Source organism: Trachypithecus francoisi, unplaced genomic scaffold (genome assembly GCF_009764315.1).
Source record: "Trachypithecus francoisi isolate TF-2019V2 unplaced genomic scaffold, Tfra_2.0 Lachesis_group1, whole genome shotgun sequence".
Taxonomy (NCBI): Eukaryota; Metazoa; Chordata; class Mammalia; order Primates; family Cercopithecidae; genus Trachypithecus; species Trachypithecus francoisi.
Genome location: NW_022681454.1, coordinates 50,322,650 through 50,573,270, shown reverse-complemented (window position 1 = coordinate 50,573,270; position 250,621 = coordinate 50,322,650). Strand labels below are relative to the sequence as shown.

At 43.5% G+C, this 250,621-nt stretch overlaps 3 protein-coding genes and 1 pseudogene across 4 annotated transcripts; 1 reads left to right on the top strand and 3 right to left on the bottom strand.

The window, feature by feature from the left end:
- Positions 1-16,662: 16,662 nt before the first annotated feature.
- Positions 16,663-18,009, bottom strand: LOC117086350 (annotated as a pseudogene).
- Positions 18,010-68,371: 50,362 nt separating this feature from the next.
- On the bottom strand, positions 68,372-240,572 carry SCD5 (stearoyl-CoA desaturase 5). 2 transcript variants are annotated; one of them, XM_033214268.1, is made up of 5 exons: positions 239,801-240,496; positions 143,331-143,461; positions 122,156-122,361; positions 74,391-74,623; positions 68,372-68,952 (listed from the first exon to the last, which is right to left on the bottom strand). In XM_033214268.1, the coding sequence occupies exons 1-5, from the start codon at positions 240,030-240,032 to the stop codon at positions 68,762-68,764; spliced, it is 993 nt and encodes a 330-aa protein (XP_033070159.1). In that variant the 5' UTR covers positions 240,033-240,496; the 3' UTR covers positions 68,372-68,761. The 2 variants fall into 2 exon arrangements, with proteins under 2 accessions (XP_033070159.1, XP_033070160.1); XM_033214269.1 differs by lacking the exons at positions 68,372-68,952; positions 74,391-74,623 and adding an exon at positions 100,696-100,834 and having other exon boundaries at positions 239,801-240,572.
- Positions 174,268-174,873, bottom strand: LOC117085388 (ATP synthase subunit d, mitochondrial). Its single transcript, XM_033214270.1, has one exon. The coding sequence runs from the start codon at positions 174,820-174,822 to the stop codon at positions 174,337-174,339; it is 486 nt and encodes a 161-aa protein (XP_033070161.1). The 5' UTR covers positions 174,823-174,873; the 3' UTR covers positions 174,268-174,336.
- Positions 217,235-217,813, top strand: LOC117085389 (histone H3.3A-like). Its single transcript, XM_033214271.1, has one exon. The coding sequence runs from the start codon at positions 217,354-217,356 to the stop codon at positions 217,762-217,764; it is 411 nt and encodes a 136-aa protein (XP_033070162.1). The 5' UTR covers positions 217,235-217,353; the 3' UTR covers positions 217,765-217,813.
- Positions 240,573-250,621: the final 10,049 nt, after the last annotated feature.

Sequence of the window (250,621 nt, the reverse complement as noted above, 5' to 3'; positions counted from 1 at the left end):
ATGTTCAAATTCTGCAATTAATGTTCTGTTCCAGAACTCTGCCTTTCCCACAATTCTTGTGATTATCGTCTACTATGTGTATATTGATTCTTTTTTTTTTTTTCTTTCTGTATATTGATTTCTTATTTTCTCCTGGCTACTAGACTGTAAGCTTCCTGAGACCAGGGATCTTGCCTTCTCTTGTTTTCCCTATTTTAATGAGTGGGACAGTTATCTATTCAATTAAAACAGCAAAAGCAAAAACTTCAAGAGAGTCTAGACACTCTTGAAAGTATATGCTCAATTTTGTGGGAACAGTTTGTGTGAACAGAACAAACATCCATCTATTTGAGTTGGAGGGTGGGGGGTGGTTTTTCCTGATATAAATGAATTTATTATTTTGTGAGAATTAGCTTATGTGTATTTTCCTGAGGAGAGTAACTACATATGAATCAGACCCTCAAAGTGGTCTGACTCCCCCAAAGTTAAGAATTGCTTGAGGCCCATCCATGAACCCCACCTATGATAATACGTCTACTCCCCGTCCCCATGCCATTCATTTCTCTCTGCAATAATGGAAAGAGTCCTCTAGCTAGACCTTCCAATTTATTCTTTCAGAACTGGATCCAGCCAAATAATTAGCTGTCCCTCAAACACAGAAGTGGTATTCTGTTTTTACATCAGAATCACCAGTGGAGGCTTTAGAAAAAATAGAGATGCCTGGGTTCACCTCAGACCCAGAGTCAGAACCTGATTGGAGGTGATGGTGGGGGAAACCAGAACATAGGTATTCTGACAAAGAACTGTAGGTGATTCTGACATGGCCATGCCATGTCACTGCCTTTCTTGGGAATAGGGCTCCCAATTTGTAAAACGCCCTTACTTTCCCCTCCCCCATTTTTTTGTGGAAGGATTGAGAGCCCTTGCACCACGTTTAATTTATTTCAACATTTTCATTTTCATTTAGAGCCAGGCCTGTGTTTCCTAAAAAAAACCAACTTGAGTTTGTGAGGATCGCAGGCTCAGTGCCATTCCTCAGCACCACTTAATCACTGCCGCCTTCATCTCCAAATAAACCCAAAAAGTCAGGAATGAATTACATTCCTGACAGTGATAATACCAGCTGAAATTATATGTTAAAATGCTGGCCATGAAGGAGAGTTGGTTGCTATAAGCAGATTCTGTGAATGTCATGAGAGTTCGAGTGAAGCTTCGAGAGTACAAACAAAACACGGGTTTCTCTGTGCCTTTTTCTTGATATTCCATCTGTTAAAATTTGTTGTCCACCATGTACTCAATATGACCTTGGATATTTTAAATCACATATGGGTGTAAGACTGAAATACTTTTCCAGAACTGGTTGTCTCTTTTTTCTTTTGAGTATTTTTTCGGGGGGATGAATTTTAAATGAATCTCTGAAAGCTTCCAGCCAGCACTTGCTTCTACCTCACAAAGACCAGTAAAGGCCCCAAGGCAGGTTGGTCCTGAGTATTTGGGGAGTGAGAGTTAGGAATTGTTGTGTTGATGAGGTAAGCACATATTTGTGAGGATCTTCCTACATCCTCTTCTTACTCCTTTTTATAGGAAGCTAGCTCTCGGAGAATGTGCTGTTCCTTGGCATCACTTGGGAGGTTGTCACATTGATCCATTGTAAAATGTGACATTGAATAAAGGTTCTGTCCACTCTGCCTCCAATTCAAAGGCCATCTCTGGAATGGCTATTGGCGGTGAAGGATTTAGGTTCTCTGTCTAACACCTGCAGCACTCCCCCTGTTCCCAAGAACCCCTACACCACTGAGCTTGGTTCTGCCCTATCATATGTGAACTCTCTTCCTCTGATCTCAGAACTCTCGTGTGTGTCCTACCGATGGTAAGGAGTTTGATCACAACTGGCTGTCTTTTTAAAAAATACATACAAATGTTCATTTTGTACCTTTAAATAATCTGTTGATACGTTCCAAAATGATTCAGGCTGTAAGGAAAGAGACAAGCACAGAGTTAGAGACTGGGGCATGAAAGAAATAGAGTGTAAGGCCCAGAAAGAGATGCCAGCCACAAACTTTGTAAAATTTTGTGGCAAATGGAGATCCATACTCAGAGAGATCAACATTCTACAGAACCACAATGAGGCATCCTGATTTCGACACCATGTTGTTCTACAAGGTTGATGTCCTAACTCTGGTGAACAACACAAACATCCATCTATCTGAGTTGGGAGGAGGGGGGTAGTTTTTCCTGATATAAATGAATTTATTATCTAACTGAAACCACTACAGAACATTTAGAATTACAAAGAAATTTCATATTCTTGCTCATTTTCTTTCTCTTGGGCAGTCAATTTGTTTTTGTTGTTTTATGATTCAAATCACTTCCCTAATTCATTTGAAAAAACAGAATTGAGAAGCACAGCTCATAAATAACGCTCTCAGGGATTCTGTAAATCCCTGCTGCTGGTCCAATTGCAATGACTCTCATTATAATAAAAATCTCTGTATAACAAAGTTATTGTCAAACCTTATCCAACAACTGGTAATCCAAGTAGTCTCTGATAAACAATAAAGTCAGCCGGGTGCAGTGGCTCACACCTGTAATCCCAGCACTTTGGGAGGCTGAGGTAGGTGGATCACGACGTCAGAAGATCGAGACCATCCTGGCCAACATGGTGAAACCCTGTCTCTACTAAAAATACAAAAAATTAGCTGAGTGTGATGGTGCATGCCTGTAATCCCAGCTATTCAGGAGGCTGAGGCAGGAGAATCACTTGAACCAGGGAGTCGGAGGTTGCAGTGGGCAGAGATCACACCACTGTACTCCAACCTGGGAACAGAGCAAGACTCTGTCTCACTGGAATGGCATTTTATTGTTATCAAAACTGTCTATTACAGAAAACCTTGTAAGAGCAATTGGAATGATAGTAAGAATACATCCGGTCACAGGATGTTAAATGGAAGCCTTTATTTTATTCCCATTCTGAGAGAGGGCTCAGATAATAGTTGTCAACCACACTCACATTCCAAACAAAGTTCTGGACTACTATGTAGGATTTGCAAAGGAGTGTTCCTGAATTTCTCATTTCCCCTGTCATAGGCGTTCTAAGAGGCTCTTTCTCTGCACTTACCACAGGGAGGGGGATGGGGTTTTTCTCTCACCTTAAGTCTGGTGAGAAAGACTTCAGGAAGACCTCTTGGAGAGCTCCGCGGATGTCCCCTGCAGTTTGGGGAGCACCACGGACTGGTGCCTGGCTCATGCCTGAGAAACCTGAAGGACCAGAGTTAGCAAAAGTGGCCTGAATATCAGGTAGAGACTGTGGTTGGGGAAGTAATTTACTCTCACAGAAGACAAGTCTAAGAGAGTGACACAGGGCAGGATTGGCCTTGATTGTACCCAAGAGGATTGCTTGGAAAGGCAGGGGTCTCTGCAGAAAGAGGCCAGAGGTTTGCCTCCAAATGTTCAGGGTCCAGGGCAAAACTCTAAAGCAACGAAGCCAAGGCAAAATGAACCTGCTCGTGCCAAGGGGATGAATGGGTGGTAAGAAGCTCCCCAGCAGGGTGGCTGTGGTAAGTGATGTCCAACAAACCCACCACAGGGCTCATAAGAGAAAGAGTCCGCTGGAAACATCTGCCATGGCCAGAGGTAGCCATGGTAGCCAGAGCTACCAACACCTTTCCAACTCCTCAGCTCTTTCTTCCCCTCTTCCATCCTGGAGGAACCGAGTAGCTAGTGAGAGTAGAAAGAGGTGGAAGCACTAGGCTGAAAGGAAAACACAGGAAGCCTACCATTACCCACCTTTTCCCACTGAAGTGTGGAATTTTTAAGATTATTTTACTATACCACACATTTTTTTAAAAACTTCTAGGTTCAGGGGTACATGTGCAGGTTTGTTATATAGGTAAACGGCGTGTCACAGGGGTTTAATGTACAGATTATTTTGTCACCCAGGTAAAAGCATAGTATTCAATAGGGAGTTTTTCAATCCTGTCCCTCCTCCCACCTGCCACACTCAAGTAGGCTGCAGGTCTGTTGTTCACTTCTTTCTGTCTATGTGTATTCAATGTTTAGCTTATACTTCTAAGCGAGAATATGCGGTGTCTGGTTTTCTGTTCTTGCGTTAATTTGTTTAGGATTATGGCCTCCAGCTCCATCTATGTTGCTGCAAAGGACATGATCTTATTCTTTTTTATGGCTGCATAATATTCCATGGTGTATATGTACCATATTTTCTTTATCCAGTCTATTTCTTTTTCTTTTTCTTTCTTTTCTTTTCCTTTTTTTTTTTGAGACAGTTTCACTCTGTCGCCCAGGCTGGAGTGCAGTGGCACAATCTTGGCTCACCACCACCTCCGCCTCCTCGGTTCAAGCACTGCCTCAGCCTGTTGTGTTGCTGGGATTACAGGCGTGCGCCACCACGCCCAGCTAATTTTTTGTGCTGTTAGTAGAGACAGGGTTTCGTCACATTGGCCAGGCTAGTCTCAAACTCCTGAGCTCAAGTGATCTGCTCGCCTCGGCCTCCCAAAGTGCTGGGATTACAGGCATGAGCTACCATGCCCATCCCAGCCTACTGTTGATGGGCATTTAGGTTGATTCCCTGACTTTGCTATCGTGAATAGTGCTGCAATGAACATACAGGTCCATGTGTTTTTATGGTAGAATGATTTATATTCCTTTGGGCATATACCTAAAATTGAATTTCTGGGTAAAATTGTACTATGTATATATATTTGTGTGTGTGTGAGAGAGGGAGAGAGAGAGACTTGCTTTATTGAAATATTCTCCTTATTACAGTAGTTTGGAATCGAACCTATAATATCTCCAAGGTATGCCTGTATCTTATCTCTTCTAACAACCTTTTTTTTTTCTTTTTTTTGAGACGGACTCTGACCCTATCACCCAGGCTGGAGTGCAGTGGTGCAATCTCGGCTGACCGCAACGTCTGCCTCCTGGTTCAAGTGATCCTCCCACCTCAGCCTTGCAAATAGCTGGGTTCACAGGTATGCGCCATCATGCCCAGTTAATTTTTAATATTTTTGGTAGAGATGAGGTTTCACCATGTTGGCCAGGCTGGTCTCAAACTCCCGACTTCAAGTGATCCGCACACTTTGACTTCCCAAAGTGCTGGGATTACAGATATGAGCCACCACGCTCGACCTGTACTATGCATATTAATTACTGAAATGAGAGTGTATTTTTGGCTAAAAGTAATCAGAGGTCTTTTAATTATTTGGGAGTAGCATAAAATGTCATAGGGCCTGTGTATTCAGTCATCTGAGGGGCAGGAAAACAGGCCCCATGGAGCAGATTTAATGGAAGAGAATAAAGCTGCATTCTGACTGTACCCATGAGCCCAGCTGGGTCAGCATATCAGCTATTCATTCAAATATAATGCACTCCATATTATATCTTAAAACCTCTGAGGATGTCTCGTTCTGGCATCTTGCCTGAATTATTAGCATGTAATATGTGTCAAGAAATTCCCTTTTTATTTATATAAATTATAGTTTAAGCTTTCCAACAACTAAGTTAGAAATAAGGATACTGGATTAAAAGAGTGAGGGGTCTAAATGTTGCTTAACCTTCTATTAAATAAGCATCTGCTGTAGTTTCCTCATATCTAAAGGGCCTGGATAAGATGATTGTCAAGGCCTCTTTCTGTAAGAAAATTCTATTTGGAAAGGCTACAGCACACCACGGATCAAGGACAAAGTTTTCAGACTGTTTCGCAGGTGAGCAGCCGTCAGACCAGCATATCTGGCGTGAGATCGCTGCAATGGTTTGGAGTGATAAGGAAGAAGTATTTCCAAAATGAGGTACTGACAAGCACAGTGATACCTTCCTTTGGAGGTGACATGTTACCTTGGTGACAGTTTCCATCTTAATGCACTTGGCAATTGTGATCTGGGAATTCCGGAGCATTTTCCTTTATTCTCTGAATTCCTGTATCACTCCTGCCATCCTCCTTCAGTGAGAAGCAGAGTTGCAAAGCCATCTGCAACTGGTGTTCAGAGGGAGAGCCGCAAATGAAAACCAGATCCTGCGTTCTGAAATTTTCCCTATTTTACTCCATTTTCCCTATTTTAGCTAGGAGATTCTTGTCTGCTACAAGATAATAAGCCAAAAGAGTAAGCAATTTTGATTTTAATCAGTCCCCTCTTTGGACTTTTTGCCAACATGCATTAAGCTTATGAAAGTCATCCATTCTCTACTGATTTAAAAAACCTCCTAAATTAGAGAGCTGATGACTAATTATTTTGCAGTATGATATCCCTTTTGCCACAAATGGCTGTTTTTAAGGACTTTTAGTAATTCTTATTCAGTTTTTTAAAGTTCTAAGCAAGTGCTGTTGCTTCAGCCTGATTGTTTTATTGTCCCACTCTGCTGTCTGCCACTCAACTGCCCAGTCTTTACCCTGAGACCTTGCTATGATCCGGCAACTAAAGAGTTAACAGCAAAAGGAGAAGGAGGCCTCCTGGATCTGCTGAGGTGGGCAGCCAGTGTCTGACAGGCTGGTGTCTTTTCTGCACTGGTTGTTACATATTTTCAATATCATCCCTGATTGGGGGCTCTTGGAAAATATTCTCAACTTCTCTCCACCAAAAAGTATCTTTTTTCATCTCTCTTTCTCTCTCTACCTTCTTAGAATAATAAAGAAGAAGCCTTTATTCCCAAGCCAAACTCTATCAGCTGTTATTCTTTATTCTGTCCTCTCCTAATACTCTCTCTTTTGGTATCTGATCCCTCCCTCTCAAATGGTCATTCCACTTAGGCTACAAACATATGCGTATTTCCTCCATCCTAAAAACACCTTCCATAGATTCTGCCTTTTTAATCAAGCTCCAATTTCATCACTTCCCTTCCCTTCGATGAGAACACTCTCAAAAGTATAGTTTTCACTTGCTACCTCCCCTTTACTTCCAGTCCTTGCTTTTTACTTTCAGCCCCCACTAGTCTTTCAATTCCACACCTCCTCTGTCAAAAATGCTCCTTGTAGCTTTACAGTGAATGACCCTTTGGTCCCAAGTTCCGCTAACTGATGCAGACTCCTGGTTGTCCTCCTTGAAATTCACCCATCCTTTTGTTCCTGGGATGTCATTGCAATCTCCTGGATTTCCTTCTTCCTCTCTGACTGCTTCTCACATATTCCTTCCCAGGAAGCTCCTCTTGTGCAGACGTGGTCCTCAACATCCTACGCGTGGTCCTGTCTCTTCTAACACTGGTTTCTCCCTCTGTCTAATGGTATCTCTTTGCAAACCACTCATCCATCCTGTGTCTTTAAGTGATCAGCCAGCCAGTACCTCCAATTCAAAACCACACTCTAGGAAGCCTCCTTATTCATAGACCAGCCTGAAATCTGGGAGTTAGCAACAACTCCTTTTCTCTTCAAACCATCTCATCTTCACTCAGGAATTAAGTCCTATTTCTTAATCCTACTTTTACAGCATCCTGGGAGTCTGTCTGCTTTTTATTTCTACTCTTTTAGGGCAAGTCCTGGTCACCTTTAGTATGCTTGATTGCCCTACTTCCTTCCCTCAGCCTCCACTCTCTCCCCTGCTCCAATCTCCCTTTCTTTCTGTCCCCACTCTCTTTTTCAATGATTTGATTTTCTTTCTTTATTTCACTTTTAAAAAATACATTTCCTACATGCACAATTAAAAAGTGAAACTGAGAAGCTAAGCAGTGACAGGAACAGCAACCCGGACCTCTTTGGAGATGAGAATGATGACGCCGTCAGTATAGAAAGTGTTAACAAACACTGAATGCCCTGATCCACCTACAAACACACCAAAGGCAACTGAAAGGAAAAGCTGGGGAAAGGGAAAATGGAAGTCAAAGAAATGCAAATATTCTTTCAAATGTGTAAACAATCTCGAGGAACATTATAACCAACCATTGTTTGGAGTTCAGTTTAACTGGCACTGTAAAAAAGGAGATCCATTAGTGTTTGCAACTGTAGGAAGCAATAGAGTTACCTTGTATGAATGTCATTCACAGGGAGAAATCCGGTTGTTACAATCTTACATGGATGCTGGTGGATCCTTTCTTGGGTTTTAAATATCTTTGGTCAAAGGAATTAATTTTCAACAAGTATACCAAAACTTTTATAAATTAATCAACTACCTAAAGTTTTTTTCTAAAAAAAAAAGTGAAAAGGCCAGGTGCGGTGGCTTACACCTGTAATCCCAGCACTTTGGAAGGCTGAGGCAGGTGGATCACTTGAGGTCAGGAGTTCGAGACCAGCCTGACCAACATGGTGAAACCCCTTCTTTACTAAAAACTACAAAAATAAGCCAGGCGTGGTGGCACGTGCCTGTAATTCCAGCTACCCAGGAGGCTGAGGCATGAGATTCACATGAATCCAGGAAGTGGAGTTTGCAGTAAGCCAAGATGACTCGGGTGACAGAGTGAGACTCTGTCTCAAAAAAAAAGTGAAAAAAATCCAAATATATCTAATAAAAAGTTAATAATCTCCCCTTGCTGCCACCCCCTTCCTTCCTACCTCCAGTATGAACAGTCTGGTATGCATCCTTTGAAAATTTGTTCATGTACATATATTTATTCACATTTTAAAATAAAAAGTGGGATTACAGTATGTATATTACTATAGAACTCTCTTTTCTGACTTAAAAGTATACCATGGACATCCCTCCAAGTCAATACATACAAATTTAACTCATTTATTTTTTAAAAATCACAGTTTTATTAAGATATAATTCATATACCATACAATATACCCATTTAATGGTATATTCAATGATATTTAGTATATGTACACAATTGGGCAATTATGACCCCTATCAATTTTAGAACATTTTCATTGCCTCAAAAAGAAATTCTATACCTATTATCAGTCCTATTATTCTATACTCATTATCTCCCACTTCCCCCCAAAGTAGATTAAGGTTGCAAGGGACAACCACTAAACTAATTTTTGTATCCATGGATTTTCCCATGCTTAATATTTCATATAAATAGAATTGTATCATATGTGATCTTTTGTTTCTGGATTCTTTAACTTATTCATCCATATTGTAGCATGCATCACTACTTAATTGCTTTCTTGCCAAATAGAAGAGTCTATTGAAAGAATGTACCACATTTTGTTTATCCGTTCATCTGTTGGTAGACTTGTGGGTTGTTTCCATCATTTGACTATTAGAAATAATGCTGCTGTGAACATTCATGTACATGTTTTCATGTGGATATACATTTTCATTTCTTTTGGTTATATATATAGTAGTGAAATTTTTGGGTCATTCAATAACCCTATATTTAACCTTTTTTTTCTTTTTTTTCTTTATCTTTATTTTTATTTATTCATTTTTTTATTATACTTTAAGTTCTAGGGTACATGTGCATAACGTGCAGGTTTGTTACATATGTATACTTGTGCCATGTTGGTGTGCTGCACCCATCAACTCGTCAGCACCCATCAACTCGTCACTTACATCAGTTATAACTCCCAATGCAATCCCTGCCCCTATTTAACCTTTTGAAGAATTGCCAAAGTCAGAGAATGTCTTAGTCCGTTTTGTGCTGCTCTAACAGAATAGCACAGACTGGGTATTCTGTGAACAGAAATTTATTGGCTCACTGTCCTGGAGGCTCTATTTTACATTAACATCAGCAGTGTATGAGAATTTCTATTTCTCCATATAGTTGCTGACAATTGTTATTGTCCATTAAGTCTTTTTAAAATTATAGCCATACTAATGAGTGAAGTGGTATCACACTGTGGTTTTGATTTGCATTTTCCTGAGGGCTATGATATTGAACACCTTTTCATGCGCTTACTGGCCATTCATATATCTTCTTTGAAGAAATGTTTACTCAGATTTTTTGCCCATTTTTAATTGAGTTATCTTTTGACTATTGAGTTGTGATGGTTCTTCATACAAGTCTCTTATTAAATATATGACATCCTGGCCAGGCGCGGTGGCTCACGCCTGTAATCCCAGCACTTTAGGAGGCTGAGGTAGGCAGATCACGAGGTCAGGAGATCGAGACCATCCTGGCTCACACGGTGAAACCCCGTCTCTACTAAAAATACAAAAAAATTAGCTGGGCATTGTGGCGGGTGCCTGTAGTTCCAGCTACTCGGGAGGCTGAGGCAGGAGAATCACTTGAACCTGGGAGGCGGAGGTTGCAGTGAGCCGAGATTGCGCCACTGCACTCCAGCCTGGGTGACAGAGTGAGACGCTGACTCTAAATAAATAAATAAGTATGTATGTATGTATGAAAACCTATTATTCTGGTTGTCTTTTCCCTTTCGTAATGATATCCTTTGAAGTACAGAAGTTTTTTATTTTGATGAAGTCCAAATTAGCTACATTTTTTCTTTTGTTGCTAATGTCTTTGATGTCATATCTAAGAAGACTTTGCCTAACCCAAGGCCGCCAGATTTACTCCTATACTTTCTTCCAAGAGTTTTATAGTTTTAACTCTTACGTTTAGGCCTTTGATCCATTTTGAGTTATTTTTTGTGTAGGACATGAGGAAAGGGTCCAACTTTATTCTTTTGCATGAAGTTATCCAGTTGGCTCAGCACCATTTGTTGAAAAGATTTTCCTTTCCCCATTGGACTGTCTTGGCACCCTTGTTGACAATCAATTGACCATAAATGTGAGGGTTTGTGTCTGGACTCTCAATTCTATTCTGTGATTTATCTGTCTACCTTATGCCAGCACCACACTGCCTTGATTAATGTAGTAAGTTTTTAAATTAAGAGGTCTGAGTCCTCCACTATGGTTTGAATGTGTCCCTGAAAGAGTATGTATTAGAAACTTAATCCCCAACCCAGCATTGTTGGGAGGTGGGGCCTAATGGTAGGTGATTAGGCTATGAGGGCTCTGCCCCTCTTGCTCTCCTGCTCACATGCACTCTTTCTCTCTTGCTCTCTTTTGCACTCTTTTTCTGTCCCATCTTTTTGCCCCTCTTGCCCTCTCTTTGCCCTTCTGCCATGGGATGATGCAGCAAGAAGGCCCTTGTCCGATGCTGGCTCCTTGATCTTGGGCTTCCTAGCCTCCAGAACAGTGAGCCAATAAATTTCTGTTCACAGATTACCCAGTGTGTGCTATCCTGTTATAGCAGCACAAAACAGACTAAGACATTCTCTGACTTTATTCTCTTTCAAAATTATTTTGATTATTCTGTGTCCCTCCCATTTACATATGAATTATTAAATCAACTTGTCAGTTTTGGCAGAGGAGCTAGCTGTTGTTTTGCTAGGGATTGTATTGAATATTGCCATCTTAACAATATTTGTCTTTCAATTCATGAACATGGAATTTTTTTCCGTTTATCTAAGTCTTCTTTAATTTCTTTCAACAATGTTTTGAAGTTTTCAGATATAAGTTTTGCATTTGTTTTGTTAAATTTATTCCTAAGTATTTTATTATTTTTGATGCTATTATAAATACATCGTTTTTTATAATTTTGTTTTCAGATTGTTGCTAGTGTATAGAAACACAATTGCATTTTTTTTTTTCTGTGAGACAGAGTCTTATTCACTCTGTCACCCAAGGTAGAGTGCAGTGGCACAATCTCGGCTCACTGCAACCTCCACCTCTCAGGTTCAAGAGATTCTCCTGCCTCAGTAGTTGGGACTACAGGTGTGTACCACCACGCCTGGCTAATTTTTGTATTTTTAATAGAGACAGGGTTCTGCCATGTTGGCCAGGCTGGTCTCGAACTCCTGACCTCAAGTAATCCGCCCACCTCAGCCTCCCAAAGTGCTGGGATTGCAGACGTGAGGCACTGTGCCTGGCCAGAAACACAATAGATTTTGTATGTTAATCTTGTAACCTGTAATTTTGCTAAACTTATTCGTTAGTTCTGGTATTGTGTGTGTGCGCATGCATTCCCTAAGATTTCCTATATTCAGGATTATGTCATCTGCAAATAGAGATAGTTTTACACCTTCCTTTTTCAATTTGGATGCCGATAATTCTTTTTCTTGCTTAACTGCTCTGGCTAGAACCTCCAGCACAACGTTGAATAGAAGTGACAAGAATGGACATCTTTATTTTGTTCCTGATCTTGGGGGAAAGCATTTAGCCTTTCATCATTGAACATTATGTTAGCTGTGGGGATTTTTGTAGGTGGCCTTTATCAAGTTTCACAAATACTCTTCTAGTCTAGTTGTTGAGTGCTTTTGTCATGAAGCAGTGTTGGATTTTGTCAATTCTTTCTTCTGTGTTTATTGAGATGATCATACTTTTGTCCTTAATTCTATTAGCCTACTGATGCCTAGTGTTCCATTATTGGAACCCTAAGCATGTGGGAGTTATTTATATCCTACTGCTTAAGGTCATTGCCAAGGTCTGATTGCAAAAATTTAAAAAATTGCAACTTCAGGCATAAATGGGTTAATTTCATGTGTTACACGGATTGATTTTCAGATGTTAAATCAATTTTGCATTCCTGGAATAAATTCTAGTTGGTCATGATGTATAATCTTTTCAATACACTGCTGGACTTGGATTGCTAACATGTTGTTGAAGATTTTTTTATCTATATTCCTAAGACATACCAGTCTGTAGTTTTCTTTTCTTCTGATGTTTCTGTCTGGTTTTGGTATCGGGGCCTCAAAAAATGAGCTGAGCAGTCATTTCTACCAGCTGAATAATATTCCATAATTTGGTTGTGTCACAATTTATTTAGCCATAGCCCTACTGGTAAATACCTGTTTCTGTTTTTTGCCACTATTAACAATGTAACGATGTATAGTATATACATACACACACACACACACACACACACGTATGTGTGGTTTATTTATTATTTATTTATTTATTAATCAGGGATCCTTTTCCCATTAGCTTTTATTAATAAAAGAATCACAATTAGGTCATAAATAAACAGGAAAATTATTAATTACATGATTTGAGGCTTAGGATGAAAACCTGTCAAAATTAGTTTAATATACAGCAAAGTTATACGACACACTAAAACCAACTGTTTAATAGTTTTTGCCTTGTGTGAACTGCCTGTAGTGAAAAAGGAACACATTTTTAGTGATGAATGATCCAATAAACTGTATTTTGGAACTTTTCAAGAGGAAGAAGGAAAAAAGATTTCAACAAAATTGAGAGCAAATACAGATCCTAACCAAGGCATCGTGACATCAGGGAGGCCATGTGCTTGCCAAATGTAAAACTTGATTCCTCCAACCACATACAGAAAACAAAAACTGCACTGGCTTTGTAGTTATGTCTACAGTCTTAAGTTTCCCTTATGGATACTAGGTTACAACAAAACACTTCATAATTGCAAGCCTTTCCACATCCCCCTGAACTAAAAATAACTCAAGATGTCATTAGTTCTTAAAATCCCCAATAAAATAACCTCTAAAAATAATCTTGACCATTTTCTTAGCTCTTTCCCTGAAGCAACTGGGCTCTTTAAAGAATGCACACACACCAAGAAAGTCCTACCCATGTTTTCTCATCCCCATTTAGCCACATTTGAAAAGACCTTGATTTCAGTGGGAGAGATGACCGTAAGTTTCAGAAGGGCCATACACTAGACATGAAGTGCCTTTTAGTTATTTTTTTAAAAAAGTTATTAACACTGTGAAATTTAGCTTTTTTAAAAAACCCCAATACTATGTACCAGATAACTCTTTCACCCCAAAATATAAAATCCTTTGCTTATAATTTTAAAATTCTCAGTGAGCTGTGGAATATTGTGCATATTTAATACCTACCAGCAACCTAGAAGTAGACGGCATCATGTGTCTGTCACACCGACTTTCCAAATAACCTGATTCACCCATTAAGGACTGCTCTGGCCCTCGGCTCTCTGACTTCCTCAGAAACCATGTCTTTGGAACTTTTCATTTCTACAACTTTTTTTTAAACCTGCACCTTGAGCTTTCTCCATCATCCCAGTCACTCTGCCTGATTCTATCCCATTTAAAGTAACCTCATCTGAGAACCTGCAATCATCTTTTACCAAACACATGATAAGCCTTAGCAACCTAGGGACTATGATAACTCTGGCCTTGGCCTGAGTTTACATAAGAACGTGATAGTTTGCTGACTTTGTGGAGGGAAATCTGAATGAAATCAATATAACAAACAAAGCTAGCCAAGATCAGGTATTTCCATTCTGAGTATAAAAACAACGGATCTTAAGCAACAGGCAGAGATGTTAATGCAGGAGATATATTTGTACAATCAAACACTTGTGTGCTGGTGAAAGACTTTACCCGCAAAGTCAAGTCAAGACAAAACCAAAGCAAAATGGAGAATGAGTCAATGTCACAATGCAATAAAAAGAATAGGATTCAAGCTTCTTGCTGCACATACTGAACTGGAATCTTTTTCTTTACAAGTTTGACTAGAAGACAGCAGTCATGACGTTTCCCTAATAAGGCAATACCTTCAGGTCAACCTGTGTTCTGAGCCAATTCAATGTTCAATGAATATTGGGGGTGGGGGTGGGGTCTAATATACATTTTTTCTGTGAGAATGGCAGCCAAACTACCTCAGGGTCTCAAGGGACTGAGAGACCTCAGAAAAGAAATATTACCAGGGCTGGATCTCAGCCTTCCTTTCAGCAGCCAAAGTCAGAAGAATCCAAGGAGACCCTAACTTCATGGCAAAGATTTTATTACTGTTACCATTACAAAAGTCAACCAATGATATTTTCATTGAAATATCCACAATGAATGATGTTTCAACATATGAGGCAAAGAGGGATGTCTTTGGAGAAGGCACTTAAGGTAGAACATTAGCAAATCTTACCGGTTGACTAAAACAAAAATGAGCTCATTCAACCCGACTGGAGGCCTGTTAGGGCTGTTCCTTCTCACTGTGGCCTGACTAAAAGCCAGTGGCACTAAAAGAGTCACATTTCAGCCGGGCGCGGTGGCTCAAGCCTGTAATCCCAGCACTTTGGGAGGCCGAGACGGGCGGATCACGAGGTCAGGAGATCGAGACCATCCTGGCTAATACAGTGAAACCCCGTCTCTACTAAAAAATACAAAAAACTAGCCGGGCGACGAGGCGGGCGCCTGTAGTCCCAGCTACTCGGGAGGCTGAGACAGGAGAATGGCGTGAACCCGGGAGGCGGAGCTTGCAGTGAGCTGAGAGCCGGCCACTGCACTCCAGCCTGGGCGGCAGAGCAAGACTCCGTCTCAAAAAAAAAAAAAAAAAAAAAAAAAAAAAGAGTCACATTTCCCAAGTCTGGGGGTGCCCCAGTGGGGTGGTGCTGCTTTCAAAAGCCCTGTGTCCCTAAACATATCCATCCTCACAAGATCAGTTTCCCCAAATGCTGGTTCCAAAACTAGGCTCAGGGCTGGCAGAAATCATTCAGGAAGCTTCTTGGAGGCCCTCTCTTTATTTCTCAGTCTGACTTTCAACTTGTCCCAGCTACTGTAAACAGCTTCAGCTTCCCAAGGTCACTAGCAACTTCTACTTTTGCTAATATCTTTGGTTTTCCATGGCACTGGTTGTGACTGTCTGTTAGACTAGTGGCCCCCTGATTAACTGCACCTCCACTTCACACCCTTTTCTTGAATCTGGGCTGGGCTTATAACTTGTTTAGTAAGTAGAGGTAATACTCCAGCTCTCTTCTGATTAGAAAAAATCACCACCACCATCATCATCATCATCATCATCAATAGAGGGCAGTAGAAAGGATGCTGCGACAATTCTGGACTTAAGCCTTCAGAAGGCCTGGCCGCTTCTTTCAAGCTCTTGGGAGCTCTGAGCTGCATGTCAGAGGTCTAGCTACCCTGCCAGCAAGGCCACTTAGAGAGATTACACGGAGAAGGAGAGATGCAGGACTGCAGGCAGAGAGAGAAGCCCAACCATCCCAGTCTCTCCGCTGACCTGCTGACCACATGAGTGGCCACCTGCAGGTTGGTAGAAGAACAGCCCAGCTGAGCCCAGCTCAGCCTGAAGAACAGTTGGGGGTGGGGCATTTTTTAAGCCAATGAAGTTTTGGGGTAAGTTTGTCGGCAACATTTGACAGCCGAAGACACTGGTCATTCATGGATGCCTTTTTTCTAAGTACAAGACAATTACTCAAATGCAAAGAAAATATGTCAAACGTTTTCCCACCACAACCTTCTCAGTCAACAGCTAAACTATCGGCTGGGAAAAAAAAAAAAGCTACACCTCTTAATTCATAAATATCTGTGATTCTTTTTCTATGACTATTTAATGCCAGTGCAAAGGTAGAACAGTCAACTTCTGACAATCTCAGGCACTGGCCTAATTCTCATTTGGCCATAAAGAGAAGCCATCAAAATGAATTGTCAACTACTGGATACATGATGGTAAATGAGATTGTTCTCACTTTTCTAGGATGTTGATACTTAATTTTCCCAAATCTTTTCTTCTTCTTATCATCCCCCACAATGAGGAAAAAAAATTAAACTGGTTAAGGTTATAAAAAGAAAAAAAAAGCCTATAACTAGAATTTGAATCCCCATAATCTGCAAAATATAGTGCACAATTTAACCGCTTCCTTACTTTAAAATGAAATTCTATAAAATATAATGTTGTCTACATTATGCAGATGATTTCTTCTTGTCTGAGGGAATGAGTAATTGGGAAGCAGGTATTGTGGAGTTAAAATACAGTGGTCTTTAAATGGTTTCAAATTTCGCTTATCAAAAAGTAGTCAACCACAATGCAAGCCTTCCAAATCTAAATTCTGTCTTCACATCAACTTTCTTCTGTCTGTTCTTGATCTTTTTAGGGAGAGGGTGAAAGTCCACATCTATTTCTGTGCTGAAGTTTTGGTAGGTTTTCTCATCTGAAACTTTTCTGCTGTTGCATCAGGCCCACGTTTTCATAGATTCTAGCACTGTCTTCTCTCATTTCTGCACAGGGTGGCATTGGAGTATAAGGCGGGAGGGGATTCTGGTCTCCACTCATCTGGTCTGCTAGAGAATACTTAATATTTGTATATTCGTTCCCTTTCCTCTTGCTTTTCTGCTTTTGTTCAATCCTGCGCTGTAGTGTTTCAATATAACGCTGGATTGCGATATAGATAAATCGGTACCGTGCTTCTGTCTGGACCATCCCTGACCTCTTAGACCACACCATCTGGATGGTTTGGGGAACATCAATGTCGCAGTCAACACCTTCATCTCTGATGATGTCGATAAGAATATCAATCACAATGAAAGTCCCTGTCCGGCCAATTCCAGCACTGCAGTGCACCACGACTGGCCCTGCATCCATGATGCTCTCCTGCTTATGGTGCACCTTCTCCAGGAGGTCCAGCATGCCCCCGGGGTTGCTGAGCACTCCGTGATCCGGCCAGGTCCGAAAGCGGTATTGCCAGACTGTTCTCTCCGTATTCCCTTGTCCAACCTTTGAAAGTTTAAGTTCTCTTAGCCTATAGTCATGAGTGGTGCTTTCTTTGATGTTCCTAACAGGCATGACACCATATTCTTTTAGAGTATACTCATCAGGCCAGTATTTGACATGTTTACTCTTTCCTCTCTCCACTTCTTCCGTTGTCATGACAATCACTCTGGAGTTTTGTTGGAACACCATCCACCAAAAGTCCTTCACTGTGTTTTGCAGGCAGCCTTGTGTGGCAATGTAACTCTTTTTGGGCTTCGAATTGTTGCACTTGGTTTCAAATTCAGGCATGATGATATTTGCATTGATGTAATCTGAAACAGGCTTATTGGGATCACAGGCAAGCACAACAACCCTGGTATGATCAAAGGGCAGGATGTTTTTAATATCTATTTTTGTTTTTGTTTTCTTACCTTTAACCCTCTTTTCAACTGTAAAGAAGTTTGCACTCCTGTTGTTGCAGTGTCTGAATTTCTTTCCAAAAGCCTTGTTTGACTTTATCTGTAGTCTCAGCTAATTTGCTTAGTTCTTGAACTCTGCTTTCTATTTCAGCAGCATTTATACAAGTCATGTTAAGGGGCTGCTTGAGTTGTAGTACTGTACCCAATGTTTCCACCATAGGATTCTTCTTGTAATGTTCTCCGAGATCTGTCAAATAATCAAACCGTTCTCCTCCACCAGTGTTGTATTTCAGTTCCTGACAGCGAATCATTTATTCAGAAATCATTTATTTCCGAAAAAATTCCTAAATGTGAGATTCTGATTCAAAAGGTAGATATTTTTCTCTTTTAGGGGGACAGAGTCTCGCTCTGTCGCCCAGGCTGGAGTGCAGTGGCGTAATCTCAGCTCACTGCAACCTTTACCTCCCAGGTTCAAGCAATTCTCGTGCCATGCCTCAGCCTCCCGAGTAGCTGGGGTTACAGGCACTGGGATTATAGCCACTACACCCAGCTAATTTTTGTATTTTTAGCAGAGATGGGGTTTCACCATGTTGGCCAGGCTGGTCTCGAACTCCTGACCTCAAGTAATCTGCCTGCCTTGGTCTCCCAAAGTGCTGGGATTACAGGCATGAGCCATCACGCCCAGTCAAAGGTAAATATTTTTAGTGTTCACATATATTTTCAGATATCTTTCTAAAAAGGTGGTAACAATTTATACCACTACCAGAAATACATGAAAATACTAGTTTCTCTACACCCCACCAAGACTGATTGTTATCATTATTTTTAAAGGTTTTTACATTGCCAAGTTGATATTTTCTTTTCATTTCCCTGACTACTATTTTTCTATTGGAAAAATTTTAGGTCTTTATATATCAGGGACAAGAATCCCTTTTCTGCTATATATTTTACAAATTTTTTTTTAGTTTTTACTTTCCTTTTGACTTTGGTTTTGATGTTTTTGACATAGAAGTATTTTTAACTTTTTAAGGTCAAATATTTCTCTCTCTGTCTCTCTCTATCTCGCTCTCTCGGCTTCTGGGTTTCTAGGCTTACTTGGAAAGATCTCTTCCAACCCAATATTATTCAAATATTCTTTCAATTTTCTTCTAATGTTTTTAGTGTATGTGTGTGTGGTTTTGTTTTATTCCTTTTAATTCTCTGATACATTTAGAATTTCTATTATTATTTTATTTTATTTTATTATTTATTTATTTATTTTTGAGACAGAGTTTCACTCTTGTTGATGAGGCTTGAGTGCAATGGCGAGATCTTGGCTCACTGCAACCTCCACCTCCTGGATTCAAGGGATTCGCCTGCCTCAGTCTCCAAAGTAGCTGGTATTACAGGCACCTGCCACCACGCCTGGCTAACTTTTGTATTTTTAGTAGAGATGGAGTTTCACCATGTTGGCCAGGCTAGTCTCAAACTCCTGACCTCAGGTGATCCACCCACCTTGGTCTCCCAAAGTCCTGGGATTACAGGTGTAAGCCACTGCACTTGGCCTTATTTATAATTTTAAGATTTCTTTCTGTTACAAGGTAGGGATCTAACTAACTTAGTTTTATCCAGTTTGATTAATTATTATGCCAGCACTTTTAATTAAAAGTGCTTTACCATCAAATTGCCACCTTCGTCATGAATTAATTTTAATATCAACATATCTGTGTCTGGGTTCTCTATGCCAATACCATTTTATTTTGATAATTTTAATAAAGTAAGACAAATTCTCCTTTGCTGTTCTTCTTTCTCATGACTTTCTTCCATAGCCTTAGACATTTATTCTGCCACATCATAGTAAACATTGTCATCTGCCTCTTGGGCTTTCTCCTATTGTGCAGTTGTCATGTCATTTGGGCAGACTAAGCTTGGCTATGGAGGCGGCCTCAATCAGCCAAAGCCAATCAGTTTAATCCAAATTTTCTGGCTACATTAATTTGTTCATGGAGGGTGAGACCTAAATTGGTCTAATCAGAGTGAAACTTGGGACTTTTCATTAATGATTTGGGGGGTGGGGGAAGAATCAAATAGCTCTGGTTTCTGCCGGTAGCAATCTTGTAACCATGAGAGAAACCAGTCTGGAGATGATGTCTACACATGGAGGAGGAAAATGTCAAGATAATCACAGAAAACTGAACGTGGGATCTTGATCAAATCTGCCTGAAGTCCACCCTACTTCTGGACTTTTTAGTTTTACAAATCAGTACATTTCCTTCTTTGTTTTAATTCAGGCAATCAGGTTACCTGTTATTTACAATGAAAGCCATATGTGTAACTGATACTCATTAGGTTTTACAAAAATTTTCTTTCTAAAAACTAATATGAAAAGGATCTCTCATTGTCCTCAAACTCTTCAATCTCCTCATTAGCAATAAAATGCTACTCCAGCTCTTTGACATGGCCTGATTCTATACCACTTTCTAGCCTCCTTCCCCATTAATATTGTTCCTCTCACATACACACATACCTAAATTCACCTCAAAATCATCTCCCAGGGTCCACTCCTCTATTTTCTTTCTTGAAAAGTTCAGCCTTATATTAAAGTTGTACACACATTTGCATCTAAATTCCTCAAACATATGTTAAATACCTACTACTATGGGAATGGCCTATGAAAGGTGGTGGGGATGCAAACACGAATGAGGGATGAACACTGCCTTAAAGAAACTACCTTTAAGTAGGGAAGTCAGATGCACAATCGTATCATTCCAGTGTGAGGTGATTAATGCACCAATAGAGACATGAACAATGCCTTGTGTATAGTAAACAATGAATGAGTATTTGTTAAAATGGAATTTAAGGTCATATTAACATAAACATGGATTCTAGACCTTTAAGGTTATACTTATACAAAGATAAACCACTGTGAGAAATAATTAAGTAAACACAAAACCATCCTTACAGGGTTAACAGGAATTCTGGACAGAAATAGAGTTATAATTAAGCATTAATCAGGTTGCACTTTGGCCCATTTCTTTGTAAGCAAAAGTCGTGTAGCACCAGATACCATTTGTATCCCTGTTGTTCCTATAGATGGGATTTCTGACATTAGAATTACTTAAGGCTTTTATTTAAAATAGACAGGATCTCTGACACTAGATTCATAAGACCTTTGTTTAAGAATTGCTTAAGATGATTTTCAGCTCTGAAATTGCAGTGAAACAGCTGATGCCAACAAGTTTGAAGACCCCCACAGAGGACTGGAATCAGCATGAGAATACAGTTTCTGTATCTTCCTGTCCCATGATTCACTCTGCACTCGTTGACCCATCAGTGATCTCCACACTATGGTCAACCCAAAACCCTTAAACAGTTTACCCTCAAACTCCACAGGGAGACAGATTTGAGGTTTCCTTCTGTCTCCTTATTTGGCTGCCCTACAATTAAACTTCATTCTCTTCTGCAACCCAGTGTATCAGCCTACTGACTTGCTGTGTGCATCAGGCAGTGAACTTATTATGCTTACAAACATGAAATAAACAAGACCTTTTAAAATAGAATAGAGTAATTTATAGCTCTCTTCTTGTGATGTCTTTGTCTGGTTTTGGTATCACGGGTAATACTGGTCTTGAAAAAGGAATTGAACTAAGTCATTTTTAACAACTTTATAATATTCTATAATTTGCCAGCACAACCCCCTCCTCCCCCCACCTCTACCAACACCACACACACACACACACACACACACACATACACTCACTTTGGGACTGCCACAGGCCCCAGGCTGCTGAAGATCAAAGTCAGATGAGTAGAACCAATTGGTGCTAAGAAGAAAGTGGGCCTCAGAGTTACACTGAGTGAAGAATGTGGGCTCCCGGGAGGTCACCATATTGATGCCGCACTTAGTGCGGACACCCGATCGGCATAGCGCACTACAGCCCAGAACTCCTGGACTCAAGCGATCCTCCAGCCTCAGCCTCCCTAGTAGCTGGGACTACAGGCACACGCCACCGCGCCCGGGGCCGGGCACGGTGGCTCAAGCCTGTAATCCCAGCACTTTGGGAGGCCGAGACGGGCGGATCACGAGGTCAGGAGTTCGAGACTATCCTGGCTAACACGGTGAAACCCCGTCTCTACCAAAAAATACAAAAAGCTAGCCGGGCGAGGTGGCTGGTGCCTGTAGTCCCAGCTACTCGGGAGGCTGAGGCAGGAGAATGGCGTAAACCCGGGAGGTGGAGCTTGCAGTGAGCTGAGATCCGGCCACTGCAGTCCAGCCCGGCGATAGAGCGAGACTCCGTCTCAAAAAAAAAAAAGAAAAATGTGGGCTGTGAAGAGGAGGGCCTCTGCTCTGCCCGTTAGTAGCCTGTTACCTTCCTGACACTTAAGGTTGGCACTCAGTGATTATTGAATTGCAAAGTACTCCCCTCTTCCCACTTCAAAAAACTGGGTCGGCCTCCTGGCTAACAAAGCCCTATCTTATTTCCCCCACTGCCTAAACTATTTGTTTCCTATTCCTGCCCCATTCTTCTTCTAGGCTGCCTGCGCCTTCATTTGAACCTTGGCAACCTGTAAAAGAAATTAGGCAGGGCAGATAAGCACAGGGTCTGATGCATGCTAAATTCCAAACCTAGCGCCTGTCTCCTAGGACAAAATGAATAAACCCTGGGCTTATTGTGTCTGATTGTGACACCTTGAGCCAGCCAGTTCGTTTCAGAAAAACAGGTCCCTGAGAACCAGGTCCTGCAGTCTCAGATCATAGCTGCCACTATGTGAGCCTGTCGGATTTTTATATGTCACTTAGAACTGCATATCCACACCGAATTGCCTCCCTCACCTTTTGCCCTTTTGAATGCACTAATTGAAAGGTAGGCATTCAGTACTACCTTCTGCAATCCCGGCCCCTGATCTCCACAGATTCAAACTCCAGGGTGCCAGCCCTCCAATGCTCGTTCAGACAACCCTTTCAAGCCCACAGAGCCCTGAGCCTTGGAAAGGCAAGCTGACTCCATCTTTTCCCTGGGGGTTCTGGTTGGACCTTTCCTTGGCTGCCCTTTATAAAAAGTTTTTTTTTCACTATAGATACAGTACCTGAACATAACAGAACTGCCCTTGTTCTAAAGTCTTTCCACTGGTTCCGTCTGTTCTCCACCTAATTGTGAGTTAGTGAGACTAATTCTACAAGTACAACTTTGCAAGGGGCCATTTTGCATTACAAACAGGCATGACAGGCCTTCAAGTACCCTACCAAGAAGGAGGTCCCAGTGGGAAGTCAAGTCAAGCCAGTTCAGTTAAATTCCAACCAGCAACCTCCTGTCAGGGAACTGCAATAGTTCAAAGAGGGTTCTTGTGCCGTTAACTGATTGTGTCACCTTGAGCCAGCCAAATTCTCTGGGTCTCAGCTGTAAAATTAAAGCTGCAGACCTTAGATACTCTAACAGTGCTCACAGACTATGATATTAGAGATAGGGTCACCCATGCAGTATAGGACTGAGGCAAGCCACTGTGGGAGCCCCTGTCCTTCTGCATTAATAAGTTTGGACAGATGAAACCAGATGAGAATAACATCAAGAGCAGCCTTGCTTGATTAATTAAAACTTCTAATACTAAACAGGAAGGGGGCCTCACGGTTGCCAGGCAACCAGCCTCCATTCTTGTTGGCAGGGGGTGGAGTTGGCTCAGGTCTCTTTTAGCGACAGTTGATGGAACCACTCAGCGGCCCTTTTCCTGACCCTTGCCATCCTGTGAAGCTCTAACCAAACCATCTTCACAGGATTGTAGGGACACTCCTGTTTTCTCTGCAACCCTGAAGTTTGCATACTGAAATAATGGAAACAATTTTATAGAACCAATTTTTGGTTCTATAAAAAACAACTATACTCATATTCCTATTTCTTCATTGAAGTCTATCAGTGGACAGTGGCCGGCACACACCTGTCCATCCTTCAGTCACCTAAGCTTGCCTTTCCTCTCACCTCCTCATGTGGACAACTCCCTGTACAACAGCCATGGACCTTGTAAACTGTCTAGAAGCACCGCATAGAGGTGAAGGCAGGTATCTTGACACCTCTAGGAATGGCGGTAGAATGAAAGGGCAGCCCAAGCCCCAGGTGAGGAGACATAGAACAGTCTGAAATACTCCACTAAGCCAGCGTAATGGTGGAATATGTGGTCCTTATTAAATACACAAACACACATGCAAATGGCTGCCTGGACTCCTCTCCATTTTCCTTGCCACCACCTCTTTTTCAATCTATTAGTATTTACAGCTGGTCTCCCTGATTAAAAATAAGTGCATTATGCAGACCATGTCTCTCTTTAGTGCGCTCTATTGCATAAGAATACAACCTGAGTGCCTTCCCACCACCTATAGGGTGCTGAGTGCTCTGAGGCCTGGACACCTCTTCAGCCTGGTTGTGGCCCTACTCCCCTGGCTCACCATGTTGCAGCAATGTGAGCCTTCTAGACCAGTCTAGAACAGGCCAAACTCTTCCTTAAGGTCTTTGCCCAAACCGTCCTCACTGCCTGGGAAGTTCTTCCCTTGGCTATTTATATGGCAGGCTGCCTTTCACCGGTCAGATCTCAGGTTAATTGTTCCCTGCCTGCCCAACCTAAGACAGTTGCTCCTTCTCTTTTCTGTCTCATCACTATGTTTATTTTCTTCACAGCATTTCTTATAATCTGTAATTACATTGTTTATATATTTGTTGACTTATTTATTGTTGGTTTCTCCCATCAGAGTACAAGCTCAGCAATATCAGGACGCAGCCTACCTTGCTTGTAGTTGTCTCCAAGTGTCTAGCTCACGCCTGGCACATATTCAGTATTCAATATTCAATAGACATGTGTTCAATAAAAGAATGATGGTGAATAAAAGATGTGCCAAGATAATACATTTAAATGTAGCCACATGTGTACATCATACCATCATTGCTGTTATGCTTACTGTGTGCCTGCCACTGTTCCAAGTACTTTCTACAGGTTAACTCCTTAGTTCTCACATAACTCTATGAAGCAGGGTTCTAATCATCCCCAGTTTACAGGGAAAGAGGCAGAGGCCCAGAGTGGTTAATTAACTCATCTACGGTCAGACTGTGAGCTGGGTGGATATATTTGTTTGCTAGGGCTTCCATAACAACATACCATAGACGGCTTAAACAGAAATTTATTTTAAGTGGCAGCTTACACAGAAATTTATTTTCTCACAGTTCTGGAGGCTGAATGTCCAAGATCAAGGTGCCAACAGGAATGGTTTCCTCTGAGGCCTCTCCTTGGCATGCAGATGGCCGCCCTCTTGCTGCCTCTCCTTATGGCATCCCTCCGTGCATGCACACCACGCAGATGCCGCCCTCTTGCTGCCTCTCCTCATGGCATCCCTCCATGCATGCACACCACGCAGATGCCACCCTCTTGCTGCCTCTCCTCATGGCCATCCCTCCGTGCATGCACACCCCTGGTGTCTCTGTGTATCCTATTTCCTCTTCTTATAAGGACACCAGTCAGATTAGATTAGGACCCAGTCTAATGGCTTCATTTTCACTTAATCACCTGCTTAAAGGTCTTATCTCCGAACAATCACAGTCTGAGATACTGGGGGTTACAGCTTCAACATGTGAATTTGGTGAGGACACAGTTCAGCCCATAATAGTGGGACTGGGATTGAATCCTTGGTAGCCTCTTTCCAGAGTTTGTGCATTTAACCATTATGCTATAAAAACTCTGAACAAATTAGAACATATTTAGCACATTGTGAGTTTCCCAGTGTGGCGGCCACTTTTAGCTGCTCATTCAACATCCATCTCAGCTCCTCCGTGTTTTTTCTTGCCAACAGAGCCTCACTTTGGTTCAGAGAGGCAACGTGACCCGCTCCAGGGTTAAAACAATCTTGATAACTCCGCTCTCATTTGCTATTTACGCACTTTCTCAGGCTTCTTGCATATAGGGGTGGGTGCCGTGTGCCCTGGTTCTGCCCCAAAAAAGGTCAGAAGAAGTGAGCTGGGAGACTTACAAAGACAGCAGGAGCTAAGAACTCAGTGATACCGTATTTCCTCTAGGCAGGTATGTGGACCCAATCCTGGGGCTGTAACAGCCATCTAGGGACCATGAGAATAGGCGCGTGAGGAGAACAGGCCAACACGCTTGGGATGGCAGACCCGAAACAGGAGGAACATGAGTCTGGGGATTGCTGCTTTTAGACATCTCATTACAAGAAATCATGAAATATCTCTGCAACTGTTTTTTAGAAAGAGCTTTATTGAGGTATAATTACACTTAGGCACCATAAAATTCATTTGTTAAGTGTACAGTTTTAGTAGATTCACTGACTTGTGCAACCATCACAACAATCCAGTTTTAGAACATTTTCCATCGCCCCAAAGAGATCTCTCATGCTGGTTTGCTGCAAATCCCTGTTCTCACTCACAGCCTCAGGCAACCACTAGTCTGCTTTCTGTCTCTACAGATTTGCCTTTTCTGGATATTTCATAAAGCATTTTTTTTTTTTTTGGTAGCTTTAAGTATTCTTAACTGTTACTCATGGCATATGGATATGCAACTGCTGATGGAATCCACATTCAGGCAACAGCAAGAGTGAGGAAAAAATCATGGCCAACAATATGTTATAGTGGAAACAGCCTCAAGTCTGGGAGACCCAGTTTTGGTCTCAACTATTCACCTAACTAGCTGTTAACCTTTTGTTTTTTTTGGAGATGGGGTCTTGCTCTGTTGCCCAGGCTGGAGTGTAATGGTATGAATATGGTTCACTGTAGCCTTGAACTCCTGAGCTTAAGCAATCCTCTGACCTCGGCCTCCAGAGTAGCTGGGACTACAGGCATGTGCTACTATGCCTGGCTAATTGTGTGTGTGTGTTGTGTAGAGATGGAGTCTCACCATGTTGCCCAGGTTGGTCTCCAACTCCTGGGCTCAAGCAATCCACCTACCTCGGCCTCCTAACCATTGGAATTACAGGCATGAGCCACCACGTCTGGCCCTTGTTTGCCCTTTGTAAAATTTTAAACTTCTCTTAGTTGATTTTCCTCATCCATGAAATGAGAAGATTCTAATGTATGATTTTTAAGCTCCCTTCCATTTCTTGGATTCTAAGCTGTTTTTTTAAGAAATAAAAGCAGTATTTGAGTTATTTCAGATAAAACACTGTATCATTTAGCAAAAACTTAAGACCACGCCATGCTTCTAAAAATATAAACAATGAGTCATTTTTTAAGGTGTACAATTCTACTAAATAGGAGAACTGAGGGTGTTATGAAATGTCTATCAAATACAGAGATCTGTGTTGGTCAGGAAGGTTATTATATGCAGAAGAAATGAGTAAGTTGTTACAAAGGGGTCATGTTTATTTGGACCTCTTGTCAGAAGCAAGGGTGAAGAATGTTTAGAACATGTTAGAACAATGTACACATAGAACATGTTTAGAACATGTTCTATGTATATATATATATATATTTACATGTAGACATGAGTATGTCATTTGTAAAAGGGATACTATGAATTGGAGTGTGTCTCTGCCCATGATTGCAGAGAAATAGAATCATGTTTACTCTTAATATTCTCTTTGTTGCTGTCAATTTTTAAATGGTGTAATAATGGCTTTGTGGCTGCAGATAAAATAGGGTCCTCTGGGGTAACGGAACTGATCTGTACCTTGATCATCATGATGGTACACAAACCTATACATGTGTTAAAATTCATGTGTACACACCAAAAAGGCAGTTTTATGGCATGTTAATTTAACAAACTAAAATAAAAAATGCCCTTATCTTTTAGGGATACATGTTGAAATATTCATGGATGAAATGATACAGTATCTAGTATTTACTTCAAAATAATAAGGGAAGGAGGAAGATGTTGGGTACATATGAAACAAGATTGGCCATGAGTTGGTAACTGTTAAAACTAGGCTCATTACCCTCTCCAGGGGCTCATTATGCTCTCTTCTCTCTTTTTGTGTATGTTCAAAGATTTTCAATATAAAAAGTTAAAAATAAACAGCACTGGAGAGCAAGAATAAAATTCCTTCCGGCTTGCATGCTTAAAAGAAGCTTATATTTCATTTCCAGACTGATGGCTCCTTCTAAGATAAGGAGTTCTCCACATAGGCAAAGCAATAGGAAGAATATAGCATCTCTCTGTATAGCTTATGCACATTTCACGATATAGAAAGGGTTTTCTCTTTTTTTTTTTTTTTTTTTGAGACGGAGTCTTGCTCTGTCCTCTGGGCTGGAGTGCAGTGGCCGGATCTCAGCTCACTGCAAGCTCCGCCTCCCGGGTTCACGCCATTCTCCTGCCTCAGCCTCCGGAGTAGCTGGGACTACAGGCGCCCGCCACCTCGCCCGGCTAGTTTTTTTTTGTATTTTTAGTAGAGACGGGGTTTCACCGTGTTAGCCAGGATGGTCTCGATCTCCTGACCTCGTGATCCACCAGTCTCAGCCTCCCAAAGTGCTGGGATTACAGGCTTGAGCCACCGCGCCCGGCCTAGAAAGGGTTTTCTTAATGTATATGATCAGCTGGGCTGACTACATTTAAATACTGGGAGTATTTCCTTAGTAAGTCACTTGCCCATGAGCCCCTGTCTCAGGAACTATTTCTTGGGAGCCCAAAGACAATGTTTTCTTTTCGGATTTAGATGCAGATTGGTTGCTAACTATTCTTATTATTATTCCATACCTAGGAAGCATTTGTGAGAATGTTTATGTGTTTTTATATATGTAAGCTCATATATACTTTTTTTTTTGTATACAATTACTGTAGTGACTGGAAATAGAAAGGTCAAAGGAGGGACAAATGTGACGTCTATGAAGATCACACTGAGCCATAATAAGGAGCTGGAGAATGTGCTGGTCCCTGTGTCTGCTGGAGTACTCCAGTAGTACAGCCATATCAGAATGGGCTTCCAGGTGCTATCCAGATGCTGGCTGCTGAACAAACACTGCTTTAACCCTTGAAGGTGGGGATGAGGGTTAGGAAGAGGGCCTGTTATGTGGGAAGAGGAAAGAGAGAATACATTTTAATAAATGTAAAACCGGGTCTTCAAGGCTTCAAGAACCAGACAATGCTTTCCAATAAGCCCCTTGCCAGAAAGAAGGGGTTATATTGACAGAGGACAGAGCCCAGCTGTGCCCATCCTCAGTGAGAAAGAGATTTCAGTTTGTAAAAGAGTCTCCTAATTGTGGTGTATTAGCCACAGAAGAGAGTCTGGTTCTGTAGCTGAATTGGGTGAATTTGTAGCTCAGTTCCATGACTTTTGAGCTGTGTGACCCTGGTATGTTATTTTACATCTTTGAGCTTCTATTTCTTACTCTATAAAACAAGACAATAATAAGTACCTCACATTGTTATTAAGATAATTGTATTAGACACATAAACCCTTAGAACATGATAAGAATTCAATAAATGATTATTATTACAATTAGGGGAACTTCGAATTTCCTTCTTTGCTTGTCTCTAGTAATGACATTGGGGCCAGAGAGATTGCAAGGAAGCTGGTATACCCATATGTTGCTGGGGCAGGGAACATACACATCTTTTAAAAAGAAATATAGCAAATCAAACACGCTCCCAGACAAGTTAGTCTGGGCTTTATAGCAATTTGCTTTTATCTGTTTTATAGTTTACCATGGCGTTTTCTAATGTATTTGTCACTATATCTCTCTCCATCAACAAGAAGAGAGCTTTTTGAGGGCCAGGACACTATTTTTGTCATTGTGTCTCTGGCATTTAGCAGCTGAAGCAGTAGATGCTCAGTTATTGTTGTTGAATAAAAGCAGGGCCTTAAGCCAGTATCAGTGCTTAGACAGAATTATTCTAAAAGAACCAAGTTGAAAGAAAAGAAGAATTTATGCAAAGATGCCTAATCTAACCATATTTGTAATAGAAGAAGAAAGGGAGAGAGGAAGAAGAGAAGAAAGACAAGAAAGAAAGAAAGAAGGAAAGAAAGAAAGAAAGAAAGAAAGAGAGAGAAAGAAAGAAAGAGAGAGGGAGAGAAAGAGAGAGAGAGAAAGGAAGGAAGGAAGGAAGGAAGGAAGGAAGAAAGAAAGAAAGAAAGAAAGAAAGAAAGGAAGAAAGAAAGAAAGAAGGGAAGGAAGAAGAGAGAAAGAAAGAAAGGAAAAAAGAAAGAAAGAAAAGAATAAAAGAGGCCGGGCGTGGTGGCTCAAGCCTGTAATCCCAGCACTTTGGGAGGCCGAGACGGGCGGATCATGAGGTCAGGAGATCGAGACCATCCTGGCTAATACCGTGAAACCCCGTCTCTACTAAAAAAATACAAAAAACTAGCCGGGCGAGGTGGCGGGCGCCTGTAGTCCCAGCTACTCCGGAGGCTGAGGCAGGAGAATGGCGTGAACCCGGGAGGCGGAGCTTGCAGTGAGCTGAGATCTGGCCACTGCACTCCAGCCTGGGCGGCAGAGCGAGACTCCGTCTCAAAAAAAAAAAAAAAAAAAAAAAAAAGAATAAAAGAAAGAAAGCAAGATCAAATTAAGAAAGATGCCCATAGCAGGAGAATTTAAGTAATTTAATACGTATCTAATCAATGATGACTTTATAGAGCCATTAAAACTTAGAAAGTTTCTGTAGCAACATGGGGAAATAATTACGATGAGTTGTTAAAGGAAAATGAGAGAAAGATTTGTATTTGAGTAATGACTACAACCCCGTAAAAGTTATATGAATGTATATAGGCAGAGACAAGCAGGGGATGTGGACTCTGAAAACACATTATTTTATTGCAGTGATAACACTGTGGATAATTTTTTAAAAAATTTTAGCTTTCCATTAGTATTGCTATAATATTTGTGTGGGGGAAGTTAAGTAACGTTTTTAAATAAAAGAGAGTGGCCAATCTTTCACTGCAGAGCTATGTCTAGTTTTTATAGAGCAATGGCCTCTCAAGGTCCCTTCCAGCCCAGGCGTCTGGCATTTACCAGCTTCTAGTACAGGGCTCTGAGACTCCCAGAGCAGCGCAGAAGCTGTTGCTTATGCTTAACATTTATGCTGTCAAAACCCAACGGAAAAATAAGAGCCACACTAAAGCAAAATCAATACAAGTTGTGAAAGGGTTGACCCCTAACTCTAAAAGTACTTTCTAAACATTTACTGAATATCTGCTATAAGCCAGTCACTCTTCTAAGGGCTAAGGATACAAAAGACGAGTAGGACAAAGTTCTTGCCCTCGAGGAGGTTCAAAGCCCAAGAAGGAAAGGAGACAGCAAATAATCAGCTACAGTGTAATATGGTCAGTGCTAAGACAGAGCATGGAGCAGGTGCTGTGGGATGTTAATTAGGGCATGTTTGGTGCAAATAATAAGAATTACTCCAAACTGGCTGGAATCAAGGAGGGCTTATTATAAGGATGTAGGGAAATGTCATGGAATTTAAGGTAGGAAGTGCATTCTGGCCTCACAAGACCCAGGAGCTGGAACCTGAAATATCAGAAACCAGAGTAGCTAATAGTCTGTCTCTATCTCCCTGTCTTTCTCATTCCTTCTGGGGTAATGGAGTCTTTTGCGTCCATTTCCTTTGGCAGCTCTATTCCTCTCTCTTTCCAGATTAGTCCCATTGCTCTGTTTTTATGTCACCTTGGCTTCCCCCAAAAGGGCAACAAGCTCCAGCCTCTACATCATCTTCAGATCCACCACTTACAGCTAGACTCGCTGGGTCCCAATTCCAAATTACCGACTAAGATCATCTGATAGGTCAGTCCTGAGTCAGGCCCAAAGGTGGTTGGGGGCAGGAGTCATGAAGCCTGCTGCCTGTTTAGCAAGGCCAATGAGCACAGACTTGCTGAGAAGGGGCAACACGAAAGCAGACAGTCTCCTTCACGGGAGAGCAAGGGATTTGACTTTGACTGCAGATGTTGCGGTTAAGGGAGTGGTTTTGAGTTGAGTTTTGGGGTAACAGTGAGGGGTTAGACTAGAATAGGGTGTGAATTTCAAATATAATTAGGAAGTAGAATCAATACATGATAGAAGGAGGGTTGTAAATGGAATTTCAATATATCACATAATTGCCTTGGCTCATCTTGTTTGCTAAGGAGCTGTTTAAATGTCACTGTCATTGGACCCATCAGAGTTTTTTCCATAGGCAAACGCAGTGAACTCCCACTTACTCAGCAATGGTCTCTTGTATTTATCAGCAATTCCAACTGCAGTAAGAGCAGAGTTACAAGAAACAGTCTGATTCCTCAGAGGAATTTGAGACATCCATCTACAGTTTAAGTTTTTCTGCTACATAGCACATTCCAAATTCACACACACACGCACACACAAGCACACACACTGAGCACTTTCATGGAATGATGCATTGTATTTCTGCCTGGCTCTATATATCCTTTGTATTTTGCATAATGTATGGAATAAATTCACTACTCTATTACTTGAAGAGAATTATAGTTGGCTTATGTGGTATGTTATAGTCTGTGTATAAAAGAAAACACAGCTCATTTATAAACAGTGATTGTATACACATGTATGTCTAAAATCATTTTCTTTTTTTTTTGTTTTTTTGTTTGTTTTGAGACAGGGTCCCACTCTGTTGCCCAGGCTGCAGTGCAGTGGTGTGATCTTGGCTCACTGCAACCTCTGCCTCCTGGGTTCAAGCGATTCTCCTGTCTCAGCCTCCTGAGTAGCTGGGACCACAAGTGCACACCACCAAGCCTGGCTAATTTTTGTATTTTTTCGTAGAAATGAGGTTTCACCATATTAGCCATATTGGCCAGGTTAGTCTCAAACTCTTGACCTCAGGTGATCTGCCCACTGGCTGAAGAGGCTGTCCCAAAGTGCTGTGATTATAGGCGTGAGCCACTGCACCTGGGCTAAAATCATTTTGTTTCATTTTGTTTCTTAGCAGAGGAGGTGCCAGTTTAAAATTCCTTATTTATAAAGCTTTTTACGCATTAGTCCTTTCCATTCCCATGGCCATCAGCCTAATTCAAGGTGTTACCATCTCCTCATATATTGTTGTAGCAGCTCCTAACTGACCATTCTATCCATGGCCACCAGATTTCACATCGTTAAGCGTCACTTGCATGATGACACTTGCTGCTCACCAACCCTCTGTGTTCTCCTGTTAACTACCAAATAAAGTCCAAGTTCTATGTCCTAGCCTTCAGCATCCTTAGAATTTGGTGCCCACCAACCTTGCAAGTTCCTTTGCTACTCATCATGGTTCAGCTACATTGAACTATACTTTACCAGCAGCTTCCTAAACGCACACAGATCTCTTAAATCCATGTAGACCTTTCCTGCTGTTTAGAAGAACTATTCTTTTCTCTTCTCCAACTGTCTAACTGATGCCACTTTTTTCTACTGCATCTTTGCTAATAAACTCAGCATATACCTATAAAATTATTAAATAAATTATATATATCTAATTTTAAAATAGCCTGGCCACAGCTATTTTTTAGTAGGATTTCACCACTGCTTCTGCTCAGCAATGTTGCTGTTGGCCCCCCTTTTATTGTAGATAAATTCTACCCATCCCTTCTTTGTGCCTTTCACACCAGATTCAACATCCTGGGCAGGAGGTCTCGCAGGTTGAATTTAGTTTTTCTGTACATGCCCTGGCTTCTAAGAAAGAAGGAAGGAAATGGAGCCTCTTAGCCCTCTGACTTTGCTTGAGGGGGTCAACAGTACTACACACAATGAAGAATTTTCCTGCAAACAAAAGTTCATCCAAAAAGACAGATATCAACCGCAACTTCTATTCACCCTTCAAACCATGACTTTGATGTCACTCTAAGAGGCTGATGTGAACTTCTCTCCTCTCTTTCCAGGAGGAGCCAGGGACTCTCTTTGGGATCGCAGAACATTCTGGTCATTTCTCTATTAAAACATTATATTGAATTTTAAAGTAATATGTGCTCTATCTTGAAAGTAATGTTCATTTTTGAAAATAGTCAAGTATTAAGTGTAAAGAAGAAAGCAAAAGCCCACTCATAATCCCATCATTAATATTTGAGTTGCTTATCTTTATTCTTTCTTCTACTATACACATACATAACTTTCATGTATGGAGCTTGGGTCATACTTGCTACCTGGCCTTATAATTTTTTTTTTTTTTTTGAGACAGAGTCCCACTCTGTCACCAGGCTGGAGTGCAGTGGCATGATCTTGGCTCACTGCAAACTCTGCCTCCCAGGTTCAAGCGATTCTCCTGCCTCAGCCTCCCAAGTAGATGGGATTACAGGCACATGCCACCATATCCAGCTAATTTTTATATTTTTGGTAGAGACAGGGTTTCAACATGTTGGCAAGGATGGTCTCGATCTCCTGACCTCGTGATCTGCCCTCCTTGGCCTCCCAAAGTGCTGGGATTACAGGCATGAGTGAGCCACTGTGCCCGGCCTGATGGCCTTATAATCTTTATGTTCATATTTTTCTCTAGAAAGAGGTGGAGGCACTGGGGTTTCCAGCTTTGCCTCCGCCTGCTAGTAATACCTAGTACAGTGTTTGGCACATGTTTGGCTCTTACTTGCTAAGTCAATGGAAAAGCTCCCAGAGGACAGAAAACCACATTTTGAGTCACTTTATATTTGATTTAGGACCTATTATACTATCTTGCACATAGTAAATATTTTAACTTAATGTTTTCAGATTAAATAATTCAAGTCATGTCAATCTTTTAAAGTTTCGGGGTATAGATACGTATTTTGTGTTCCCCTCGCTACACAAATTTAATAGTAAGACCAGGAGTGTAAATTACAGTAGCAGTGATAATGAAAATGGCCTTTGTTTCTGCTGTCTTACTAATGAATCACCAGAAACACTGAACCCCCCAAATTTCTCTTTCCCTCCCATTTGGAGGGCCAGACATTTTCTCATTGACAACCTTGAAGTTATACTTCCATAGCCATTTATCGTGACATTCAATGGTTAACTTTTTTCGTTGCCCATGTAGAGTATTAGAGATGGCAGCAAATTCTTTGTCACTTTTATTACTGAGAGATGGAGTCTCTTTCTCCACCCCTCTGCTTATGATCTGGGCTTTGGCCAATAGAATACAGTGGAAGTGATGCTATGCTGGTTCTGAGCCTTGCCATTAAGTGGGACCAGCAGTTTCCTCTTTTTCCCTCTTGGAATCCAACTTCCATGCTATGAGGGAGCCCAAACAGCCACTTGGAGAGGCCAACATGGAAGAGAGTCAAGGCCCGGGTCTACTAGCCTCAGTTAACAGCCAGCCCCAACTGGCCGGCCATGTGAGCAGGCCAACTTGAAAGTCAAGTTGTCCCAGGAGATGCTATATGGAGAAACCTGAGTTGTCCCAGCCTAACCCTGACCTAACGTCAAAACTGCGACCAAATAAATGGTGGTTGTTTTAAGTTGTTAAGTTCTGGAGTATTTCGTGACACAGCAATACATAACTGAAACAGTCCCGCAGTTAACCCTGCTTTTCTTCTGGAGGGAGGGGAGAGTTCTCTTGCCTCTAGGGCAAGAGCAGGAAACTCGCTCTTCAGTTTCTAATCTCTTCTGAGTTGGATAAGAGAACTCCTGAGTTCTCCAACTTTTAAATGTCTCATTCTATAGAATTTCTGGTTTTCAACAACTGACCAGGGTTTCTAGAGAGTTTTTAGGGCCTTCAACTTTGCCTTCCCACAGAGTAACCTCTCCAAACACGTAAGGCACTGTCCAGTAAAGTGAAAGGGGGAGGCCTTGATGGTTCCTTCTTGTTTAGGAGTCTTCATCACAGCTTCCTGGAGGCCTTCTTTCCCCCCAAAAGATTCATCAGATCTCTGATTCTCAGATAAGACTCCGCTTGCTCTGCCCTGGTAGACAGAGCTGGCTTCCTCTGATGTCCACATGTTAGCTACTTGCATGGTATCCGGAGTGCCTTATTAACCCCAAGCAAACTTCCTAAACCTTCATTAGCTTGTTGTAAAGCAACTCAATATCTCTCTCTTGGTTTTTGCTTTCCAGGCCTCTCAATTTCTTCTGCTGGATGCTTTAGCTATCTGCTTTGAGTATCACTCCAGTATCTTAAATCAAGAGCTCTCTTCTGCTTCAGCAGCTCCCACAGTGCAATTTCCTCTTCCAATTCTGAAAAGCTGCAGCAGGATGTGCATTATCAGAGAATCCTGGGGTTGGGGAGAACCTGGGGGAAACATTTCAAATGTTCTCCTGACTTCAGGCAAGATTATGTGCACACCAGAGTGGTAACAAAGAATTTAGGACCTAAAAATAGCTCAGGGCATACTTAACTTTCTATAAGACATCTGGGATTCTCTCCTAATTCCCAATCTACCCCTCTTCTACCCTAATTCTCAAATCTCTAAGGTGGGGACTGAAACACTTATTAAAAACTCTAGGCTGGGCGTGGTGGCTCATGCCTGTAATCCCAGCACTTTGGGAGACCAAGGTGGGCGGATCACCTGAGGTCAGGAGTTCGAGACCAGCCTGGCCAACATGGTGAAACCCCGTCTCTACTAAAAATACAAAAATTAGCTGGACGTGGTGACAGGTGCCTGTAATCCCAGCTACTCAGGAGGTTGAGGTAGGAGAATCGCTTGAACCTGGGAGGCGGAGGTTGCAGTGAGTTGAGACTGTGCCATTGCACCGCAGCCTGGGCAATAAGAATGAAACTCCGTCTCAAAACAAAACAAAACTCTAGAAAGCTGAATAGGTTCTTTTCACACCTGAGCCTCCTATCAACCCTGGGCTAGGCACACATCGATCTGAAATAAAGGAGTGGTGGTGGGCAGAGTCTTCATGAAGACAGCACCACTATGAGGGCTTTTAGTTAGGGCAACCAATCCTCCAAATTGGGACACTTTTGAGAATAAAGGGGGTTGCTATTGATAATTATGCCATGGCAATAGTGATAAACTGGGGCTGTCCCAGCTAAACTAGGATGTATGCTCACCCTATATTTGGGAGGTGCTAAGAACATGAGGTGGCGTGGGGGAGAAGAGGCAGGACTGCATTGAGAAGGAAAAAGAGTCTTAAAATACATCTCTTGTGTCCTCTGGTGCTTTTAGACCAATCGTTCTCATATTAAAATTGCCTGAGGAGGTTTTAAAAAATTATCAAGCCCTAGACCCCAGCCTAAGCCAATTGTATCAGCATCTGTGAGGGTAAAAGCCCGGCATAAACATGTTTTGAGTGCCCCCAGGTGGCTTTAATGTATAGTCAAGGTCAGGAACCACTGTTCGAGGCCTCAGGGAGAGTACCTAGACTCACATGAGCCGACTTGTCCCTTTGGAGCCAAGAGTCAAACCTACCTTAAGCTTTGACGCATTATCTAAGTTGTCTTTCACTGCAAAGAGCAGAAAACCCGGGCAATCAATAAGGAGATTTACTGTTTGTTTGTTTTTTGTTGTTGTTGTTGTTGTTCATTTGTTTTTAATTGAGGCGGTGTCTCGCCCTGTCAACCAGGCTGGAGTGCAGTGGCGTGATCTCGGCTCACTGCAGCCTCCGCCTCCCAGGTTCAAGCAATTCTCCTGCCTCAGCCTCCCCAGTAGCTGGGATTACAGGCGCATGCCACCGTGCCTGGCTAATTTTTTATATCTTTTAGAGACAGAGTTTCACCATGTTAGCCAGGCTGGTCTCGAACTCCTGACCTCGTGATCCACCTGCTTTGGCCTCCCAAAGTGCTGGGATTACAGACGTGAGCCACCGTGCCTGGCAGATTTACTGCTTTCTGTAACAGGTAATATGAAGTCCTAAAGCAGGATGGATCTAGGCTTGGTTAATTCATTGGCTCAGTGACTTCATCAAGGACCTGCATTCTTCCGTCTTTTCGCTCTGTCATCCGAACTTGTCAGCTTTCCCCTGTGCTAGTTCCCCACATAGACACAAGAGGGTTTCCGCAGTTCTAGACATCAGATGCAGGCACGAGGTCCAGAGGGACTGTCTCATCTAAGACCTGGAAGACTTTCCTGGAAGCTTCTCCTCTCCCTCTCCCTTACCTTCATCTCTTGTTTCATTAGCCAGAACTGAGTCATTTGCCCACCCCTAAAACAACCACCAGCTGAGAGAAGAAAATCATCATGATTGGCTTGGGCTGTTCAGGACTCGCCAGTGAGCTGGGTGAGTCCTCTTCCCTGAGGGAGGGACATCTGGAAAATCACTGTCCTATTGGCAAAGAAGGAAGGGTGTATAGGAATCAACAATGTCTGCAGTACCTAACAGTGACCAAAGTCAGATTGGTCTGTGGATAGGAATATCCACCCTAATGAGGTTGTTTTGAGGGGCAAATGAGATAGTGCATGCAAAAGTGCTTATGCTAGATACTATTTTAAAAGATTTTTAAAAATAATTTCATTCACAGAAGGAAAAAACTAAGGCGCAGGAAAATTAAATGTTGTTATCAAAGTTTACCCACGTGATCTGACTCATTGGCCTGTGTTCTTCACAGGTGACTAGTGCTACTTGAAATATTCTTCAAGCACATCCCACAGTCTGGCTTCCTGTAGTTCAGCAATGGGGTCTTCCAACAGGGGATAAGAATGAAGTACAATGTAAATATAAAATAGAAGCTGATACTTGGGAGGCTGAGGCAGGAGGATTGCTTAAGCCCAGGAGGTGGAGGTCACAGTGAGCCAGGATTGCACCACTGTACTCCAGTCTGGGCAACAGAGCTAGACCCTGTCTCTTAAAAAAAAAAAAAAAAAAAAAAAGCTGAAGAAAACTATTTTGAAATAAAAAGTTTATTTTGAAAAACATTGTTATGTTTTTTCTAACACATATTATTTAATGAGTCCTACTATTAATTACTACTAATTGCAACTGTTAACTACTAATATTGTTGTATTGCTTAAATAATAGCATTTATGTCACAGAAAGTAAATAATACAGAATATAATGCATAGCGAGAGAAGGGAGGAGGGTATCAATGTATAGTATTTACCATGGCCAGGAGAGGAAGAACGAGGATGAACTAAAAAATCAAAAGGAGACCCAGAAACTACATACATTTGTCAAAACAAGCAAACAAACAAAAAGACAATCCTGGCAGAAGCTTGGGAAGTAGAACACTATTGCTTAATATCTGCCAAGCCTGCAAAGGGTCCAGCACACATGGTTGCATGATGGGATTTTTTTGATCCCTTGAGATTGATCTATGAAAAAACAGATGCTGCATTAGATTACTTTGCCATTTACAGGACGGCATGGTACCTTATATTAAAGATGTCAGCTGCTCGGGGAGTCTTTGCAGAGGGGAGGATGGAGGACTGATATATCCATAAAGCTGAGATTCCTTTCTGTTGAAACGTTTTAGAAATTATTAACTTAGCTCTTTCAAAATGTGAGTATTGCTTTCCTTTCCCTCATTCCATCCTTTCTTAAAAATCTTGGCTCTAGTGTAGGTTGTTGGCCTACTTTTGGTGTGGGAATAATGATATGTTTGAGAATTTTGAAATCCAGACCATGAAACAAAATGTTCTGTGGTTAAACCACAGTGCTAATGATACTGCTATCCAAATAACTACATAGACCAACGTGTATTTTCCAGCTAGACATTGTTCTGCCGTCTCTAGATTCTGATTTACGGTTAGAATAGTAAGCCTTGACAAACAGTAGGCAGTGGAGACATCCTTGGTAAGCATGTCCAAATAAGGAGAACTGCTCTTGGGCAAGATTACAGAGAGGGCAATGTTTCCTTTCAGGCCCACCCAGTTCTCTGCTGCACGTCTCTGTTCTCTGCTTCCCTTCCCTTTCCTTCTATGGAGGAGGTGATAAGAGTTCTAGGCCTCCACTATTCTGGATTTGTTCCCCCTTCGGCTCCCTTCCCACTCACCTCTCCACTAGCTCCAAAACGATCTCCAACCCTCGGTACATTCTAGCTCAGCATGGCTGATCTGTACTGGGTGTTAGGATAGGGTAATATAGAACAGCAATTTTTGTTAAGATATGAATGACTGAAGATATTTACCTTTCAAATGAGATACTTTAAACCCAACTAAATCTGTAACTGGAATTTCAGGCAATGACAAAAGGAAGAGAAATGAGGAAAATCCAGGGCCATCTTTGACATCACCACAGAGGCCACAGCAAACTCGGTCTTAAAGTCAGTTCAAGAATCACTCCTTGTCTTCAAGAGTAGAGAGGAAAGCAAGGGGAAACTCCTAAAGTCATGAGATACATCCCTTTGGATTTTGCCTCCTATCTCTCTTTATGTCAACAATCGTATATCTCTCTGGGCTATATCCTTAGTGTATCTAGCATGGGTTTTCAATTGCACAAATTTGTGATAAAGGAAACACACACTTCAAGATACCTTTTCCCAGAAGTCCTTCTTCAAAGATATCAGACCTTAGACCAGCAAGCTCACACAGACCTCGGAGTGTAGGGCAGAGTTTTAAAATAAGCAAACCTAGACAAGATTGGTAACGAGTGGTGACGATAATGATACATTTGTGGGTTCGGATTCTTAGGTTCCTGGGGGTTCCCTGATCAGAAGCCTCCGAAAGAAGGAATAGTTCTTTAAGTCAAACCTGATGAATTTCTTGTATTAAACATCAGAATTGGGTGAGAAATGACTTCACTGAACAAACCAGGGAACTAAGAGGTTCTGCTACTGACTGTTCTTCCTGTAATAAATGCACATAGACACTTGGTATCTTTGTTTTCCCACAGAAATAAACCTTTGTGCTTCATTGTCTGTAGCAGCAAAAGGTTGGGGAAAATCGAATGTCCATCAGTGGGGAACTTGTTAAATAAATGATGGTGTGTCCACATGATGAGATTCTAGGCAGGTATCAAACAAGATGAGACAGCTATTTGCTGGTACAGGAATATACAGATTAAACACATAAAGGCACTACCTTTGGTGTGAGAAAAAGGAAAAGCAATAATACACACATTCACATTTGCTGTATTTGCATAAATAAATAATAAAAATGCTTGCCTGTACAGAGAAAGCAGGAAGTGGAATGACATAAATGGAAGAGGAGGGGGAGCCGGACCCACCACAGTTTGATATTGTTTCGATTTTTGAGCCACGAAAATATATTACCTATTTCAAAAGGTTTTGCGATTTGATATTGAAATCGAGCATTTAACGTACGATTCTCCAGTGAAGTAGGCTGAGTTTGTATGATTGACCCCATTGGATCCAGGAGGAAATAGGGCCTAGTATGATTTAGATATGATCCCACCTCTACTATTCTTTGATCCTGGGCAAGTTGCTTAACTTTTCTAACCCTATCTGTAAAATGGGAATAATTGTAGAAGTGAAACAATGAATGTGGAGTCAAGTGAGGACTCAGTAGGAGTTAACTATTGTCATTATGATTTATCATCTACCATAGCTGGTCAGTGGCTGGGATGCTAGAACCCGGGTCTCCTGACTCCTAGTCCCATCTGTGTTTCACCAGAACATATTCAGGAAAGCGCTTGTTGTGTCTGGTCAAATAGAGATTTCTTGGAAGAAACACACCTTCTAAGAGGTAAGAGCAGGTTGGTATTAATAAAGAAAAGTCTGTGAGATGAAATGAATAGATGATCCCTTTAAAGGAGGTTCTCTCCTCTGTTCAGCACAGCACTATAAAACTTAACTGCAATGGATGAATTAGTATTAGGGCTTGATTTAAAATAATATCGGGGTAGAGAAAGTGGGTGGGGTATACATGAAACAAATTAGCCATGAGTTGACAACTGTTGAAGCTGAATGGTGGGTACATGGAGGTTTGCATACTTATTGTCAACTTTTATATATATTTAACATTTCCATTTCCATAATAAAAAGTTAAATATATATTGTAGCAGCTTAAACATGGCTACAAAATTCTCTGATACTCTTCCTGTTTGAGAGGTGAAGTCTATGTCACCTCCTCTTAATCCAGCAGGTTTTGGGACTGTTCTGATAAATAGAATGCAGTGCAAGTGGCCCCTGTGCCAGGCTCCCTTTAGGCCTTAAATACTGGCAGCTTCTACCCTCATCTCTTGGAACACGGTCTGCAGTTCTGAGCCACCACCTAAGAAGTTAGATAACACTGCTAGAAAGACCACAGTAGATGATAGATAGATAATCAGAATACACATGCCGCACACACACATGCACACACACATGTGCACACATACACATACCCATATACACACACCCACACACATAAACATGTACACACACATACACATGTACATACACCCAGACGCACATGCACACACATACACGTGGACACGCACACACACACGTGCACAAGCATACATATGCACACATACACATTTTAAACAGCAACAGCAGGAATTTAGTTTGAAAACATTTGGACATCTGGCTACCTAAAATGTTGCAGTGTGATAAAATTAAAGTACAAAATTATGAAGAACTTGGTTATCAGTGGGACAAAGATATTCAAGTATGTGAAATTTAGGGCAGTATTTTAAAGGCAGAGAGGGTCTTTTTAATAAAGTAAATTGCAATAGTAGGTTGTGAAAGATCTACTTTCAGAGTCTGAGTAGGTCTTCGAGTCTTTATTTGGTGTCAATTTAGTTGTTGACAAAACTATTGAGGGCAAAAAACCCTCAAATCTCTTAAGAAGAAAGAAACCATTACACACAGATCCAGCCACATTTCAAGGGAGCATGTTTTGATGGCTGCTTTTCAAAGTTTTCAATGTTGTCCTTTCATTTAAAAGCACATACATTTCATAGAGTAGATGATATTCATTGTGTTTTTTTTGAACAGCCACTGATTTTTAAAAATCCAGTAGACTCATCATTTACTTGTACAAACTGTACTTGTGTTGATTTCAGTGGTAATTTCACTTAATCAAGTGATCTCCCGTTTTATTTATTTTCATATGTGATACAATTAGCAAAACAACAATGAAAGAAAACGAGACAAAACTTCATGTGGATGCTGTTGTGCTTTATAGAACACCTTCCCCAATTTGCCAGATTGGATAGGTTGTATCAAACAACAGCTTTTCCACAAGCCCTCCTGCTCACCCTATCTAGAATAGCAACTCCTAGAGCTCTACAGTCTTGCACCATTTTATTTTTCTTCCTTGTAAATATGAAGGCATTCCATTTTACAGTCACTTGTTTGCAATCCTCTTTTCCTGTCACTACAACATAAGCTCTTTGAGAATAAGACCTTTAGATCCTGCTGGACCTAACACAATGACTAGCATATAGTAGATACTTAACAAATATTTACAAAATGAATGAATGAATGAATGAGGATTTTTTTGTTTTTCCTTTTTTGAGACAGGGTCTTGCTCTGTCACCCAGGCTAGAGTGCAGTGGCATGATCACAACTCACTGCAGCCTCAACCTCCTGGGCCCAAGTGATCCTCCCACCTCAACCTCCCCAGCAGCTGGGACCACAGGTGCACATCACCACACCTGGCTAATTTTGAAATTTTTTTGTAGATGACATCTCCCTATGTTGCCCAGGCCCACCTCAAATTCCTAGCCTCAAGTGATCCTCCTGCCTCAGCTTCCAAAGTGTTGGCATTACAGATGTGAGCCATCACACCCAGCCCTGAATGGGGATTTTTATCTCAGTTAATTTATAGTAGGAAATCACCTAAATGTATCAAAATATGGGAAAAGTTAAATAAGTTACAGTATGTTATATCCATGTGATAGGATGCTATGGAGCTTATGGCAATGATGCTAAATTTCAAAGTAGGACATGGCCAGTGGACTTTCAAATGATGCCAGACACCTGACCTCTAGGTCTGTAGGAGGAGACTACCAGCCTCCCAACTTCCTTTCCTTCTCATGGGAAGAACACCTTAATAATTATGTACTTGTTCTGAAATGTCAGAGGCAGTTAGGCACCTGTGGCCTAAGGGAAGGACAGTACCTTTTCTGGGATGAACCAAGGTATTGTTCCCAGTGCTTCTTAGTACAAATTGTTCTAGGGAGGAAGTGGTCTCACTTGCTCACTCAGGAGCCCAGGGGCCTTCTGAGGGGGAAGTGACTGAGACTCTCAGTAACCTCTCACTGAAATTCAAAGTTGGATAACTTTTTGGGGTGGATTGAGAGGGCCTAATAAGGCTCACCAACAGTATCAGGCAAAGCGTCATTTAAAATATGATTATCTTGGCTGGGCGCGGTGGCTCAAGCCTGTAATCCCAGCACTTTGGGAGGCCGAGACGAGGGGATCACGAGGTCAGGAGATTGAAACCATCCTGGCCTACACGGTGAAACCCCGTCTCTACTAAAAAATACAAAAAACTAGCTGGGCGAGGTGGCGGGCGCCAGCTACTCGGGAGGCTGAGGCAGGAGAATGGCATCAACCTGGGAGGCGGAGCTTGCAGTGAGCTAAGATCCGGTCACTGCACTCCAGCCTGGGCGACAGAGCGAGACTCCGTCTCAAAAAAAAAAAAAAAAAAAAAAAAAATGATTATCTTGAGTGTGGAAAGAGATGGGACTGGTGCTCTGCTGTACCCTGGAGTCAAAAGGAAAAACGGTGTCAGCGATCGCTGTGGTCCATGGGCGAGGAAACACTAGTCTCCTCTAGGGCAGCACCTCGGGAGGCAAGTGGGTGCCCAGGCAGTGGCTATGCGAGTGCTGACATTACAATGGCCCTGCTCAGCATGGTGGCTCACACTGAGGTGGCTTGCCCTGTGAAGTGGCCAAGTCCAGGGTGTAGTTTCTGTGATTCTAGGGAGACTGGATTTTCCTCCCTCCATCCCGGATGATGTCAGAAGCCCCCGCTCACTTCAGGATACCCTAAAACCTAGAGTATCCCAAAGTATAGTATTTGAATCTCCTTTCAAAGATTAGCAGTACTTTTTAGCAAGAGGGGATTCAAATACTACACTTTGGGGCACTCTAGGTTGTAGGCATAGTATAGTATCTTACACTGTGAAGTCAGCTATCTTCATTACATGCTCTACTGGGTTAAATGATGACTCCCAAATATTCATATCCACCTGGAGCCTCAGGATGTGACTCTATTTAGAAATAGGGTATCTGCACCTATAATTAGTGAAGCTAATGAGGTCATACTGGATTAGGGTGAGCCCCAAATCCAATGACTGATGTCCTCATAGGAAGGCCCTGTGAACATATAGAGACAAAGATACACAGGGAGAAAGGCCATGTAAAGACAGAGGCAGAGGTTGGAGTGATGTTTTCAACAATCCAAGTAACATCAAGGATTGCCAGCAACTACCAGAAGCTAGAAGAGGTATGGAAGGATCCTCCCCTAGAACCTTCAGAGACAGCATAGCCCTGCTGACAACTCACTGTCAGGCTTCCGGCCTCCAGAACTATGAGACAATAAGTTTCTGTTTCTGCTGTTTTAAGCGACCCAGTTTGTGGTACTTTGCTAATAGCAGCCCTAGCAAACCAATGCATATGCATTATGATCTTGATTTTGAAAAAATTTTAATGGACACAGGCACACACATATACACATATATGAATACATGGGGGAAAGCATGCAGAAAGTGGCATGCTGCATACTAGGGCATGTAACTAAATGTAAATGCTGGTTGTTTTTAGCGGTGGGGGAATGAATGACTTTCATTTTCTTCTTCAAATTATCTATAACTAGCGCTTATTATTTTAATAATCAGAACTAAATTAAATGCTCATCTAGTTGATGCTTCTGGCAGATTAACACCCAAATCTGTAAATCAGATTGTTTTAAACCTATTTGAAAAAGTACTTACTTTAGCATTGAACCAGTATTGCCCACCAAAAGACTTGTCTTTCCAAGCCCATCTATGGTTTGTTTTTATTTAGTTTTTCTCTTCTTTGCTTAGTTTTCTGTCAAAAGATAATCTTTATCAAATTAAAATACTGTCAAGTTTGCTACAGTACCATGGAGTTCTAAATATATTTCTCAATTCTCTTTTCCAACAATGTTGATTTAAAAAATTTTTTTTTTTCCTCGAGACAGAGTCTCACTCTGTCACCCAGGCTGGAGTGCAGTGGTGCAATCTCGGCTCACTGCAACCTCCACCTCCTAGGTTCAAGCGATTCTCCTGCCTCAGTCTCCCTAGTAGCTGGAATTACAGGCACCCACCACCATGCCCGGCTAATTTTTGTATTTTAAGTAGCGATGGGGTTTCACCATGTTGGCCAGGATGATCTCGAACTCCTGCCCTCAGGTGATCCCCCTCCGACTCAGCCTTCCAAAGTGCTGGGATTACAGGTGTGAGCCACCGCACCTGGCCCATGTTGATGTTTAAAACTTGGTGGTGGTTCTCATCTTCTAAGGAGTAAATGAAAGCTTCCTAATAATGATAGCAAGCAGCCCTTACTATGTGCCAGGCACTATTCTAAGCACTTTATTTACATCGACCTATGCTAGAACCCCCGTCTATCTCCAAAATGTCCACTGTGTCTGATAAATTAAGTGATCACTCTGCCTATTGAGGTCCTACTATTATTCCCCATTTTACAAATGAGGAAACCAAGGAATAGAGAAAATAAGTAATCTGCCCAAGTTCACACAAAGAAGTAAGTGCCAGAGCTGGGAATTGAACCCAGGCTCCAGAGTCCACACTCTTTAAGATACTACACCATACTGCCTCACCTTTGAGTCTGGTAGGGGAATATGGAACAGTATAAATATTACAAATGAAATAGAATGTTTTCTCCTAATTACTCTTCACGTTGTTTAGTTGTTATTTAAAATCTATTTTATATGCCACAAACAAGCATGAGAGAAAGTAAAATGGATGTGATGGGTTCCCTGACGGTCCTGGAAGTGGAGCGTGGAATTGCTCTTAGGTAACAGAGCAGCAGTTAGGCAATGGTCTGATTTTCAGACCATTTCCAACATGGTCTGAAAATCAAAAGGCTACAGTGACTGATCACAGTACACGGATCAAACCGATGCCTGACTTAAAACCCTTCATTGCCTTTCTGTGCCCTGAGGATCAAGTCTAACTGTCCTCGCAAGGGCTCCAAGACTGTGCCCACCTTTCAGGTCTTAAGGGCTTACTTCCTGCTTCTGGAACATTTCATCCTTTCTGCTACTTTGGGGCTTTTCCTGCCTGTGCTGTTCTCTCTGCCCGAGGGGTCCTCCCTTCCCCATCGCCTTTGCCAAGAAAACTCCAGAGTGAAATCACAGGTCCTAGGTGTTTCTTGACCCTTGCCAGGCCGGGGGCCCTCCGAGAGGTTAGTCCCTCCGTTCCACAAGCCCCGGGCCCTGCCTGCTCCTCCTTCCTAACACTCCCCACGCTGGTGTGAAGTCCATCTTCTCCACCCTGCTAAATGGGCGTCCGGCACACAGGCCGTCATCTGGAAGTATTTGTTGACTAAATTTCTGACCGCCGGACAGACTAAGAGAAATAGCAGATTCGCCCCGCTCCACCACACATACACTTTGGGCTTAAGAAGTTTACAATTGGCCAGGCGTGGTGGCTCACGCCTGTAATCCCAGCACTCTGGGAGGCCGAGGCAGGCGTATCACTTGAGATCAGAAGTCCAAGACCAGCCTGGGCAACATGGTGAAACCCTTTCTCCACCAAAAAATACAAAAATTAGCAGGGCGTGGTAGCAGGCGCCTGTAGTCCCAGCTATTCGGGAGGCTGAGGCAGGAGAATTGCTTGAGCCCAGAAGGTGGAGGTTGCAGTGAACCGAGATCATACCACTGCACTCCAGCCTGGGCAACAGAGCAAGACTCCATCTCAAAAAAGAAAAAAAAGTTTACAATTAATGAAAGCAATAAATAAGAATATACAAATCATAATACTTCAAAATTCACAGAGTGGTGTCAATGCCATGGCTAAGGCTGTACTACTTAGTTGCTTAGTTAAAAACAAAAGTTAATTCTAATTATTTCTCTTTAAGGGAATAAATAATTTCCTGTAGTGACTGACACAAGACATGCCTTGGAGTTGAGAATCCCTCTCTTAGAGGGGAGGGGTCATGAGCTAGAATCTGTTTCTATATACAAATCCTTCTATTGAGATCAGGAGAAAGTGCCTGTGGCTGAGAAAGGGACAACATGACAAGTGAACAGCCAGGCTGACGTTGGCGATTGTATGAAGACACGTCTGATCATCGTACCAAACCACTTAGGTAAGAGACAGGGTCAAATCACAACGTGGGAGTGGCTCGCCACCCTGGCCATGCCACTTCTTCTTCCTACAATGAGAGGAGTATAACTTCTAGTAGATTTGCTGTTGTTTTGTTGCTGAAATTGGGGAGCAGTTGTTTGTTTGTTTGTTTTTCTTTTTCTTTTTTTGAGACAGGGTCTCGCTCTGTCACCCAGGCTGGAGTGCAGTAGTTCACTGCAACCTCCGTCTCCAGGGTTCAAGTGATTCTCCTGGATCAGCCTCCCCAGTAGCTGGGATTACAGGCATGCGCTACCATGCCTGGTTAATTTTTGCATTTTTAGTCAACACGGGGTTTCACCATGTTGGCTAGGCTGGTCTCGAACTCCTGTACTCAAATGATCGCCCACTTCAGCCTCCCAAAGTGCTGAGATTACAGGTGTGAGCCACCGCACCTGGCCCAGTGGTTTGTTTTACTCAAGATGAAATAATTCATAAGTGCCTTTCTTAGGCCCAGCATCTCAAGGACTTGCGGGATTTTCTGTACTGGAGGTCACACAGGTGGCTGACCAAGTTTGTGCCCAGCCACTGCTGACAGTCCTCAATCTGTGCGTTTGCCTTCATCCACTCTAGTATATGTACACTGCAATTTCATTTTTTTTACTTCACTCTGCTGATAATTGCACATTTGGGAAAAGGCATCTAAAATATCACCAAGAAAATAAGAAAAGAAAAAGGCAATTTTTCTTAAGGTGCTTTGATGAATTTCAGTCTTTATTCTGATTGCTTTTGCTTTGGCTTCTTACTTGATGTATTTACTCTTCAGGGTTGGAGTAATTGCATTTCTGATTCTCTTATTTGGGTGACCAGAATTGGCTTAGTAATCTTAGTAATGCTGTTTGGACACCTCACAGATTTCTTTTATTGCAACATAATGGGGTATTTTTTTTTTTTTTTTGGTTTGTTTATCCCATTGTTGTGCTCACTGCTCCATCCCCAGCCCTTTTCAAATTTTTCACTGTTTGCAGACAGGTTTCCTTTCTCACCTGGAATTTCTTGCCAAGATGTCTCTCTTCTGCCAGCAAAAGGGAAAGAGGCTGACACAGTGGAATTGTGTCTTCTCTTTCTCAGGGTGCCCTTGCATTTTCATGACAGTTTGGGTTATGAATTAACATCCTAGTGTTTGGCAGCACACTAGGACTGTTGGGGTGTGCCTCAGACCTACATCCATAAGGACACTTTATAAAAGCTGTGATTAAATCTCTAAGAACTACCTCCCATCTATAGTCACCTTTGTGTGGCTCAGCTGCTGCCCCTTTAGTGCGATTGCTGGATCAAATGAGAAAGGGGCCAGGTGCAGTGGCTCAAGCCTGTAATCCAGGGCTTTGTGAGGCTGAGGTGGGAGGATCTCTTGAGGCCAGGAGTTTGAGGCCAGCATGGACAACATAATGAGGCCTTGTCTCTACAAACAATAAAAACTTAGCATCGTGCTATTCTTTTAGGTGTGGTGATATGTGCCTGTAGTACCAGCTGCTCAGAAGGCTGAAGAGGGAGGATCACTTGAGCCAAGGAGGTGGAAGCTGCAGTGAGCTATGATCACACCACTACACTCCATCCAGCCTGCGTGACAGAGTGAGACCCTATCTCAGAAAAATGTTTTTAAGTGAGACAAAATTATTTTATAGGTTATATTTTCCAAGGTAGCAATTTAACTGTGGTTGTTATCCTTTTATAAAAGGGGTTTCTTAATTTGGAATGAAACAAATGAAAGAGAAATTCCACTAAAAATAACAGTGAAAGGAGAAAGGAGAAAACACACTCACCAAAATTTAGAAGTAGCTCGCACAATATCATGGAATCTCGATACCACTTTAGATATTGGAGCATGATCACCAATTAGTCTTTCTAGTTGCTTTGCTTGAACCTCTCTTTGAACACTGGCTCTATGGGAACAGTTGTCAAGGAAACGTGTACAGCGTGGCTCTTCTGCCAGTTCATTCGGCAGGCCCCCCACTCCGCAGCATGGGTGTGCGGCGGGCTCTTCTGTAGCTTATTTTAGTTTTATCTTGATTAATATGAACGATCATCAGTCACTTGGTGACTTGAAGAAATTTTTTTATACCTTGTGGTGAAGAATTAAAAAAATGTGGCTGTCATTTTGTTCTCCAACTGGGTCTTAGCTGATGTGCCTCCTAACAAAATTCACTAATATTGAGTACAATTTACCACCCCCAGATACTTTTATATGTAGGTTTAAAATAACGTCCTAACACAAGTATGAGCCATAAATACTGCCTAGACTTTCAATTCTGTGAAAATGTGAATTGAGGTCTAAATATCATCCATAGCCTCCATTTCCCTACAGGTATCAACATAAGACTCATGGATTAAGAGAATCCTTACCCTCTCTGTTTGAATCTTTAAATGCTTCAACACAGCTTTCAGATTTTCCTTTACTTAAGCCACTGTCTTCCAGTGTAAGGGTTGTAAACAGATAATTTCTCATTTGTTTTGTTTAGGGAAAATCCGTGAGAGTCTATTATTTGGCTCTATTTTAAATTTAGCTATTCTCTAAAGTCACCGTTTAAATGAAATGAGGCGTTTGGAAAAATAATTTTGCTTCCAATACTGTAAGAAATTGGCATATTATCTTTCCTAACTCAGCAACTTGTACTAATGCCCGTGAGCTATTAAATTCAAAGCCAAAACTAAATAGCTCTGTTTTTGTTCCCTCCATCCATTCTCCATTCTCCATCCATCCCACTCATTCACCCAACATTTACTTTGAGGAAACCTCTAATAATAAAAGGTGTAACTTTAATGAAAGACCATGTGATAGATCAGGTTGAATTGACTACTGTATTAGTCAGGGTTCTCCAGAGGGACAGAACCAATAAGATATATGTATATGTAAAAGGAAGTTTATTAGGAAGAATTGGCTCACACAGTTACAAGGCAAAGTCCTACAATAGACTGTTTGCAAGCTGGGAAAGAGAGAAGCCAGTAGCGGCTCAGTCCAAGTCCAAAAGCCTCAAACCAGGGAAGCTGACAATACAGTCATCGGTCTGTGGCTTAAGGCCTGAGGGCCCTTGGGAAGCCACTGGTGCAAGTCCTAGAGTCCGAAGGCTGAAGAACCTGGAGTCTGATGTCCAAGCACAGGAGGCGCACAAGCAAGCACCTGGCACGGGAAGAAGAAAGAGCCAGAAGACTCAGCAAGCAAACCGATCCCACCTTCTCCTGCCTGCCTTGTTCTAGCCATGCCAGCAGGCGATTGGATGGTGCCCACCCACACTGAGGATGGGTCTTCCTCTCCCAGTCCACAGACTCATCTGTCAATCTCCTCTGGCAACGCCCTCGCAGACACTCAGAAACCATCCTTCACCACCCATCCAGGCATCCCTCTATCCAATCAAGTTGACACCTCATATTAACCATCACAACTATTCTATTTGAGCTTCCTAATGTTGTTAAGAAGCTACAATTCTCTGGACAGGCATGCATGTATACACACAAGCACGCATGCATGCACACACACACACACATATACTCACAGAGTTTCCTTCTGCACCTTTTTAAATTGGATATTCACACAGCTCATCTCAAGGTGACATCTAAAAAAGGTCTCAATCAAGACTGTGGAACGGCACAAGAAAAGGCTGGCTGAATAACCACCAAGAGGTCTTGCTGGTTGGCATTTTGACATCACCATTCTCAGGTCTTGCCCTCAGCTCTGTAGGCTCAGAAATGTGACTCCATCTGTACTCCTGAGGAAAGATTCACAGTAGCCTTGCTCGCAAGACACTGAAGAGCAAACCAAATGGCTGGGGTGTTAATCACAATGAGAAATGCGACTGACACGTGGATTGTAATACTTAGTGGGTTCTCATCCTATAGGAGAAATCAAATTATAATGACAAGAGTGGATGTTGAGCATGAATCAGAGCAAGGGAAATGACAGTCCACATATCCACTGGCATTAGGTTCTGAGAGTTTGATGGGGACATCTAGGTTAGGAGTATGGCCCCTGGGACTGCAGAGGGAAGCCATAGGCTAGTGTACATACACTGCACAGATAAAACAAGATCTGCATAGCAGACCCTGTAGTTCATGTTGTCCACCTTCCCTCTGATGAATCTCCCTTTGTCTGTCTTTCCCTCTTTGGATACACTAATAACTTTTTTTTTTTTTTTTTTTTAGACTGAGTATTGCTCTGCCTAGGCTAGAGTGCAGTGGCACGATATCAGCTCACTGCAACCTCTGCCTCCCAGGTTCAAGAGATTCTTATGCCTCAGCCTCCTGAGTAGCTGGAACTACAGGCATGTGCCACCATGCCTGGCTAATTTTTGTATTTTTAGTAGAGATAGGGTTTCACCATGTCGGCCAGGCTGGTCTTGAACTCCTGACCTCAGGTGATCCACCTGCCTCGGCCTCCTAAAGCGCTGGGATTACAGGCGTGAGCCAGCGTGCTTAGCCAGATACACTAATGTCTTGTAGAGTGTCTATAGCAACTTTACACACAAATCCAGCCTGATTTCACCCAAAACTATTCCCTGATACTTGATTGAAAGAATCTTTTGGTTCCACCCTTGCAGGATGCATTTCTATAGTTCAATTCTGAAAAGTGTTCCTTATTCCCTGACTCTGGTCCCGTTTACTGCTCCCCCATGAAGTCTTGGTTGCTTTTTAGATAATGCTCTTTCACCTTTGCCTTCAGCAGAAGTGTAGTCTTTGTCCATGCTCTGGATCTGTGCCAATTCCTACAGCTTCTTCTGGTTGGCATCCAAAGCCCTGAAAATCATCATCCGAAGAGAGAAACACTGTGATCTGACGACATGCAGTTCAGTAATATCCTGTTGGTTACAATCAGTTCTGACATAATGTATTTATGGGATAGATAAGATCAGTTCAAGATCATAAAGTATTGAAAGATGGATATACCAGAGGTAGAGAAGAGGTTTAGGAGCATAAATCATGGCTTCCCCCTGTTCATTTCCCTTTGTCCAATGCCACTAATATGCATGTGATACCCAGAGAGTGAAAGATTTATTTCCCATTCAGCTTAATTACACAAACGTTTATTCATTAAGCACCTAGTGTCTGATAGGTTCCATACCAGGCAGTCAATGAAATGAGGAATTTGGAAAAATAATTTTGTTTCTAATACAGTAAGAAATTAGTAGATCGACTTTCCTGACAACTTTGTATTAATACCTGTGAGTTATTAGGTAAAGCTTGAGGTCTTCTGGAAGAGACAAAATATGTATTTATTCATTCAATACATATTTATTGAGCATTTATTATGTGCCTCCTACATTTTGCTCCAGCTGTATCAAATCCCTTGTCATTCCCTGAGCCCATTACACTGTTGCGTCTGCCTGCTGTTACCCCTTCCTGAGAGAGTGAAAAAAGTAGGAGCAAATGAACTAATTAATGAAGTAAGGACCTGGAGCAAATATGAAGCAGGCAATCAAGGATACAGGCAGCAAGGCAAGAGAACCTCTGCTGAGACTGCAGGAGAGCTGTGTGGATGATCAGTGATGTAGGTAAACACGGTGGTGGTAGAAAGGGCCACATGTGGAACACAGAGGGAGCATTGGATCTGGGCCAGTTCTACCCAATACAGCATTCCTCTAATGGGAATCTTTAGCTCAGAGACTCTCCAGAGACCTGACTGAGATTTTCTTGAACTTCTGCTGAGGTTTGAGGCTCTTCCCATTCAATCCCTCCTTCCCTTCCCGCTCTCCTTCCTCAGATGTAGACCTGCGTGCACCATGGTTCAAAGGTTTTGCCTAATTACCCCTGCTCCCTCGCCCTTTGTCCTCACAGGCATTTCCCTCAACAAACCTCTTGAACAGAAAATTCCTGCTTGATGTCTGCCTCTCAGAGGACGCAAATTGATACCACACCTTATAAGTGGGGGAAAATGGAAGGCTGAAGGGACTCAGTGTGGTTTCTCCGTATGATGGAAGAACAGACGTAGAGGGAAGGAGAGCATGGGAATTGCAAGGGTTGGTGGTGAGGGCTGGAGAGAAGATTAGACAGATCAGGATGTAAAAGGGCTTGGGGGAGCAGAGTGCAGAAAATGGAAGTAGGAATAGGCTGCTGGAGGAGAGATGAGGGTCAATGATACTGGTCTGGAATTACAAGGCAAGAATGTTAGTTGCCTATTCATTACTAATAGAACCCTGATTTTATTCAGAACAGCAGTGGACCCAGTTGACAATTCTCAGCTTTCTTTGCAGTTAGGGATGGCCAAAAATGTGCAAGTAAAAATCATTGGCTAGGGAAGGGGGCGGGGGGCGCAAGAAAAAAAAGTGAGCAATCACCGAGAAGGTGTGCCCATTTGCCATTTCTTCTCCTTTCTTCTTCCAGCCTTTCAGCCAGTTTGGACCATGAACCACTTTAAGGATGGAAACCAAGGCTAGGATGGTGGAGCAGAAAGACAGGGATCCCTAAACAACATGGAGTCACCATTCTAGCCCTGATTCGACTATATGAGAGGGTTTGTATTATTTAAGCCACTTTGCTGGGTATTTCGTGTACAGTCAAACCAATTCTAACCGGTACGGATAAATTTATTGTACCAACGTTTCAGCCCCTGACAGGGCCTCCTGCAGTGTCAGGCCCAGGTCCCATGGAAGGGGAGTGGGGAGGGAGAAGAGCAGACATAACTATCTCCTAGAGGTTGAGGTAGAGAGAATGTATATAAGTCAGATGGAAAGATGCATAGTGTTGAAGGGGGAATGTTTTGGAGGCTAAGGGTGAGAGGAACAAGGAGAAAATGGCATGTATGCGAACATGTACACGTCAGGGGAGGAGGGCCAAAGGGCAGAGGTTCTCGCCTGAGAATGGAGACGTGCTGGATTAGAAATATCGATGAGAAGTGACCAGTAGGAGAATGTTTATCTCCCTTCCCTGGCCCTAGATGATTGTGGGGTGATGGAGTGGAGCAGCTTCTACCCTGGAAGGCTGAAATAGAGTGTTTGTTTCCAATGGGAGTTTAGAAAACAATCAAAATGGACAGGGGAGCTGTATTCAGTGAAGGGAAGAGTCAGAGGAAATAAATCACAAAAGAACACTGAGGCAAACAGAGAGGCTAGGGTGCAGAGAGGGAGTGCAGCTTTGCCTTTGGGAAGGTGGCTAAAGACTGCAGAGAGCAGAAGCATGGAGGCATTGGCTTGCACCAACATTTCGGCCCCTGACAGAGGCTCCTGCAGTGGCAGACCCAGGTCTCATGGAAGGGGAGTGGGGAGGGGAAGAGCAGTGAAGCCTGCAGATTTCCTAAGTTTTTGCTGCTGTTCAGGGACAAATTTGCGTAAGGCAGGAATGAGTCCTCGTCACAAATGTGGATCCTGACTCAAATACAGTTACAATTACAGTTCAGCTCCATTTGAAGGTGAGAAACAAGCTCCCAGGTGAAGGAGCTTGGAGTCTGAAAGCTGCCTGGGCCAAAGTACCTGGTAATTAGGGTTCACTTTGCTGTCTGAGGACTGGAGCTGTTTCTGCCCCACTTGGCATTTCCCTATGTTCCCCATGCAAATCAACAAGTCATGACAACTCTAAAGATTTGGGGGTGGGGGACATTATAAGTGAAGATCATTGGGTTTCATGTGTTACATGAAAGAACCAAGAACCAATATGAATGGAATGAATCTTAGCATTTTTGAAGTTTGAGAACTTGCAGTTCAGTCATACTTCCCCTTCTCCCTTTATCTCTGCTAAAAATGCTGCATGTACAATAGGACCCAATTTTCTGAACCTCAAAGAAGATATACTGTTTGATAATAAGTATATTTTTTGTTAACAGGCCAGCATTTTTGAAATTAGAAGAGCCCTGAAAAATGCAGGCTGTCTTCCTACTCTCTAGGATATATTCACTTTTTATAACTAAGTCAGTTTCGTTTTTAGGGTTTTGTGGCACACATCTCATCTGGTGAGAATTAGAAAATTCTCAGGGTGTTGCAAAAATAGGTTTGGGAATTATCAACCTAGATATTTCCCAAAAATGCGTTAGACATCCTGTGTCCTAAGCCAAGCAATTCACAGCCATCCTGCCTGCAGAGAGCCCGCTTCTTAATCTTCTCTTCTTCAGAGCACACATTAGGCCTGGGAAGGCCAGCAAGTCCAGTTCCCAGTGAGTGACAAGTTTGGATTTCAGGGGTTCTGAGTAGACTTTGAACCTTCTCAATACTATTTTTGCCTCACTGCTTCAGTGACTCTGGACATTTTCTTCTGATTGATTAGGATTAAATGTGCTTTTCTAAGCTCCTGTTGAGACATGTGGTTCTCATTACTGTCACTGCTCGTTCCCCACAGTCCAGCAGCCTCTCCCCCTTTCTCCAGCATTGCCTGTTATCTCAGGATCCCATCACAGGCCTGGAGGAACTAGCTGGGAGTCTGGATGTGGGTGATGAGGAAGGCTGGTAGGAAAGCCAGGAACCCACAGGAACTGTGGTCCAGGAGTTCCATTCCTCTTTGTCCACAAGCATGACAGGATAGCCTGGGAGGGTTCAGGAGAGTCTTCTCCCCAAGTCAATATGTTAACCCATGTGGAATTTCACTAACTGAATGTCAAGGCGCGTCAGTCAGGGGTCTGATGGGAAAGATGGCACCATCAAATTGGGTGATTTGAGTAGAGTTTAATCAAACCACGTGCTAGTTGGATTCTCTGGGAAGCAGATGCTGGGACGGAGTTAGGAGTGTGGAGTTAGTTAGAAGTTAGGATTTATTAGGGCTTATAGTCTATGGAAGATAAAAGGAGCAGCAAGCAGGAATGAACAGGGAAAACCTTCAGTCTCGATGCAAATCACCTGTAATAAAAAAGAAGGGACAAAGCAGGACTGGGCCAGGGAAGCTCAGAGCATGAGTCTGATCTGACTGAGTCTTAACCAACCCAGGCGGGAGCAGGAGCAAGGACAGCCAGTTAGAGGAGTCTCTGTTGTCGCACAGAAATGGTCAGGACCCCTGGCCCTGGTATCCCCATCATGTTCAGTCATTAGCTGGGGCTGTTCAGAAAGAGCATGGCAAATAGCAGCAGCAGCAGCAGCAAGAACAGCCATAAAATTGATTTTGAAGGCTGAAGGCAGTCAATTCACTGCAGCCTTGCAGCTGAATGGCAAGTTCTTCCATGCAAGAAGATCTGAGAGGTGCATCTCCATGGCTGCCACGCAGGCTCCCACTGAATGCACAGGTAGTGGGTAGAGCACCCAGAGCCACAGAGCAGACGAGGAAGAGAGGGGCCCGACTGGCCTCATCAGCGCTGAGTACAGTCTGTCAGGTGGGGATGCAGCCACCCTGAAGGGAGGGAGTTGGGGATAAGCACCTGCGCCTCACCCTCCTTCCTCCATCCTGCCAGTGCTCCCCATTCTTCATCCCGACCAGCTTGTTGGTATAATGCATGCCCATCAGCCTCCCAGGGTGTACAGTAGGGTGGAGGGGCTCAGCAAACACAGGTGGCACACAGCGCAGCCTTGGAGAAGGAGAAGTCTCCCAGGGAGAGAGAATCCAGTGGTGGGGAAGGATTGAGGCGGGCAGAGATGTTTCTTTGTCTTGCCAAGCTTCTCCTCAGCTGTCTGCATCGCAGAGTCACTACCCAACTAACAAAGGATCACTCTCCACCCCTCAGTAGGTTCACTGCCAAATCAGGGGCCTTAGGAATGACTGCAGAGACAGAGAGAGAAAGAGAAGGGGAGAGGAGGGAAGGGGGAAGGGTAGGGGACACTTCAGAAGTGGAGTGCTCACTCACATACACCACACACATGCACGCACACCACATTCTACTTTCCTGGGTCTTACACATGAGGGTGAGAGGTGACACAGGGATCAGAATCTGAAGCCAGCAGCATTCCTGAGACTCCTTATGCACCTGCCTATGCAGTCCAAATTTCCCAGAACTGTCCCTCTTTCAGGGTCTTGATGCTTTGCAGAGTGGCCTGTGGCCATCCGTGCATGTGACCCTTAGGTCTCACCCCTTCCGACAGAGGACTCCTCTCTGATGGCAGCTTACTTTCTCCAGCTGCCTGTAGGCATTTATCTTGTTTCACAGCCATTCACAGCCACAGGAAACATTAGTTCTGTTTCCGAGGAATGGACAATGCTGGGCAAATTACTTTTGGCAGCGAGCAGTTAAGATAATTTTTTAATGATACGAACAGGACTCAGCCGATGGTGTTCAAAACAGGCCTGCTGGAGCTGAACTGGGAGCCAGCAGACAGCTTCTCTCCTAACTCAGTTTGACTGAGTGAGACGTTTGATTTGAGCTTCTATGGAAGAGGTAGAATGTATTAAATTGTTTTGATGATGGTTGGCCTTTTTGCAGTGAAAGAATGTAACTCTTTTTGTCTATAAAAGAGTATACATGGATCATTTCCTTCTTCTACCCGCTATTCAATGAGGCCCAGGCCACTTTCTTAAGTGAAGGCTCAGGACTTACTAAGTCACTTATTTTTCCACAATGTTTGCAAAAGTAATTGGTGAAAAATGTCCAGATGACATGAGTGTATTCGGACACCGAGAAGGGAAATGGGTTTCCTTCTTAGGGTCAGAAACAATACCCATCTCCCTGCTAGGTTCAGTCCTCTGCCTTCAAGCTAAGTGGATTCTTGTTGATTGTAAAAAGGAAAGGCAAAACATTTTCCAGTGTTGTTTTCTGTTGGGACACTGACGTGATGCTCATCTGTAAGGCAGCTCTCTCTGCAGAATCACCACCTCCCGCCCACGGAGAATTAATACAGTCGCAGTGGAGACAGAGACCCAGCTGAGATGACAATTACAGGGCCGGGGAGCGCGTGGGTGGGAGGGGAGAGAGCAGGAGGCAGTGTTTGCTTTTGCCTTCTGATAGTCTTGTCTGGGACTTGGACACTTCTGCATTATCCTTCTAGTCTATAAAACAGTAGAAAGGAGTCTAAAAGAAGACATTTCTACTTATCTGTCTACATCGGTTTGCCAAGGACTGCTATAATAGAGATCACCAATTGAGTGGCTGAAACAACACAGATGTATTTCCTACCAGTTCTGAGGAGGAGAGGTCACGCTGTCAGCAGGACTGGTTTCTTCTGAGGCCTTTCCCTTGCCTTGTAAATGGCTGCCTTCTAGGGACTTCATGCATTCTTCCCTGTGTGTGTATCTGTGCCCTAATCTCCTTTTCTTGTGAGGTCACCTGTCAGATTGGATTAGCGCCCAACCTAATGAACTCTTTTTAACTTAATTACCTCTTTAAATACCTTATCTCCATTCACATTCTGAGGTACCAGGGGTTAGGACTTCAGCATAAGAATTTGAGGGGACAAAATCCAGCCCGTAACACTGCCATTGCCTGTTTCACTTCTTAGCACAGTTTTTTGTTTGTGGCTTAGTGGTTGATCTAGTGGCAGGGAGGCACAGCCTTCTAACTCTGACCATCTGGAAGTGGCGCTGTGACTGCACAGTCCTGGCAGAGTCAGCCGTATCTTGCATTCTATGGCACATGTGCTTCTTTAAAGTTACATGAAGACTTTATAGTTAAGGCATATTTTCAAGGCCTGCCTATGAAAGGAAACCCGTAAAAATGTAAAATTCAGAATTGTCTTCTAATTTATTTACTTTGGTAAATTCAGATTTCTGGGTCAACAATTTTCTTTTTTCTTTTCTTTTTTTTTTTTGAGACTGAGTTTCACTCTTGTTGCCCAGGCTGGAGTGCAATGGCGCGATCTTGGCTCACTGCAACCTCCACCTCCCAGGTTCAAGCAATTCTCCTGCCTCAGCCTTCCGAGTAGCTGGGATTACAGACCTGAGCCACCACGCCTGGCTACTGTTGTATTTTTAGTAGAGATGGGGTTTTTCCACGTTGGTCAGGCTGGTCACGAACTCCCAACCTCAGGTGATCCGCCCTTCTCGGCCTCCCAAAGTGCTGGGATTATAGGCGTGAGCCACCGTGCCTAGCTTGGGTCAACAATTTTCCAAGAGAAGGGCCTATCCATATTCCTAAACACCAACAGCTCAACAAAAATTTTGGAGGTCTTGCTACATGGTAAGCTCTTGCTGCTGGGAGCTTAGGATATAACTGTGCACAGGACAAATGCGGGCCCTGCCTGCTTGCAGTTTCATATTTAACAGGACAAACAGAAGATGTGACACAGAAATACTAAATGGAATTTTCTTTCTTTTCTTTTCTTTTTTTTGATGGGGTCTTGCTATGTTGCCCAGGCTGGTCTCGAACTCTTGACTTCAGGTGATCCTCCCACCTTGGCCTCCCAAAGTGCTAGGATTACAGGTGTGAGCCACCAGGACTGGCAGAGTTTTCTTTCTGCATTGTAGTACAGTGCACCTACCCATTCATTCATTCATTCATTCAGTAATTTTTTTTTTTTTTTTTTTTTTTGAGACAGAGTCTCGCTCTGTCTCCCAGGCTGGAGTGCAGTGGCGCAGTCTCGGCTCACTGCAAGCTCCGCCTCCCGGGTTCACGCCATTCTCCTGCCTCAGCCTCCTGAGTAGCTGGGACTACAGATGTCTCTACCACGTCTGGCTAATTTTTTGTATTTTTTAGTAGGGACAGGGTTTCACCATGTTAGCCAGGATGGTCTCGATCTCCTGACCTCATGATCCACCCACCTCGGCCTCCTGAAGTGCTGGGATTACAGGTGTGAGTCACCACACCTGGCTCATTCAGTAAATTTTTAGTGAGCACATGCCACCTCTCAGGCCTTGTCATGTGGGCAGGGAAAACACTGGTGAAGAAGACAGTCATGGTCTGCATGGCTCTTACATATGACTTGTGAATTATTAGCCTATTGTTTTATAGATGCAACTGTAATAGATTTATAAAATTGAGCCAAATATTGTCACAACTAGGTGTAGTTTGGGAAAATACTTCTTAATGAATCTCCCTCCTTTCTTCCTTCCCTCCTTCCTTCCCTCCCTCCCTCCCTCCCTCCCTCCCTCCCTCCCTCCTTCCTTCCTTCCTTCCTTCCTTCCTTCCTTCCTTCCTTATTGCAGATTGCAGATTATTATTGCAGATTGGCTTGTGGAAGTTCTACGGTACCACCAGTGGTCTTTCAAGCCTGATATGCTTTCATTTGATTTCTTTTTTGATGCAAAAGAAATTTTAAAAATGTACTAAAATCAGTGGCATAGAAATTGCAGTAAGGGATGTTCTCAATTTGAAGTAACCCATAAGTGCTATATATCCATGAGCCAGGAACATTCGTCTATTTAGCCAAGTGGAAAGACAAGTGAGATGGGGGTTAGCAGAAAATAGATAAATATGCATACTTTCAAAAGAGTAATTATATTTTTACACCTCTTCAAGCTGTCCTATTTTCTCTGTCTCTTTTTTATGTGGCAGTGCTAAATTTAAAGCAAATGGAAAAACAACAGACTGAATGTTACAACAAAATATATTATATCAAACAAACTAACCAAGACAAGTTGGTGGGAAGGTTTTCATTAGCTGAGCTTTGTGCACACTCAGCCAAGTTCTAACATGGTGCATAGAACTTTGGCAGACAAATCACTATGGCATCTGATGGTGACTGACCTTACTTTGAAGCAAATTATTACTTCCAAGAATTATAATGCTGCAACTTTTTGGACATAGCAATGCTCATTTTAAGGACATCCTTTAGATAGAAATTTAAGAAACAAAACAATACAAAGCAAAACAAAAACCAAAAGGTGACATTTAGAACTATCTAGCCATCCAAATGGCATGCCATGAATATCTACCAGCTTCATGATTATATGTCAGCCTACAGCTGTTTACATACAGAAAACCTTCGCCATGGGGCCGATTAGCTGAACAATCCTCAACACTCTGGCCTTGAGCCTCTTCCCTGCTTTTCTTTCTTTTTTTTTGTTTTGAGATGGAGTCTCACTCTATTGCCCAGGCTGGAGTGCAATGGTGCGATCTTGGCTCACAGCAACTTCTGCCTCTCAGTTCAAGTGATTCTCCATCCTCAGCCTCTCCAGTGGCTGGGATTACAGGTGCCCACCACCACACCCAGCTAATTGTTGTATTTTTACTAGAGACGGGGTTTCACCATGTTGGCCAGGCTGATCTCCAGCTCCTGGCCTCAAGTGATCCACCTGCCTTGGCCTCTCAAAGTGCTGGGCTTATAGGCGTGAGCCACTGCGCCTGGCCGGTTTTTTTCTTTTATGGGATATAACGCTAGTATAGCCTCTGGCCATATCTTTTGCTTGGGTAAAGCAGAAGCTTGCATTTTCTGAGCTTGTTGGCTACTGATTCCCATAGTTTTTGATAGAAGAAGAGACCAAAGCAGTCACTGGTTCTAGTTCTTACATATATACATGATGGAACAGAGGTTTTCAATATTTTTCCTTTGGCGGTTTGTCTCCCAACAAGGTAACAATCTGAATATTCCTCTGTGGTATAGAGGTAGGCCAAAGAATCAGGTAATGTATAAATAAAACCACATCAAAAGGGCCTGTCCATTTCTGTGTCTTAAGACTGACCCAAGCCTCTGACTTCAAATGGATTGAAAAGGTGGTGAAAAGGGCCATTGCTTAAAGATTTTCTACAGAGACAAAATCAAGATAGTCACTGTTGGCCGGGCGTGGTGGCTCATGCCTGTAATCCCAGCACTTTGGGAGGCCTAGACGGGTGGATCACCTGAGGTTGGGAGTTCAAGACCAGCCTGACGAACATGGAGAAACCCCGTTTCTACAAAAAATACAAAATTAGCTGGGCATGGTGGTGCATGCCTGTAATCCCAGCTACTCCAGAGGCTGAGGCAGGAAAATCGCTTGGACCCAGGAGGTGGAGGTTGTGGTGAGCCGAGATTGTGCCATTGCACTCCAGCCTGGGCAACAAGAGCGAAACTCCACCTCACAAAAAAAAAAAAAAAAAAAAAAAAAAAAAATTTCACTGTTAATTATTTGAAATCATCCAGGCCAAAATACCCACTTTGAGATCCTTCATCTGCTGGTTGGCCATGGTGCAGTTGCGTGTACATTCTAACACACTGACTCAAAGAGTCAGTGGATCCCGTGTGTTGCAAATAGTGCAGTCCAGCCGGAGCTGTGGACAACAGTGCAAATAGATGTGCTCATTGGTTGGTACATCCGAAATAAGCACTTTATGATGCTAGAAATGAAAGTGCCCTTTAGTTCTGAGGAGGAAATAGAAGGCATTCAGCCAGTTCTAACAGAGTCATTCTTGGATTCATGGGCAGCAACTACAGGGCCAGGAAGGAGCTGAAGTGAATCTTCCCTATCCCTCTGCCTTGGGTGTCAGAACCCGTTTACTGGAACTGGAAGACATTGCCTACATGACCATTCCATCTGTCTTTGAGACATCGGAGATCCCAGTTAGCCTAGTTCATCACCAATGCTCACATCATGTACCTTATAGGGAGCTCCCTGCACCCCACGCAGCAGTTTCGCCACACAGCTCAGAATAAGGACGCACTCTTACACACAGCTCCTGTGTTTTGTGATACATGTGCTGTGAGCACAGGCTTATGTGAAATCTGGTCATAAGACTGCAAACACGCCCTTGCTGTGGTGGGCCCAGTCATTTTGTCCACCCGCAGCACAGGGGCTGCTACCTCTGTCTCACAGTGGGGACCTCTAGAAGAAAGCAACTTCTGAGACTTCTGGCTGGGCACGGTGGCTCATGCCTGTAATCCCAACATTTTGGGAGGCCAAAGCAGGCGGATCACCTGAGGTCAGGAGTTTCAAGACCAGCCTGGCCAACATGGTGAAACCCCATCTCCACCCGAAAAAAAAAAAAAAAAAAAAAAGCGGGTGCGGTGGCATGCAGCTGTTATCCAAGCTACTGGGAGGCTGAGGTGGGAGGATTGCTTGAACCTGGGAGGTGGAGGTTACAGTGAGGGGAAGTTGCAGTGAGGTGAGATCGTGCCACTGCACTCCAGCTTGGGTGACAAAGTGAGACCTTATATGAAAGAAAGACAGAAAAAGGAAAGGAAGAAAGAAAGAACGAAAAGAAAGCAAGCAAGCAACTTCTGAGATTCCTCTCAGTGGTAACATTGAGAGTTGCCCCACAGAGGATTGAGAACAAGTAGGAAGGAGGGCAGCTATGTGAGGGATTCAGATGGCTGGTTGAAGGTCATGCCATCTTTTTTCCATAGTAAATGTAGGCCAGGAGCTGTAAGGAAGGGTACTCTTTTGCAGGGCAAAGCCTTCACAGCCCCAGCTAGCCCAGGCTGCTGTTAGCTGATATTTTCCTTTGCATTCTGTGAAGTAGTCACAGGCAGGATGTGGCTGACTGCTCTTCCAGATGGGAAGTCATGGCGCCACGGGGTGGTGGAGGGGCAGTGAATGGAGAGGGAAAGAAGGCTGCGTCGGAGCCCACAGAAGCTGCTGGGGCAGCCAGGCTTCTTGCCCTGAGACAGGCCTTCTCTCCTCTTGCAAATGTTGAAGTCAGGAATATCCTTGGGGTGGGATGGGGGCTTCGGACTCTACAGTCCACAGGGAAATAGCAGAGGGAACAAGGAAAGGAATTTCCAGTTCATTTATAGTACATTCTTGACGTAGAGGAAGGGGAAGGAGTTTGATTAACACCCTAAGCTAAAAATGGGAGTTTTTTTTTTTTTTTTTTTTTTTGAGGCAGAGTCTCGCTCTGTCACCCAGACTGGAGTGCAGTGGCACAATCCCGACTCACTGCAAGCTCCGCCTCCTGGGTTCAAGTGATTCTCCTGCCTCAGCCTCCAGAGTAGCTGGGACTAGAGGTGCCCACCACCATGCCTGGCTAGTTTTTTGTATTTTTAATAGAGATGGAGTTTCACCCCGTTAGCCAGGATAGTCTCGATCTCCTGACCTCATGATCCGCCCGCCTCAGCCTCCCAAAGTGTTGGGATTACAGGCATGAGCCACCACGCCTGGCCAAAAATGGGAAAACTTTTTAAAAAAGGATTATAAAGGTTAGGAGATTTCTTTCAGCCACTGAGAACACAACTGGCTTTCAGTCCCCATTGTAATTGGGGACAGGAGTGAAATGGACAAACGAACCTCACAGATAATCCCCAAAGCTTACTCTCATCCATGAGTTTCAACCTTTCCCCTCCACAAATCTTCTATTCCAGGTCCTGATAAGCTGACTGAAGCACAGGGACATTGCAGGCCAGACTCGTCCTTCGGTAGAGGTGCGAGGCACAGTAAGGAAGACAGGGGTACGGAGGGCCACGCAGAGGCCTGGAACTGAGGGAGGCACACGGTTGCAAAGACTCCCCAGAACGGCAGAGCTGGACAGGTTAATCCAATCCAGTTGATTTTTCACAGAAAGTGAAACCGAAGTTCCCAGAGGTTAGAGTCATCTGGTTAGTTAGCAAAACCAGGCCCAGAAGCTGGCTCACTTCTGGTCTCTGGCTTGTGTGCGGGGCACGCTACTCATCCTCAACCGATGTCTCCCGGGGCTCTGCAATGCCCCAGGCAGTGGGATGAGGCTTCCAGATTCATCTAATACACATAAATGTTGCTCTTCCTGTTGTGTAGACAAGGACACTGAGGCTCAGAGAGGCTCCGTAGGCTAGTACATTACAATTTCATATGTCATATTTCAGACTTAATCTGGGTCCCCGGTAACACAGCCAGTCAGATCAAGAGTTAGAGTTCAAATCCAGGTCTCAGGACTCCAAGTCCAGTGTTATTTCTACTACCCCATTAAGCCATAGAGCTTTCTGTAATAATTTACCTCATTAAATTGTTTTTCATGATGGGTTATATTTAATTGCTTCATTGCATTTTGGGAATGTGCAAAATACATGCAGATTTTTTAAAACCAAGAACATTCTATCCTTTCAGCCTCAGTCTGTGTTCTCCCATTCAGATTCATTTATTCCCTCCCACTCCCAATGTTTGACCTTCTATGTCCAGAAAGGATGAGTGCTAACTTGAGAGGTGGATTCACACATCTCTTGCTGTGGTCGAATGTTGGGGCTGAAGGGGACCTTAGAGAAGAGTCCTCTCTTTTCAGAGAAGGAAACTGAATCCAGAAAGGCTGATGTTTCTCAAGGCCACAGAGCTGGCCAGGAGCAGAGCTGGGGACTCCAGGTGAACCTGAGTTGGTTCTACTGTCCCAGGCTGGCTCCATGAGTCTGCCATGACACCTGTGGGACACATGCTATTGGAACTGCTTTCCCTGGGCTCCCCTCACCTAGATGCAGGGGTGGCTGCTTCCGAAATAAGCCTTGTGGGGATGAGGAGATTAAAGACTGGATATGGGGGGATCATTTTCTTATCTTAAACTGAAACTTTCAAACAGTGTATCACTCTAAGGCTACCTTGGATAGGTTTGGGAAATAACTCCCAGAGTTACTTTCTGTTAAGATGCTGCTGAGACCTGAAAGGAACGTTAACAGGGAAGACACTCGTGTAATCTAACCTTTGTCCACTTCTTCCTCCAAATCATTCCAATCCGAGGTCATTCATGGGCTCTGCTGCACAAAAAAAGATGGCACTCAGGTTCAGAGGAGGGAGGTTCTAGATTTATTTGGTCTAGCTGGGAAATACCCTCCTTTTGTGAAAAGATTCCAAATAGCTGTTCCAAATGTCATCTTTTTGACTAATGGACAAGTAAGTAAGTTTAGTACTTTTAGGAGTCAAAGATATATATTCCCAATTAAGGGCCATTTCACATCATGCTGATACAAACTTGTCTTGGAATATGACTACCCTCCACCTGCACTCTATACAAAGTCTTAGCAATGTGTGACTGGGATATGAAGCAGCTGAAAAATGCTATGGTCACATCCAAAGGGTCCTTACATGATGAAATCTGGCCTGGTACCTGTCAATGGCTAGAATCCCACTCAACTGCAGACAGGTTAAGAAGGTTCTACCTGACAGCAGGGCCACAGCTGCTTTGGGGCAAAAGATGGGTGGAGACTTTGATGGTGCAGACGTGAGGCTGAGAGAGGCAGCACTAGAGTCAAAACAGGAGTCCATCTCCCCCACCTCTGGTAACTATTGGTGGGGCCTGGAGAGGAGAAGATGTCCTTCATGCTCCTTTGGGTGACATATAGGAGTAGATTCCCATTTATCATCTATAAGCACTCCCAGTGACTGCTGGTGAGTGAGAATCAGGGAACAATACCACGAGGAGTTCTACATTCCAAATAAAACTTGCTGGCTTCCCCGGCTGTTGCCTAAGGCCGATAGGATAGGACAGGCCTGGTCTCAGGGGCTGTTGTTAGCCCAGAGCCCAAATCCCAATGCGAGTCATACAATCATCAGAACGCATCAAGCACTCTGGAAAGAACACCCTTTAAACAGCATTGAAGTATCTGGACAAGAACATCAATGAATTCTTAATCATTTATTGTAAATCACTCACAGTTTACACATTATCAATGGCAAAATGACACTGTTAAACACCTGCTGGATGAAGAACTTCATTGTGACTATTTCCAATTGCCATCATATCTTTTTCTAAAATTTAAAATGTAACTTTTAACTCCTACATCGTTTCTGAAAATATCTATCTTCAAAGTGCTCCAATACTAATACTATAAGCCCTTTCTTTTGCTCTAACATCTAACACAAAGGACACGCTGTCCCATTAATTTCACATGCTCTTTACAAAGCAACTTCACACACAAAATTTTTTAATCTAGAAGCTACATAATGATCACTTTATATTTTGCTACAAAATCAATAAACGCTGCATGCAGATGAAACATTAGTAGACACGGAATTCTGGATAACTGTTAGTTCTTAAGATCTGATGGTCTGATGTGGAAAATTAATATGCTTATTTAGCAGAAGTAGCTAAAGTACATGCATCAGTGGCTGGGATCAATTAGAATATAAATTAGGTGTTTAAACATTTAAACGAGAGCTTAATTTGAGCTTAATTTGATATCTGGCATGTCTGAGTTATACACCCTTAAGATGACAATGGCACACAGAACAAAATCAAACATCTAAACAGGCATGATTTATAAGGTGGGCTGGGCATAGGGCTCAGGACACAAAACGAGCTGGGCAGTGAACAAATCTCTCTTGAAGCAAAGACAGCAGAGCATTAACAAGTGGTAAACATGGCAAAAAATATATATACAAGAGCCATTTCCTGTATTCTCATTTTTTTCAGTTTTTGATTCTCTTAAGCAAACAAAAAAAAACCACACACACACACAATAATTACAAAACAGAAACATTCTTTAGTTACCACATAGACCCTCTTTCTGTCTTCTACCCTGCCTCTCTGCTCCTTCAGATGGTTGTTTAAAAGCAATGCTGGGTTAATTGGTAGAAAATAAAATAAATGCTCTCTGGAACCACACTGAAAGAAAATTACTTTCCTTCCTCCTGTCAGGGTTAGCCTCATGTTCAAGCACATGACAATGTATATTTGACGTATTTTAGCTACAGCGATTAAATCACATGTCCACATTCTAAACTATAGTAATATTGACTTATAAAGTTTTTTCGGCCAGGCGCGGTGGCTCACGCCTGTAATCCCAGCACTTTGGGAGGCCGAGGAGGGTGGATCACAAGGTCATGAGATTGAGACCATCCTGACTAACACGGTGAAACCCCGTTTCTACTAAAAAAATACAAAAAATTAGCCAGGCGTGGTGGCGGGCGCCTGTAGTCCCAGCTACTTGGGAGGCTGAGGCAGGAGAATGGCGTGAACCCAGGAGGTGGAGCTTGCAGTGAGTGGAGATCCGGCCATTGCACTCCAGCCTAGGTTAAGAGTGTGAGACTCCGTCTCAAAAAAAAAAAAAGAAAAAAGTTTTTCGGCCAGGCGCGGTGGCTCACGCCTGTAATCCTAGCACTTTGGGAGGCTGAGGCGGGTGGATTGCCTGAGGTCAGACTGGTCTCCAGTCTGGCCAACATGATGAAACCCCGTCTCTACTAAAAATACAAAAAAATTAGCTGGGCATGGTGGCAGGCTCCTGTAATCTCAGCTACTCAGGAGGCTGAGGCAGGGTAATTGCTTGAACCAGGGAGGTGGAGGCTGCAGTGAGCCGAGATTGCATCACTGCACTCCAGCCTGGGTGACAGAGTGAGACTCTGTCTCAAAAAAAAAAATGTTTTTTCATTGATAATTGTATTTCAACATTATTTTGAGACAAACAAAAAAATTCCCAAGCCACATAATTCCATTCCTTCCCCACCCTCTGCCCCTCCCACAACCCAATGTACAAGAGAACTATTGTAACCAAAGCCATGAACCGAGGGTACAATGGCAGACATGTGGGATGGCTGTTCCAGGTTCAAGCACTGCTGTCTCCAGTCCTGGCCTTCCGGGCCTCGATCATCGGCTTGGTTGCCCGTTTGCGGTCAGTGGCCAGCCCCAGCCAGCACATGAAATCAATGAACCAGGTGGTTGGGTTAAAATTTAAGCCAAATTCACTCGCAGAGTAGTCAAAGGGAAAGGTGTGATGGTAATTATGGAAGCCTTCACCTGGAAGACAAAGCGGGCATTGAAATAATTCAATCACCACTTCTCTGCATAGATTTTTTGCATCACCTATTTTTTCAGGGTTTACCATGTGCAGGACATGGTGTCAGGCTCGGTGAGGAGCAAAAGACTTGGTTACTGCCTCCAAAGGCATTGACTTAGTTAGCTAGACAAACAACATGAACAGAAAAAATAGCAATAAAGTTAGCACATCGCCATAAGATTAACTTTCCTGTGTGAACTGTCGACATGATGCTATGACCTCGGAGCTATCCTTCCTAAGGTAAATGCTAAATGGCTGATAACAGATCATCATTTTGATGTACAATTGTTTTTAAAAAATAGTTTCTGTGGGCTGGAGTGATTTAAAAATCCTTTTTTGGAAGAGCTTAGGAGAGAGAAAGGAGAATCATTCAAACAGGTAACTAAAATATCTTTAAGTATCTAGAATGTACTTATATATTATTCTACCCCTTCCAGTGGTCAGTGGGCAGCTTTTACCCTCTTGCTTTTTTTTTCATGAAGCTTTTCTTTATTATTATTATTATTATTATTATTTTATTTATTATACTTTAAGTTCTAGGGTACATGTGCACAACATGCAGGTTTGTTACATGTGTATACAGGTGCCATGTTGGTGTGCTGCACCCATTAACTCATCATTTACATTAGGTATATCTCCTAATGCTATCCCTCCCCACTCCCCCCACCCCATGACAGGCCCTGGTGTGTGATGTTCCCTACCCTGTGTCCAAGTGATCTCATTGTTCAGTTCCCACCTATGAGTGAGAACATGTGGTGTTTGGTTTTCTGTCCTTGTGATAGTTTGCTGAGAATGGTGGTTTCCAGCTTCATCGATGTCGCTACAAAGGACAGGAACTCATCCTTTTTAATGGCTGCATAGTATTCCATGGTGTATATGTGCCACATTTTCTTAATCCAGTCTATCATTAATGGACATTTGGGTTCGTTCCAAGTCTTTGCTATTGTGAATAGTGCCACAATAAACATACGTGTGCATGTGTCTTTATAGCAGCATGATTCATAATCCTTTGGGTATATACCTAGTAAATGGGATGGCTGGGTCAAATGGTGTTTCTAGTTCTAGATCCTTGAGGAATCGCCACACTGTCTTCCACAATGGTTGAACTAGTTTACAGTCCCACCAACAGTGTAAAAGTGTTCCTATTTATCCATATCCTCTCCAGCTCTCATTGTTTCCTGACTTTTTAATGATCGCCATTCTAACTGGTGTGAGACGGTATCTCATTGTGGTTTTGATTTGCATTACTCTCTCACTTCTTTTAAAAGATGTACTCATGAGCGCTCTCATGGCTTCTCTGATTTGATTTTTAAAATTTCTTTTACTTATTTTTTAATTGACAAATAAAATTTGTATATATTTATCATGTACAACATGGGGTTTTGAGATATGTATAAATTTTGGAATAGTTAAATTGAGCCAAGTGACATGTGCATTACCTCACATACTTATGTTTTTATGGTAAGAACACTTAAAATCTACTCTCTCAGTGATTTAAGTGTAAGAACACTTAAAATCTACTCTCTCAGTGATTTTCAATAATACAATACATTGTTATTGACTGTAGTCACTATTGCCATGTTTTATAATAGACCTCTTGAACTTGTTCCTCTAGTCAGACTATAAATGTGTACCCTTTGACCAATCTCTCTCAACAACCCCTCTGCCCCAGTCTCTGGTAACCACCATTCTACTCTACTTCTATGAGTTCAAATTTTTTAGATTCCACATAGAAGTGAGATTGTGCAGCGTTTGTCTTTCTGTGCTTGGCTTACTTCACTTAGCATAAGGTCCTCCAGGTTCATTCAAGTTGTTGCAAATAACAGGATTTTCTCTTTTTTTTAAGGCTGAATAGTATTCCATGATGCATATGTGATACATTTTCTTTTTTTTTTTTGAGACAGAGTCTTGCTCTGTCACCCATGCTAGAGTGCAGTGGCCGGATCTCACTCACTGCAAGCTCCGCCTCTTGGGTTTAGCCATTCTCCTGCCTCAGCCTCCCGAGTAGCTGGGACTACAGGCGCCCACCACCTCGCCCAGCTAGTTCTTTTTTTGTATTTTTTAGTAGAGATGGGGTTTCACCGGGTTAGCCAGGATAGTTTCGATCTCCTGACCTCGTGATCCGCCCATCTCGGCCTCCCAAAGTGCTGGGATTACAGGCTTGAGCCACCGCGCCCGGCCTATGATACATTTTCTTTATCCATTCATCTGTTGATGGACACTTAATTTGATTGTACATCTTGGCTACTGTGAATAATCCTGTTTAAACATGGGAGTGTAGCTATCTCTTCAACATCCTGATTTCATTTCCTTTGGATATATACCCAGAAGTAGGGCTGTTAGATCATATGGTAGCTCTATTTTTAATTTTTTGAGCAACCTCCATACTGTTTTCCATAATGACTATACTAATTTACATTCTAACCAACAGTGTGCAAGGGTTCCCTTTTTTCACATCCTCACCAACACTTGTTATCTTTTATCCTTCTGATAATAGTCATTCAAATAAGTGTGAGGTAATATCTCATTGTGGCTTTAATTTTCATTTCTCTAATGAATTAGTTCATTTGATTTTCATAAACAGCTTTATTGAGATAAAATTCACTTACTGTATAATTCACCCTCTTGAAGTATACAATTTAATGGCTTTTAATATATTCACAGTTATGCATCCATCACCACAATGAATTTTACAACATTTTCATTACTCTCCAAAAAGACCCACGTGCCTTAACCATCACCCCCAACCGCCTCCTACTCCCTCCCAGTCCTGTTTTCTATCTGTGTAGATTTGCCTATTTTGGACATTTCATATAAATAAAATCATACAATATGTAGTCCTTTGTGACTAGCTTCTGTCACTTAAAAAATGTTTTCAAGGTTCATTCATGTTGTATCAAGTATCAGCTCTTCATTCGTTTTATTGCCAAACAGTATTTCATTACATGGATGTACAACATCGTGTATATCCATTCATCAGTGATGGACATTTGAGTTGTTTCCACTTTCAGCTATTATGGATAATGTTGCTATGAACATTCATATACAAGTTTTTGTGTGGACATATGTTTTCATTTCTCTTTGGTATAAATGTAGGAGTGGAGTTGCTGGATCATACAGTAACTATTTTTAACTGTTTGAGAAACTGTCAGACTCTTACTTCTTAAGTGGCTACTAGTCATCATATAGTTCTCCTATTGACCCTGTTTAGAAGATTTTGAGTACCTCAAGATGGATCCATGCATGGTCTGCAATTTTCTTTTAAATTTAGGACATCCCTACCCTGCACACCACCTCACCGCCTCATCATTTTTAGTGTTTTTCCTGGATTAAAGAGCAGTATGGAAAAGTTTCTTCACCCTATTTTCAGAAATAGGCACTATGATGTATTCCCCACTCTACTGCACAGTTGGGTATGGCAAGAGCTTTCCAAGGACTCTTGGGAGGCAAACTGGGAGTCCAGTGTTGACATGGATAGACTTATAACCAATGCCCAGCTCCTTAGGGCTCGTGTCATGGCCACACTGCTTGAGTCTCCTGGCCCATCCATTCCTACACGGTGACCGCCCATCTTGTCCCCATTTCTGTCTACTCACAGAATCAACACTGCTCACAGCTCCCTGCACTACACTCCTTTTAGAAGATGCAGGGCAAGAGGAGGGGAAAGCCATAGAAAGGGTCGGGGCACCACTCCTCCTGTTTTCCAAGGTACTTTCTCCTTGCTTATGCAGTTATTCCCTGCCTAAATGTAGTGTTCGCTCCACCTTCTATTGCTGCCATCAATGCAAGTTGACAAGAACTTTGGGATCCCTGGGGTCTGAAAAACAGATGGCCCTAATGAAGTGATGCAGCATCTCATCACCGAGTGACACAGAGACCATTTCTACTTAACAGTAGGAACCTTCCTGTGTTTGATCAAGGCTCAGCTTACCAACAAGTCTGAGTTGCTTCTATAAAGGTACAGCTAATATTTCTTAATCACCTGTCATGTACCAGGCACAGTGCTAAGTGCTTTAACAGGTATTAACTCCTTTTAGCCTGAGGTCTCTGAAGTAACTGCTATGATTATTCCTGCTATGATTAAAACGAGGACATAAATGCACAGAAGGGACAAGTAAGTGCCTAAGAACACATGACTGGCAATAAAAACAACATCACAGGCTGGGCACGGTGGCTCACTCCTGTAATCCCAACACTTTGGGAGGCCGAGGCGGGCAGATTACAAGGTCAGGAGTTCAAGACCATCCTGGCTAACACGGTGAAACCCTGTCTCTACTAAAAAATACCAAAAAATTAGCCAGGCATGGTGGCGGGCACCTGTAGTCCCAGCTACTCGGGAGGCTGAGGCAGGAGAATGGCGTGAACCCGGGAGGCGGAGCTTGCAGTGAGCTGAGATCATGCCACTGCACTCCAGCCTGGGCGACAGAGCGAGACTCCATTTCAAAAAAAAAGTAACATCATGAAGGCTTGTTTCATACAAGCACTGGCAGGAACACTCTGTATCTCTGTATCGACTCATCTAGCCCTCTAATGACCCCAGGAGGAGGTAAGTGCTAATATTACCCCCACTTTACAGATGGGGACACAAAAGGTAGAAGAACGGGTGACTTGCCCAGAGAGTAAGTGGAGGAAACAGGACTCAACCAAAGTCACTGACTCCAGAGGCCTCGCTCGTAACTGTTTTATGGTCCCGTGAAATGCCACATCTCATTCCTTCCCACGCCTTTGTTTGAAGGCCTTTTCTCTTAAGCTCTGCCAACTGATTGGACAGCTGAGGCCAGAATGGTCAGGGCAGTTTGAGAGAAGGGTCAACTGCTGCTTCTCCTTTAGAACATTTCCATGGTCATGATGAATAACTAGTAGTTACTGATTACCTGCTACATGCCAGGCACTGTACTAAGCGGTTTACATACTCCTATGAAGTAAGCATTGCTAGTCCCATTTCACAGATAGGACAACTGTAAATCAGAGAGATCACACGACTTGTCCAAGAGTCAGGATCCTAAAGCCAAAGCTCCTCTGGCGGGCCAAGGAAGGCGGATTACTCGGGGTCAGGAGTTCGAGACTATCCTGGCCAACATGGTGAAACCCCGTCTCTACTAAAAAAAAAAAAAACATTAGCCAGGGATAGTGGTGGATGCCTGTAATCCCAGCTCCTCAGGAGGCTGGGGCAGGAGAATTGCTTGAACCCAGGAGGCAGAGGCTGCAGTCAGCTGAGATTGTACCGCTGCACTCCAGACTGGGCAACACAGTGAAACTCTGTTTCGGAAAAAAATAAAAGCTCAAGTTCACTGAACTCCACTCCACTGGTTCTCTTTACTGATTCCACAAAACTACTGAGAGGCCAAGAAAACCTGGGCCACCATTCTCCCCACTGGCCCTCACCACCCCTACTTACCAATGGCACCCAGAGCGACGAGTGGGTTCTGCCGAGGGCTGATGTACTTGTCATAGGGCCGGTTTCCATACATGTGGGCGGCGCTGTTGACTAGCCAGGCGACGTTGAGTGAGATGGTATAGCGGAGAATAGAGGCCAAGAAGTAGGAATTCCACAGGCTCTCTCCCCAGATGTACCAGGGCACCAGCGTGGGGACCGCGAAGCACATGAGCACCACGGAGATCTTATAGTACCTACAGGGCAAGACACCGTATCACCAGGAGGACCCGCTGATGGGACAGGGGATGGGCTGGGCAAGTCACAGGGAAAGTCAGAAAAAAGCCCAAGGAGGGAAGTGTGCCAGTCAGTTCCTTCAACGCTTTCTATATACGGAAGCCTGTTGTGTGGGGCTCACAGGACCCATATACCTGCAGGGGCTAAGCAGGTGACCCAAATTTGAGAGTTGGGACAGGTAGAATGCTATAGGAAGTGGTAGGCCCTGTGGCATACCTCAGAAGAATTTCAGTATAATCAACACTGTGCTGGCCAAACCCATGTATCTTAGAGTGACATTTATCCCACAAGCACCAGTTCGAGATAGCACCTAGAGATTTCTTTCTTCAATCAACCTGATATTCAGGTTTTCTCAGATAATTTTGAGAAACATTTAATACTTCTTAAATAATTTTAGGTACATAATTCTGTACTAACTCACCTTGGTAAAAAGGTGGACAATCTTCCACTCCAAAAAAGTTCTCTGTCCATCAGAGATATACATTCCAAACCAGCAAAAAAAACCCCAAAAAACAAAAAAACAAACAACAACAAAAAAATAAATATAGAAACAGGCATGGCCACATAGAAAGTAATCATTAAGAAGCAAATCACCCATAGTTTGAGTTCTGGACCTATGCATCCAGCAAACATTTACTGAGTACCTGCTATGTGCCAGACCCTGAGTGTTACTGATACATGAGCTAAGTGCTGGCGATTCAAAGACAAGTTAGGTGCAGCCCCCACCCCCGGCTTCAGCCAAGTGGAGCCACTGCTCACCGCCCGCTTACCATGCAGGATTGCCTCTACGCAGGGACAGGAGAAGGGCTGGAACATGAAAGTATCTGAAGCTACCTGTTCACAGCGTGTTCCTCCTCGGCCTCCAGCAGCCTAATCAAGCTTCTGGAAGGCCTCTGTTAAGATGCATATGTATCTTATGCATCTTAACAGATGTGCGGCAGTGTGAGGAGTGCAGGCACAGTGTGAGGGCATGAAATTTGGTAGGCGGAACACTGACTTGAGTCCAGATCTGATTATGTATGTTGAACGTGCCTTTTTTTTTTTTTCTTTCTTCTAGTGTATGGTTCTTTTTAAAATTTTTTATTTTAAGTTCCAGGACACATGTGCAGGACGTGCAGGTTTGTTACACAGGGAAACATGTGCCATGATGGTCTGCTGCACCTATCAACCCATCGCCTATTTATCCTGATGCTTTCCCCTCCCTGCCGCACTGACAGGCCCCAGTGTGTGTTGTTCCCCTTCCTGTGTCCATGTGCTCTCATTGCTCAGCTCCCACTTATAAGTGAGAACATGCGGTGTTTGGTTTTCTGTTCCTGTGTTAATTTGCTGAGGATAATGGCTTCCAGCTCCATCCATGTCCCTGCAAAGGACATGATCTTGTTCCCTTTTATGGCTGCATAGTATTCCATGGTGTTTAGAACATGCCTCTTTTTATTCTTTCACTCTTCTCCTATGCACAATTAGATGCCCTGCCCCCTGCCCTGTCCCGAAAAGAAAAAAAAAGAAAAAAAAATCTGGGATGTGAGCTCCATTGACAGGCATGGATGGGCAAATGGGCTCAAGGAAATGGGGAAAGGGGGGAGTGGTGACTGCATGCATGACTGGAGTAGCTACTGCTGGGGCAGCTGAACTTGGATTTTGATGGGACATAATATACCTCTGGATTATCCTCTCAGGGAATAAAATAAGGGACTGTTTTTCCATTGGCTCCAATACCTCCTTGGCATCAAGGGGTGCCACGTGGGATATTGGCTCCCTCACACTTCCAGGTTTGCTTGGCTCAGAACAGCCAAGTGGGCTCTACAGGCATCTCAGGCAGGAAGTAAGAGAAGCCACACACATATATACACCATGGAATACTATGCAGCCATCAAAAAGGATGAGTTTGCGTCCTTTGTGGGGACATGGATGCAGCTGGAAACCATCATTCTTAGCAAACTATCACAAGAAGAGAAAACCAAACACCGCATGTTCTCACTCATAGGTGGGAACTGAACAATGAGATCACTTGGACTCGGGAAGGGGAACATCACACACTGGGGCCTATCATAGGGAGGGGGGAGGAGGGAGGGATTGCACTGGGGAGTTATACATGATATAAACGTTATGCACATGTACCCTAGAACTTAAAGTATAATAATAAAAAAAAAAAAAAAGAGAAGCCACACAGCTCAGCAAGGTGCTGTTACACCTGTGCCAGCAGGTGGCTGAACACACAGCTGGAGTGAAAAGCTGGGCTGAGAATATGAGTGTCTTGAGACGTACCCAACACAGGTAGAAATTGCAGTACCGCAGGGTTGTTGTGAGGATCAAATACTAATAGCTAAGGCATACTATGTGCTTGCCATATGCTAGGGCAGTCTGAGACCTTTATATGTATTGACTCATTTAATTCTAACAAACATTCTCTGAAGATGGGACTATTACCCCCGTTTTACAGATAGGGAAATTGAGCAACAGAAAGGGGTAGCTGGCCCAAAGTCGCAAGACTCATAAGCGGTGGGACAGAAATTCAAATTCAGGCAGTCACTTCAGAGACCACCATGCTATTCTGCCTTGCAATTGAAATAACGTACGTCAATGTGTTTTGCAGACTGCTAGCTGTGCGTCAACTCCCATCATGGTAAATATTTTTACTGGGCACCATATTAACCCATCAGCACCCATTTTCCAGTCACTGGGATACAGGATGGCTGCATTTTAGTGGATAGTGGGTGCCTAAGGAAGTCAAATGAGGGGGCTGTGTTTGGAGGGGCAAAGACCAAAGACAACTAAGGGACTCAGGGCCTTAGAGGTGGCTTTCTAGAGTCATGGGCAGAAGGCTCTTAGGGAGTTCTCTCCAGATGATCTTTGAGTAAGGGAGGAAGGCAGCACTGGGCAGAGGGAGGTCACCCACAGTGAGTTTCAGCAGATCCGATGGGGCATTCTGGGCCAGATGATCTTAAGACCTGTATGAAATTGAAAGGTATTATCCTTGCATTATCTGGGCATTGGCCTCAAGGAGCCCCTGGGCGGGCAAATGTTTGGGCGAGGCAGCTGTCTGTGGCCAAGGGCAATTTCCAGAAAGGACCACAGCCAAGACCTGGGAGCATTATCGAAGAGGATGTCTGTGTGGAGTGCACAGGCCCTGCATAGGCCAAGGACCTGGGAGCTGGTGGTGAGCATGTAAGGAGGAAGGGGCTACGGAGGGAACATGGAAGAGGTACCCAGAGACTTGGCTCTGTTACTTCTTGTTTGCACCTCTGAGGAGGAGAGAAAGCAACTGAACAATGGCAACAGAAGCCATCTTGCAACTCCAGCAGCTTCCTCTCCTTCCTCCACTCTCTGGATTACAAGCCAGGCCTTTCAAGGGAGCCTCTCCCAGTCCTGCTCTGAGCCATTGTCCCCACCCCCATCTTGCTTCTGAAAGAAGAGGGAGAGAAACATGTGTGGAAAGCTTGCTCTCTGCCGGGCCCTGGGCACTTCTCTCTCTGAATGTTTGCAGCAGGTTTGGAGTAGACACCCTCGGGTAATGAAGGCCCCAGGCAGAGGGAGGTGCCATGGCCTCCCAGGGAGAGACCAAGGCCCTGCTCTGGCTCCTCTTGTCTGACCCCAGTCCTGTGGAACCAGCCTTCTCTAGTCTGACCCCAGCCTGTAGCACCCAGCTTCCACTCAGACCCTGCCCCTGCCTCCTCCCTCTGAACTGTTTGAAGAGCCTCCTGCCTGCCTTGGCTCTGCTTCTAGAAGCTCTACCCTGCCAAGCGGGTGGGTCCCTGTGAACAGACAGCAATAGCAATGTGATTTCCCAAGGGTAAGGAGGAAAAAGGCCCGGGCTTCCCCAACTAGAACCCCCGTGGTCCAGGCACATTTCCCCTTCCTCAAAAAAGACATTCTTAAAAAAAAATAATAATCACTGTCCTCATTCCAATGATGCTGCAGAGATCTACTTCTAGGGTTGTTCCCTGATTGTCCTCCCTGTAATCGGCTAGGATTCCTCTTTGTATGTTCAGTAGAATGGATGAAAGAAGGAATTTTTAGGGGGCACAGTAAGTCTGTGTAGGATAGCCAGTGAGATGGGTCTTGATGCTGAAAACGGTCTAAAAATCCTCCCTGACCATCTCAAGCCGACTTAGCAAATCCTTCCTGAGTAGGGAGTACCCCTTCCTCCTGTGCACTTTCAGCCTCCAGCAGCTGGTCTCCTTCTAATAACAGTCACTGGCCTTTGTGCTTCAGAAGAAGTGCTGAGATGGCTCCCCAGCTTCCTCATCTAATAACACTCAAACCGGAATGGTCTCGCCAAGGGGCCACAGAGCAACTCCACAGCGCCCTCTTGCACCTACTCCTTCCTCATTTTAGATTTCCTTTCTTCATCTGGTGATAGGGAGGAGGGCTGGAGAGGAGTCATTGATGCTGCCCTGTCCTTTTGCTAAATGGGTTTTTTGTTGTTGAAAAGCATCACAGAACATTTAACTACACAATGCCTTCTAGCTGTGTGACCTTGAATGAATTATTTAATCGCACTGAGCCTCAGGTTTCTCTTCTATAAAATGCTGTACTAATAAATGTATTGGGTGCTTACTACATGCCAGGTACTGCCCTAGAACTGAGACAGAAGGTGAACAAGGCCAGGCGTGGTGGCTTATGTCTGTAATTCCAGCTACTGGGGAGGCTGAGGCAGGAGAATTGCTTGAACCCGGGAGGCAGAGGTTGCAGTGAGCCAAGATCATGCCATTGCATTCCAGCCTGGGTGAAGAAGCGAAACTCCATGTCAAAATTTAAAAAAGGTGAATAAAACAGACAATCCCCGGCTTTGTGGAGCGGAGTATGCTGGCAGAGATCTCTATATCTGGTATATTCTGGCAGGGAACACAGACAATGAACAATATAAATAAGCAAAACTAATGCACATTAGTGGTAAATACCAGGAAGAAAAAAACAAAGCAGAGAAGGAGAATATGATACATTAAGGGCAGGCACTGAAATTTTAAATAGTGTGTCTATGGGAGGGCTTGCCGACACTATGGTTTTTGACTAAAGGCTTGAGGAAGTGAGAGTTAGCCATCTGGCTAATTGGGGGCAGGGTACCCACAAATAGCAAGGCCCTGAAGTCATGCAGACTGGGGTTGCATGAAACTTGGAGCTGGAGCAAATGAACAAGAGGGAGGGTTGTAGGAGATAAAGTAGGAATAATGGGGGATCAAGTTTGGAGGGCCTTGTAGGCAACTGTCACATGATCCAGGTTAAAGAATATGGTGGCCTGAACCTGGATAGTCATGGAGGTGGTAAGAAATGGTCAGAATCTGGGTATATTTCTAAAGTAGAGTGGCAGGACTTGTTAACAGACTCCATGTTGGAGAGAAAGAGTGGAGTCAAGGATGACACCAAGGATGAAGATGCCCTAAGCCTATGTAGGGGAGAACGGAGGAGGAGCTGGTTTGGAGTGGCATATGAAGAGCTCTGCCTTGGACATGGTAAGTGGGAGATGCCCAATGTACTTCCAAACGGGGCTGCCAGGTAGGAGATATTAACATATAGGTCTGGAGTCGAGATGTGCCCTAGAGAGAGGTGGGGACGGGAGTTGAAGTTTGCAACTCATCAGCATATTTATGATGTCGCTCACATACGTTTTTTAATGAGTTCCATAATGGCCCTATGACGTAGTTTTTATAACGTCTTTTGCAGGAACTGTGCAGAGGTCCAGAGAGGTCATGGGCCTTCCCTACAGCCACACCGGATGTATAGAGCATGGGAAGGTCTCAAACTCAATTCTTAAACCCTGAATGTCTGCTGCCTCTAGTATAACCTGCTGCTCACTCAGCCAACCAAGAACATGGCACAGGGAGAGGGAAACTTACCCAGCAGTAAATGCAGCTGGAGTGTTGAACATAGACCTTGCCCCATGAGTTGCATATATTTGAGTAAAAATATTGTCCCCTCAAGGTTAGAAGCGGACACTGTGTACACTCTAGATAGACTGAGCTTCTTCCTGTTCTTAAACTGAACCACACGCTGTCCTGTGTCTATGACACTCTTCCCCAGCCCTGGCTGACTTGCCTCTTCCAAGTACCAGTCTGAACATCACTTCCTCTCAGGGGTTTTCTTCAGTCCCCCTGGACCAGGCGAGGTGCACTGCACAGCGTTCCTGTAGCATGTTGTCCTTCTCATCTCTCAGTATTCACACATGCTAGCTTAACAGGCAGCCTAACCTGCTAGATCAGGGCTCGCAGTCCTGACTGCACATTAGAATCAACTGGGAACATTTAAAAGTGACTGATGCTGAGTATTCACTGCAGACCAAGTGAATCAGAATCTCTGCTCTGGGCATTTCTATTTTTAAAGCCACCCTGTTGCAAACATTGATGGTAGCTTCGCTTTATTCTTCCTCATCCCATCCTTTCTTTCTTGCTGGAATGTCTGGGTTTTCTTCAGGTATCTTACTGTCCTGCTTTAGGGGAATGTAGACCCTATCCAGGGCCCTGGTCCTGATTGGTTTAAGGCAATTTTGGTAATCTCCTTCACTTTGCAAATAATTAATTTAGGAGTGGGCATGTGACACAATAGAGGCCAATAAGACTCGAGAGAAAGGATGACCGTACCTTTAAAAAAGGGAAGTAAATGTTAGCAAGGATGTAGAAATACTGGACTCCTCATGCACTGATAGAGGAATGTGAAGTGACGCAGCCACTGCAGGAAATGGTTTGATGGTTTCTCCAAAGGTTAAATATCAAGTTATCACATGACACAGGATTTTCACTCCCAGGTATGTATCCAAAAGAATAAAAAGCAGGGACATGAACAGATATCTGTATGCGCATGTTGGTAGCTACGTTATTCAGTGGATGAGTAGACAGACAACGTTGTACATATATACACTAGAACACTAGTCAGCCATGAAGAGGAATGAGATTTTCATATATGCTGCAACATGGATGAGCCTTGAAAACATTAAGATTAGTAAAATAAACCAGACAAAAAGGACAAATACTGTATGCTTATACTTGAGGCACCTACAATAGGAAAATTCATAGAGACAAAAGAGAATAGAAATTACCAGGAGCGCCGGGCACGGTGGCTCAAGCCTGTAATCCCAGCACTTTGGGAGGCCGAGACGGGCGGATCACAAGGTCAGGAGATCGAGACCATCCTGGCTAACCCGGTGAAACCCCATCTCTACTAAAAAATACAAAAAACTAGCCGGGCGAGGTGGCGGGCGCCGGTAGTCCCAGCTACTCGGGAGGCTGAGGCAGGAGAATGGCGTGAACCCAGGAAGCGGAGCTTGCACAGTGAGCTGAGATCCAGCCACTGCACTCCAGTTTGGGCAACAGAGTGAGATTCCGTCTCAAAAAAAAAAAGAAATTACCAGGAGCTGAGGGTGAAGAGAAAGTTATTATTCCATGAGAACACAGTTTTTATGGGAATGATGACAAAGTTTTGTGTATAGTGGTGATGGTTATACATTATCATTAGTGTACTTAATGCCACAGAATTGCACTCTTATGAATGGTTAAAATGATGAATATTATGTTTTGTATATTTCACCACAATAAAGAAAGAGAAATACAAGGAAATATCTTCCTCAACAATAGAAAGAGCACAAGGGCAGAAATCATTTCTCTTTCCTGCAGTGACACCCGGTCCGGCAACAGCCATCTGTGACTATGAAAGGAAGAAGCCTGAGAAGCAAAGTTGCCTTTTCAGGGTGACAGAGCAGATGGATGGAGAGCTCCTTAGATAAGCTGGTGAGCCACGGAACTAACCAATCCTGGAGGTGCTTTATCCCGGATGTCTTAGTTTGAGATGCAAGGAATGTCCTATTGTTGAAGCCAGTTGAGTCAAGATTCTCTGTAGAGTAGCTAAAAGCATCTTAGCACACTGTAATGGACATTGTGATGTGCCACCCAGGTCCCCACGTAGGATTAAAGGACTTACTCTCCCAGTAGCTGACAGTGCCGCCTCTGGTGGAGAGCTACCTTGCCCGAGGTCATGCTTCTCCCCTAATGACTGCACATCAGTGACTGACCAGAGGAGCCCACTGTCCAGGCCTGGTCCCCACTGGGCTAATGTCTCCACTGAGACTGTTCAAAGCCTAGCTTCTTCCCTTTACCCATCTTGCTTTTGCCCTTCTTCCACAGGTATTGATCCCAAGGACCTGCTCCAGTAAACTTTCTACAGTGTAATATCCATCTCAGAGCCAGTTTCTAGGGTAACCAGACCTATGACATGGATACACTGCTGGGCTGGCAGAATTCAGCAGAAAGGCCGACTCTCCAAGGTCTCACAGAGAGAATCCCACATGGCAAGCACTCCTAAATATTTGTGGAATAACTAACTGAATGATATTTTGGTTAATAAATGATGAGTCTTGGTTTCCCAAGAAAATAAAAACACTACAGTGATTTCAGTAAGGCAAGGAGTATGAGAGATACAATCCCAAGGTTTCCCAAAAACCACAACCATGCAATAACTGTGCAGACTGCTTTTGGGTTCTTCATAAGATGCTTACCTCTTGGATTAGTGCTCATGTAGGACTGTGTACATAAAGCCAAGAACTTAATTAAAGACATTCTTATCAGGACCCAACTCCCAGGTAGCAACAGATTTCACTTTGAGGGTTTCTACCCCCAGTTTAAATGAACAATTTCTGAGCTTGAGCTTTTAGGTCATTCCCTGAGCTTCCAATTATGGTAAAATTTTGACAATATTTAAGATTAACAGCCACTTTCACAGGTTAGGTCTTGGTTTGGAATGTGAGTGACTTCCTCTCTGCCTACCTATGAACACTCAGACCCTGGGATAGGAGAAGGTGCCTAAACTCATCAAGACAGCAAAAGAGTGGCCAGGTGCCAGTGGCTCACACCTGTAATTCCAGCACTTTGGGAGGCCAAGGTGGAAGGATCACTTGAGGTCAGGAGTTCAAGACCAGCCTGGCCAACACGGTGAAACCCCATGTCTACTAAAAATACAAAAACTAGCTGGGCGTGGAAGTGAACATCTGTAGTTCCAGGTACTAGAGAGGCTGAGGCAGTAGGATCGCTTGAACCTGGGAGGTGGAGATTGCAGTGAGCAGAGATTGCACCACGGCACTCTAGCCTGGGCGACAGAGTAAGACCCTGTCTCAAAAAAAAAAAAAAAAAAAAAATCAGAGGGCAAAAGAAAGAGGAAGAACTAGAGGGAAGGGGTGGGATCAACCCAAGAATGACCCAAAAAATAGACTGGCTCTCCTCCACAGATTTGAGACCATAGACCCAAATATTTGTCAAAAACGCAAAGGCAAAAGCAGTCAAACTCACTTTACAAGTATTTCTAGAGCAGCTTTCTACAGCTTGAAGGTGACAACTGATAAGGACAGGTCCACAACGGATGCTGAAAGCCTTTCCACTGCCCACCCCTCCCAAATTCTCATCGCACCAAAACCACAATTGGGAAGATGTTCCTCAGCATTTAGTTCTGGACAAGGAGTCCATTTTTACACAATCAAAAGGCATTGCACACAACAGCACCCCAATCCAAGTAAGCCTTGGACACAGAACACAAATCCAGATATGGGTGCTAACCTTTCAATTTCGTCAACTCCAATAAACTGGATCGACAAAGAGCACTGAAACACTAAGAATAGCCTTGAAACAAAAAATGTGTTTTGCTGAGAAGAAATAATTTGGAATTTCTTTTTATTTCCCCAAATCTGGGTGTGATAAGCATCTTCAAACTCTCATTTTTCTTTGGATGAAAAAGAAATCACTGTCTGCAAGCGTTTTCCTACTGCTTTGCTAACCCTAAACATAGCAGTCCAGAGCTGGTGGTGTGTGAGATCTCTAGAGTGAAATCTATTAGAGCATGAAGCGGGGGAAATGACTTGCCGACTTCCAAGGGGGCCAGCCTGAGGAAATGTGAAAAGAAGCAAACACCACAACGGGTGAGAAAGAAATTACAGCCCCACAAATGCACTGTAATGATGAGCGATGAGCTGTCACTGGCATCTTGATGAAACGTGTTTGGTTTTTTATTTTACGTAAAGCCTGGCCAGAAATTCATTTTCCCTACAATTTTTACATCTTGTAGGGGACAAAGAAAAATCATATGGATGCTTAGTAAACACTTATTTAGAGGACAAATGATATGCTTTGACAGTTTGCAAATGCATGGAACATTCTCTCCCCCTTCCTTTGTCTCCTCTGGCATTGCCCACAGGGAGGTGAAATATGTGATGCACGTGGATGCACATCTGAAAATGGAAGCCCATTTTGGGGGTAGCTCTATGGAATTTTGCCAAAAATCTTCCAAGCTTTTTGAATTGTTTAAGTTGAAAATGGGTTTTGTCTCTCCTGTGTGCAGTGTCTTTAAGTGAAAGCACTTAGGACTGCTGTGCTTGAAGTATTCTCTGAAGGTTGTAATCGAACTACTCCAGAGCTGGCTTTGACCCTGAATTAGTCTTGACATCTCCTCCCCTGTGCTACTCCATGATAAGCGGTCTGTGGAAGAAAACCTTTTACCTGGATCATCCAGATGCATGGCCTGCATCTTCTGGATACATCTCCTTCCCTGTGGAGGAAGCAGAGGGCAGACCACTGCTTCACAAAAGCATCTTCTTCACAACCTTGCAATGCAGCAGAGAAAAGATATTTTTCTCTGGCTTTGGCTTTTTTTTTTTTTTTTTTTGGCCCCTTTTCAGATGGAGTCTTGCGCTGTCACTCAGGCTGGAGTGCAGTGGTGTAATCTCAGCTCACTGCAGCTTCTGCTTCCTGGGTTTGAGTGATTCTCCTGCCTCAGCCTCCCCATTAGCTGGAATTACGGGCATGCAACACCATGCCAAGTTAATTTTTTGGTATTTTTAGAAGAGACAGGGTTTCACCATGTTGGCCAGGTTGGTCTTGAACTCCTGGCCTCAAGTGATCCATTCATCTTGGCTTCCCAAAGTGCTAAGATTACAGGCATGAGTCACCACACCCAGCCATCTCTACTTTTTTTGGTAGGAAAATTTTAAAGGAATGACAGTGACACTAGATAGTAGTGCCTGTACACATGTGCATGTGTGCCTGTGTGTTCATGTATGTGTGCAGGTGTGCTCCCCTGATTGTTTTAGCCTACATATATGTAGATCTTTTGCTGAAAGGACAACAGAGTACAATCCTCCACCCCATTCAAGGGAGCAAGTTTAATTCCAAAACTCTAACAACTATCAATAATAAGCTACACACCAGCAGCCAGTCAGTCTCCATTGGGGAAAAGAGCCAATGGAGTTATTTTAGCCACCTTCACCATCAATATCAGCTGAGGCAGCTGAATGGATTAGGTGGGCTGACCAGTTTTCTTGTTGAGGGTAAAAATGAACAGGCTGATATAACACAGCGTCTTCGTTTCTCATGTAAAAGATATGACCCTTGTGCACAACAATGTGCTCTAAAGGTTACACGGGTTCCCTCCCTGTGTTCAAGCTGCATTGTCCTCCTCATGCTCTCTAGTCTTCAGATATCAGCTCGAGATTGATTTTCTCCAGACCGTCTACCCTGATAGATCTCCTCTCAACTATGATTATTGCATCATTTGATGTCCCTTCAGTACAACCGTGCTGTAAAAACTCAGGAAGATAATCATTTCACGCAGCTGAGTCTTCTTCCTAGTTGAAGATATACATGTTCGATTACCTGGACTTAAAAAAAATTGTTTATGTTAGGAATGATAGTAAGAGGAGAAAATAAATACAGAAACTGTATATGGAAATCATTACTCATTTTTTTTTTTTGCCTTCTTAATCAGAGATTATGAAACAAACTTGACCTTCCTTGATAGTGAGGAATGTCTTAACCTGGGTTTCCCAGACAGCAGGACTCGAGTCAAAAGCTTATGTGCTATTATTTTATAAACAAAGCTCAAGTCCAGGGCAAGAGTGTGGGAAGCAGGGGAGGTGGGGCAGCTAACAGGAGAGTGTGTTACTGTACTAGCCACTATTTGCTATCTCAGTCGGGCTGCACCATCTTCCAAGAGGCCATCTGAGCCACTGAACCTCAGGACATTCCCTTTGGGAGATGTTTGGGAGAAGAATGTCTCACCAGCTCCCGCCTTTCATCCCAGCCCCTCCACCACATGCAAACTTCTGGATTGCAAATCTGGAGGCTGAGAGGTGCCTCAGGCTCCAACACCAACAGAGGAGTCCCAAGGCAGGACACCTACACGTGCAGGTGTGAAGAGGGTGTGTTGGGATGAATCTACCAAAGCCAGTTGGAGTGCACAGAGAGCTGCTCAGAGCAAATGGCCAAATGCCCTAGGACAGAGGAAGTCCAGAAAGAGTCTGCAGTGGTACCTAAGAGGTATCTCATGGCCTGAGCATGATCTTGAGAAACAACAGTGGATGCTCTGTGTTTTGCCAGCAGGGTCTATTGAGGTATGAGTCTCGATCTTATTTATATATGAGTCAGTTACTGTAAGAACTGGGTTCTTATATTTACTTATTAAATTTTGCTGGCCTATCCCTTAATTTCAGGTCTACCCTGAGCAGCTGTCATTTCTGTTTGCCAGTGTTGCCACCAGCAGTTGCTTCTTTGTTCCTTCTAACTTCTCTTTATCTGTCAAGGGTTTGAAAACCAGACAACTAAGACTACTCAATTTGTGTGCAAATCAAGAACACCTGGGCTCTGGGTGAGACTTGAAGGAGTCGGTCGTGCCGAGACGAAGAATGAAAACCTAGGAGGATTGTGACACAGATTCGAAGATCTCTTTATACGGAGCTACAGGGTGGAACATGTTCTTTGGAGTTTCGAGGATTCCATGCAATAATGGATATCATTCTGGCATATAGTGTCTAATAATGGTTCTCTTCGTTTATTTACAGGTCCTTGGTTTATTCCAGTTAAATGAAACTCCTAGATAGCTGAGTAGTGAGGCACCACTATATTTAGTTTTCGCTCCGCTATGTGCATTTGAACTTAATGACATTGTTATACTGTTTGTGATTTACTTGAAGATTCTCTAGTATAAATAGGGTGAGAGGGGTGTGTGTGTGTGTGTGTGTGTGTGTGTGCGTGTGATTCTTCACCTTAGTGGCATTCATTAAAATATGAAGTACTGTAACAAAAAAAATCCATATTTTGGGTATGCTTAGCGAGCACCTGGCGAGCTAATCAGTTCACATACCAGAGGTCTGTTACAAGGCTCCAACTATTTTTATTTCCAATCACCCCTAAAGAATTTGTAATTAGAATAAGGGAAATGAATTTTCACTGGTAAAATAAAGGTGTTCAAAATATTTGGCCTGGCTAAAAATACTCTAAGGGTACCTCCCAGTAGCAAACATTTTTCAGAGGGGCATTACCTAGGGCCTTGCTCCATCCTATGCCCCACCACTGACAGGATTCTGCGGCTGGATTCTGAATAGAAGGTGAACTGTGTGTGCCCTTAGATAACGGAGACTACCGTTATCATGACTTCCATGCAAGGGGCTGTCAGAGTGTCCAAAGGGCAGAGGTAGGTCTTCATTAAGTCTCACACTGCTACTTGTGGTAGAATTTGGTCTGACAACATGGGATTCTGATGTAGGGAAGACCCATGCCTTCCTCCTCTCACACTGGAGTTGGCCAAGGTAATTGACAGAAGACATGGCCAAATGGGTCTCCTGTTGAAACATCCACATCTTTGTAGGTAGTCCTCTCCCTGTATCTTTGAGGGTCACCCGGCCTTTGAAGGCACCATGAATACTGGAGATTACTGTTCATCTGGCGTGACCGTGCATGAATGGGTAGTATGCTCACAGAGTTTCCCTGCCTCATGCCGGGAGACAGAACTCCAGGCTGGTGAAACACACTTCGAGGGGACGAAACTCTACGAGTGGTGATGTCCATGTGCTGCTTCCTTCAGCATCATGCACAGTTCATGCCTGCTAAAGCTGCAGGTCTCAGCTGTAGGTTGTCTAGTGCTCTCTATAAACTAGATAGTAGACATACTCCTTGGTCCTCAATTATTTTTGGATGGGAGTGGGAGGGGTTGTTAGGTAGTTCATCAGGTTCAGTAAATGGAAAGATGAATAGCACATAGTCCTCATGAAGCTTATTGTCTAATAAGAGAGCTCTGTGAGCAGATTATTTTAATATAAAATGATAAGCATAACGGTGAGTTATGCCCATGATATCACAGACCTGCTAAGGAGGGCACTTTGTTCATCCCCCGGAAAATTGATCCAAAGCTCTTTGGTCTCAGGACCCTTTCACATTAAAAAAATAATTGAGGCCAGGCACAGTGGCTCATGCCTGTAATCACACACTTTGGGAGGCCAAGGCCAGTGGATTACTTGAGCCCAGGAGTTCAAGACCAGCTTGGGCAACACGGCAAAACTGCGTCTCTACAAAAAATACAAAAATTATCCAGGAATGTGGTACACACCTGTGGTCCCAGTTATTCTGGAGGCTGAGGTAGGAGATCACCTGAGCCTGGGGAAGTTGAGGCTACAGTGAGCTATGAGTGTGCCACTGCACTCCAGTCTGGGTGACAGAGTGAGAACTTGTGTCAAAAAAAAAAAAATTATTGAGAATGCCAAAGACCTTTTGTTTATGGGGGTTAGAGCTATTGCTATTTGCTGTATGGCAAATGTTTTATTAATTCATTAAATATCAAATGTTAATATGTTAATTATATAAAATTATATCTAAAAGATTACATATAAAATATGTGTATTTGTTAATATAAAATTAATATTAAATATATCAATTCATTGAAATATAAACCTATTACATGGTAAATAAATTACATATTTTTAGGAAAAATAACTGTATTTTTCAATGCAACAAAAAGACTCAGTGTGAAGAATGACACTGTGTGGTATCTTTGCAGATCTTCTGGAAGTCTGGCTTTATGAAAAGCAGCTGGATTCACCTATCTGCTGCTGCAGGCAGTCTGTTGCAATATGTTGTTTTCGTCGAAGTCTATGAAGAAAGTCTGTCTCACACAGATGTGTCGTTGGACAAGAGGACCTTACAGACCCTCTGGAAGGGTCTTGGGGACCCCCTGACCAAGAGTCTTTGGACTATATTTTGAGAACTACTGACCTTAGCTTCTTAGAGGTGAGTTTTGAAGAATGATTAAGAGTTGGTTAGGTGTAAAAAAGAAAGAATGGCATCCACAGCAACCTGGATGGAATTGGAGACTATTACTCTAAGTGAAGTTACCCAGGAATGGAAAACCAAACATCGTATGTTCTCACTCATATGTGGATGCTAAGATATGAGGACACAAAGGCATAAGAATGATACACTGGACTTTGGGGACTTGGGGGAAAGGGTGGGGGGTGGTGAGGGATAAAAGGCTACACATTAAGTACAGTGTACACCACTTGGGCGATGGGTGCACCAAAGTCTCAGAAATTACCACCACTAAAGAACTTATTCATGTCACCAAACACCACCTATTTCCCAAAAACCGATTGAAATGAAAAATTTAAAAATTGGCCAGGTGTGGTGGCTCATGCCTATAATCCCAGCACTTTGGGAGGCTGAGGCGGGCAGATCACCTGAGGTCAGGAGTTTGAGACCAGCCTGGCCAACATGGTGAAAACCCGTCTCTACAAAAAATACAAAATTAGCCAGGCGTGTTGGCACAAGCCTGTAGTCCTAGCTACTCGGGAGGCTGACGCAGGAGAATTGCTGGAACCTAGGCAGCGGAGGTTGCATGAGCTGAGATTGTGCCATTGCACTTCAGCCTGGGTAACAAGAGCGAAAACAAAACAAAATATAATAAAATGTAAGAAAAAATTAACTAGGTGAAAAACATAATAAGAACATTCTACGTCAGTGCTTCTCAAAACCATTACTGTGCATTTGAATCACCTGGGGTCTGGAGTGGGGCATGAGATCTTGCCTTTCTAACAAGCTCCTGGGTGACATTGATGCTGCTGGTCCTGGAACTACATTTCGAGGAGTGAGGATCTAAGCCAAAGAAACATGAGCAAAAGCACAGTGTCACGAAATAGCCTGAAGTGTGAGGGGAATGGCATTAGTAGGAAGTGAAGTACAAAACAGAAGCCAAGAGATAGGGTAACTGTGGCCATGGCATTGAGATAACAGTTGCAATTTTTTTTCCCAAGAGGAAGTTGTTAAAAAATTTTATGCAGGAGACAGCTCTGACTCATAATTAAGCAAGCACAGTTTCTTTTTTTTTTTTTTTTTTTTTTTTTTTGAGACGGAGTCTCGCTCTGTCGCCCAGGCTGGAGTGTAGTGGCCGGATCTCAGCTCACTGCAAGCTCCGCCTCCCGGGTTTACGCCATTCTCCCGCCTCAGCCTCCCGAGTAGCTGGGACTACAGGCGCCCACCACCTCGCCCGGCTAATTTTTTGTATTTTTTTTAGTAGAGACGGGGTTTCACCATGTTAGCCAGGATGGTCTCGATCTCCTGACCTCGTGAAGGCACAGTTTCTTATTCTGAATAACTCAGAAATGAAATAAAATATAAAACATACCAGCAAAGTAAGCAGGCAATAGGGTGAAGTGGAGGAAGAAGAAAGACATTATTCCCTATAAATATTATGACAGCGTAACTCAGTAGAAAGAGCATGCACTTTGGACCAAGACAGAGTTGGGTTCAGATTCCAATTCCACCGTTTACAAAATATTACTGAGTCGACTTCTCAGAGCCTCAGAGTCTACCATGCATAGAGATAAGGAAGAGGAATTTCATATGCACAAGGAAGTGTCTGGTGCACAATAGGTCCTCAATATACTAAAATCAACATCATAAAGAATGCTATAGAAATTATAAAAAATAACAACTGGAAGCTGTTATTGTTATTCTAAGACTAGATATAGACTTATACTGGGCTTATTAGAATTTTAAATTTTCAAGAGTAAAAAGAATACCTGACGGGGATCACTTCAAAGTAAATGTTTTGCCTATGTATATGCAAGGCAATGTCAGCTCATAATTGTCCACAGTAACCGAGGAGATGGAGACACATTAGATGCTGGTGACAATTAGAAGAGAAAGACTTTGGCCGGGCGCGGTGACTCAACCCTGTAATCCCAGCACTTTGGGATGCCGAGATGGGCGGATCACGAGGTCAGGAGACGGAGACCATCCTGGCTAACACGGTGAAATCCCGTCTCTACTAAAAATACAAAAAAAATAGCCGGGCGAGGTGGCGGGCGCCTGTAGTCCCAGCTACTCGGGAGGCTGAGGCAGGAGAATGGCGAGAACCCGGGAGGCGGAGCTTGCAGTGAGCTGAGATCCGGCCACTGCACTCCAGCCTGGGTGACAGAGTGAGACTCCGTCTCAAAAAAAAAAAAAAAAAGAAGAGAAAGACTTCAGTCAGGCACGCTCACATCTGTAGTCACAACACTTTGGGCAGCTGAGGCGGGCAGATCCCTTGAGCTCAGGAGTTCAAGACCAGCCTGGGCAGCATGACAAAACCCTGTCTCCACTAAAAATTCAAAAATTAGCTGGGTGTAGTGGTATGTGCCTGTAGTCCCGGCTACTTGGGAGGACCGAGACAGAAGGATCACTTGAGCCTGGAAGGTCGAGGCTCCAATGAGCCCTGTTCATGCCACTGTACTCCATCCTTGGCAACAAAGTGAAACCTTGTCTCAAGAAAAAAAAAAAAAAAAAAGAGAGAGAGAGAGAAAGATCTCAGACCCCTCAAGTTAATCATCCCTTCTTCTAATACAACTTGTACCCAAACTTTCAATATGCAGTTTGAATGGTTTAAATCTTGGTCGCCCACACCCTCTTCTCTTTTCCTGGTAGTTGGTACAGTTAACAATCAGCAAAGACACAAAGGGCACAGAGAAGAAATGCATTGTCATATTAAATAGAGCTACCACAGTTGTCGAATCTCTCCCTGCTCAAGCTCCCACATTAGAAGGTGTTTCCTAATCTCTATTCCTCTTTTTCTCCGGAAACACTTGACCTTCAAGATCCAGAAATCCCCTCACCACCACCTGGGATTCTAAGACTCTTAACATCACATTTTCCCCCTGAAATGTTGGTTATTACCGTCACATATGACATGTAGCTCTCTCAGTCCTTTACAAAAATTGTTGGCCCTCTGATTGTAAGAGAAAGTTTTCATTATCACAGAAATCCATGTTCTCAGTGGGGCAGAACTAGTTGGACAGAATTTGAAAGTTGATGATAGCTAGCTAGCTAGCTAGATAATAGATAGGCTTTCAAATTATGCCCAGCTAAGAACCATATATGTATACAGTTTCTCCAAATCTCTTGACAGTTAGGACATCTGAGTAATTGCTTTTCTCTTCTTTAAAATGGAAGACTAATAACACTAGGTTTATAAAAGAAAGTCAAATGGCGGAAGAGTCAGCACATTTCAGTTGAGTCAATGAGCATTTTTTTTTTTTTTTAATGAGACAGAGTCCTGCTCTGTCACCCAGGCTGGATTGCAATGGTGCAATCTCGGCTCACTGCAACCTCTGTCTTTCAGGTTCAAGTAATTCTCCTGCCTCAGCCTCCCAAGTAGCTGGGATTACAGGGGTCTACCACCACCCTGGCTAATTATTGTATTTTTAGTAGAGATGGGGTTTCGTCATGTTGGTCAGGCTGGTCTTGAACTCCTGACCTCAGGTGATCCGCCCACCTCGGCCTCCCAAAGTGAATGAGCATGTTTTGACAAATCACATTATCTCAGCACTAGGATCTTTTTATCAGTGTGACAGTTTTATTATTGTTTTATAGGGAAACAGGGAGTGTGAAGAGAAGTAAGTGACTCAGACAGGGAGCCTGTCCAAAGCCAATTTCTGACAGGAATTTTCTTTGGCTGGTAGGTTAACAATGATTTCTTTGGTCTCTATTTCACTGAGAATTTATTCCTTTTACTCTTGGTAATTTTCATATTTTAGATTAAGAATTTGACTCTTAGACCACCCTTTGCAGTTAGATAGCTTTCTGCAAGAAGGGAGCTAGCCTATGCTTTACTTTAAAAAAAAATTTTTTTGAACCCATGAAAGCATTTCTTTAAGAAAAGCAAAAAGGGGAGAATGTGAACTTCTAATTTCTAAGGTGGGATTACATCAAATATCTGGACATTGGCTCTCCATCAGGACCCCCTGCCTCTGGCCAGCATGCCCGTGGGCAACAACCGAGATAACGTCCTCTCCAGGTAGGTGGCTCCCAGTGACACTCTGAAACTTGTCTGGTCAACGTGATACTTCCCGCTGTTAGCCTAGGATACCTAGGGAGGGAAGGTTGGATGTCTGGGCATCCACTCACAGTCCCTCTCACTGTCTGTGATAAAAATTCAGCGATTCCTGTTCATAATAATGACAAAAATTGCAGAATGTCTAGAAATAAACCAAAAAAGAAACATGTAAGACCTACACACAGAGAATTTTTAGCATTTACTGAGATATATAAAAGAAGTCTTAACTGAGAATAAACTCTGTTCCTGAAGAATGAGAGCCGTCAGAAGGCTCTCACCCTGCCAGTCAGAAAGAACCATCACTTCATGTAGACTTCTTCAAGGACCTCATCCTATCATTCCCTCCGGAATTGTGAATCCCCTTTGGTTCTTAATATCCTCATCTACTACAGTGTCACTTTCATATACAAATTTGGGAGTCCCTGGCTATTTCATAAGTATGTGCCTTTTCTTCCCAATTAAATTACAAGGTACATAAAGGCAAGGACTCTCTTTTTTTTCCCTTTGTATCTTCCATTTATAAGGGAAGATATCTTCCCCTCATTATAGAAATGCCTCTACTTATAAATTTTCCATTTAAGGAAGTTCACAGGTATGAACAAAGCAGTTCATACCATTGTAGAAGACAGTGTGGTGATTCCTCAAGTATCTAGAATCAGAAATACCATTTGACCCAGCAATCCCATTACTGGGTATATACCCAAAGTCTTCATGTAGACTTCTTCAAAGACCTCATCCTATCATTCCCTCCGAAATTGTGAATCCCCTTTGGTTCTTAGTTAGGGGTGTGTTAGCTAGGTTTGTGCTAAAGTTCTGAGATATTTTATGAACAGCAGTAACATCATCAGCTAGAAAAGTATAAAAGTAGTGAGTGTCTTTAAGATGCTGCTAAGGCCAGGCGCGGTGGCTCAAGCCTGTAATCCTAGCACTTTGGGAGGCCGAGACGGGCGGATCACGAGGTCAGGAGATCGAGACCATCCTGACTAACACGGTGAAACCCCGTCTCTACTAAAAACTACAAAAAACTAGCCGGGCGAGGTGGCGGCGCCTGTAGTCCCAGCTACTCGGGAGGCTGAGGCAGGAGAATGGCGTGAACCCGGGAGGCGGAGCTTGCAGTGAGCTGAGATCCGGCCACAGCACTCCAGCCTGGGTGACAGCGCGAGACTCCGTCTCAAAAAAAAAAAAAAAAAAAAAAAGATGCTGCTAAAAAGAGGCACATAATTAGGATGAAAACAAAAGTAAAAATAGTTTTTCAAACTGAAAGCATAACAGAACGCCAAGTGTTGCAGGGGGCTCATGGCACAGCAGGAAGAATTCTTGAAGCTGAGTGAATAGTGATCAAAGAGGAAGGAATAGGGATTGGCAAAATGAAAAAGGGAACTTTTTGAGACTGGAGCTAAATGTTAGCAAAAATTAACTTTCACATGTATTAACTAATTTAGTCACCCAATAATTTTGTAAGATAGATATCATCATTACCCTCTGGGCCTACACTTTGTTAATGCTGGTGAAGGCCAGGAGTTTATAAGGGAACTTAAGCCTAAGCACAGTGAAACAGCTGTTGCTGACATGTCTGCTGTAAGCCAAGGGTGGCTCCATGAGTTCCAAGTTGCTGTGTTCGGAGACCACCCAAATCAGCAGAACATCAGCTGGTCAGTGGGTGGCAAATGAAAACACTAGACATCAGAGGTTCACAAAGGGGGAAAATATTTAATAGAATGTAAGGAAGAGATGAGTACTCTTGGTTTTAAAGCTTTGATAAGACTACTTATGTATTTTATTATTATTATTATTATTATTATTATTATTCTTATACTTTAAGTTCTGGGATACATTGCAGAACGTGCAGATTTGTTACATAGGTATACATGTGCCATGGTGGTTTGCTGCACCCATCAACCCATCACCTACATTAGGTATTTCTCCTAATGCTATCCGTCCCCTAACCCCCCCACTCCCCCGGACAGGCCAGGGTATGTGATGTTCCCCTCCCTGTGTCCATGTGTTCTCATTGCTCAACTCCCATTTATGAGGGAGAACATGCAGTGTTTTGGTTCTCTGTTCCTGCGTTAGTTTGCTGAGAATGATGGTTTCCACCTTCATCCACGTCCCTGCAAAGGACGTGAACCCATCCTTTTTTCATGGCTGCATGGTATTCCATGGTGTACATGTGCCACATTTTCTTTATCCAACCTATAATTGATGGGCATTTGGGATGGTTCCAAGTCTTTGCTATTGTGAATAGTGCTGCAATAAACACACGTGTACATGTGTCTTTATAGTAGAATGATTTCTAATCCTTTGGGTATATACCCATTAATGGGATTGCTGGGTCAAATGGTATTTCTGATTCTAGATCCTTGAGGAATCACCACACTGTCTTCTACAATGGTTGAACTAATTTACACTCCCACTAACAGTGTAAAAGCGTTCCTATTTCTCCACACCCTCTCCAGCATCTGTTGTTTCCTGAGTTTTTAATGATCACCATTGTAACTGGTGTGAGATGGTACCTCATTGTGGTTTTGATTTGCATTTCTCTAATGACCAGTGATAATGAGCGTTTTTTCATATGTTTCTTGGCCACATAAATGTCTTCTTTTGAGAAATGTCTGTTCATATCCTCTGCCCACTTTTTGATGGGGTTGTTTTTTTCTTATAAATTTGTTTAAGTTCTTTGTAGATTCCGGATATTAGCCCTTTGTCAGATGGATAGATTGTAAAATTTTTCTCCCATTCTGTAGGTTGCCTGTTCACTCTGATAGTTTCTTTTGCTGTGAAGAAGCTCTTTAGTTTAATTAGATCCCATTTGTCAATTTTGACTTTCATTGCCATTGCTTTTCGTGTTTCAGTCATGAAGTCTTTGCCCATGACTATGTCCTGAATGGTATTGCCTAGGTTTTCCTCTAGGATTTTTATGGTTTTAGGTCTCACATTTAAGTCTTTAATCAATCTTGAGTTAATTTTTGTATAAGATGTAAGGAAGGGGTCCAGTTTCAGTTTTCTGCTTTTGGTTAGCCAGTTTTCTGAACACCATTTATTAAATAGGGAATCCTTTCCCTATTGCTTGTTTTTGTCAGGTTTGTCAAAGATCAGATGGTTGTAGATGTGTGGCATTATTTCTGAGGCTTCTGTTCTGTTTCACTGGTCTGTATGTCTGCTTTGGTACCGGTACCATGCTGTTTCAGTTACTGTAGCCTTGTAGTATAGTTTGAAGTCAGGTAGTGTGATGCCTCCAACTTTGTTCTTTTTGCTTAGGATTGTCTTGGCTATATGGGCTCCTTTATGGTTCCATATGAAATTTAAACTAGTTTTTTCTAATTCTGTGAAGAAAGTCAGTGGTAGCTTGATGGGCATAGCACTGAATCTATAAATTACTTTGGGCAGTATGGCCATTTTAATGATATTGATTTTTTTTTTTTTGAGACGGAGTCTTGCTGTGTCACCTAGGCTGGGGTGCAGTGACACGATCTCGGCTCACTGCAAGCTCCACCTCCAGGGTTCACACCATTCTCCTGTCTCAGCCTCCCAAGTAGCTGGGACTACAGGCGCCCGCCACCACGCTAGGTTAATTTTTGTATTTTTAGTAGAGACAGGGTTTCACCATGTTAGCCAGGATGGTCTTGATCTCCTGACCTTGTGATCCATCCACCTCGGTCTCCCAAAGTGCTGGGATTACAGGCGTGAGCCACCACGCCTGGCTGATTTTGATTCTTTCTATCCAAGAACATGGAATATTTTTCCATTTGTTTATGTCCTCTCTTATTTCCTTGAACAGTGGTTTGTAGTTCTCCTTGAAGAGGTCCTTCACATCCCTTGTGAGTTGTATTCCTAGGTATTTCATTATCTTTGTAGCAATTGTGAATGGGACTTCACTCATTATTTGGCTGTTTGTCTATTATTGGTGTACAGGAATGCTTGTGATTTTTGCACATTGATTTTGTATCCTGAAACATTGCTGAAGTTGCTTATCAGCTTAAGGAGATTTTGGGCTAAGACGATGCGGTTTTCTAAATATACAATCATGTCATTTGCAAACAGAGACAATTTGACTTCCTCTCTTCCTATTTGAATACCCTTTATTTCTTTCTCTTGCCTGACTGCCCTGGCCAGAACTTCCAATACTATGTAGAATAGGAGTGGTGAGAGAGGGCATCCTTGTCTTGTGCCGGTTTTCAAAGGGAATGCTTCTAGCTTTTGCCCATTCGGTATGATATTGGCTGTGGGTCTGTCATAAATAGCTCTTATTATTTCGAGATATGTTCCATCAATACCTATTTTATTGAGAGTTTTTAGCATGAAGAGGTGTTGAATTTTATTGAAGGCCTTTTCTGCATCTATTGAGATAGTTATGTGGTTTTTGTCATTGGTTCTGTTTACGTGATGGATTACGTTTATTGATTTACATATGTTGAACCAGCCTTGCATCCCAGGGATGAAGCCGACTTGATTGTGGTGGATAAGCCTTTTTTTTTTTTTTTTAAGATGGAATCTTGCTGTGTCACCAGGCTGGAGTGCAGTGGCGCCATCTCAGCTCACTGCCACTTCCGCCTCCCGGGTTCAAGTAATTCACCCATCTCAGCCTCCCGAGTAGCTGGGACTACAGGCACGCACTACCACACCTGGCATTTTTTTTTTTTTTTTTTTGTATTTTAGTAGAGATGGGGTTTCACCATGTTGGCTAGGATGGTCTTGATCTCCTGATCTGCTCCTGGATTTGGTTTGCCAGTATTTTATTGAAGATTTTTGCATCGATGTTCATCAGGGATATTGGCCTGAAATTTTCTTTTTTTGTTGTGTCTCTGCCAGGTTTTGGTATCAGGATGATGCTGGTCTCATCAAATGAGTTAGAGAGGAGTCCCTCTTTTTCTGTTGTTTGGAATACTTTCAGAAGGCATGGTACCAGCTCCTCTTTGTACCTCTGGTAGAATTCGGCTGTGAATCCCTCTGGTCCTGGGCTTTTTTTGATTGGTAGGCTATTAATTACTGCCTCAATTTCAGAACTTGTTATTGGTCTATTCAGGGATTCGACCTCTTCCTGGTTTAGTCTTGGGAGGGTGTATCTGTCCAGGAATTTATCCATTTCTTCTAGATTTTCTAGTTTATTTGCACAGAGGTGTTTATAGTATTCTCTGATGGTAGCTTGCATTTCTGTGTGATAGCCCCTTTATCATTTTTTATTGTGTCTATTTTATTCTTCTCCCTTTTCTTCTTTATTAGTCGGGCTAGTGGTCTATTTTGTTAATCTTTTCAAAAAAACAGCTCCTGGATTCATTGATTTTTTTGAAGGGTTTTTCGTGTCTCCATCTCCTTCAGTTCTGCTCTGATCTTAGTTATTTCTTATTGTCTGCTAGCTTTTGAATTTGTTTGCTCTTGCTTCTCTAGTTCTTTTAACTGTGATGTTAGGATGTCGATTTTAGATCTTTCCTGCTTTCTCCTGTGGGCATTTAGTGCTATAGATTTCCCTCTAAACACTGCTTTAGCTGTGTCCCACAGATTCTGGTATGTTGTGTCTTTGTTCTCATTGGTTTCAAAGCACTTACTTATTTCTGCCTTCATTTCGTTATTTACCCAGTGGTCATTCAGGAGCAGGTTGTTCAGTTTCCATGTGGTTGTGCAGTTTGAGTGAGTTTCTTAATCCTGAGTTCTAATTTGATTGCACTGTGGTCTGAGAGACTGTTATGATTTCCATTCTTTTGCATTTGCTGAGGAGTGTTTTACTTCCAATTATGTGGTCAGTTTTAGAATAAGTGCGATGTGGTGCTGAGAAGAACGTATATTCTGTTGATTTTCACACAGAACAATATTCACCTTAAATGTAAATGGGCTAAATGCCCCAATTAAAAGACACAGACTGGCAAATTAGATAGAGTCAAAACCCATCGGTGTGCTGTATTCAGGAGACCCACCTCGTGTGCAAAGACACACATAGGCTCAAAATAAAGGGATGGAGGAATATTTATCAAGCAAATGGAAAGCAAAAAAAAAAAAAAAAGGGGGGGGTTTGCAATCCTAGTCTCTAATAAAACAGACTTTCAATCAACAAAAGTCAAAAAAGACAAAGAAGGGGATTGCATAATGGTAATGGGATCAATGCAACAAGAAGAGCTAACTATCTTAAATATGTATGCATCCAATACAGGAGCATCCAGATTTATAAAGCAAGTTCTTTGAGATCTACAAGGAGACTTAGACTCTCACATAATAATAGTGGGAGATTTAATACCCCACTGTCAATATTAGACAGATCAACAAGACAGAAAATTAACAAGGATATTCAGGACTTGAACTCAGCTCTGGACCAAGTGGACTTAATAGACATCTGTGGAACTCTCCACCCCAAATCAACAGAATATACTTATGTTTTTATTTATAGAAATGCATCTGGAAATGATAGCTTAAACTCCACTTAGTCACTTTTGACTTATAAAAATAATCAACACCTGTACAGCCTTTTAGAACCTAAAGTCTTTATAAATGGAATAGCTCATATAGAGCTGTATGTGTAGTTAATAACACAAATATTTATTGCACATCTCCTCCATACTTTCACATATATTAACTAATGTATTTTCCCAATAATTCTGTAAGGTAGGTATCATCATTACCCTGCTCTAGATGTGGAATCAGAATCTCAGAGACACAATGACAAAACTGAAATCTTTTTGATTTTAGGACCATATTTTACCCCCCGTAGCTGCCTCCTTGTGTCAACTGACTGAATGAATAAATAATCTAATGTTAGCACAGACTGCAGTTCTGTCTATGCTTCACACCGTTAAAAAATGCCTGGGTGTGGAATCCCCCGTCTGTTACTCTATATGTTATCACCAAGCCTCACTGTTGTATATCTCTCTTCTGACCTTCAGAATACCTCCAGGGACACAGAAAGGGCAAGCAGCATCAAGCAGCACTTTTCAGAGTGGTTTCAATGAGTATGGAAGAAAGCTAAAATGTATAATCCGGGAAGGGTGACTTTCAATATATGCCCTTGGTGCCATTCACGAAGCATCTCACATGCGGCCTCTCGACTGAGGGCTCTTCCTTGTCTCTGGATGTGCTGTGTACTGATAAAAAAAAATAAAGAAAATGGCTGAGAGTTCCACCCAGGTTTGTTCAGCAAGAGTTTAATTTCTCTAGTGCTCCTGTAGAAATTGTGTCAATAACAAAACCTCGCATCTCTCAATCTAATCATCCCTTGACACATTCAATAGGATATAACATGGTGAGATGGGGACTGAGGAATTAGAGTACATTAGATAAAAGGAAAAGCTCCTGGTAGTTCTGACATGACAGCCTGCACATGACTAATCTAAATATTCATTCTGGGTAATGGAACAGCTATCAACAAATTCATTACTTACAACAATATTTCCACTTCAACTGTCAACTGACAAGGAGTCTCCATAATACATCGCTGTCAGCAGTTTGTAGCAGTAAGAGATAAAAGGTACTCACATTTCACAAATATGTATGAATCATGCTCTCGATTTTTAACAGGGACGCAGCCTTATTTAATATTTTCAGAAAATTGCTGCCACAAGGACATCAACCTCACAAATCATCTTATGGAAAGAACAATTTGGACAGCAAAAGTAATGGATGTGTTTCTCGTTAATCACTCCGTGTCTTGCCTTAAGTACATGCATTTATGGCTTCAGATCTCTTGTTTAAACAAATATTTCTCCTACGCCACCCTCTTTCTAGCCCAGCATTAACCAGATTCTTTAGAAAAAGAGTCTTTCATGTTGTAAACCAGGACTAAGGTGACATTCATGAATTATGGAGTCATATGTCCTAGCACAGAGAGCTGGAGAGAGTAAACATGAGAAATACGCAACATACCCCATCTGTTAATTTACCTACATAGACACCAGATTTTGTGACCATTCTACCTTCTTCTTCCACCGAGAGGCGGGAGGATTCTGGACAGGGACGTGGGGATGTTTCCACTATGTCAGATTTTTCTCTTCAACAAAAAAGGAGGGAAATAAAGAGACAGTGTCTTTGACTTTGGCCATGGGTATAGAATAGAACAGTGTATCTTATTTGTTTATTAATTTATTTATGAGACAGGGTCTCCCTGTGTCCCTCACCCAGGCTGCAGTGCAGTGGCTCAATCACAGCTCACTGCAGCCTCAAACTCTTGAGCTGAAGCAATCCTCCTGCCTCAGCCTCCTAAGTAGCTGAAACTATAAGCACATGCCATCACGCTCAGCTAATTTTCTTATTTTTGGTAGAGACAGGAGTTCTCTTTGTTACCGAGGCTGGTCTCAAACTCCTGGCTTAAAGCAATTCTCCCAACTCGGACTCCCAAAGTGCTGGGATTACAGGCATGAGCCACCACACCCAGCTATCTGTTTTAAAAGGCAATGCTACAAATGGCCCAAAACATAAAACTGTAATCAAAGATTTTTAAATCCATATGAAAATAGGTATCAAAAGCCAAGAGTTTTATGTATTATTTGACTTGGCAATTCTGATTTTAGCTGAATGAAAGTATCATAGCTGTGGTCAAAGATTTATATACAAAGTTGACCATCATACCACTATTATAATGATCAAAAAAAAAGATGGGGCCGGGTATGGTGGCTCATGACTGTAATTCCAGCACTTTGGGAGGCTGAGGTAGGTGGATCACCTGAGGTCAGGTGTTTGAGACCAGCCTGGCCAACATGGTGAAACCCTTTCTCTACTAAAAACACAAAAATTAGCTGGGCACGGTGATGGGTGCCTATAATCCCAGCTATTTGGGAGGCTGAGGCAGGAGAATCTCTTGAATGTGGGAGGCAGAGATTGCAATAAGCCGAGACCATGCCATTGCACTCCAGCCTGGGCAACAAGAGCAAAACTCTGTCTCAAAAAAAAAAAAAAAAAGGTAGAAATCCTTCAGTGTTCATCAAAAATAATTATGATTCATCCTCACAATGAAATATTAAGCAACCATTAAACTAGAAAAATTTTACAGTATTCTGTTAGATAAAAAATGCAGACTATAAAATAGGATGCAGAGCTCTGTATCTGCTTAGATGTAGAAAGTCACTAGGGAATATTGCTCTCACCCCAACAATGAGAAAAAGCTGACTAATATACACAACCATAACTTTACTTTAACTCATCAAGAGCTAAGGTCACAAGGCAACTAAGTAATCTGAATTCCACAGAGTCATACACCCATGCAAGGAGAGAAAGTACACATGAATATGAATGGCTTCAATTTTGTCAAAGCAAGGAGAAAGATGACTACCACACAAGTAGATAAGAAGAAGTCAGCTAAAAATTTAACAAATCCTTGAAGGTCAATATGGGATAGCCTCAAGCCTCAGACAGAAAGGAGTTTGTACTCTCAAGCTTTTCTTTAGGGCCCCTCACTGGGTGCTCACAAGGAAGGCTGGGGACAGGGTAGGAGACCCAGGACCCTCTCTGCCACATAGACATTGAGGAGCTGATCAGTTGCTACTGGGAACAAGAACAAAGCCTTGCCTTCTTCCCCAAGATCCTCTCTTACAAAGCAAAGTCTTAACCCATTTATGCCTGAGGTTGTAATTTTTTGAATTTTTGCAATCAGACCTTGGTGATGACCTTGAGCAGTAGGATATAAATAACTTCCACATGCTTAGCGTTCCAATAATGGAACACGAGGCATAAATATGTTTAAGCTGCTGGACGAATATAGAACACCTTCTGGCCCCTAGGACTGGTCAAAAGTCTATTGCTCTGGGAGAGCAACTGAAGCAAACTGTTTGTCTCTGGGGTAGGTGTTGGGAAACCCTCACCCCCAGACATAGGTAAAGAAACATTGCTGCTGAGGGAGAGATAGAAGCAAAAATCTGGCCGGGCGCGGTGGCTCAAGCCTGTTATCCCAGCACTTTGGGAGGCCGAGATGGGCGGATCACAAGGTCAGGAGATCGAGACCATCCTGGCTAATACGGTGAAACCCCGTCTCTACTAAAGAATACAAAAAACTAGCCGGGCGACGAGGTGGGCGCCTGTAGTCCCAGCTACTTGGGAGGCGGAGGCAGGAGAATGGCGTGAACCTGGGAGGCGGAGTTTGCAGTGAGCTGAGATCCGGCCACTGCACTCCAGCCTGGGCGACAGAGCCAGACTCCGTCTCAAAAAAAAAAAAAAAAAAAAAAAAGAAGCAAAAATCTTCTGTCCCCTAGAGGAGGAGCAGGAAACCTGCTTGTACCCAGGATCTTGCACTGCTCAGAAGCAGAGGTCGGCTACTGCAGGAATGCTGAGAAACCCTTGACCCCCCAAGGTTCAGGCACAGGAGCCTTGCCTAAGACTGATACTGGACCAGGACAATGAAGAAACCCTATACTCTTATAAAGAGCCATGCACAGAGAAACAAGCAATAGAAGTCCACCCTTTGTGCAGGGACAAGAGCATAGAGAAAGATCTACTTTGTGACACAGGTGTGCAGGGACAGCTAAAAGCTGAGGGTACAGAATGAATACTTAGAAAACTCCTCTGGCACATCAGGCTCTAAGCACATATTAAGGGCAGTCATCCACTGAAGTCTGTGGTGCACCAAGGATAGTAATAGCAACAGTAAAATCTAAACTCAGCTCAACTTCTGATTAATTGACCCAGCCCCAACCTCTTCCACCCACACATACTGAAGGTCTGAAAGAAGAAGAGATGTGCCTATTCTCAAGCATACATAATATTTACCTTGGTCTTTCTGTTCTTACAGAAATAATGTTTAGCATTCAATTAAAATTGAGTCACACAAAAGTGAAAGGGGGCCGGGCGCGGTGGCTCATGCCTGTAATCCCAGCACTTTGGGAGGCCGAGGCGGGCGGATCACAAGGTCAGGAGATCCAGACCATCCTGCCTAACATGGTGAAACCCCCTTTCTACTAAAAAATAGAAAAAATTAGCCGGGCGTGGTGGCGGGCACCTATAGTCCCAGCTACTCAGGAGGCTGAGGCAGGAGAATGGTGTGAACCCGGGAGGCGGGGCTTGCAGTGAGCTGAGATCGCACCACTGTACTCCAGCCTGGGCAACAGAGCCAGACTCTGTCTCAAAAAAAAAAAAAAAAAAAGTGAAAGTGGGGGAAACAAAAATAATTGTCAAGAGATAAAGTAATTAATAGAACCATTCTCAGAAATGGCCTAGATATTACAACTATCAGGTAGGGACTTTAAAGTAACTACAATGAACCTGTTAAAGGGATATGGAAAAGGTGAACATGATGAATAGATGAGAGATTTTATCAATGTCTAATGCAAATCTGGTAAATAAAAACAAAATCAGAAATGAAGAGCACCTTTGATGGGTTCATTTGCAGTCTAGATATAGCTGAGGAAAGAATTAGTAAACTCGAAGATATGCCAATAGGTGGGAACTGAACAATGAGATCACTTGGACTCGGGAAGGGGAACATCACACACTGGGGCCTATAATGGGGAGGGGGGAGGAGGGAGGGATTGCACTGGGGAGTTATACATGATATAAACGTCATGCACATGTACCCTAGAACTTAAAGTATAATAAAAAAAAAAAAAAGAAAAAAAAAAAAAAGAAATTATCCAAACAAAAACATAAAGATAAAAAAGAGTGAAGCACATCCAATATCCGTGGGATAACATAAAATGCTATAAAATAAAATGTAATTGGAGTCCCAGAAGAAGCCAGGCATTGTGGCTCATGCCTGTAATCTCAGCACTTTGGGAGGCCAAAGAAGGAGGATCACTTAAGGGCAGGAGTTCAAGACCAGCCTTTTTTTAATTAACCAGGCATGGTGGTGTGTGCCTATAGTCTGACTCAGGAGGCTGAGGTAGGAGAATCATTTGAGCCAGGAGTTTGAGGCTACAGTAAGCAGCTATGATCATGTCACTGCACTGAAGCCTGAGTGATAAGACCCTGTTTCAAAAAAAAAAAAAAAAAAAAAAAGAGTTCCAAAGAAAAAGAGAAACAGGTTAAAAAAAAATTAAAGATAATGGCTAAGAATTTTCCAAAATTAATGAAAGACAACAAGTTGCAGATCTAAGAAGCCCAGAGTCTCAAGAATACCTCTCTCCTTAAAAAAAAAAAAGAATGTAGATACATCACAATCAAACTGCTGAAAACTGAAGATAAAGAAAATATACTGAAGTCAGTGAGAAGAAAGGAAACATTATGTGCAGAGGGACAATAATACAAATCACACAGTGATATGAATCAAAAACTATGTAAAGCATAAGACAAGGTACTGACATCTTTAAAATACCAAGAGAAAAAAGCTGACAACCCAGAATTTCATGTCTGGTAAAAATACCTTTCAAAAATGAAGGTAAAATAAAGACCTTCAGACAAACAAAAGCTGAGAATTTATTGCCCATAAACCTGTGCTACAAGTAATGTAAAGGAAGTTCTTCAGGCAGAAGGAAGATATCAAGTGGAAATTAGGATACACACATACAAAAATAAAGAAGCTGGAAATGAAATAATAAAGGTAAATATTAAATGTATATTTCTTACTTTAATCACTTTTAAATAGTATATAGGATATGCATACATTTTTAAAAAGCTAGCATGATACATAAAAAACTTTAAAAAAACATACAGCAACATTTTAACTGATCTTTCTTCTAAGTAGAAGGATTGCAAGTTATTTCATTTTAATCTTGATGCTGATTTGCATTTAAAAAATTTTCTACAATGAACCTATATTACATTTTATGCTAAAAAGTGTAATTTTATTCTTAGATTCTGTTTCTATCATACAGATTTCAAGAGCTGTGGGGTTACAGAAATTTTATAAGCTAATTGTTAGAGGAAATAATACCTAGAAAATGAATTTTCTGTTATGAAAAGCTTTCTCTACTTTTTATATCTTACCATATGGGAAAGAAGAAGAGACACTAAAAAGACAAGAAGAGCTGTTTTCTCTGATGCATAAACCAATAATAATAGATTGAATTCTTTAGAACATGAATAACGATTGAATAAAAATCTTTTATAGTACTGTTGATTACTGGGTGATGCCCTGCAGCTAGAGCCATAAACTTTTCTTGAAAGTCTCTTTATTTTAAGAAAATGTCCAGGGTAGATTAAAAGATTACTCTCTACATAGCCTAGAAAGAGAACCAGGAATTGACAATATCTAAATATTAGTGAGAATTGTATCTACTTGCATAAAAATCTCTTTTGTAAAATTTAACCTTGCTTTAACTTCTACATAAATATTTAAATGTTGCATAAAAACTAGCCAGGTTTTCTCCTTAGCTTTGGTAGTAAAGTAGCATTTTACTAAAGAAAGAACAATTTAGCGCAAACTTATACTGTTCTTCTTTTGACTTGGTTAATCAAGGCTATGGGAAGCCAAGATTTAGAATTCAAGTCTAGAATCCAGGTACCACCATCTATATGACAGTTATTGAAAGGATAAGAGACAATGTGTGTAAAGACATAATGTAAGTACATAGTAAGCAGTTAATAAATAGCAACTATAGCAATCTAGGGGAAAATAAATAAATATATTTTTTAAAATAACAGCTATTATTGGCTACTGAAGTGAATCAAAGATGCATGAGGATGCCTTTATTGCCATCAACAAGTTAATACTTTACAAACAGCAGTCTCAGAATCCATTGACACCTGTATACTAACATGTTTACCACACTAGTGAGTGACATACTCAGGTTCCAGAAATTTGAGCAACTGTCTCCTTATCTTGCCAGGGGAATTTCTTGCACATAGAAATGAGATGGTCAAAGTGGAGAAAGAAAAATGACTGCTAATGCAGTTGGTGTATTTTTATACACACACACACACACACACACACACACACACATGCAAATTCTTCTAAAGTTCTAGTAGGAAAAGTACCTCTTACAGAGGCAAAAAAAAGGACATTTTGAGTTGGAAAATTTTTAAAAGTCATAAAAAGCTGTTGAATTATGTACCACACTGATTTTTCCCCCGCCCAATATTTTAACCACTACATTAGGGAAATTTTGGTGTTGATGCTGTAACCTCAATATTGAATCATCTCTGTCTTGTATCCCAGAATATAATTCAGCTGTTTGGCTACAACAGTCATGTCTCTTTAGAAAGGTCAAAAGTGTAATAAAAATAGTTAAAGGATATTTTACCTTTTCCATTTACTTTTAACAAAAGGTATCAAATTAAACACAGCTCACACCTCTTTAGTTGATTTTACCAAGTTCTTGAAACTGGAAGATTCAGAATTTTAATTTTTGCCAACTACAGCTGGAGGCAGGGAGAATCATTCAAAGAAAAAAATAATTTGTTCTCAATTTTTTTTTTTTTTTTTTTTGTTTAACAGTCACTTTCATTTTCAGGGACACTCTCAAAATTTTTGCAGAGCCAGGATAAGATGTAGTAGTTTGAGGTGAGGGCAGAGTAACAGACTCCAGGGCTCAAGCTGTTAGCCAAAGATATACTGCCTCTTAAAAATGGGAGGTAAGATTCAAGGAGAGGAAATATTTACATTCACAAGGGATGTTTGAAAAGAATAAATCAAAGCAGGATGATGAAGTAAGGAGAGAATATAAGAGGACAAAATTCCTCACTTCCCCACCAAAAACAACAACAAAAAGAGTCTTGCTGAGCGATAGGTTAAATAGCTTTTGTTCTCTTGTAAGACTGTGAGAGAAGAAGAACATCATGGCATTAAGAACACAGTGTGATACCTGAGGCAAATTGTCTCCATGCAGAGAAGGGGACAAAAAAAGGAACAAAGCTGTCTGGCAGGTGAAAAGACAAAGAATATAGGGAGAGAAAGAGGCAAATAGACAAGAGGGAGTGAAGCAAAAAACAGATCAATGGAACGGAGACTGAGTAACAGGAGAGATTGAATGGGGAGGAGCAAAGGTGTCTGTAGAGAGAGGGGCCCAGTCAGGCAGCAGGCAGATGTGTGCTGGAGTTTCCTCTTCCCACATTCCCAGACCCAAATTGGGGAGCTCTAGAAAGATAGGGCAAGCACTCTCCAGAATCTTATTCTTTTTTCCACTGTTCAATCTCCAGCATCTAACATTGCCTGACATATTTGTCAAATGAATAAGTGATACATGTAGAAAAGAGAAAGAAGCTGAATTAGCTGAGAAAATGCCACATGCCTCATGGCATCTGTTATTAAACTGTGAGTTGGCAGAAAGGATACCAAAGAACTGAGCTCTGCTTATAGCATGGCCAAGTGATGCTTACCTTAGGGCCAAGTTTGGTTTCCCTGTTGCAGGACCAGTAAAGAACCTGAGTAAAACAGGCAGTCACCAAACCCAGGGTAACTGAGTAGTAAGGAAGTGGCAGAGCGTGGTTGTACTTAAAAGCCCCTGTCTCCATGTCTCTCCCCAAATTCCAAACATATGTTTAGATGTTTGAATGTCTCATCATCTAGGGTCTCTCCTTTGAGATGATTTCTACAGAGTTTTTCACAAAATACAAATAACCAACCAAGGCTTTGAATGTGCTCAACATCACTAACATCGAGGGAGGAATCGTTCTATTAACTTAGCAACAAGTAGAGGGGTCTTCATGGCAAATGGACTCAGAACAAAAAGAGACTCCCCAAAGCCCTGCATAAAACCATGATCAAAGAGCAATGCATTCAGTCAAGGGAGATGGAGTCAGGTTGGTTGCAAATCCCCAGACGATTCATCCCACTTCATTGAGAATCCCTAAAGTGGAAGACGAAGGTGGGGTAGAGAAGCAAAGAGGAGTCAAATATTGTCTTGTCTAACCACCCTGCCCTGGATAGATATATGATGCTCAAAATGGAAAAATACACTTAGGGGTTAGACAGACATGGTTACATAAAGTTAAAAAAAAAAGGAAAGTATCAATTTCCAGTGTCTGGTTCCACATGAAGAACTCAGAAGTTGCCACTCATTCTAACAAGAAGTAAAATGCTGAAAAAACTGAAAAAAGGTCAGCAACTCTTACATTAGTAAGAGATGTGAGATTACAGGGAAAACCACTGTTCCCAAAATTGGGCAGACAGGCAGATATAGAGAATCACAACATAGGGAGCAGAAACCTTCAAAGGAACTAGTGGTGTGTTAGGAAAACCTGACCTTAATTGATGAATTGCTGGAGGCTAGGTGTGGACAAGTCTGAAGGTTAAAATCTCCAAGGGGGATCTAGTCACAGGGAGTCCCCCATGCTTTTGTGACTTTTCCTTCCAGGAGCTTGACCAGGTTCTCAGAGTAAATATCAGAAAAAAAAAATTCCCTTGTATTTCCACCAGGAGGAGGGGAAAAGAACCACTTCGAAATATACCAGAATATTCTGTTCTTAACAAGATCCACCTTCAGGAGAAACTAGTAGGCCAGAGCCTCACCTGCTGGGGTTTTACTTACAGCCTAACCAACCTGGGGGAGGGAAAATACCCAACTCCAGCCCATTCTAGCCATCTTGTTCCACCTAAATGAGGAGAGAAGAAATTAAGAAACACTTGTGAAGTTCACAGTCTAGAGGCATAACTTCATTAACCGACTGAGACCTAATCACAGGGCTCTAGTATGCATCTCCTCCCCACACACACCTCCCACCACACTACTGAAGACCTATATACAGCAGTTCCTTTTACTCAGGACATCATGTCCAGATACCAAGAAAAAATTACAAGGCATAATAAAAGGCAAAAACCAAAGCAAAACAAAACACAGCTTGAAGAGACACAGCAAGGACCTTGGAATTGTCACAAAGGAATTTAAAATAACTATGATTAACATGCTAAGGTCTGTAATGGATACAGCAGTTAGCATGCAAGAACATATGGACAATATAAGCAGAGAGATGAAAATCCTAAGACAGAACCACAAAGAAATGATAGAGATAAAAAATACTGTAACAGAAGTGATAAATACCTTTGATAGGTTTATAAGTAGACTGGACATGGTTGAGGAAAGAATCTGAGTTTGAGGAAATATGAATAGAAACTTCCAAAACTAAAAATCAATGAGAAGAAATGCTCAAATAAAACCACAAAAGGCAGAAAAAGAATAAAAGACAAAAATAGAAAAAAGGAAAAATTGCAACAAATAGAAAATAGTAACAAATATGGTAAATATCAATTGAATGGAATAGTAACAAATATAGTAAATATCAACTGGATGGAATATCAATTCCATATCAATGATATGGTAAATATCAATTCCATATCAATTGATATGTAAATATCAATTCCATATCAATTGATATGGTAAATATCAATTCCATATCAATTGATATGGTAAATATCAATTCCATATCAATTGATATGGTAAATATCAATTCCATATCAATTGATATGGTAAATATCAATTCCATATCAATTGATATGGTAAATATCAATTCCATATCAATTGATATGGTAAATATCAATTCCATATCAATTGATACAGTAAATATCAATTGGATGGAAATATCAATTTATTTCCACCAATAAAACTTTGACCATCAATAGTCTAAATGTATCCATTAAAAGACAGAGACTATCAGAGTGAATCAAAAAACAAGACCCAACTATATGTTGTCTACAAGAAACTGACCCACTTCAAATATAAAGATACATACAGATTAAAACTAAATGAATGGAGAAAGATATACCATTCTTATAATAATCAAAAGAAGGTAGGAGTACTTATATTAATTTCAGACACAGCAGACTTCAAAACAAAAAAAGTTATCAGGAATAGAGAGACATTACATAATGATATAGGGGTTAATTCTCCAAGAAGACATAATGATCCTTAATGTGTAGGCACCTAACTACAGAGTGTCAAAATATGTGAAGCAAAACCTGATAAAACTGCAAGGAGTCATAGATGAATCCATAATTATAAATGGAGATGTCAACAGCCTGCTATCAGAAACAAACAGACCCAGCAGGTAGACAATCAGTAAGGACACAGTTAAATTCAACAACATCATCAATCCACAGGATATAACTGACATCTATAGGCTACTTCATCCAGCAATAGCAGAATATGCATTATGCTCAAGCTCACAAAGAACATTCACCAAGATAGAACACATTCTGGGCCATAAAAAACACCTTAACAAATTTAAAAGAATAGAAATTATACAATGTTTGCTCTCAGACCACAATGGAATTAAACCAGAAATCAATAATAAAAGACAACTGGAGGCTGGGTGCAGTGGCTTACACCTGTTATCCCAGCACTTTGGGAAGCCAAGGTGGACGGATCACCTGAGATCAGGAGTTTGAAACCAGTGTAGCCAACAGAGTGAAACCCTGTCTCTACTAAAAACACAGAAGTGAGCCATGCGTGGTGGTGTTCTCCTGTAATCCCTGCTACTCAGAAAGCTGAGGCAGGAGGATCACTTGAACCTGGGAGGCAGAGGTTGCAGTGAGCTGAGATTGCACCACTGCACTCCAGCCGGGTGACAGAGCGAGACTCTGTCTCAAAAAAAAAAAAAAAAAAAGACTACTGGAAAACCCCAAAATACATGGAAATCAAACAACACACTTCTAAATAACACATGGGCCAAGAAAAAAATCTCAAGAGACATTTAAGAATATTTTTAACTAAGTTAAAGTAAGAATAAAACATCAAAATTTGTGGGATGCCATGAAAGCAGTGCTTAGAGGAAAATTTACAGCATAACTACGTATGTTAGGAAAAAAATATCTAAAATCAATTAACTAAGCTTCCACCTTAGGAAACTAAAAAAAGAAGAACAAATTAAATCCAAAGTAAGAAGAAAAAAATAAATAATAAAAATTAGAGCAGAGAGCAATGAAATTACAAACAGGAAATCAATTTTAACAATAAATGAAACAAAAAACTGGTTCTTTGAATCAATTAATAAAATTGATAAGCCTCTAGCCAGACTAAGAAAAAAGAGGTAGGGCACAAATTACTAATATCATAAGTGAAAGAGGGGACACCCCTGCAGATCCCATGGATACTAAAAGGATAATAAAGAAATAGTATGTTGGGAGGCCGAGACGGGCGGATCACGAGGTCAGGAGATCGAGACCATCCTGGCTAACATGGTGAAACCCCGTCTCTACTAAAAATACAAAAAACTAGCCGGGCGAGGTGGCGGGCGCCTGTAGTCCCAGCTACTTGGGAGGCTGAGGCAGGAGAATGGCGTGAACCCAGGAGGCGGAGCTTGCAGTGAGCCGAGATTGCGCCACTACACTCCAGCCTGGGCGACAGAGCGAGACTCCGCCTCAAAAAAAAAAAAAAAAAAAAAAGAAATAGTATGAACAACTCTGTGCCTGCAAAATTGATAACCTAGATGAAAGGGACCAAATCGTTGAAAGGCACAATCTACCAAAACTCACACAAGAAAAAATAGACAATCTAAATAGGCCTATATTTATTAAGTACATTGAATCAATAATTAATACCCTTCCAAAATAGACAGAACCAGGCCAGGATAGGTTCACTGGTGAATTTGACCACATATTTAATTCTCTATGATAATTGGTATAATTTCTAAAAGAGAAACTCTCTTTTTTAGAAAATAAAAGCAGAGGGAATACTTCCTAACTCATTCTATGAGGTATCACCATAATACCCAAACAAGACAAAGATATTATAAGAAAAGAAAACAACAAACCAATATTTTTCTTTTTTTCTTTCTTTTTTTTTTTTTGAGACGGAGTCTCACTCTGTCGCCCAGGCTGGAGTGCAGTGGCTGGATCTCAGTTCACCGCAAGCTCCGCCTCCGGGGTTTACACCATTCTCCTGCCTCAGCCTCCCAAGTAGCTGGGACTACAGGCGCCTGCCACCACGCCCGGCTAGTTTTTTTTTTGTATTTTTTAGTAGAGACGGGGTTTCACCGTGTTTGCCAGGATGGTCTCGATCTCCTGACCTCGTGATCTGCCTGTCTCAGCCTCCCAAAGTGCTGGGATTACAGGCTTGAGCCACTGCGCCCAGCCCAAACCAATATTTTTCATGAGCCAGATGCTAAAAATCTTCAACAAAATGTTAGCAAATTAAATCCAACAACATATAAAAAGAATTATACACTCCAACTAAGTAGGATTTATACTCGGTACGCAAGGCTGGTTCAAAATTTGAAAGTCAAAAAAACAAAAAACAAAAAAACACAAAATTTGAAAGTCAATTAATGTCATCTATCACATTACAGGCTAAAGAAGAGAAATCACATGACTATATCAATAGATGCAGGAAAAGCATCTGACAAAATGCAACACCCATTCATGATAAAATCTCTCAGTAAATTCTCAATGATAAAGAATATTTACAAAAAATATACAGCTAATGTCATAATGGTGAGAGACTATATGCTTTTCCCCTAAGATGAGGAACAAAGTAAGGATGTACCCTCTTATCACTCCTTTTTGACATTATATGGAAGTCCTACCTAATGCAATAAGGTAAGAAAAGGAAGTAAAAGGTACACTGATTGGGAAGGAAGAAATAAAACTGTCTTTGTTTGCAGATGACATGATTTTCTTTGTAGAAAATCTGAAAGAATCGAAAATAAAAAACCATTCCTATAACTAATAAGCTATTATATTAAGGTTGCCAGATACAAGGTTAATATACAATAGTCGATTTGCTTTCCCGCATACCAGCAATGAATGAGTGGCATTTGAAATTAAAAACACAATACCATTTACATTAGCACCATAAAAATGAAACAAGTTTAAATCTAACAAAACATGTACAAGATCTGTGTGAGGAAAATCATAAAACACTGATGAAAGAAATCAAAGAAGAACTAAATAGATGAAGAGTTATCCCATGCTCATAAATAGGAAGACTCAATATTGTCAATGTCTGCTTTTCTCAACTTTATCTATATTCAATGCAATTCCAATTAAAATCCCAGCAAGTTATTCTGTAGCTATTGACAAACTGATTGCAAGGTTTATATGTGGAGGCAAAAGACTCAAAATAGCCAACACAATATTGAAGGAGGAGAACAAAGTTGGAAGATTGACACTACTTGACTTCAGGACTTACTATAAAGCTGAAGTAATCAAGACAGTGTGGTACTGGCACAAGAGCAGACTAATTGATCAATGGATTATAACAGAGAGCCTAGAAATAGACCCAAGTAAATATAGTCAAATGATCTTTGACAAAGGAACAAAGGGAATACAATGGAGAAAAGGTAGTCTTTTTAACAAATGGTGCTGGAACAACTGGACATTTGCGTGCAAAAAAAATGAATTCAGGCTGGGCGTGGTGGCTCAAGCCTGTAATCCCAGCATTTTGGGAGGCCGAGACGGGCGGATCAAGAGGTCAGGAGATCGAGATCATCCTGGCTAACACGGTGAAACCCTGTCTCTACTAAAAAATACAAAAAACTAGCCGGGCGAGGTGGCGGGCGCCTGTAGTCCCAGCTACTCGGGAGGCTGAGGCAGGAGAATGGCGTAAACCCGGGAGGCGGAGCTTGCAGTGAGCTGAGATCCGGCCACTGCACTCCAGCCTGGGCAGCAGAGCGAGACTCCGTCTCAAAAAAAAAAAAAAAAAAGAATTCAAACACAGACTTCACACACCTCACAAAAAGTGACTCAAAATGGATTATAATTCTAAATGTAAAACACAAAACTACAAAACTTCTAGAAGATAACAGAAAATCTAGATGACTCTAGGTTTGACAATTACTTTTCTATATGACATCAAAGGGCATGATTCATGAGAGAAAGAATTGATAACCTGTACATCATTAAAATTTAAAATTTCTACTTTGCAAAAGATACTGTCAAGACAACGAAAGGACAAGCCACAGATAGGAATAAAATATTTGCAGAAGACATATTTGATAAAAGACTGTTATCCAAAGTATACAAAGAACTCTGAAAACTTAACAATAAGAAAGCAATCTGATTTAAAAATGGACCAAAGATCTTGACAAACATCTTACTAAAGAAAATATATAGATGGAACAATAAGCGTATGTCATCAGGGAAATACAAACTAAAACAACATTGAGATACCACTACATATTAATTACAATGGCCAAAATCCAGAACACAGACAACAACAAATGTTTTTTTTTTTTTTTTTTTTCTGAGGCGGAGTCTCGCTCTGTCACCCAGGCTGGAGTGCAGTGGCCGGACCTCAGCTCACTGCAAGCTCCGCCTCCCGGGTTCACGCCATTCTCCTGCCTCAGCCTCCCGAGTAGCTGGGACTACAGGCGCCCGCCACCTCGCCCGGCTAATTTTTTTTGTATTTTTAGTAGAGACGGGGTTTCACCATGTTAGCCAGGATGGTCTCGATTTCCTGACCTCGTGATCCGCCCGTCTCGGCCTCCCAAAGTGCTGGGATTACAGGCTTGAGCCACCGCGCCCGGCCTACAACAACAAATGTTGGCAAGGTTTTGGAGCAACAGAAATTCTCATTCATTGCTGCTGGGAATGCAAAACGATACAGCCACTTTGGAAGACAATTTGGCTGTTTCTTACAAAACTAAAAATATTCTGACTGTACAGTCCCACAATTGTGCTCCTTAGTATTTACCCAAAGGAGGTGAAAACTTATGTCCACACAAAAACCTGCACATGGATGTTTACTGTAGCTTTATTATTACCAAACTGGGAAGCAACCAAGACATCCTCCACTGGGTGAATGGATAAATAAACTTCAATAGATCTAGACCACATTTTGGTCATTATTCAGCACTAAAAAGAAATGGGCTATGAAGTCATGAAAAGACATGGAGGAAGCACAAATACATATTGCTAAGTGAAAGAAGCCAATCTGAAAAGGCTACATACAGTATGATTCTAACTATATGACATTCTGGAAAAAGCAAAACTATAGAGATAGTGGAAAGATTAGTGGTTGTCAGGGCTTGGGGGAAGGGAGTGATGAACAGACAGAGAACAGAGGATTTTCAGGCAGTTAAAATACTCGGTATTATAATACAATAGTGGATACATTTGTCATTATACATTTGTCCAAACCCATGGACTATACAACACCAACAGTGAATCCTCATGGAAACCATGGACTTTGGGTGACAGTGATGTGTCAATGTAGGTTCAACAGATGTAACAAATATTCACTCTGGTAAGGAATGCTGATAATGAGAGAGGCGATGCATGCGTGTGGGCAGGAGGTACATGGGGTATCTCTGAACCTTCCTCTCAATTTTGCTAAATTCAAACTAAAACTGCTCTTTAAAAAAATGAGCCTTTAAAAACAACAAAAAAGAGGGTATCACTGAGAGATGTGATGCTTATTCTTGGGAGGCAGGAGAGAGGACTAGTGGTAACAGACTAGGGGACGAATTGAGGTGAAACAGGCCTCAAAAAGATTCTAGATATTCGAGTGCCTTTCTTCCTGGAATGGCAATATTTATACATTTTGATCTCTTCCCAAGGCACCAGAACAGAAGTGATTTGCTCTTTTGAACCATTCCATCTATTTTCTCTCAGTTTATCTCATCACCATGGCAATGAGGCAAGGACCTTGTTTTTATGTGTCTGGACTAGCATCCTCCCTGGTTACTTTAAAAAGGCATGACAGTGTTTACATGTAACCTCTAGAGGAATGTCTTCCCTAAAATGGGACTCAATGGAATAAGCAAAGCATTAGGAGAAACAGTCTCTGGAGTTTATCTTCATTTTGCCATCTGAGAAAGATGATTTGAGACTCCAGTTTCTGTTCATTAATGGAGACAGGCAGGCTACCCACTTGGTTCACAAAATATGACTGAGGAATATGAGATGACTAATTGCTTTGCTTAAGGCAGAACAACTGTGTGGCTATGGCAGAGACTGCCAATTGTTCACCCCTTATCTATTCACCCTTCCTTCCTTAGAAACAAAACCAAGATTTTACTCCAGGGTCCAATGTATTAACCAAGACAATACATTCCCTGTTTTCCTTGGGTACAGATATGGTCAATGAGAGAGAAGTGGATAGGTTGTATCTTCTAGGAAGACTCCTTAAAGGCGACCGACTCAACTCAGCAATGTGCTCCCTTCGGCCTCCCTGATTCCCCTTCTAGTTGGAGCTTTAGTGATCAGTTTGCACCATGAAATGACACTGAGAATGAAAGTCCCCTGCTAAGGATGGTAGAGCAGAACGATAAAGGAATCCCAGTTCTCTACTGACCCTGCAGTGCTGCCATGTCCTCCCTGGACTGCCTATCTCCAGAATTCTTTTATATATAAGAGAAATAACCTTCTGTCTCGTTTAAGCTAAACACAATTCTTGATGGATCCACACTCAACCTTATGAATGGCTCACCGATAGGTTCACCCCAACATTTGCAGGGTTCAGGCCTGGAGTATAGGTGGAAGTCCCCAGCCTGAGGTTCATCCCTTTTCCTTTCCCCTTTTGCTCTGTCCCATTAGGTGGATATCTGAGCTCACACTTTTAAGCTTAAGTCCCTGTGCTAACATTGCCCCTTGGCCACTCTTCAGGCCTAGGCTCTATGTATTTCCTCTTGGGAGGACGGATCCCAGGAGGAGGCTGCTATAGGCTCTAGAAGTGAGCTCAGGGCATTTAGGCAGGAATCGAGGACCCTAGGAATCCAGGGTATGGCCCAGAAGTCAAGGAAGGTTTAGGCAGGTAGCATGTTCCTTTGGCCCTGTGATCTATCTCCTCACTCTGTGGAGAGAAGTGTGGCCCTTTAAGTCATAAGACCTAGGACAGGGGCCCTAGTTGTCAGAGCCTAGAGGCAATACCACTGATTTCTCTCCCTTGCACCTCCTAATGGCTGCCCTTTACACAATTTACACATTGACAGTGCAGCAAAATGTGGTTTAGTCCAGTTAACTACTTGTTATGACAGCCTTGGTAAGACTATCTTTTAGGGTCTGGAAGTATAGTTTGAAATGTGTTGTTTTCCTGCTCCTACCTTCTCTCTTCCATGAGACAGTACAATGGAAAGCTGATTAAGAATGACTCTCTGCCAAGCTTTTCTTTAGTAAGTTGTTATTAGGATGGCTCAGCAAAAGTTTATCAATCAACTGCAATATCAGTGTTAGTGTCCTGAGTGGACTGAAGGAGGTGTCTCTAAATCCTCAGTTTCTATCACCTGTTTGAGTAAACTCTCCAAGAGGCACTTAGCTGATTGATCTGCACAAGCATTGCACCCTGGGGGTGTGGTAGAGTCAGCTATGAATTCTGATTGCCTCCAACTGGAATAGGGACTGTTCCTCTAGGAAAATCATACAGGAGCAGGTGGAGATTCAGCCCACGAGAAGTGTGCCACTGAAATGACCCAAGTCTGGGCCCCAAACGCAGCTGGACACCTTTTTCTGTTACTCAGGAAGCTCTCCATTCAGCCCAGGGTAGCAAGAACTGAGATCTGCTGTGATGGTGCCTGACACCAGGATCCACCCTTTCAGCTCATATCCCCACTTATAATGACTTCGATTCCTGTGAGGACTCTCCTCTCCACCGCCTAACTGACAGGACCGGTAAAGCCAGCTTCACAAACATGAAAATATCTGAACAGCTGACTGCCTCTGTGTATGTTGGAAACTTGCTTCATTTACTTCAGTGATTCTAAACCTTATTTTGGATTACAGATCTCTATGTTCTCTACGCTGTATAATTACCACAGGACTTCAGTGCTCACCCACACATCTGAGGACTGCTGGAGCCCCTTTCAAACAGTAAAGTATAATCACAAGAACACTGAGTGAATAATCTAAGATGCATGTACTTCCAGCTTCATCTTTCTATCTACATTTCACTAGTTTGCTCACAGGATGTATTACACAAACACACACATACATATCAGGACGTTTTGACATCTTAAAAACCTTTCTGGCTAGGGAAAGCCTGGCCTTCCTGGGCCTAGGCAATTCCTAGAGATAATAAAGGGCACCGCCAGGAGCATGCCTTGAACATGCAAACTACATGATCCAGAGCCATATCTCCCCTGTTTGGCCTGTACTCTCAAAGAGCAGTATTCCTCTACCTTAATCATCCTGGGGCTAGACCAGGCAACTAGGGGTGACCTCTATAGTTTAGAACGTGTTCTAAATTTTAAGCTGTATCCTTAGCACTGATTCCCAGTAGGAGCTCAATGATATATGTGACATGATGATATGAATGAATGGTTTCTGATAGCCAAAGCCTCCTTTAGTCACTGAACTGGTGATGAAAGATGTTCTTAGATGACTATTCAGGGAACTTGCTGAAATAGTCTTTGTTCTTCTTCCTGCATTTAGAAATAGTCTTTAGACATATGTGCCGCCAGTACACACATAATGAATCAGATTACATTTTTTTATGAGAAAAGATGAAAAAAATCTTCCATTTTTATGGTCAGAGAAACCCAGACTATTATATCTGGCTCATTTCTCATTAATAAAACAGAAAATCTTTTGCCTTCTTATCTGAGCTCTTCAAATTAATCTAAGATCTGATTGTCCCAAAGCATTACTAATTATATAGCAACATCATTTGTATCACAGAATTGGAAATGACGTACATAGCTAACCAGAGTGATGGTTAAATAAACTATGACATGCTCAACTGACGGAATCTTCTGAACCTTTGACAATGGTGTCTACAATACAATCTGAGGTTAAGAGTGAAACATAAAATTACATATGTGATATGACTGCCATCATGCACCATATATGAAATAGAAAGAGATACTACTGAATATTAATAGTGTCTGTTTATCTGTTAAGACTGTGAATGATTTTCTTTCTACTTCTCTGAATTTTTCAGCTTTTTCTGTAATGACCTTTAATATTTTACACTCACAATGAAAATCAACATCAATAAATCATTGAATTGCTAATTGAAAACATCTTGTTGGCTGGGCACGGTGGCTCATGGCTGTAATCCCAGCACTTTGGGAGGCTGAGGAGGGCGGATCACTTGAGGTCAGGAGTTCAAGACCAGCCTGGCCAATATGGTGAAACCCGTCTCTACTAAAAATACAAAAATTAGCCGGACATGGTGGTGCATGCCTGTAGTCCCAGCTACTCAGGAGCCTGAAGCAGGAGAATCGCTTGAACTCAGGAGGCAGAGGTTGCAGTGAGCCAAGATCACGCCACTGCACTGCAGCCTGGGTGACAGAGCAAGACTCCATTTCCAGAAAAAAAAAAAAAAGAAAACATCTTGTTATTTTCTGCTTTAAAACTTGATATTGGGTATTTTCACCTAAAAGAGCTGAATTGATACTGGGTGTTTTCACCTAAAAGAGCTGTATTGAGACGTACAGAGAAAACCTTACAGTGAAACCAACAGAAAGCAGTGATGGAAACACAGAGAATTCTCTAGTCTAGCAACTGCCTGTGTAATAATAATAATTGCTGACATTCACTAAGCTCTTACTATATGCCAGGCATCTTCCATACATTTTTAAAATATCTTCATAAAAGCTGTAGGAGATCGATACTACTGTTACTCCCATTTTATAGATGAAGCTGAGACTTAGAGTGGTTAATTCATTGCTAGTAAGTGGAGGAGTCAGAGACTTTGATTCCAGCAGTCTGTCTCCGTGGTCTGCCAGTTTCTCACTATGTCTACTGCTCCCCGCAGTGTAAAAGGAGAGGCTTTGGGGGAAAAGAGCACAGTCCTAAGCCATCCTTCCTTTCACGCAAAGATTCTTGTGTTGAACAAAGGCATGGCCTTCATGTCCATTTTCAGACTGAGAAGGAGATTCTGTTTAGGTAAGTCCTCAGATGACTCCTACCCATTGGTGGAGATGGTCACTAGTAGCCACTTATTCAACATGTTATCTCAAGGCTCTAATTAGAGTGTGGTCCATATGTTGCCCATCTTTGTACATAAATCTATTGTTTTAGGTGCTAAAAGCTCATCATAGCCAAACTTTACAGACCCAGACCAACCTGAGAACAAAGGTCGCTCTCTACTTGCCAGCACGATTATAGGCACTCTTTCTTCATGTGCTTACAAAAAGAAAGCAGTTTCATCCTGCAAATGCTGGCCAACTCAATATGCTCAGCCGACACCATCAGGGAATATGAGTGCTTTGAGGCCCTCTGTTGAGCGGTCTCATTTTCTCTGCACAGAAACCTACTAGTGTTAACGTTTCCATGAGTGATGGGCGGGGGAGAGGTTTCACTACAACAGAATTTCAGAACAGGAGTAGGATACCTGGAGAGAGTCCAGTCCTTTTGGAGTCAAGTAGAGTCAAGGGTGTCACTAAAATGAAGCAAGTCCCTCTTCTGCTACTCCAGAGAATCATGAATGGGGCAGTGGGGAAACACAGAAACAGATTCCATGAAATCAGCCATGCAAGATTAGTCTGAAGGTAATGACACTGGGCTTAAAGGAAATCCATTACAAATGAAACTTATAACTCAAAACAAATGTGCCAATGGGCAAAATTTAATGAGCAAAAGGAAATTAATAAATAGAGATGAATCTTATAAATATGGCCAAATTGTTAGGACAAATGCTTGAGAAGAATGCTATGGGGTTATGAGTCCACCTCATTGTGCTGTTTCTATGTCCTGGCCCCTGAGAGACAGCTCTCTGTCATCCCCATTCACTTACTTTCTCTGGATCCGGACCACAGGATCGGCAAGCAGGTCAGTGACGTCAAGCTTTCTCCCCTTCTCAATAACATCCGGATGCTTGCGAACAAACAGCCACCCGATATGGGAGAAGAAGAAGCCCCGGCGGGCATTGTGGGGGTCAGCATCCGTCTCTGAGTACTTGTGGTGGGCTCGGTGGTCCCTGGACCACTCGAAGATGTCATTCTGCAGAGAGAATGAGAGCCTGAGTGAAGAGAGGAACCGCACCGCCAGGCATCCTCCTAGGAATCCTCCCAGCCTCCCCTCCCCCACCAGTCCTCACTGCTGGTTTCACATTCCTCCTATCTTCAACCCACAGTTCCTCAACCTCAAGTTCAATCCCCTGTGGTCTGGAGTGGTTTTCATCAGAACAAGAGTAAATCTTCACTTAGCAGGGATCTCAGCTTATGTGTGGGACGTACCCACTGCAGGAAGTTCAGGCTTGTTGGGTGAATTAGTGTAGAGACCTGAAGGAAAGCTCTGGTGGGGGCGACTGAAGTCTCCTAGATCATTTGTGTCAAGAAAAGAGAGATCTTTTTTTATGGCTGCACCGTATTCCATGGTATAAATATACCACATTTTCTTTATCCAGTCTATCACTGATGGACATTTAGGATGATTCTATGTTGCTATTGTGAATAGTGCTGCAGTGAACATACATGTGCCTGTGTCTTTATAGTAGAATGATTTATATTCCTTCAGGCATATACCCAGTAATAGGATTGCTGGGTTGAACTGTAGTTCTGTCAAGATCTTTGCAGGGACATGGATGGAGCTGGGGGTCATTATCCTTAGCAAACTAATGCAGGAACCCAAATACCACTGTTCTCACAAGTGGGAGCTAAATGATGAGAACACATGGACCCATAGGGGAAAAAAACATACTGGAGCTATCAAGGGTGGAGGGTGGGAGGAGGGAAAAGATCAGGAAAAATATCCAATGGGTACTAGGCGTAATACCTGGGCGGTGAAATAATCTGTACAACAAATCCCCATGACACATGTTTACCTATGTAACAAACCTGCACATGTACCCCTGAAGTTAAAAATTTAAAAAAATGAGGGAGACATCTTCTTAGGATGAAATCTTGGTTGTCAGAAGAGAGGGGCAATCCTGAGTATGAAGGGTGCCCGTTCTTGGCCCAGATGTCTCTGCCTCTCTCCCTACTTTGATGTTCTTCATGTGTGACTCACATAGATCAGGAAGCCAGCAGATAAAAAAAAAAACCCAAATGGCTACTTCCCCAAATCTCTGCAAACTACCAAGGCACCAGTGGCATCATTTTAGGACTGCTCTAACAGAGTATAACAGAAACAGAAGGGGGACAACTTTGGCTCCTTGGGTGTATTGGCAATCCACCAAGTGGAGAGGCAGCGGTGGCTGAGGAGCGGGACAGCACTCACTGGAGCCCCAAAACAGACTCTGGTGCCCCTAGAAGGACAGGCAGCAGAGTCTGCCCAGCCCACAGAGCTGAAGCGGGGCTCAGCGCACGTGGGGAGCACAACCTATTGGACCTCTTGTAATGGGAGACACGGGAAGGTGTCAGGGGGCTGAGCTATCAGGGGCAAGAATTGATGGCATTTAGTCTGTTACAATTAATCGCTCAAGCGATTCTCCCATCTCAGCCTCCCCATTAGCTGGGACCACAGGCACATGCCACTATGCCCAGTTAATTTTTTAATTATTTGTAGAGATGGGGCCTCACTATGTTACCCAGGCTGGTCTCAAACTTCTGGGCTCAAGGGATCCTCCTGCTTCAGTCTCCCAAAGTGCTGGGATTACAGACGTGAGCCACTGCACCCAGCCACTTGTACATTTTTCAGTGTGTGCATTATACTTCAAATTTAAAAGTCTGAAGAATTAAGAATTCAATGCTGCCTACTGGTGAGAACGTGAAATGGGCAGAAAGTTTGTGAAGCGCAAATGAGCACTACATATCAAAAACCCTAAAACTGCATATCTTTTAATCTAACAATTCATTTTCTGGAATTTATCTTAAGGAAATCATGGTTGGGTGCAGAGATTTAACCACAAGGATGCTCACTGCAATAAAAACTTGGAAAGACCCTGCATTTCCTCATAACAGGATTTGATTAAATATTTTGTGATAAATTAATTAAATACTACTTGTGTGTGTAAACACACACAGTAAAAGTTTATATATACATGAAAGAAATAGTAAGAGAAAAAATCTTAGAGTTACCTCATGGGAGTGAAATTGGAGGGTAGGAATGAGGAAAAATACTTTTATGCTTGATCCTATACTCTGAAACTATTAAAAAGAATTCTGTTAGTGTTGTATTAAAAACTAACTAACAAAAAAAGGCTATTGTAGTATTGACCTAGAAAGATGAAGGTAAAAGTAGTTAAAAGAAAAGTACTTGGCCGGGCGTGGTGGCTCACGCCTGTAATCCTAGCACTTTGGGAGGCCAAGGCAGGAGGATCACTTGAGATCAGGAGTTTGAGACCAGTCTGGCCAATATGGTGAAACCCTATCTCCACTAAAGTACAAAAATTAGCTGGGTGTGGTGGTGGGCACCTGTAATCCCAGCTACTTGGGTGGCTGAGGCAGGAGAATCGCTTGAACCTGGGAGGCGTAGGTTGCAGGGAGCTGAGATTGCCTCACTACACTCCAACCTAAGCAACAGAGTGACACCTTGTTGCAAAAAAAAAAAAAAAAAAAAAAAGAAAAGAAAAGAAAAGTACTTCTCAGAACACTATGAATCCATTTTTCATTAAAAAAAATTTATGTTTAAGCATGGGAAAAACAAAGGAAATATCTTAGCCAAACTGTTTGCAGTGGTTCTCTCCAGGAACTGGGATTGTGGGTGACTCTTTTTTATTTTGTCTGTGTTTTGTAAATTTTTATAATAAACAGATTATTCTTTTGCAATACAGGAGAAACAAGTTATTCTTGAAAACATTTCTATATTCCTGCATGAAAACAACCCAGTTTCTGCTCGATGAAGCAGTAAGATTCATCTGGCAATCCCGTCTGTCAATATACCTTTATGTCACCTGTCTATCTTTATTCTCATTAGCAACTAATCAACCAATCAGACCTCAAGTGGTGTGGCAGTGCCCTCGCTTGAACCCATTCTGTCTTTTGTGCCTCCATTACTTCACTATCCATCACTGATAATGTCCCTAAGTGGGGTCTCCACTGAGACTGCAGAAACTGAAATTGATCATGAGGTGATTTTTCTCCACATGCACAGCCCTTGAGTGTTATCTGTGACTTGAGTAAAAGTCATCAATCTCAAGAGTCCACTGAAGTGAGGTATGAAGCAACCTGCTCCTTCAGAACTACTCCCCAGCATCCTTTTATGCTCAAAATAAATTCTTGAATCCAGTCATCTAAATGGCAATAGAGGACATTGTCTTTTAAGGTCCACATAATTTCCACTGGTTAGCAAGATGAAGGCTAAATGTAAACAGCATTTAGCTTGTCCCATTCAGCAGATCTGAAACCAGAATCATTGATTGGTTTTCCCCTAGCCTAGCTGGAAACAGATGCTTGCTCCCAACCAGACACCAAGATGGTCTTTCTGTCCGTTATTTCAATTTTGTGGCTGTTTAAGGTTCCAGAACAAAAAACTTCCCAAGCAGTCTCAAAACAAAGCCAAAGGGAATTCCACTTGTATTCATAACACATCTTCGTTTCCAGTCAGTAGTGAAAAAGAAACCAGGACCAACATGTCAACATGTCAGCTTGAACAGGCAGGTTTTAGAGTAGAAAATATGTGTGTGCATGCATATGCATGTACATGTGCATGTGCGTGTGCATGCATGTGGTATGTGCGTATCTGAATGACATCCTTTCTGGGAAAGGAGCTGTTCTATCAAGGGGGTCAAACAGAAAAAGATACTGATGGCTCCACTCCTTAGAAACTGTAAGGCTCATTAGAAATAGGCTTTATCTCTGTCTCCAGGGTCTAAACTTAATCTCCTCCTGTTCAGATGCCAATTCAGAGTGAAAAACAATGTTGGGTGCTTTCCCCATTGTTGATACTAGGTCAGTACTTATTTCTCTCCAGACAATAGGCTAATCTGTAAGAATAGCCCAGAAAGTCCCCAAGAGTGCCTGGCAGCAGTTCACACCACCTGGCAAATTGTGGCTTTGAGAGGACAAGTTGCCACCTGCTGCCTTGCCTTCATGTAGCACTTGGTCTACATAGGTCTTAGAAGCTGGGTAAGTGTTGAAAAGCCAACTTTAGTAGTTTAAAAAGTGTCAATAAAACTTAAAGTTTGAAAATAAGGAAAGAAGTGTTTAATATTTTCTTCTATTACTCTTTTGTTTAAATCTCTTAACAACGAGAATGTATTCAAATAAGACTTTTCACTTTAAAAAAAACCACACATTTAACATACACTTTTAAAATGGCATAGACAGTAATCTTGGTAAATAAGTTGGTCTTCTGGAAATCTTTTCAACTTAGGTTTTGGAGGGTTTTTGGTCAGTGATGTGACCATTATTCTAATCTCCTGAACTAGATCTCCTTTACTCCATGAGTTAAAAATTGAGGGGGAAGAAAGGACCTAGAAAACAATGGTAATTCAATAGCAATGAACATATTTAGTTCCCACAACTTGTTTTTAAAATACCATTCTCCACTAAAAGGAATCAGGACTGTGGAGAAATGGCTGGTGCCAGGACTGGGGTAGGAAAAGTACACAGGGAGCTCAGTATGTTTTGTTGTGCGGGAAAGGAAGTGCTTAAAAAATGATGGAGCATGTCGAAATGAGAGGAACCAGGTGTGGTGGCGTGCATCTGTAATCCCAGCTACTCAGGAGGCTGAGGAGTTCAAGACCAGCCTGGGCAACACAGCAACACACCATACTAAAAAGAAAGAGGAGTCCATTTGTAGTGCTTCCCACTGAACAAACTGGGGTAATTTGGGCATTAAAATGAATAATGACAGTAACGGATTATAATCCATGTAATCAAAAAAGAGTCCATGGGTTATAAATACATGAGAAGAAGCAAACACTTTTCTTTACAGTAAAATACCAATTGACAAATGTAGAAGAAATAACAGAGTTACAAAATCACCATTTTGCAGCTGTCATGGCAATAACTGATTCAGGCAAGAATCACCAATGTTTGCTAAAATTATTGGGTAAAAGTTTGATGAAGATAAAACATTTATATAGGCTCATAATCTTTGCATAAATTAGTTCAATAATTACAAAATAAAAATAGCAATCTTACAGTGGAGAAACTTAGCAGATGCCACCTTAACCGAATAATCAAAGTTCATACCTCCAATAATGTGACAAAGTGATGTCATGTGCCTCTTTTTCGATGCTGAGAAGGACACAAGAATGCTAATGTAGTACTCCCACCAAAAATGCAGAGTTTGAGTCTAATCACATGAGCAAACCCAAATGGAGGAATATTCTACAACTTAATTGGCCAGTACATTTCAAAAATATCGATGGCATAAAATTAAAAAAACAAGGAACTATTCCAGATGAATGGAATCTAAAGAGACATTATAATTCATTGTAATGCATAATCCTCAATTGGACCCTGAACTATTATAGAATCCTGGATACAGCATTGTATCAACATTAAATCCCTGACTTTGGTAAGTGTACTCTGTCTATGTGAAAGTGTCTTTGTCATTAGGAAAAACACACTGAGGTATTTGGGAATAAAGGGGCATGATGTCTATAACGTACTCCCAAATGATTCATAAAAAAAAAGAATACATAAGAATGCACATGCATGTACAGAGGAAAGAGCAAGGGAATAAAGCAAATGAGCAGTACTCTAAGAGTTGGTGAATCTACGTGAAGGTTATACACAAGCTCATAATTTTTTGCAACTTTTCTCTAAGTTTCAAAATAAAAGACCTGAAAAAATTATTTCAAAATAAAAGTAAAAGTTAAAAACAAAAATTTCATGGGCTCTCTTCTTTACAATATCAGCGTTTCCCCTTCCACTCCATTTCTACTCTACCACCCTTGGTCAGGCTTGTATCAATTTGCTTGGATTCTGTAATAACCTTCTAACTGCCTCTCACTTATAGTAATTTTCCTCTCCGCAATACATTCGGCATACTGGTAACATCCTCTTTCCATTCATACTCCCCAAAATCTATCATTATTTTGCTTAGTATTTGACAATCTCTGTGTATTACTTTTCTTATAAAATCTAAACTTTTCTTCTTCTTGAAAATCAGACAGGTTTCTTCGGCTGGACTCTTATCTTTCCCACATTTTATCCTTAATTTGACTGATATTTACTGACTGGTATGCACTAGAAGATAAAGAACAAACAGGACAATTGAGGCTGTGTCCTCAAAGAGTTTATAGTTTATGGAGGAGACAAATACTAAACATAAAGTAAATCAAGTCAACATAAGTGAAATAATTTTAGACTGGGATTAGAGCTGTGAAGCCAATAAAGGAGCTGAACAAAAAAGGACCTTAATATAGGCAAGGCCATTTGTTTTTTGTTTTTGTTTTTGTCATCCGGGCTGGAGTGCAGTGGTGTGATCTCGGCTCACTGCAACCTCCACCTCCAGGTTCAAGTGATTCTCCTGCCTCAGCCTTCCGAGTAGCTGGGATTACAGGCACCTGCCACCAGGCATGGCTAATTTTTGTATTTTTAGTAGAGACAGGGTTTCATCATGTTGGTCAGGCTGGTCTCGAACTCCTGACCTCAGGTGATCCACCTGCCTTGGCCTCCGGAAATGCTGGGATTACAGCTGTGAGTCACTGCGTCTGGCCAGCAAGGCCATTCTTAACTGGGTCATCTTCAGGTTGAGAGGAGTTGGTGGCAGAAGTGTGGGAGGAAGAGGGGAATTGTCTCAGGTAGAGGGAAGGACTTGGAACAGTTGAGGAACTAAGAAACGGCCATTGTGTAGGTAGCATGGTGCTAGGACAAGCCTGGTACGAGATGAGGTCTAAGACACATTATGCTATAATAAAGAATATATCTGGTCTTTGTGTCTGGTTCTTGATACAGAGCTTTAAAAACTCTTGGAATTTTCTGAGTGATAGGAAATTCCTCTACTCTTATGCTAGAGGTGACTTTCATGGGCCCCTAGATAGCCTCAGTATGGGAGCAGATCACCAGAAAGACCGGCCATGTGATTAGAGAGATGGGCGTTGGCTAGCCAACAGGGCAACACAAGTGTTCCGGATAGAAGCAGAGACCTAGATTGGCTTCTGGTGCCACTGCACCAGCTGGTTTCCTGGGGGGAAGCTGGGGCCATGGTCTTCGGAGGGGTGGTCCTGTAGATCCCGCAGTGCAGGCACATCCAGACGACTCGGAATGCCGCTGGCTTCTCTATCTAGGTGTGTCTGGTGCTACTGGTGGCTAATATTTTCCTGACATTCTTCTGGTTTGGAAGGCATTTTGAGTCACCTCTCTTGTAGCAGAGCATAATCATGTTGTCCATGTTGCTGATGGTGAAACTCTACCCTGAGATCCACATGGCAAAGGAGCCAAGCATAAAATCCTTGGATCTTCACCACTCCTGGCACCGGGGCAGTTTCCCGGACTATGTGGAGTGTGTCTTGGCCTTTGCCGACATGGCGGGCTAGATCAGGACCCGTCCATTGACTGGGCCCTGTTTGTGGAGACTCTGGGCTTCCTGTCCGTGCTGACTGAGGCCATGATGGACCTGCCCCGGCTCTACGGCAACCACTGCCACGGGTCCTGAGGACATGAGCATCCAGAGCACTCATGAGGACAAGGGCAGTGCCGTCAGGACCACCTACTTCCTGCTGAGAGCTGCCCATGCAGCTCTTGGTCTGCACCTGCTGCAGGTGCTGGTGGACCTGCCATCCAGGCACGAAGACCAGATATATTCTTTATTATAGCATCATGTGTCTCAGACGTCATCTCGTACCAGGCTTGTCCTAGCACCATGCTACCTACACAATGGCCTTTTCTTAGTTCCTGGGACCCTTCACCCACCATCCTGAGAAGCCAGTGCTCCACGCATCACACCCCACCATGGCCAAAGCACTTCTGAGCTGGCCAGGGAGGAAAAATATGTGTGAATGCCGGCTGGTGTCTGTTCTCCCTATGTGGAGAGCAGGCATGGCAGCCCCTGAGTGGAGAGGCGGTATCCCGTATCAGGCTCTCCATCAGCGGCTGTGTGGGGCTCTCAGGGCAGCCAGGCCAATACTTGGCTCACCACTGCTGGGGGCGGCCACAGTGGATTTCACACCCAAGGGCTGGGTTTCCAGTGATTTTAAGGTGATGGAAAAGGCAAATGTCTTTTCCCACTTCCTCTCAAAAACCACCCAGCCTGAACCTGAGATGTGTTCATAAACACACCAGAAGGCAAACTCCAGTCCTCTGAGGAACAGCAGCCCTCAGGAACCTTCTCCAATCTTATTCAAGTCCTGGTCCCAGCCTCTCAGATCTGCCTCAGCCCACAAGACAGCTTCCCTGGGGGAGAGGCTGCAGCTGGGGATAAGTAGGATCCACGTGCCAGCGGGGGCCCAGGCAAGCCTCAAGGCTGGGGCTGGGGCTGGGGCTGGGGCTGGGGCTGGGGAAGCGAGGAGGAGACCTGGTATCAGGAGACCCTGAAAGTCCTGGGAAAAGAGACTTTGGACTCAGTGTGACCCTGATCAGACACCCTGGTTGGATGATGATGGCCTGCCCAGTGGGGTGGGCACAGAGGGCAGGGCTGAGTTTGCTCTGCTCCCGATTGTAGGGATGCAGTGGCACCTGTGCTCTGGGTTTTCTGGCCAGAGTTGGCATCTCAAGGGCCTGCAGGATGAGTACCTCCTGATACTCGGCTCTGGTGCCTCTGACCTTGCCCAGCAGTGCGGTCTGGATGCCTAGCTTCTAGGCTGGCCTCTTCCTGGGAGATGCTGGTGTGACATCTCTCATTGGGTGTCCCTATTTCCCTAATTATCCCTCACCAATCTTTAAGCCAATGCCTTCAGTTCTACCACTAAATTATATCTTGAATCGGCACACTTCTCATTTTTACCACCTTCTAGTTCAAGATCAACTTTTTTCCTAGGTTACTGCAAAAGCCTCCTGAACTGGTCTTCCTGATTCAACACTTGCCCCTCTCTATATTATAGCTAGAGAGACCTTATTGGAAATTAAACTACTCTCTAGCAAAATAAATAAATAAATCAGTGGCTTAGCATTATATTTGGAATGAAATCCAACTTCATTATTATGTTCTACAGGGCCCTGTGTTGGAACACCCCTGGGGTGAGAGGCAAGCCCATGTCTGAGCCTGCTGGGTATTGTTCAGTGCAAGCTTAGGGGTGTTCCAGCCAGAGCCTCTGGTTCTCTTCGAGTGCTAGGGGTCCCCTAGACAGACAGAGAGGTCCTCCTGGGTGTGTGGGAAGGCTGAGGGGGCTGAGGGCAGAGGCTGTACAGACACAGCCCCGCCACATCCCTGAGTAGGATTCCATTTGGGAAGAGTCCTTTTCCTCTGGATATTGCACACACTGGCCAGACACAAGACACAGAGGTCCTCCTGGGTGCGTGGGAAGGTTGAGGAGGCTGAGAGCAGAGTCTGTATAGACACAGCCCTGCCACATCCCTGAGGAGGATTCCATTTGGGAAGAGTCCTTTTCCTCTGGATATTGCACACACTGGCCGGACACAGCTTTGATGTCCATCGTCCAGGACACAGAGGCGTCCTCCAGTCACAAGAGGGGATGCGGAGGGCAGGGTGCGTGGTACCCTATGCAGGCTCTGGCTGCTGGGATGGCCCATCTCACACTCTGCTACTGCTGTCCTGGGCTCTCGGGTCCGAGGCAACCTCCAGAGCATGGGCAGCAGCCTAGCCACAGGCACCTGTGCCACCGTCCTCTGTCCACTGTCCACCAAGGCATGTTGGGTCCCACAGTTCTGAGTCTGCTGCCTCTGGCTGTGGTGGGAACCACTGGTCACCCCAAATCCCCACTCCCCACCTTTTCAGTTTAACACAAGCCCACACCGTGCTTAGCAGCTCTATGCTGACTCCAGGCCCTGGAGTTCTCAGATGCATCCCAGCGGCTCCCACAGGCATTATGTTCCCTTCTGCTGGGCAGAGGGGCCACTTCTGCAACAACAGCAGATGTTGATGCTGTCAGTGCCAAAGCTCTATGACTTTAGCGTTATTTGCTGTGGCTGGTGGGACAATGTTCAAAGCTGTTTCCAACTCCTGAGTTTTCCTCAGGAAAACTCTTGAGTATCTGAGTGAGGATCTTGTTCTTAGCCCTTTGGCCTGTAAGAGGCTTTGAAAATTTTATTTTATTTTTTAATGAAATAAGATATCTGTGGTGGTAATTGCCTCCACATTAAAATGTCACCAATTGCATGCGCAGTAACTGATGAATGTTTGTACCCCCACCATGTGGCGACTTTGAATCAATAACTCTTTGCAGATCCAGGGAAAAAAAAAAGAAAATCATAAGAAGAGAAAATATATTTCCTATTCATTAAATGGAAGTGGGTCATCATAAAGGTCTTCATCTTTATCATCTTCGCATTGAGTAGGTTGACAGGAAGAGGGGCTGGTCCTGCTATCAGAAAATCCATGCATTTAAGTGAAGCTGCCCAGTTCAAACCCATTCTGTTCAAGGGTTAACTGTAATTGTAAGTATAGCACTTTCTTGAGTTCTGTGTGTTGTTCTAGTGAATTATCAAACCTAAGGAGATTGTGGAAACCCCAAACTTACCACTGGTCATTCAGAAGTACAGGTAGCCTGGGGACCCCACTACTGTCCTGCAACCCTTGCAGCAGGCATCTGAAGTGGGGGCAGTCATGTGGAACACTCAGCCTTTAACTTGCAGGATCTGATGTTCACCCTGGGTGGTTATAGTCAGAATTACACTGAAGTACACCAACTTGGGGTGGACACAGAGAACTGATGTGCAAGGCCCTGATCATGCAGGGCCCCACAGAACATAATAATGAGGTTGGATTTCATTCCAGATACAATGCTAAGCCACTGAAATACTTATTTATTTATTTAGCTGGAGAGTCGTTTAATTTCCAATAAGCTCTCTCTGGCTACAATATAGACAGGGGCAAGCACTGAATCAGGAAGACCAGTTCAGGAGTCTTTTGCAGTAGCCTAGGAAAAAGTTGATCTTGAACTAAAAGTCGGTAAAAATGAGAAGTGTGCAGACTAAAGATGTAATTTAGTGGTAGAACTGAAGGGATTGGCTTAAAAATTGGTGAGGGATAATTAGGGAAATGGAGAAATCATGGATGACACCCAGACTTCTGGTGGGAAAGCTAGGAGAAGAACAGAAGAACAGTTTTGGGGAGAAGGTAGAGTCACAACTTTGAATTGGGGCACACTGAGTTTGAGAAGCCTAAGAGACATCCAGTGAGATATGTCACACAGGTAGCCAGATTTGTAACACACTATAACCTGTCAGCTTACTTCTTCAATCTGGGTGATTGTCTAACTATGCTGTGAACTCCTACAGTATATTCTAATCATTCCTCTCTCCCTACCTTTGCTCAGATGTGTCCCTACCCTCCTCTTCTTCTCTGCCTAGACAAATCCTTTTCACGTGCAGCTCAAATCTCCCCTTCTGCGGTAGGCTTTGTCCAACGATTCTAGCCCATATTCAAATTTCTGCAGCCCTAAGAGTCAGTGTGACAGTTTTGAGCAATTTAACTCCACGTTGTCTTTTTATAAGAGTCTTTATTGCACACAAGTCTAGCCAGCTCTTTCAGATTATGAGCTCCTCATCTAAGGGCCACTTCTTAGATATTACTTGTGTTCCTCGCAAGCACATAGTGGCTTATGCACTTTTAAATGTAATGGTAATTAAACAGCAGATTTACATGAAAAGCTGTGAAAGATCCAAATGGAAGAAGGTAAAAATAATCAAATGTTTCTGCCTCCTAAAAGAGTTTTTAAAAGCAAAGCTAGAAATTTCCATTTGGCATCTGAAACTCAATAAATATTATCATTAATTAAAATTGCTGATTCAATGACCCCTGTAGACATGTATCTTTGGAGCTTGATAAGGCATTGAGGCGGCATTCCTGAGATAATCCTGTGACAAGAGCACTGGCTGGCATTATAGGAATTGGAACACGATGACTGAAAAGCCTGAACTTTGATAAACAAGGACCAAGGATGAAAAACAGTTCAATATCTAATAAGGGGGTGGGGAAGAGGCCACTAACAGAAGGCCTCACTGTGTCTGTTAGATCTGTTTCATTTCATATCTTCATTAATGTCTGGGAACAAAGCTTACACATTTTGTTAATAACATTTCTGATTGGTACTAAATTAGGAGCTGCTGCAGACATCATTGAGGACAGAGGAATAACACAGATGGATCTAAAGAGGTTAGAAGTATGAATAGAAATTATCACAATGAGATTTGATTTCGGAAAAATGCAAATGAAGGCAGCTGGGGGAGAAATCATCCAAAATGCAAAATAATCAGTGGGTTGGGAAATCTAGAAAGCAGCAACGTAAGAGTGTCTGGCAGGCTAGCAATGGCATAAAGAATACGCAATGACAATGCGCTGTCTCAGCCCAAATGGCTAGTGACAGGTACAGGGAGAAACGACTTGTCAAAGAATTGCATTGCAATACAGTCTTCTTCAATGTCCATAAACATTTTTGGAGATGGTTTGGGAAAATAAACAAAATAAGCTCAGACATTTGGTCCTTAGTTGATTCAGCTGTTGGAAAAGAATTAGACTCGTGGCTTCTAAGGTTCCCCAATTCTAACCTCTTGTGATCCCAGCTCTAACCTTCTGTGATTCCATGACAAAGAAAGGTTGGGAGAAAATACATGATTAAGGAGGTTCACTGCGTGCAGCACTTCTAAAGATCTTCAGGAAGAGCAGACAGAATGAAACACAAAGCTTGAAAATGTGTTTGCAAATAGGTTCCCAATTGACAGGACAGCATGCAGAATTCACCTTCAACAACAGTATCTTTCTTCCAATACAGATGCCAGGCTAAATTAACATAAAATCTGATAGTATTTGTTTACAAAAATTATCTCTACCAAATATTCCTTTAAATAAAAACTCTTTAAAGTACTGTGGTTTTTTTGATTTACAAAAATCTAATCGCCTTAAAGTGGTTAGAAATATACCCACTGTCCAAAGCAGGTAAGGTCTGCATTAAAGAGTTCCCAGCGTATCTGGAGATGGTGCTGTGAGAAACAGACCAGCCCCGCTGGTTGGTTTGTTCATCTGTCTAATCACCCTCTTGCTCAGACCGTCACATTTTCATCCCCTTGAGGTTCATTTTCTTAGGTGATTTCTCTCATCTCACCTACTTTCACTGACCTAGATCCCCAACAAATAAGCAAGTAAGGCATCTTAGGGGTGGGGAAATTTTATTTTCCACCTTAAAAATAGGTTCATTTTTTATTTTCCACCTTAAAAATCGGTTCATTTTTGTTGGTAGAAAGTATAATTAATGCCGCCAGGTAAGTGCAGAAAGAAAATGCTGTACCCCTCAGCAGCCTCTGGAGAGTTTCCTGGTTTCCTTTCTCTCTCTCTTTCTTGCTCTCTCGCTCACTCGCTAGGCCACCTCCCACCTGCACCACTTTGTCTGTCGGAGTATTCTGCATGATGGAAGGGGTTACAATGCAGCATGCATGGAATGACAATGCTTTAATGAACTGATAAATCACCGTATGGCATCATTGCTTAGAGATGACCAAGCTATTTGCTCTTTTCACATGACTTCCAAATGTCCCAAATGTGCCTAGGACAGTGAAATGCTGTGGAAGAAGACAATGTGAGGCATGATGTGCAAATCACCTTCCAAAATCACACCAGGAAAAGCTGTCAGGACATCCGGGTCAGGACCACTTCTGAAGCTTGGGCTCATGGCTAGGAAAGGTGGCAACACTGAAACACGATTTCTGAAGGGAGACTTAGAACCCACAGAGAGCCACATAAGGTTAAGGATTCCTGAGCTGCACTAAAGTTCTGCTGCTTTGTTCTCTTCTACACAACTGCCACTGCATGCTGCTGCTAACAGCACGAGCTGTACTTGAGGGTGCTGCCTCGCATACAAGTCTCCCTCCTTGACAGGCACACCCTACAGAGACCCAGCCTTGGGGGATGGCCTATGATCCTGAACCTGGCACAAACACTTTGGGGTCTCCTGACTGTGGTCTGAGACTTACTCAAGCCATGGAAATGCATGAGGCCATGTCACTCCCTGCCTAAGACCTGGCAGTGCCTTCCTGTGATATGTAGAACAATATCTGAACTCTGCCTGACAGAGCCCTGCACTGATGTGGCCCCCGTCCCCCACTCTGGCCTTGCACTCACATAGACCAGCCATGCTGGCCATCTTTCTGCTCCTTGAACACAGCATCCTAGTTCCTACATTTGCTTTGACTCCTCCCTCTGGATGCTCTCCCTCTAACCTCCTCTCCTTCAGGTCTCAGCACTAATGCCACCTCCTCAGCAAGGGCTTCTCTGACCACACTTTCTAAAGATGCCCTCCATGTGACGTTACTCTGTTTAATTCTTTATATCCTTCTCTCTCTGAACACATTTGTTTGTTTATTTGCTCACATGTTCATTTGCTCTCTCTCCTACTGTAGTATACACGTTATGAGGACAGGGACCTTGTCTGTCTTGTTCTCCTGTGCCTGGAACAATACTTAACACATGTGTTTGCTGAATGAAAGGATAAATATGTATTTGGACACTGGGAGAGGCATTAGAGCAGGGTCCACAACCCCCGGGCCACGGACTGGTATGAGAATCTAATGATGAATGTTATGTATTTGAATCATCTTGAAACCATCCCCCCACCCCTCCATCTATGGAAAAATTGTCTTTCATGAAACTGGTTCCTGGTGCCACAAAGGCTGAGGACTATTGCATTACAGCACAGCAGTAAGAGGGTGACTTCTGGAGTCCAGATGCTTACATTTAAACCCCTCTTCTGTCACATAAAACTGTCACTAAATCCGAATGTCCTTGGACAGGTTACATAACCACTTTTCTGTTTTCTAGCCTATCAAATGAGGAAAATAATAGTACCTACTTTGTAGGGGCATTATCAATGACTTTCTTTTTTTTTTTTTTTTTTGAGATGGAGTCTTGCTCTGTCGCCCAGGCTGGAGGGCAGTGGTACAATCTCAACTCACTGCAACCTCAGCCTCCCAGGTTCAAGCGATTATCATGTCTCAGCCTCCCAAGTAGCTGGGATTACAGGCACACGCCACCATGCCTGGCTATTTTTTTTTTTTTGAGACAGTTACAGTCTTGTTCCCCAGGCTGGAGTGCAATGGCCCAATGGCTCATACCTGTAATCCCAGCACTTTGTATTTTATTTTATTTTTTTGAGACGGAGTCTTGCTCTGTCACCAGGCTGGAGTGCAGTGGTACGATCTGAGCTTACTGTAACCTCCATCTCCCAGGTTCAAGCAACTCTCCTGCCTCAGCCTCCCAGGTAGCTGGGACTACAGGTGTGTGCCACCATGCCTGGCTAATTTTTGTATTTTTAGTAGACACGGGGCTTCACCATGTTGACCAGGATGGTCTCGATTTCTTGACCTCGTAATCCATCAGCCTCAGCCTCCCAAAGTGCTGGGATCACAGGCGTGAGACACCACACCTGGCCCAATCCCAGCACTTTGGAAGGCCTAGGCAGGTGGATCACTTGAGGCCAGGAGTTCGAGACCAGCCTGGTCAACATGGTGAAACCTTGTCTTTACTAAAAATGCAAAAATAAGCTGTGTGTGGTGGCGTACACCTGTAATCCTAGCTACTTGGGAGGCTGAAGCAGGAGAATTGCTTGAACCTGGGAAGCAGAGGTTGCAGTGAGTCGAGATCACACCACTGCACTCCAGCATGTGCAACAGAGTGGGACTCCATCTCAAAAAAGATAAAAAAGAAAAAGAAGGCCGGCGCGGTGGCTCAAGCCTGTAATCCCAGCACTTTGGGAGGCCGAGACGGGTGGATCACGAGGTCAGGAGATCGAGACCATCCTGGCTAACACGGTGAAACCCCGTCTCTACTAAAAAATACAAAAAACTAGCCGGGCGAGGTGGCGGGCGCCTGTAGTCCCAGCTACTCGGGAGGCTGAGGCAGGAGAATGGCGTAAACCCATGAGGCAGAGCTTGCAGTGAGCCGAGATCGCGCCACTGCACTCCAGCCTGGGCAACAGAGCTAGACTCCGTCTCAAAAAAAAAAAAAAAAAAAAAAAAGAAAAAGAAAATATTTAAGTAATAATGGCTGAGAATTTTCTGAACTAGTGACAAGCACCAAACCATAGATCCAGGAAACTCAGAAAACCCCAAACAGGATACATACCAAAAAGCCCTACACTTAGGGTTTATACCATGCCTGGCTAATACTTAGGTATTATCATATTCAAACTGCAGAAAATCAAAGACAAAGAGAAAATCTTGAAAGAAGCCAGAGTGGAAAAAATCCCTCCTTACCTATATAGAGGAGTGAGGAGAAGAATTATACTAGGTTTCTCTTCAGGAACCGTGCAAGCAAGAAGAAAGTGAAATAAAATATTTAAGTATTAAAAGAGAAAAATCCACCCACCTAGAATTCTGTACTCAGCAAAATTACTCTTCGAAAATGAAGTAGAAATAAAGACTTTCTCAAGCTGGGTGTGGTGCTACGTGCCTGTAGTCCTAGCTGCTAGGGAGGCTGAGGTGGGAGGGGTGGTTAAGCCCAGGAGTTCAAGGCTGCAGTGAGCCATGATTGCTCCACTGCACTCCAGCCTGGGTGACAGATTGAGATCCTGTCACTAAAAAAAAAAAAAAAAAAAAAAAGACATTCTCAGACAAACCAAAATTGAGGGAATTTGTCACCAGTACACTTGCCTTACAGAAAATGGTAAAAGGAGTTCTTCAGAGAAAAGGAAAATTATATCAGAAACCCGGATCCACATAAGTGAAGGTAAAATAGAAACTTTTATTTTTCTTATTCTTTTTTTTTTTTCTTATTCTTAATCTAACACATAACAATTTGTTCAAAATAAGAATAGTAACAATTTGTTTAGTGATTATAGCTTATGGATGCGTAAAATGAATGACAACAACGTCGTAAAAGACAGGAAGGAGAAATTGGGAATAGACTGTTATAAGGTCCTTGCGCTACTGCAGGTACTATTATGAAGTGGTATAGTGTTATTTGAAAGTGGGTTTAGATTAGCTGTAAATGTATATTGCAAATTCTAGGGCAATCCATAAAAATTTTTAAAAAAGAAGTATAATTGATATGTTAAGAGAGGAGAGAAAATAGACTTATACAAAATGGTGCATTGAAACCACATAAAAATAGAAAAAGAGTAGAATACACAAATAAAGAGTAAGAAAAAGAGCAGCAAATGGAAAACAGAAACTTGGTGGATATTGATCCAACTATATCAATAATTGCTACCTTGGTAGATATTAGTCCAACTATATCAATAATTACTTTAAGTGTGAATGGTCTAAATACACCAATTTAAAGAAAGTCAGAGAGGATTAAAAAAAAAAAAGACTCAATTCTATTTGTTTAGAAATCACGCTGTAGGACAGCATATAAGAATATCTAATGGGTGGCCTGAATCAGGAGAGTGGGCTTTCAGTCTATCCACTAATTAGCTGTGTGAACTTTGAGAAGTCACTGGTATTCTCTGTTTACTCCTCTGTAAAATACAGAATTTAAGCTAAATCCCTTTAGTTCTCTTCCAGCTCTCAATCCAACTCATTACCATGACTTGATGATGAACTATGAGCCATGAGGGAGTGGGCTGAAGCCTCTAGTAGGTGCTTTTGACTGGACTGGGTCCATGAGAGACCCAGATACAGTCAGCAGGAGCAGATGCATGAGCGTGACAGCACAAATCCGAATCCTGGCTCTTGCTTGTGAAAACTTAACTCTTGGAGAACAGGAATCTCTCGCCTGGGTCCATCTTTGACTTGGAGCAAATTATAAGGAAGTTGCAAGCAGTCTTAGGTTGACTTCATCCTACTGGCAAGGAAGGAGGATAGACCAGAGAGGAACTCAGGGGATCTTTGCTGAATACAAGGGTTCAGAGGGGACAGAGGATTTTATAGCTCCTTGTCAGGCATTCCTACCCCATCACAATCTTTTTTTATTTGAGATGGAGTCTCACTCTGTCACCCAGGCTAGAGTGCAGTGGCATGATCTCATCTCACTGCAACCTCTATCTCCTGAATTCAAGTGATTCTCCTGTCTCAGCCTCCCAAGTAGCTGGGACTACAGGCATGCACCACCATGCCCAGCTAACTTTTGTATTTTTAGTAGAGACGAGGTTTTGCCATGTTGGCCAGGCTGCTCTCGAACTCCTGATTTCAGGTGATCCACTTGCCTTGGCCTCCCAAAGTGCTGGGATTACAGGCATGAGCCACCATGCCCAGCCCATCATCATCTTTTTAGACTAAAAGTATCTCCACCTTTCCTACTGTTGCCTCTCAGCCCCACACATACATCTTCTATAGAAGAAAAAGAAAAGGAGTTTAAAATGTGTAAGTCTCAACTTTAAGAACACTGTTCTTAATGCTCAAGGTCTTATTTGTAGCATCTAGCAAAAGCCCTGCTGCTCCCAAACAGAGACAGCTATGGCATGACTTGTCCATTTTGGCCAAGGCATGACCATTCTAGTGAAAGAGAGAAGAGAGAGAATCTTTGAAACTATCTTTAAAAACCCATGGATTATCAAAGGGCAACTAAATCAATGACTGCATTAAGTCAGGGTTAAAAGTCACCACCCTACACTGGCAGATCATAGCATTTTTTCACTTCCCCAGGTTGTTCTCCTCACAGGGTTAAGTGGTTTAAAGAAAGTGTCCTAGACACTGACTAGTTCTAGTTCTATTCTGGTGCTCTCCCACTGCCACAGTTCTGCATGTTATGGAAACTGGCCCTATGCTGATCTTACAGAGGTACCTTCCACCTAGGTCTACGTGACATTGTTATAAAACCCCAGGCCCAGGAAACACTGAAATTTCCACTGGGAAACTGTGGGGATTCTAATATCCTGCTAGACAGAAAAGCTCCATGAAGGCGAAGCTTGTGACTCTTTGCTCATTGTTATTCTCACTGTGCCTTCTCGGTGCCTGCCACATAGTAGGTGCTCAATAAGTATTTGTTGAATGAATTTTAAAAATCCACTACAAATGTGGGCCTTGAAAAAGTATGCATAGTTCAAATTTGATGGTTTCTAAAACTACATTTTAAAGCTGTTCATTTTTTTATTTGCCTAACAATCATTTATTGTTTTCTATATGACAGACATTAGCATACAGAAACCAATTAAACAATATATCAATTCTCATAAAAGAGAAGGTGAGAACAATATTCACCAGGTGCTACCATAAGCTTGGTACTTTTTATTCATTATTTTATCTTCCCAGCAACTCTGTGAGGCAAATATTATTATCGCCCCCCTTACAGATAAAGGAACTGATACTTGCAGAAAGGCTCACATCTAGCGAATGGCAGAGCCAAGAATTTATTCTAGGACCTGGGTACTTCCATCTACAGTGTACTTTCTCCTTAAAATAAATTTTAAATCATAGTCTAATATTCTGTTTTGTGGTGTTTTGTTAAGAAAACTTAGGTTTTCAAATTTTGAGTTATAAACAAATAGTTTCATGAGAAAAAAAATCAGTTTTAGGCTTCAGCTACAAGTTACTTATCTTGGAAAAAAAGTCCAATAATAGAAATGTTTTATAACTACATGAGTGTGTCATTGGAGGCTATAAAGAAAGGATTGCTTGAATACAAGAAATGAAAATTATCAAGTTAGGTCCTGAACGTCATCTAAGACCTAAGTCAATTATTATTTTGAAAGCACAACACTGAAATAAGATGGCTGAAGTCAAAATAAAGTGCAGCATAGTTCACACTGCCAGTGGTGAACAAATGGACATGGAACCAGGAAGCTGCCAACTGCTCCCTTATGCTTAATAGCTTATTTCCTAGAACCTCAGTACTAATTCCTGACTGTGCTTGAATTACAAGCAGTATATATACACACCACCAACTGTGTTCCCTAATTGACCTATTGTGTTATATCCTATTTACCTTATGAAAAGTCAAACTGTATGAGAGAAGCCTAAAATAAGGAAATGAATTCTGAGCTACAAGAGCACTTAGAGAAATATTCCGCATCAGGTTGTCTCATAGGAGTGGGAGGCCCATGGCAGAGGTGGCCACACAAGCTGTGTGTCTGAGGGCCACAGGGAAGCTCCTGGGTCACCTGTTTCCCTGGACTCTAGAGCACTTTTGGCAATCACTATTCCTTCCCAATGAGTGAAAATGCACGGGGCCCAGAATCATCTACACTCATATGGGGGCAGAAATTTTGAAAACAAGTTGTTCTCACTCAGATTAGGAATTGGGAAAACAGAGATCCATGACCAAACCAAAAGTACCCAAGGAAAGTACCCAAGGAGGTGGGGAATGGCCTAGGACTGGAATAGTCCTAAAGAACATGGCCCAATCCTAGTACAGTGATGACCGTCTCTTACATTTTTATAGCCCCTTGCAGTTTTCATTGAGTTTATAACAACCCTGAGAATGAAGTTTTGTTCTTATTTTTACGGATAAAGAAAATGAAGTTGAGGAAGTGATTCACAGCTAGCACCCATCAGAGTAAAATCCCTGAGTCTTCAAACTTCAGATGGAATCGTCTTTCCACCAGGACCTCGCAGGGCTACCTCAGGACTAGGTTTTGGAAGAGCAATAACTTGGAGTCAGGCTGGCCTGCATTTGCCTAGCCCTGAACGTACTAGTTTTTAGGTATATGATTTGGGCAGGTTCTTTAACCTCACTGAACCTCATTCTCCTCATCTGTAAAATGGAGACATGTAGCATTTAGCTCACAGGGCTACTGTGTGGATCAAATACTATATGCATACCAGTGTGCTTATCACAGAACTTGGCCCCTGGTTAGGGCTAGACAAATGTTGAGGTTTTCAGGGTATGTTCACAGCATGGGCACTGGATAGAGGAGTCTCCCTTCCCCTCAGTAGTTTGGCATGCCTTAGGGCACAAAACCCCCCAGGGGACATTTTACTATATCTAAAAGCTACAAAGAGATAAACACTTGGGACAGACTGGGCGTGCTCGGGGCCTGAACACTGAGTCTAGGATGGGGATGGAGGGGTGTCAGCCCATCTTTCCCCTCCTCCCATACTGCCATCTGCACTGGGTCCCCCAACACAGAGAGGACCCTCCATCCTCACCTGGAAAGCCATGGAGTTGGCAATAGCCAGAAATATCCTCAGAGGCAGCTTGGCCTTGTAGGACCTGTGGCTCCACAAGCGATGGGCGCCAGCTGTCACACCCAGAGCGGCCAGGAGGAAGCAGAAGTAGGCTGCAAGACACAAGCAGGGACAACATCAGCAATGGTCCCCGAACTTTCAAACACCCACCATGTTTTTTCTTTCCTGAACAGGGACACACGTGAAATGGTGTTGGGGAGAAATCTGCGACATGAAGAATCAACAACTTGAGAGGAGGCAGCCTTTTTGATTTGTAGCGTCCCAGTACCATGCATAAGCAGAGAACTTTCTTTAACAAACTTTGATCTTTGAATATTTTTCCCTACAGCAAATCTTTTATTTGCTAATGTTTCTTGCCAGTCTTGATGCAAAGTCACAACCATATCAATGTACATTCGCAATTCAATCTCACACGTACACTCTCAGCAGGGCGGAGATTGAGCTCTATGTCACCTCTTAATTGGCACCTATTAAAGGGTGAGAGATATATAAAGAGCATATTTCTAAGTGGCAGTGCCCATTACTGGTGTCAGTAAACATATTTAAAGAGAGCACAATATTACATCTTCCAGAAGTGTTTGACCAATCTTGATCTCAATCTATATTGATTTGGTTCTAAAAACAAGATTTACCCTTAACTCTAAGAATAAGCGGTCCCTGAATACATGTGGGTTTCATGAACATGACAAATCATTCCTCACTTGAAAGGTTAAAAGCAAAAAACAAACAACAATCTGCCCACAAATCACAGAAAGTAGCAGCAAATAAAAAGCTCTGGCCTCCTTTGTTACTGTAATTTAACCTTGGTCATGAGTCCATGAAATGGACAGTCATTTTCCTTGTCATCCCTGGCCTTCTTGTTTCTGTTTTAACTGTCAAGTAGTCAGGGAACAAGTAAAATCTAGAATGGAAAAATTCAATGTGATTCTATTTCACCAGTAGGCTGGACTTTGGGTGCAATAAAATTAATTCCAAGACCCCGTGAAAAAAATTGGCTAAAAAAGGATCACTCTAATCCACATTTGCCAGTCAGGCCTTTACCACAGACATTGTCTTGTCCTTTTGGGAATCTCCAATAATTTAGGGATCACTTGCATGGTTCTCTGTCTACCCCTATGGCACCAACAATGGTTCCAGCAGTGCCTGTACTGTGCAGTAGTGGCTGTTGGATTCCCATGGTTCTTCTTCTAACAACTGGAATTTAGCCATGTGACCTGGCCCTGGCCTAGCATAGTGCCCTGTCTTCCAGGACATGGGAATAAACACCCGAACCAATGCTTTTCCCTCTTCTGGCTCAAAGCCTAAGCGAGGGTTTACCAAACATTACATATTACCAAGCTGAGAAAACCTGATGACAACAGCAAATCTTGAGGCCAAGAAAGCGAGACATGAAGACAATGAAGATGCCCACAAGAGCTAAACCTGTCTTGAGTCACTGGTTGTTGACCTAGGAGCTCTGTCATTCTTCTTTTGATCCTGGGAGCCTCCACAGTATGTCCTAGTTACCAGAGCCAACAGACTTCATTTTCTTGCTTAAACTAGCTTGCACTGGATTTCTGATGCTTAAATTCTGCTGAAGCTCTTGGGAGGAAACCAACCCTCTGGTCATGACCCAAATGAAGAAAAACCACAAAAACACATTCTGGGATGAATGTGAGGATTTATGGGCTGTCCCATTAACAGGATTCAGTTTTCCTATTTTGACAGTGCTAATTCTCTGTTCTTAATTTCTCTTCTATGATCTTTGTGGAGACTCATATTCAAACAAGTGCTCAGATGGATGCTTACTAGCTGGTTCTGAGGTAATGAAATATTCAGACACAGAACTGGTGACTTTGAGGGGATAAAAGGAGTAATGGGTAATGCCAAATGCTTTACCAAGTAGCTCATACTTCACAGAGAAAGGTGCTGAATCAACAGAAACCAGAATCACAAGATGACAGAATCGTAAGCAATAAACAAGTATGGCAGTCTGGATGCAAACAAGAGTCATTGATTCTGGTTAGCTCAAGCCAAAAACAAAACAAAAGCAGGAATTTAAAAATATATGGAGCAGCCTAGAGAACTCAGGGATGGTCCTGCAGGACAGGCTATGCCACCTCCAAGATGGTCCATGTGCTCCCCACTTTCTGGCATGCATGGCCTTGTGTAGTCTCTTCCCTATTAGTAACTTGCTTCTAACCAAAAGAATATAGCAATATTGAGGGAATGTCAGTTCCATGATTAGTGTACAAAATACTGTGACTTCTGTTTTGCTAGCAGATTCTCTCTTGAGTTGGCTTTGATAAAGCAAGCTGCCATGTTGGGGAGGCCCACGTGGCAAAGAATTGAGGATTCCTCCAGCCAACAGCCAGTAAGGAAATGAGGCCCCCAGTCCAACAGCCCTCAAGGAACCAAATCCTACTAACAACTACATGGGTGAGCTTGGAAGCAGATCCTTCCTCAGTCGAGCCTTCAAGCAAGATCGTAGCCCTGACCAACACACTGCAGCCTCGTGAGAGATCTCGGGGCAGAGGATCCAGCTAAGCTGTACCTGGACTCCTGCCCCACAAAAACTGTAAGAAAATAAATATGTTTTGTTTTACTCTGCTAAATTTGGGGGTCATTTGTTATGCAACAATAGATAACCTGAATACAAAACATAAGCAGGAACCTTTCATTCATGGAAGGAAGGTACATCTTAAATCCTGATTGCAGAATAGTTTATCATCTATAGGGAAAGTAAACAGGCTGGTGCTACATGGCGTAGGGGGTGGAGGCAAGGGGAAGAGGGGAGTGACTGCTAATGGGTTCTATGAATAAAAATGTTTTAAAATTTATTTTAGGGATAGTTGCACAATTCTGCAAATATACTAAAAACAAATGACTTGTATACCTTAAATAGGTGAGTTGTACAGTATGAGTTACAGCTCAAAAATGCATTATTTAAAGAAACAATTACTGAATTCCTACTGGATTTTGTTATTATATATATTTTCTTACTGTAAAATAAAAGAGACCTGTCCCAAAACAGAACAAAGGAATAAAAAACCAACCATTGGCCTAGGATGCTCCCACAGGCATCACCACCCCTGAATACCTGCCACCACCAGACATGTGTCATAACTTGGACCCTTGAATCTTCCACAGAGGCCAAGAAGAACCTCTATACGACCCTACACCTATGCCTGAAGCTATCAAGACCACCCAGGATTCCATGGCAGAAGTACCTTGTTGCCCATGCTTGGATCACAAACCCAAGCTCCAGCAGCCAGGGATGGGAAGAGGCAGAGTCCAGAACTCCTTTGGCTTCTGTGTGGAAGACATAACCTCCTATCTGTCCTGATTTCCCTGTTTGGTACATTGTTTTGATAATGATTGTAGTGACCCCGTCCTGACTATATGACAGAGAACAGTCCTAGAAAGATGCTAAAAAGCAAAAAGTAAAACTCCCTTAATCCTGGACCTGATCAGAGACAGAGATGGACAGCCCCCTTCAAGAGCCATCCCTGAGTGCTCGACAGAAGGAAGCACTTGGCAGAGCTCTCTAACCCTCGCTTATAATCTATATCTCTATAGCATCAGAGTGAACGTTAATAAATAAAAATAATAAGAGCTACCATTGACTGAGAGCTTTCTATGTGCCAGGCCCTCTTTAAGCACTTTATACATGGTAACTCATTTAATACTCACCACAAGTGTAGGGGGTAGGTACCATTATGATCTCCATCTTACAGATGAAGAAAACTAGACAGTGATAGAGCCAGGATACAATCTAAGGCAGGAAGAGCCCACATTCTAAATGCCCCTGCTCACTGCCTGTGCCCTGGAAACAGTTCATCCTATCAGGAGGAACTTGAATGAATCACGTCCTTTTAGCCAGCTCAAAACACAAGCTGAAAGTCAAAACTCTGGTTTTCCTTTCTGCCCTTCCAATTTACTCCCTTGCCTGTAATACCTACACCATCATTCTGCATCCCATTCAGCCTTGGCTTGTCATAAACATGAGTGTCAGGAGAGCCGAGACTTTATGAGACAGTTTCATTGAGCTGCTGTTATGTACCAGCCACTGAGCTCAGAACCGGGAGTTTAACAGGAGTTTGAAAAGTAAGTTACTTGCTATACAATGACAAAGTATGGAAAGTGCTACAGAGCAAATGAACGCAATAATATAAGGGAGATTAAAAAGTGGGTAATTTAGTTTGGAGGACCAGAGAAGGCTTTGCAGAAGAAGCAAGAATTTAGGCTAACACCTAAACGATAAGAAGTCAACTGAGCAAGGTTCAGAGGAGGCAAGATCAGGCAGAGGGACTCACAGATGCAAAGCCCTGAGGGTGGAAAAGAGGATGTGATGGACGGAAGGAAACAAACATAAACTTATTTGTTCTAGCAATTCCACTTCTAGGTGTTTACTCAAAAGAATTGAGAGCAGTGATAGGACTCAAACAGATACTTATATATCCATGTTCATAGCAGTATTATTCACAATAGCCAGAAGGCAGAAATAATCCACGTGTCCATCAACAGGTGAGGAACATCCCTGCATAACAGAAAGTCAGAAGGGAGTGGAGACTCACTGACAGCCTGCCCTGGGCTGTCACTTTACCAATGTACCTAATTTTCCTGTTTTACTCCTATGAGGTAGATGTCATAATTTCCATTTTACAGATTTGCAAAACTGAGACCCAGAGACATTAAATAAATGCCTTGGGACCTCCAAGTGATAAAGCCAGAACTCCAACACCAGATCAGTCCAACCCCAAGCCCTTTCAGGCAAGTGCAGTGGTTCTCCACCCTGGCTGCGCACTGCAGTCACCTGAGATCTTAAACATCCGACTGCATCAGAAATGGGGGCCAGACAGCAGGCATCTCTCTCTCAGCAGATGATTCTGATGCAAAACCAGGGCTGAGAAACTCCTGCCTCGTAAGGTACACCCTCTCTTAGACACCATGTGGCCCCACCCTCTCAATTTATAAACAGAGAGATGAGATCCAGAGAGCACTGCTCTCTACAACCCACCACCAGTTGCTGACTCTCCATAGGGCCTCAGTCAATGCAAAGTGACCCTCGGATCAGGAAACAATGTCATCCTGTCATGTGAACTCAGAGTCCTGTTCACACTCCACCTGCCCCACCTCCCCACCAGCTCCCTTTGATGGTGAGAACTGCCCCCTAGTCTCTCAGCTGCAGAGTCTTTGATATCTGGGTGCTGGGCTGTGGCTCAGGGTGTGCAATGGGGAGCGATTTTCCCCCAGGGAACTGAGGAGAGGAGGGGGAAGCCAACACAGGGTGAAGGCCTCTTGGGAGAGGGTGACACCTGGGGTGAGGAGAGGGAACAGGGAAGAAGGCACTGTGCTTTCATGTCTGCTTTTGCAGTCAGCTCAAGTGTTTTGAAAGTCAGTTCTGGGCTCTGGCCAATTAGTGACTGTTTCTCCTCTCTAGTCCTTCCCAGATTCTGAAGATAGATAGGGAAAGGCCTACAGCCCCATTGATGGAGAGGGAGAGAGGGAGGGAGAGAGGGAGAGAGAAAATGAGAGAGAGAGAAAAAACGAGAGAGAGAGAGAGAGAGAGAGAGAGAAGCACATATATGTAGTGCTCAGCAATACAGCATAATGGCTAAAATGGCCCTGGGATTGAATCCCTGTTAAATCACTTATCACTGTGACAATTTCTCTAAAGCTTGGTTTCTTCATGTATAAAGTAGGGAAAATAGTACCTGCCCCCTAGGTTTGTTGTAAAGATTAAAAGAGGTACTGCATGCAAAATTGGAACTGTGCCTGGCAAGCAGTAAGCACTGGCACATATTATTGCCCCATGCATGAATGCCATACTGTTTCTGAAAAGATCCCCTCCCTGATAACCCCCTCTGAAGACACCCACACTTTTCATCACTATAAACTTGTGGTTCTGATGAGGAGGGAGAGATTTTGCTTCCCCTCCCCACTCTGACCCCCTACATTTGGCAATGTTTTGAGACATTATTGAGTGTTGCAACCCAAAACTTGAAGGGTGTTACTGGCATCTAGTGGGTGGAAGCCAGGTATGCTGCTCAGCATCCTACAATGCATGGAAACTGCCCATGTACAGAATATCCAGGACGGCACGGTGGCTCATGCCTGTAATCCCAGCACTTTGGAAGGCCAAGGCGGGTGGATAACCTGAGCTCAGAAGTTCGAGACCAGCCTGGACGACAAGGCAAAACACTGTATCTACAAAAAATTAGCCAAGCGTGGTAGCATGTGCCTGTAGTTCCAGCTACTTGTGGGGCTGAGGTAGGAAGATCTTTTGAGCCCAGGAGGTGGAGGCTGCAGTGAGCCAAGATCTCACCACTGTTCTCCAGCCTGGGTGATAAAGTAAGACCTTGCCTTAAAAAAAAAAAAAAAATCCAGCCCTAAATGTCAAACATGTCAATAGTGACAAGGTAGCGAATCTCTAAATTCTTAGGAAAGCTCTTCTTGAAACCAAGCCTTGTTCATTCTCTGGGTTTGACTGCACCTGTCCTTGCTTCTTCACACCTCTCCAGTTTCATGGGGAGTTGTAGAAGCAGGAGTAATTTATTTCTGATATTATTTCATAAATAAGCTGGAAACAAAGGACTATGGTGTGAGATCAATAGCATCACTGATTCTCACATTTTCATGTGCCCTATAACAATAAGAGCTACCATTGACTAAGGGCTTTCTATGTGCCAGGCCCTCTTTAAGCACTTTATACACAGTAACTCATTTAATACTCACCACAAGTGTAGGTAGGGGGTAGGTACCTTTATGATCTCCATCTTATAGATGAAGAAAACTTGACAGTGATAGAGCCAGGATACAATCTAAGGAAGGGGATCTTAGTAAAGTGCAGATGTTGGACCCCAGCCCAAGAGATTCTGATTCAATAGGTCTAGAGAGGGACCAACTAACTTTATATATATAATTTTTTTTTTTTTTGAGATGAAGTCTTGCTCTGTCGCCCAGGGTGAAGTGCAAGCAATGGTGCGATCTCAGCTTATTGCAACCTCCGCCTCTGGGGTTCAAGCCATTCTCTCGCCCCAGCCTCCTGAGTAGCTGGGATTACAGGCGTGTGCCACCACACCCGGCTAATTTTTGTATTTTTAGTAGAGACTGGGTTTCACCATGTTGGCCAGGCTGGTCTCGAACTCCTGACTTTGTGAGCTGCCCACCTTGGCCTCCAAAAGTGCTGGGATTATAGGCATGGGGCACCGTGCCTGGCCTCAACTTGTATTTCTAACGAGCTTGTGGCAGGTGCTGATGCTACTGTCCCAGAGTCCCTGAGTGTTTCTCTGACCAGCCAGATCAGAGAGACAGAGAGAGAGAATGAATGTGTGTGTGTGTGCACGCGCACGTGTGTGTGTCTGATTAAGGGCTGCCAGTGACAGGGCAAGGACCTCTACGGCTACTTATCTCATGGAATAGCACTACAAAGAATCTCAGTTAAATCTTACATCATCCCTTGAAAAGTTTGGGTATACAAGGTTCAAGATTCAGAGGTGATTTCCATGTAGGTACTGTTTCAACAATTCTTTCAAAATCAGAACATTTTCAAGGGTGTTGGAGACTGCAAGCTGAGAAGCAAAGGGTTTCTTCTTACTATTAAAATCTTCTAAATTCTATTATACTTAAAATAACCAGCAGCTTCTCTCTGCCATCTACCTCCCTCCACTAAGCCACCATCTATTGTGCTGCATATGAGCCGCAGAAAGATATGTTCTCTCATCCCACAGCATGAATCTTTAAGCAAATGCCCACATCTAGGAAGATTAAATGACAAGGGGATAGAACAGGAGAGAGAGTGGATATATTTCATGCCTTTTATACATACTGCTTACTTTCCTCAAGTGTCCTTCCTGCTTTGGGTTAGGTCCGTTTACATGGTTCTCACATACTAGGCAACTGCTACTTTTCCTGGTTAATTTACAGCTTATATAGCAATAAGCATGAAAGTCATAGCAGATTACTAAGAAACACAAAATTATAGCATATGTTGTTACTACTCTGCTACTGCACCACACAGTTTGTAATTCAAACAAAAAAGAAGGCAAGATTTTGGATCGTTCCAGGACTTCATTCAGTATATACATGGCTCACTTCAGACAAGCACCCCGTTAGATGCTCTGTTGCCCTCTGTGTTGACCAATACAGCAATCATCATGTTATTAAACAAGGAATTATTGGTCAGTGCTATCTGCCCTTACTGAAACATAATCCCCACGAGGGCAGGGATTTTGTCTATCTGTCTTTCCAGGTATTCTCAGCTGGCATCTGTGCAACTAAATCAACCAGAGAAAAACACTCAACCATGTTGATTGGTCTCACTTTACAATCATGACCACTAACCTCATTTGGGCTTTAATATTACCCAGCAACCATATTACATTTCCCTGATCCATATGTAGTCCCTCTGTCCTAGACATTGACCTCATACCTGCTCCAATCACCTCACCCCTGACACCTCCCTTCCCTACTCACCTGGTAACTTTGCTTCTGATTGCAGTAAGAATATCAGAACTTCCCCAGGTTCCGCCACCTCTACCTACCATCCAGCATCTGAGCCTGGGTACTCTATGATCACTACATTACTGCACACGGCCAAGCCACAGTCTCTTTAAGTCTGGCCCTTCCCTTGTGCATCATGTCCACTCATCCTACTCATACATTACTCAGAAATTCCCATCTGTATCATCAACACTGCCCCACATACTTATATTATTCCCATGAGCCTACAGCCATGCTGTTATTTCTCTTATGTTAAAAAGCAAAATTTAAAAACCTCTCTTGACCCCACTTCCCCATCTGGATCCTATTCCATTTTCCTGTTCCCCTTTATAGTGAAACTTACTGAATATTGTCTCCAATCACTGGTTGCAGTTCTCGTTCCAGTCTCTCTTAAACACACTCAATCAGGTTTTGGTCTTTCTCCCCTCACAGCTGCCGCAATCAAAACTGCTCTTATCCAGGTCCAGACAAGACAGGTGTAGCCCCTTTACTTGTGGGCAGTCTCTAGGTAAACACTGAACAAATGGATGACAGGGACTCTGAAGGAGAGACCGAGGTACTACAGGAGCACCTGAAGCGTGAGCTCATGAAGGAGGGACTGCTGTGAGCAAGGTATGGAGGTGTGAAGGCTGTGTGTGTTCAAGCAGGAGCAAGTGGTTTGGTTTGGCCTCGGGGCAGGGCGGCTGTGGGGGTAAAATGAAGGGAGTAAAACAGGCAAGGAGCCAGGTCTGGAAGGGACTCATACAGGTTGAGCATCCTGAATCTGAAAATCTGAAATGTTCTAAAATTTGAAATTTTCTGAGCATCCACACGATGCTCAAGGAAATGCTCACTGGAGCATTTTGGATTTCAGATTTTTGAATTAGGGATGTTCAACCAGTAAGTATATGGCAAATATTCCAAAATCCGAAAAAATATAAAATCTAAAACACTTCTGAACCCAAGCAGTTTGGATAAGGGATACTCAACCTGTATATAATGCTAGAGAGAGAGAACTGATCTTGAAAACAATAGGATACCATAAAGAATTTCATGTGAGGCTAGGCACAGTGGCTCACACCTGTTATCCCAGCACTTTGGGAGGCTGGGGCAGGCAGATCACTTGAGGTCAGGAGTTCGAGACCAGCCTGGCCAACATGATGAAACCCCACCTCTACCAAAAATGCAAAAATTAACCGGGTGTGGTAGCACATGCCTGTAATCCCAGCTACTTGGGAGGCTGAGGCACAAGAATTGCTTGAACCCAGGAGGCAGAAGTTGCAATGCACCAAGATCACGCCACTGTACAGCAGCCTGGGTGACAAAGCGAGATTCCATCTGAAAAAAAAAAAAATCATGTGATGAGATTATGATAGATCTGAAGGCTGTGGAAGATGGGTGATAATGGGCGGAAATAGAAGACTTTGGGCTGAGTATTCTCCATGCACCCCTGGCAGACACACACCTTCCCTTCTCATGCTGCTCTGTGCCCCAGGAGGCCAGCCTATGCTGAACCGATGGGCTTCCTCTGGCTTCTATCTGGGTTATTTTCAGCATCCAGAGCCTAGATTAGGAACTGGAAGGCCCCTGACAAGTTACTTATCACTCTGGGCCTCAATTTCCTCATTAATAAGAAAAAACAAGGGTGTCCCAAACACCATTCTGGCGCCAGGTTACCTGTATCATAATTATCTGAGGAGCTTTAAAATACATACATATATTCTAGGACCTCATACTGACAAGACAGGGGTCATAACTCTGGCTTGTACCTTCATGCCTTGGTGTGGGAAATGAGGTCTCGTGAAGGAGAAGAGATGCAGTGATAAGAGGAAAAACCTGATGGCCAGAAAGTTAAGAACTCTTAGTTGTCACAGGATGTTGCTGACAGCCCAGCTCTTGGCCAACAGCACATAAAACAAGGCGACTCAACTGAATGGTTTGGGGAAGGCAGGAGAAGGGTGTTTTCTTTTGTTTTTAAGAAAATGACAAAGACTAAGGCTGTTCTGCTTCCAGTCCACTTTTAAAAATGTTTGGCAACTGGTACTTGTGGCCACACAAGTATAAGAAGAGCTATATTTTGAGCTGTCAATGGTGCAATATTTTACAAAAAAAAGTCAATGTTATCATTTTTTTAATCTGCTAATATTTGTTCAGAACAATGATACCAAGGCAAACCCTTGAGAAAAAACTATTCGATAGCATAAACTAGTTCAGCCTGAGAGCTTTCCATGATTTCCCCTGTGGCTTCTTCCTTTCTTCTTCGAAGCCTCTTCCTTTTCCTCAAATAACACAAAGCTTCCCTTCCGGGTGTGGGGGAGATCATTTACTAGGCATGGGAATCAAAGCTCCCTGGAAGAACTCATGGAGAATGTCAGCTCCCTCCACACAGAAGGGAGGGAGCTCACAGGGAATCTGGAACTGCCCCTCTGCCATTTCCCAGCTGGGGTGATACCAATTTACTCTCTCTCTTAGTCTCAGTTCTTTTATCTGTAAACAAACAAACAAACAACAAACAAACAAAAGACTACATCAAAGTGTTGTTGGGGGCCTTAAGTGAAAATGCATAAGGTCAGCCCTCCTTATCCATGAGTTTCACATCTGTGGATTCAACTGTGGGCTGACAATATTTGAGCAAGAAGGCCGGGCACGGTGGCTCATGCCTGTAATCCCAGCACTTTGGGAGGCCGAGGCGGGCGGATCACTTGAGGCTAGGAGTTCAAGACCAGCCTGGCCAACATGGCGAAACCCCGTCTCTACTAAAATTACAAAAATTAGCCAGGCATGGTGGTGCACGCCTGTAATCCCAGCTACTCAAAAGGCTGAGGCAGGAGAATCACTTGAACTTGAGTGGCAGAGGGTGCAGTGAGCCAAGATCCTGCCACTGCACTCCAGCCTGGGCAACAGAGCTAGACTCACAAAGGGAGGGGAAGGGAAGGGAAGTGGGGGGAGGGGAGGGGAGGGGAGGGGAAAGAAGGGAAAGGAGAGAGAAGGAAGAAAGGAAGGAAGAAAAGAAAAGAAAAGAAAGGAAGGAAGGAAAAAGAAAAGAAAATAAAGGAAAGAAAAGAAAAGAGAAAGAAAGAAAGAAAGAAAGAAAGAAAGAAAGAAAGAAAGAAAGAAAGAAAATACCTGAGGAAGCAAAATGGATATTTATGTCTACACTAAATATGTACAGGCCTTTTTTCATGTCATTATTCCCTAAACAATAACAATAACAACTACTTATATAGCATTTACATTGTTTTGGGTATTATAAGTAATCTAGAGATGATTTAAAGTATATTGGAGGATGTGCAAAGGTTATATGCAAATACTATGCCATTTCATAGAAGGGACTCAAGCATCTGTGAATTTTAGTAGCCATGGAGGGCCCCCTACAGATACTGAAGGATCACTGTATAGGGTATTTAGCACATAACAATATTTCAATAAATATTACTGCAAACACCATTATTTTTATTACTAGGCAGACATTGCAAGGTTGAGGCTGGGTGACCAGGAAGCAACGGCTATAGGGAAAAGATGACCCAGATCTCAACAGAGACTTTTTTTTTGAACCTGGTCCTCAGACTGCTTAGGTTCTCTGAGGTGAAATGGGGAAGAGCAAACACATTCATTGTTTCTGATTCAGGATAACTCCCATCACAACCTCTCTCTCTCCATCTTATACAACTATTGAAATCACAATTAGAGCTAATTGAGAACAAAGTGAATAATTTACTGTACTATGGACACATTGAATTTCCTTTTCATTAATTATTCAGTTTTTATTTTATCTTGGGCAGTAAGTTTGTGTGTGTTACAGGAAGATGTGCATACATTTTATATTGCAATAGCTATTTGCATGCTCATTAATATCTCTGCCTTTAAATAGGAAACTAATATCAAAAACGTTGGTCCTTTGGCCTGGTGCAGTGGCTCACGCCTGTAATCCCAGCACTTTGGGAAGCCGAGGCAGGCAGATCACTTGAGGTCAGGAGTTCGAGACCAGCCTGGCAAACAAAGTGAAACCCTATCTCTACTAAAAATACAAAAGTCAGCCTGGCGTGATGGTGCATACCTGTAATCCCAGATACTTGGGAGGGTGAGGCACAAGAATCGCTTGAACCCAGGAGGCAGAGGGTGCAGTGAGACGAGATGGTGCCACTGCACCCCAGCTTGGGCAACAGAGTGAGATTCCCTCTCAAAAAAAAAAAAAAAGTTGGTCCCTCTGAAGGAAGATAAAAATTAAAAACAGTACCAAAACTGGTCAATTTCAGGGAAGTGGGGAAAAAAAAAGAATAATTTCTGCTGTCATCATCTGAACTGAGTAGTTATGGGTCATTATTACATTTTTTTTTTTTTCAAATAAGCAATCTCTCTATGGGAGTAAAGACAATTGCTAGTCAAAGTCCAGGAATCCAAGGTTTCACAGAAGAGCTGGCAGGCACCTTTGCGGCAATGAAGCATAAAGACCACAATAACCAGACACTCAGAGGGCTGAGCGCTGTGCTCTGGAGGGACATCTTTGGGAACATTTTATGGAGAGAGGCCCTAGCCATCACTGTTGCTTTTATTTCTGAGCCAAAAGAGCTGGAAATTAAAGTGAAAAGTCCGGGAAAGCCTCTTGGGGGGCGCTGTTTCTCTCCATCCTCATCTCTCCGTCCTGATTTCTTCATCCTCCTCTCGTACTTTTTTCTGACTCAGACCCTCCCTCACCATGGTGATCGGTGTGAACCCAGTGGATTCCAACCAAACATTCCTCTATCTGGCAGCCACAGGCCACGGACAAACAAGAATATTTGGCAGTGAGGTGTACTTGCTGCTTCCCCCACCAAAAAGTTACAAAACACATTTTTTTCAAGGTTGTTGTTATCACAATGTTTCTGGCTTAAACAGAAAAAAAAAAGAGAAAATTTAATAATGCAATATTCTTTCACGATACCAATAAACCCCCTTCAACTCTCTAATTAGGGACTGCATTATTAAGGCAGCCTGACCTAGTTCACAAACTCCAGTTTCAAGAGGTTTCTTCACACATTTTTATTCTTGCCAAATCGCTTTAAGTTGCTGTGAATAACCCCAAGGCAGACTTTTTTTTTTTCTTTGCAGCATATTCCAGGGCTTGGTTTTCTGACCTTCACTTGGTTCTTATGCATAAATTCCAACCTAATTTTAATGAGTTGACCTATCAAAATCCAATTATTCATTCATTCCTTCTCAAGCATGTACAAGCGCCTTCCATGTGCCAGTTTCCTCCATGGTGCGGAGTATCAGGGTGGGCAGCCTCCCTCTCAGGGGGCTTGCTGCTAGCTGAGTTCCCAAACTGGCAGCCCCCAGGCCACAACCAACCCATGGATTTTTTTTAAAAACTGATCCAACAACTAAAAATAGGCAATTTCAAATTTTAAAATCTCTTTTTCTGGCTTCTCCTGAAACATGGAAAGATCTGGCAACATCAGGCCACCTCTCTTTCTTGCATGGCAACTTTTTTCCAGGAACTACATACCCCTTCCACTGAGACAGCTACACATGACACCCCTGCTTACCCCATACAGTAGTACATGCACTCTGAATCAACCCTCTTCATTTATTACCTGCCTGGCCTCAATCTAGGGCATTACCAGGGCTAACTGACCCACTAGACACAGTAGGCACAGTGCTGACAGCCCACAATATGTTTTCTTCAAAAAGAAAAAAAGAGAATATAGTAATAAGTATATAACCATGAATCTAGCCTAGATTATAGTTGTCTTTATACCAATACAGTTGTAAAATATGATTTTCTTTTTTTTGAGACAGGGTCTTGCTCTGTCACCCAGGCTGGAGTGCAGTGGTACAATCTCAGTTCACTGCAACCTCAGCCTCCTGGGTTTAAGCAATTCTCATGCCTCAGCCTCCTGAGTAGCTGGGATTACAGGTGCACACCACCATGCCTGGCCAATTTTTGTATTTTTAGTAGAGATGGGTTTCGCCATGTTGGCCAGGCTGGTAGCTGTAAAATGATTTTTAATATATTTTTATGGAGAAGGGGCCTACGAAGGCAAAAGTCATAATGCAACCCTGAGTATAAATGAATTAACATCGTTCATGACTTGGAAAATTGGTAATTAAAAGAGAAATGGCCAGGCACAGTGGCTCATGCCTGTAATCCTAGCACTTTGGGAGGCCTAGGAGGGAGGATCGCTTGTGCCCCGGTTTGAGACCAGCTTGGGCAACATAGTGAGACACCATCTCTACAAAAAAAAATTTTTTTAATTAGTTGGGTGTGGTGGTGCATGCCTGTAGTCCCAGCTACTCAGGAAGCTGAGGTGGCAGGATCACTTGAGCCCAGGAGGTCAGGGCTGCAGTGAGTTGTAATCATGAACTCTAGCCTGGGTGACAGAGTGAGATGCTGCCTCAAAAAAGGCAAAAATACAAAAAAAAAAGGCAAAAGACAAAGAAGCATTTATCCTGTCTTTTTAGAACTATAATCCATTCCCAGTTGATGAAGGAAAGATCTTCTTTTCAGAAAGGTGCCACCTAATAATTAATGCAGGTTAGGGGGGAAACCACCCTTCTGCAATCCCTAATTGTGTCTGATGCCGTTGAGCACTACCCCAACCCTCTGTAGGTCCAGGCACTCGTTCCCCAACTACTGGGACTGTCAGTGCCTAACAGCTCACAACTGAGTCTTTCCTGAGGCATTGCCCTACCCGGGAGGCTGCACAGCCCAAGACTTGCCTCCTCCCTGGCGGCAGGCTGCATTCAATGCTTAGTAGATAAAGGGGTACAAAATCTGGCCTTTTGTCTCAATTTGGAACATCTCCAAAGGGCTGTCCAGGCCAGGCACAGTCACTCACGCCTGTAATCCCAGCACTTCAGGACGCTGAGGTGAGGGGATCTCTTGGGCCCAGGAGTTCTAGGCCAACCTGGGCAAAACGGCGAGACCCCATCTCTACAAAATGATTAAAAATAAAAAAGCTGGGTGTGGGGGCACATGCCTGTAGTTCCAGCTACTCAGAGAGGCTGAGGTAGGAGGATCTCTTGAGCCCAGGATTTTGAGGTTGCAGTGAGCTGTGACCACGGCACTACATTCCAGTCTAGGTGACAGAGCGAGATCCCATCTTAAAACAAAAACAAAAACAAAAACAAAAACAAAAAAACTCAAAGGACTGCCCAGTTTCACAGCTCCCTGTAGCATATAGGCTGAGGCCTCTGTTGCAACTGCGCTGCAATTCAGCTTCTCCCTCTGTCCAATTCTGCTTCTTATTCCCCCACAGATGTTTCTAAGCACAGTACTAGATATGCCAGCACACAAATCTGCATCTCAGAATCTGTTTTACAGAAATCTAAAGACCCCAATAAATAACAGATTCAGGCAAGAATCACAATTGTGTCCCGCCAAAATTCAAAAGTTTACATCCTAACCCCCAGTGCCCCAGAATGTGACTTGACGTGGAGGTAGGGTCTTTACAGAGGTAATCAGGTTAAAATGAGGTCACGGGGAGGCAAGGGTTGACTAGTCCAGTGTGATTGGTGTCCTCATAGGAAGAGGAAATGTAGACACAGATATGCACAAAGGGAAAACACTGTGAAGAGACATAGGCAGAAGGCGACCATCTATAAGCGAAGGAGAGAGGCCTAGAACAGATCCTTCCCTCACAGCCCTCAAAGGAAGCCGGGCGCGGTGGCTCAAGCCTGTAATCCCAGCACTTTGGGAGGCCGAGGCGGGCGGATCACAAGGTCAGGAGATCGAGACCATCCTGGCTAACACGGTGAAACCCCGTCTCTACTAAAAAATACAAAAAACTAGCCGGGCGAGGTGGCGGGTGCCTGTAGTCCCAGCTACTCGGGAGGCTGAGGCAGGAGAATGGCGTGAACCCAGGAGGCGGAGCTTGCAGTGAGCTGAGATCTGGCCAGTGCACTCCAGCTTGGGTGACAGAGCGAGACTCCGTCTCAAAAAAAAAAAAAAAAAAAAAAAAAAGGAAGCTCCCCACACCTGGATCTTGGACTTCTAGCCTCTGGAACTGTGTGACAACACATTTCTGTTGCTTAAGCCACCCCATCTGTAGTACATCGTTATAGCAGCAAACGAATACAAATGCTAAAATCATTAGATGAAAGGATTTGGGAGAAGTATCAACTCTTAAATTGCTTCCTAACTGCAAAGGGGAAAATAGAATCTTACAACGGAAGCATCTGGAAGCCACCACTTAACCAAGAGATGGAGCTTAGCATCAGTAATACTAGAACACACCTCCACCCTTCTCTTTGCACACTGGGGACAGTGGGTGGCACTAGTGTGCACTAGCTGCAGTGACAGCACCTATGGAACTAAGCAGTGTTTATTTATTACAACAAAAAGAGTCAAGCTGCACCTCTGTAGAAGATTTACTTTGCAGATGGTATGGCTGTCATATTTTTTTCAGCAGGATCTACTCTTTTGTTCTTAAATCTTTTGTGAAAAATCTTAAATAATTTAACTTTCCTTTATATCCTCTTAACAGTGTCAAATTTGGAGTAGAAGGAATTTTTTTCCGCCGAAAAGGGCTCCATCTTGATCATCTAGTTATGATCAAAAAATTTCAACAGTTTGTACCCTCCTATGTTAGCACTAGAGTGGTTGGTTGTGAATATTAAAACCTACTACTATTTTTACTCAGTAATAAGTAATTATTATGTTTTTGATAAAATGGTATAGTCAGAAAAAAATGTGAAAGATCACTTAATCCAAAGCTACTTATAAAATGTATTCCCAGCTGGGCGTGATAGCTCACTCCTGTAATCCCAGCACTTTGGGAGGCTGAGGCGGGAGGATCACCTGAGATCAGGGGTTCAAGACCAGGCTGGCCAACGTGGTGAAACCCTGGGTCTCTACTAAAAATGCAAAAATGAGCCAGGTGTGGTGGCAGGTGCCTCTAATCCCAGCTACTCGGGAGGCTGAGGCAAGAGAATCACTTGAACCCAGGAGGCGGAGATTGCAGCGAGCTGAGATTGTGCCATTGCACTCCAGCATGGGTGACAAGAGTGAAACTCCATCTCAAAAAAAAAAAAAAAAGTATTCTCGGCCAGTCTCAGTAGCTCATGCCTGTAATCCCAGCACTTCGGAAGGCCGAGGCGGACAAATCACCTGAGGTCAGGAGTTCAAGACCAGCTTGGCCAACGTAGTGAAACCCCGTCACCACTATAAATACAAAAATCACAAAAACTAGCCGGGCATAGTGGCAGGCACCTGTAATTCCAGCTACTCAGGAGGCTGAGGCAGGAGAATCGCTTGAATCTGGGAGGCAGAGGTTGCAGTGAGCCGAGATCGCACCATTGTACTCCAGCCCGGGTGACAACAGTGAAACTCTGTCTCAAAAAAAAACAAACAAGGATTCTCTCCTGTTGGTTTACCTTCACCTCAGAACTACAGGAACATTACATAGTGAAGAGGTGTCTGTAACATTTCTACCAGTTGTTTCAATAGCATATTGGTCCTGGCAATTATTGGCAGTAGGGCTCTCTGTTCTTTGTGATGTCTTGTTTGTGAGGTTTATTTATTTTTAAAAATAACCAAGTGGAACTCTAAATGTAGATGTGGATCCGCACCAAGAAGTTCTTCTCACAAATTCCTAAATTTCTGATTTCCATTCAAGTCTTCTAAAAGGCTTGATTTTTCTTATTGGGCAGCAGAGAACTTTTATTTTCTATTTTCTTGTATACCTAAGAAGTATGAACACTGCATTTCAATTGACTGTACTATCCACATTTTTGCTAAATTTTTTTTCTGTAAACAAAACTACCTTGTTCAGTTTTGTCAATTACCATAAGATGCGCCGATATGTTTGATAAAAGTGATAAAGCTTAAAAGTTTTTTAAAAAATTTAAAGTGGAACAAGCAGGCAATCGACACCTTCTGATGATGAATAGGAGGCACACAGCATCACCCTTCAGGTATTCTTGCCAAATTAGCTTAACTTCAACCTAAGCACGCCGGTAAGACTGACCTCGCAGTTTACAGAAAACAGAGGGAAGGTAGAAACAATCACACAAAAATGTGGGACATTCTACAGAAAACTAAAACAAAAAGTCAATGTCAAAGGTGAGGGTCTGTTCCAAAGACAATGAAAACAAATAACAATCAAATACAATGTGATAAGCCTGACTAGCTCCTAGTTGAAAACAAAAAACAATCATAAAAGATAGTCTGAGGACACAAGAAATCTGAATATGGACAAGATATTAGATTAGGTTATGATAATATCCTTATTTTTAGGGGATGCATATGGAATCATTTAGGTGTAAATGGCCACAACATCTGCAACTTACTTTCAAATGGCTGAGAAAAAAAGTTACATGTAGATAAAGCAAATATGGCAAATGTTAATAAATATTGAATCTAGTGATGGATATGTGGGTGTTTACTGTATTATTCTTTAAAATTCTGTATGTTTGAAAATGTACATAATAAAAGTTTGGGGAAAATAAGTGTCTCCGACACTTGATAACAAATACCGAATTTCATCTTTCTCTTTTTAGGTCTAAAATTAACACCAACCACACAAATGTCAGAACCAGAACATAGATGGCCAGCATGAGAAAGTACGGGCTAAACCTTGTTTTGGGCCAGGCATGGTGGCTCACACCTGTAATTCCAGCAATTTGGGAGGCTGAGGCAGGAGGATTGCTTGGAGCCCAGGAGTTTGAGACCAGCCTGGGCAAGATGGTGAGACCTCCATCTTTAGAAAAAATAAATAAATAAAATAGACCTTGCTTTGTACAGGCTCTCTAATACCATACTAATTAAACTTAAATACACGCATACCTCCTCTTCCTGCCCACAAATAAGTAGGCCCTAGAGTGAGTGGGAAAGACAATATCAAATTAAAAGAATAATATAAAAAGATATACATAGTAGCCGTGATTAGCTCTTGCCTAACGCTTTCTGAGTCTGTTTCCTCATCTGTACAATGGGAAGAACAAAACAAAGCTGGAAGAACTGCTTTTAGGATTAAAGATAAGAAATGTCAAGTGCCTGGTAAGTGGTGGATAGATGATATATACCCTGAAAACTGCTGTTGTTGTGCCTGTGAGCAGTGGGGCTTACTAGTGGCAGCAGGAAGATACGAACCTAGACATTTTGGCCCCAGGCCCTGTCCTCCACTGCCTCTGAGAGCAGGCGGAACATGGCATTTTGTTTTCCCTAATGAGCATAATAAAGGTAACTATTTTTTTTTTTTTTTTTTTTTTGAGACGGAGTCTCGCTCTGTCGCCCAGGCTGGAGTGCAGTGGCCGGATCTCAGCTCACTGCAAGCTCCGCCTCCCGGGTTTACGCCATTCTCTCGCCTCAGCCTCCCAGAGTAGCTGGGACTACAGGCGCCCGCCACCTCGCCCGGCTAATTTTTTGTATATTTTTTTTTAGTAGAGACGGGGTTTCACCGTGTTAGCCAGGATGGTCTCGATCTCCTGACCTCGTGATCCGCCCGTCTCGGCCTCCCAAAGTGCTGGGATTACAGGCTTGAGCCACCGCACCCGGCCAAAGGTAACTATGAATAAGAAACAATTTTCACTCTCTCCCACGCAAAGAAAATGGTAAACATATGTTGATTATATTTCAAATTGCACACTTAAATACCAACAAGGTTATCAACCTGGATGATAATAGGAAGAATTCAGGAAGGGTTTTCTGAAGGCCAAATACAACAAAAAAGGAAAACCAAGTTGGAATAGTTCCAGAGTAAGGAGCCCAAAGTTTTCCCGTAATCTATATCCTCAGAATATTTTGTGGCTTTCATAAATAACTCCCCTGAACTTCAGAAATAAACCTTTCCAGCTGATATGCAATGTAGAGGGTGTTAGGCTTTCCTAAGGGCTAACGGGGCTCAAGGGTACAGGCTCCTGATGGTTAGAATAAAACTTTGAATGTGAATTCAGTTCAAGCCCAAAGAAAGCTATCACTCTGTCAGCACCGTCCACACTAACTTCCAGAGGGTAAAAGCCATACCTGAGTTTTATTTTCATTTCACTATCAGCCACTCACAGTACTGTACCAGCAGCTTCCACTTGTCTCACCAAACAAACAAAAATGACAGCTATGGGTAGCATGAGTGTACTTATTCTTCCATGTGTTACTGTCACAGCATTAGCTCACTCATGGACATTCTAAAACATGATACCTTTCGAAAATAAAGCTCTGGACCAGGCATGGTGGCTCATGCCTGTAATCCTAGCACTCTGGGAAGCTGAGGTGGGCAGATCATTTGAGACCAGGAGTTCGAGACTAGCCTAGGCAACATGATGAAACCCTACCTCTACAAAAAAATACAAAAATTAGCTGGGCATGCTGGCATCTGCCTGTAGTCCTAGCTACCCAGGAGGCTGAGGTGGGAGGATCACTTAAACCTGGGAGGCAGAGGTTGCCGTGAGCCAAGATCATGCCACTGCACTCCAGCCTGTTTCAAAAAAAAAGAAAAGAAAAGAAAAAAGAAAAGAAAGCTCTGGGAAGAAGCATTTGATTTTGGCCTAATCCCATAGGAAGCAGGATTTCAAGTGACAAGGTGAGTCACGGAACCTAAGTGAGGAAAAACCACCTGGAGGGTCTCCACTGACAGGCCGCAGAGGCCGCAGAGGCTCTGCGTTAGCCCGGTGGAGACTTTGTCTTTCCAGAAGGCTCTTAAACAGAGGCATATCCAACAACTTTTTGCTCCCAGCATGTTTGTTACTAAACAATAACCTTGGGTCAGGCGCAGAGACTCACACTTGTAATCCTAGCACTTTGGGAGGCCAAGGCACGCAGATCACCTTAGGTCGGGAGTTCGAGACCAGCCTGACCAACATGGAGAAATCCCATCTCTACTAAAAATACAAAATTAGCTGGGCGTGGTGGCTCGTGCCTGTAATCCCAGCTACTTGGGAGGCTGAGGCAGGAGAATCGCTTGAACCCGGGAGACGGAGGTTGTGGTGAGCCGAGATTGTGCCACTGCACTCCAGCCTGGGTAACAACAGCGAAACACCGTCTCAAAAAAATAAAATAGAATAAATTTTAAAACTTGGATTTTTACAGCAAGATGAATTGGGACTTTATCAACTGGGCAAACTTGAGTTAGCTGGACATTGAGATTAAAAGACTATTTTCACTCTGCTTGTTAAGGAAGCAGCTGGTTTTGTTTGTTTGTTTGTTTTTTAAATAGAGACCTGCACTAAGTAATATAATATACGTTGCAACCTAGAACACACACAAATATGACTGAACTACACTTTTCATAAACAATATTTAACCCTTACTAAATTCAATGCACTGACACTTTCTGTTCTATTTTATTATGCTTTAAATGTTGGTCACGATCCAAACTGAAGTGTTCTACACGCCCTGTGAGGCCACAGTGTGCAGTGTGAGACACACTGGACTGGATAAAGCCTACGCTTCTTGGCACGTTCCTGTCTCATACACAGTTCTCTTCGTCCTGTTCCTTTCCCCTGGAGCTGTCACAAAGCTATCCTAATTGGTCAAGAAAAGGAGACACATCTCCTTTCTCCTTTACATTTTCTAAGTTCTTTTTTTTTTTTTTTTTTTGAGACAGAGTCTCGCTCTGTCGCCCAGGCTGGAGTGCAGTGGCCGGATCTCAGCTCACTGCAAGCTCCGCCTCCCGGGTTTACGCCATTCTCCTGCCTCAGCCTCCCGAGTAGCTGAGACTACAGGCGCCCGCCACCTCGCCCGGCTAGTTTTTTTTTTTTGTATTTTTTAGTAGAGACGGGGTTTCACCATGTTAGCCAGGATGGTCTTGATCTCCTGACCTCGTGATGCGCCCGTCTCGGCCTCCCAAAGTGCTGGGATTACAGGCTTGAGCCACCGCGCCCGGCCTACATTTTCTAAGTTCTGAAGGGCACATGTCAATTGCTGCCCAAGCTCATCCTGCAGAGTGGGGGCTGTTCCACCTCTAATGGGATGAAGCTTCTTTTTAAAATAATCATCACAAGATAATATAGAGGTGTGCTACAGAAAAGGCCACCCCATCTCACATCTTGAGGCTCCCGGGTTCATATCTAAGTAAGGAGAGATTTCCCCACCAGAAAGGCCCATCAGATTCTGAATTCATTTCTCCTCCACTCAGGTTCAAATGAAACCCCAAACTTGACTTTAGGATGTAAGGATTCGGGTGTAACAATGATATGCAGTGGACAAGGCCTTGGTCCTGTACAACTGCACCACCTACATTGTCTCTGGAAAAGGTCACTAAGGGATGCCATCTGCATAGAACACTATACTGAGAGTATGTATGCTCCTTAAAGGTATGTACCCTGGCCTACCCTTGTGGAGTTAAACATATTTCAAACATTAAGAAACATATTCATCCTCACCCTCTATGAGTACACAGGTCCCACTCCTGGAATTATGTCTCCACATCAGAGGTTATGGTCCATCCATCAGTCCCAGCCTCTGTCAAGTTTCTTCCTTTTGTCTCCCAGAGACAGCTGCTGCTCCACGCTTTGGTTCTCTTTAGGTCTTTTCAGAAACAATGGTCTTTCCTGTCTTCTCCTTGGACACTCCCATTGACAGGCGGTCAAAACTGTTCTGACTTCATAGCTAAATCCCTTACAACTCGTGTTTCCCTGACTCTAGGAAAGTCTAGCTTCTCTTGGTCTCCCCTTTCTGGCCTTGAGCCTTGTTGTTTCATTTTGTTTCTTGAGACAGTGTCTCGCTCTGTCACCCAGACTGGAGTGCAGTGACCGCGATCTCAGCTCAGTGCAACCTCCGCCTCTCGGGTTCAAGCGATTCTCATGCCTCAGCCCCCCGAGCAGCTGGGATTACAGGTACACACCACCACACCCAGCTAATTTTTGTATTTTTAGTAGAGACGGAGTTTCACCATGTTGGCCAGGCTGGTCTCAAACTCTTGACCTCAAGTGATCTGCCTGCCTCGGCACCCAAAGTGTTGGGATTACAGGTGTGAGCCATCATGCCCCACCTCTAGTCTTGAGCCTTTTAATGAGCAAGACTAGCTCTTGTCTCCTCTGTATCCTTTTCCTGTCTTAAGTGAGTCTATATGTTAGGCCATTTTATAATTACATCCTAAACTTACTTCTGCAGGTCTTGGTTTTGTCTTTGTTTTTTTTTTTAAACAAGTGTATTTTAGTTCTCACAGTCTTCTCTTACATTGCATGTTCCCCAGCATTACCAAGTACGGGTCTCTTCCGTTCCTTAGACAGTGGTCAGGGAGCCCATCAAAGCAGCTGTTCTCAAACTGGGTGGCACATTAGAATCACCTGGGGAGCTTTAAACCCAGGCTGCTCTCGGACCAATTAAATCAGGGCCTCTTGGAAGGGGGCCCAGTGTTGCTATTTTCAAAGCCCTCCAGGTAACTACAAGATGCAGCCAAGCTTGAAACCCATTATTACTCCCATTTACAGAATATGTTTCCATGTTTAAGACACTTCTCCAACCAGTGGGACAGCAGAAGCTCCAACTTTCAGCATGAAGATCTCACTCTCAAAGAAGACCCAGCCTGTGCTCCAGCACTAGAAGCTCTGGCACCCCGGAGATTTTGTCACTGATGACCAGACCCTTAGGGCACCAGGATTAAGTCAAACAAAATTAGGGGTGGTGGCTCACAATTGCAATCCCAGCACTTTGGGAGGCTGAGGCAAGAGGATTGCTTGAGCCCAGTTATTCAATACCAGCCTGAGGAACAGGCTGGTATTTAAAATATTTAAAATTTTAAATAATTAAAAACTAGCCAGGCATGGTGGTGCATGTCTATAGTTCCAGCTACTCAGGAGGCTGAGGCAGAAGCATCAATTGAGCCCGAGAGTTCAAGGCTTCAGTGAGCTATGATTGTGCCACTGCTCTCCAGCCTGGGTGACAGAGTGAAACCCTGTCTCTAAAAATAATAATAAATAATTTAAAAATAAAAATAAAGATGTCATAAAGGAGCGAAACTGCCTTTGCAAAGTTATGACAGTAAGAAAATTCTGACACAGCTGATTCCATCTTGCTTCTGACCTCCAAGCTATCCTTGGTCATTCCTGGCCACATGTAGGCCAAGCTAACTTTGGGAGGAATTTAGTTTCTAGTTTTACCTTAAAGCAAAGATGATAATGGCCCTTCCCAAAACTAAATTGTCTTTGTAAAACTAGGGAAAGGTCACAAGGTTAGGATTATGAGAGGGGCCTGAATTCTGGTAAGATAGCATAGTTTCTACAATCCCTTACTGCTCAGGAGTCATGTGGCCAGAGGTCACAAGATTTCTAACTTCCCCAATTGCTCCTATAGATAACATCACTACTGTAAGACCTAAGATTGGTTTTTAGAAATACCTTTCAGACTGACCCCATTCAGACTCGCAACTCATGACTCAACTGATCCTGTGGCCCCACCCAGAGGCAGACTCAGTGCACAAGGACCATTTTCCACTCCCCTATGATTTCATCCTCAACCAACAGCAGCACCCATTCCCTAGCCCCCGACCACTGCTCACCAAATTACCCATAAAAACCCTAACCTCCAAGCCTTCAGGGAAACCAATGTGAATGACAACTCCGATTCTCCCATGTGGGCTACCTCATGTCAATTAAACTCTTTCTCTACTGCAATGCCGTTGTCTCAGTGGATTGATTTTGTCTGTGCAGTGGGCAGGAAGAACCCACCAGCCAATCACAGGAGAATGAAGGGCTACAGGCTGTGGTGACTTTGTCTCTCTGAAGGAGTCCGGAGGGCTGCAAAGAAGATGTGATTTCTGATCTGGATTTTTAAGAAGGAACAGGAATTTTCCAGGCAGAGGAGAGGGAGAAAGGTATAGAAGTATTTGGAGAAAGGACAGAAGTACTAGGTGTGGCCAACCTCACCAATCCACCTCACAAGTTGAAGAAGCCTTCTTTGAGCCTCCAAAAGTTGAAATGGCAACACCAAAATTAAAGACTCCAAGTCACCAAGAGGCATTCCAAGGGTTTGTGGTAAACTACAAAGTCTGTGAAAACAAGTAGGTTGCTGAGAAGGCAAACGTTTTGGGATGGAAGGGTCAGGAAGGGTTTCCCCAGAAGGAAGGAGCGGTTGTACCTATGGTGGTGAGGAGGGCCAAGGACTTCTGGAGGAGAAGGGAGGCTGGCCTGGAGCTAGAGGTTGGGCTGGTGAGGATTACAGTCAGTGACACTTTCTTGTTTTTACACCTTGACTGATAAGCTCAACTATAAGCTTCCTGAGAGCAGCACTCAGCTCTGGATTTCACCCTCCCCCCAGTATCCCCCAGCACACAGCTCTGCATCCCATAAGTCTAACCAAATATAAGTTTGTCAATGGAATAGTCAATATTTTTTGAATTGATGGAAGAGGGGGAAGGGATATGTTTAAGAGAAAGAATTTTTAACATATCTTCTTGAACATGAAGGGTAGCAGAACATGCTACCCCAAAATATGCCTTTTAGGATAAAGATTATTTTGAGCTGAAGGCAATTACACAGCAGCAGATACAAAAGGGCTCCCTGCCCTCCCCCTATTTACCTAAAAGCAGAACATAAATCTGTAAATGTGTCTCTCCTCCCCTCTCTACCAAGAAGGACAGAAGTGAATCACCAGAGATAACTCTAGACCCTTATCAGCCCGGAGAGGGCACCAGAGGAATCTGTACAACCAACTTTCCCAACTAGCCCTTATCTTCCATTAGCTCCCCCACATATTTACCTTCCCACAACTTGTTGCCTTAGAAACTCAAAGTCCTTTTCCTTTGTCTTTGTCATTTCTCTAAAACTTTACTGTTCTTTTAAGATGCTATATAAGCCAAGGTGTAACCACCCCTTTGAGTTACTCATCTCTGAGTGCCCCCGTGTGTATTTGTGATGTGCATGTTCATAAACTTGTTTATGTTTCTCTTGTTAATCTGTCTCTTGTCAATCTGATTTACAGGACCCTAGCTGAGGAACCTAGGAGGATAAGGGGAAAAATATATATATTATATATTTTTATATGATATAATATATATTTTCATATAATATATATAATATATCATATATATTATATATCATATATCATATATTATATATATTTATATGATATATCATATTATATTTTTATATTAATAATATATATTTATATGTATATATTTTTTGAGGCGGAGTCTCACTCTGTCACCCAGGCTGGAGTCCAGTGGCTCGGCTCACTGCAACCTCCACCTCCCGGGTTCAAGCAGTTCTCCTGCCTCAGACTCCCGAGTAGCTGGCATTACAGGTGCGTGCCACTATGCCCAGCTAATTGTTTGTATTTTTAGTAGAAACAGGGTTTCACCGTGTTAGCTAAGATGGTCTCGATCTCCTGACCTCGTGATCCGCCCACCTCGGCCTCCCAAAGGAAAATATATGTATTTTTTTCTCTTCTACAAACACAAAGAGCTCACACTCTTGAACGACTGCTTCTTCCAGGGAAGGCTCCAATCAAGAGCTGACAGTCTCAAAACAAGTTGAAACTTCCTGCTTGGGGTGCATAGGAAACCCCCAGACTCATCAACAACCATTGTGAAATGCACCACCTCATTATGATATTTTCGTTTTTTTAATTCCTGTTTTCATTTCCAACTCTGGGACTGACATGCAGAGGACCAACAAAGTGTCATTCTTGAGAACAGAAAGCTGGGGGTAGGGGCAGAGAGGATACAGCAGAGCTCTCCCTGGTGACTTCTCCTGGTAGCCAGCTGGTTGTAGCTGGAAGCAGCAATTATTTTCTCTTTGTCAGGAATCCAAGGTATGGAACACAGCTGCTGGGCCAAGGCCTGGCACAGATCCAGCCTGGCTAGGACAGCCTTGGGGAGCCCATCGGGCCTGCGAACAAAGAGCAGGCCACTTGAAGAGACCACTGGTTTCCCCTCCTCTCTCCCTACTCCAGGGGTAACTTTCTCTGCAGCCTTCCTGCCTCGGGGCAATGAGACTTGCTGTGAGCAAGTCTCCAGGACCAGGCTTGGGCTGGGAGACCCCAGGGAAACAGCCACTATCACAGTTGCAGCAAGTAAGAGCATAAAAACCAGATCCAGGGTGCAAAATGCCCTAGGCTTGAATTCACATCCCAGTTCTGCTCTTGCAGCCTAAAAGATGCAGAGCCCTTATTTGGCAGAGTACCTGCATCCCACACAGAGCTTGCCCAGGTGCTCAGAGGCAGCACAGTTCTTATGAGGATGGATTCTAGAGTTTAGGGTCCTGGAGGGGAAGTCCCCTTACACCCCACCCACTGAGACAGCAAGTGAGCTGGACAGAATTCAGACCTCTGAAGTCAGCAGTCACACAAATACTGAACCCCAGGCCTGCTCCCCATTCCCTCCCCTCCCCAGAGGTAGTAAAGTGACTGGAATTCATACTTTGTTCTCATTTATACACTATTACCTTTTACTTTGTGAAAGGCAAGCTGTCATCTGTCTGGGTCAGACCAGGGTGCCTGCAGCCTTTGCTTCTTACAGCCTCACAATTCCAACCATGAATGTGATCATTAGGGCCCCTTTCTCTCTTCTCCCCACTTTCCTCCATTACCTCCATCTTTGCTCAAAGGTCGTTTTCTTCCAGGGAGGAAGATTCTTTTCTCTACTTTTCTATTACTTTTTTTTTTTTTTTTTTTTGAGACAGAGTCTTGCTCTGTCATCCAGGCTGAAGTGCAGTGGTGTGATCTCAGCTCAATGCAACTTCTGCCTCCTGAGTTCAAGTGATTCTCCTGCCTCAGCCTCCTGAGTAGCTCGGACTACAACTATATGTTTGGCTAATTTTTGTATTTTTTAGACAGGGTTTCACCAAATTGGCCAAACCTCTCTCAAACTCCCAACCTCAAGTGATCCGCCTACCTTGGCCTCCCAAAGTGCTTGGATTACAGGCATGAGGCACCACGCCCGGCCTTCTATTACTTTCAAAATCATCTGCTGTCTTTATTCATGGATCCACTCACTCAGGTATGTTTCTGTGCCTACTACGCATTCAACACTTGCTAACCTCTGTCTTTTTACTGGCTTGCATCTCTCTTTCATGGAAACAGGCCTACCCATCAGATCCTGCTGAAAGCAGGTGTCCTGTCCAAGGCTGGTTACCACCTTGTGCCTTGAATTGCTGGGGATAGGCTCCGGCTACCTCCCACCCTGAAGTGGAATAAGCGGGTTGGGTAATAAATGAATACAAATTACAGTATTCATTGAAAGGAGTCAATGTGAGGTTCCAGGGAAGTTCCTCTCACTGGTTATTGATTCCCATGCAAGCTGGCCACTCTAGGTAAAGATAGAAAGTGAAAATAACGGCCGGGCGCGGTGGTTCAAGCCTGTAATCCCAGCACTTTGGGAGGCCGAGACGGGTGGATCACGAGGTCAGGAGATCGAGACCATCCTGGCTAACACGGTGAAACCCCGTCTCTACTAAAAAATACAAAAATCTAGCCGGGTGAGGGGGCGGGCGCCTGTAGTCCCAGCTACTCGGGAGGCTGAGGCAGGAGAATGGCGTGAACCCGGGAGGTGGAGCTTGCAGTGAGCTGAAATCTGGCCACTGCACTCCAGCGCGGGCGACAGAGTGAGACTCTGTCTCAAAAAAAAAAAAAAAAGAAAGTGAAAATAACCCAGGGACAGAGCTCAGGAAAAGAAATGGAATGTGGGGTGCTAAAAAAGGAAGAACTTCCAGATCCTCCACCTCAGTGGTTCTCAAAGTGTGATTCCCAGACAGGAAGCATCGGCACCACCTGGAACTTGCTAGAAATGCTATTTTTGTCACTACCAGTCTAGGAGAAAGAGGAGGTAGAGTGGTTCCCAAATTAATGATGATGCTGATGATAATGGCTAACATTCATGGACCAGCCACTGTCCTAGGAAGTTTATTAACACATTTAATCATCACAACAACCCTATGAGGGGTTAAGCGCTATTCATATTCCTGAAATTTTACGAATGAGGAAACTGAGAAGCAAAGAGGTTAAGTAACTGGGCATATTCACAGAGTAAATGACAGGATGACAGGACAACAGGTCAGGCTCTCCACGCACTCCCACACCTCACTCTTCACTCTAGTTTTGGTCTCCTTCCCATCAGACCCCTCCCCAGAGCACAGGCAAGCTAGGCCTGGTTCCCTGTTACGATGCACAGAGCACAGTGGCCCAGAGCCTGTACTCTGGGCCAACTCCTTGGGTTTGAAGCTTGCTTCTCCCATGTGGTGAGCTTGGAGAAGTTACCCTCTCTGCCTATTTCACTGGCTGTAAAATGAGGATAATAGCTGTATCCACCTACCTCATAGGGTGGTTGTGAAGATTAAACAGGTTAATACGCATAAGTGTGCCTGATACACATCATGTGCCCAATGAATATTACCTTATTATCTTGAAGCCTTCTAATGTCTGGAGGGGAACAAAGAAAAATATGGGAAAGAGAAGACAGGGAAGAAAGAATTCAGAAATAACAGCCTGCGAATTCTGTAACCATTTCTCCAGTAAAAATTCACAAGGGTCCCTGTGCCATTCTCGCCTCTGCTGGGGAAGCACATGTTCATGAAGCCTCTGTGTGTGCCTGAATGGGGCCATGGGAATCTCCTCACTCTGGGTCTCAGGAACATGGCTGATGAAAGCAGATGGTGTTGACTCAGGCCCACCACCCTCTGACTCACAACTGCCCGATGTAAGCAGAAATCTGTGTCAAAGTACAGAGACACAGGTGTCTTTGCTGCTATAAAGAGGCAGATCGGGGTGAGACTTACTAGATTTAGTGCTCTGCTTACACAGGTGCAAGGACAAAAAGAAAAACGGCTACTATTACATACAATGAAGGCTGTGTCTAAAGCCTTAAGAACATCTAGCTACTTGCAGGAAATGCGAGACTATATTTTATTAAGATTACTATTGCTGTTAGAGGTAGATAACACAGCCAAAAAAAAAAAAAAAAACCATCAGAGAATGCCAAGCTTATGGGGCAAGAAGGATCAGACCAGAAGAAGGAAGCCGAAGGATGCGGAAATGTGGCATTGGCTTGATGAAGAAAGTAAATGCTTACTAGTGGAAAGGAGTCAATGCTTTGCCTCTTTCCTGTATCCGATATTGGCCTCCCTCACTTCCAAAGAAACCCAAACAAAACAAAACAATCCCAGCATCAGATCCAAGTGGGTAAAGCTCTGTCATCAGATAAACCAACCAGACAGTTAACCCAACATGATTTTCTCCGACATCCACTCAAAGCTCTTGGTAATCACACTTTTCCTCTAAGTATAATCAGGAGGAAATTTGTGCAGCTCCAAGATGCAGTTTTTGTGCTGTTCTAGCTTGTGTTTCAGATCCGCACAGCTGTGAGAAACCACATAATGGAGATGTAAGGGTTTACCTTTTTTCTGTCCTTGATGTTTAACAATGTATAGTGCAGCCTTTAAAATTGTGCTTTTAACCAATTTTGTAATGAGAGATCAATACAAAACATCAAAGCAACAGAAAAATCAAATTAACCTCTCATCCTGCCATGTAACAAATTATCTCTTTTTAGCTGTATTGTTGCTTGTGCTTTTGTGTGTGTGTGTGTGTGTAATTATTATTTTTAATGTCCAGAATGTGTAATACAAGGGCCAGAGCTTCCTCCTGGACTCAGTTTTATAAATTCTCGATTGGTTGATGAGGCCAATAGGGATACTTTTTCTTGTCTAATTTGGTTTCTGGGAAAGCTTCGTTCAAGTCCTCAATGGTCATCTGATCAAATGGAATTAAGTTCTTTATCTTCTCCATCTGTTTCTCATATTCTATAATCCTGGCCTTTGAGAGAGACACCCACTCAGCACAAGATTTCACATCTTCTTTTTCTTCGGCATCCACTTGGGCAGTATATTTATCCTCTGGCACAGGAATCTTCAGGGCATTAAACTTCTTCTCAAAGTCATCCACCAAGCCAGCCTTGGCCACACTGGCCTTGTAGTAAGCCCAGTCGATAGCTGGTGGATTCTCAGGTAAAGCAGCCAACCTGGAGGTGAGGGTCTCATTCCAGGACTTCAAGGAACTAGCAATGGCCTTTTGGTTCTGGGGTATGATCTCTGCAAAAGCTACCCAGTCAATGGTTTTTAGAGCAAGTTTTCGCCCAGCCATCTTGGGATCCTTCACCGACCCCGGCTGCCCACGGTCCACCGCAGCAAATAACGGAACGCTTGTGCTTTTTTTAAAAACCAGCCTATAGTCAATATTTATAAAGTTGAGCTCAAATTTTTTTTTTTTTTTTTTTTTTTTTGGGACAAGGTCTCACTTTAATGCCCAGGCTGGAGTGCAGTGGCACGATCTCGGCTCACTGCAACCTCTGCCTCCCGGGCTCAAGCAATTCTTGTACCTCAGCCTCCCAAAGTGCTGGGATTACAGGTGTGTGCTACCCCACCCAGCTAATTTTTTCTATTTTTTTTTAGTAGAGACTTCATCATGTTGCCCAGGCTGGGTTTCATCATGTTGCCCAGGCTGGTCTTGAACTCCTGAGCTCAGGCAATCTGCCAGTCTCAGCCTCCCAAAGTGCTGGGATTACAGGCATGAGCCACCACGCCCAGCCTGAGCTCAACTATTTGTCATTTAGCATTATAGCAGGTCCTCAAAAAAGTGTCATTTTGATCAACATGGTTTTGTTATAATGTTGATGAGATTTTAAAAAATTGATTCCCAGCCGGGGCCACTGTCTGTGCAGTTTGCAAGTTCTCCCTATGTCTGTGTGGGTTTTCCCTGGGAACTCTGGTTTCCTTCCACATCCCAAAGATGTGTGTTGTACGTGTTGGCGTGTCTACACGGTCCAGATCTGAGCGACTGTGTGTGTGTGAGTGTGTGGGCCCTATGGTGGAACGGCATCCTGTCCAAGGTTGGGTACCACCTTGTGCCTTGAGTTTCTGGGAATAGGCTCTGGCTACCTCCCACCCTGAAGTGGAATAAGCCGGTTGGGTAATAAATGAATACAAATTACAGTAAAATAAAATGTGTAAAGTAGAGAATAATCCTACAGATACACGACAATAAACGACGCAGTGCAAAAGTGCTCAAGGAGCCACCACATTTGTTACTGCTCGTTTTTCAACTGCATGGTGGAAGGAGGGGCTCCTGACAGTTTTCTCATTGCAAACACTTATTCCTTGACTTATCCACCACGTGACTGCTGTCACTCACTGATTCACCAAAAACTGGGTAAAAAGTTATCTTACTTGTTTTTATTAATCTTTCTGAAATGCATGTCTAGCTCACAGTTATTTCCATTTTTAACAGAGGTGTTTTGGGTCTTAATCTAGAAATGTGGTGATGTTTTCTTGACTAGAAATAGTCGTAGGAATTTATTTCTGTATTTATATCAATTAGCCCTTGGTTAAACTGGTTTCACTATCCATCGTTTCACTTAAAGGCACAGTTTCCAAGAACTTGTCAATGATGTTAAGTGAGGACTTACTGTATTTTATATCAACCTTTCTACTTGTTTTTTAACACACAAATTTATCATTCTTGGCCACGCACAGTGGCTCCGGCCTGTAATCCCAGCACTTTAGGAGACCAAGGTGGGCAGATCACTTGATCCCAGGAGTTTGAGACCAGCCTGGGCAACATAGCGAAACACCATCTCTACAAAAAATATTTAAAAATTAGCAGGGTGTGGTGGTGTGCGCCTGAAGTCCTAGCTACTCTGGAGGCTGAGGTGGGAGGATCACTTGAGCCCAGGAGGTAGGAGTTGCAGTGAGATGAGATTGTGTCACTGCACTCCAGCCTGGGTGACAGAGTAAGACTCTGTCTTAAAAAAAAAAAAAAAAACACAACAACTATCATTCTCAGCCGGGCGCAGTTGCTCACATCTATAATCCCAGCACTTTGGGAGGCCAAGGTGGGTGGATCACCTGAGGTCAGGAGTATAAGACCAGCCTGGTCAACATGGTGAAACCCTGTCTCTACTGAAAATACAAAAATTAGCCTGGCATGGTGGCAGGTGCCTGTAATCCCAGCTACTCAGGAGGCTGAGGCAGGAGAATCGCTTGAACCCGGGAGGCGGAGGTTGCAGTGAGCCAAGATCGTGCCACTACACTCCAGCCTGGGCGACAAGAGTAAGACTTTGCCTCAAAAAAAAAAAAAATCATTCTTAATAGTAATATTATATTTCATTTTACACCATACTTTTGGGTTTTCTTTCTGAGACAGGGTCTTGCTCTGTTGCCCAGGCTGGAGTGCAGTGATGCCCTCAGCTCACCGTAGCCTCGACCTTCTGTGCTCAAGAGATCTTCCGACCTCAGCCTCCTGAGTAGCCAGAACTACAGGTGCATGCCACCGTGCCCAGTCAAATTTTTAAAAAAATTTTGCAGACATGGGGTCTTGCCATGTTGCCCAGGCTAGTCTCAAACTCCTGGGCTCAAGTGATCCTCCCATCTCAGCCTTTCAAAGTGTTGGGATTACAGGTGTAAGCCACCATGCCAGACCATAGTTTGTTTTTAATTTTTTAAAATAATTTTTATGTTTTTTTTTCCATTTTTCTTTCTTTGTTTCTCCAGGATGTAGTCTCAAACATATACTAGCTCAAAGGATATGATGTTTCATGGTTTATTACACTTTTCCATGTTGCTTTCCAGAAATATTGTACTAATTTATGTTAGTATGAGGATATAAATTTCTCAAAAGCCTTGCCAGACTTTGATTTTATAATTATAATTTGCCACTTTAACGGCATTGCATGGTTTTGTGTTTTAACTTCTTATAATTACTAAGGAGGCTGAGTCCTTTTCCAAGGATTTGTTTTCTAGTTGTAATGCTGCTTGTGTGAACAACATGTTCAGATTTTTTTTGCCTATTAATGTAGTAGAAATAGTATTGCCCTTGTGGATTTAATTCCATTCTCTAGATATTCTGGATGTTAATTTTTTTCATTCATGCTGTTGATCACAATTTTCCTTCTAAGTCACTTTGACTAAAGAAAGTTTTGCTCAATGGATGCAGCTCCCACTCAGGCAGATCATCAATTCAGCCGAGGTTCCTGCTGCCCCATTTTCTGGTGGCTGCACACTGTAATCCCCTAATAAATTTTCCTGAAGACAGCCTGATTTTTAAGTTCTCCAGCTCCCTAATGAACTGTATTCCCAATTTGTCAAATATACCCAGCAATTATTCAATTTTGTATCATGTGCTACTGGAAAAAAAATCAGGGATACTATTTTCATGCTTGCCTTTCTGGCCATCTCTGATTTATATTGTGCCTTTCTGCTAAGACAGAGTTTCACGTCGTGATCTGAAAGCGTTTTACAACCACTGGATCAAACTATGAAAAGAGAAGAAACCAAAGTCAAGTTGATATCAATGGCACAATGAGTTTGGAGGGCTGGGGGGCAAAAAAGGTCATGGATAAGATTAAACAAATCTAAACAAAACTTAAGTATTTGAAACACATTACAGATTGGACCTGAGGCCAATCTAATTAGCTAAAAAAAAAAAAATCCACTATCTAGAATTATATCTACCTTTTGCATGCATCACCCAAATTGTATAACTACAACAAAAAATAAGAGCTATACAAAATACTTAATAAATGTATTCTGTAAGCATCATATAAAATACTTGATTAAAAAAAAGAACCAAAAGATTTCTACTTTAAAAAAAGTTATCACAGCCGGACCCAGTGGCTCACGCCTGTAGTCCCAGCATTTTGGGAGGCCCACGCGGGTGGATCACAAGGTCAAGAGATGGAGACTGACCATCCTGGCCGACATGGTGAAACCCTGACTATGGTCTCTGGAGAGGATCCTGGTAGACCGTAGAGAAGCTCCTTCCAACAGCTACATATCCAACTGGTGAGAGGGAACATTTCTCCATTGTAGCAGATACAACTACATGGCAGTTCCAAGTTATAAATGCCAGTTGGCTCCTATTATTATTACAGTTGGCACTTGTTGAGTACTTAGGATATGCTGTGACCCAAAAAAGCACTTTCTATGTCTTATCTCATTTGATCTTCACCAATCCCATTTTACAGATGAGGCAAAATGGAGTTTAGAAATTTGGCCAAGATCACCCAGTTAGTAACAACAGAGGTGAGGACTGACACTACAACATATGGCCTCTCAGAGGATGGGCTAATGTTTTGATGATTTGTAGCAAATTGCAATTTTTTCCACAAGTGTGCTATTTTTAAATATCATTAAAAAATAATAATCTTACCCCTATTAGTTGCGAGTTGACTGTTATTTGGGGCCAAATGCAAAAAACCTCAATCTGCGATTTTCCAGGCAAATAGCACTAAGTACCTGTTCTTGTTCTTGCTGATTCTTCTACATGCAACTCATTTCCCTCTCAACATTGGTAAGACATTTGTAGTCACGCCAGGAGAAGGCAGTGGGGATGTGAAAGGTGGAGGTCCTGGCCTGGAAGCTGAAAAGGCTCTATTTTAGCTCCATTTCCACCACAAACTCAACTCTCGGGATCATAGGTTCCTCACGAGCAAATGGAAACCAGTGGATGATACGGTTTCTAACATCCCCTCCACCTTTAAATTTCCAGCAATTTATGAAGCCTGGTAATGCCCACACACTGGTAGCAGCGGTGTGGGCGCAGCACCCCCTGCCGGTGGTCTCCCTGCACTGCCCTGGAAGGAGGTCGTGGCTGGTAGAGCCGCACTCCACCTGTTGGTCCTGTGCAGGGGCGGCCCAGGCCAGGGCACAGGCTTCCACGCACCCCAAACTCACCCCAACCCTGTTCTAAAGTATCTATTACCATGTGTGTGCTGAAAGAAATGCACTAGGATTCAGACGGGCCAAGGCTTGTAAGAAGACAAGAGGATTACAGTACGTAGAGTTAGACACGCCTGGACAGCCTTCTACTGCTTTAGCCATGTTGATCATGAAAAGCCACAATGAAAACTTAATAATTTTTTTAGCACAGAATATTCTCTTAAAGAGATGTATATATCTGTTCTCTGAAAGTAGAAAATAAATTCTTCCTTGGACTTGATGTGTTTAAAATCTAAAGTGAGCGCAGGTCCCGACCCCGCTCCATCCCCACCACGTGCTTATCTGCTTCAACAATCTACAGCCTGAGCCTGCTCACCTGTGTCGGCTCAACACCAGCCCCGGGCACTTCATGTCTCAGAATCTGACCTGCCCTTCCAATATCACCAGCCTCCAATGCCATTCCTGCTGGGGGCATCTGATGGGAAACACAGGTCCTTTCAACTTAAACTGGAGATAAACACACATAAAGCATCCACCCCCTAAGGACTTTAGCAATTATTTTTAAAATGAAAAACCTAAGCTTTGAATGTGGAGCCCAAAGCAGAGCAGAGACACGGAGGAAATAATCAACTTGATTCCCTTGCTTCTGTCACTCTTTCAAAAACCTGGAACCTGAAGGCGAGGTTGTTTTGCCAGCACCCAGCACCTTGCCTTGCTGTTGATCTCACCTTCCCTAGGAGCACAAACGTCAGAGAGGAGAAAGGATGGGAGTGCGAGGTTTGTCTGCTGGGGCAGGTGGACGGGGAGGATCTCAGGCTGGGTTTGGGCATTATGGAGCAGTATCAGGATAACATCTCATAGTGAGGCTTTAGCCAGGCCCCAAGGGGGAAACCAATCTATAGTGAAGCTCATTTTCACAATAAGTTTTGGAGGGTGTCATTCACCCAACTCAGACAGACATATTGACTTACTCATAACTTCATTAATGAAAGCACCTGCCTGGCCTGGAACCCTATTCTGTAAACCAAGGACTCCCAGTTCCCAATCTGTGGTCTGTCCCCTGGAGTGCTTTTCCAAGGTCAGCCACAGTTGGCTCTACTTTCTCTCCTCCCTCCTCTCAACTTCTGAAACTTTCTTTTCTCTTCCTTCTACCCTTCCAAATGTAAGCAAAATGTAAACCAATGTAGAGATAACTTTTAATTATTCCCCTAATCCTTTACCCCAAATCCGCTCAGAAAAAGTCTAGAACCAGAACTGACAGAGGCAGAATTCTGTGTTGTAAACTACAGAGGAGGGTGAAAGACTAAGACTAAGGTGGAGTCTCTTTTCCCAATTCTTTCTTTCTTTATCTTTTGAGACAGGGTCTCTGTCACCCAGGCTGGAGTGCAGTTGTGCAGCCTCTGCCTTCCAGGCCCCAGGCCCAAGTGATCCTCCCACCTGAACCTCCCAAGTAGTTGGGACTACAGGTGTGTGCCAGCTAATTTTTTTTTTTTTTGTAGAGATAAGAGTTTTGCCATGTTGCCTAGGCTGGTCTCAAACTCCTGTGCCCAAGCAATCTGCCCGCTTTGGCTTCCAAAGTGCTGGGATTACAGGCATGAACAACTGCACCCAGCCTCTTTTCCCACTTCTTATATGTAGGCTGGTCTTGTGGTTTTGTTTGGCTGATAGACTGTATGAAAGTGATGCTGTGTGACTTTCAGAGCCTGGGCCTTGAGAGGCCTTGGAGCTTGCACGTTGGTCCCTTGAAACACTGCCATGCTTGTTCTGAAAGGAAACCATTGTTGCCTACCAGGGAATGAGAAGCCATGAGAAAGAAAACCAAGGTGCCCAACCAACAGTCAGTGCCAACCCCCAGCCGTGTGAGTGACGGCAGCTGCGCCAGCCAGCCCAGGTGAGCCCAGCAGAGAAGTTGACCAGCCAGCAAAGAATCACGAGAAATAGTCTATCAATGTTGTTTTAAACCACTCCATTTCTGGCTGGTAGGCAATGAGAGAGAACTAAAACACATACTTTTGCCTTTTTCTCTATTGTTTATGGAATGAGATATTAGAATGGGACTCTTTCTGCCTCCATTTCAATTGAGGCACCAATATGATAGATATCAGATACCCACATGACTGTGAAACAGACCCCCTTACACAGAATTCACAAAGGAAATTATTGAGACCTGGCTCCGTCACTCTTGGATGCCTCCTCCAGATCAAAGATATGAAAAGGGGTCAGAGTGTGGGGAGTGGGGGGCAGATAAGTGAATAACTTTTGTTGGGGGAGCTGTTAATGAGCTGTAGTGTCCCCCTTAAAATCCCCCAAAGAAAGATGGGTGCGCCTGTAGTCCCAGCTACTCGGGAGGCTGAGGTGGGAGAATGGCGTGAACCCAGGAGGCGGAGCTTGCAGTGAGCCGAGATCACACCACTGCCTGCGTGACAGAGCGAGACTCTGTCTCAAAAAAAAAAAAAAGAAAGATGGGCAAGAGTTGTATCTTCTTCGTTCCAAGTCCAGTCAGGCAGCTTGTGTGGACCACTTGGAGAGCTTTAAAGCAGTTTCACTACAGCTGGAACCAGCAGACATACAGGTCCCAGAGGCATGCCTGTGACACCCAGAGTGGGCCATGACAGCAGGACAGAGGGGCATGCGGGAGCTAGTCTGCCTTTCTGGGTTTTCCTGAGTAGAGTGTGCTGTGGGGACCAAAGGTGGCCACTCAGAACAGAGAGCTAGTGTGAGGTCAGACTGGGTCCTGTCTCACAGAGCCACCTACTGGAGGGGCAGAGAGACCCCAGCAGCAAGAAACTAGAGGTGGGCACAGGATTGCTGGGGTCTTAGAATAAATCCCCAGAGACCACCTGAAATAAAGCTGCATCTTTCTGGCCGGACATCGTGCCTTGCACCTATAATCCCAGCACTTTGGGAGGCCAAGGTGGGTGGATCACTTGAGGCCAGGAGTTCGAGACCAGCCTGGCCAACATGGCGAAACCCCACCTCTACTAAAAATGCAAAAATTAGCTGGGCGTGGTGGCTCATGCCTGTAATCCCAGCTACTCAGGTGGCTGAGGCATGAGAATCGCTTGAACCTGAGAGGCAGAGGTTGCCGTGAGCCGAGATTGTGCCACTGCACTCCAGTGAGACTCTGTCTCAAAACAAAACAAAACAACAAACAAACAAAAAACACGCAACACGCGTCTTTATATGTCCAGACAATTACAGGCAAGAGATCACCAATCATGGGGGTCTCTGAAGAACCCACCACAATGTCCAACATGTCAAACGCCGGCCGGGCTCAGGGAGTGGAAAGTCAACCTTTTTAGTTCCCTTATCCCTAACTCCCTACCTACCTGAATCCTGGGGATTCAGAAACTAGCTAGCACACTGAGAATGTGTAAGGAGAGAAACATGCATAAACAGAGAGAAGCTACAGAGAGCCTCCCACCTAGCCCCCAGCTCTTCCCACTGAGACTCCCAGTCGGATCCAGGCCTGAGATGAGAAAGGGGATGATAAACATTAAATCAAGTTCAAAGGTTGGATTATCAGCTTGGGCTGGTCATTCTAATTTCTGGACTGAGACTGAGCTTATAACTTAAGAGTGACAGGAGGATAGTTTATTTCCTAAAAATGAGTTGAGCCAGGCTCAGTGGCTCACACCTGCACTCCCAGCACTTTGGGAGGCCGAGGTGGGAGGACTGCTTGAAGTCAGGGGTTCAAGACCAGCCTGGGCAACACAGTGAGATACCCGTATCTACAAAAAATAAAAAATAAAAATTAGTGGGGTATAGTGGCTCATACCTGTAGTCCCAGCTACTCAGGAGGGTGAGGCAGGAGGATCTCTCGAGCCCAGGAGATCAAGGCTGCAGTGAGCTGTGATTATGCCACTGCACTCCAGCCTATTAAAGTATAAAAGGGCAATAGGAAAAAAGTTTTATACATATATATTTTAGATATGTCTCAATCTGTCACCCAGGCTGGAGTGCAGTGGTGCAATCATGGGCTCACTGCACCTTCTACCTCCCAGGCTTGAGAGACCCTCCCACCTCAGCCTCCCAAGTAGCTGGGACTACAGGCACGTGCCACCATGCCTGGCTAATTTTTTAATTTTTATGTAGAGACAGGGTCTCACTATGTTGCCCAGGCTGGTCTTGAACTCCTAGCCTCAAGCAGTCCCCCCGCCTTGGTCTCCCAAAGTGCTGAGATTACAGGCATGACCACACCCGGCCACTAACTTCTTTGTTGTTGTTGTCATTGTTGAGACAAGGTCTGGCTCTGTGACCCAAGCTGGGTTTCAGTGGCACCATCTTGGCTCACTGCAACACTCCCAGGTTCAAGCCATCTTCCCACTTCAGCCTCCTGAGTAGCTGGGACTACAGGCACGCACCACCACACCTGGCTAATTTTCCTATTTTTAGTAGAGACGGGGTCTCTCCATGTTGCCCAGGCTGGTCTCAAAGTTCTAAGCTCAACTGATCCGCCTGCCTCAGCCTCCCAAATTGCTGGGATTACAGGTGTGAGCCATGGTGCCTGGCTGAAAAAAGTTATATCTTGATTACATCAATAATTGTGTTTGTTGACCATGATAGTTACATTTATTTTGTCTGTTTGTAATTTATCCCAAATATGTTTTAAAAGACAAAACAAAATGTTTTCATTGTGCAGTCTGTTCCCCAGATGGTTACCCATAATTCTTTTTACTGATATTATCCTCCCACTCATACAAACTAGGAGGGTTTAATAACTTCTCCAATCACCTGATTACATTTACTCAGGTACAAAAAGTACCTAACTGCTCATCATTTAGGACACAGCAGTTACTAAGGCCTTGAAGTTGGAAATAGGTTTCCCAGGCGCTTAAGGCCTTGGCAAGCTGTATCCCCACAACCGTGGGAAGAGGTCAGTACAGGTACTTGTTGGCTTAAAGCCAATCTCACTTGTCTGGAATGCCCAACTTCATTCTGGCTGCCTGCCTAAGGGCTTTCATAGACTGAAATCTGTAGATGAGTTTTCAGACTTCATGCCGGGAAGTTGAAATCTGATAGAGAAGATGCGTTGGCAGAACTCGTGTCTGAACTTCCAGCAAGCAAATCTTTATAAATAAAAGATGTAATCAATTATTTAGCATAACCAAACATGCTTGAAGAATTTAGGTATCACTTGCTAGTTCTCTAGAAGTTAATGCATAATCATAGAGATGCATAATGCATGAAGACATGGCCCCACTAGATACCATCTTAGGAGAGAGACTGGCTGGAGTGAGAGGGAAAGGGATTGCATTTCAATCAATTATTTGGAGGTGATGTGTTGCATTTATTCATGCAGTATAATAAAGCTGAGGTGGGAAAGTAACACCAATTTCTTTTCTGTAGAAAGATATGTGAGTAAACGAGGACAGGGAGAAAAAGCAGGGGTATTGAGCCCTATTTCTGGCTATGGAGCAAATGCTAAGTGCTATAGTCATTTAAATCATGCTCCCACAGTCAGTCCTCAGGGCTAGGATTCACCACCCAAGGAAGAAATCTTGCAAGCTATCCTACAAAAGATGTCACAGGGTGGACCTTGACAAAATCTTCCAGGTCCTCACAGTCCTTAGCCTCACTGGCAATGATGTCTGATCAGGTGACTCCATTTCTCAAGGAGCCATTTCTTGGGGGCAGATTCACATTATCCAGCCTCACAGCCTAAACCAGAGAGATGGTTTTCTAATTCACCGGGAGACTCAAAAGTCCATGTAGCCAATGCATTATTACCCTGCAGGCAGTCCTCAGTGGGAGGCCAAATCCTAAGCACTGACTTGCTGGGTAAGCATGGTTCAGAACAAGGAGAGACATGAATGGAATGTTTCAGGCACCAGGCAAAGGCAGGCTGATGTGTCCATCTCACAACAGAGAGGGTCTAACCCAATGTGTGTTTTCTCCCAACTTTAAGTTCAGGGGTACATGTGTAGGATGTGCAGGTTTGTTACATAGTTAAAATGTGTGCCATGGTGGTCTGCTGCACAGATCATCACCTAAGTATTAAGACCAGCACCATTAGCTATCCTTCCCAATCCTCTCCCTCCTCCCACTCCTGCCCAATGATTTTTAAACTTTGTGTTGGTACCCATTATAAAGCGGTGAGATCATTTCATGAATCACACCCAGATACCATTTTTAAAATTAAAAGTATAGAGTATGGACTAGAATAGAAAGTATCAGAGAATACCGCATATCACTGAGGTAGGTAAGAGGCAGTACAGAGTGGTGGTTAAGAGACTGAACACTAAATGCGGGCTAAGTAGAGTCAAATTCTCACTTTGCCAAATACTGGCCATATCACCTTGGGCAAGTTATTGAATCTCTCTATGCTTCAGTTTCTTTGTTTGCAAAATGGCAAAAAGTATAGTACCTGTCTCCTAGGGTTGTTCTAAAAATTAAATGACTTAATATCTATAAAAGGCATAGAGCAGTGCCTGGCTCACAATAAGTGCTATATGAGTTTTCATTTTTCTTAAAAATTGCTTTATGAAACTGTTACCCACAGTCCAAAATACCAGAACTGAGATGCTATGACAACTGGAGTCACACATGCTGAGCAGTACAGGAGAGAAAGTGGGGGACTGAATGGTTTCCAGTGTCACTGAATTAGAAAATTATAGAAGCAATACCAGATTGCAGGAAAATGGGAACCAGAGGGAAATATTCAAAAGGACATCCCAGATGACCAGGCTCGAGCTCTCTTAGGCTGAGGAGTGGTTTTCAGTCAATTAAGAGGAAAAGTGTTTTTGATGAGATGAGACGCCATAAATACGTCTTTCCCGGAGAGAATTGTTATTGTCTGATGTATACTTTTCCTTTTTTTTCTCTCTCTTTGGCTTTCTTCTGAGACCATGATGACATATTTTTGTCCTCTAGTTAAACCTGAATTTTCTCTCTTCAGATCAATCAGGTCCTTGTCTTAATTTCTTGAAGTGTATCAGCTGCACCAATTGATTATTGCATTCCATACCACAAGCCCTTCCTTCATATATTTTTCTCTATTCCACAGAAGTCTGGACAAACAAAAGGTGACTGATAAGGTAGAGGCAAGAGACTAAAGGTTTTGAAGACATTTGAAGAAGATATGATAGAGTAAATGGAAAGAGTCAATATCCAAGCAGAAGTAACATTGATACGAGAAAGAGCAAAGGAGGTACTGAGTAGAGAAAAGCAGGGTCCCTGGCAAGGGCTTCACCCTCAGGCCTGTGCCCCACAGACCCAAGTGAGAACAGGCACTCCTGCTCTTACACCCAAATGTTGCATTTTCCAAGACCACTCTGGCCTGCCACACCCCCAATCCTGTGCCCATATAAACCCGAGACCTTAAGCGGACACAGACACAAGAGGCTGGGCATCAAGAGGAACAGAGGAAGACACCAACAGATACCAGCAGACCAACAACGGCGGAATGACACAGGTGCCAAGGAGAGTTCAGCCGGGGGCAGTCAGAGAAGAGTCTGGCCGCCTGGCAGCCCGACTCCAGGGAAGACCACCTTCCCACTCCATCTCCTGCTGCTGGCTCCCCATCCATCTCACTGTCCATCACTCCTGTCACACTCCCTGCGAGGGGGAAAAGGGAACTCCCCCATTTCAATATTACTATAAAGATGTATATTGAGCACCTACTATGTACCAGGCACTGTGCTAAGCACTTTATAACCATACTTTCTACAATGACTCTGAAGGATAGATGATATTCTTTATAAATGCAAATGAAGAAACTGGCACTGGGAAAGTTAAAGCCTGCCTCAGTCTCACAGCTAATAAATGTTAGAGCCAATGCTCAGACTTAGACTCCTGGCTCCAAAGCTCGTCCCTTTCTCTTACCCACTGCTACAAAGGTTTTAGAACAAGACCCACTGGGTCTAAATTCCAGCTCTACCACATATTAACTACTTAACTTCTCCAAACCTCACTTAAGTTCCTCTTACATAAAATGGGGGTGATAACAGTAGCTTCCTCACAGGATTTTGTGAAAATTAAATGAGATATGTATTAAGGTATTTAAAATTGTGGCTGGCACATAGTAAGTGATCAAATAGATACCAGCTGTTATCTTTGTTATGCCAGCCCTTGCAAGGCTTCCTATAATTGCAAACATTATGAATTACAATCAGCAGACCAGGCAGTCATCAATATGCCATTGGCCAACTGTCTTTGCACTTCTCTTTCTAAAAAGGATTTCCCATAGTACTTCATTCCTGCCATTGGCACTAGGAGAAAACAAGAATCACAGAGGGCAAAAGCTTAGAATAGTAGGGTTAAAACAAGGAAACCAGCAGCCACGGAAAGGCTGCAATTCAGACCTATGGAATCAGGAAGAGAGAGGAAGAGCTGATTTTTGAGGCCACAGTTGAGCTATTCTCAAAAAGGACAAATTTAATCAATTGTGGAAGGCAGGAAGATTACTGCTGAGGAAAAAATGAATTACTTGGGGGATTTAAGTGAAAACCTTTGTTCATGTTGCTGTATGAAGCAGTAGTCCCACAGAAGAGCAGAGGACTTAGGGCTGGGAGGAATTTAATCAGTTCCTTGAGCCCATTTTAACCTAAAAGAGAATCAATTAATTTCAAGTCTTAAATGGGAACTAGAATCTAGACAGAGTCAAAGCAGGGAAAGGGAAACGATGAAAACGGCCCAGCCACTGTCCAGAAACAAGAGGGAAACACTCACCCCTGGGAGAAATGACAGGCTCAGGCCTAAGTGTGTCTCGACTTTGAGCAAGCACAGGGCATAGGGGAGACATGGGGGAGGGGACACTCAAAAGAACCTTCATTATTTCTACCCAGTGTTTCTTTGGACCAGCTGGATGAGGACATCACATTCAGCTGTGTTTATTTCTACTTAGCCAAGCCAAGCATGCCAGGATTTTAAATGTAAGTTTAAATAATCAATGGGCAATGGTGTTTAGTCTTAACACCTGCCCAGCTGAGACTTAACACATCTGCTGCAATCCCTGAGGCACAAGGGCAAAAAAGTTGCAAAACATCTTTATTACTCCAGAAAAGTGGAATTAAAGAGTATGTTCTTAAGTCTGCAGATGGTTACCCACTATGGATGGTCCTAAACAACCCTGAGGCCCAAGAAACGGTACAAGTGAGTTTACAGAAGTTAGGGGAAGAAGAAAACAAAATGGGGAGAAACAAAGAATTCAATTTGCTACATTTATCAGGAGACTGCAGAACTGGTCCAGTTTAGTGGGGCATCCAGTCATGTACTCTGAACTTCAGTGGAAAAGGCCAGGGGAAGAAGACAGCAGTGGCTCTATCTTTGTCACCACCATCACCAATGAGTATTCTTCACTACAGTGCGTGAGTCCCTGAATGACACCATTTTCAAGCAGCTTACAGTGTACTGTGGGGGAGGAAAAGATCACCTCTGCCTCCCCTGAGCTCTCATGGGGGCAATTCATCTAGGTCTGGGAACCAGCCTGACACAGGGCAGGTGAACGAGAAAAGCATACAAGTTTTTATTAGTTTTACTTGTACATGAGGCTCTTCACAAGACAGCAAAGTCCAAAGAAGTGGCCAAGGCAAGCTAGTTTTATACTTCTGAGACAAAGAATGATACATTTGTGAAGAAATGACAAGGGGCTCTGGATAGAGCTAGTAAGCTCTAGGGAGTCACTAGGAGATACATGGAGGGTGTAAAGCTAGTAGAATATAGGGGTTACTTCAGAAAGTCTATTTATTCAGGCCTGTCGCAACACCAAATCCCAGTCCCGGGTGACAAGGAATAGTCTCTCACCCTGGCAGGGAAAAGGCACCCCTCCCAAAAGAATCTTTATGGCTTGCTACAGGCAGGAAAATATAGGCCAGCTAGCCTTTCTTAAAAACTACAATTTCTCCAATGTTTTTAGATCAAAATAATGAATACACCAATTTGGGATATTTGGAGATGACACATCCTTCACTCCTTTACTATTTCAGAAAGTAAAAAATTTACATAAATAGAAAAGTAAACAGCAACACAAGTGGGGCCAAATGGGCAATGTTTCCTTCTTAGAAACAGCTTAGTGTCTCCATATTACAAAAGCACACATCCCACTTGGTGGACAGAAACCATATCATGATATCAGACTCAGAGAAATAGTCTCAAATGCCAACATTATACAACTTCACTCTAAATCATCCAACTATTTCACAGATTCAGTTGAAGGACAGTTGTGATACTAACACATGAGAAATCATTGCCTTAGAGTCATTAAAGAACTCTATGCTGTTTAAAGCTGTCAACTTTAGTCTCATGCTGATTTGGGAGTTGCTTATCTGAAACGACTTTAGGCTTTATACCCCAAGCACGTTTTATATTTATTTCAGAGGCAATGTTAAGTATAATGGCTAAGAGTAGGAACTCTGGAATCAGACTTCATGGGTTCAAATCCCAGCTCTACATTTATTAGCTGTATAACTGTAGCAAGTTACTTCCCTGTGCCTTGATTTCCTTATCAAGAAAAGTGGGAATATTAAGACGATTTACTGTGAACAACTGTAGTGGGGATTAAACAAAATAGTCCATAAAGTACACAACTCAATGGATTGCATGCAGTCTGCCCACAAAAATATTTGCTTTCATTAAGATTATCAAGTAAAGTGGCTGAGCGCCAGAGTTGGCATGGGATGGCCATTGGGAGGACCGGGGCACTTACAGACATGTTTTTCCACATTGATAATTTTGAGATCTAGCTCCCTATCCTCTGTGTTTAAAGTAGATGAGTGAACAGACTGAGGACAAGGAGGAGCTACCTACACCCTGCAGGAGTAACACAGGACCAAACACTATCTCCAAAACATCTATGTAACAATTACTTCTTCACACATGCAAGAGGTAAAGGGAATAAAAAGACATTCAAAATTAGAAGCAAATAAGCACACTTTGTAAAGATTAAGAATGTAACGGTGGCCGGGTGTGGTGGCTTCCACCTGTAATCCCAGCACTTTGGGAGGCCAAGGCGGGTGGATCACGAGGTCAGGAGTTTGAGACCAGCCTGACCAACATGGTGAAACCCCATCTCTACTAAAAACACAAAAGTTAGCCAGGCGTGGTGGCATGTGCCTGTAATCCCAGCTACTCAGGAGGCTGAGGCAGGAGAATTGCTTGAATCCAGGAGGCAGAGGTTGCAGTGAGCCAAGACTGTGCCACGGCATTCCAGCCTGGGCAACAGAGCGAGACTCTGTCTAAAAAAAAAAAGAAGAAAGAATGTAATGGCGACAATGACTGCAAGTGTTCACCCAGGCTAATAAAATTACTTCCAGAAAAATGTTTTTAAAGATCCAGGGAAGTCATAGAGAGTCTTTTGAGTCCTTGAGAATACGGCTTTACTTTTGCCAGCCACAAGAGAGCTGCTTGTAGCAAAAAAAAAGTGAAACCAAAAAGCAGTTCATTCTGTCTGTTTAAAAGAAAGCACTGTAGGAGAAGACGAAGCTCTGACGAAATGGTCTGCTATGTGGACAGGTAGGGAGGGCTCAGAAGTCCATTTTACATGTAGTGAGTCTCATGTTTAAGACCAAAGTGAAATTGTTTGCCAAGGGCTCTCTAGCACAGAGTTCCTCTAAACCTTGGGCAGCAAACGCCAAAGAACTTGTCTTTCCCAGAGGTCCCTGACTAGTGAAACATTCAGCAAGTCAGCCCAGGCTAGGCTGGTTTCTTGGTTATATGCTCTTAGATCCATGTTCCCTCCTCTCATAGCACTTACATATTAACCTCTGTGACTATGTCTTCCTCCCCAGTCTTCAAATTTCATGAGAACAAGGTCTGTTTTTGTTTTCCATGGTATCTCCAGAGCTTCACAAAGAGCTGTGTAAATCCATCATAAAGCATACAATAAGCCCATAATAAATATCAGTGGAATAAATAAACGAGCAAAATCAACAAATATGTGACACAGAACAGGAGTTTTTCATTTAACTTGTATTTTAGAGACAGAGTCTCACTCTATCACTCAGGCTGGAGTGCAGTGGTGTGATCATAGCTCACTGCAGCCTCCAACTCCTGGCTTCAAGCAATCCTCCCACATCAGCCTCCTTAGTAGCTGATGGGACTACAGGCATGTACCACCACACCCGGCTAAGAGGAGTTTGAGGACTGACTACTTGCGTCCAACATTTCATGGGGACGTTTACATTGGGCCTGCGTATTGATATTGCTTAAAATATGTTCTTTATGTTTCACTAAATCTTTAAATCTCTTAGGACTGAGAAAAGCCAAACCCTATATACATCAGTTAGGGAGGTAAGGTCCCTATATGTGTTGTTTTCAAGTTACAAATGTCTGTTTCAGAGCACAAGGATTAATAACTTTAAAATATTTTGAATCTTTTACTTTTATTTATTTATTTACTTTTTGAGACGGAGTCTTGCTCTGTCACCAGGCTGGAGTTCACTGGCGTGATCTCGGCTCACTGCAACCTTTGACTTTCTGGTTCAAGCAATTCTCCTGCCTCAGCCTCCCAAGTAGCTGGGATTACAGGCACGTGCCACCACGCCAAGCTAATTTTTGTATTTTTAGTAGAGACGGGGTTTCACCATGTTGGACAGCCTGGTCTTGATCTCCTGACCTCGTGATCTGCCAGTCTCGGCCTCCCAAAGTACTGGAATTACAGGCGTGAGCTACCGTGCCCGGCCTCTTTTCTCTAGATTGGAAAATATCTTTGTTAGAAAAACATTCCTCTCCTTTAGACTACAAATTGGAAGAATTTCTAAAAATAGAACAGTGACAAAATCCTGGATTGTGGATTTTAGCAAGAAATACTGCCCTGTTAAAGACCTGCTTTAAGCAGGAAAATCACTACCACAAGGCCTGAAGTATTTAACTTTAGTTAAATATAATTTTAAAGCAGGAGAATCTGCTCATGTATGGGAATTTGTAGTTCTATAAGGATTAGGGAAAGCAGAAGGCAGAATACAAGCAATATCTCTCAAAGTTGACCTTGAATTTTTAAAAATTATTTATATATATATGCAGAATCAGGTAAGATCTTGACACTCCGAAGTGGTGTCTGTGGCTTTTAGTGAGAGGGAAGCGTGGGGACGTGGGAATAGGTAGGAAGAAGGGAGTCTTTTAAAAGCAGTCAGCTGAAATGTTCTGGCCAAGAAAGGCATCATTTTCTTCCTCTACTAGGTTAGGATGATTTGAAGGCCTGCATAAACCAAAAGCTGTCACTATAATTCAAGGATAATTGGAGCAAATGGCTGCTTAGCACCAGAATGAGATGGGGCTGAGGAGATGGAAACTTCCAGCCTTTGGGTTGTTCCAGGGAGCATGATCTTCACCTTAAATCCCAGCTGAATAAATTCTGCCCCTTTTCCTGTCTCCTCACCAAAGCTGGACCTGGAGAAGCCTATGTATCTGTCTGCATGGAACCCTCACCCTGTGAGCACACACATCCACTCAGTTCTTTCGTGCTCTCCTCTTCCCCACTCTTCACACACACAGCTACATCTGTTTCCCTTTTTCTCCCTAAATAAACCCACTCCAGGGTTGAAAATGGATACAAACTGAACCCTACCCACCAAACACTGCATCACATTTTCCCAAAAATGACATCACTTTACCCCAGGGATAAAAGGGAGGTATCCTCTTTGCTACCATTAAAATATATCTTTTACTTAATTCCCTGCCCTCTCCTCACCAAGAAAACTCAGTAAGGAACCATATAATATCAGAACTGCAGGGACCTCAACGACCATCCAGGCTTTGGCTGTGCAGAGTGTGTTCTGGGGACTCGCACCACCAGCTTTGCCCAGGAGCACATTGGAAGAGAAGAATCTCCAGCCCCACTGAAAACCACAGGACTGGAGTCTGCATTTTAGCAAGATCCTGTGTGATTCCTGTGCACATTCCAGTTTCAGAGACCTGTGTCTAGGGAGCATGTCTCATCTGCTTCATGTGAGAATCACCTGGGGAGCTTTTACAGCCACCCAAGCCTCACCTGAGACCAAATTAATCCACATTCTCTAGATGGCAATGTGTGTTAAAAGCTCCCTGGGGTGGGGGTGGGAGGTTCTGTTTACGGCCAGAGTTGAGTGGCACTGCTCTTGTCCAACTAGCCCATTTTGCAAGCAGCCTGAGTAACTAGCCCAGGGTGATGACACAAGCCAGTGGCAGGGCTGAATTTCAAGGCACAAAGCAATGTGCCCCAGGGTCCTTCACGCGGGTGGACTCTGACAGTGGTAGTGTCCATTTGCCACATCTGCCAGGATTGTGGCTCTTTGTGGGCCGAGTCACCTGTGGGGAAGGGTTAGAATGTTCATAGGGGGTCACTCAAATCACTGTTTTTAAGCCCTTCTCTACTCCCAAAGAAGTCATTTAATTTGGCCTGGAGGATAGCGTCAAAAAACTATGTAACCAATGATATTTCTGCTTGACCTGCCAAATGTATATTAAATGCATCCATATTTGCCTCCCCCCGTAGCCATCTTCTCCCTTTCCCCTGACTCTAGTTTACAGGAAAAGCAGCCAGCACACACCCCCCTGACAGAAGTCTGTGAAACCCAACTGAGAGGGATTAAAAGGCAGACAGGGTGTATTCCATTTCCTTGAGGCCCTGGGAAAATGTCACATCCGAGGCTGAGCCAGTCCCGATGAGAAAGCCTCGCTGCTGCCAGCTGGGAGGGTTCAAGGTTTGCCAGGCACTGAAGACACTGTTTATGAAAAGCTTTAAATGTCAAGTACTCTGGCTCCTTAGGGTCCTCCCACAAGATAACGCAGTCTCTTGTCAAGCACAGGCTCGCCTGGAAAATGAGACCTGAGAAAGGGGCAAGGGTGAGGCATCTGTTCAAAGACAAGCTTCTCAGAGGCCCTGGCTTCTTATGTGGAGGAAAACTTATCTCCCAGTTTTGCAGGAGTTAAGAAGGGCAAAAGGGAATGACAGTGCAGGGAGAGAAAGCGGGAAATCAGAAAAGAAAGCAGAAGGGAGAGAAGAAAGTGAGAGAATGCAGGAGGAGAGAAATGTGCAGATATTAAAAATAAATTCAAAGGCCTTGCTTTTCCCCTCCTGGGTTTTCATATCACAGAAAGGCAGCTAAATCCTCTAAGAAAGCTCAAATGCAAGGACTAGGAACGGAGCAGCAGAGAGATGGAGGAGGGATCCTTTCATCAAAATATTGAAGAATCTCAGTATGTGCTCACTTGGCTGCCACAGGAGGGGGCTCTGGGTGGTCCTACGAGGGAGAGGGACTCCTTCCAGGCTCCCCCAGGACCCACCCTCCCCTCACCAGCAGCCCACCCTCCTAACCCGACAAGGAGGAAACCGGCTCAATGCTGCCATTTACAATTTCCACTCAGGCACTCTTCACATTTTGGAATGGTGTTTGCCAAGGGAGACATCTCAGCTCCTCTTCTATTTTCAGGTTCCCTCTTGCACAGCGGATGGCATCAGTACTGAGCTGCAAGAAGCAATTTAGAAGGGTGGTTGCTGGGAAGTGGGGGAACCCATGCCAATCTACAGACCTGCAGAGCCTGGGGATGAAGCTTTCATTTTTAACACTGGGATCTGTGAGGCTGACCTATATTTCATTTCTTCTGTCGACAGAAGTGACAAGCCGCGAAGGCCAGGGCACAGAGCTGAGCCTCAGGAGTCTGAGGCTTTGAACACTTCACTCAGAGCAACAGAAGCAACAAGACACCAAGCCCCCACCACGGACAGACAGCGGCTAAAACAGAAGGTGCCAGAGTGCCTAGGCGAGGGGTGCAGGGTGCACTCAAGTAGACTGGATGGGAAGAATCCGATGTTAGTTTTACTTTTAGAACTTGGAAAGTCTATAACCAGGTCAAACTATGCAACTAACAAGATGGGGGATGAGGATGGGGGTGGAGGTGGGTACAAATTGAAGGCCCAGGAAAGGAGAAAATGGGTAGGAGAATGTCGAGAAAATTCGGAGAGATGAAACAAAGGGCCCAGGCATGGTGGCTCATGCCTGTAATCCTAGCACTTTGGGAGGCTGAGGTGGGCAGAGCACTTGAGGCCAGGAGTTTGAGACCAGCCTGGCCAACAAGGGAAAACCCAAAATACAAAATTTAACCAGGCATGGTGGCACATGCCTGTAATCCCAGCTACTTGGGAGACTGAGGTGGGGGAATCATTTGAAACTGGGTGATGGAGGTTGCAGTGATCTGAGATCACACCACTGCACTCCAGCCTGGGCGACAGAGCCAAGACTCTGTCTCAAAAAACAAAAAAGAAAGAGAGAAAGTGGTGGTGTGGATGTGGGGAGAGGGAATGTTAAATTTGCATATTTCAGTAGTGGAACCTGTCCAACACATCAGAGTCCCTTGGTCAAATAGGCAGAAAAGAAGGCAGCATTAAACAATGCGCTCAAAAAGGTGCCTTAACACCATCAGATAATGCTTTTCAAAATGTGTCTAGTCTCCACTATTATCATATTTCATATTTTATTTCTCCTACTCATTTCTCAAAACCTAACCCTCTAAATCATATTTGTCTGGCCAGCCTTATGATGACAAGTCTTCAAATGCATAATAGCATGTTAAATTTAATTTTATGCCTGAAACACTCAAGGTTGGCACAGCTCCATTATTTTTTTATCAAACCCTTACATTTTAATCTGCCATCCAGTCAGAGGACTGGAAACTGAGAAAAATCACTTCAGATTATGAAAAATTTTAGATCTTGCACCACCAGAATTTTTTTAATCAAATTGTCATCTAAATGGAAAGCAGTATAGTGATTTAGTGTTGGTTTAGAGGCCCTGTGGCTCAGTGACAAGAGGTTCCAGGAGGAAGGGTAGCTTCTTCCTCTGGGCGTCCACAGGCACCTCACACTAAGCAGGTGTAATATGTAAACCAGTATCTTTCTCCACTCCCTTCTAGAATCCTCAGTCAATGGCACCATCACCCACTTGGTCACCCAAGTAAAATTCCCACCGGTGGCAGCAGTGGTGGGGATGGTGGGTCATCGAGCCCCTCTCGTGCCCCCCTGGACCAGTCAGGACAGGCATGGCACAGAGATGATGAGAGCAGGCGCTGGAGTTAAACTGCATGGCTATGAGTCCCAGTTGGTCACTTGCTAGCCATGTGCCCTTGGGTCAAGTCACTTAGCCTCTCTATGCCTCAACTTTCTTATCTATAAAACCTCTTTAGGCCAGGCAAGGTGGCTCACACCTGTAATCCCCACACTTTGGGAGGCTGAGGCAGGTGGATCACTTGAGGTCAGGAGTTCAAGACCAGCCTGGCCAACAGGGTGAAACCCCATCTCTACTAAAAATACAAAATTAGCTGGGTGTGGTGGTGTGCGCCTGTAATCCCAGTTACTTGGGAAGCTGAGGCAGCATTAGCTAAGACTTCCTGTTCCTCACCCGCCCCCCACCAACCCCCGTCCGTGCAATTATCAGGACCTGTCAAGTTCAAAGTCCTCTCCATTCCAGGCTCTTTCCTACTTGTAGCCCTCACCATCTCTCACTAGAACCAACACAACATCTCCCTCCTTGGTCTCCTTGTCTGTAGTCTTGCCTCTCTCAAATCCATCCTCCACAGAGCCACCACAGTGTATCAAGACATGACACCAAACTGTTGTTGTTGTTGTTGAGATAGGGTCTCGCTCTGTCACCCAGGCTGGAGTGTTGTGGTGCAATCTGGGCTCACCACAGCCTCTGCCTCCTGAGCTCAGGTGATCCTCCCACCTTGACCTCCCAAAGTGCTGGGATTATAGGCGTGAGCCACTACATGTGACCCCACTCCCATTCTTAAAACCCTTCCATGGCACGTCACCTTCCATAGAGTTTAAAACCCAAACTTCTTAGTGTGACACATAAGGAGCCTTTCCCACCCTCTCTCCAACCTCGCTTTCAGTCCCTCCTCTCCCATCTTCTTTCCCATCACACTTTGGTTACACTGAGCTGCAATTCATCTCCATCCTGCTGTTGCAAAGTTCTATGCCTTTATCTGTGTGGTTCTTCTGTGGAAAAGACCTTTAGGTCCCAATCTAGTCATAATTTCCTTCAGATGACTTCCCAGGACCCCAAACCCAGGCAGGCTCTTTAACCCTGGGTTCCCATAGCCTTGTGCATTTCACACTCACCCAAACACACTGAGACCCTCTGGGCCTTAAGGGCGGGGCTCATCTCTCACATCTTTAGACCCTCAGTACCTAGCATGGGGCCACTGCAGAGGGGGTGGGTTGTTGAACTGAACTGAATCACCCCATGGGGCAGGTCTTTCTATTCTCATTTTACAGCTGAGGAAGCCAAAATCCAGAGGCAGGAATTATACTGCCTGAAGCCACACAGCTAGTAAGTGACTGTACTGGTATTCAGACCCAAATCTATTATTGTGGGCGAGGTGGTTAAGAATATGGACTCTGGAGTGAAAGTGCTGGGCACATATCCCGGCTCCTGTACTTACTGGTCATGTGACCTCGGTAAACTCACTTATCTTGTAGAGCCTCATCTGCAAAGTGGGGATGATTTTGGTACCTCCATCAGAGGCATTATGAAGAATGAACAAAACTAACATATGGTCCTTAGCTTTGTACCTGGAACATCCTAAGCCCTATATAAACTTCAGGATAAGAGAGTCTTAACAAATGAAAAATACCAACAGGATGCATTTTTTTAAAGTATGGCCACTGGCTTCAACACTTTTGCAGTGCAGAATCCATTAATGGCTATGCCAAGATAATCTTGAAGATGATGTTCATTTGGCTGCTCTGGAGAAGTCAAACAAGTAAACAACAGAAAACAGATCAGCTGGTGGGGTGACTGCACCCCATTCCCAAGGGACTGGGTTAGCGAGTGCATCCCTGTAAGGAGCAAGTGGAAACAGTCTGGAGGACTCTGGAGATGTTCAGAGGATGACAATGAATCCAGAGCAAGCTGTTCACCTCCTGGGAGAGTGGGAGGCCCACAGAACCCTATAACCAGTGGGATGCCGTGTCTCACGCTTGTAATCCCAACACTTTGCGGGGCCAAGGTGGGAAGATCACTTGAGGCCAGGAGTTGAACGCCAGACTAGGCAATATATCAAGATCCCTGTCTGTCCAAAAACTAAAAAAAAAGTAGCCGGGCATGGTGGTACACACCTGTAGTCCGCTCTAAAACCCTTCTCAGTCCTCCACTGCGTACAGGATCGTCTAAACTCCCTGTGTTAACCTTCACAGTCCTGATATCCTGAGCCTCTACCCTCCCTTGCTGATTTGATTTTCCACTATCCATGCCCTGAACCCTTCTTCTCCTTTCCCCTGAGTAAGTCTGCTCCTTTCCCCTGAACAGCCACCCACACTCACTCCAGTCACTGTACTTCTTCTCCTGCCACTCTCCTTCTCACCCGTTTTGTTTTGTCTTGAGGCGGAATCTCTCTGTTGCCCAGGCTGAAATGCAGTGGCACAGTCTTGGCTACTGCAACCTTTGCCTCTCGGGTTCAAGTGACTCTCCCACCTCAGCCTCCCGAATAGCTGGTTCTACAGGTGCACCACCACACCCAGCTAATTTTTGTATTTTTTGTAGAGACAGGGTTTCACCATGCTGCCCAGGCTGGTCTCTAACTCACTTGTTTTCAAAATCCAACCACTCTCCCTCTTACCAAGTCCTGCCCTCAGTCAAGCCCATTCAAGCCTGATCTCCATTAGAACCTCCTCCATCACTGGAAGCAAGCCTGCCCTTTTGGATTCCTGTGGAGCTCATCGTCTGGACCATTAATTTGGGGCACAGGACACCTTGTATTGCCATTCGTTCTTGACACATCACAGTTCATCCCCCTATCTAGACCGTCAGCTTCCCAAGGAAGGGCCTGTGCCTGGTTCATTCCTTTTTATAACTTCAACACCTAACACAGTGCCCTGAGCATAGCACACACACAACAAGAGTGTGGGTGAAAATAAGCAGTTGGCCATTGGGAGAATTCAGAATATTAGCCTTTATTTGTGGCAAATCTATCACAGGAAACATAAGGAATGGATATTCACAGGGACAGGATGTAATTCACCAGCATGATGGATGCTTTTGACAGAATCCAATGCTAGGTACTCTATAAATGTTTCATCAAATGAATCAATTACAGGTTGGCAGGTGTCCTCTGGTTATCAAAGTCTAGCAGCAGGAAGAAAGGTACCAAAGCCTTCCAACTTCAAGAACTGCTGCCATTATTCTCATAAAAATCATTAGACCAGGCAACATCTGGCATCTCCCCAACACTTGGGAGAATCTTTCTAAGCCTCTAATAGCTAACCCAAATCTTGTCTTCTCCCTTCTAAGGTTAGTCCAATATGTTCTGTCCCAGGTCCTCTTCCTCCACTAACACCAAGATTCTGTCCACACCAAGGAGAGAACACTTTATAACAACTGACAGAGTCAGCTGAGCTGTTGCCATGGAGACAGTGGTGATTTCAGGAAATCCATCTGTTTTAGATTGCTCTATAGACTCACCCTAACTTCTTTTACAGATCATGTAGCTCAGGGCCCCTGAAGCCTCCATTCCCACAGCACCTTCTCCCAGCCTCATTTCTAATCTCTCTTCCAAATTCCAAACCTCACCTAGAAACCTTACACTCCATGGCCAGGTGTAGTGGCTCATGCCTGTAATCCCAGCACTTTGGGAGGCCAAGAAGGGCAGATTGCTAGAGCTCAGGAGTTTGAGACTAGCCTGGGCAACATGGCAAGGCCCCATCTCTACAAAAAAATACAAAAATTAGCCAGGAGTAGTGGTATGTGCCTGTGGTCCCAGCTACATGGGGGACCGAGGTGAGAGGATTGCTTGAGCCTGGGGAGTGGAGGCTGCAGTGAGCCAAGATCACGCCACTGCACTCCAGCCTGGGTGAGAGTGAGACCCTGTCTCAAAAGAAGAGGAGAGGAGAGGAGAGGGGAGGGGAGTGGAGGGGAAGACAGGGGAGGAGAAGGGAGGAGAGGGGAGGGGAGGGGAAGGGGAGAGGATGGAAGGGGGAGAGGAGAGGAGAGACCTTACACTCTAAGGGCCAATTTTTTTTTTAGATGGAGTCTCACTGTGTCACCCAGGCTGGTGTGCAGTGGTGTGATCTCGGCTCACTGCAACCTCCGCCTCCTGGGTTCAAGTGATTCTCCTGCCTCAGCCTCCCAAATAGCTGGGATTGCAGGCATGCACCACCACATCCAGGTATTTTTGTATTTTTAGTAGAGACAGGTTTCACCATGTTGGCCAGGTTGGTCTCGAACTCCCAACCTTAGGTGATCCACCTGCCACAGCCTCCCAAAGTGCTGGGATTACAGACATGAGCCATTGCATCCAGCCTCTAGGGGCTACATTGATGACTTAGGTCCAGTCTCCTAACATTCGGCAAAGTAAAGCCAGACTAGTACCTCCACATTAGATAAAAACAAATGTTGCCATGACAGTAAAAGGCCACTTGTGGGTGGAGCGAGTTGGTGGGTTTGAGGAAGGGTCAGTGTTTGCAGGCAGTGGTTCTCCTGGGTATCTGAAGAAACAATATTGTTTACTTGGAGTTCATCTTTCATTAATTCAAAAGGAAAAAAGCATATAGTGACACTGTAATTAACAAAAAGGATACATCTGAGAGGCACAAATGTGTTGTCAGAAGTTTCAACAGAGACAATACCAGCAACTCAGGATTCTGGGTGGATGTGGATTCCCTTCCTCCCCATTCTACTTTCCTCCACAACTCTCCCAAGCCATGGAGCACAGCCCCATAGCCTTCCTGGTCCCCCTCTGTAGGGCTCTCCATGCCTCACTGTCATAAGGTCGGGGAGGCACAACCTGCTGCCCAATAATTATAGCACACCACAGGAGCCCCAAGGCACTGTTCCTGGGGAGGACGGCTGTGATAGACAATGTCCCTATCTGTTACGGGCTGAACTGTGTTCCCGCCCAACTCATATGCTGAAGCCTAACCTCAGTACATCAGAATGTGACTGTTTCGTATCTGGAGATAGGGCCTTTTTTTTTTTTTTTTTTTTTTTTTTTTGAGGCGGAGTCTCGCTCTGTCACCCGGACTGGAGTGCAGTGGCCGGATCTCAGCTCACTGCAAGCTCCGGCTCCGGGTTTACGCCATTCTCCTGTCTCAGCCTCCCGAGTAGCTGGGACTACAGGCGCCCGCCACCTCGCCCGGCTAGTTTTTTTTTTGTATTTTTTAGTAGAGACGGGGTTTCACCATGTTAGCCAGGATGGTCTCGATCTCCTGACCTCGTGATCCGCCCGTCTCGGCCTCCCAAAGTGCTGGGATTACAGGCTTGAGCCACCGCGCCCGGCCAGATAGGGCCTTTTAAGAAGTGATTAAGTGGCCAGGTGTGGTGACTCACACCTGTAATCCCAGCACTTTGGGAGGCCAAGGCAGGTGGATCACCTGAGGTCAGGAGTTCAAGACCAGCCTGGCCAACATGGCGAAACCCTGTCTCTACTAAAAATACAAAAATTAGCCGGGTGTGGTGGTGCACACCTGTAGTCCCAGCTACTCAGGAGGCTGAGACAAGAGAATCCCTTGAATCCAGGAGGCCGAGGTTGCAGTGAGCTGAGATTGCGCCACTTCACTCCAGCCTGGGTGACAAAGCGAGACTCTGTCTCAAAAAAAAAGAAAAAAGAAAAAAAAAGTGATTAAGTTAAAATTAGGTGTTAAGGTGAACTCTCACCCAATCTCACTGGCATCATAAAAGGAGAAATGTGGACACACAGAGAGACCTAGGGGTGTGCAGGAACAGAGGAAAGACCACGTGAAGCAGCAGCAAGAGGGCAGCCATCTGCAAGCCAAGGAGAGGCTTCTGAGCAAGCCAGCCTTTCCACATCTTGACCTTGGACGTCCAGCCTCCAGAACTGTGAGACACATCTCTTTATTTAACCCATGCAGTCTGTGGTATTTTGTTAAAGCAGCCCTAGCAAACCAATACAATTCCTTTTTGTCCTCAGCTGCCCCCAGCAGCAACAATATAATCCCAAGGATGACTACATAAAATGTTTATCTCTTGAGGCTGGGCGCGGTGGCTCAAGCCTGTAATCCCAGCACTTTGGGAGGCCGAGACGGGCGGATCACAAGGTCAGGAGATCGAGACCATCCTGGCGAACACAGTGAAACCCCGTCTCTACTAAATATACAAAAAACTAGCCGGGCGAGGTGGCGGGCGCCTGTAGTCCCAGCTACTTGGGAGGCTGAGGCAGGAGAATGGCGGGAACCCGGGAGACGGAGCTTGCAGTGAGCTGAGATCCGGCCACTGCACTCCAGCCTGGGCGACAGAGCAAGACTCCGCCTCAAAAAAAAAAAAAAAAAAAAAAAAAGTTATAAAATGTTTATCTCCAGACGAGTGGTTATGTCCTCTTGGTATCCACTTTGATATTAATAGAGCTACTCCAGCCTTCTTTGACTGATGTTGCATGTTGTATCTTTTTCCATCCTCCTATTTTTAATGTTTGTGTCTTTATGTTTAAAGAGAGTTTCTTTTGCCAACATATCATTGGGCCTTGCTTTTTTAACCAGCTGACAATCTCTGCCTTTTAACTGGGGTATTAGAACTCTACTGTCCATTACATCACTAGCCTCCTATAACTATGTAAATTTAAATTAATTTAATAAAATTAAAAATTCAGTTCACGAGCCATACTTCAAGTGCTCAAGAGCCACATGTGACTAAGTATAAAAGAACACAGACAAAAAGAACAGTTGCATCATCACAGGAAGTTCTATTGGACAGCCCTGGTTTAGATCATTTACATTTGGTGCCATTATTAATATGGCTGTTTAAATCTATCATTTTGCTACATATTTTCTTTTTGTCTAATTGTTCTTTTTCATATCTTCATCCTTTTCTGCTTTCTGTGAATTAGTTGAGCATTTTTCATGATTCCATTTTATTGACTTTATTGGCTTATTAATGACAACTCTTTGTTTTTAGTGGTTGTTTTAAGGCTCACAGTATGTGTCTTTAACTTATTATCATCTACCTTTAAGTAATACTATACTACTTCATATATCATATAAGAATCTTACAACAATCTACTTCATTTCCCCCTTCTTGGCCTTTGTGAAATTACTTCAAATATTCTATATCTAAAAACCTCAAAATACACTGCTACTATTTTTGCTTTAAACACTATCTTTTAAAGATTTTCTTTTCTTTTTTTTTTTTTTTTGAGATGGAGTTTCACTCTTGTTGCCCAGGCTACAGTGCAATAGTGCAATCTTGGCTCACTGCAACCTCCACCTCCTGGGTTCAAGCGATTCTCCTACTTCAGCCTCCCAAGTAGCAGGAATTACAGGCATGTGTCACCAGGCATGGCTAATTTTTGTATTTTTAGTAAAGACAATGTTTCACCATGTTGGTCAGGCTAGTCTCAAACTCCTGATCTCAGGTGATCCACCCACCTTGGCCTCCCAAATTGCTGGGAATATAGTCATGAGCCACCATGCCTGGCTAAGATATTTTTAAAATATGAAAATTTATTTTATATTTATCTACAATTTACCATTTCTGTTGTTGTTTAATCCTTTATTTTGATCAAGATTTTCAGCTGGTAGATTTTCCTTTTAATTGAAGGACTTCCTTTAATGTTTATTGTAGTGCATGTCTACTGGAAATGAATTCTTTCAATTTCTGTATGTCTGAAAAGGATTTTATCCTCATTTTTGGAAGATATTTTTGTTGAATATAGAATTCTCACTTGATAGGATTTTTTCTTTCAGTGAATTAAAGATATTATTCCACCGCCTTCTGGCTTGCATTGTTTCCAACAAGAAGTCTGCAGTCATTACCCTTGTTTTTTTCCTCTGTCTATAGTATAGTCTTCCCTTAGTATCCACAGTGAATCGGTTCCAGGACTCCATAAGGATACCCAAATCCCTTAGATAAAATGGCATAGTATTTGCATATAACCTACATACATCCTGCCATATACTTTAAATTATCCCTTGATTACTTATACCTAATACAATGTAAATGCTATATAAATAATTGTTATACTATATTGCTTTTTGTATTATTTTTTGTTTCATTGTTATTTTTCCTTTTTTTTTTTTTTTTTTTGAGACACAGTCTTGCTCTGTCACCCAGCCTGGAGTGCAGCAGTGTGATCTTGGCTCACTGCAATTTCTGCCTCCCAAGTTCAAGTGATTCTCGTGCTTCAGCTGCCTGAGTAGCTGGGACTACAGGTGTGCACTGCCATCACACCTGGCTAATTTTTGTATTTTTAGTTGAGGCAGGGTTTCACCATGTTGGCCAGACTGGTCTCATACTCCTGGCCTCAACTGATCTGCCTGCCTTGGCCTCCCAAAGTGCTGGGATTACAGGGATGAGCCACTGTGCATGTCCTCACCAAATATTTTTGATCTGCAGTTGGTTGAATCCATGGATGCAGAAACCATGAATACAGAGGGCCAACTATACTGTTCTTTTCTCTCTGGTTATTTTAAGATTTTCTCTTTATCACTGGCTTTAAGCAATTTTATTCTTGTGTATATTGGTGTGGTTTTTTTCATATTACTTGTATTTGTAGTTTGTTGAGCTTCTTGAATAAGTGGAATTTTAAAAATCTAATTTGAAAATATTTTGGCCAGTGTTTCTTCAAATATTTTTTCCCACCACCATTCTGTGGACTCCATTACACTCACATTAAGCCATTTGAAGTTGTCTCACAGCTCACTGGTACTTGCTGTTTTTTTCTTTTTCCAGTGTTTTCCCCTGTGTGTGCTTTTTATACTTTCTATTGCTTTGTCTTCAAATTAACTTTTTTTTTTTTGCAGTGTGTAAATAAATCCTATCCAATGTATTTTCATCTCAGATATTGTATTTTCCATCTCTAGAAGCTTGATTTGGGTCTATATATATATATATATATATATATATATATATATAACTTCCATGTCTCTACCTTTCACGCTCAATTTTCCTCTACTTTCTTAACACATAAAATATAATTATCCTAATTGCTTTAGTGGTCTTATCCACTAATTCTTTCATAAGTGTCATTTCTGACTCTGTTTCTATTGACTGCTTTTTCTCTTCAATATGGGTTGTATCTTCCTGCTTCTTTGCATACCTTGTAATTTTTTGTTTGATGTCAGACACTGTGAATTTTGCATGGTTGAGTGTTGCATATTTTTTGTGTTCCTATAAAGATTGTTGAGCTTTGTTCTGGAATGCAGTTAAGTTACTCGAAAATAGTTTGACTCTTTCAAGGCTTATTTTAAAAGTTTTTTCAGCCTCCAGAGTAGCTGGGACTACAGGTATGTGCCATCAAACCCAGCTAATTTTTGTGTTTTTAATGGAGACAGGGTTTCACCATGCTGGCCAGGCTGGTCCCAAACTCCTGACCTCAGGTGATCTGCCCACCTCAACCTCCCAAAGTGCTGGGATTACAGGCATGAGCCCCCATGCTTGGCCAATTCTAGGGATAATTTTACCCAAATACTAAGGCAATATCCTTCTGAGTACTCTATCCAATGCCCCATGAATTATGAGGTTTTCCATTCCGGCTGGTGGGAATACAATCTTCCCAGTCCTGTGGGGTTGTTCCCTCTGTTCCTTTTGAATGGTTATTTCCCTGACATTGGGCAGTTTTCTCACATGCATGCACTGAGTAGCACTAGCTAAAATATTTGAAGGAGACTCTCTGCACATCTCCACAGCGTTTCTCTCTCTCTCTCTCTCTCTCTCTCTCTCTGTCTGTCTCCTTTTGCAGCTCACTCTATCTGCTGCAGCTCTTTTCTCCACTTCTCTCTGCAGCTGTCTTCTCTCTGGAACTCTTCTTTGTGAACTCTAGCCATTTTGACCTCCCCAAACTTCTAGCTCCGTCTCCTCGACTCAAGGACATGGCTGAGCTCTGCTTGGCATTGCAGCCTGAAAACTCTCTCTAGGAAGTCAATCAGGGCAATTGTAGGCTCACCTTGTTTGCATCTCCTTTCTTGGAGATCTCTGTCCTGTTCTGCCTGATGTCCAATATCTGAAAACCCATCTTTCATATATTTTGTCTAGTTTTTTAGTTGTTTCGGACAGAATGATAAATCCAGGCCCTGTCACTCCATCTTGGCTGGAAGCTGAAACCTATATTGTCTCCAGAGAATTTTGCTGGAAAGTGTTTCTACAACTTTCTGTCATATGTCTGGCTTTTTCCCTTTTTCTCTTAACTTCTTTTATTTAAAATAGTCTTTGACACATTTTCTTTTCCTCTACATTTCTTGATAAATACTAAAAACTAAAGATACATGGAAAGGAATGCCACACTAAAAACCCACATCACAAGATAATAATGACACTTTGATCAGGCTGACATGTTCACATGCACACTACAGAGGACCTCTGGTTCTACCGGGCTACCCACAGCATGAGGCATAAACATACTCCGACTTGTCCTCTTTTTGAAGGAAAATAATAATAATTTTATGTATATTATATGACTCAAGTGTCAACTTACAAGAAAAAAAAACTAAATTTTAAAGATCATACCTGTCTCATTTATTTGGCTAACTGAAATTAATCAAAAATTTCTCCTATATAAAAATAATAACTGGCAAATATTAATTACATATCAGATACTCATTCCCAGTACTTCGTATAAATTACAATTTAGTAATCAAAGCAATCCCATAAAATAAATACCACAATTATCATTCCCGCTTATAGATGAGGGAACTGAGATTCAAGACTTATTAAGGGACACTTGCTCGCTTATGGCAGAAACAGAAACCTAAGTCTGTTTGGCACTAAACTCCATTATATATAGGAGTGATCTGAAAAATTGAAAACACTGTTGCCTGACAGAGGAAAAACAACATTGGCCTAAAATAACTAATAGGATAATAATTTTCAAAATAGGGAACAATATTCTAGTAAGTTAAAAAAAAAAAAGTCTGACCAAAAATTAGGAAGAAAAAAGTAATGAAAATAAGACCTCATCTTTTATTAAGTGAGTTAGTGAAGGGTGGAGGTAAAGCAAAGTTGATGATCTTGGCATTACAAATCAGAGCAAGAGTTATGTGAATTATCTGTAATGAAATGCATTATTTGCAATTAAAATTATAAGAACACTGATCATCTAGGGAGAGTAAGATTAGTGTCCTGGCTCTGGAAAACATCAGTGGAGCTATGTGTGGCGTCTTGCTGAGCATAAAGTCAAGGTGCCAGTCAAGGAAGAATGAATGGTAGAGACGGGGCTTTAGAAAAATGAAATCATCCTTTGATAGGATGAATTTTTTTTTTTTTTTTTTTGAGACGGAGTCTCGCTCTGTCGCCCAGGCTGGAGTGCAGTGGCGCTATCTCGGCTCACTGCAAGCTCTGCCTCCCTGGTTCACGCCATTCTCCTGCCTCAGCCTCCCGAGTAGCTGGGACTACAGGCGCCCGCCACCTCGCCCGGCTAGTTTTTTGTATTTTCTAGTAGAGACGGGGTTTCACCGTGTTAGCCAGGATGGTCTCCATCTCCTGACCTCGTGATCCACTCGTCTCGGCCTCCCAAAGTGCTGGGATTACAGGCTTGAGCCACCGCGCCCGGCCGATAGGATGAATTTTTTAAACCTCTTGTCCCCCAAGGGCATTGATTTTTCCTTTGAAAGAAGAGTTGCAGGCAGATTATGAGAGGTGTATAGTATGAAGGCGGAAGGCTCAGGCCTGAGCCCCGTCTGGCATCAACTTTTCAGGTAATACCGAGCCTGTCTTGAAACCTCTCTAAGACTTTTTTTTTTTTTTTTTTTAAAGAAGTAAGGCCCCCTTTTCACAGAAAACCTTATGTTCAACATACGAAACAGAGAAGAAAAGAGGACTGTCTGATGGGGGCTGGAGGTTGGAGGCTGAGGTCTCATTCTCCCCAACTCACCGTCTCCCACTCTGGGTCTCAGCAGGTCCCTAGGAGCCCCCATGGTCTCCCCTCAAGCACATTAGACTGGTTTTCCCTGAAGGGTCTTCTGAGTCTAGAGTGAAGATCTCTGAACTCCATTCCCAGCCACTGCCCTGAGATTGTGAGGGCAATGCCTTTGCGATCCTCAGTTTGCTTAACTGTAAAGTGGGACTAGAGGAATCCCTAAGAGCCCCTCCAGCTATAATACTCTGTCCTTTAATAGGACTCTGATGATTAATAAATTTAAAAAGGGCCATCACATTGCAGTAGACTATTAGGGGAAAAAAAATTAGCCAAGTAGGTAGTGTTTTCCAGAGTCCATAATGTTTCACCAATTTACAGAGGATTAGAGATTTTTTTAAATAAATTGATATAAAAATCAATAAAATTTTGGTAGTCCATAAGCCTTAACCTGCCTTTCACTATCAAACTGGGGGAAATTTGACAAGTGTACTGATTCAGTCCATATTGATGCATTTTTTTCTTTTTCGGTAAAGAATTTCCTGCAGTTGAGAGTCACTTGAAAATACTGCAAAGTGGTTAAAAATGCTCAGAAATAACTGAATATGGTTATATAAAAGAATCTGGAAGTATTTAATGGTAAAGGGTCTTTACCATTGTCTCCAACTTACTCTGAATGACTTAAAAATATGTATTTATACCTAAGTACTACAAAGTGAGAGGGAGGGAGGGGGTCAATTGGAAATAGATGGTTAATCTAGATAAAGGACGTTTCTGGGTATAAAAGAGTTCCTTGTACTATTCTTGCAACTTTTCTATAAGTTTAAAACTATATCAAAATAAAAACTTACAGAAACAAACCAAAAAATGCTCAGAAAAATACCTAACTGAAATGCATTTGTTTTTCCCTCCCACACCCTTTCTGTAAACTTCCTGTCACACCCCAATTTAAAAGAGAATATTCATGACATTTTTCCCACATATTTTTCCCTTCCCCATCTCCCTTCTCTTTGATAGCTGTGATTGTCGGAGCAGGAGTACCTGAAAGCCCTAAGGGTTGACGAGTTGCAGCTGATCATCCGCTTAACCACTGCTGACAGTTCTGCTGCTGCTCTTACTATACTTACAGAGTACAGTAAGCAAGCAGTTGCATTTCTAGAGATTTCATCCATTCACAGTGATAATAGAAAATAGCCCACTTGCATTTTATTTCTAATCCTCGTTACTCAGGGAAATATTTGTTAATTATAAGAAATAATAAGTATGGGAATGAAGAATATCATTTCAGCAAAAAGGCAGTGTAGCCAAGGCTGCCAGGGCTCTGCACATGTCCCCTTGGCTCTCACCGCTCCTATCTGCGCCAATGGCTTCTTACTGCAAGCTCTTCTGATTCTCTGCCTGAGAGCTTTTCCCAGTACAGGAGGCAAAACAGAGAGCTGGTTTGATAATGCCCTGACAGCATCCATGAGCCAATGGTGGACAGAGTTGGGTGGATAAATACCTCCTATTCTCTCGTCCTCTGAGGCATGTTCTAATCTACACAACAGCCCAGATGTCCCCACACATATGGTCCCAGTCGCCCACAGTGATAGCTGGTTTATTGGTCTTTTTGTTTGTTTGTTGTTTTTTTTTTTCAAGACGGGATCTCACTCTATCGCCCAGGCTGGAGTGCAGTGGCACAATCACTGCTCACTGCAGCCTCAACCTCCCTGAGCTCAGGTGATCCTCCCATCTCAGCCTCCTGAGTAGCTGGAACTACAGGTGCACACCACCATGCCTGGCTAATGTTTTCATATTTTTTGTAAAGACCAGGTTTTGCCATACTGCCCAGACTGGTCTCATACTCCTGGGTTCAAGCAATCCTCCTGCCTCAGCCTCCTAAAGTGTTGGGATTACAGGCACGAGCCACTGAGCTGGCTGGTAGCTGGTTTATTAACATACCTTGGGTTCTTTCTCATCTCCATCTCACTTCTCATTCCTTTCGGGGATCACCTCCCAGGTAAACTACTTATACTCAAAGTGTTCTCTCAGGTTCTGATTCTGAGGGAACCTGCTGCAAGACAGGGGGTATTTCAAGAAGAAAAGAAATAAACTAATTTCATTAAGGACCTACCAATGGTGTAGGATGCTATGCCTATGTTATCTTTGTTCAACTTTCACAGCAACCCTACTAGAAAAATACGATTACTCTATTCTCGCAGATAGGAGAAGGTGACTCAAATAAGTAATATTTTACTTAAGATCACATAGTTTGGGGAGGCTGGGGAGGCCGTAGTGTTCAAATCTACAGCCACACGGTCCCATGCCTACCTCTCCACCTGCCTCCTGAATCCCTTCATTAACCCTGGCAGGCCACTACTGATCAGCTTCCCCTCAAATCCTTCAGGGACAAAGGCTTTGAGTTCATTCCTTTTTTCTGAAACCTAAGTTAATAAAAAAAAAAAAGGTGAAAACTGTGTCAGAGGAATTTGGTTCAGTTCCACACACATCTGTTGCATGATCACTCCCAACCACATCTTGTGAACAGTCCCTACCCTCAGGGAGCTTCCAGTCCAGTGAGGGAGCCACACCCATGATCAAAAGCAGCCACAGAATGTGTTAAGTAAGGCACAGATATGCATTCAAGAGAGTTATTTAGCCCAACTTGGGGTTTCAGGAAAGTTTCCTGGTCAGGTAACGCCCAGGCTGAGTCTCAAAGGGCAAAGAATATCCAGGGATATAATAAAAAAAAAGTTTGATGGCAATTTCGGCAGAAGGTAGTGATTGAATAAATGTGTGAGTTAAGGGAAAGAAAGGAGTCCAGAATGACACTGAGACTTTTGGCTTAAGCAATCAGATGGAAGGTAGTACTACTAACCAAGACTGAGAATACAGGCAAAAGAACAGACTGGAAGATGCTGAGGCCATTTTTGTCCATGCATCACTACATCAGACAGTGACAAGTATCCTTTGGATCTGCCAGGTAAGCTTTCCCAACATGTCTTCTGTTACAGAGTAGAGTCTCTTGGGCATATAAGTGGGCATTTGACCCAGGTCTGGCCAATTATAGCACCCCACCCTTCGTCAATAACTCTTGAGCAGCCACGTGACTTGTACTAGTTAGCTTTGATTGTTTACAAACATATCCCAAACTCAGTGGCTTGAAGCAACAACAGTTTACCATGTCTGACAATTCTATGGGTTGTCAGGGTGGGTCTTCCCATCTGAAATGATCTAGCTATGGCTGGATGGTTTAGGATGGCCTCATACATGTCTAGTCTCAGCTGGAAGGGCTGGGCCTCTCTCTCTACTGGCTGGCCTGGGCTTTCTCACATAGAGGCAGAAAGGTTCCCTGTGACAAGAGCAGAAGCACCTCTTGTAGGACCCCATGCACCCTAGGTGGGGTGCTCCCCCACTGAGCTCCCCTGAACCCTGTATGCCCTCTTCATAGAATTTTTGCTGCTTGATGAACTGTCAGAGACTGTTTCCTCCATGACAGCAGACACTGTTTCTATTTTATTCATTGCCTCTCATAGTGCCTGGCATCTAGTAGGTGCTCAGTAATTATATGGGTTATGAATGAATGATTGTGATGCATTCCAAAGATGAACAAATAAAGTGGCCAGTTCAATGAGTCATAGGTTTCCTTGAGAAGGAGACTTGATGGATAGGGCAACATTTCAGATCTCATAGAACTGCAATGCATGGTGTTTTTCATTCCTGATCCTGCAGGCCCTGGCCAGCACCCCAGGACACAGGACTTCACGCTCCCTATGCCAGCTTCAAGGGGGACAATAGAGTCTTCCTGGTCACTCCCTCCTCCTGCATTAGGCAACTGCATGTGTCCTGCCTGCCTGGGTCCTCGGTGCTGGGAACTGGCCTTCAGGTCCCTAAAGACAACATACAATCCTCTTTTAATTGCAACAAGAATTACATTGTTCAGCACCACACCACACACCCTCCCCATTCCTTCTCTCTCTGCCTCTCTTACTTCTGTACCCTCCTCCCAGGGCATCCTGCCTCTCTTTGTCTCACAGATGCAGGGACAAGCTCCAAGTAGCACACATCAGTGATTTCCCTACTCCAAATCAGCAGGGCCACCCAAGTCCTTCTGCAAGTGAAGGGTAGGATGAGATTAGGTTGGTTTTGGTTGAGCTTCAGCCAGCTAAACTGACTACCTCCACCTCATGTTCTTCCAAGGCTTAGAATCTCCAGCCCCACACATATTTCAAAGAATTAAAATACCCACATGTCTAAGCAAAGTTTCTCAACCATGGCACTATTAACATTTTGGACTTGATAATTCCTTGATGTGGGGAGTTTCTATTCACTAGATGCTAGCAGCAACCTCCCCCTCCAGTTGTGACACTCAAACACATTTCTAGACATTGCCAAATGCCTTTTGGGGGCGAGGGCTCAGTCCTGGTTGAGAGCACTGGTATAAAGCCTTGAAAATGCACATAGAGGCCGGGCATGGTGGCTCATCCCAGCACTTTGGGAGGCTGAGGCAGGTGGATCACTTGAGGTCAGGAGTTTGAGACCAGCCTAGCCAACATGGTGAAACCTCGTCTCTACTAAAAATACAAAAATTAGCCTAGCATGGTAGCACATCCCTGTAATCCCAGCTACTCGGGAGGCTGAGGTAGGAGAATTGATTGAACCTAGGCAGCAGAGGTTGCAGTGAGCCAACATCATGCCACTGTACTCCAGCCTGGGCAATAAAATGAGACTCCATCTCAAAAAAGAAAAAAAAAAATGCACATAGAAATATATCCTATGGAAATGCATCTAGAAATTTATTCTGAGGAAATTATTAAGGATGTGCATGAAGATGAAGCTACAAGGATGTAGCTTGATAACATCAACACTGCAAAAACAACAAAAAACCTAAATTTTCAACAATGGGGGTTAAGTACATCTAAACCTTGGAATATGATACTGCCATTAAAAAAACAGTCCATGATCCACATCTATGGACATGAAAAGATGTCTACGATACATACAAGTAAAAAAACAGATAACAAAACAAGATTATAGTATAATTGCAGACAGTGAGACAAATTGTGCATAGAGAAAAAAGGATGGAAGGCTATAGCCCAAAATGTTAATAATAGTAATCTCTAAAATGGGGAGATACAAGTAACTTTTTTCTTTTTCTTTTGCTTGCTTGTGTTTCCTAGGCTGTCAACAATGAACAAGTACTTCTTAATTTATAAAATGTAAGATAAAATTCCTCGAAAAGAAAGAGTAGCCCCAGGTTTTGAGCACAGAAACCCACAAACCACTTCTCCCTGGGAGAAGAGTGGCCTTCCCTCTTCCCCCACCCTTTGCTCCTCCCAGCATGTAAGAGGAATTTACTGCCTGAAGAAAACTGTTACATAGACCCAAAGTCTCTTGGTTCTGTTTCTCTCCCACCCTGCCCGCTTCTCTTCCACCCACTCTGTCTTCCCTGGATTCCAATTAAAGTGGCTGATACCAGCTTTGAGACTGATGGAGGAATTTGGAATTCGACCATCAGCAAAGCTTTAGAGGCACCAACAGGAAAGAAGTCCTTAAACCCATTCCCTGGAACTAAACCTGCCCTGCCTGACTGCCCTCAGCTCACCAAGGGCCAACTCTCTGCAGCGGCCAGTCTTTCCTCTGGCTTGTTCCAGATTCTCTAGGCCAGGGAGTTCAGACCTTTGGCTCCCTTCCTCTCCCCCACAGCCTGCCACTTCACTACTAATTAGCACCTCCAGCTCAGCCAGGACAGGGTGGACAGAAGCAAAGCCATTGCTTCTGCCTTTTGCTAGCGACCAGCCTGCTGGGAAAGAGGTGGCAAGCATTGGTCGGGATGAGTTTGTGGATATCCCCCGGATTCACTGGACCACAGTTGCTTCCCTCCCCTGTTCACTCCTTATTTCACTCACACCCTGGCTGGGAGCTGCTTGTAGGCATGGATTCTGAGCAAGGCTGGGGCTACGGAAGCTCAGTTCAATGGCTTGTTCAATGGCTCTTGGGTATGGCCTAGGAGGGCACTGGCATAGGTGTAGGTGAGGTATATGCGTGTTGAGGGCAGGTAAGGGAAAGCAGGGGAGTAAGAACATCTGGGGCTCAAGTCCTCACTTCCAAGATGACAGAGAAAGAAGAAACAATGGTCATGCCCAAAAGGGCCATGCCATGTGCAACCTGTTTGCTGCATGAACTGCACCTGATGCATGTTCAAGGAAGAAGCTCTTAAGAAGTTTGTGGCCAGGTGTGGTGGCTCATGTCTGTAATCCCAGCAGTTTGGGAGGCTGACAGGAGGATCACTTTAGGCCAGAGTTCAGGAGCAGCCTGGGCAACATAGTGAGACTCTGTCTCTAGAAAAAAATTAAAAATTAGCCAGGCATGGTAGCCCATGTCGATGGTCCCAGCTACTCAGGAGACTGAGGCTGGTGGATCACTTGAGTCTGGGAGGCTGAGGCTGCAGTGAGCTGTGATCATGCCACTGCACTCCAGCCTGGGTGACAGAGAGAGACCCTGTCAAAAAAAAAAAAAAAAGTTCATCATTTGAAACATGGTAGAGGCTGCAGCTTTCAGAGACATTTCTGAAGCAAGCATCTTCGACGCCTATGTGCTTTCTAAGTTGTATGTGAAGCTACATCACTGTGCAAATTGTGCCATTCACAGCAAGGTAGTCAAGAATTTATCTCATGAAGGCCGAAAGGACCAAGAATCGAACACCCTCACCCCGATTTACATCTGCACGTGCTGCTCTGCAACCTCCACGAAAGCCCATGTAAGAAGCTGAGTCCTTTTTTTTTTTTTTTGAGACGGAGTCTCGCTCTGTCACCCAGGCTGGAGTGCAGTGGTGCGATCTCCGCTCACTGCAACCTCCACTTCCTGGGTTCACACCATTCTCCTGCCTTAGCCTCCAGAGTAGCTGGGACTACAGGCGCCCACCACCACGCCCGGCTAATTTTTTATATTTTTAGTGGAAACAGAGTTTCACCGTGTTAGCCAGGATGGTCTCGATCTCCTGACCTCGTGATCCACCCACCTCGGCCTCCCAAAGTGCTGGGATGAAGCTGAGTCCTTAAGGAATGAAGAAAGACTATTCTCAGGAGAAAAAAAAAAAAAGGAAATTATACTTAACATAGCATGTGGAGCGTATCTGTGCCAGATATGGTGGGGAGTTTGTGTGTGTTAGACCAAGCACTCTAGCGTAAAGTGCCGCATAGTGTTTTCATGGGGAAGAAAGCTTATCCACGAACATTAAACCTTAACTCTTCTGCAATATATTCTTGGCCTCCTCAGTTTGCACAGCTGTGTGAAAAAAAAGGTCATTTAGGCAGCTGTGAATGTTGTGTTAATTTGACCTGACCGAGTTTAAGTTAGTATCCTAAAAATAGGTGAAGATTGTCTAGGAGGCTAGGGAAAAACTGAACATGGTTGAGTGAGAAGCACATTAGGAAGTGACTTAGAGGTGTTCATACCCCTGCTGGAGGCTTTCCTAGGAAATGCATGACCTGGACAGCTTCAAAACTCCTGGCCTAAAGTGATCCTCCTATCTCAGCCTCCCAAACTGCTGGGATTACAGACATGAGGCACCACACCTGGCCACCAACTTCTTAATGGCCTCAGCCTTGAACATGCATCAGGTGCAGTTCATGCAGCAAACAGGTTGCACATGGCATGGCCCTTTTGGACATGACCATTGTTTCTTCTTTCTCTGTCATCTTGGAAGTGAGGACTTGAGCCCCAGATGTTCTTACTTCCCTGCTTTCCCTTATCTGCCCTCAACACGCATATACCTCACCTACACCTATGCCAGTGCCCTCCTAGGCCATAACCAAGAGCCATGAATACTCAAGGATTCATATGCAGATCCTCAACCTCCTGCTTGGAGTTGGCCTGCGGTGAGCCAGCCTCTTCCAATGCGCATCTTTCTCTGGTGCATTTCTCTATGGATAGAAAAGTCCAAGACACCAGAGGCATTTCTAGAAACTTTGTGGGAGTCTCACAAGAGGAAGAAGTTCCACAAAGTATGGAGAAAGTCTATGCTTTATTTTGTCTGTGTGACAATGGTATGTTTTATGTGTTCTAGAATTCAGAATTAAGAAAGTTAATGAGGGATACATATTTATGTTAATCTGAGAAATCCATTTGGGAGTGGATTGTTGGGGCTGACTTTACCACACAGGTTATATGTGTTTCCTGAAGCTAACACTGTAGCTTGGAGATTTTAATAACATGCATCGTGCTGAAAAACACCAAACAAAACTTATCTGGGGAGCTGTGCTGAACTACACGCTGCGCCCATGCTCTTCTGCAGACTTCTGACCACTCGTTCTGGGCAGAAAACTGGATGGATGAGGAGCCAGAGAGCCCTCCTTTTAGCTCCTACATGCCAGACAGTGGCCCTCTCTCTGAGCACCTTAATTAGCCCCATGACATCACGCTGGGGTCAGCAACATGATCTCCACTGTACAGATGAAGAACTGAGACAGCAAGAATCTAAGTTGCTTGTCCGAGGTCACACAGCCAGAAAGTCTCTGAGAAAGTGTCAGGTTTCCCCTCCTCGGCCTCCTCTCCCTTCCCAACCCTGGAATGCGGTTTCTCCCCAAGAATTGAGCAAAGTATCTTTCAAACAGCATCAGATATCCAGTGCAATCAAGACAAGTTTTGTGATAAGAAAGTGAGTCCTCAGGGCTGAGGCCTATGGTTTAGTCAATTCCTGGGGAAACAAGCACTGAAAACATTCATGACATCAGAGAGTGCTGAGGACACACACAGGTCACATTATTTCTGGTCAAGGACAGCTTAATAGGGTGTGACTGGTGTAGTGACACAGGGCCCCATCCTTAGACGAGCCTCATGCATGGTTAAATGTGCTGCTATCACCATCTTGAAATTCTTAATAATCATTGAACAGGGGTGCTATATTTTCATTTTGTACTGGGCCCTATGAATTATGTAGCTGGTCCTGCTTCTGGGAACGTATCTTGGTCGCCTCCCTGCATTCCCCGTTCCCAACCACGGGGCTTCCTGTGGGGCCAGGACTCCATATAGTCTTAGTAAGGGATGTTTTCTCGGCCAGTGTTTGAAACCGAAACAAAACAGAAGCCCCAATTTATGCAACTAAACAACAAAGTCTCCTCACTGAGCAACGCTCCCCCTTTGAAAGCTGATGCTGAATTGTGTTCGCAGCCGCCGCCGCGCCGCCGTCGCTCTCTAACGCCAGCGCCGCCTTTCGCTCGCTGAGCTCCAGCCGAAGAAGAAGGGGGGTAAGTAAGGAGGTCTCTGTACCATGGCTCGTACAAAGCAGACTGCCTGCAAATCGACCGGTGGTAAAGCACCCAGGAAGCAACTGGCTACAAAAGCCGCTCGCAAGAGTGCGCCCTCTACTGGAGGGGTGAAGAAACCTCATCGCTACAGGCCTGGTACTGTGGCGCTTCGTGAAATTAGACGTTATCAGAAGTCCACTGAACTTCTGATTCGCAAACTTCCCTTCCAGCGTCTGGTGCGAGAAATTGCTCAGGACTTTAAAACAGATCTGCGCTTCCAGAGCGCAGCTATCGGTGCTTTGCAGGAGGCAAGTGAGGCCTATCTGGTTGGCCTTTTTGAAGACACCAACCTGTGTGCTATCCATGCCAAACGTGTAACAATTATGCCAAAAGACATCCAGCTAGCACGCCGCATACGTGGAGAACGTGCTTAAGAATCCACTATGATGGGAAACATTTCATTCTCAAAAAAAAAAAAAAAAATTCTCTTCTTCCTGTTATTGGTAGTTCTGAACGTTAGATATTTTTTTTCCATGGGGTCAAAAGGTACCTAAGTATATGATTGCGAGTGGAAAAATAGGGGACAGAAATCAGGTATTGGCAGTTTTTCCATTTTCATTTGTGTGTGAATTTTTAATATAAATGCAGAGGCGTAAAGCATTAATGCAAGTTAAAATGTTTCAGTGAACAAGTTTCAGCGGTTCAACTTTATAATAATTATAAATAAACCTGTTAAATTTAAAAAAAAAAAAAAGAAAGAAAGCTGATGCTGCGCCCTTGAGACATTTCCCCCTCAAAACCCTAGCCCCCTATTTACAATAGCAAAGTCATGGAACCAACCCAAATGCCCGTCAATAATAGACTGGATAAAGAAAATGTGGTATATATGCACCATAGAATACTATGCAGCCAAAAAAAGGAATGAGATCATGTCCTTTGCAAGGACATGGATGAAGCTGGAAACCATCAACCTCAGCAAACTAACACAGGAACAGAAAATCAAACACCACATGTTCTCACTCATAAGTGGGAGTTGGACAATGAAAACACATGAACACAGGGAGGGGAACATCACACACCAGGGCCGGTTGGGGGATGGGGGGTGAAGGGAGGGAACTCAGAGGATGGGTCAATAGGTTAACAGCCTCCAGAACCCACCCTGCCTCCAGCCACATTCTGCTAACATGTCACCCCAGGGACCTGGTCCAAGGAGGGTGCTCAAACACTGACACCTATTGCTACTGTAATGAACTGTCACAAAGTTAGTAACTTACAGCAACAAACATGTATTATTACAGTTCTACAGATTAGAAGCCTGAGCCAGGTGTGGCTGGGCTGCAATTTTTTTTTTTTTTTTTTTTTTTTTGAGGTGGAGTCTCGCTTGACGCCCAGGCTGGAGTGCTAGAGTGCAGTGGTGTGATCTCAGCTCGCTGCAAGCTCCGCCTCCTGGGTTCATGCCATTCTCCTGCCTCAGCCTCCCGAGTAGCTGGGACTACAGGCGTCCACCACCACGCCCGGCTAATTTTGTGTGTTTTTAGTACAGACAAGGTTTCACCGTGTTAGCCAGGATGGTCTCGATCTCCTGACCTCGTGATCCGCCCGCCTCGGCCTCCTAAAGTGTTGGGATTACAGGCGTGAGCCACTGCGCCCGGCCTGGGCTGCAATTCTTTAGAAGGATTTGTCCTTTGGAAGGTCCCTACAAGGGCTGCATGCTCTGGGGGCTATTCCTGACCAGTGGGCCTCGATCTGTGAGCTGGCCAGACCATCCCCCAGGGAGGGGAGGACAAGGTCAGCAAACTTGCCACTCTGATGACCCTTTGATGTCCCCTTCAGAAGAACAAGCTCTCCTCAAAGAAAGGCTTTAAATAACAGCGTTTCTGTCCAGGTAGTACCTATGATAACTACAGGAACCAATGCAGATTAGCTTTCCTCGGTGTCTGGATATAGTAAGCAGAATAACAGCTCCCAGAAATGTCCACATACTGGTATCTGTGAATGTATTACATTACAGAGGAGAAGGTAATTAAGCTCACCGGTGGAATTAAGTTTGCCAACTAGCTAATTTTTTTTTTTTTTTTTTTTTTGAGACAGAGTTTCACTCTTGTTGCTCAGGCTAGAGTGCAATAGTGCAATCTTGGCTCATGGCAACCTCCGACTCCCAGGTTCAAGTGATTCTCCTGTCTCAGCCTCCCGAGTATAATATAAATATTATATATATTTATATATTATAGGCATGCGCCACCATGCCCAGCTAATTTTGTATTTTTAGTAGAGATGGGGGTTTCTCCATGTTGGTCAGGCTGGTCTCAAACTCCCGACCTTAGGTGATCCAACCACCTCGGCCTCCCACAGTGCTGGGATTACAGGCGTGAGTCACCGCGATTGGCCACCAACTAGCTAATCTTAAACTAGCGATAGTATCCTCAACTATGTGGGTGTGCTTAATGTAATAATGAGAGTCCTTAAAAGTGAAAGAGAACCAGAGGAGGAGGCCAGCGTGATGTCATATGAGAAGGACTCAACGTGCTCTTGCTGGCTTTAAAGATGGAGGAAGGGCCCATCAGCCAAGGACAGCACGCAGCCTCTACCAGGTGAAAAAGGCAAGGAAACAGATACCCCATTTTAGTCCACTGAAACCTAGGTTGGGTTTCCAATCTGTGGGAAATAATAAATTTGTGCTGCTGGAAGTTGTCAGGGCTCAGCCACGAGGAATGCATCAGTGGGCAATGCTGTCCCAGAGCTGCCCACATATGGAGTGCTCAAATCACTCCTCTGTAGGAAGTCAGAACCTTCAGGGCTGTGTTGCCTAAGGATGCTAGGCAGGGCTCGGGAACCAGAACTACCTCCGTGCAAACCCTGACGCCCCTTACCAGCTCTGTGATCTTGGGCAAATCACTCCTCCCTATCTCTTTGTTTCCTCACATGTAAAATGTGGATGACACCAGGACAAGGCCGTAGTTCCTCATCCAAAACCTTGGGGTCAGATGTGCTTCAAGGTGCAGAATTTTTCAGATTTCAGATAGTGCATTTGCACTACAGTAATGCCCACAGTGAGTCTGTCATCAAACACAATACAACTATTCAGACTAAATAGGTCAGTTTTTGCCACTAAATGGATTAACTGGGTCAAGTTTTCTCTCTAAATTAGTTATAAAATAACTTTTGTTCTCAAAATTATTGTTGTTGTTCATAACTACAGCAAGGATACTGTGGCCCGATAATTACTTCATAGAGTTATTATGTGGATTAAAAGAGTTACAATACAGGAAGCACTTAGGCCCATGCCTGATGCACAGAAAGCACGTTTAGGAACATCTGTAGCCAGTTTTCTCGCACAGTTCTACATTCTCTGTGTAGCATGTGCTGTTACAGCTGTTGGGAATGCATTTTCCCTGGTGTTTCTGCCTGGAGAGAACTCCCATTCGCCTATTCAAAGGTGACTCGGTGTCACCCCCACCATGCAAGTGTCCTTGACCACTCCTCTAGTCATGCCTGCACCCCAAGCCTACTTCTCTGCTGGCATTCATCACACTGAATTATAACTGGCCTAGGTCCATCTCCCCTTCTAGATCTCGTGGGTAGCAATGATAGCTTGCTTACCTGTGTATTCTTAGCACTTAGCACACACTAGGCCCATGTCCACAAATGTGTGGAAAATGGAATTTAATCAGACACCTAAATCTCTCAGCCTGCCAGTCTCCAAGCAGGTGCAGAAAAGCACATCCCAAAAAAGGCTCCCTCGCTGCCCTTGAATCTTAACAGAGATTAAAAACACCAATATGCATGTTCAGCATCATCACAACAGTGCCTGGAGAACTTCTTTGGCACCTTAAAATACTTCATCTGTCTCATAAACCCAATTAATATCCACCAGAAATGGCCCTGGCCAAGGGGAGACTTAGGAGATTAATTAACACTTCAGCTATTCAGCAAAAATTTATCTGAGTCCAAAATCTCTCCCCTCAACCTTTAGACTGAAGAAACACCTGGCCACCGCAGGAGGCCCCAGGGGGCCAGCCTGGACCGCTGCTTCTCCAGGGCCTGCTGCTTCCACAGCATCTGGGAGGTCTGGGCACAGGGCCAAGGGGCGGCTTTGCTTTCACAGTGCTTTGCATTTCCTCTTCCCTATGAAGACACCAACAGTTAGAGGTGGACCCTGGCTAAGTCTAGAGGGCCCCCACCAGCTTCCTCACACTCACATAATTGAGAGGGAGAGAAATGGAGCAGGGCCCCCCAGAGGAAGGCTGGAAAAGCCTCAAAATTTAAACAAGTACCAGTTAGGGCTTGAGAATCATTCACACTAAAAGAAAGAAGGACTTGAGCGCTGGCGCGGTGGCTCATGCCTGTAATTCCAGCACTTTGGGAGGCCGAGGCAGGCGGATTGCCTGAGCTCAGGAGTTCGAGACCAGCCTGGGCAACAGGGTGAAACCTTATCTTTACTAAAATAAAAAAAAATTAACCAGGCACTGTGGCAGGCACCTGTAGTCCCAGCTACTCGGGAGGCTGAGGCAGGAGAATAACTTGAACCCAGGAGGCAGAGGTTGCAGTGAGCTAGGATCACGCCACTGCACTCCAGCCTGGGCAACAGAGTGAGACTCCATCTCAAAAAAAAAAAAAAGAAAGAAAGAAAGAAAAAAGGACTTGGAAAGTGCATCTCCTTTTCAAGAGAAGGGAGGGGAGAGATTCAACAGCAGAAGGAATGGAAACATCCACTTGGGTTAGGCTGTGGTTTGAATGTGTCTCCCTAAGTTCATGTGTTGGAAACTTGATTTCCAGTGCCACAGTGTTGGGAGGTAGGCCTAATGGGAGGTGTTTGGGTTACTGGACCACTGCCCTTATGACGGAATTAATGCCATTATTGCGGGAGTGGACTAGTTACAAAAGCATGAGTTGGGCTCCCTCTTGCTCTCTCTCTCTCCCTCTCATTGCCCTTCCACCATAGGATGGAACAAGAAGGCCCTCACCAAATATCAGCCACTCAATCTTGGACTTCCCAGCTTCCAGTATTATGGAAAATAAATTTCTGTTCATTTTAAGTTACCCAGTAGTATTCTGATATAGCAGCATAAAACAGACTAAGACAGATTACTGTCCTAGGTGAGGGTGGTCATCAGCCCTCATCACCCTGTGGGTGAGCAAAATCACCTATGTCATGTGGCCACTGTTGACAGGATGCAGGTGAGGATTAAGTCCTCCCCACCCCTCAGTTGCAGTTAACATCTAGAGCCTGGCTGTCTTTCCGCCCATTTGTCAGTGGCTCAGAAACATTTACAAAGGGCCCTTGTATCTTGGGTCGCAGAGGAGACTAGCTCTAGGATGCCCCTAAAGACAATTTAGTTCTCTAAAGAACTGCACTGTGTCTCCGGCCTGCCTGAAAAAGGGGCATGATTGATGGAGGGAAGTGTCTGCTCCTCTCCAAATGAGGTGATCATAAAGTCCCCAGAGATAAAAAGGGACCTTAGAGAAGAGCACTATGAACCTCCATATTTAGAATTAACAAATTTGTTAGAATACAGACATACAGCAGAAAGCCAGAAATACAGCAGAAATCCAGAAATACAGTGGAATGACAGCACCAGTGTGCTTATCTGGTTCTGGGGGTAATAACTACTCCCATAGCAGGGCTGGTCCTTCCTGGGAAGCAGCTGCTGCACCTAATTTAGTCCTCACACCAATCCTAGAAAAGAAGGTTTCCTCTTCCTCACCCAAGGTGCAGGTTAAGTTTTCTGCCCAAAGCTACTTATTTGAGGCTTTCTCCAGGGTCCTTTTTCACCTCTTACTTCCTAACAGCTTTTCCCCAGACATCTAAGGGATGATCCAAGTACCTATTCCCTTCCCCACCCCCATGCTGCCCCCAGAAAACAAGTTACTCCACCCCTATAAAGTATTCCAGGTCCTAATACTCTCCCTGCTCCTGTGAAACTCCCATTCCCTCAAGGTATCAGCCCTGTGTTGGAAGAAAATAGATGCTGAAAGCACTTCACACCAACGTGTGGATTCCTATGGAGGGAACACACCCACAGCTATTCACATTCCTAAAATTGTGCCTCTCGTCAACCCTAAGGAATCTGGGCTGGAATTTCAGTCACTCTAAGGAGAGCCACACAACACTGAGGTGGGAGATGGGTGATGTCCAACTGATGGGGACACAACATCACTCCCAGGCCACCTGCTCCTGGGCCTGAATGTCTCTAATCCCCTGGGTGTAAGAACCACTAGCAACACTTGATAAAATGCAGATTCCTGGGTCTGGCCCCCAGAGATACTAATTCTGTAGGTCTGGATGGAGCCCTGAAATCTGCATATTCAACATGCAACTCAGATGACTCCGATGCAGACAGACATAGACCACACTGTGCACTTCAGTACGACTCACTCATGACCGATTCCTGCTTCTCTGTTTCCACGATTCCTGCTTCTCTGTTTCCACCCATCTCAGCCTCTCACAGCTGTTTATCCCCAGGACCAGGGAGTTAGTAGGGAAAATGTTGCCCCCAAAGTTTTCCATGTGGACATTGTAGCCAGAATGACCTCTGCCAATACTTGACACTTAGTAATTTACAGATACAATTGCCTGGAATTTGCTTCAATCTAATCCAAAGGGTGAAAAAAATAGCTAAAGAGGACATGGCAAAGATGCCTGATAGCATTAGACTTTCCACTGTGCAGTAGAGAATATCAAAAGTAAATATCCAGATTTTTTACTCAGCAAGGCCAGATTTAAAAAGGAAAAAAACTGGCCAGGCGCGGTGGCTCACACCTGTAATCCCAGCACTTTGGGAGGCTGAGGTGGATGGATCACTTGAGCATAGGTGTTCGAGACCAGCCTGACCAACATGGAGAAACCCCGTCTCTACTAAAAATACAAAATTAGCCAGGCATGGTGGCATATGCCTGTAATCCCAGCTACTTGGGAGGCTAAGGCAGGAGAATCGCTTGAACCTGGGAGGTGGAGGTTGCCGTGAGCCAAGATTGCGCCATTGCACTCCAGCTTAGGCAACAAGAGCGAAACTCTTGTCTCAAAAAAAAAAAAAAAAAGGAAAAAAGTTAAAATAGGAAAAAGATTTTAAAAAGAATGTCCAGATTTTGATAACTGTGCTGTGGTTATATTCTTGTTCTCAGAAAATATACACTAAAATATTTAGAGATAAAAGGACAGATGTCTCCAATTTATTCTTAAATGGTTCAGAAAAAAAAAAATATATATATATATACACACACACACCTATATACATACATAGAGGAAATGATAAAGCAAATGGGGCAAGATGTCAACTGGTGAATGTGGATAGAGTCTATGGGAGTTCCTGGTACTATTCTTAACAACTGTTCTATGAGCTTGAAATTACACATCCAAGTAAAACAGTTACAAAGAAAAACAATCCCAGGTGCATGTGAGGCAGTGATAACAGACTTTATTCTCTTTATTTTGTATATGTTTAACACTTTCTATAATTTAAAAAAAAATTACCTATACCAGGCTTCAGGTGATGGTTTGAGTGATGCTCACCCCAGGCTAGCTGGAGAACCTAGACACAATTTACAGCCTCATGGGAAAATGAATTGTGAGTGAGGAGTACACCTAAATCTGCAGTGCCATCTTCCACATCATATTCCCAACCCCTAACACCAAAAAGAAATAGCTTCACCATTTTATCTTTACGGTGTTATTTCTCTCTGATGATAAAATTAATATCAATTCTTTTTTGGGGGAGGAAATCTTATGCAAAGGCAATTGTAAACCAGAAAATAAAATCACATTTTAGATACACATTGCCTCTATCGTAAAAGGAGTTTCTATTAAGACAAGTGAGTGAAAGCCCCAGAATTTAGACAGTGCTCTAATGCCTTTCTTTACATGGTTTTGGGACATAAATTTTTTTTTTTTTTTTGAGACGGAGTCTCGCTCTGCCACCCAGGCTGGAGTGCAGTGGCCAGATCTCAGCTCACTGCAAGCTCCGCCTCCCGGGTTCACGCCATTCTCCTGCCTCAGCCTCCGGAGTAGCTGGGACTACAGGCGCCCGCCACCTCGCCCGGATAGTTTTTTGTATTTTTTTAGTAGAGACGGGGTTTCACCGTATTAGCCAGGATGGTCTTGATCTCCTGACCTCGTGATCCGCCCGTCTCGGCCTCCCAAAGTGCTGGGATTACAGGCTTGAGCCACCGCGCCCGGCCGGGACATAAATTTAAGCCAGAATAACAGACTGATTTTTTTAAGTTCTCATTAAATTAGAACTGTGAAAGGGATAGAAGCTGAAGATTATATGGATTATGTAAGAAGAGGATGCAAATGCAGAGGTGATATTAAAAACATCTGACAACCCACAGGGCACCAGCCAATCAAAAACAGTCAGAACAGATGTAGATTTAAGTCCTGCAGCTGGGCCAGGCATTAACCTTTTAGCTCCTGGATTGTTGGCGATTCCAGGAGTACCAGGGAAGGCAGCAGCTATTCACTATTTCAATATTTTAACAACTAGTAGGGCCACAGTGGCACACACAGTGGCACAGCTCTGTCCGTAGGGAATAGTAGTTCTAATAGCTGTGGCTTGTTCCAACTCTCACAGGAGCTCTGCCAAGTTAAGTGCAGATCCCATCCATACTTACAGGGTAGTGGCTTCTCTCGCCGCCCCCCACCCCCCTCCCAGCTCCAGATGACGCTGTAGGAAACCAGAATATGCCGCTCCAAAATATGCTACTCTGGCATAAGGATTATTCTGAGCTGAAAGCAACTGAAAAGAAGCAGATACAAGAAGAGCTCTCTGCCCTCCCCTTATTTGCCTAAAAGCGGGACATAAATTTACAAAGGCAGAAGGGTCTTCCTCCCCTCTTTACCAGGAAAAGCAAAGGATGACCATGGAAGACAAAGTCAGACCCCTAGCAGCCTTGAGACATCAAAGGAACCTACATAACAAGCCTTATTAACTACCCTTTATCAATTTGCCTTCCCTTCAGACTCAGAGTCCTTTTTGTTTGTCCTGTTACTTCTTTATAAATTTACTGTTCTTTGTTGAAAATGGTACGTAGGCCGGGCGCGGTGGCTCAAGCCTGTAATCCCAGCGCTTTGGGAGGTCGGACGGGCGGATCACGAGGTCAGGAGATCAAGACCACCCTGGCTAACACGGTGAAACCCCGTCTCTACTAAAAATACAAAAAACTAGCCGGGCGAGGTGGCGGCGCCTGTAGTCCCAGCTACTCGGGAGGCTGAGGCAGGAGAATGGCTTAAACCCGGGAGGCAGAGCTTGCAGTGAGCTGAGATCCGGCCACTGCACTCCAACCTGGGTGACAGAGCGAGACTCCGTCTCAAAAAAAAAAAAAAAAAGAAAAGAAAATGGTACGTAAGCCTAAATGCAAAGTCACCTCCTTGAGAATTACTCGTTCCCTGGTTCTCTCTCATATATACCTGAGATATATATGTCCATAAACTTCCATTTGTTTTTCTCTTGCTAGTCTGTCTTTTGCTACAGGGGGGTCTGTCCCTGGTAAAAATGGCAAAGGTTGGAGAGAAAATTATTTTTTCTCCCTCTACAGAGTCTAAAGTAACTTGAGTATAGCTAAAAAATGCTAATGACTCACCCACTTTTCAATTGCTACAGAGCCAAACAATGGATTTGGGGGTGAGAGGTGGAAGGGGGGAGATATGTACGTATTATTCACACTTACTAATAATTACCTCCTTTGGCTAATAGAGACTCCAGGGCAAAACGAATGTTTCTGGGGACACTCAAGTGAGTCATATGCTGAGAATAGAGATGAGCTTTATTGTAACCATCTGCAAAAGCTTCTTACGAACCTATTAGAGGAGTGGGTTGATAAACTACTCCACGAGACAATTACATTTTAGAAATTCATTTCTAACTTCATGCATGGAAGTTTGAAAGTAAGAATATTTTCCATTATCTACCTCTGCCTAAAGAACAGTAAGTTGGTTAGGGTACTGGGGGAAATTACAGCTGTTCTTTTCAGTTATGAAAGGGAGAAGGGTAGAGACGTGATCTTTGTTTTCTTACACAATGGGTGCCCCAGGCTGTAAGTAATTAAATACTTGCTTTTTTTTTTTTTTTTTTTTTTTTTTTTTGAGACGGAGTCTTGCTCTGCCACCCATGCTGGAGTGCAGTGGCCGGATCTCAGCTCACTGCAAGCTCCGCCTCCCGGGTTTACGCCATTCTCCTGCCTCAGCCTCCCGAGTAGCTGGGACTACAGGCGCCCGCCTCGTCGCCCGGCTAGTTTTTTGTATTTTTTAAGTAGAGACAGGGTTTCACCGTATTAGCCAGGATGGTCTCGATCTCGTGATCCGCCCGTCTCGGCCTCCCAAAGTGCTGGGATTACAGGCTTGAGCCACCGTGCCCGGCCTAAATACTTGCTTAATAAATGCTTTTTGATGTTAAGGAGGAGGGTGCTGTTAGAGATGGCCTTTCCAACTTAGGTCATAGGCTGCATTTGTAAGCCATTGTCTCTTCAGAGAACCAAGCTAAAACTAACACAGCCCAAATAGCAAGTGTGTGACAATGTTCATAGAATAGGTAGTGATACAGGAAAAAAAAAAATTAAACCTGATTTCTAAACTCTATTCATGTCTTGTTTCATTTTCAAGCTCATTGACATTTGATTTTTTTCTCTATTTAGGAGGCAATCTTTGGCCAGGCGCAGTGGCTCACGCTTGTAATCCCAGCACTTTGGGAGGCCGAGGCAGGTGGATCACCTGAGGTCAGGAGTTCGAGACCAGCCTAGCCAACAAGGTGAAACCCCATCTCTACTAAAAACACAAAAATTAGCCGGGCTTGGTGGTGCATGCCTGTAGTCCCAGTTACTGGGGAGGCTGAGGCAGTAGAATCACTTGAACCCGGAAGGTGGAGGTTGCAGTGAACCGAGATCACACCATTGCATTCCAGCCTGGGGGACAAGAGAGAGACTTCACCTTAAAAAAAAAAAAAAAAGGCAATCTTCAAAAACTTCCACCCCAGAAGACCCAACAGCCACCAGGAGCAACACAGATCAAGCATTACCTTAAGTAGGCACTTTACATGCTTTGTTTGACTGAAAGGTTTTACACAATGGCTATGCCACAGTCCCGCTCTACACATTTTTTCTGACATCTGCCCTTTAAAATAAGGTTTTCCATCCTCTCTAGCCAAAAGCTATTGTTTTGTTTCACACAGTTAGCGCCCTCCTCCTAAGCAAGATCTTTGTTCCTAGATTGTTTGTGCAAATAAAAAAGTACCTGCTGTGTGAGGTTAAGTGAGGATGCACTGGCCTTATAAATACTCCCTTTTTTAAGCAAAATCTGAGGCAAGAGAACAGAAATCTGGTTGTGACTTCATCAGTGAGATTCTTTGTCACTTGAAAGATGTGGAAAATGACCAAGAAAACGATCAGTCTGGGAAAAGTATGTCACCATGGAGAACCTTGGTAAAGAACCCATTCTAAGTCACTGGTTTTCCCTCTTTTTTTTTTTTTTTTTTCCTAATTCAGTTCCAGGAACCCTCTTACAAGGGTGTTTAAAAATTCCCTGTGCCCAGAGTAACCTACCACTGTACTGAGAAGAGCACACTGAAATGTAAAACACAGAAGCCAGACCTTTCCAGGGAATGGAGGCAACACTAAGGAAGGCCATGGAGAAGAGGTGCTGGCTGTCTCAACAGCCACGACCTCCGCTTCCTTCAAGCCAGAGCCTCCATTTCGTTTGGATCTTTTGCCCTAGCTGCATGTGACTCAGTGGCTGCTATGGTCTGAATGTTTGTCTTCCCTCCAAAATTCCTATGTTGAAATCCTTACTTTCAAGGTAGTGGTATTAGGAGGTGGGCTTTGGGGAGGTGATTAGGTCATGAGGATGGAACCATCAGGAATGGGATTAGTGCCCTCTAAGGCACTAAGAAAAGGCTGGTGAGCCAGACTCAGTGACTCATGCCTGTAAGTCGAACACTTTGGGAGGCTGAAGTGGAAGGATCACTTGAGGCTAAGAGTTTGAGACCAGCCTGGACAACATAAAAAGACCCCCATTCTCCACAAAAATAATAACGTAAAAAATTAACCAGGTATGGTAGCGTGCCCCTGTAGTCCAAGCTACTTGGGAGGCTGGGGTAGGAGGATCCCTTGATTCCAGGAGTTTGGGGTTAGAGTGAGCTGTGAGTACACCATGGTACTCCAGCCTAGGCCACAGAACAAGACCCTGTCAATCAATCAACCAATCAATCAATCCTTTTTAAAAGGCTGGAGAGAGAAGAGACCCTTCACCCCTTTTGCCATGTGAAGACACAGCAAGAAGGCACCATATATGAATAAGGAAGTGGGTCCTTACCAGACACCAATCTACTGATGCATTGTTTGTGGACTTCCCAGCCTCCAGAACTCAGAAGTAAGTTTCTTCTGTTTAAAAGCCACCCAGTTTGTGGTATTCTGTTATAGTATCCTGAACAGTTGAAGAAAGCGTCCAACCCTGATCAGGCTGAACCACTCCTAGTAATCCATCCCCTTCCCAATAATTTGTTTAACAAGGGACACATGACACAATCCTACAAGTGAGACTTTTTTTAAAAATCCTTTTTTGACAGTCTTGCTCCGTCACCCAGGCTGGAGTGCAGTGGCATGATCTCGGCTCACTGCAACCTCTGCCTCATGGGTTCGAGCAATTCTCGTGCCTTAGCCTCCCGAGTAACTGGGATTACAAGTGTTCATGATCACTCCCAGCTAATTTTTGTATTTTTAGTAGAGATGGGGTTTCGTTATATTGGCCAGGCTGGTCCGGAACTCCTGGCCTCAAGAGATCCACCCATCTCTGTCTCCCAAAGTGGGTGAGATTTCAGGCATGAGCCATTGTGCCTGGCCACAAGTGAGATTTAAGAGGACACCAGCTGTGAGGATCAGCTGTGAGGTAACCAGGAAAGATTTTGTCTCTGATAAAATGAAACTTCAGGAAGGGGCCGCCTCTTTCTCCTTCCACAGGACATTGTTATAACTCCATGTGCTGCCCGGAACTCTGGCAGCCACCTTGTAACCATGAGGAAAACTGAATGCGACAAGCAACCATGGCAGAAAACAAACCGGCTATTTGATGGCATTGCTGGGTCATCCTAAAAGTGCCCTATCTCAAGATTTTTTATCAGTGAAATTAGAAATTTTCCTTTTAAGCCATTTGAAGCTGAATTTTGTGATACCTGCAGCTAAAAGCATCCTAATACAATTTGCTACACAAGTTTGCAGAAGGCAGCCCTCCCCTCAGGCCTCCCCACTGTTGCCCGTTCATCTGTTAAATAGACAAGCTGGATTCCCACGGGCCATGCACAGTCTCCTTGCTATTTTTCCTCAGCTCTATTCGTGAAAATAAAATTAATTTTCTAGTCCATGAATTAAACATTGCTGCTGCTGGCTGAAAGATTTTAACAACAGCCTTTTGTTGACAGAGAAGCAGGATCCTGACATGTTCTTTTTTTTTTTTTTTTGAGACGGAGTCTTGCTCTGCCACCCAGGCTGGAGTGCAGTGGCCGGATCTCAGCTCACTGCAAGCTCCGCCTCCCGGTTTACGCCATTCTCCTGCCTCAGCCTCCCGAGTAGCTGGGACTACAGGCGCCCGCCTCGTCGCCCGGCTAGTTTTTTGTATTTTTAAGTAGAGACGGGGTTTCACCGTATTAGCCAGGATGGTCTCGATCTCCTGACCTCGTGATCCGCCCGTCTCGGCCTCCCAAAGTGCTGGGATTACAGGCTTGAGCCACCGCGCCCGGCCGACATGTTCTAAAATAAGCTACAAGGAGTCAGAAGGGTAGGAGGGGAAGCAAAGGGGAGGAGGCCATGAAAAGGAAAAACTGCAAAATCCCACTCAAGTCCAGCTTCTCTAAACGGTCAGCCTGTGACTGAACTCGTGTGCAGATGAATCACCTGGAGATATCGTTAAAATGCAGATAGTGATTCCATGGGGTCGGTGAGGTCTGGGATTTGTTTTCTCTAACAAGCTCCCAGGTGATGCTGATGCTGGTGGTCCGAGGACCACACTTTGAGTAGCAAGGCCCTTAAGGCTCAGGCAACTGCAGCTGTAAGACTGTCTGCATGTTTGTTCTAAAGCTCTGGAATGTCTCCAGAGAGAAACCAGCAACGTGCCAAGACCCACAGAGTCCTCCAACCTTCCTAGTAAGCAGCAGGCCCCTCAGTAGCCCCAACACCTGAAAAATGGGGAGCGAGATGAAGGAGGACAGATCCTTCTTCCCTGGAATGTGGGCTCGTGGGAATCAGCTGCTAAAAGGTAGTTTTAAAGAAAGAATGAGGGGGAATGGGAACAACCCCCTCTCCACACATGTACCTTTTAGAAACAGGGGAAAGAGTACAGGATAAAGGAAGGAAGGGGAAGGAGGACCAGCTCTGGGTTTGGTCTGAGTTTGTGATAGCCTTAGGGTTTTGTTGTTGTTGTTGTTAGTGTATTTGTTTGTGAGTAATTCTCCCCCCAGGACTGAGTCTGAGTCTGTGAAATCAAATGCCCAACTGAGATTTTATTCCAAGCCTCCCCTCAGCTCCATGCAGCCTGAGGCAGGTGCCCAGCCCCACTTCAAGCCCACTTAAGAGTCAGGGACACTCGCACCCAATGAGATGTTTGTCCCAGCGTCTTTCCTGAGTAACTTCACACATCCCACCGACAAGTATTGGTCTAGAAATTGGGCTTGAGACTGTTCCTCCACACTAGAAATCACTGGTATGTGCAATGGGCTGAGAGGAGGAGGTGAGAGCCGGTGGAAAGGCTGCAGGGAGCCCTGGACAGCCTCTCTTTCCACAAACCAGGTGAGATCTGCTGAATCTTCTCACCTCTGAGCAGAGACCTCCAGTGCGTCTCCCTTTCCATGTCATGTTCCTCTCTCTCCACTCCACTCACCAGCCATGCTGAACAACTGAGTTCTTGAGCTGCCCTGCCCTGTCTCTCTTTCCTCAGGACCTTTGCTCAGGCTGTGATGCCAGCTCACCTAGCCTCTCCACAACCATCCCTGTACCTGCCAGGCTCCACTTGGCTCCTACCTTTGGGGAGCCTCCCAATTCCCCCTAAGCTGGCACTGCTTCTCGGTCCCACAGCACCCGAATATGGATGGTGCCTTGAGGGGTGTCACCTGTGCACCTGTTTCTCCAACCGGCCTGTAAGTGCCATGACGTCAAGGATGGTGCCAGCGCTTGGCAGGTAATGAGTAAGTAATAAATATTGTTGAATAAGGAAATTGAATAATGGTTCTCAGCCTGCTGTGCATTAGAAACACCTGAATAGCTTAAAAATAAAGAAAAAGCCAGGGCATCTCTTTTAGACATTCCAATTCATCAGGCCTAGGTAAAGAAAGGCCCAGGCTTTTGATAATTTTAAAAGTTACCCAAGTGATTCTGATGTGCCACTATTTCTGACAATCATTGGAATGTAAAGAATGATTAGTGGGCTGGGCGTGGTAGCTCACGCCCATAATCCCAGCACTTTGGGAGGCCTAGGCGGGTGGATCATGAGGTTAGGAGACTGAGACCATCCTGGTCAACACAGTGCAACCCATCTCTACTAAAAATACAAAAATTAGCCTGGTGTGGTGGCATGCACCTGTAGTCCCAGCTACTCAGGAGGCTGAGGCAGGAGAATCGCTTGAACCCGGGAGGCGGAGGTTGCAGTGAGCCGAGATTGCGCCACTGCACTCCAGCCTAGGCGACAGAGCAAGACGCCATCTCAAAAAAAAAAAGAAAGAAAAAAAGATTAGTGGATGAATGAATATGTGCCTGCATGCACGACTGTGAGGATCTCTCTTGTGGCCATTCACACATGTAATGAGCAAACAACAGGCATTTGTGAGGGAAAACAGCTGGTACCTGTTGTTGTAGCCACCAATCCATTGTCAGGGGAAATACAATTGGGGGGAAAAACAAACAAAAAAACTGCCTTTACCCAGGACCAAGGCTTCCTGATAACCACGGAGCTTTCTTTATCCAGTGGGCTGGCTAGACTGTGTCACCCTCCAAAGGAAGAGAGCTGACCAGAGGGAATGAGCGAAGAGAAACACTAAGGAAATGTGTGGATGGAAAAGGAAGGCTAACATTTACTCTGTGCCGACTTCCAGGCAAGCTACTTACCGCACTGTTTCGTTTGATTCCAGGTACAGCCTAATGCTGGTTGTACTCTTATTACACCCAAGGTTGTAGCACTTCCAAAGAAACATGGGACAAAGGAATGGGTAGACTGCATTCCAGAGAATACGGAATTTCAAAATAAATGTTCAATGAAAAAAAAAATGCTACTCAAAGACACTTTTATAGATCCTTAAAACAACAACAGCAAAACAAACAAACAAACAAAAAAAACCACGGCTGTGTCACCCTTTTGCAAATCTATCACTGACTTTTTCCAAGCAACTATTATAATTTTATGCCACACACAAAACTAGGTGAGGTGAAAACTAAAATATTATAGCAAGTTCATGATTAAATATTTGGATTTAAAAGCTGTGCCTGGCCAGGCACAGTGGCTCACGCCTGTAATCCCAGCACTTTGGTAGGCCCAGGCGTGTGAGTCACCTGAGGTCGGGAGTTTGAGACCAGCCTGACCAACATGAAGAAACCCTGTCTCTACTAAAAATACAAAATTGGCCAGGCATGGCAGTGCATGCCTGTAATCCCAGCTTATGGGGAGGCTGAGGCAGGAGAATCGCTTGAACCCGGAAGGCAGAGGTTATAGTGAGCTGAGATCACGCCATTGCGCTTGCACTCCAGCCTGGGCAACAAGAACGAAACTCCATCTCGAAAAAAAAATGCTGTGCCTTACATTTAAGTCACAAGTACTCCAAGTCCGAGACAGACCAGTAAGCCAGTGCAGGTTTCATGACTAGGCCCCTACCTTAGGAGGTAGTAATAGTAGATAGCATTGAGCGTCTACTCTTTAGCAAGCCCTTTAGCATATGCCCTATCCAGGCACAGTGGCTCATGCCTGTAATCGCAGCACTTTGGGAGGCCAAGGCAGGAGGATCACTGGAGCCCAGGAGTTCAAGACCAGCACTGGCAACATAGTGAGACCCCATCTCTACAAAAAAAAAAAAAAAAGCTGGGTGCAGTGGCACACATTTCTAGCCCTGGCTACTTGGGAGGCTGAGGTGGGAGGATCACTTGAACCCAGTAGGTTGAGGCTGCAGTGAGCCATGATGGCACCGCTGCCCTCCAACCTAAGTGACACAGCAAGACCTTGTCTCAAAGAAAATACATATGCCCCAATTCTCAAATAACTGTCAACTCAGTATTACTGTATCCATTTTACAGATGAGGAAACTGAGGCTCACAAACTGTAAAGAAACGAGTCTGAAGTTAAACTTAGCAATGTCAGGCTTCACACCAGTTTCTACTCTGCAGCTCTCTTTCTCATTTCATGGTCACAGTGCCGTCTGCAGTGACCTTGATCCGTTTGTTTGTTTTAAAATTGAGTCAATAATGTTAACCTCAATCCATGTACATACTTGTTGGGACTATTAGCAAAAGCACACTCTATTCTCTGCGGTCTAGCTGCAATCCAGGCTTGGGTAAGGCTCTTAATGCTTGCCCATTTGTTAAAAATGCAAGAGTTGTAACAACAATGGGCTTGGAATTACAGGGTTTGAAAGGAAGAGTCATTTACTTTTCTTAGATTTTTAGTAGTTTAATTGAGCATTAAAGATTTTTTAAAATGATGAGTCAAAAGAAGAGGGAGGGAGAAAAACAAGTCAAAACTGAGACTCTAAGAGATTCAGAGAAATGATGTGGCCCTGTTTCTGTAGCAATTGTAACTGGCTGTGCTCAAAAATCCCAAAGAAAATGCTAAAGACCAGCTGAGTTGTCAGCTGAACAAAAAGATCCCAGCTACAAAACAATGATCTTTTGGAGGGTAACAGGAGGAAGATGGAATGAAAGAGAAGGGCATGAAGGAGGGAGGAAGTACAGAAGGGATTCGTGTTCATCTCTCTTTGGAACGTTGAGAAAGAGCCCTTATTTCCAAGGCCAAATCTATCTTTTCTATGCAAGAGAGGCAGTGAAGCCAAGTTCTGTACCAGCGTTGTGGAATTTATTGTGCTGCCGGAAGAGTTTTTTTTTCTTCTGCTAAAGAAAAAGGGCCAGTATTAGGACCAATAATAATGACAGTGAATAATTAACACCAACCAAGAGCCAGGCACTGTGCTCAATGATTCACACACATCATCTAATTTGATTCTCACAACTTTAGGAACAAACAGTATTAACATATCCATTTTAAAGGTGAGAAAACTGCTTCAGAGATGTACATTTGTCCAAGGCCATTCACCTGGTAAGTAAGTAGAAGAGCAGGGATTCGCATTCAGATCTGCCTGTCTACTGAGCCTTGCTTACTCTAGAAAACCTTGGGGCAAGACAGAAGTCCATGACCATGCATTCTTGGACCTCCTCAACAACCTGAGGGACTTGATGGAAAAGAAGCACAACCCAGTGAAGACATCAGGACCAGATACAGGTTACCTGATGCCCAACGGAAGACAGCTCATCTTTGGGCACATTTCAGAATGTGACTGGTGGACCAGCGCCTTCCAAGCCCTAGCTTCTACTGACCACCCCATCACCCCACACTGCCTTGTTAATCTCCACCACTTCTCAGCTTCCTTGGCGTATACTGAATCCCACATAGGATGGTGTAGATGCTCCAAGAACCCAGCAGGGCACCAGAGAACCCTATATCTGCCTTAACAGTGGTCACATTTGCCCCAAGACAGGATAGAAGGATGGCTGATCTATCAAAGGAAACAGGGAAAATTACTGCTTTGCATGCCTGGTGCTGTCACTGAAGTTATCTCATGAGGAAAATAGTCATAATGTCACTATGGGACACAGGAACTCGGATGACATTTAGGGAAAAAACAGAAGAGGCCCTGATGTTTCTGGGAGGCAACAGCCAGATATCTGGAGGCCATCAGGGGAGGCTCCGCTGGGGAGCAGCCCCAGGACTCACACCTCCACATGGTAACTGCAAGGCATCACTCCCTGCTCTACCCATCTTGGGATTCAGGGCATTGACTAACTGTGCCTTTGGCAAGAAACTCTCAAGCAGGCATTTTTGTGAGCTCAAGCCTTCAGATGCAGGTTTTTTGGCTAGTTGGAGTTTGCTTTCTGTCCTTGAAAGTCATGAACTCAAAAAAAAAAAAAAAAAGAAAGTCATGAACTCATTGCTGAGGACCTAGGGGCACCAAGAGCATTCTGTTCTGACCGCCTGCCCACTCATAAAACGAAAAGGATAAAAAAGGAAAACAACATGCTCTGGCCCCAGGGAGAACTAACAACTTGATGAACTAACAATTTGATGGCTCTTTCACGGATGACATTTTACCACCACGCAAATTACTCTCCGCACACTGCACATCCAACACATCCCCTGCTGGGTGCACTGCATAGAGGCCTCTCGTTTCCAGCGCAACCTCATCTGGTGTGGAGGGTGGCAAGCAATGGACAGGCTAAGCCTATTTCCTCTACAAGTCAGGTCCTTGAAGTGCATGAGCAGACCACTAGGGCATGAACTTGGCCCTAATGCTACACATAACTGATAGGGAGGTGATGAAAAGGGCCTTCAGTGGGGGGGGGACATTTGTGGATCAAGGCACCAGGGCTTTCACTGAAAATAACCCTGAGTCAGTTGTCTGCCTAGTCCCTCTGCTTACCCTATGTAGCCTAGCCATGAGTACAGCTGATCTTAGCTGGTCTCTGATTGTCCCTCATTTCTTCCCTCAAAAGCTATTCATAAGACTAGGTACAGTGGCTCACGCCTGTAATCCCAGTACTTTGGGAGGACTGCTTGAGCCCAGGAATTCAAGACTGGCCTGGGCAACATGGTGAGACCCCATTGCTACAAAAAAAAATGAAAAAGAAAATAGCCAGGTGTGGTGGTGCACATCTGTAGTCCCAGCTACTTGGGAGGCTGCAGTGGGAGCACTGCTTGAGCCCAGGAGACTGAGACTGCAGTGAGCTATGATCGTGCCACTGCACTCCAGCAAGACCCTGTCGCACCAAAAAAAAAAAAAAAAAAAAAGGCAGCAGAAGCAGTAGCTATTCATCAGGTAAGATCCATTGTTTGGAATGTTTCTAGTCACAATTTTGGACCTTAAAACTCTAATATCTACCATTGTCTGCTATATTTCTTTTTTTTTAGGGAGGCAATGAAGGTGGGGAGAGAATTAAGACTTAGGGGCTGGTCGCAGTGGCTCAAGCCCGTAATCCCAGCAGTTTGGGAGGCCAAGGAGGGCGGAGAAGGAGGTCAGGAGATCAAGACCATCCTGGCTAACACGGTGAAACCCCGTCTGTACTAAAAATACAAAAAATTAGCTGGGCGTGGTGGGGGGCATCTGTAGTCCCAGCTACTTGGGAGGCTGAGGCAGGAGAATGGCGTGAACCCAGGAAGGGGAGCTTGCAGTGAGCCGAGATCGTGCCACTGCACTCCAGCCTGGACAACAAAGCGAGACTCCATCTCAAAAAAAAAAAAAAAAGACTTAGGAAATAGCAGATTAAGCAAAGGCAGAATTTATCCAGGGAGGCAGGGAGGTATGGGATGGGGTTTGGGACATGCATCACAAAGGGGAAACCGGATTCCTTCAGTTTGTTAACTTCTCTAAGGAAGCTAGAGGAGACCAGGGCCTGGGAGGTGTCCTCTAAGCCACAGTCTTTCAGAACAAAAGTACTATCTTCACCACAGAGTGCGGTCTGGAAAGGGCAGAGGTGACCTGGCAAACTTGGAGAGAAGGGCCTTGTCCTTGTGGCTCCTGGTCCAATGACAGGGTCTTGGGGCTCAGAGGCTGTAAGGAGTGGAGCCTGTGAGCCCTAGGCATGTAAGATAATATTTTAAGTGCTCACTGTTCCCTGAGCACTCTCTGAACACCACAGCTATTAAAGATAAGCCTCAATCCCCTAGAGGCCACTGGGCTCTGAGGACCAAGCCCAGCCCTGCCTCTAGAAGCGGGAGGGGGGGTGGGGGGGGAAGGGGGAGCTTGTTGGAGAACTCTGGGCAGTAAGGCATGAAGCAACAGCAGAACATCATAGTCTAGTCAGTTGGAGAATTAAACCAACACATAACGGTGATGGTAAAAAGGACACAGAAATGAGGAGGTGCACTGAGAGAAGGAAAGATGAAGCAGGAGATTTCCCAGAGCTTTGGGGAGACTTTAAAGGCTTTAGGGATCCCGAAAGATCCTATCTAACCATCCCTCAACTCTGCTGTGCCCTGCCTGAGCCACACAGAAGAGGTACCCACTTCTGGATCGGTTTGCTTCCAAGAGCAGGTTTTCAAAGGAAGGCTTGGAACCATAGTGGCCCCATTATCTACCTAGGCATTTGCAGCTGGCACCATGCCAAAAAAGCCTTGTAGAAAGAGGTCTTATTTTCTTCCTTCCTCTTCCCCTATGGAAATAAAAGTAGGTTGTGTTTCTTAGAGATCAGGGAAACGGGAGCTGGAAGGGCATCTTGGATTACCTCGTCAAATTCTCACTCAGCATATCAATGCCTGTGCCTTTTGTCCTGGCTACTGACGCTTCAGTAAAGGAGGCCAAAACCAGTTATTGCGGCCAGGGCGGCTGAGAAGTGGTTCAAAGATCAACGACTGGGGTCGTGCAGGGTGGGCACGGAGCCCCTGGAGCCTAGGGGAAGGGGAATGGTGGTCTGTGCCTGGGCTCCCTTCCCTATTGGCAGGAGTGGGGGTGCACGGAAGGAGGGTAACAAGAGAGCCACAGGTGCGGAACAGACCCGCACTGGCCAGATGGTAACAGGGTTTGGAGAAGGCTCTGCACAGCCACAGTTGGAGCTTCGTGCTAGGGTCAGACCGCTCTCGCCATGGGCTCGGTTTGCTCACCGAGAAACTTCCGAGGCCGGAGAACTGCAAATGGGCATAGAAGATTGTGGAGGGAGCAGGGACAGGGGCCTTGGAGAGGCAAGAGGGGAACCGGTATCTTCCATCTGGTGCGCGTAAACCAAGATTCCATCCTGTGCCGGTCTCTCCTCCCTGGTCCAACTCCCTTTCTTGTCCTCATCTCTGCCCCCAAGTTCCGTGGCCCGCGGAGGTGATGGGGAGGGAGACGGAGATAGGAGAGACCCATGGACCGCACCGGTTAAACAACCACCCGCCTGTCCTCCCTCACTGGAAACCGATTCAGCCCGTGCCGAGCCTCTCCCTTCGCGCGCCTCTGCCCACAGCGGTGGCGCCGCAGGACTCCGGGTCCCTTCGGCTCTCCATCGGGAAGCCGGCAAATGCGCTTCCTTACGCAGACCACGGCGGAGTAGGGGGGCGTGGAAGTTTAAAATACCGGGACAAAAACACCTGCCCGTCCCAAGGCACGGAGAACTGGATGCCAAGGGCTCCCCCCGGGGGCGCGCAGCGGGAGGCGAAGAGAGACCGGGGGTCGCTGCGCACCGCCCGCAGCCGAGGGGCCAGCGGCGACCTCGCGCGCCCCAGCGCCGCCTGGCCACTGAGCCCGGGGCGCAGGGGGCGCCGGCGGGACTTACCCCAGAGCAGAGTGAGCGGCTTGGCTTTGGGGATAAGCACCAGGGAGTACACGGCCCCCAAGTGGAGCAGGCTCATCAGGACGACGTTCCTCCAGACGATGTTCTGCCGGTATCCGCGCGCGCCTGGCCTCTCCGGGCCGCCGCCGCCCTCCGAGCTTTCGAGCCCGGCACGGATTTCTTCCTTGGCGTCGCAGAAGGGGATCTTCCCCGCGTCGGTGGCCGGGCCTGGCATGGCTGGGCGAGGTGGGTGCCCGCAGCAGCAGCAGGCAGGCAGCCGCTCGGCCGGAGCGGAGATCGAGGGTGGGGGCGGGGGCTTCTGCCTTTTAGGGGGGAATTCTCCGCACGTCCTGTCCCCCTCCTTCCCGCCCTTCTCCCGGACTCCTGCGCTCCTCCCCAGGGTCTTAGCGTGGCCTAGGAATGCAGATCTTGGCGGCCGGCATCTGTTGCTGGCATATGCCCCACACGGCTGCCCGGGCTGAACTCGGCGGCGAGAAAGAGGAGGCGCGCGCGGGGCGGGAGGGGCGCGCGGCCGGGAAGGGGGGGCTGTGGAAACGGAGCTAGACCGGTGACGCGGGAGGGAGCGCTCCGAGGGAGCGTGGAAGAAAACCCTGCATAGCTACAGCCAATCAGGAGCGGCCGTGCGGCTCTTAAAGAGAAAGGCGCCCCCCGGCCTCCGCGGCCGGGCTCTTCTGGGCCGAACTGGGGGGCCCACTGGGTTGGCCGCCTCCGCCCGGGGGCGGGTGGAAGGTGGCTCCCAGGACAGGGAGCCTGCAGGACAGCTCACAGCGCTTCTGCTGTTGTGTGTGTGTGACCCCCAAAATGCCTTTTATGGTATTTTTCCAGTCCCTCCCCTTGACAAAAAAACAAAACAAAACAAAAAACTTCCTGAAACTATCATCCCTTTGAGAAGCCTTTTATTTCTTCTCAAGCCTCAGGCCACCTGGGTTGGAGAATTTTAAATACTTGCTTGGAGTCGCAACACTAGTTAAGGCCAGGCCGATGATGAGAATCAGAAGTCCCTGAGTCTGCCAGTTAGCAGGGCTCCTCAGGCCAGGGGAGGGTTGGAGGGCAGCTGCTGGTTCTGAATTAGGCAGCTGTGGATGACCCAGGCACACAGTAAGTGCTCAGTTGGTGCTTGTTAGGTGATGCACAGATGATTTAGGCCAGTTCGCTGCCATCGGTGCCCTGCCAACCCGCTCGGCCCATCCTCCGCGCCACTCTGTTTATGGTCAATTCTAGCTAATCAGCGCACTTCTGCACCGTCTCCTTAGCTCCCAGTGAGGAACACTACCTTGAAATCAACACAATTGAGAATCAGGCTTTACAAAAAATCACCCAGAACGTTCCAAGGAAAATTAACCTGTGAAAGATTTGTGTCTGCCCACTTCTCTCCTAAAGCTGATGGTTTACGAACTCTCCAGAGAGGACCCTAGTTGCACAGAAAATGGCGGGAGGGTTGAGCTGGAAGTGTCTGAAGCAGGTGTGACCGCACTGGCGGGCAGGCGGCAGAAGGAAAAGGGCTCAGGACCGCAGCTCTGAGTTCTAGTTTTAACTGGCTGGAACCCAGCCCAACTCTCTGGGCACAGATTTCCTTACCTGAGAAGCAGAACTAGTTTCTACTCTTACTTTCAGCTTGCATATTCTATGAATGTGAGTTAGAAGGGGCGCCACTATGTTGACCAAAACCTGCGGATTTTTAGATTAACCGTTGTTAGGAATCATTTCCAGGATTTCAAGAGAGGGAAAAAAAAAATCTAAATACTGACTGCATGAAAGGGCCATGTATAAGCATCTTATTGTTAGCAGATCTGAGCCAGTCCCAGCAGCCAGACAAAACAATGCCCGATTTAAGCCGAAGCAAGGTATGTGGCACTTATGGAATCCAGGCCACTGAGTCGATGTTACTGTGTTGCTTCAGACGGAGCTGAAATTACAGAATTTGCCTGGAGACCAGATAAATGTCGGCACTATATAATGACCAGTGAGACAATGGAACATGAAGCTGGAGGGTGCGAATTTCATCAGCCTGCTCAACCTGGGTTATGTAATGAATCACTTTTTCTTCTCATGCTCCCTCTGCTCTCCATATCCAGCAGACCTTCGTACACCCTGTGGCTCTCTAGTTCAGACTGTCCTTTCTCTCTGTAGTAGACTAGTTGCTCCGCCAAAAGCCTCTCTCCGGGTTATTGGAAAGGCTCAATGCTGTAAAGACCCTCATTCTAACCATTCAATCATTTATTTGGCATTTATTGGGCATCTGCTTTGTGCCAGGACTAGTGGGCACAGGGGATCCAAGGATGAATGAGGTATGGTCCTGCCCCTAAAGGAGCTCCCATCTAGGAGCAAAGATGGATCAAACAAATGTAACCTCTTGACTATGACCTTGGAAGGGCAGAAAGTTACAGTCCATTATCAGAAAAAAAAATTTAATCAGGCATCAAACTTACTTACAAGGAGTCCAGGGGAAGCAGCAAAATAGTTCCTTATTGCACCCCCCAGCCCCAACCCCGAACCTTGTTTATTATGTCAGCTACTCTAACTTGAATCCATCTTGAATGAACATCTTCCTCTTTTCCGTCCAGTGGGTCAGACCAGGTATGGCCAATCGTTTCAGCTGGCTGTCCTCATAATGGAGAAGATGTTTCTGTGTGTTGAAGGAGGAAAGAAGTGTTATTTAGGTTTTTCAGAGCCTGCCTATAAAAGGATTCTTGAAGAAAAATGGTCCCTCCAGGTCCAGCCTCAGAGTGAAACATCTGCAAGATACAAGATATACTCTTGCTGATAATGACGGTACCCTTTAGACTATTATGCAACTGGGGTCACTGCCTCTTTTCTCTGTCTTGCCAAAGACCCTAGTATATTTTCTTAGCTTCTGGTCAGGACCCCAGTAGTGAATGAGTATTCACCTGTCCCAGGATGGGGGCAAATGGGACAGTAACCCTTATCCTGTCAAACACATAATTACCAAAAGTGTGATAAGAGCCATAATGGTGGTACACGCAAGATAATGTAGAGGTGCAAAGGAGGGAGTTGTTAATTCACACAGGAGCAAGGAGGAGGGGGAGTGATACCTGGGGAAGGATTTTTAAAAAATATTTAATTGTAACATTAATTAAATATTTAATACATGTAACATAAAATATATGTAACAAAATTTACCACTGTAACCATTTTTAAATGTACAGTTCAGTAGTGTTAACTACATGCACATTATTGTGCAACCCATCTTCAGAACTTTATCATCTTGCAAAACTGAAACTTTATGCTCATTAAACTCCCCTTTCAATCTCCATCCTGACCCTGGCAACCACTGTGCTACTTTGTTTCCATTAGTTTGACTACTCTAGATACATCACATAAGTGAAATAATAGAGCATTTGTCTTTTTTTGTTTGTTTGTTTTTTTGAGACAGAGTCTTGCTGCGTCACCCAGGCTGGAGTGCAGTGGCGAGATCTCGGCTCACTGCAAGCTCCGCCTCCCGGGTTCACGCTATTCTCCTGCCTCAGCCTCCCGAGTAGCTGGGACTACAGGCTCCTGCCACCAGGCCCGGCTAATTTTTTGTATTTTTAGTAAATACGGGTTTTCACCGTGTTAGCCAGGATGGTCTCGATCTCCTGACCTCGTGATCCACCCGCCTCGGCCTCCCAAAGTGCTGGGATTACAGGCGTGAGCCACCGCGCCCGGCCGAGGATTTGTCTTTCTGTGACTGACTTATTTCATTTAGCAAAATGTTTTCAAAGCTCATCCAGGTTGTATGTATTAGAATTCCCTTCCTTTTAAGACTGAATAATATTCTGTTGTATGGATATGAATTTTATTGATTTATCCATTCATCTATCAGTGGACATTTGGGTTGCGCCACCTTTTGGCTCCTGAAAATAAATGTTGCTATGAACATGGATGTACAAAGATCTCTTCAGGACCCTGGTTTCAATTCTTTCAGGTGTATATGTATATCCAGAAGTGGTATTGCTGGATCTTATGGTAATTCTATGTTTAATTTTTTGAGGAACTGTCGTACTGTTTTCCATAGTGGCTGCACCGTTTCATATTTCCACCAACAGTGCCCAAGGGTTCCAATTTCTCCAAATCCCCACTGATACTTTTTCTGTTTTTTAGGTAATAGCCATCCTAGTGGGTAAGGAGTGATATCTCATTGTAGTTTTGATGCCCTTTCCTTAATAATTAGTGATACTGAGCATCTTTTCATGTGCTTGTTGGTCATTTGTATACCCTCTTTGAAGAAAGGTCTATTCAAGTCATCTGTCTATTTTTAAATAAGGTTTTTGTTGTTGTGGTTGTTGAGTTGTAGGAGTTCTTTACATATTCTGAATATCAACCTATCAGATATATGATTTGCAAATATTTTCTTCCATTCTGTAGGTTTCCTTTTTCACTCTGTTGATTGTGTTCTTTGATGCACTGACATTTTAAATTTTGATGTAGTCCAGTTTATCTATTTTTACTTTTATTGTTTGTGCTTGTGCTTTTGATGTCATATCCAAGAAATCATTGCCAAATCCAGTGTCATGAAGCTTTTCCTCTATAGTTTCTTTTAAGAGTTTTATAGTTTTAGCTATACAACTTACATTTAGGTATTTTATATTCTTTGAGTTAATTTTTGTGTATTGTATAAGGTAAATGCCCAGCTTCATTCTTTTACTTGTAGTTATCCAGTCTTCCTAGCACCATTTGTTGAAGAGACTGTCCTTTTCCCATTGAATGGTCTTGGCACCCCTGTTGAAGATCAGTTGACCGCATATATGAGAGTTTTTTTTTTCCTTTTTTTTTTTTTTGGCTATATCACTCCATTGGTCTATATGTCTGTCTTTATGCCAGTACCACATTGTTTCAATTATTGTACCTTTGTAAAAACTTTTGATATCAGGAAGTTTGAAGATCAGTTGACTGTATATATGAGAAGTTTCTTTTTTCTTTTTTTTTTTTGGCTATTTCACTCTATTGGTCTATATGTCTGTCTTTATGCTAGTACCACATTGTTTAAATTATTGTAGCTTTGTAAAAACTTTTGAAATCAGGAAGTTTGAGACTTCCAACTTTGTTCTCTTTTTTTTTTTTCAAGATTGTTTTGGCTATTCAGGGCTTACTGAGATTCCATACCAGTTTTAGGATCTTTTTAGTTCAGCCAAAAATGATACTGAGATTTTGATAGGGATTGCAGTAAATCTGTATGTAACTTTAATTAGTATTTTCATGTTAATGATATTAAGTCTTCTAATCCATGAACATAGCATGTCTTTTCACTTATTTGTGTCTTCCTTAATTTCTCAGCAGCACTTTGTAGTTTTCAGTGTACAAGTCTTTTGCCTTATCGGTTAAATTTACTGGGTAAGGATTTTGAAAGATTGTTGTCTAATAAAAATACATCATGAGCCAAAAATTCAAGCCACGTGTGTAATTTTAATGTAGCCACATTAAAAAGGTAGAAAAAACAAAAAAAACTTTAATGATATATTTTATTTAACTCAATATATCCAAAATATTATCTTTTCAATGTAAAATCAGTATAAAATTATTGACACATTTTATACTTTTTTCATACTATGTCTCAAAAGTCCATGTTTCCACTTACAACACAACACACCTTAATTCAGATTAACGACAAGTGCTTGTAACCACGTATGGCTAATGGCTGTCATATAAGACAGCACTGTTGAAGTATGAATAGTTCAAAGAAAGGGTAGGGGATGTTCCAGGCAGAGAAAAGAGCGTGAGTAAAGTTTTTGCACTTGGCATTCAGGGAGGTATATGGAATATCTGAAGTGAAAGTAGGGAAGCGTGGGAGATGAAACTGAAATGCCATGCAGTGGGCAGCAGATGAGGGTAGGTGGGTGTCTTGAGTGCCATGCAGACAGAGCTATGAGGTAGGTGAGAGGAGCCACAGAAAGCCTTTATGTAGCACAGTACTGGGATCAAGTTTGCACTGCAGAAAGACCACTCTAGAAGAGAGTGGGGAATGATTGCATTGGGGGTGCGGAGAGCTAAGATTGAAGATGTGAAGCTCAGTTAGGACACTATTTTAAGAATCTGTTGAGTAATGATGAGGGCCTGCATTAAGGCAAGGGCACAGATTCTGGAGAACAATAAGTAGAGAGGATGGAATCAAGCCAGAGAAACTCAAATGGAAGAGTCAAAGGGATTTGATGCTGGATTAAACATAAAGAAGGAGGAAGAAAAATTTAGATTCTTTTGGGGTCTCTGGACTGGGTATTCAGCTGAAGAACAATGTCACTCACTGAAATACTAAGTTTGCATTTATTTCCTCTCTTGTAAAGTGAATAATACCTACCTTATAGTATTCTTGTGACAACTAAAGTCAATATCCATGAAGTGATTAGAACAGTGCCTGGCACGTAGTAAATTAGTAAATATTATCACCATAATCATTATAATCATTTTTGAGATAGGAACTGAAGAAGTAAATTAAAGAAGAAAAGGAATTCCTGTTTTAGACATTCAAGTGAAACTTTGGGTGGATGTTTGAAAATATAGGTGCTTGGAACTTGGCAAAAAGTCTAGGCTGAAAATGACAATTTAGTCATGGTTCAATATAGTAAAATCCATGTCAGTAGAAACAGTTGGCCAGGAAAGGTAAGAAGAGAAAAGAGCTCAGGATAGAATCCTAGTGAACCACTATTTATGAACACAGCAAAGAAAAAGAAGCCAGTGGTGTGAACTGAGAAGGAAAAATGAGAGAAGTGGAAGAATCAGCAGAGTGTGGGAGAGCACGATTTGCAATGTCGAAAATGTTATGGAAGGCCAGGAAAGAAGGGGAATGAAGAGCTCACTGTATACAAAGGTCATGGCTGACATTTGTTGAGGCCTTTTCAACGAGTGATGGGCACAGACCTTGCACAGAGGTGACTTTAAGATAAAGAGGGAGGAGATAAGCATAGAATGCATATGTAAGTTAATTTTTCTAGGTGCTTGGCAGTAAAGAGGAGAGGGATAGAGAAACAAAGTTGAGTGTGTGCTTTCTAGGGCTGGATGGGATCAGGTGAACAGATGGTTGAGCTAACTTAGAGCAGAGGGACAGCTTTCCTTGGAGACTGGAAGGAAATGAGGATGAGGGGAGCTTACAGCGTGGGCCAATAAAGTGAGGGAGGACGCCATGATGGCCTGTTTGCTCTGAAGGGAAGATCAGGTGTCTGCTGGGCAAGCAGACTGGAAATTTGATAAAGAGTTGGGAAAAAGTGATGAAGGCCTCCAAGAGCTGTTGAGGAAAATGAGAGAGGAAGCTGATCAAGAACACTTAAAAGGTTGCCTGGCCAAATTAAAGGCCCAACTAAGAATGGTTGCCACAAGCTTAAACTGGCTTACTCTGCACTGTTGTGGTTACACAGCCTCCTTCAGCGGTCTGATGGAATATCCATATTGAAGTTGCATGGTGGGTTTGACAGGAGGACAAAGGATCCAGGTACTTGTGGAAATATGAGTAGAAGGAAGCTAAGATGTTATAAACAGTGGAGGAATCAAGGGAACCAAGGTTTTGAAGAAATTGAAGAGAAAATTTGTTAGGGAATGAGAATAAAGGAAGTAATGGCCATTGTGCCCCAAGAGTGGGATCCGAGACTTGAGACCTATGGTTGTGAAAGAGTTTCCAATGATAAGCTCCAAAGTGAGGCCACAGGATTATAGTGGAGGGTTGGCAGTTCCTGGAAATGAGGAAGAGGAAGTATTATGGACAGGACCTCCAAAGGGGGTTGAAATCACAGGGCTGCATCCAGATTTAGCTGGAGAAGATTGTGAGCTGGGTGCCCAAGGGGACTTCCTAAAGAAAGACAAGTAACAGCTTTCAAATGTCAATGAACAGTTAGAAGATTCTAAATACAAACTAGCAGCTCTGAGATGTATGAGGACAAGACCATCACAGCCAGAATTCCTGGATTCTGGCCAGTAGTGCATACCTTGGAGTAGAAGTTGCTTCTGGTAGATAGGATAGAAATAAGACAAAAAGTTTTATATGTTAAGGCTACCTACAAAAACTGTGTGTGTGAGAGAGAAACATGATGAGGCATGTGGTCTGGTATGATCAGGAGGGCTTCATGGAGGAGGTGGCAGCAAACAAGGCCCTGGAAGATAGGTGATTTTGCAGAGACCCCCACTTGGATAATAGCCTAAGAAAAGCCTTAGATATGGGGGTGAGCCTAGCAAAACACCTAGCACTTAGATAAGGTTGTATTTTGGCCAGGCACAGTGTCTCACGCCTGTAATCCCAACACTTTGGAAGGCTGAGGTGGGTGGATCACTTGAGCCCAAGACTTTCAGATTAGCCCGGGCAACATGGCAAAATCCTGTCTGTCTCTACAAGAAATACAAAAAATTAGCTGGGTGTGGTGGTGTGCACCTGTAATCCCAGTTACTTGGGAGGCTGAGGTGGGAGGATCACCTGAGCCTGGGAGGTCAAGGTTACAGTGAGTCATGATTGTGCCACTGCACTCCAGTCTGGGTGACAGAGCAAGAACTTGTGGAGAAAATGAAGGTTTTAGGGAGGGAGGGAAGAGCAAGAAAAGATCCATTCTTGAAGTTAAAAATTTACAATGATTCTCACATCTATGCATTTCTCAAAAAAAAATGTAGATTTTGTCTACAGGACAAAATCACAGTCTTGTGAAAATGATCTAGGCTTGGCAGTCTAAAACCTGGGTTTGCATGTACATGGATTGGAAGTATCAATACTGTTAAAATGTCCATACTACCCAAAGCAATCTACAAGTTCAATGCAATCCTCATCAAAATACCAATGACATTCTTCACAAAAATAGAAAAGACAGTCCTAAAATGTATATGAAACCACAAAAGGCACAGAATAGCCAAAGCTATCCGGAGCAAAAAGAATAAAACTGGAGAAATCACATTACTTGACTTACAGAGCCATAGTAACCAACACAGCATGATGCTGGCATAAAAACAGACACATAGTCAAATGGAACAGAATAGAGAACCCAGAAACAAATGTATATATCTACAGTGAACTCATTTTCAACAAAGGTGCCAAAGGCATACATTAGATAAAGGACAGTCTCTTCAGTAAATGATGCTGGGAAAACTGGATATCCATATTCAGAAGAACAAAACTAGACCCCTATCTCTCACTGTATAAAAAATCAAAATGGATTGCAGACTTAAATCTAAGACCTCAGACTATCAAAGTACTATAAGAAAACATTGGGAGAAACTCTCTAAGACATTGGACTGAGCAAAGACTTTTTTTCTTTTTTCTTTTTTTTTTTGAGACAGAGTTTCACTCTTGTCACCCAGGCTGGAGTGCAATGGCACAATCTCAGCTTACTGTAACTTCTGCCTCGTGGGTTCCAGCGATTCTCCTGCCTCAGCCTCCCGAGTAGCTGGGATTACAAGTGTGCTCCACCACACCTGGCTAATTTTGTATTTTTAGTAGGGTTCAGGGTTTCACCATGTTGGCCAGGCTGGTCTCAAACTCCTGACCTCAGGTGATCTGCCCACCTTGGCCTCCCAAAGTGCTGGGATTACAGGCATGAGCCACTGTGCCCAGTCAGATTTCTTGAATAATACCCCACAAGCACAGGCAACCAAAGCAAAAGTGGACAAATGGGATCACATCAAGTTAAAAAACTTCTGCACAGCACAGGAAACAGTCAATAAAGTGAATATGTAACCCACAGAATGGGAGAAAATATTTGCAAACTACCCATCTGGCAAGTGATTAATAACCAAAATATATAAGAAGTTCAAATGCTACAAGAAAAAAATATATGATTTTAAAATGGGCAAAAGATCTGAACAGACATTTCTCAAAAGAAGACATACAAATGACCAACAGGTGTATGATACAATGCTGAACATCATTCGCATCAGAGAAATGCAAATCAAAACTACAATGACATATTATTTCACCTTGGTTAAAATGGCTTTTATCCAAAAGACAGACAATAATGAATACTGGTGAGGATATGGAGAAAAGAGAACCTTCATACACTGTTGGTGGAAATGGAAATTATTAATAATATCATTGAGGACTTTGAGTAAAAGGTACAATTTCTCTATGATTTCTTACAACTGTATATGAATAAATAATTACTTCAAAATTAATAGTTTAATTAAAAATGTGAAGTGGCTGAAGCATTGTATTCAAGGTTTATTCACCCATTCATTCATAGACTATTCCAGAAATATTTATTGTATATATGTTTATAAGTATGTTTATATAATATATATAATATATAATATATAAATATATTTATATGACCCAGCAATCTCACTGCTAGGTATATACCCAAAAGAAAGGAAATCAGTCTACAGAAGAGGTATCTGTACTCCCGTGTTTATTGCAGCACTAGTCACAATAGCCAAGATTTAGAAGCAACCTAAGTGTCCACATGGATAAAGAAAATGTGGTACATACACTCAATGGAGTACGATTCAGCTGTAAAAGAGAATGGGATCCTATCCTTTGCAACAACATGAATGGAACTTGAGGTCATTATGTTAAATGAAATAAGCCAGGCACAGAAAGACAAACCTGACATGTTGTCATTCATTTGTGGGAGCTAAAAATTAAAACGACTGAACTCATGGAGACAGACAGTAGGACAATGGTTACCAGGGAAGGGAAGCGTAGTTGGGAAAGAAAATGTGGCAGGGGAGAAAGGGGGATGGTTAATGGGTACAAAAATATAGTTAGATATGCCGGGCGCGGTGGTTCACGCCTGTAATCCCAGCACTTTGGGAGGCCAACGCGGGCGGATCACGAGGTCAGGAGATCGAGACCATTCTGGCTAACACGGTGAAACCCGTTCTCTACTAAAAATACAAAAAAAA

Bases quoted from the DNA above. Each gene is read 5' to 3' on its own strand.
- LOC117085388 (XM_033214270.1), bottom strand. From the start codon at position 174,822: ATGGCTGGGCGAAAACTTGCTCTAAAAACCATTGACTGGGTAGCTTTT.
- LOC117085389 (XM_033214271.1), top strand. From the start codon at position 217,354: ATGGCTCGTACAAAGCAGACTGCCTGCAAATCGACCGGTGGTAAAGCA.
- SCD5 (XM_033214268.1), bottom strand. From the start codon at position 240,032: ATGCCAGGCCCGGCCACCGACGCGGGGAAGATCCCCTTCTGCGACGCC. The intron at 143,462-239,800 runs GTAAGTCCCGCC...TGTGTCTTGCAG, and splicing joins GCCGCTCACTCTGCTCTGGG to CCTACTTCTGCTTCCTCCTG. The intron at 74,624-122,155 runs GTAAGTGAATGG...CTTGCCCTGTAG, and splicing joins GTGGTCCGGATCCAGAGAAA to GTACTATAAGATCTCCGTGG.